This window comes from Zootermopsis nevadensis, unplaced genomic scaffold, assembly GCF_977971745.1.
Source record: "Zootermopsis nevadensis isolate Lab colony 2312 unplaced genomic scaffold, Znev_1.0 Znev_ptg000020l, whole genome shotgun sequence".
In the NCBI taxonomy this organism is placed as follows: Eukaryota; Metazoa; Arthropoda; class Insecta; order Blattodea; family Termopsidae; genus Zootermopsis; species Zootermopsis nevadensis.
In genome coordinates, this window is record NW_028259152.1 from 11906553 (window position 1) to 12114900 (window position 208348).

A 208348-nucleotide genomic window follows, 5' to 3' on the forward strand; every position below is an offset into this window, starting at 1 on the left:
TGTGGTAGTGAGGAAGCAGAGTGGAGTACTGTAGGGGGTGGGGGTGAGAGAGGAGGAATGCGAGGGGAAAAAGTTTTTCTTTTTCGATTTATGCAATTTCACCCCCTGAAACTTACCCTATAAATCGGGGAGTTCCTGAACCGCCATCATCAGGGCTGAATGAGGACGATGTGGTTGACTGCAGACGGACAAGAATTCAAGCCATACAGAATTGTAATCGAAAAATCTGAATGAAGAGGCCGTTTAGGGCAGCCAGCCCCAGACTGGTGGTTATCTAAATGTGTCTTGAAGGAACAGGATATAAGACTGTGGACTGTATTCAGTTGCTTCAGAATGGGCCCGGTGGCAGACTTTTGCGAACACGGCAATAAACATTCACATTTCATAAAATGCAGGGAATATCTTGACCAGCTGTTTCTCTATCAGTTTCTCAATATGGGTTTTCCCACATAGTGTATTAGGCTACTTTTTCTTCTATGTGTTACTTTTGGGACTGTGCTAGACGTAGAAGATTGTTTTGAGCTGTAACATATGAAGTGTCAAAATCAAAATAGCATTTTACTTCTTAATCACATGTTGTTCTATTTCAGAAAAGTCATCAGTATCTTAATTACAACATACATAGTATTCCATTTAAAACGCAGTACTAACTACAACAGTATTTTTAAGTTTTGGTGACGTCAGTGTAACAAGAAAGACGAATTCTTAGCTCGTATTTGTTAGAAAGAACTTACAAAATATCTTTAGAACAGAAGCTAAGACTGTCACAAATCCTCAAAAACAATCATCCACCCTTTTTAGTGTGTTTTGTGAGACTTTCAGATGTATTTCTGGGGCACTGTTGGCAACAGTCTCTTCAGTTTCTCCATGCTTCGTGAGCTATTCAAATAATTTTTTTTTGAGAGATCCCCACAGAAAGAAGTCTTGTGAGATATGGAGAACGCGGTGGTCAAAGGCCACAATATGCATTTAGGCTGAAATCTAGACGAGGAGACCAAATATACTGATTTTTGTTTGTTTTTCTATTTCCATGCAATATGTTTGTAAAATAAATCTGCCCGCAGTTCAAAAGGCGTTTGGGTGACTACAGGAGGGACTTTAGGGGAATGCCTCTGATGACAAATAAAACGTTTCAGAGACCCTGCACGACCGGTAAGCAATTATTTTTATTGGAGGGACCGAAGTGCATGAGGACCAATGAGCGCCGAGAGAGAAGTTCTGTAGTTAATAAGTCCTGAATGACTATGCATTATTCACACTGACTGAACACAATTTATAAATATACAAATTTCATAATAATACGTTATAAATAATTCATTCTGGCAGAATATCCCAAAACTTTGATTGGTGTTCTCAATGAACCGAGTCGTCAATCCTGCAGTTGGCCTAGATTCTATTAGACCGTCTCAAACTTAGATGTAGGGTCTGCCTAAATAACTTCGTGAAGCAGTGTAAAAAACTGATAATTGTTCACTTAATCACCATGCCACCGCCTTCTTCGGAACCGGAAGATTCGTTGCAACGTTCACAAGAACAACATACCCTGTCCAAGCCAATCGACATTCTCCTCATATCCATTTTAATATTATCCTCCAATCTATGCTTAGGTATCCAAGCAGTATCTTCTCTACAGGTTTCTCGACAAAAATTTTGTAAGAATTTCTCATCTGCCTATAATTACGTAACTAGTATTACTCTTCGCAGTTACACTTCGTACTTAATAGCTATTCACGAAAAAGTACAAATTAATATGTGGTCTATTATTAATAATATCTAAGCATTTCCGCGGCTTGATTTTCATGCAAATGAACTACTAGTGTGCCTGGTTATCTTTCAAATTCTATCCATGAAACAAATTTTCTCTTCTACTTAATTGACAGACAAACAATATTCTGTAGCAATGGAAATGTGGCATGTGATATATTGGAAGGGGAAAAACATACAAACAACAAGTACACCTAGCGGTACATCTGTAAGTGTTCCAGCTTCTATTCGGAAGGTCCCCGACACAAAACTAACCCAGGAGACCGATTAGCCTGAGGTTCGAAAGAACCTGCAGCCAAATGTCGACACAAAACAAGGCACAAACACATCGTTGAAAAAAAAATAAACAGAATGGATATGACACTTTAAGCAAATATAAATTACAGTCTCTTGTATTTCGTCTTGCAGCCTACATAAGAAAAATAAAAATGTTATAACTTAAAGTTGAAGTTCTTAAAGAAATCTGCATCTTAAGGGTCTCTCTGTTATGTATAAATTTGTACAATGAACCAAGATAGTGGTTAAAGTTATATTTGATCATCGTAAAATAATGAAAGAAAATTACAAAACCAGAATTGCAGCCTCTCAAATAAAATTATTGAGAAAAATAATGAAATACACTTGGACGAATTATAAAAGAAATGAAGCCGCGTTAAACAAACTAAAGCAAAAACTATATTGAACAAAACGTTGATAAAGGTCTATAAATGGGATTGAACATTTTGATAGAATGCAGAGAGAGAGAGATATTTACGAAACTATTAAAAAATTACAAATACTTGGCTGCTAGATGATGATAAATGCCAGGATTTTTTTGGACAGACACAGGCCAAAATTGTTCTGTAAACAAATTTTAGTTCGGACCATTTTCTCCATATTTAATCGAAATCAGTATTTTTGGAGTGGAAGAATCATTTTCTTTACAAATTATTCATTCGATAAAATTAATGATAAAGAATTCATAAAAGGGCGCATAATAATCTTTTCTCTATTCCTAAAAGCCACGTCATAAACACTCTACGCATTCGTAGCATCAGTACTTGGCATACATAAGGAGTTAAAGTCACGTTCCGACCGCCTTTACAAAAGAAAAACAGCCCAGTTACTGATGGGATATGGAGCCCAATATTCTGGTAATGGCAGAAAGAAAAAAGAAGTCCAAAAATCCATGCCGGTAACCAAACTCCAACCGTCCAATTATATACTGTCTAATACACACAACTATCCGTTTCAATTTATTTACTTGTGATTTATTTTAGGACGCTGCCGGTAGCTCAGGCTTTGTAGCGTCGAACGAAATTTAATGTGCATATCGATATAAAATTACAATATGTAGAAATAGTTTTAAGATGTGTAATGTCGGAAATAAATCCTGAAGACGGAGACAGTATGTTTCTCCGAAACGTTACAATCTACCTATGGTCCACACCTAGAAAAAAAATCACAACTTTATCGCCGTTAGAACCTCATATCTTAGAGCAGAAACAAGTAGTTTAATTATTTCTGTGTTAAATTACAGTTTATTTTTAAAAAGTGGGACGAAATCGGACAATTAAGCTATTTGCGAAGAAGTGTATTGTTTCAAGCTAATCCGTCTTCAAACATCCACTGCACTGAGTCAGAAATTATGTTAATAATTATCAGACCTAAAATATTTCAAATTAAAGTTGTAGTTCTTAATGAGATTTAAAATATGTCATGTGATAATTTCGTGCAGACTCAGCGGTTTATAACACAAGTTAAATTTACATTTACATTTCCGAAGTAAGAGTGCTTGGAGCTAAATCTCCACTCCCCCCTACGTCCTCTCGGCGTAGCGCTTAGTTAAAGCACTCATACCTTGATGTTCATACAAAGCACATATTACAACTGCCTTGAAGTCCGACGCACAAATGTTACATTTGCCTGACACTTTTCACCTGCTATCCAAGTCCAAGTTTAAATTGAAGTTCCTAGTATTTTCGTATACAAAATAATGGCAACGGACAGACACGATTTTCCCATAACGCGTTTAGTTGTTCAATTGGATAAAGAGCGTATAAAAATCAAGATACGATGTCACATGTAAGGCTGTTGCACTGAAACCATCCTTTGTGAATGGAAATAAACAAATTAAAGGCCAATTTAAAATGCAAAACTTTCACCGTTATATATGTGACGTAAATCCCGTTATCATGCTAAAACACAGACATACACACATACTGAAGTGTAACGTAATACACCACAGCATCAGATGCGATGAGACGCTTAAATCTACCTGTAACTTTGTCACAAACAAGAACTACACAGAACTGGAAGGGTTCCCTCGGATACCTCCATTCCTTAGTTAAGCCACAGATCTCAACACTCTGCCGTTTATTACAAGGCAAATACCACAGAATTCTGTAAAATACATTTTTTTTTCTTCCAGTTCACATTTGTATTTCCAAACAAGAAATTTCGACTGGATATAACGTGGATGAGCAAACTCAAATATTACTGCGCGAAAGATAAAGTCCCTCTAACGTACGCGGCCAGAGGAAGTCACGTGCTGCACTACTAGCAGACCGATAAAAGTCGTGCTTGTTCTAATTTGATGTAAATTTTACTGTCAATACTTTATAACATTTGAAACTGTAAAATGGTCAGTAATGACGAAACAACTTAATGAAAAACGATACTACGAACAGCGGAGCAGGTGAAAGTAATAAAGACGTGTGAAAAATATCTTTGTACCAAAGCGTAATGCTCCACTACGGAATACAGAGGTTACGAATGAGCACAACATCCCTTGCCGACCAAGCCGCCTATGTCACACGTATTTTCTGTCTGAGGTTAAGCCACCGACGTTTCTGGAGGTGTCTAATCCCATATTTATGTAACTGCTTGTCCAGTAGAGTTACGTCGTATTTCCTTGCATGGAAAATTATCTGCTAGTTTTAAGAACTGAAAGATTTGTTATTTTTACCAGGGCTTACGGAAGACGGCGAGACAGAACACACTAAACAGAGGAAAGAACCATGGTATATAAATGCAATAACTGGAATGAATTCTGCGAGTCTATGAGGAAAGTAATGATACCATCTCAAACAAAGCGGTCTATTGATAGTAGTGGAAAGCACAAAGAGAAATTCCAGAACGTTTGGAACACATATAGGACTGTTGGTTGCGAGAATACGTTATGCTACGATTTTATAACTTCAGTTGAAATGTACTATTATAATCAATCAGAACATCATCCCACAATAATTTCTAGAAGAGATAATTATTTAAACAATTTACACTCGAAAATAGGACAAAGGCCTTTGCAATGTTCTTTTGCCGTGAACTGAACGAGAGCAGACACAATAGCTTGCAGAAAAGAACTTTGCAGAAACTGGAAGTTTAATAGTAATGAAGACATTAAAACAGATAAGAATAACAAGAAGGTAATCGGTTTAAGTAGCAGAGGTGGAGAGATAAAAACAAACAGAAAGTTAAAAGAAACCAAACAGCTAAGTCAGATTAGACTATAGCAAAACAACGAAACAAGCAGAAAGATAATAAAGAAGAAACAGAAGGGAAGACAAACTACAATTGAGAGAAAAAGGAAAGAAATGCGAAGAAAAGATAACAAAAACTAGAAGATGAGGAAGAAAGTAGATTACAGAAACAGAAAACAATCATGGGGAGAAGATATCACAAGTGAAACATGAAAGAAGACCTAAAAGAAACTACAGAAACAGAAAGAAATAACGATGAGAAAATTATCACAAGATGAGAGAGAAGTCATCATACAATTATTATACTTAAAACTCAACAGAACTTTGTTGAAGCAAACTACGTATTTTGCCTAGCGTCCCAGACTTAATAAAACACGACGTTTCGGAGATTGGAGTCTATCTCAGTCTTGAGGCAAAATCTACTCTGTTAGGCCCAATCGATAGAGCCAGTACTCATCTCCGGACATCGCAGTACTTCTTCTTCTTCTTATTTTGTAATCAATCCTAGGATTGGTTGGCAGCAGCTCTTTTTTTAGCTGCTGATACTTGGGAAATCCTGAGGATCTTTAATGCGGTGGATTCCCCTTGCCCCCGCATCCTATGCCGTTGACCCATCCAGTTCATCCGCCTTTAGGGGTGATTTCTCTCCCCAAGGGCATGAAGGTGCCCTGAACCTCCACCCACTCATCCACCCTCCAGAGAGGCTGTTGACACTTGGTAGAGGGGGACCTGAGCAAGCACAACACTCCTCCCTTACTACGCAACACCATTCCTGCACATGAAACGCATTACTCGAAATGGTAAACAGACTTACAACTAAAGCAGAATTTGCTTACGCTATAAAATACCCTTTGGTAGTAGCCTCGACTATTACAAACCAGTAATAAGCAAGCAAGCAACCAACCAACCAAAAAGCTAACTAAGGGCGGAGTCCTGTGCAAGCGCAAGACATATTATAATAAATATGGAGCTAATTTTTGGCCACATTGGTAATTGCTTGGCTGGTGCCATAATGAAGATAAAATTTAATTTTAAATTCGTTTTCAGTTAATTATTTAGTTAGGGGATAAAGTTACCGGCCACGAAAGATATAAAATCAGGGCAAGTAATGCAAATGTAGACATCATTATGTTTCCAACTTTTATTTGACGCATTTTTCGACATTGTACATGCTTATCGATATGCTAGGAAGAATTATTTATGACTACTGTTAGCACATCAGAAGAAGTCTGCTGAGAAGTTGGTAACCTTATTGCGCATGCAAACTCCACTTATTCCAGTTCCAAACACATTGAACTCAAGTAGTGCAGTGCATTGTGTATATGAATAGTATTGCAGTGTGGACGTATGTTTTGCGAAAGAGTACAGAGTAGCCGTTCATGCCCAATCCACTCACAGCAGGCTTTCACCGGCGTGCTACCAGTACTCAGCATTATAAACAACGGCAGTAGATTTGTGTCTGCAAAAATAACATGATCACCAACGCGGTATATAAAAACACGTGACATGCATTTGGAAAAATAATACCAAGTAGGAATCCATCTTTCCACGTGTATTTTAAACAATACTGAAGAAAGTGAGTGACACGTATGCAAGAAGAATGGACACACTATAAACCGGACGGTGGTATAGGTTCAAATGATGACTGCACATTCACCGAACGCCAATTAATTTTCACTGTTAATAAGAAACCATTGTAAATATAATAGTAATTATTAGTAACTTACGAGTGATATCTGAATGTTATGATAAATTTGTTTTCTCGTTAAAAGGAAAATATAAGCAGTTTTTGTCCCCAAGTTTCCGCAGACAGGGTTGAACGTATAACTTCGGCTTTTGGTGCCATGTACCAAGGTTCGGCAAACTTTGCAGTTGAAGGGAGTCCAATGACGTCACTCGTCTCCCACTACCAGATATGTATAATACATCCACCCTGAAAGTGACAACTGCGATGCCTGCCGAAATGTAGAATTTAAATATTAATTTTCCTTAAAACATATTATTCCGTCTTTGTAAATTATAATTATAAATTTCATAAATTAAACTATTGCGTGAATATTTAACTAATTTTCTCCGTTTTGCCGCTGTGTAATCATTTTAAGAATCAACAAATTATGGTGCAGCAAACCTGAGGAGCAATGGACCCACAAATATTTGTACTCATACAGAAAGAACAGGTAAAATCCGTACGAATATGTTTGTAACTATAGACGATGCTGTACAGACAAGTGTTCTATAATCAATATTTTTTCCTCTGAAATTCAAAGATACGTACTGAATGATAAGGCCGGTAAGATAGTAAGCATTTGTCACACTTTCCGGCAGTAACACTGCGAAAACGCTGCTAGTATGGTATTTAATAAATAATTTATACGCTATACGCTAACAGTCTGTATAGGCTAAATGGGCCTATAATTTATTTCTTCATGTACAGTGTCCGAGCACGCTGAGAATTTGGAATATATTTTAGTAAGTAATCCAACCGCAAAATTCGTCAAAATCCGTCCACAGAGGGAGAGGATTTCTTTTCGTGACGGCGATTCGAATTGTACAAAACTTATCTCTTATTAAAGTGACAAGACTCCAGGTTTAGGATTTTGATGCGACCTTTGCACAAAATTAAAGCACAATGGTCTGTCTATCCGTCACCTTCTTTCACTTCGTATTTAACGAATTTCGGTAGCATTTAACATATAGAGTCTAGACCAGTGGTAAACACCTTCCAAGGCTGCAGGAGAAATTTAAACATTCTCATTTTTCTACTTTCATTGCTATTAAAATGTTTTAATTTACTCGCCTCCTCTATATTATTAGTTTCACTGCTATGATGTATCTAAATCAGTTCAGTGCTGTCAGATGTTACTATGTTCTCAAATATAAGATAAAAATTGGTATCGATAGTATCACATTATTTCATCTCTTTATTACTGTGTAAGACAAAGTCGAGGGGAACCCACTTCAGATTCGGTTTGTAGCGTCTCCTTACACTTTGAGACCACAAATAGTAATTTAGCTTTCCCAAATAGATTATTATCAATTATGTTCGACTTCAGCCCTGATGATGAAGACAGAATGTTCCTCTCAAAAATAGGTTACACAAACCTCTTCCATAAGGTGCAAACACCGAACAAAAGGATCGTTATGAACAGCAATGAATTTCACATATATTTTAAATATAATTGCCCGTTCTTCCCCTTTGTAGTGTTGCATGTTGTTATTATCTTTGCTAAACGTAGGCCATATAAGGCATGCAAAATAGTTAAGAGCGTAAAACGCGTGTCCTACCTCACAACTCTTGTTTTATTTTGGGGAACTCTGGGTCATAGTCCTGGCTTTTGCGTCGTAGCCAGTCTTGGTACTACATCCTAGCTGCTACGACGGTATGTTGTAAAGACCCCAAGGCCACTTGATAAAATTAGATAACCTATAACGCTCAGAAGTGAGTCGTTCACAAGCATGGAAGATTTTTGCAATGCACATTTCACTAAACCATTTCGATATGCCAACTTCGAAAATCGTAAGCCACTTGTCTGCATACACCATCGGGACGAATCTGTGCGTTCGACGTCCGTTAGATGTAAAAGGCGTAAGGAATTGGGAGGGGGAGCAGACAAGAAAGCATTGCCACATCGGACACACTATTTCCCAGCGGCAGTACTTTGTATCTCGCCGTTTCAATTCTTGTGTCGGTAATGTTTTTGTTTTGCATAATATATGCTTTTGTTTTCCTAGTGACGTGAGCGAGACGCACAGTTTGATCCCGGGTACTGTACCTCCATAGAAAACCAGTCAAATCAATGAAACAGCACTTGAAGCTAGTCTGAACGGAATGTCGGTGTCGAGTGGTTGTAAACCCAGTTTCGTATTCTGGAAATCCTGGGATCATTTATTTACCTAAAAAAGCCTTTATGTAAAATGCAATCCCGTGTTACCTAATTCGTTCCAAAATTAATTTCGTCGACATTCTGTAATAAAGATAGTAAATACCAACCATTTTACGCTACATAAATGGCGCCAAATCCTACTCGCTTAACTAACAATGCATTCTTCAGCCCAAAGTTGTCGTAGAAGTAATAAAATTATCAACATCCTCGAACTCTAAAAATGAAGAAGCTTAAAAAGATGTTATATATGTAAACTGCGCATAAAACAATAAATAACTGTACAATGCCTACACTTAAATCAGTTTTCTAAAAAAGCAGTAGTAATCTACTCAAATATCTAAACCTTCCTGCTTTATTTGACCATTATTCAACTTACAGGATTAAACGGTTTAAAAGATAGGTTAAAGCTGTCCCTGTCCTTAACTAAGCATTAGGCATACGTCACAAAGACGTATGGGGAGCCGAGCTTCAGTCATTCTTATCCTCGTCAGTAGATGAAGGTGAGTGGTCAGATTTACGCTCCAACCTCTTTACTTCAGGAGGAGAAACCTCTTCGTACTCACTAGACAAAAGGCTAGGTGATCCCCAAAAAGCTTGTATAGCGGTGGCGAAGATAAAATTCCATGCCCCCGTAGGTAATCGAACCCCGGTCATTCAGCAGACAATCAGTCGCAACTGCCAACATTTTAGCATAACTGAAAGGAAGTCTGTTAATAAAAAGGACAACTGCGGTTTTGTGGAACGCGTCACAAGTTAATTCAGAAGGAAAGTGAAGAGATCCAAAGGCATTACTGCTGTCCCCCTCCCCCTGTTCTGTTGCCTTGGGAGGCAGGACAGCAATCTGATAAAAACGCGAAGGTCAGCTATCCCACGCGTGATAATCAGCTGCACGTGGTACAAAGGTCTAATCACTATCGTCTGCTTTGCTGTCTCTAGGAAAATTCCCAAACCACTTCAACGAACTGATTAACAGACTCGTATATGATCAGTAATGATAAACAGAGGTGCGTTCAAATACCACGGAAACATCGTTGCACTCTTGTATCGTATTTAACAGGTTCCGAGTTCGAAGTTAAATCAGAAGGCGAGATAACCCGACAGAGGCAAACGCTGAGACAGCATCTTAAAACATACCACGACCGCTTTATGTCACATCTTTCCCAATTTATTATTTTCAACAATCCAACCATTCTACACCGACGGAAGTCGGAAAACCAAAAAATGGCATCTTAGAAAATAAATTATAACATTTATTAATGTATGCACACATATAATTTATTTTCACACCAACAGCTTTTCTTGTCCAATGTCATTTGCTTGAGGCAAAGGCCAAATGCAAGATTGTGGTGATGTACCATAGACGCCGTGAGAACCTCAAATATACTTTTTTGTGTCTGAGAAGATTTGAGCCTAACAGAGAAGAAGTAACATAGCATAATGACCTTCATGGTCTCTAGCGGTAGTGTATTTCAGACGAAATATGCCATTACACAATTGTGAATAAATGGCTTCAGAAATAAATTCAGAGACTGCATAACAGAACAAAGATACGCGAGAATTTTTAATGTATATATCTTGGTATGTTATTTAACAAAGCTTCCTCAATTTCAGCGGTTATTTTAACGTCGAATGAAATAATTATCACCCTCGTCAAACACGGGGAGGTTGCGGGCGTGGCCTGTTTCAAATATACACCTAGTCACTGGAAATGAAGTAATTGTGGCCCATTTGACGGTTCCACAGACGCTAGAAAGAAAGTAGCAATGGTCTGTTCCAAAGTTTCAACCAGGCACTGGGAAGGAAGTGGTCAAGGTCTACTTTAGACATTCTCCACGTATTCGCATGGATGGTCTGAGGAAAACTACGAAGAATCTCAGTCTGGGTGGTCGGCTTCTCGGTCGAGACTAGAAGCGGAAGCCTTCCTAATACAAGTCAGAAGCTTTACCATATGAGACAAGATGCTCGGTGCTAAAAATGTGTGGTCTGCATTTGAACACAGAAAGTTGTGATACTATTCGAACCCGGCCGCTCAGACTGTTGTTGAAGCCGCTGATCATGCCGACAACCAACGAAATGTTGAATTTATCCCATACCAGTTATTACTGAGACAATACTGAATGAATGACAGAGAGCATGCAACATTTGCTTGTAGAACAAGAGAAAAACGAAATTAATCTATCCATACACGGATTCGACAAAAATGATTAGTGGGCCCCAATCCAGATTCAACGAGTGTGAACATCTTGAAAACACAGAGCAGTTCAAGGAATCGTCTATGAATTAATCATTATCAACATTATTTTATGTCTTTTCAAATATCCATAAGTGTGGTGTTAATGAGAAAAAAATATGTTTTTAATTCAAAATTATAGGCGCTATTATTTTTGTGAACGTACCTGTGTTCCGTATTGTTTCAATTTGAATTTCCTGCATGTCTCTTGTCAAATAAAAACATGGTACCAGCCTTCGAATTTTCTAAGGTACACATATAAATGTTCATACACAGACGTAAAGGCAAAGGACAAGAGACGCTCACAGGCACGCTGTGTTAGTTACGTATGGGCAGTTTTTCGTCACGCTACGCCAGCTTGCTGCTCAGCTCGTAGATGAGCTACCGCCTGGACTTGCGAAAGACAAGAAAGGGAATTCGCAGCGCGCTGCCGTCTGCGCATCGTAAGGCGAAAAAGCCTCGCGTAGTTCCAAACCAGCTGCAATCCAGAATTTTCCAAATGCGTCCTTCGCTATTTCCCACACCTCACTGGCCTTGACGTTCAATACTTGCACAAACTGGTACATTCTAACGCTGGTATAACCTGCGCTGCAAAGCAACTGCACTATACACAGGTCTAAAATGTACTGCAATAACACATTCTTCCTGTGACATACAAGCTGCAGATCTTGAGGTCTAAATTTTATTAAAAAACCATGCACTACATTCATTAAGTGGACTACTTTTGTTAGCACTTAGGCGATGCTAAAATAAAAATGTATCCACGCGACAGGGCAGCTCAAAATGTAATTCGTCTCGCAGATAGCAAGACATTTTTGATTGGAAGTATGTCGATACTACCCTGAAATAAAAATTTACACGTACACAAGACGTTTTCAATTTTCATCCTGTTCTATTTCCTAAACGCTGCCGGGATGGACCTTTTCATTACGGTTCCAACCCACTTGAAAAACGGCATTCTTTCGCCCGAATAAGCACAAGACAAACCCAGAAGCATAACGTAATAAATCAACAATTTTGCCACCAAAGAAGTTTTTCCTTCTCCGAAAACGACTCTAACGGAAATAATATTCTCACACAATTTGTACATGTCGCTCTTTTCAAAACACAATCCCTAATTTACACGCGTCTAAGCCATTTCAAAAATAAACAGATTTTTCTGTTAATTTTCATAGCTTTCACAAAAATACTCTTGAATTACGTTTACGCAATCCCTGTTACAAAGCGGGCATTTGTACTTCCCTATCGTCAACAGATGGAACTAGCGTGCTCAATAGCTTTCTTTCCTACTTCACAGATGGCAATATACATCACCCACTCCATCTGCACTACATTCGAACCATCATTCCGCAGGAATACCAATAGCCATAAATCTCAACAGATACATTCCCACGTCGTTTAAAATTCACCCACAGCCACAATGGCATACTCCCCAATTAGCCTTCACCACTCATCCTGCCTCATTTGGGGCTACCTTGCATTACATTCTTTGCATTTTAATTTCTAAGAGAATACATTACACATGAATAAACAGCTAAAATGGTTAGGATGAAATAAAAACGGCATTTTAAACTTCTATCCACTTTTAGTCACTCCATGAAATTACAATTTCACTACAAATTCCCTACTGTTACAGTAGTTTTCCATTCAAGAATTCCCATAAAAATATGCCAAAATTGAAAACTACTTGTAAACTTTTGTCCCACTTTCTTTTAACAATAATTATCAAATGTTGGAATGAGCAGAACTTTGTTAATGAAGGTCAGAGATTGACCGCCCAGTAGTTACAATGGAAAAACACTTCTTTTAAATTACTTTTAAGAAACTGGTCATACAATTATTTTATGCACACACAGAACACAAATCTACATGTCAGATTTCTTTTACTATTAAAATGCAGGTTCTCTTTTCTTTATAGTTTCCTCTTCCAAAGAAGAAATGTTGACAGCAGTAAATACATTCATTGTATGGTTACAACTCACTGAACTTTATTGCCCATTTTACTGAACTGCTGCAGAATAATCAGGATCACATTGCTGGTAAATGTGAAGGTGCACATTCTTGACTAAGTGGTCAGATCCATTCAATGTTGAGGTTGTGTTCTATTTTTTCAAAATCTTTGTACAGTAAAATTGGGGTTCTTTGTCACAATAAAAAGAAAATGTTAGCTATTCTATGTTACAGCCTGACGAAAAACATTTTACAACCAAGATGAGAGTAAACACATAAAAAAACCTTGAAGGTGAACATAATCCTCATGTTATTACAAAATATTGTTCCTTTCACAACTTAAATCACACACACAACAATCGTCATAGCATTTGGTTGGTACTATATTGTTTTTTCTTGCCATCATTTTTATTCCAAGAACATTCATGCTGTGTTGTCTTTGCCAAACATATGTCAAATTCTCCCTGCTTACAAACTCATACATAGGGGGGAGATGGTCTTATAGAAACAGAAATTAAAACAAATCAGAGAAAAGGAAAACTGCCCATGTCCATTTTAAATTATTTTAAATAGAAACCATTTCATGTTGAATATATTAAAAAAATTCCCCCCACTTACGTTGCAATTTATTTCCCGTGCTAAAACCTGGAAATAGGGAGTGAGAAGGTAAGAACTGGGAAGTTGCAATTTTTCTTTCATTCCTTCGATGCTATGCCACACCATGACCTCACAGAGGGCTCGAGCTGATGAAGTAAAAACTGCACTCAATTACACACACACACATATACAAGGAAACAGAGGGCTGCCAATTCACAGGAAATAAGATATCTTTAAACACTGACAGGCCTGCTGAAGTATCAACCCTTGTATTTCCAAGCACCACAGCACACGCCATTTTATTAATCCTGTGACAACGGAGAAAAAGAGGAAAATAAAAAATAATAAAAATAAAAACCTATTTATCAGGGTGAGAATGTCTATCCATTGTCATTTATTAGAACAAACCTAGGCATCTTTCACTCCTTAGTTCCAAGCTTTACCGGGAAGGCAGGAAACACTCACTCGCTTGGTTTTTTTTAAGTCTCTGCCACTCTCTCCTCATTATGCATCATCTTCATCCTCCTCCCCTTCCCCATCCCCTTCACCTTCATCATCCTCTTCTTCTGTAATACAAAATGAAAATATTTTCAGCAACAGAGTTCTAACATGCAAGCCTATGTATGGAGATGCAGTATCAAAAGTGTAACAAATTCAAGCAATCCATTACAAACAAAAATATTACACAAACACTCAGTACTTTGAAGTAGCCTGAAAATGAATTAGAATGATCAAAACTAATATAATATAAATCTTCAAATCCAACTTGTTACAGTATGTCCCACCTAACGTTGAACCTGCAATGACAACAGCAGACTGGCAGATAATACACTTTTATATATAGTATCTACATTATCCAACTGTATTATGTAATGTCACTTACTGCATATTTTAGCAGGTGTTTGAAATTACTTCCTTAAAGGCAAGCTTGACACCAGAACATATTTAAAGAATTGTGAAGTTCTTGTTTAAACACTAATACCACATGCCCAAGAGTTTAGGTTCATCCAATGCGTGTGTGGCCAGTTTTGATAAATTATTGTCTTTTGAACTTTCTCACAAAGAGCCACATGATTTCAAATTGGGGGAATGAAAAGGCCACAAATGACAACCGGTTATTTGCCCCCAAAACACTTATGTAAAGGTAATCACTGAAATACTGGCTACATGAGTGATAGCAAATCAACAATAGATCAACTTCATCACTACTGCTTCACAAAACCAGCTAAAGAACTGTAGTCATAACACAGTCTGCCTCCTTGAGCTATTGAGTGACTAAATTTGTATGGCTTCAAATAAAACATGTTTGGGGCCCTGTGCACAGACTGTGATACACCAGTTTGCTCGGATAACCACCTTGATTTCTATGGGGATGCTTCTAATGTTATGTCAACCAGTTTTACCTGAAAGAACATCATATGTGCTCTCACTTCTCTAAGAAAGAACCAGTCATTCAACATGTGTTCACTAGTCAATGTATCATCATTTTCAAAAGAACTTACACTCGAAAACATTCCAAATTTGCTATGGCACTTATTGTGGGATTTCTTCTTTACACAGGTTTCAACAGTGTTAACCTACAATATGCACTGAATGCCAAGCAGGGGAAATTGTAGGCGACCCAGGTTTGGCATCGGTGATTCCCAAATGTAAAACTTTTCACAACCCAGTTTCCAGCCAACACAAAAAATTATGGCCCAGAGCTTAATATGTGACACACGTGATTATGCATAAATGACAGTACAATACTCAGAAACAAAGGTCCACACTAATATACATTTCTCTGTAAATTCCCACTTATTATAAAACAAGAGCATTCCAAGTGTCAGTCACAGTACTGCTGTATAAGCCTACCTGATACAACAATTTTACACTATTCCACCAACCTGTTTGGCAAAAGGGAATTACTGTCTACAGTTTGTGGGCGGGAAAAAAAATTCATGCAGATGCCACAGAATCAAAACTTTGGGATATGGATTTTCTCACTTCCACATTTGGACTGGCTAATTTGGGATTCACTCTAGCACCAATCCAATGGGAGGATCTTCTACAGGATTTAACAGCGAAAGATGTTCACCCCAACTTATGCAAGTATAACATGCATGGAGCTTTACATCCAAGTCCCACACACACCTTCATGGACTGGGTAACTTCTACGCAATGCTGGATCAACTATGAATATAATTTTGCTCTGAAAGAGGTATGATAGGTGACTAATAACAAATCGAAACAAATGAAGCAACGCAGTCGCTTTGTTTCAAGGCAATTCCCAACAGAGCTTGGGGGGGGGGGGGGGACATCTCCAAATACCCTGACCTCAGTCTGGGAGTTGAAACCAGACACTTCTCCAACAGATACATTAATGCTGCGCCAACCTGGATAGACACACAGAAAGATGATGGATGGTGCTGCTCCCACCTGGGCAAGAGAACTGAAAATTGTACAACAGGATACACCTGCATCACATATTTCACAAGTGGTTAGATATTCAAGTTATAACCAATGTATGAACACAGAAAACAATCCTTTGAGCTTCTCATCCCTGAAGATTAAAGGAAGCAAATAAATACCTACAACTTTATGTGAAGGCTAACAGTTAGAAGAATGATGCTTTAATAGACCAACATACCACATAGAAGAGATTCTAGCACCAAAAACCAATTCAATGAAATTAAATACATACTTAATATTAATAAAAATTATGTGATACTCCTACAGAAAATATTCGTAACATACATGTAAACATTTTAGATACTGCTTCCATGGTTTTGGAAGAGAGAAATGTACAGAATACAAGAAAACAACATAAGACTATTAAATAAAAATACATGCACAGAAGTAAACAAATGTTGGCTCAGACCAACATGCAAGCACAAGTTACTGAACTTACACTGGAAAAATTTATTTTTCATAGTCACAAGTGTGCGAGTACACGTAAAAACACACAGATATATGTAACAGCATAAGCTACCAAAACAAGATGAACACCCACTTTCAAGAGACATTAGTATATGATAAAAACACCTAAATGAATATTCTGAACAAATTTCACCCCATTTATGGATAACTTTCTGATCTCAGACCTTTACAAAACCTAACTATACGAATATCAATTTCATTCAATTATGTATGTTAACCAACCTCAAAATTATAGTGGTATGTATAAGAGAATGTATGGACAGCACAAATACAAATGCAGATGAAGAAGTTAAAAGACTTCATGCTGTGTTCAGAATAAGTTATCCCATGACAAGATCAGCAAGAGTACTGCACTCTGCAGACAGTGCATAATGATGCAATACCACTCCATCTCTACAAACTGTACTGATATCAGAAGTGTACAATTTTCCTATAAACATGAATTATTCATAATAATCTGCAGTTTTGTAACATGTACTCTCTGAAGTCAGCAACTAGCATTTTCTTGTTACTGCTTCTTACCCTCTCCTTCATCTAGCTCCTCTTCCCCCTCTGGCAGCTCTTCTTCCTCATCTTCTTCCTCTCCTTCAACATCTTCCTCATCTTCAACATCCTCCTCTTCTTCTCCATTCTCCTCCTTCTTGGGCTTTTTTGCATCCTCACTTTTCGTCTACAGATGGAAAAATCAGAATATAACCCAAAGAATAGAACCAATGCACTGAGTTATTTGCTACTTAGAGTTAGTGATGTCTTCACTGGGTTGGAAGCTAAACACAAAACTTGATAGCAATTCAATATATGAAAAGAAGAAAAAACTCTGCTTCTTTCAAAATGGGAAAATATGAAGGGCCTCTGCATCCGTAATTAAGCTGTCACATTGATTCACTGTGTTTATACTAAATAGCTGGCTGACAACTATCACATTCACTTAAAAACCGTTCCATATCGTTTCCCTCGCTTTAGAAGTTCTTTTAACCCTTCAAATTACTGTGTGGTAACAACTTTTTGGGCAGAACAGATTGCACTCATTTCAAAGAGCCCTAATGATTAAACGTTGCAACAGCTTTTCCGGGTGAGGGCAAGTACTTCCTACTGACCTTTAGAGCATCCGGACAGACAGACAGACACTTAAACAATATGCCTGAAAGACGTACACCAGCAAAGAACGGCGAGTGTAGATAGGACAATAAATAAAAGAAAATGGCAGAGGAAATGGGAAGGTGAAAGAAATGTCGCGTCACAGAACGAATAGAAAGGGCGGGAAGAGGTCGAAAGGGATATTGCATGCGAGAGTACACTTCACTAGCGGCAAACGATTTTCAAGAGACCTGTAGCAAGGCTAGGTCCTCGACCCTCCCTCTGAGCAGCAAGCACCTGATTGGTTAGGAGCTGGTCGCTTCCCATCCCGTTCTTTCTTCCTCCCTCCCCCCCAGGCCGGCACGCTTTATCATTGTACTCTTTTTCTCTTTCTGTGCTAACTTTACAGCGATAAACTTCAACGAAAGGCGTCAGGGGGGAAGACGCGAGTGTGACCACAGAGGGGTTTTATGGGCGTCGAAGGACCGGGGGGAGCAACTGCCAAAAAAATTCAAGCATACCGAAATTTTGGGCGGGAAAGGGGGCTGACAATGCGAAATAATGGTCCAATACAAGCACCAATAACAAAATGCGGTTGATGCCATGGATCAAATTACAACCGAAGAATCAAAGTACCGAAGCCACCTTTCCCTTCCGTACAACTTCCGGACGTTTAACTACGAACTTTGAAAAGCTAGAGGGAGATAATGAAGGTCAACGTCCCCCCCACCAAGCGTACATACAAAAGCGTCATGCCCAAGTAACAATCCCCACCACAAGAAACAAAAATCTTCACTTATACAGATTTAGTATAGTGCATACTGCATAACGATATATCCGGGGAGGGGAGACACCAATATAATAAGATCAATATCAAAACAGACAAGTGACAAAATGCTAAAACGACGTCGTCGCCAACGTATTGGGCATCCATGTTACGAATTATTAATTTGGGCCAAAACCTTTACTTTGTTGATCTATTACTATGTTTACTCACAACAGAATTTATACAGAATAATAATCATAGCCTCTATACAGGCTCTCAGCTTGATTTACTATTGATTCTCATCTAGCCTCTAACCCCAAACGCTCTTGAAATCAAAAGACCGCCACGTTCAAAATGTACGAAAGCCTAGCCTCAACCAAGGGCCGCAAAAATTTAAAGCGCGAAACTCGTATTTTAATTTCACAAAGGGGAAATATAGTGTAACTTTGTGAGATAATAAAATTCACAGCGGTGAAATACGGGGTAAAAACCATCCGCAACCAACGTTTCTGGTATACACAGCCTGGCCAAATACATAATGGAACCTCTGCGAAGATACCCGGCCGGCTTTTTCTCACATGGCAACAAAATGCCAAGGATGATCACAACGAAATACATACTTCAACCATCAGAATTAAAGTAAATGACAATTAATTCTACTACGAATCACATCAAAGCACATGGTTTTAATACTGAAACAACACAGCACATAAGAAAATTACATTCTGTCGACTATGATAGACATAGCCTCCGAGCGTTGGCCAATACAAGCCCACGAGTATTAGTTATGATGCTCTTATTTGTACTCACCTCTGCTGGCCTCTTCGTTCCTTTTACTTCTGCTTTTGCATCACCTCCAGCTTTTTCGTTGTTTTCCGTCACTTTATCTACAGCGACTTCGGCGTTATTCTCCTTAGAACTCATATTTTCTGTGGAGTTTTCCTGCGAACAACTCGTAACACACTTCCAACTGGCTTTGTTCAAAAATGAAGATGGCGCGGGCTTGAAGCTCGATAAACCGGTGATTGGTTGATGACGCAAAGAACTTCTGGAAGCTAGTATTTGATAAAGTCTCGGCAGTGTACCAATGTAAGAAATATTTTATATTATAAAATAAATAATTCAAGTTTGTAATTTGTAACTTTTAAAAAAATAAAATTCCTAACTTACCTCGACGAGGGGTTGGAGAGTACCTGCACAGATCTGGTAAATTTGGGTACAAGACTTTAGATGCGGTCATAGCATAAGCCCGTAACTGGCTTTCCTATCGGACTGTCATATACTCTGTTACTGAAATTCGCCATTTTCACTCTAACAAATGGTATAACTGTTTTCTATAAGAATCATGTGCAACTTATAAATTAGGTAGCATTTAATTTTGTCATTAGTTTGTATATAAATTGTTTATTATTAGTGAACACTTTCTTTTCTAGTTAGTCGGAAGATGTCATCAGCGACAATTAAAATCAAAGCTGATACATATTTCAAATGTTTGTATGTTTATAATGAAACTGTATTTCTCTACCCGTTTTTGTTTGAATTGATTATTACGCCTGAAATTTGGACCAGATCATAAATTCTAGCTTACCCCTCCCCTATCAGAGAATTTTGGCATAAAAATTTTATCTCTGAAGACTTCATGAGTAGCACATGCAGATTAAACATTCTCATGACATTTGTTGTTAGTGTTTAACATGAGTATGGTTTAATAATGAAATAATCTGTAATAATTATAATCAAGACTCTTCTAAGCGCTGTGATTGAATGTTCACTCCTGCGTACAACATAAATTAAACGTTATGGAATTGTCAATTGTCTTCTATGACAAACATATGACGGTTGTTGCTGGTGATGAAAATGATATAACACTTAATATATAAACCCTCAGATTGGGAGTGAGGATCACCAAGGATTTTACGCAAGAAATACGGGTCTTTCTGCATGCTAATTTCTGCCTATTTACTACTCCTCAGAAAAAAAGCGTGTTGGAATCTGTAACCACAGTAAACTATAACAAAGATAAACACTTACACAATTTACTAGATTATTCTATGATTTCCGGTACATTTCCCTATTGCACACGACTGACATCTGTTGTGAAAGTATATTCTTCTAGAACTAAAAGGAAGATGGTGAGTGGTTGTTGAATTTGTTGTGATTCATTTAATAGCTACTGCCATCCTTCTCTTCAAAATACAAATAGTCAACAAATGGTGCGGAAACATGTAGTAAATTTCAGGGGTTCAATTTCAGAAGTAATCTGGAGGTGAACAACAGAAGTCTAGACCAATAAAACACATAAGCCTCACGTGTGCTAGTATTCCAAAAGGTTAATGAGACAATTATAAATTTGTTTAGGTGAACGTACCAAAGCAGAGGCGTACATACTGCAAGAAGTGCAAGAAACACAAGTTGCACAAAGTAACCCAATATAAGAAGTCCAAGGAAAGACAAGCCTCCCAAGGACGACGAAGGTACGATAGGAAACAACAAGGATATGGTGGACAAACGAAACCAATTTTCCGGAAAAAGGTACATTGATTTATTTGACGACTGTAATGTACTGTACTGTAAGGATTCATTCTATGAGTAGTATTTAATATGGAAATGTTTCAGGCCAAAACAACAAAGAAGATTGTGTTGAGAATGGAATGCACTGAGTGCAAGTACCGTAAACAGATCCCTTTGAAACGTTGCAAGCACTTCGAATTGGGCGGAGACAAGAAAAGAAAGGTATGTTCTTTCATGTGGAATGGTCTTTTACACAAGTAGAACTGTATTTATTTATATGTTTCATTAATGATGCTGTCAGTTTAGTGTGTAGCATAAAGTGATTGGATGATAATGAATCCAGACAACTAAATTTTAGAGTAATAGGTGGCTAAGGATGTCGAAGTTAATAGTGCAGAATTCGTGACACAAAGACGAAAAAGTGGTTGATTTGAAAGCATGTGGCAATATGGAAAAATTATAAATCGGTGCTTTATGAAAGACTTGCTTCCATGCAAAACAGTATATGACCTGACTATCATAATCCTTATTATTTTGATGTGTCAGACCAAGTTGTACATCCATACAAAACAGCAGGAAAAATTAATAGTTTGGTATGAGTTTTTAATCTTTACATTTTTATATAGCAGACGGATTCCCAAATGTAATATGCTCTCAGTTTCTTTGGGAATGGTATATTAAATTGGTCAGTATGACACATCACGTTTCAGATGGGGGCAAAGGCCTCCAGATATGTAGAGTAGTCATGAATATACTTAATATGCAGTCAGACAAAAATGGATGATCATCAGTTTACCCCAGGAGGGGGCCTTACATCTCCTCACTGTACAAGACCAGCATCTTATGAAATGTTACACATGGTCTCGGGGAGATGCTTATTGAGAAATGCTTCCTTGAAAGAACATAGAATTGAATTAAGAGGTGAGCAGAATTGGTTAATATGCTCACACAAGCACAGTCATTAATTGCTGGGAACAATCATTGAATCCTCATTTGATTAAAATGGTAATGTTCTAAAAAGGTTATCTACTCTTAACAAGTTTGTTCAACTGATTGCACACTCAGTAAATTGTGATGCTGCTTCTTTCCCCCTTTGAAACATTTAATGTGGATGTAACTACATTGTGAGGTACATACATAATCATAGTTCAGTTAATTTCACTATTTCCCATACCCTGCAGCTTATTATATCTTGATCTTGGTCATGTGTTCCCTACAGAACCAGAATACTGTGATGTAAACACATATCTGTTGAAAAGGTTTTGTGTTGATATCTGATCCAAGAGTACACCACAGAATGGAGGGAAGAATAAAAGCACAGTTCTCTGAACATTTACCCATTTCTGAACTTAAAAGTTTGAAGGGGATAGATTGATAGTATAGAATGTAAAGCAGTAGTTGATACCGAGTGCACAATGAACTAGACTCTCTCCCCCTGCATAGGTCAAGGAAATTAATGGCCTAATTATTAATGGGTAGGATAGGACAGTTTATGTTATCTGAGGTTGATCCTTAAATATTGATGTTGAAACATGATACCTTGCAGCAAGTCTTAACTTCATATGAGTTTGTTAGTTAAGTGATCAAAGTGTCATGTAGAATCAAATTGTCAATCAAAGCCCAGAATTTGGTCTGAGCTCCTACAGTTCAGTAATGGTTTAGCTTGAAAAGCATTATGGGCATATTTATGTAGATTCATTTGTTACATAAATTGATACTTCTGAATTTCAGCTTAGATACCTAATTTCTAATCTTTATGTGTCGAAAACACTACTTAAATGACGTGCTCAGCCTGTAAATTTGGTACCTGTCGGTATGAAGTGGTCATTAGCACAGTGTTTCCTCATCATTTTGCAAGCAGCAGTGAACTAGAGTAAATTAGCATATACTACTTAAAAATAAGCCCTGCAATGACTTAATGGAGCATTGTTCAAGATAACAGGAGTCAGAATATTTTGGCAAAGAAAAGTATTTTAGAAAGTTGGTTTATCTTGTGGGAAAATTGTTAAGAATTATTAATATACATATCAGTGTTACCTGAAAATTTTTTATAGAAAATTCCTGAGTTTGACCAGCTCCAACATATTCATATTCTTAGTTATTTTCAGAATATCATGATTTTAAAACATGAGGTTATATCATGAAGAATAATTGTACAAATTACAATCTTGTAAGAAATACAGTAATGTCTTTGTGGGAAAATTTTATATAATTGGGCCCAAAAAGTTGTTTGAACTGTGTTGTTGCGTGAATAATGTGGTATCACTCAATATGCTGAGTTATTGAAAGACACTAAGAGAATTTTCAACATACTCTGTTTGAAACCATTTCTTGCACTTGAGTTCATGTGCCTTTTTTTACAGGTTTGTTTGTAGTGTAATTAATTAATGCTGTCTTGTAATTCATTAACGTTTTCTTTATTTTTCAGGGCCAAATGATCCAGTTCTAAAAGCTGTGAATAAGACCCAATAAAAAAGTTATGTAATACAAATGCTTTTTATTTCAGTAGGTAATACATTTTATACATGTTTAAATAGTTTTATCTAATCACTGAAGCTGCTTTCTGAATGTTCATTGGACACATTTTGGGGTTGAGATTTTGGCATAGCCATGTGTGGGTTGCTGGAACAGAAAACATGTTTTCATTAATAAGTGACATACAATATAAAATTGTATAGGATGCTGTAAATATATAGCATTGAGAACTTTTCTACATATTTCACAAATCTGTGACTAATCCAAGGAAATAAATATACTTGTATGTGCATTTGGAACATTGTTCTGCACCAGATTTTCAGTACAACAGTATTCAGTGTGGATGCCAAGCCTGGTAGTTTCCTCAGCTCTGTAACTTACCCCAAAATGGTTCTTTGAACAGATTCTTACAAGTTAAATTTTGGAAGTAATTCCATGTCTTGGATTAGAGGCAATGAAAATCAGGAATGTTTGGTATAATTATCCTTGATTCATTTAAGGTGGATGTGTATTTTCATTCTGCTCCCAAAATAAAACATGGGTACTTTGCCATTTGTGTCTGCAAAGCTTCATGAAATAGTTAATTGCTCAAGAAATAAGAAGATATGCTTAGGTGTTAGAAATGTAATCACAAATTTTTTCAAACATAATCGGGGAGTAGATGAAGGTTGAACTGTTTTCTTTCACCTGTGACATGGAATTTACATGCAAAGAACAGGAAAACTACGTCATACACAATTGTAAATGGTTAATGACATGATACACACACATTTCATTTTACAATTCATTTACAAGATTTCCAAAACACACAATCAACTCTTACTATGGAGATCACAATAACATGAGGCACACTAGCAATGGATATATTTTGCATTTCTGCAGCAGTCTTCTACCTGGAAGGGCAGGACATACACTGGCAACATATAGATGCTTTTGCCCACAGTAAACTGGTGGAATTTTTTCCATAAGGTGTTACAAGAAATAGCTTTGTTTTTCAAGTTTTGCAAACTAGTAGGTAACATGTTAAGTGGCTTCTCTTAGATGTAAACACTTTGCAGAAGGTGACAGTAAACTTGCAGATTCTGAATCTTACAGTGAATATTAGGGTGGTAAGTAGTAAAATTAAATTAAAAAGATTATCAAATTTATTTATGCAGCAAAGGACTATGGTACTAACAAAAAATATGCATTGAAAAGGTTACATTGCTTATCCCAGTTTATTTTACAATAAACCTTTCCTACAAGATGCATTTTGATTGTGGTCATTCCTTTATATAACTGATTTGCCCACCTTATGATTGCAAAACTTAGTCAATAATCTTGAAACCATGCAGTGTATTGGAATATAAAATCATGCATACAAACAAAACTGTTTACACTTGATAGGATACTAAAGCCAAACGTGTTTCAACCTCAAGAGGTCATCATCAGTGGCAAAACAAATTAATTCATATAATACAATTGAAGACTGGTTTTCTACAGAGCAAAGAATGTATGTAGTTTACAAAACCATACTTGTGTAACACCTTACTGGATGTTAATTGCACAGGAGTTGGTGTATTAAATTGAGTACTCAGCCTTTATGTCCACTGGCCTGATTACTGTTGGTCTGTGGTGAGCCGTGGTTGCGTTGTCTGTGCCTGTGAACTTCAATGATGCGTGGGCGTTACTGTCAGTTTCAAAGAATGTGCAGGGTATATATCAACTCTGGTAATCATTGTGGTCAACTATTGCATGTGAAATTGACATTTTCTGTTGCCAGATCAAATAACACATTGGAGTCGTGAGCATCCTGTTCATTTATGATAAATTGCTTTTTGCTGGTTTTATAGATATGAAATTTGTCTAAAATGTCAAGCACTTTACCTTTCGAGGCTATTCTTAACACGTCCATTATATCTTCCATGGGGCCATGTTTGTGTCCATGGTCAAGGATGTGTTGAGCATATGTTGATTTTGTTACATTGAATATAATGTCGTGGACATGCTCTTTAAATCTGGTTTTAAATTCGCTACTGGTTTGGCCAATATAGACCTTGCAGCTACTGCATTTTAACTGATATACACCTCTCTTATTGTATTTATTATCCTGTCTTCTTGAACTGCATCAGAACTTTATGGTGTTATTGACTTTGTAGGCTACTTTTGTGTTCTTAAATATTTTGGTGAGTGTTCTAATACTAGTCCCCACTTAATGGTACATGCACCTTGTCGTGGTGGTGGGGCTCGAGTACCTCAGTGACCCCAAGAGCTATGCTGGTGGTAGCGTAGCTACTGGTAGGGCCTCCCTAGCCAGATTGGTCGAGGGGGAGAGGTCAGACTAAGACAGGCACCCTGGTCCTCCAGGTTGGGTTAACAACCTTGCACCGTAAAAAGGAATATGTTTCGAAACCTCAATCAGGGCCTCAGACAGAATGGACCTAACAATAGGACCAAATGGATGAGGAGAATTGAGGAGGCCATGGACCGGAGAGCCATAAAAGAAGAAGTTCTAATACTAGTGTCAAAGAATGTGAAACTGGACCATATTTTACTATTTGTGGTGGGTTGGGGTACATTGATAGGGGTTTGTGTGTTTTAATTAGGTTATAGGATATTTTGATGCCTCTGGAATTATAACCGTTATTGTATCTTACTTCTTGGACAACATAATTTGTTTTGCCACTGATGATCTCTTGAGGTTAAAATGCGTTTGGCACTAGTGTCCTTTCAAGTGTAAACAGTTTAGTCAAACTTAAAAATTTGCAGTGCTGTTATATCACTTCCACATTTCTGATTCCTTAGGTACATCTTGAATTTGGTACATAACCCAAAGTATCAAGAACTCAAAAGATACTTTCCTGGTTGAAAGACATCTACTCACCCATATGTTTCAAAATGAGAAGGCACACATTCTGAAATAACTTATGGCACCAACTCATTTTTATAATGAACAGTGAATTACCCTATACAGAAATATTCAAAACAGTGATGAGCTTCAGAAGGGGGGGAATGGTTTCTACATAAAAACTGATCAGATGAACTGCTAAAGTATGTTCAGGAGGAAAAGTAAGCAGCCTTAAAGCCAAGCTTTGTTATTCGAAGTGTTACTGCATGGCATTGGAACAGGAAAAGGGCTCATACTATAAATGTTTTCATATGCACAGATTACAAGGCACTATGCAGTGATAATACAACCCAGCAATCTATTTTTAGCAATATTTCTTGTGTATGTAGGTTTCCAGTACGTTAACCCTCTTAGTTCCAAATCCTATTTCCACTGTTGTGGTCTAAAACACCCAGGCAAATTTTCACGTATTTGAACCTTCAAATGCAAAAATCACTTGAAACAATTTCATACGTTTGGCGCCTGTGCTGTTATCTGGTCCTGAACTACAACAGTTTTTGTAAAACAATGTACACGTACCTTTGACCTGGAACCTGCCATTGCGTAGGTGAAAAATTTACAATAAATGTACTTACATGTAACACACTATAGACAACAACGAAAAAAATATAAGTACTACATAAACTTTATAATAAAAATAAAATTACGAAGCTAAACACTTAGCATAATTAAATCGAAAACCACGAGCAAAAAAAAAACGTTAACGCGCCACAAGGTAAACAAATCAGATCAACGTAATTAATTTATTCAATAACATTTATGTTGGCCTTTAAGATCCATCTCTTGAGGAAAATATGAGTTAAACTTCGTTCAAACTACCTTCCACAGCCTTATATTGCCATCTGGCAGCCATATATGTAATTAGATGATCAGATATACCCAGCACCAATGGATCGGCTGCTGAGCGTTCTAAAAACATTACTTGTTGGCCTATAGGAGGCATCTGTTGAGGAAAATATGAAATGAAGTTTAAAGTAGCAGCCTTGTGCTGACATCTAGGAATCTCATATGTAATTACATCAGCAAAATTAGCCTGCGCAGATATATCCACTACCTCAAAATTCTGGACTACTGCTATGATTGCAACTTATTATACAACGAAAATTGTTTCATACATGTAGAAAAGTTTATGACCTGTTTACATACCAATTTTTCATGAGAATAACTACAATGGTTCACCAGTTTCAAGTATTGCTATTAAAAAAAATTAATTTCACATTACCAATCTGGTTCTACTACTGAGTAAAACATGGGAATCTATAGAGACAATGGCACAAGCAATAAGTTAATTTATTGTTGTATACTTTTCTCAATATCTTTGAAGCTAGTTTTCCACTTAAATATAATAGTACGGGGAAAGTAAAGTAGTCTATATGCACAGTAGGAACAGTATGGACCCAAACATAAGCATTCTACAGAAAGTACTATAATATCCTGAATAATATTTTAAGAGGTTTGAAAGCAGCACTACAGCACACTTACAGTAAAAAATATTTAGCTGAACAAATGCCTTGTCTTCTAAAAAACAATGAAAGAAGTAAAGGATCCAATAACAGTTTAAATTTTTTTCTAATAATTACTGAAAGCTTAAGTTACATCAAGTGAAGATGCTATTTCATTTTTTAAAAGATACATTTCCTGGTATTAAAATTATTCAAAGCATAATACATTCTCTAAAATCAAAAAAACTTGTCAGGCTATAATGAAGTAACAAATAAAATTATGAAGGTTTATTCAGGTTAAATTAGACACCAAATTTCACTATTAACTTCCTTTTCTGAAGTTCCTGAGAAGGTTGTGTATAATAGGTTCAACATTCATATGCATATTAACATATTGGTCTCTGAACAATTTGGTTTCAGGAAAGTTATATCCATTGAACATGCAGCATTCAAACTAACAGACAATGTGTTAAAATCCATTAACCAAGAAATACATGTTTGAGGAATATTTTATAATTTAGTAAAAGCTTTTGACTGAAAAGTAGTTATCTGTTTAATAAAGGGCAATGGACAATGTCCAAATAAACTATGAGTATTAACAACACTATTTGAAACTAAATGATGATATTCCTGAAGTGCATGTTATTAGAAACCAATTACAAAGTCAAACAATGCCATATGAATATATGTTTCCCATTGGCTTATTCTCATTTTATCTTGTTCTTTCCACTTTCTTAACTATGCTATGATTCTGGTATCTCACTTAGGAATACTTGCCACTTCTGCTTGGTGAAAATACAGTTTAATTCTCTTGTTTCTATAATCATATTGTTTCAATGATGAAAATATCTATGTTACTAAGAGTATAAAGAAATAAATAAATCTGAGTATAAACATGGTTAATAGCACATACACAAATTTAAAGATCTGTAAATTATGATAACAGAAGTACAGCCACTGCCTGAAACACTTTGTTTCAACAAATAAACCTTGTTATTAAATAATAAATCAACCACTGTCACATTGTACATACACATTAACTGTGATATAAAAACAATTTACTTACTCCTCCAGAATACTTGGGTCAAGACCTTCATATTGCATTTTCAAACGTACTGCTTGAACCGGAACACCAACTTGGATCATTCGGAAGAACCTGGCATACTGAGAATCATTAGCAGCCATAGTAATTTCTTCTTTAGGCTCTGTTTGAAGGTTAGCTATTTCTGTCTGGAGTGTATTAACTTCTTTCATATCTTGTAGTCTGGTTTCATCTTTATCATACTGCATCTTTCTCTCAGGATTCTTATCAACCTCTTGCTCCACTGTCACATTTTCAAGTTCAGAAATTGAACTCAACTGTAAAATGTTTCACATTACAGTTGACATGAAGTAAGAGACTTAATACATATGTTTTCAACATGTTAAATTCAGCAAATAGGTAGTACAGTAAAGAAATTACCTTTGCTTCCAAAATACTAAGTGAAGCCTCAAGCTTCTGTATCTGTGTATCAAACTTTTCAAGACGGAGTTCACATGAATGTGAAAATTTATTAAGGAATGAAACCGTGTTTGTGATGAAGTGATTTATAAATGCAAGTGTCCTCTTCTGGTGAATGGCACCAACCTTGGAAAAATCATTTTACCAAAATAAAGTCAACAAATATCTGTGAAAAACAGTATTAGAAAGGTAATTACTATGAAGAAATGAAGTTATTCAGTACTTTCCAACTGACTTTAAAAGTGTGAATCATGATATAAAGGGATTTAAGCTAGCACTGAAATGATGAACTTTTAACTCCTAATCTGTAGAATTTACTTCAACTCAAAATTTTGAAATATTGTTCAGCAAGTACCTGTTGGAATTGTGTATTTACATTTGCATTGGTACTATATTAGCAGTTAAGTGTTTGTATTCACATTATGATGTGTTCAACATCCTTGGCTTGTACTATGAAGGATTTATGAAATGCAAATAAAGTCTATTCAACTGTTCTATTTAGTCTGTTCATAAAAGAAAAGATTGCATCTGCCCTGATGATGAAGGCAGTAAGAACCTCTACAACATCGATCAGTTTCAATCAGACTACACGGCACAATATCCCAAAAGACAGACGTCTTCAAGATTGCATCCACAAGCAGGCTCCTGTTATAATGGTGATAAAACTTTGGGGCTCATCAATGAGTAGTTAGCTGATGTATGCATAAAAGTGGTACAATGTATTTTTAAAATACAACTTCCAACATGTGTCCCGACAATACTAGCTTCCTCTACGAAGAAAAAGAGAAACATTTTTAATTGCATGGTAAAATATATGCAATTATGTAATATTTCTATACTACATCGCGTAAAACGATTCAGCGATATATTTTATTATTGAAAGTTAATCTACAGATAACGAAAAACAATATATATATATATATATATATATATATATATATATATATATATATATATATATATATATATATATCGTGTACCTGGAACGATATTAATGATGTACGATTTTAATGTAAAATGGTTTACCTGAGTGTAGTCCACACCCGGGCCAATTATAGGTAACCCATCAACATCCATCCTAAGATTTATCAATTTTCTGCTAAAATTAAATATGAATTCATTTTACAACCTGCGATGTCACTGGCTTATTCTGCATGGCGCCATCTTGATTCATTTGTAACAAATGAAACATAAGACGCGCACAATTTGTAAACTGAAGATCGCCAGGAAGGAAATTGTAGTGTCGTTATAATAGATTTATTCATAACAAAGTATTCATTCATGTAATACAATATAATCTTGAGAGTACAATGAATTCATCTCCTCCTCTGGATGCAGTCTATCAAGCGGTGTTTACTTTATATCACAATCCAGATCCAACAGAGAAAGAAAAAGCATCGATATGGCTAGGAGAGTTACAGAGATCGGTTAGCACTGTCATTTTTATACTGTTTTATAAATTACGTTAGGTATAGAAGCACGGGCATAACTGGACTGATAAACTAATAAGCACTAATATTTGGAGTATTTAGGTATCGTGATCTAGACGCGCAATTATGTGCTTCCAAGTTCACATGTTGCTGTTTTATATAAATTCATTATATGAAAACACACCAGCTTCGCCTTGTGTTTCAGGTTTACTCCTGGAAAGTTGCAGACGAAATGCTTCAGCAAAAGAGGGACTTAGAATCATGTTATTTTGCAGCTCAGACAATGCGCACTAAAATCCAGTTATCATTTCATGAGCTTCCAGCTGAAGCACACAATTCTTTGCGTAAGTCACTTATGGAACATATAGGACAAGTGAATGATGCTACAAACACAGTTATAGTCACTCAGGTAAGGGTTTAGTAAGGAATAACCCATTACTTTATTTGATAATGTTACATATTTTTAATTATTGTGTTATTCTTTATTGGTTCTGTGTGTATGTTTCAGCTGTGCTTAGCGTTAGCAGATTTAGCACTCCAGATGTCAACATGGCAGAAACCAGTTGTAGATCTTATTGGTGAATTTGGCCAGGTAAATGTGTGGCCTCTGTTAGAGATTTTGACTGTCCTACCGGAAGAAGTGAATTCATGGTTGCTGAGGCTTGGAGCTAATAGACGACTTGAAATAATGCAAGAACTTGGTTCCACAGCTCCTACTGTTACTGAGTTCTTGGTTAGTTCCATTCTTGCTAAATGAATATGACCTCTAGGGTACTATATTAGTGTGCACATAGTGCTGTATATATATATTTTTCTTATGTTGACGTTCTTATGATTGAAAATCAGAGCATTTTAATCCAGTAGGATTTGAGGTTCTCATTGTGGTGAGAATGAAGATTACTGTCTTCTGGGGTGTAGTATCGTGTAGTCTGGTAGAAGTTTACCAACGTTTCAGAGGTTGTTGCTGCCTGCATCATCAGGGCCTATCTTCACCTTGATGAAATTGTGCACCTTCTATGGGACTTTTATAACCATGTTTACAAGAGTCCTCCAGTGGGCCCTATCCTGAGCCAGTTGAGGCCAGTATATTCTTTCACACTTATTTTTGAAAGTTTCATTTTAATGTTGTTCTGTCTGTACCTATATGTCTGTCATGATAATGTAATCTTAAAATTTCTTCACATAAACTTTTAATGTTCTTACATGTACTGATACCATAATTTACTCAATGGAAACCAGACTATTAAGCTTAGTCCCTGGATTACATCTGTCTTTAATCCAGCTATTCAGGTGTCCGTAAAATATCTCATTTTGCAGGTTGTATAAATTATAACCTGGAAGTTATTATGTGTTAAATTGTGTGTACTGTTATAGGTATTTTAATGTGTATTTTTATTGTTTTCAGAAAGTGTGTCTTTCAAATGGTGGTGAAAATCCTCACATACATATCCGGATATTACGATGCTTCACATCTTGGGTCTCCATCCAAGCCATCGCATTACCAGATGTAGCCGAGAATATAGTTGTTGCACACGCCTTTCATATTCTGTCCAACCAACAGGTACTACAGAGTCCATCACTCAGTACCCCAGTTTGTTCGAGTAAGGTGCTTCCTTGACTATCTCTTTGTGAAAATATTTTATGTTATGTTCCTCCTTAAGTATGTGTATACTGCTGTTCAAGAAAATAGACAACATGTTGTATGTTGCAATAGAGTTGTTGATAGAACGTCAGGCCTCAGCAAGTTTTAGAAATCTAGATTATAGCATCCTGAAATCAGGAGCTTGGATTAAAATTAAAAAAAAATTAAAATTCGTAATCTTTAGTCATTGATTAGAAAATATTTAAAAATGTCACAGCATAATGAATTATATATTTGAATTGTCACTTATGCAAATTCAGATTGATTTTTTAGGGCAGTGATAAACTTCAACAGATTTTGATTTCTTGATAAAGAATCAAGCATTCAACATGTGTCTAGAGTATTGTGTTTTCAGTAACATCATAAAGGGAGTCTGTGTAACATGTGTGAGTAGGCTGTGTTTGATTACATATCACTAGTTAGTCGTTTGCAACATTCCCTGCTTTTGTCTGATGGCTTATCATGTAGTTTCAATAGAAAGGCTGTCAGTATAAACTGCATTAATGAATTTTGAATTCTTGAGTACAGAAAAATCTTTGAATAGTTTTGTACATACTAGTTTTAACATTTTTACATTGTGGTAACTTGGAGTCTGGGATTTGTTGAGCTTTGTGATACAGTTTTTAAAATATTTTTTGATACATTTTCAGTACTACATTTGTAAATAGTGTGTTAGCTACCCAGCAATGTGTTATTTTTTGCTTCATGTTCATGTTTGAGGAATTTCATATTAAGATTCACCAGCACATAATTCCCTGATCTTTATGAATATTTTGATATGCAAAGTGTTTGATCACTTAGTTCAACAGAAATTACATAGATGGAACATACATATATATATCTTTATGAAATAATTGATCAAAATCACATTGTACGAGGTTGCTCTTAAAAACATTTGAGTGTTAGTGATTTGTAGTGGTGAAATGAAATGTTTTATCACTGTAGCTGGTCATTGGCACATCAGCAGAGCATGAATGTCAGGAGTTAGGAGGGTAGTATTTATTAATATTTAATGTTATAAATATCAGAGTGAGAAGTATAACTAACCACAGTTCCATTTAGTGGAATCCTTCCTTAGAGGCTAATAGTCAGTCAGCTAATAAATAAAATAAAGAAGTTATTCATCCTATGTGGTATCAAAAGGTTTTTTACTATGTTGACTAGAGCTGGCCACTGGTGTGTGTTGTGGGTGGGTGGGGGGGGGGCAGACATGCTTATAGCTCACTGTCCCACCCTGTTTATTTACATCCATTTTAATATTATATTACCATCTAAGCCCAGATCTTCCAAATGGTCTCTTCCTTTAAAGTTTTTCAATGAGAATATTGTCTGCATTTCTCATCTCTACCATGTGTATCTTGCCAATTTTATTCTCACTGTACTCATCCTGATAATATGTGGTAGAAAAATTACAAAGTTCCTCATTATGCAGTTTTCTTCAACCCCATGTTGATTTCTTTCTCTTAAGTCAAACTACTTTCCTCAGGACTTTGTTATACTAGGAATGTCAATTTTGGTAACTTGAATAGGGTTGAGTTTAGTGAGAGTCATGTGGTTAGATGTGATTTTGAGAAAACATAAAAGCACCCCCTTTTGGCATAATATATAAGGTATTACAGATTTTGAGTTTCTGTTGCTGCTACTACTACATTTCTGATTCTGGCAGACTTACTTGTTGTTATTGGTCAGACTCAGTTCTGAAATGAAATGGGGTGTGTTTGTTGATTTAAAGAAGTTGGTTTTGTGTAGGGTGGATAAATTCATTTTCTGCTTCATTTTGACGCTAATTCTAGTAGAGAGAGACACTTTTAGTAGAGTTCCAGGTTTCTTCATGCCTGTTATGTAAATATTTCTCTCTCTTTGCTGCCTTTCATTCATCATATTCCACCAGGAAAGAAATTCCATACTGTGTTGTCTAAAACTGAAGAACTATTAATTTTTCAGACTTCGGTTACAAAATGACAGAATATGGTGGTATGAACACATTTTAGGAAAGAAAAGAGAATAGCTTTGAACATAAGGTAAGACAAAAATGTCCAAAAAGGAGACTGAGATTAAGATGGGACCAGCTGGTTATGAAAGATGTCAGAAAGGGAAAAAACAAAAAAAACTATAGGAAGATAGAGACTATAGCCGTCCACCTTCTTCGTTTCTTGCTCCAGCTAGCTAGGGACTCAGGGTCGTTAACAGGGATCGAACATGCAATGATGAGATGGTAATTGACAGTGGATCTAATTGTACCTTTATTATATAATTTCTTTGAAACACAAGCTTATAAAAGTTTTTAACCTTCTTCTGTCAAGATACTCTCCACGACTGCTGCTGCTGGCTCACTCCCCCAAGAGACCACATATGAGTCCCCCGCCTACTTTCTCACTTAACACAAACGACTCTTTGTTTTAAGGAATTCCAACCAGCTCGCCCTTGCAGCGTTAATCCACAGGACTCTAATGTCTGGATGGTTACAAGACATATTAAAATTTCTGTCTTCTGGGTTGTTGCACCGTGTAGTATGGTAGATGTTTACCAAAGTTTCAGAGGTCATACTCGCCCTGATGATGGACGCAGTATGACTTCTGAAATGTTGGCAAACATCTACCATACTACATGGTGTAACAACCCAGATGACAGAAATCTTCATACTCACCGCTGTGAAAACCTCAAACTTTACATAGAGACATATTGATTGGCTTGGTTGTCAGATGACCCACATAAAGTGGAAATGTCTGAGGAAGAAGAGGAAACTAACTCCTTCAGTTTTGTCTCTGTGCTTAAGTATTACATCATGAAGATGTATGTGAATATGGAGGCAACACTCTTAAGTATGACACAAGTGGTCAGCTCCATACTCCATCTGGGAAAAGACTCACTGGAACCCATTATATAGGAGATTGGGTGGGCCCCAGAATTGTTCTGAATGTGGTAAAATAAATCCCCATCCCTGCCAGGAATCAAGTCATGGTTATTCAATGTATAGCCAGTCCGTTTATTAACTAGGGTTTTAATCTCTTTAAGTCAGTTGTAAAATTTAAACTTTGAATTCAAATATATAATATAATTCAAGTCTATACACAAACTTTAAATTGTTGATGTTAAAATTTAAAATTTATATTGATATTTTGCGCTATTCATCGTTATTACGATGTTACAGTATTGCGCTTTATACTACTACATGTTTCAATGCATAGCATCATCTTCAGGTTTTTTTATCTTTAAAACTACTCTATATTTTTAATGCAAGTTTTTCATTTATTATATTTGTTTTGTAGATTATTATAGTAGGTGTTTTATTGATATTCTTATTATTTGCATCTTATGTTTTGTTTTTTCATTATTCTGTGAAACAATTAATTAAGGTAAAGAAACTAAATACATATCTAAAATATTCAAAAATAATAATATAAAGGTTGCATACAGAACAAAAAATACAATAAAAAACATCTTAAAACAAAAACAACAATTAGACACAAAAAACCAATACGAACAACCTGATATATATAGATTAAAATGCATAGATTGCCCATTAATCTATATAGGCCAAACAGGACGAACTTTTAAACAAAGATACAAAGAACATGTAACAGCTATCCAACACAATAAAGATTACTCTGCATATGCAAAACATATATTAAACACTGGACACACATATAATAAAATTGAAGAAACATTGGATATTATAAAAATTGTACAAAACAAACGACATAGAGAAACCATAGAAAAATACCATATACAACGTACACATAAACAAAATATTGCGCTAAACGATAATAACCTATATTTAAATAACCCTATATTCAACACAATACCGGTTATTGACTCAATCACCTGACACCCTCTAAATATATATACGACCCGCATCTATGCACAAAACCAGTCCACGAACAGACATTCAACCTGATCAGACGAGGATATACTGTACATCACGACTCTTGGTATGTTATTGTGTTCTTACTTTTACAAAAATCTATACGACAATATCCAAACTCATTTACATATAAATAAATAACTCATATGTTAATTAATTGTTTCACAGAATAATTAAAAACAAAACATAAGATGCAAATAATAAGAAGATCAACGGAACACCTACTATAATAATCTACAAAACAAATATAATAAATGAAAAACTTGCATTAAAAATATAGAGTAGTTTTAAAGATAAAAAAACCTGAAGATGATGCTATGCATTGAAACATGTAGTAGTATAAAGCGCAATACTGTAACATCGTAATAACGATGAATAGCGCAAAATATCAATATTAATTTTAAATTTTAACATCAACAATTTAAAGTTTGTGTATAGACTTGAATTATATTATATATTTGAATTTTAAAACACAAACATGACGCATTTAAACTATAAACTTAAACTTTGAAGTGAAATGTTTTGCAGACTGAGTACTAAGTTGCTGTATTATGCTTCTGATGTAATTCTGAAGTACTGAACAGTTTCATAGATTCAATATGTTTTATTCAGGCAGTACCTGGAGTTCACGAAGCTGCCACAGACTGTGTGTGTGCCCTACTGCAGTGTTTGGAGGATAACAATAACCAACAAGCTCTTGAACTGCAGCTGTTCTCTGGTGTGATGTCTTTGGAAGAAGGGTTCCACCTTTCTGTTGCTCATGAAGACCAAGAGAAGTGCGTTGAATCCTTTGATTTCTTACTATAAATACATTGATGAGTGTGGTATCTTCTTCTTTGCCACGTCTAGGAAATTTTTTTACCATATTTCTACAATTTTAACAAATGTAAATTTAGTTTGTTGTGTATGTACCATTTAATTTATAACAGTCTGTGATCTTCATTATAAATTTCTAAATTATTCCACAGTTTGCATTTCCTTAGGGCTGCCATTGCTGCATCAGTAAAAATGACATTGATGATGGACTTGTTCATAACCAGGAAACTGAAAGAGTTTTAGTTTCACTGAATAATCAAAGATAGAGCACAGTATAGATATCCTAAAACCAAGTAAATATGTGCAAACTGGTTGAGGTGAAGTTACAGATGTATATGGAGGTGTAAGACTTTTTGATCTATATTTATTTACATAGAAATGTATGTGCATAATCAAGAAGGAATTCATGACAAAAATAATGTATAAGACAATTTTTTATGTTTGAAGCATCAGTTTCTTCTTAAAAACCCTGTTTGCTATGTTTATGTGTCTGTCCATCTCATCTCTCCATATGATTCAATACGTTAATAATATATGAAGATGATGGTCTTCCAGGATGTTTCACACTGTGTAGTCTTGTAGAAGTTAACCAGCGTTTCAGAGGTTCTTACTGTCTCACTGCTGTGAAACCAAGCAAGCAACCAAAAAGCTAACTAAGGGCGGAGTCATGCGCAGGCGCAAGACATCGTCCCTTGCTAGGTAACATGATTCCTACGTACGAAATGCATTGCTGGAAATGGCAAACAGAGCCTTATAACTAAAATGGGAATTTGCTTACGTTAACGGGGTTCTGTCGTGGCGGGAGCCTTGACCGTTCAAACTAGGGTCTGTTGCTTCTGATGGGAGGTTATCCCTTCAGGCAACTTGTCCAAAAAATTTGGTTGATTGGTTCTCTACGGTTTGTACCCCCCCCCCCCCATTGTTGATAGGTCTGTGAAGACATTGGCTGGTAAGAATATTTGTGAGAAGTGAATCACTGGATTTGAGGGGAAGCAGTAATAACCTATCATTTAAGTTATATACTTTGTTGTATATGTTTGGAGAATCTATAAAAAATTAATCAGAATATAAGTTTCTCATTTGTGTCCAGTTTTGTGAACTGCTATATTTGGTTTCTAATGTACTGTAACCGTCCACCTTCTGTTTTTTGCTTCGGCTAACTCAGGGTACTCAGGGTCACTCACGGGAATCGAATGTAGAATAAAGAAGTAACAATTGACTTGAACTCAAAGTATACCTTTATTATGTACTTTCTTTAAAATACACACTTATAAAAGTTTTTGATCTTCTTCCTTCAAGATACCCTATACTACTGCCCCAGTGGTCTCACTCACTCGAGAGACCACACAAGAGTCCCCCGCCTAGTCTCTTACTCATTACAATTGCCTATTTGTTCGAAGGGATTCCACCACAGCTCGCCCATGCGGCTTTAATTCATAGAACTCCATTACGCAATCATATACGAATTTGATATAAGAATAATGAAAGCAGTGTCACCGTACAAAGTAAAGTCCGGACGGTTACAGTACACACAACGGAATTGGCATGTCTTGCTGGGGACAGGGCTGTAATAGTATCAAAAACCAGTTTCTAGTTTACAGATTGTCACACTATTTTTTTTATAACGTTGTTATTTATTTTGCGTGTAATGTCCTTGTAATTTTGTAGGGACATGTAGTTTATTACAAACGTATTCAGACTTTTGGCTTTGATGAATGTTAACAGCAGCTGCAGTTTCCTTAACTTCCAATTTCCCAACCATTGTTTTTTCAAGAATGTAAATGGTGCAATTGGCAAGTGATTTCTGTACTTGTTCTGTGTACTGATTTTAGGGGCTGCTGAATGTTGAGCAGAGATACCGCATGTTGTAGCCACCGTGTGAAATGTACCTAATTAAAAATGACTGATTTGAATACAAGGGATTTAAACCTGGATTGGTGGGCTTCTGGTTTTCCACAGAATAATTTGTAGTCATCGAAGGGTAGATGCCATTCTTTTACCTGCCAATTCATACAGTTACACTTCATTATTTTTTAATTTAACAAACCAAAATTATGGACTACACACACGATGTCCAAAGGATATGTTCATGTTTGAAAGTGTTAAAACTTTTGTGACCATGAAAATATATAACTGAAAAGAAAAGAGGACAGTCATTTACAATTTAGCATTGTAGTTAGTTAAGTTGCACATGTGCACCTCTTGAAATGTGGTTGGTATTAAGGAGATGTCAATCTTGGTCAAAATGTGCTTGTGTGTACCTCGTGTTATGATTTTAATAGTTGTAGTAATCTTGAGTTTTAATGTTTCAGCACTGTCTACTTGTCCACTGGCTGCATAAACTGCATCTTTTATCTATCTCTTGAAAACACACAAGGACCATTAATTCTGGGGTCTTTGGACATACTGCTTTCCTGTTTTGTCTGAATGTTATTTGAACATTGGTAACAGATTTAAACTTTGCTAAGCTTTCTCCTTTGGTGTCATTGTTGCACTGAAGACACCACACCTCACCATAGACCTTTCAGACCTAAGTTATCAAGAAGCTGGATTGTGTGGAATAATGATTTTCCGAACAATATGAGTATGGAGATGACATAAATATGCTAACTTTTCTTTTCTTTTTCTGCTGCTCTGATGATGGTGTATTACAATATGGATTACTGAGTTTTTGGACTTTGACTTTATCCATTTTATGGCATTCTAAAAAAAACACACATTTTGAAAACCAGATCTGTCTTCATCTTATTATCAGGTACAGAGAAGAGGGGCACTGGACCCATACAGTAATTAAGGTTAACTCTTTGTAATGGGCCCAACAGAATAGGAGACAAATTTAGTTTTTGAAATATGTGTGTTTTTTAGACTGTCAGACGATGGATGTCCAAAAACTCAGTAATCCACACTGCCACTAGTGTCAAAAATTTAAAAAACAAAATATTAGAATAATGTCAGTCCAACTCTCAAAGCATCATGTTATATTAAATATACCTCAGACATTGGCCAATGTACAACATCATTTTGGCTGAGTGAGTGCACCATTGTTACAGTTTATTACAGTTATTAAATATTTTTTTTCTGTGCTCTTCTTTGTTGTAGGTCCATGAATTATTGTCGCATCTTTACAGAGCTGGCAGAAACATTCTTAGAGAAGATAGTAAGTGAAAACAGCAGTAACAAACCCCATTTTGCTGTCAAAATATTGGATTTGGTGCTAACATGTGTAGGGCATCATGATTATGAGGTGAGAATGAAGGAACTTTTAGAAATAACCTCGAATATATAACATTTAAGTTAATGGTTAAATTTTGCACTTTTAAGTAAATATTATGTCAAATGCTGAACTAGATTTCTTGAGACATGATTATGTTTCTTTTTTAACAGAGATACTGAAGTCAAAAGCTGACCCCATATAATAAGTACTGATAAAGTTGAGTCACAGGTTTCATGAACTCTTTTTTATTGGCATGATTTTGAGTGGATCTAATCAACACTCCAAATATCCGTATTGACTGTTGTTATTGATTTGGTTTGATCAACATACTTTTACATACGAGGTGCGATCGGAAAGTTTCCAGACTGCGCCTATAAAAACCCGTACACTTATCTCAGGTATTAAATTCATCCATCACCCTCAAAGTAGTTCCCCTGGGAGTGAACACAACGATCCCAGCGCCGCTGCCAAGCCTGGAAATCTTTCTTTGTCAGCCTGTCAAGCACCATCTGCGATTCTGCCTGAATCTCTTCTATCGTCTCAAATCTCCTTCCCTTTAGCTGAATTTTCATCTTTGGGAAGAGGAAGAAGTCACACGGAGCTAAGGAGGGTGCGGGATGATGGCCATGGTATTTGAGGCCAAAAACTGCCAAACTTTGAGGGCGGTGTGCGCTGGCGCGTTGTCATGATGCGTCGCATGTGGAGTTCTTCCTTTAGAATCAGCTGACAGGTCCCATAGCCTATCCCAACAATGTCGCACAAGTCGTTGATGGTACGACGTCGATCTTCGTGAATGGCCTGCCGAATCTTCGTAACATTTTCGGGCGTTGTGCTCGAAGATGGTCGTCCAGAACGCTCGTCATCATCGACAGAGGTTCGGCCATTTTTAAAACGTGAATGCCACACAAAAGTTTGTGCATGACCCATTGCGGACTCCCCAAATGCTTGCTTTAGCATTTCATAGGTTTCCGTAGCCGTTTTGGCGAGTCTTTGGCAAAATTTGATGCACACGCCATTCCGAAATCGCAGGAGGGTCGGTGTAATGCACTACCAAAACGCCCGTAACTAAGAAACAAATACTAATTCGATGATGCCGGCTGGCACACTGATTCACTATGAATGCAGGTCGCACCCCCTAGCGGCAGAAGCTCGTACTACATCCGGTTCGCCCTCTATTGACACAGTCTTGAAAATTTCCGATCGCACCTCATATATGCAAAATAAGTAATGTAGCACATATTAATGATTGGTATGCCTTGGTTGAAATATCTGATACACCACGCGCAGTCCCTGTATCAGCTAAAAGGGGAAAATCCAGTGTTTATTCTGTGCTAGTGGTCATGATAATGTAGATATTGTGTATATATCCATCTGTTTAGCTGTGGGTGTTGTTTTATTATTATAAGTACAAAACTGAGTTATTGCCAAACGATTAGCCTCTGCTAGTCTAAAATCTTTTGATGATTGACATCAGTATCCCATAGGTGTTCTTGTCAGCATGATTAAAATGTACCAACACCACAGCACCTTTATGAATGGTTGTGGTGGTGGTATGTTATCAGTGAAGATGGCTGTCTTCTCAGTTGTTGCACCGTGTAGTCTGGTAAACTTCTACCAGACTACATGGTGCAACAACCCAGAAGACAGCCATCTTCAGACTCACCGCTGTGAAAACCTCAAATCCTACATGTTATCAGTGATCTCATATTTGTCTTAAACACTGAGGCAGAGTTGTTTGGTCTTGGTACGTTTTCTACTGGATCTGTTATTAGCAATATGTCGGAGGTGGCACTTGTTAATAATGTCACTGCAGTTGGTTGTGATAATTGGCTGGGTGGTTATTTAGCTGGACAGTTTTAAAGGAATGGGCATTCATCACATTAAGAATACAAGCTGTGTTAAGAAATTGTAAGACAAAACCAGGCCAGAAATAATTTTTGACAGCAAGTATACATGATACATTAACAAGAACATAATTATTTAAATATCTTCATGTAGCTATAATTAATATTGTAATGGAATTGGTAATTGCACATGAAATTTGGTTTATTTTGTTTAGTGATATAATTATTTCCTTTATTAATGTTCTGACAGTTTTTATATATCATAGCCTTGATTAGAGTTGCTAGACTTGACACTGCATATAACTGTCCTCTTCACATCGTAATACATTGTTACTTCACTGTGCCTCCACACAATTCTATACTTGTTGGCTCCATGCAATATCACTGAACTGACTCAGTCTCTGTCTTGACTTGTGGCAACAACTCAAGCTGTATCTAGCCTGTGCAGTTTTATACATCCACATTGTCATTCCAGAACACTGTAGAAGCTATGAGATATGGCAGTTCCTTCCACTTTAAGCCAGAGACTATGTAAAAAGTCCAAGCAGTGTGATTATATATGCTTGGCTGGCAGTGGTGGCATCCCTCCAAACTGGTCGGACTACTGTGAATGAATCACACCACCTGGGGGGTAGTGGTAATAGCTTGCTGACATAATCATGAATCACTGTTACAAGTGCTTATGACAATATTGTAATTATTTTATAATTAAATTAATAGTTGAGCATGTTTGCTGAAGCATATGCATAAAACATTGGTTCATCATATCTTGTCATTGAGAATAGTAGAATCCACTGTGTAGGTTGTTCTGGATCTGAAAATAGATTAACCTCATTTAGTGGGCAGGGGGTCAGAGATGTGAATCAGACTGTATCTTATGTATTGTATTTTCTAACACAGGATGTTTCTGAAATACACAACATGACTTTAGGGGAATGTTCTGTGCACAAAAGCACTGAAAAATGTCTATGTAAACATGGGTCCATGGATGTTTCATTTTCAAGCTGTGGCCTACAAGATCGTCAGTTTTAGACCTGCTGGATATTTATTTATGGGGCTATCTTAAAAGTACTGTGTGTGCTGTAGCTGTTAATAATGTAGCAGAGCTGCAGCAGAGGGCAGAAGATGGACAGAAGTTAGTTTGTAATACCTGGAATTTCTGAGTGCATGCAATGAAACCTTAATGAGATGTTCATCATGCTGTGTGGAAGAACAGGGACAGCACTTTGAGCATTTTTATACTTTGTTATTGTTGAAATAGTAATGTGCTGGACTCTGGTTTGTAAATAAACTCTTTTCTGTGGATGGGTTTACACATTATTTTTTATCCTTGTCCTTTCAAAATAAAATGGGTCATGAGTCAAAAATGAAGTGTCCTAGGACACATGTTTACATAGACTTCTTTGTTTTTTGTGCATAGAATATGCTCTTAATGTGGTGCCGTGTTCCAGTAACACACTATATTTTATTCTATTTGAATATTCTCTCTTCAATTTTCCAGTGTAAGTTAATGCAGTAACTGAAGTAATATTTCTCACAGGTCAATAAAATGTCACATTGAAACCAGCATAGTCCAGTCATTGCTTTACATATCCCCAATATCGCTCATGAGTAATAAAATTTACAATGTGGGGCTACTGTTTTCTGGGGCATTATTCTAGCATTTATTTGTATTCTTGTATGAAGCCTAAAAATTTCATGGATCACAGTTTCTCTTCTCTCTTGCAAATCAATGGCAAAATTGAAAGCCTTCATTTTGACACTGTACTATAAGTTGGCAAGAAAGCACAGGATGTCATGGGCATAGCAGGTAGCTTGAAATCAGTTACAGCCAACCTGCATTACATTTTATAGAGACTTCCTTTGTGATGGGTTATTGTAAACACCTGGGCTTCAAATGTATGTTGAACTGCACTTCATATGTATGCTTGAATCATTATTGGGAAGTCAAAGCATGTTGAATGTTATTATTTGTTCCACTGAAAAAGTACTGGGTCTCTTACATTGAAGGAAGGATACCGATTAAGGGTGTTTGAGGAATGGGTGCTTAGGGGAATATTTGTAATTAAGATGGATAAAGTGACAGGATGGTGGAGAAATTGCATAATGAGGACTTTCATCATTTGTATACTTCATTATATATTATTAGATAGATAAAATCCAGAAGGTTGGGATGGGTGGGTCATATAGCATGCATGGGACACTGAGAAATGCGTACAAAGTTTTTATTGGATTGCCTGAATAAAGGGACCACTCAGAAGACCTAGGCATAGATGGGAGGGTAATATTAAAATGGATCTAAAAAAACAGGGTGGGAGTTTATTTTACTCTAACTGCTTGCTGTTTAAAACCACTGACCCCCAAATAACCCTTCTCTCTCTCCAAGCAGGTATAGGTGGTTTCATACTTGAGTAAGTTTTGTTTGTTAATGCAGAATTGTTGGGGAATGGCATTATATTGGACTTGATTATAAGGCTTTATGGCACATTTGTATTACTGCAGATGTTGGTGGATGGTAGCCAGCAGGGGTGGCATTGAAATTAGATAGGGATTTTTTGTTCTGAGGCATTTGTAGGTGCAGTGTGATGTTGGCATTGTGTAAAGGGGTACTGTGTTGGGTTTGGCTGTAGATACCATTTTTTCTCTGAAATGTTGGGATCTACTGATAAGTTCACTTGGCATTCTAACCAAGAAAACTAACATGACATCGTCACTACTCTGAGAATCTTAAATTTCATATATTAAAAGTGTCATCTTTATGATTCCTGAGTAGTGCATTTTAGAAAAAGCAGTATGTTTAATGATAGAAATGAATTTGATACGATAAAAATCAACATGCCTAAATACTGAACATACTATATAAAGTCCTTCCTAAACTTACAAAAATATAATTCATTGTCAGAACTTGAATTACAGAATTTAATTACAAAAATATATATAATTTTATTGTGTTATATCTTTGTTTCAGGAATATTTGTTATGAGTTTTGTAAGAGTGATATATTACAAAAATATTTTAGTATTTGTTATTGAGAGGTATGAGGATATTTTGGTATATTTTTAATTCAGTGTATAGTAATTAAATGCTTTGTGGTTGTCAGGTTGCAGAAATCACATTTAATTTATGGTATCGCCTGTCAGAAGAACTTTATCAGAAGAACAATGATATGCTCACAGCAATGTTTAAACCATACGTGGAGAGGTTAATAGAAGCTCTTTGTCGGCATTGTCAAATGGAACCAGACCATGTAAGTTAATTCTTTATGATGTAATTAGTTTTAGTTTTAGTTTCAGTTGCTGTTTATTGCTGTAAGTTCAATTAAAGTTATATTGACATGTATTTCTTGCTTGTGGTATTTATGTTTCTCAATTTCTAACTTCTTAACAAATACTGAACAGAGTGGCCAAGTTTTGTGGAACTCATTTTGAAGGCAGCCTCATGACAGTCATCCTTTGTGAATAACAAATGTTGTATTGACATGTTGCAACTGTCCATATTTGATGTATGACTTCCATTGTTGTCTGAGGAACCAATGCTGTTTCCTCCTCACAGTTTAATTTATGTATTAAAACAGTAAGGTATTCTAAACTTCTACCAACAACTCCTATCTCCCATATGTAAATCTCATTCCCAAACCAAAAATTTATCTGTACAAGTCTTGTCCTACTTATCAGACACCTTGATTTCATCTGACTGGTATGCTCATTTAAGAATATCTTTGATTGTATTTCACACTTCCATGTTGTGTCTTGTCCTGTCCATCTTCTTTGAATGTAACCTTACTGGATTAATTCTTTAAGAAGAATGATTCTCCATGATTTTAAAAGAAAGGTCTTGTCTTTAATTTATAGTTGTTCATGGTAATTATGAGGTTTAAGTTTAATCAGTCTTGGGTATATCTTTTCTTTGCCATGATCCATTGAAAAGGACACAGAAATAACTTAAACATAAACATGCTTAACTAGTATTAGCAGATTCAATATTCACATGCCTTACATATTCAGTATTCAATTTACACACAGGATAAGGCTTATAATACGAGACACATACACACAGAGTTGTTCCTTGCCAATGCATGTTGACATTTCTGGAAGATAGGGGTTTGGGAAATGTTTGAATCCAGTGCATAATTCATTATGAAGGGGAAGCTGAGTGTAAACTGAAATTCAATGACTCTCCTTCAAGAGAACAAGAATACAGTGTAACCTAATGGTTATATGATTATAACAGGAAGGCTTGCTAGAAGATGGTGATGACTTTGCTGACTTCCGCCTGAAAGTTTTGGAACTTATCAAGGATGTTGTGTTCATTGTTGGATCATCCAATTGCTTCAGACAGATGTTTATAAGCTTGCAAGGCCCTGGGGTTACATGGGACTCCAGTGAAGCAGCCTTGTTCATCATGCAAGCTGTAGCAAAAAACATTCTGCCGTAAGTTTACTTTTGTGCTTTTCTGGTTAACCCTTTAAAGCCCAGTGGAAACTGCATGTATCACCTGATTTAACAATCGATAAAGTTGTATTTATGGCTTTGTTATTCTCAGTATAAATGGGGATTATTTCCATTAACAGCATTAAGTAGTTGATTTTTGTAATAGAGAAGTGTATTGTTTTCTTTGAGGTATGTACTGAATTCTGAATATTATTTAGTTGAGCTTAAGTTTCAAATAATGCCTCTTGAAAAGATTTAATATTTCCTGTGTATTTGTGATCAGAAAGTTTATTGCCTTCAGTATTCTCTTCTGAAATTGTTAATCAGTCTGCTAAGTGGCTAATGCATTTATGGTTGACACCTTGAGCTTAGATGCAAGAAATTGTATTAATATGGTCAAGTTTAAAAAAAATCATGTTATAAAAACTAACTGCAATATTACCATGGAATTTCCAGTGTTGTACAGGTAAATGCTTCTGTTATTAGTTGCCATTGTTAGCGGTCTCTGATTTATATCACTGTGAAGTAAGACCATCTGAAGCATATTGCTACAACTGTATTGGTTGTGACTCTTTGCAATTTCTTCTTATGTGGACCACATGTTTGTCTCCCCAGTGTCATACATCCAAGGCCAAGGGAGTAGGCATTGGAGTGATGAACATCCCAATAGATATTTACCATGTGAGGGCATCTTTCAGGCCAGATAATTGGTTCGTCACTTATCTGTACAAGATGTATAGACTTGATCTGAATATGGGCAAAGTTTACCATCTATGACTAAAAAATAGGGATACTGATAACACTATACAGTTCTGCAAAACAAATTCCCATCAGAGAAAAATAATGAGATATCCATAGTTGAAGTGGTGAAATCATTTTTATGTGCCTAAACTTATAGTATGTGTCATAGGAATGCTAGAATTGTGACGGAAATGTCAAGATTTGCAGCAATAAATGCCCTGGGAGTGAAACAAAATTAAGTGAAATGGATTACTTCATTACTGTTTCTGAATATTGCTGTAACATTCACATGTAGGATCAGGTGTGAAAAAGTAGCTTTACATATAAAAAATTCACAAAAAATGGTAATATTTCTCTCACATCCTTTAATCTGTCTGCTGTAATTTAAACCTTTGGCACTCAATTCCAGGACCTATAATTAGGGACATGTAATATCCTCTAGTCTCTAAGTGTTGTTGGAGAGATGGGTGCTGAAATAAGTAGTGCATTGGTTTTTTCTTTACCAGTGAAGAAAATGATGTTGTTCCAAAGGTTGTGGAAGCCATCCTCAGCTTGCCTGAAAATACTCATGTCGCTGTGAGACATACATCAGTGCTTCTGCTAGGTGAATTGTGTGAGTGGATAGAACGGCATCCACAGTCACTAGGTAAACTGTGTCACATGTTTGCTGATGTAATTAAAGTGCAATAAAATATGTCTAAAATAGAACCTGAAATAAATGGAAACCTGTCTTTATTAGAACATTTCTCTAGTCCCAAAAATACAGAGTGAAATCCAATATAAATTTACTTTTAATAGATGAAAGCTGGTATATGTTAAAATGTAGATGAAAAGTAAGAATTTAACAGGACACAACCTTCATTATTTTCTGTTTACATAATTCTTTTCACTGCTGCACTTATTGGAATTTATCTGAGAATGGAAATTACTGTAACAGATGGGAAAGCATTAATTCCAGCACTCAACAAAATATGCACAGAATACTTTAATGAACTGCTTGAGAATGTGAAAAACAAATGAAACTGAAAATGTTTGGTATTGAGAAATTAGAATACACGTGTAGCATAAATTTCTGGCTTGTAATTTTGTTGGTAAGTAGATGAGATGCTTACTGTGCAATACTGATATATTATTTTACCTAGAAATAAAAGTGTTAAACAGAAACTTCAAAACAAATGATGAGGTTCCATTATTAATAGGTTTTATTGTATTCTAAAATATGGGGAACTTCATGTCCATGCCTCCTGTATGCATTCTTGGCATAGTCACATCAGTGACTGTTATTTTTCACTTTCTTTATCTTCTCAGACAGAAGTTCTTGTATGTTTATTAAAAGATAAATAGTGTTGCCTGTAAGTTAATGTTTTATTTTCAGAACCTATTTTGAATTTCTTGCTGTACTGCTTGCAACAGCCCCATCAAGCATCTGCAGCTGCAGGTTCTCTACAGAGCATTTGCAGTGCATGTCGGAATCATATGGGGGTTCATTTCAATGGTCTTGTGCAGATAATTCAATCTCTGGATACATTCAGTATCTCCAATGATGCAGCAATAGGACTTTTAAAAGGTAAGGATTGGAGTGTTATATCATCTGTGAGTTTGATTCCTTATAACATATTTTTCCTGGGACATTTTTGTCTGTGGTAGCACTGTTGCCAATGACCGTGATCCGACCAATTTTGGTTGCTGGCCAGAGGTGGTAGTTAATGGTGATTTTGAATGATCACGTTCATTGGAATTTGATGAGGACATTTATTAATGTATGTGGTGTGTTTGTAAATTTAATAAGAAAACTTGTTAGGTTGGAGCTGTGTAAGATCCTCTGTTAACCTCCCATATTTCGGTTTGTGTGTGTGTGTGTATATATATATATATATATATATTTGATTGTAATTACATGTCTGATTATGCAGGTTGCATATACTGTATGTGCATGTATTTTTATTCATATGGAAATTATTTGATGTGATATTCATATTATTTAGTGTAGTGAAATTCTAACTATCTCTGAATACAATGTAAAATTGATAAGCAACTCTTAATAATGTGAATGTATATGCACTTCAGTCCATTTCTGTATTTTGTTCCAGGAAATTTTGTTTAACTGTGTTTATTTGTGTTTGTATTTTCTGAGTGTGACTTGTGGCTGACTTGTCATACACCCTGCTTTTGTTGGTATGGGATTCATATACATCCATCTATCTCTTTAAATCTTTATGGATAGGGTTAACGTAGGTTTAAATTATAAATTTCAATAATTTTCCAAGTTTATGACTTCATAGATTTATATAAGTTACCAACATCTCCCTCAGATGTGCTATTACCTTAACTGAATTTATTTTATTTTGTTCCAAGTTCTCATATGAATGTTAATTTTCTTTTCAAAGTGTAAAGAGACATTATTTCTTTGCTGCAGGTGTTTCTGTCATTTTGGGTCAAATGCCCCCAGATCAGATTCAGCGTGCAATGAAAGAAATTTGTTGGTTTCAAATAAATCCTTTGTGCCAGCTTGTAGAGGTGAGTTAAAACTCTTATCTTTAATTTCTTTTCTGCCTTATAAAAGAATTTTTGTATTGTTAAAATTATTCACTATGTGGACTTTTTCCATCATCCTTGTTTTCAAGGAGAAACCATGACGTTTCAGAAACTGGCTCTGTTCCCGTGTTCTGGTGAGAGGTACCTACTCAGTTTGGTCCAACTCTGGTCTAGTGATGGAGACTAGCTCTATCTGACGGACCCATCTGAGTAGGTACCTCGTGCCTGAAGACGGAAACAGAACCAGTTTCCAAGATGCTGTGGTTTCTTATTTCAAACAAGGATGATGGAAAAAGTCCAGATAGTGAATAATTTTAAGAGTAATCCACCATTATCAGAACCCTTTAAAATTGAATTTTTGTGTTATTTATGGTGTTTATATTTATACCCCAAAAATAGTTTTCATAAACTTTTAATATTTATATATTTTTGTGTATTATTTTTTGCTCATGGGACCAATAAGGTTGCCCAAAACTCTTTATTTAAGTTACTTAGGTAAGCAGGTCTTGTGTACTTTAATGTTTTCTTGAGACATGACATGAAAGAAATACTGTATAACTTCTCTCTTCGCATGTCACGCAGCTTTTTGATGTTTGACTATACTGTCACCATTGTTGTTGTTTCTTGGCTCTACAACCCGGTTGTGAGTTTTTGCCGTCTCCTTTGTTGGAGGTTTCTTGGTCTTGAAGTGTGCATGTATGAGTAGTGAGTGACCAGCCAACCAACCAACCAACCAAAGAAGCTAACTGAGGGCAGAGGCCTGCGCAAGCGCAAGCATCGTCCCTACCTAGGTGAAACCATTCCTGCGCACAAGACGCATTGCTGGAAATGGTAAACGGTCGTAATATAAGAACGGAAATTTTGCTAACGCTAACGGGGTTTCGTCGTGGCGGGAGCCTCGACCATTCAAACTGGGATTTGTTGCTGCTGATGGGAGGTTATCCTGTCAGGCAAGTTGTCGAAGGAATTTGGTTGGTTGGGTCTCTGGGGTATGAACCCAGAGAGGGAGGGGCCGTTTCGGCTGAAGGCCTCTGCGGCATGGGGGGAAGATCACTTCAGCTGATGGCCTCCATGATCGGGGGGAAGGGTGGCGGGCCGTGCCCCTATTAAGTTATACCCTGGCATTCGCCTTACAACTGAGGAAAGCACGGAAAACCTCAGTCAGGGTAGCCGAGTAGTCTAACCACTCGTTGTGCTGACTTGGCCGTCTTTTGGGGATGGCTTCGGCTGGCCTGCTGAACATCAGTCGCCCTCGGTTGCCCTTGGGTGAACTCTGGCAGCCCTCATTCGGCACGAGTGTCTTCCGAGTTGCCGAACTAAGGGGTTCCCCACACCAGCTAACCTCGAGTCAAACCTCTCAGTTAGTGCTCTGATGTGGTCGGCAAAGAAAGGGACCTTCAGATCCTCATGTATTTGCCTGTTACCAACGTACCAGGGCGCGTTAGTAACAATGCGAAGACACTTGGATTGCAGAACTTGCAGCTTCTGGACGTGGCTGTGGGCAGCTGACCTCCAGATCGGGCATGCGTAATCCATTATGGGACGGATGAGCTGCTTATAGAGTAGTACACCGTTCCTGATTGACAGTGACCAGCCCACTGACTCTGCACAATTTATACTCAATCCTGATTTGACTGCCAGAGCCATCTAGCAGTTAAACTGTCACTATTAATTTTGGCAAACAATTTGAAGAAAATTTTGGCTACCTCACTTACTAACAAGCTATTTGGCATGGGGTCTTCTTGAAAATATTGTCATTATTTAGTTTGTCAAGAAATATACTTTGTGGGACCCTGAGGCTCTTCACAGTATTGAAGAAAATCCTTTCCAGAGCCATTTCAATGCAGTTCACATACCTTCACACTATTTTTCTCCAAAACCTATTTAATATTCTCCCATCCATGTATAAGTCTCAAAAATGGTCATAAAGTTTCCTAACCTAGTTTTATACACATAGCTAATTTTCTCCATGTATACTACCCATTTCATCCTTAATATAATGAACTTTGGGGATGAATTCAAATTATGATGTTCCTTATTATGTAATATTTTGTAATGCTTTGTTACTTCATCTCTTCTAAGACAGTTTTATTAAAGTATTCCCAGTTTCTTGGCATTTATTTGTGTATAACATCTTTTTTGCATTTAGTCACTATTTTTATCAGCTTAGCAATATTTCTTCTGTGTGTTTCTTAGAATGATGTGAAGACTGAGAGAGGAACCAAGTTGGATCCTGCACTATGGTTAGACAGACTAGCAGCTATATTTAGGCATACAAAGCCACATGTGGAGAATGGAGCAGTTCATCCTTGCCAGAGTGTTATTACAGAGGTGACCAAAATACTACTGTATATCATATTCTGCTGTTCCTAAGTAACAGTCCCTGCACTAATAACTACTTTGCTGCAGTATGTATTGCAATATGTATTCATTAAACTTCTGTACATGCAGAATTTTTTACTTCAGCCTGAAGTAACATTTTTGTTCGTTATGTTAATGAGATATTTTGTCTGCTTCATTCTTCTTCAGTTCTTTGTTAATATAATAGTTCCTTTGTAATACATTTGTTCTGCCATTTTATTATTAAAAAATAAAAAATGTTATGCATTTTGAATTATTATTCTCCATGCAGTTTACAGTAAACACAGTGAAGCAGTCTGTGCAGGCCCCTCCTTAATATTTGTCAGGGGAAAGGTTAAAGCTTGTAACCAGTAAGTTTAATATTATTAGTGCCAAGCTGCATAATTTATTAAAGAGTGCATTCTTATCTCTGTTTTGGGATTACAATGGAATTAATATACTTTAAAATATAACTCTCCCATTACAATCACCACCAAGAACCTGCAAAATAGCTGTTGCTTGTTGCCTCAAATCAGGTTTTTTATTAGAATTTTGATGTCAGCAACAATACTGGAGCAGCCCATAAAAGTGCTGATTGCCATTACACACTAGATATTAAATATGTAATGAATGTAACACAAGATTTCAATGACAAAATACTACTGTCATTTTCTCATTCTAAATAACTTTTTCATTGCTTCCATGACATCAGATTTGTCAGATATGGTGCTACCACAATGTTGGGTGGAGAGGAGGAGTCTGTATCAGCTTGTGGCAACCTACTGTTATAATATGTTATTAAAGTATTTAATGTAATATGCTAGGGGATAGAAATAATTTTTTCTGAGCCAGTAACTAACTCCATGGAGCAATGTTCTTGTTGTAAAGCTGATAGAAAGTAGAGCGTGAGCAGCGGTGACACCCACATTAACTAGTTAAGAGATTTCCTCTGAACCGATGACAATATAAAACTTGTGTGTAGTCATGATGGCTGTTTCTGTACATATATGTCCCATAAAATATATAAACATTATAGTATGGAATATTCACCTTGTTATTGATCTCCATGTGTTGTGTTTATTGGAGGAACATAGTGTGGTCTACGCTTAACAGACGACCAACTTTATTTTATTCATTGGATGTGTATATATATATTGTTTGTAACATTCTGTATGTTTAATGTTTTGCAGATGTGGCCCATTTTGTCAAATGCTTGCACCAAATATCAGGCCGATGGACGAGTGATGGAGCGATGTTGCAGATGTCTGCGATTTGCAGTTCGGTGTGTAGGTAAACAGTCAGCTCACCTTTTGGAGCCACTTGTTAAACAGGTACTAATATCAATATATTAATTGATATGTATGGCTAGGTCTTATAATTGTTTGTATGCCATAAGATGTTTCATTCCTTTCCATATGAAAAAATGATACATCAGTTCTAATTTCTATTTTGGAGGATTAAATAACAACTTTTAGAGTTACCATTATCTCATCACATACTGATTCAGTTGGTATAGTGGTAATGCTCTAGACATCTATCTACAAAGTATCCTGTTTGATTGTTAGGTTACTGGTTTCTCTGAAAAAAATTGCCTTGGTTTTCCTTTGGTGAAAGCTGGAAGAGGTCAAGATTGTTTCCTTCCAAATCCTTACTTTCCCACCATTCATTACCGTCTTCTTATCTTATTTAACGCCACATAACATGTGAGTTGAAACAGCAGTTATTAACCCTTTAACTCCCGAGTTTTAACTCACTTTGCGCATGTCCCAACCCAGGTTTCTAATCACTCACTGGGATCGGTCAATATCATGCTTCTGTATCACAAAATTCGTGTCATTCACCCGTATTGTACGTGGAATTACATTTTGTGGCTGTAACCTTCATTTTGTTTTTTTTTTTAAAGTAAGTTGGAGCAGCCTCGTCATTGTTGTCTTCTTCCTTTTCTTCTCTTTCTCTATCATCACTTTCGTCATTGCTTTCGACAATATCGTCGATAGCAAAGTCATAATCGCTATTTTCATAAAATACACATTATCGTCACCTAAAACATCTAAAATCTCATCATCAGTCATGCTAATTTTACTACTTGAAACCTTTTTGACAGACAGCAGGCAGCTGTCAAGAAAAATCATGATCACACAAAAACATCGATATCTCAAGTGCAGCGATCTATAGAATTGTCTACTGTACGTAGAACGATTGTCATTAATTTCATCTAGTGGTAAACTATCAAACTACGTCTCCAGAATATACATGAGAGTGGGACATGACGCAACATTTCAATTCCGAGTTAACTTGGGGTTGGGACAGCGGAAGCCATGTTAGCCTTCTGAGTTAACTCGGGGTTGGGATGTAAAGGGTTAAGTAAACTTATGAGTCAAGATTTGTATCATTATAACAGGAGGAAGAAACTTTACTTATTTCAAATAGGTGTAATGACTTAGGCCACAGCCATGCAAAGTACGGTATGTACGCAAATATTTGTCAGCATTAGACTTTGGCTTCAGTGTTTTATGTTTCACACTCTGTAACAGCTAAAATGTTCTTTTTCTTGCAGATTGTGAGTATTTATCAGAGGCACCAACACAGCTGTTTCCTGTACTTGGGGAGCATTCTTGTAGATGAATATGCCACTGAACCTGGCTGTGTGCAGGGACTACTAGACATGTTACAGGCATTTTTAGTACCCACATTTATAATATTACAAGAAGCAAATGGACTGAAGAATCATCCTGATACAGTGGATGACCTTTTTAGGCTTTGTGCAAGGTAAAATATATAGGAAAAGTGTGGTGGAGAGAGATAGTAATTTATAATTTTGGAAAGTGTGAAGTTTGCATATTTGTCCTTTAAAGATGTTTGTTTCTTGATTCAGTGTCTTTCTAAGTGAAGAACACAGATTGAGGGTGTACAATTTACCAATTTACTGGGGTAGTTCAGTCAGTATAGTGACTTACTACAGACAGAACAACTGGGGTTTGTTACCTGCCAGCAGTAGAGGATATGTCCTGTAGCCTCTGCATCCAGACTGGCTCTGGGGCCCACCCAACCTCCTATCTAATGGGTACTGGGGTCCTTTCCTGGGGGGGTAAAGTGCCCCTGTATAGTGCTGAGGTTAAGAATAAGCAGGAGCTGTAACACCTCTGCCCCCAAGTGCCTACATGGCATATAGCAGGATAGCTTTACTTTTACTTGCAAGGTACCAAGGAGAATATTGGGGGGGGGGGGGGGAGTTGAGAAAGGGGAGTTGAAGAACATTTTATGGCGAGGTGCTTCATAATTTGTACTGTTTACCAGGTATTATTAGATTATTAGTGTGATCAGATCAAGGAGGATGAGATTGGAGGGACATGCACACAAAATTTTGGTTTGGAAATAGAATTGGAATAGACCACATATGAGACCTAGGCACGGATGGGGGAATAACAGAAAGAATTAGGTTCATACAATGTGGTCTGGGTTAAATTGGCTTCAATAGCAGTCTCTTCTGAATGTTGTATTGAACCTTCAGACTCCATAAAAGGCAGGAATCTTTTTAACTGAATGACTGTTAGCCTCTGAAAAGGCACACTTTGCTCAGTGGAATTAGATAGCTTGGCAGATAATTGACTGGATATGGTCTGAATGGCCAAGGTTCGATTCTTTCCAGGGGCAAGAATTTTTCTCATCACATCTAGACTGACTGTCTGCTGACTGGAATTTTGGCACTAATGAGATGGGAGTGTAATTTGAATTACTTTCTTCTTCCTCGGAAACTATCCACTGTAGGTGGGTCATTTGACAACCAAGTCTCTCTATCCATCGAATCACTTTTTTGTGTAGGTTAATTGTTTCTTGAAAGCAAGTTCAGAATCCACTGTTTATTTGCTCAGTCTGTGGTAGCTTCACGATAGCCACATGAGACCTTCTCAGCTACCTTAGAGGTGCCAGAGACTAGGCCTTCACCATACTTGACTCTGACAATTACCAATTGATGATGTATCTGTATTTTCTTTTTTGACCAACACTGAGCCTGTCATTCAGTATTTTACCAGTATTCTATATATTTTTCATTTATACAGCTATTGTTGATGTGCAGTGTTTGTGAAAAGTTAGTTAACACCATACATTTGAGACGTCTGTCACCTGAAAGCTGAAGTTACACATTGCTTAATTGTCATTAATGGCTGTACAGTTCACAGATCACGAGAAAATCTCTGGTAGGAATGTGATATACGCGCATGCACAAGAATTTGCGGTGAGTGACGAGCTGCTACTAGCCAACCTAAAAGCATTCATTCCACAACCACTGAAGGAACAACAGACAAAAGGCTTTCATAAGTTCTAATTTGTATAGCTTTAAAATTACCTCACAGTGGCCGAGCGAGCTTGGAGTCAGAAAAGTCAGTTGCTTCTTCAGACTCAACATCTTCACAAGAAGTCTCTTCATCATCGCTACTGTCATTTGGATTGGAAATAATTATTGAGTCGATCACGTCAGCATCAACTCTGTCCCGTTTCCAGTATTGTTGTTCCAGTTGTTCCACATGTTGGCAGTATCCTTCCCAATCCTTTGCAGTCACAATTGCAATCCCTTCTGTTGTTAAATCCAGCAGCTGCTTCAAAGACAGATCTGCTGTCACGTTCTTGCGAACATAGTTTTTTACCTTAGACCATGCTAGTTCTATTGGACTAAGGTCACACATATATGGAGGCAACCTAACTACAATGTGACCATGGGCGTTTAGTAACTGATCAATTTTGAAATTTTTTTCTTTTGTTTCCTTGTCAGTATTAGGTCATACAGTTGGCCTTTTCTCATAGCTGGATCACAGAAAACTGTGCCGCTGTAACCATGAGATCATTTCAGATTTAACTGAATATTTTGATGGGGCTTTATCTGCTTGTACACTGTGGTATGGAGCATTATCAAGTACAGTGAAACCTCGATGCATCGTCTTCGGCGGGGGTGGGAAATAAAAACGATGAATGCGGGAAAACGATAGGTGCGGGAAAGCATTAAAAATTTAAAAAAAACAATGTTTCTCTTTCAAAGTTACTTCTTTTTACCAAAAAAGTCTTTAATGGACAACTGGTTTGTTGAAACTTTACGTTTTAGACCAAACAGAGCCCTTTCCACGTTCAAAATGTTCTCCTCGTCACGTTCACTAATATTAAGCGCATAAAAGAACGACTTCACTTTCGCCAATGCAGCGTGTGCTTCGGCAAAACTCGGCAAAGCTTCGGGCTTGCATTCGTCGTCTTCCTCTTCCTCACCACTCCAACCCCCTTTGCGGACAATAACAGGAAGAATGGAAATACTATTACTGCAGAACTCAACGAAACGTAGCTGTAGAAGACCCTGAACCGCTGGAAACAAGATGAACCAGAAGAATGAAAAGTGCCGCCAGCCTTTCCTTTGTACTTATAATAAAAGCATTTGTAAAGAAATTCACACTGCACATGCCATCTGGCATCGCTGGAACGAAATATGAGTGCACCCTAATTAAAATCGTAAAATTTCTGACAATGAGCACTGCCATTCACTCCAACTATCACCCCTGCACCGCTGACCCCTCATTCCAAAAGAATGTGCTGGTTGGGCGATATAACAGGTTACCGCTACTGCGGATTCCAAAAACATTGTGCGTCTTTTGGTATTAATTTATCTCAAAACCCAGCATTTTAAATTCTCAGAAACGATCATTGCGGGAAAATTGTGGGCCGGGACTAAGATTTTTGAACGATCAATGCGATAAAACGATAGTTCGAGGAACGATAGAAGCGGGAAAATGTAACATTATTTTATATGGGATGTATTCGGGACCGAACAAAACGGACGATGCATCCGGGAAAACGATAGTTTCGGGAACGATGGATAGAGGTTTCACTGTACTACCACTGAACTGGGGGGCAAATTCTGTAACATTTTCTCTCTAACCCACTTTTCAAAATTTGTACTGTTTATCTGACCATGGTAGTTGCCACTTGCCGAGCCAGCTTTATATATCAGTCCCGCACCTTGAAGGAAACCAGCACGCGATCCAGCGTGAACCATAATCAGTCTTTTTCCAGCATTTCCATCAGAGCATACCCCTTTAACTTCCGTACTTTGCCAGCACTTTTTGAAAGTTAAATTGCTGTCTACCCAGCTTTCATCTAAGTAGAATATTTGTCTTCCTTCATTGCGAAGCGTCTTAATATTCACTAAATACCTCCCTCGCCAGTTTACTATGTCCGGCCTTTCCATCAGGATCTTGCGCTTACTTAGACAGTTCTTCCACTTAAACCCTAAGTTATGTAAAATATTCCGTAGAGAATCAACACCCCATGGAAAGTCAATTTTTTGTTTAATTATGGGCAGTAGCTTGGGGCAGCTTGGTACTTTCTTCTGTATTGCGCAAAATTCTTGCACAGTCCGCTTTATCACTGACATGTCAGTAGGTCTAGGCCGGTGTTTCCCTGGCATGTGTAAAGGTGACAGTGTGCCCTTGTCGTCTCTATCTTTTGACTCTTGCCTTACCTTCTTAATTAAATCCTTAGATACACCCGCATATCTGGCTGTCTGTTGCACGGGTCAAGGGAAATTTTAGCTCTTTCCCTCTTGCTTCCTCATCACACAGCTTCACTACGCTGGATATTATTTACCGCGCTTCCCTGTGAATAGTTTTCCCCTGTTTACATACACTCGACATCTTTAAATCGCCTGTGATTGAATATAGAATATTATCACAACACCCACAGAACACAGTACAGACGCACTAAATACACGCTAATCTCAACTGCTGGATGTTTTCAGTCTGTGTGTAGTAGCATAACTCTCTGGCGTGTCACACTTCCCACCAATAGCAGCCCTCTAGTCCAGCTGATAAGTAACTTTCCCCCCGCTCTGCACCAGAAACGACTTCCCCCCGCAGGGTTTTTCTCGTGATCTGTGGACAGTACTTTTGGTACACATTTTCAAATGAGACAACATCCATCAGACATGGTTATGCATTTTCATTGTCTTTACTTTTGTTATTGAACCAAAAAGAATAATACTGGAAGCAGAACAGTAGGTTTTGAAATATCATCTTGATTATCTTTGGATACACATAGTGACAGCTTGAGGATCATTTGAATTTGCACCCCAGTCATCCATCTTCCATTGTGCACCCATTAATGTGTGTTCATAATTGACTGAATTTAATTACTTTATGTAGTTAATTACTAGCTACATATAATTGTGTACAAGGTAGAACAATAATTTGAGATACAAATCAAGTAAATTAAGGCAATGTGTATTCAAGCTGGGCGGAGGGGTCAAGGGTGATTTTCTGATGTTTTTCTAATGTCAAGATACTATCCTGGTGCATCTTTTAAAAGAAGTGATGTCAAATATAGGTGGCATAGCCTGAGGGGATGCTGGTGTGAGCTTGGGATTTAGCTAGCAAATGAGGATGCACAAGTTTGTTATCACCTGTAGCATTCTGGTACTGACTTTTTCCCACCTAAAAATTTGTCATTGTGGAGAATTGGATTCTCTTGTAGTTGGGTAAATATGGTAAGTAAATATATGCAGTAATCATTGTCTTACAGAGTAACATCAGCATTACTGTTGCAGGTTTTTACAGAGAGCACCTGTTCCATTTCTGCAGTGTCCAGCTCTCAGTTCCATTATCCAATGTGCGCTGCTAGCAAGTACCCTGGACCACAGAGATGCAAATGTGTCTATAATGAAATTCTTTTATGACCTTATACACTCTGGAAGAAATAATCAGGTTTGTAGTGCTTCACCTTAACTATCTGTTTCACTCTTCATAATCATAATGGAAAGGTGTACTCCATACTGGAATATACAGAGTTTGTGCATTATTTATTTGCACCTTTGCATCCTGAATGCTTCTAGCTGGCATGAGGAAATGTACTATATCATACTTGTGTCATGTGAGCATTACCATAAATATATTTACATAAGCATTGCAATCGATCACAGACAATGTAAAACCAAGCATTTTTCTTCAGTATAAGATTTGTTTGTACACAGTTACCTAGTTATTTTCTTATTCACAAAAGAAACTGGAGCAAATTTTAATCTAATGTTTGTACTTACCAACATTATTACTATTATTAAAATGCATGTATGTGTGTTTGCTACAGATTAATTCATTTATTGGAAACAGATTATTGAAAGAACAACATTATTTTAAATAGAGGGCTTTGACTTTGTTTCTATACCTGTTATAAACTAATCGTTACTTGACACTATATTAAACCTTTGAATATGAAGCCTGTGTAGATAATATTTAAAAATTTCGTCCATACCTCAAAGAAAACAATCTGTTCTGAGAATAATGACAAAAAAACCATAAATACACTTTGTGAACATTAAAACAGGTGGAACATATAATTACCATTCGGCCTTAAAAGATTAAGGTTATCTAATGTTGCTCTCATCTCATAAGTTTGTGCTTCCACATGGTTGTTATTGCTGATTGTAGAAAGTGAAAAGTGTGAGTTGAGGGTAGCCTCCAGTGGCATAATGTTCACAACATATTTAATCAAAACACATCCAGTGGGTCTTGAGTTGAATTGTACGGATACATGGTCAGCCCTGTATCTGTATATTTCAGAGAAAGTATTATAATGTAATGCTGGTAATCTTAGTGCCAAACATGGTGCTACAGGCTACATGAATACAAATTGCCAAACTGTTTCACAAAACCTGTATCAAATTTATATAAGAGAGAGAGGCGTCTGTGCGTAAAATAAGAAGATACATTGGAATAAGATTTTTATGTAGTTGAAAGTCTTAAAAATCTTAAAAAACAGCATGCTTAAAATGATGACTGTGTCTACAGATTGAGAATATCTCAGTCTGCTGGTTCCAACAAAGTAGGTCTCCCGTATTTTTTACCTGAGGACAAAGGAAGATCCGTTCAAGACTGGTAATTTGTTAAGGTTTTAATATTTTTTAAAGACTTAAAAGTACAGTAATTTTTCTGTTTTCCATGACATTCAGAATGGAATTTAGACTCACCTCTGTTTCTTTCCATTATGCATTGGATATAAAGCCATTTGGAGTCAGTGTTCTTTGGCTCATGAATGTTGTAACCTTAAATCATCCTGCATTACTGTTATACCTGACTTTAAACACAGTGGGGGGGGGGGGGATCATATAATAGAACAAATTTTGTTACTAGATACCAAATTGATAGTCTTTTGTTTTTATACTAATTTAATAGTAGAGGAGACATCTTATCTGTTACTTCCATAACTTAATTTATTTTGAAGATCTGTGTGTTTGTCCATTTTATTTTCTACTGAACCACGAAATCTCTGTTGAGGAGACATGGAAAATGTGAGGTACTGATACAATGTACCATCATTTATGAATTAAGTTGATAAAGTAATAAACATGTCATCTTATATTAAAAAGTACAATACTAATATTTCATTAGGTGGATATAGTGTATACTGATATTTTTTTATTGTTCATTTCAGCATCAAGAAGATTTTGAAGTGAGAAATACTTTGGTCAAAGGAATTGTAAGAGATAATGGCCAAGCATTAGTCAACAATCTGATCCATGCTTGTGTATTCTGTCTGCATTCCTACATGTTATCTGAAGTAGCTGATGTCATCATGGAATTGATGCTCCATGACAGGGTAGTAAGTACATAGGCATTGTACTTGCCATTACTGCTGTCTGGACACACTGTAAAAGCAACTGTCATCTCTTCTAAGTAACAGTTTCATTTTGCTGTAGTTTCTGAGGAAAAACTGTGAAATTCCTGTGCGTGTACAGATTTTGGTGGTAACGATATGAAAGACTACATGGCATCAACTCAAAATACCACCATCTCATATCTCTCATTGAGGGTAGTTTATACCTGAACAGAATGCAAAGTGACTTCCTAATTTTACAACTTGCTCAGTAAGTAGAAATGTTAATATCAGTTTTATTTACTGTTTAGGCTGTTTGTCAGTGGTTGGAACTTGCTGTGAAGGCTTTGCCCACACAAAACTCGGGTGGAACTATTACAGCAACGCATAAACAGCTGACTGACTTTCATTGTGCACTCACAGGGTAAGTATTCTGAAGTTAGTAACCTTACTTTCAAGTTAATATTAAGTACTGTTTTAGATGTCAGCAAGACTGCATAAATGATAGAAAAACTTCCTTAGAAATTTACAGTGTACAGTTTTACTTGTATAGTTTTTTAACAGGAAATTGCATGAATCTGGTTTCTGCCCATTGTAAAAACAGTGTAGGAAAGGGGCATTTTATTATTTTCTAAATGCATTTATTTGGTTTGTCTTACCCCATTAACCTTGATGTTCATTTTTACAGAGATTTTTCATGTAAGAATGAATATGTCTAGTGAATAAGTTGATCCAGGTTGATGTCTGGCAATATTTTCTTTGTTTGCAAATGGTTCTCTTTCAACCCAACCTGAATAGCCATTAAGCAGTTTGGTCAGTTGGCCTATCCCTGTTCCCCCTCATGCACTTGGATCAGCTTTGATCCTGACTGATGAAATGGATTGTTTATGCATGTGGATTATTATCTTTAAATTTAAGAATATTGCTGTGATATACCATATTTTTGCAGAATAATGTTACATCTTCCCTCTTAGGTCTAAATATTTTCCTCAACAATGTGTTTTCTTTCTATGTGTTCTCAAACAGACTTAATCTGTGTTCTCATAAGATGAGAGACCAAGTTTTAGAGCCACGTAAAACCAGTAAAATTATTATTTGTATATTTTAATATTTATGTTTTTACACAGGGAAGTAAAGGTTGTGAACTGTATAGTAGCTACTATTCCCTGAATGTAATGTGCTCTTAATTTAATTGTGAATGTATTTTGATTTGGTACTGACGTTCCCACATATATGAAGAATGCTACACTTTCATAAGCATTAACTGGATTTTTTTTTATGATTCGGTCCTGCATTTTGGTGGCAAGACATAAACATATTTGTAGATTTATCTGTGGTTACTTTTGAAGGCCTCCTATCTAGCATGTCATAGAATGCCTGTGTTTTACTTTGTGGTATTTACATTTTAATTAAGTTAAACCGTGTTTCAGAGCGGAAGGATCAAAAGCTGTAACACATGCTCTGCGGGACTTTGCTCGCTTATTCCGCTGACTAGAAGAGATAGTGTGGAAGCAGGAAGGGGGCGTGAAATACTTTCGAGGGACTTCTTAAATTGTTGTAATAAGAGATATACCTAAAGCAGTGTACATCCACTATAGTGAAATAGTGGAATAATTGTGTATGGATGAGTGTATGTTTGTGTTTTCTGAGCCAAAAGTGAGAATATAAGAGAAGACACAGACTTAATATATTAAGTCATAAGTGAAAAGAGAATATTATGTCACATTGTATATTTCTTAATATTACAATTTCATGATAAAAGTTGGAGATGATTTTCTTATTCAAAAACAGATGCAGTTGAGATGTATGTTACTTTCTTTAAACAAATGAAGGGATGGTCTTCAGGTTATACAATTTATTATACAACAGGCATAATAGGGGTGTGACAACATGGTACCTGCAGATTTTAGAAAATTATTTTGAATTTGAGAATTCAAGACTTTAATGACCCTACTCAATTTTATTTGTTATATGATGTAAAATTCTTGATGCTCTTGAAAGAAAAACTCTTGTGATTATAAGAATGATCAAGTTCATATTCTGTTAAATCAGGATCAATTATACCGCAAGTGTCCTGAAACGAATTTATTGTGTTGTACATCTTTTTTTTAATATTATGTTTTATCTCCTTTCGTGACTCAGAACCTCTTTGTGTATTAGTTACACATCTAATTCTTTATATAAGAATGGTAAATGTATACCTGTAATATACAAGGTGTCCCATTCAAACCTCCCACATTTTATCAGATCGCAGAGCAGAAAGTATGAATGGTAGGAAAATGAAACCACAGAAAATGCAAGAACAACTCAAAAATTTTATTTGGCACACACTAATAAACCTCTACATGTGCACCATTGGTAGCACGAACAATATCTATTCGGTATTCAATTTCTTGCCACGTTCTCTGCAACATTCCCATTGTTACAGTAGCAATCGTACCACGAATGCAGGTTCGTAAATCTGGTAGGTCATTCACTGGAGTAACGAACACACGATCCTTCACATAACCCCAGAGGAAGAAATCCAGCGGAGTGAGATCCGGTGAACGTGGTGGCCACCAAATTGGTCCACCGCATCCAATCCAGCGATCTTGGAAGGTGGTATTGAGGGACCTCTGAACATCCAGACTCCAATGTGGCGGGGCTCCATCTTGTTGGAAGATTATGTTGGCTGCAGATCGGCTATCTGGGGATACAGGAACTGTTCCAACATGTCAAGGTATACAGGGCCAGATACTGTAGCTTCTCCGAAGAAAAACGGACTGATAATCCTCTCCTCCATTAGGCCGCACCAAACGTTCAATTTTGGGCTGTCTCGGACATGTTCTCTGTAGATGTGCGGATTTTGCGTTCCCCAGATCCGTACATTATGCCGATTGACAATACCAGACAGATGAAATGTGGTCTCATCTGAAAACAAGATGTTTCCAAGAAAATGAGGGTTCGTGTCGATATGATCCAGCATTTCGGTAGCAAATTCCTGTCAACGTGGCTTGTCATCTGGTTTACATTCTTGAACAATTTGCACTTTGTAAGGATATAAACGAAACCGCTTATGCAGCATTCGATGCACTGTTGATCGTGGCACATTGAATTGTCTTGATGCTTGGCGAATTGATTTGCTCGGGCTTCTCTCAAACCCCGCACTGATTTCTTTCACCTTCTCTTGAGAAACACTTCGACGAGCTCCCCCAGATTGTTTTAGAATACTTCCAGTCGCCAGAAAATTCTCGAACCATACCTTAATTGTTTTCCCATCAGGAGCATCTCCTCCGTACACTCGTCGGTAATTTCTTTGCACTGAAATTATTGATTTTGATTCCACATACCACGCTGCTGTGGAGTCGCCATTTTACTTATTAATCAGAGAAAAAATTACATTACATTGCATTATGTAGTTGCAAATAAAATTCTTTGAGTTTTTCTTCCTTCTAGTGCTAATTACAATCCTTAATTTATCATAATTTGTTCGTAATGATTGATTAAAATGGGGGAGGTTTGAATGGGACACCTTGTATATCAGAAAGGCTTTGATTTGAGATCATCTCTCTTCTTCAATGGGCTTTTCTGTAGTTTTTCGCAATCCCTCAGTATCATTACCATCATCTTCCTCAAACCTTCAAAGTTACATCTATCAGCATTTTGAGTTAATTTTTGTTCATTTCAATGAAATGTCAGCCTGCTCTGTAGGACTGAGGTTCCATGTCTCTGGTGCATTGCTATACATGAGGTCCATTGAGATCATTTAAGGTGCCGAAACCCATAGAACAGCAGCTATCCTCTCTGTCAAAAGCTTTCAGGAATACAACTTTGAGAACAATCCTCTTACCATTATTCCAAGATAATACACCAGATTTGGCAATCTTGCAGGTTAATAAGATTCAGAGTAACACATACCTGAGAGGCCACAACTTAAGCAATAATTTAAGTATCTCTCTGCTGTATGTGTATCAGGTACACTTCAGTACACAACCAAGCTATACACACACAGAATATGCAGTTGGCAAATCTGATAAGAATATATCAGCATCTGCAGTGCTTTTGTTGAATGACTCCCAACAGCAGCCTAGTGCCAACATGCACGACTGTGGACTTGTTAACAACATATTAACATTTTACACAAATACTAATCAGTGCACCTACATCTCTGGGCCTCAGAGCTACAAAGAATCCAGAACCAAAAATTCAGACATGGAAGTTTAGAATGGGTTCACAAGTACGGACACAAAAGAATGCCTCATCAGGCTATGTGGAGGGAGTGTCTTGTGGTCAGCAAGGGAGGAAGAGAACTCACATATTTCTACTGGCTTCAAACTCACTGGCAGCAATGATGAATTTTGCAGTGTGTTAACATGAACACTGAACTGGGTTCCAGAGTTTGTGAATGCAGTTAAATTTCATTCCTTAAATTGAGGAAATTCCTTAGATTGAGGAATACAAATGGGGCATACAATCTAATATATTATATGAAGCTGTGGCGGGGGTCAAAAAAAATTAACCCTTTTAGTTCCAAAGCTTATTTTCAATGTTGCGGGCTAAACACCCAGGCCAATTTTCACATATTTACAGCTTCAGAAGCAGAAATAAAAAAAAATGACAAAAATCACATATTTACACTAAATAATGCGGATTTGAAAAAAATTCAAATAACGTTATAGTTAACAAAAACATTTTTGAAAAATTAATATTTTAAAAAATTTCATTTTCAGGAGGTAAAAACAATTGTTTTTTTTGTTTTCCTTCTTCATCACTCACCTGCAAAAAACCCCATTTATTTCTGTATACAGGTAGCCCTCGATTTACGCCGGGGATGCGTTCCTGGACTAACCGGCGTAAATTAAAACTCTTATAATGTAAATCAATGGGAAGTCAATGACATGCGTTCCCAGCATCCAAACTTTGACGAGTAATATAATGGCATTACATTTAAAGCTCTGAAATAACGTAAATAAAATAAAGGGAATTTAAAAAATATATTTTATACACTTACAATCGACAATTCTTTGGTCCCCGCCATTGACTGCGATTCTTTCATGTGACTGATGTGTACAGTCATCTCTGCTGTTATGCGATAGTTGCATTCATGTAAGACGCCGACCTATAGAAAATAGCGTAGTAAAAATAACCCCGGTACCTCCGCAGAAACTAAATTAGTCCTTTGAAAGTTTAAAGAATGAAATTTCATAAGAGCAAACTCGCATATGGAAAAGTTTGCATTTCACAAACAGCTTTTACCGATTCATCGATCTCATTGGAGCAAATTCGCATTAACGAAACATACGTAATTGCAGAGATGACTGTATTTATAATTTTTATTCAAAATCAGCGATGGAAGAATTACGATTTAGTATAAGAATCAGTATGAGTTACAGTGTAAAACGTTATAAATAATAGTAAATTTTTGTTTTTTCACTTTTTGACTTGCTGGTTTTAAAATCGGCGTTATTCTGAATCGGCGCAAATTGAACCGGCGCAAATCGAGGGCTCCCTGTAATTTGATATTTTTAGTGTCTATATTGTTATCCGGTCCTGACTACAAAAGTTTTTGTAAAACAATGTAAACGTACCTTTTTGACCTGGAACAAGCTATTGACTAGGTGAAAAATTTACAATAAATTAACTAATATATATCACAATACAGAAAAACAAAGAAAACTATAAGTACTACATAAACTTTATAATAAAAACAAAATTACGAAGTTAACCACTTATCTTAGCATAATTAAACCGAGAACCACGAGCATGTTTTTAACTTTTAGAAGTTATCTCTTGAGGAAAATATGAATTAAACGTCGTTTAAACTACTATTTGCAGCCATGTACTGCCATCTGGGAGCCATATGTGTAATGCCACCAGAATTAGCCGACGCCGATATATCGGCGCGCTGTTTTAGCTTACTGCTAGCGCCGATATATCGGCCCGTGGATTTAGGAGTGTTAAATATGCCCTAAAAGTTAACAAATATATTTGACAATTACAGTCATTTGTGAATGTATATAACGTGCGAGATACTAAACAGTTCTAAAACTCTGATGTAACCATGTTTCGCGAATACAATATTTACATGATATGACATCTTCAAACAACTATCTCAGCCAATATAGAGTATTCGATATCAACTCGTTTACTGGCTTCACGAATATCTAAGCTGATAGGAACATCTCCCGAATCCCTAGAAATTCGCAGGACACTCGTAAACGAAATTACAGATTCCTGCTTTTCACGCTCTGAAAACGCCAAAAATTAAATTTGTAACTATGAACGCATAACATTGTTAGATTTTGCCGGACCCTAGTGCATGTCGAAACTAGGCAATATCCGACTCTAAAGACCGTTTTTGTGACACCCAGAGACGTACGAGTTCATTTAAGAGGCTAGTTGATTGCAGTGGCGGCTCGTGAGTCTGAGCAATGGTAGTGCTGCGCAGGGGGAACACCCAGAATAGTTTTTCAACACATAACAATATAAATAAATGAAGAGTAAATTTACATCAGGAGAAAACCCTTACGTGCTCGACGATGTTTTAACTATTTGTAAGTCCGGAAGACGGCGGGCGTGATTTTTTACATAACTTTTTTCAGTCAAAGACAATTTAGAAAAAGTAATTTACTGTAACTACGATACACTTCCTTTGCTAATTATCATAACAAAAAATAGTCAGCACACAGAATTATTGAACACTCATTATCAATAACCACGAAACAGTTTGTGATAAAGAAACCAGTCTAAAACACGTGGTACCGGGCGAGCGTGTTGACTATGATCCGGCTGCGGGAACTGTAGCTTCGATAAGAACTGTCTGTTATGTAGCCGGGAAGTAATATATTTCTTTTTACGATCTGATTCCAGTACCACTAAATACTGATTGTATATTACTGTTAATACGTAATAATGAAAGGAATATGATGTTCGAGTAACATTATGTTTTAATATCTAGAAGGAAATAGTGTTTCAAATATGCAAAATATGTATGATAAGACGTCTTAAAAACAACCATGAAAACTCTAATATGTCTGTGAATAACATTGCATGGTATGAATTCACTCACTTCTTAGTTCCTGCAATAATCCCCGACAAACTACGTGGCCGCTACACACCAACATCATGTTTGAATAACTCTAAGGAAAAAGTGTTTATATTATAAAATATGTGTATGATAAGACGTCTTTAAACAACCAATAAACCACAAGTCTGTCTGTGAATAACATAGCGTCGTATGTATTCACACACATCTTAGGTGCTGAGGTATTCCCCGACATACCACGTGGTCGCTGCATGCTAATGTACGTTGTAACAGAATTGTGCGTTTCACGAGCTGAAAACGCGAAATATGACAACACATTAAATCAGCCTGTAACTTAAATAATATTACTCGGATAAATGTGCTATTTTAAACCAATGAATATCTAACCCTAATGTACATGTTTATAATAATTTGAAACATTTCCATTTAAGTTTATGAACCACCATTTCTGACATTCTTTTTTACGACCTGTACTGTACTGGTGGACTAATGTTTTGCTTTTTATGTTCTGATTTATCTAGCACTATAAACTGTTTGTATCATAAAGTTTCTACGTAATTTTCAAAGGAATGTGATGTTCGAGTTACATCATGCTTGAATACCTCAAAATAATAGTGTTTTTAATATAAAACATGTATATGATAAGACGTCTTCAAACAAACATCAAAACTCAAGTCTGTCTGTGAAAAACATTGCATCATATGTATTCACACACATATTAGTTGCTGCGATAATCCCCGACACACTACGTGGTCGCTGCACGCCGATGAACGTTGATAGAGAATTGTGCTTCTCGCAGGCTGAAAACGCGAAATATGACACATTAAATCAGCCTGTAACTTAAATAATATTAATCGGACAAATGTGCTACTTTAAACCAATGAATATCTAACCCTAATGTACATGTTTATAATAATTTGACACATTTCCATTTAAGTTTATGAACCACCATTTCTGACAAACGTTTCTACGACCTTTATTGTACTGGTGGACTAATGTTTTGCTTTTTACGTTCAGAGCTATCTGGCACTAAATACTGTTTGTATCATAACGTTTAAACGTAATTTTGACAGGAATATGTTGTTCGAGTTACATCATGCTTGAATAACTATAAGGAAATAGTTTTTATAATATACAACATGTGTATGATAAGACGTCTTCAAACAACCATCAAACCTCAAGTCTCTCTGTGAATAACATAGCGTCGTATGTATTCACACATTTATTAGTTGCTGCGATAATCACCGACATATTCCGTGGTCACTGCACGCTAAAGAAGTTTAAAACAGAATTGTGCTTTTCACAAGCTGAAAACGCGAATTATTACAACATATTAAATCAACTTGTAACTTTTATAATATTAATCGGATACTCGGATCGGAACTTCATAAGCTAATGAGAAATGTCAAGTGGAAGTGCAGCAGGAGTCCATTATTATGAGAGTTTACGACTTTTGGAAAAAAAATATTAGTACATTAAGTCCTCATTATAGGAAGTTAAGGACCTGGAAAAGTAAAACTAATGTAACAACATAATGAATAATAATTTTTGAAATGATAGAAATTAGTCTTCAAGCAAAAAGGGGGAGACATCTATTCCATTCGATCGAGCAGACGGAGCTATTCCCAATCTGTGGACAGAAGCGTATTAACACACGACCGTAGACAAAGACATTAGAGAAGAACTTACTGGAGCTGCTGTTTCCTGAATCTCTTTCTGTCTGGCTTCTCGATTTATGTCTGCTTCAGAATTCTTTTCAAATTTGGCCCGGCATCGACCTAGCAGCAACTTCCTGAAGGTGACCTCTGGTTCATCCTTGTTCCCACGCTGTGCCGGAACTTTTATGCTGGAGAGAACCTTGCACATTCGTGCATAAGTCTCGGCGAAGTTTGGTACATCAACAGCCTGCACATAAAAACACAACTTTTTCACTTTGCTCTTATGTTATATTTATGAAAAACAATAACTCTAATGAACACACGTTACATAAACTAAATTTATGAAATGATGGCCACCTAAATGAAGCTTCAACAAAAGTAAATCTTTATCCCTTAAACCTGAGAAACTCAAAATCTCAGTCAGATGCAAGACACATTTCACGACAGCCTTAATTTTCTTGCATAAGATAAACCGATATTGACAAACATTTTTAGATGAGTACAGATAAATCATAAGCTTGGAGGTGAATTTAAAGAGAGAACAATCAGCCTACTGGTTTTTAAGATTATTATCATAGTTATCAGTAACAATTATAATTTTCACTTGCCCCTAGCACCTCCAATACTACACTGAGGATAACTTCAGTATTTAAGAAATTGAGCTGCAAAGTTTCAAAAGAAGGGAATTTCTATCAATATGACGTCTCTGTCTGAATGTATCAGCTGCTAAAGACCGGTGCCTCACCTTTTCAAATACGAGATCGATGACGCCCTTCAGACGATCGCTGCTGTCAATTGGCAGAGCCTGGACCTGGGAAACAAGTCTGTCAAACTTCTCAGGCGTGAGTTTGTTGAGCAAACTGCGAACCTTCTGGAACAGCTCCTGCAACATCAAGTTCCCTCTCATCTTCTGACAGAACGCAAACACAGAAATAAAGCGAAACATGTCTTACTTCCTTAAAGCCTTCATAGAGATGATTAAAACCTAGAGCCAGTTGCTCTGCATGCGCCGTCCAGCCGCGTTTTGTCTACACCGAGGAAGAAGTCTGTTGTTATGAGAAGCCAATGTCTATTGTGAAATATAATTACAATGCATACTCATTATATGCAATTAAACACTTGGAAAGGTAAACATTGCTTCTAAAATCAAACACCAAACAAAAGAAAGTTTATTTTTTAGTGTGACAAAGTTCCAATAAGAAGTGATGAGGAAATTAGGAGGAGACGAATTCCGGAAATGCTTGCAGCTTCTCAGATCGAAATGTCTGATCTTTAAGAGCATAAAGATTAAAATATAGAACCTTCAATTTTGCCTGTTGCTTAATTTGGTGATGAACCTTCAGTTTCAATAAGCCACCTAGTTAGTTAGACTACTACGTGTTTCTTAGCACAGGACTGTTCCTTTCAGCCATCTTGCATTGGGGCAGATACAGCATTATTGAATGTTTCCAGGATCCTGTCCTTAAATGAATGCTAGGAACATACTTGAGTCTGTGCAGCATGCTGGTATATTTACTTTGGAACTGCTAATAGAATGAACATAGGAATTTAATTTAGAAACACGTATGGCCTTTTTAGATATCGAAAAAACCCTTTGATATCGTAAACAGACCATTATTGTTCAAAATACTTCAAGAGAAAAACATCCCAAATCTATTATTACAAAACATAATGGAAATCTACAAAACCAATGAAATAAAGGTAAAACTAAATACTAAAATCACAGACATGTTTTTCAGACATGTGCTTTCTGATGGGATGTGAACAAGGATTTAAATACATCAGTGGCTTCTGGATCACTGGCCGAACTATATGCCATTTTCGTCTTTTTAAATACTGGATCTTCTGTGTCACTCCCAATTTGTCTCTTAGTGGGTAAAGAAAATTTCATACCTGTAATGAAAGAAAAATAACATTTAGTTTCTCAGGAAAATGCAATGTAAAACTGCATGTGTTTAACTCAAGCTCTAAAAAGCAGTAAGCAAACTCTTCAACCAATTTGCAGCAAGTATCTTTCCTTCTAAATAACCCTTCACAAGTTGATTTATAACATACATGTGATACACAGTGTACTCAGTCTTATAGACAGTTTACCAAAGTTTTAGAGGAACATACAATTCAGTTTATTGTCACGCTTCAGCAACAACTTTGGTTGTGATTTCTCATTTTGTAATTTTGATTTCTGTCTTCCTTCCTCTCCACTAACAAATGAACTGGTTTCTTTTTTACAATCATGGACTCTGCTTGACACATCTGATGACTTCTTTGTAATGTCCTGACTACTATTCGATGTTTCTGTTGATGAAGTTGTTTTATTACTTTGAACTTTAACACGAGGCTGGCAGGCCTCCAGCCTCGTGCCAATCACATCCAATTTCTCAGCAGTTGGGTTTATAATGGTTCCTGGCACTGTATTAAATTGTAAAATAAGGAAAAAATTAGCTCCTTGTGATATATAAAAATATTTACATTCAGTAGGTAAAACCAAGTCTTAATACACCCCCCAAACCGATAATTAAAACTGCCGCCAAGAAAACAAAACTTTACATTAATATGTAGAAGCAAAATATAAAGTTGTTCCCTTGCCTTGAATATGTGTAAACATGGAAGTAAGGCACATGAACACTAGATGGAGAAAAGTGAACAGCTTCAAACTCTGGCCACTTCATTCCTTGGGGAAAGAGTTCCCAGTACCCACTACATAAAAGACTAGGGTGGCCAGTCTGGATGTAGTGACAAGGAGAAAATCTGAAGCTGTCTTGTCAAATGCCATTCATTAGCATGTGCTCTTCCATAGTGTGTACCAGTAAAGTCTCACTCTACAACATATTCACAGAAGAAATAAATAGATTGCTAGGAGAGGGATATTATACAAGTGTGCCAAATGTAATATAACAAAGAACAAAGTATGAATATAAAGTAATGGTTATGCACCTGATAGTACAGCTAATGCTCTAACACTAGTGAAGCAAAATTCAACAAAGAGCCATTTTCATGTGTTCTTTATGATGGATAAAAAATTGTACTCTAGTTGCCTTAGAGTTATTTCATGTTCTTTCCTACAAGAAAGAAAAATAACATTGGGTATTAATGATACCAGAATACAGTCTGACATATTTCACTCAGAGATTGAACGCAAATTTCAATATCTTATGACAAGTCCTGACTAACAAACTACATTTTTTTATTTAGCTGTTCACGAAACTCTGTGATGTTATGAAACATCAGGCAGTGTTCATTACCATGTTCACAAAAGCCCAGAATTGACCCTTATCTTAAGTCAGGTACTTCATCACTCCTGCATTCTCAAAGAGGAGAAATTCTCAACCTTTCCACATTATAACAATTTTTGAACACAAGGAAAGCTGAGCTACAGCCTAAACTGATGCCCATAAATTTTTCTACATTATTCTGCTAGAATTGCAGAACAGCTTTTGGAGAAAAATGTACCAGTCAGTGTACATAAAAATGAATAAGGAAAGTTTAATGAATTGTTCTTGGGCTACCAGCCTTGTAAGTTGCTTTAATGGAGAAAAAACCTTACACTGTTGTAATATATAATATGTAATTAACCAGTAAGGCACAGGCTGATCCACTACAAGTTCATAACAATGGTTCATTCATTATACCAATATTACGTCAGACATTGTCCATTGCATATACAATTAATTTGAATTATCAAAATGAATAACAAACTTCCCTGATTACTGTCCTCCAGGAAAGTGGTATCCGGCTTTCCTAACAGAGATGTAATGATTTTACGGTTTCTGAACGTCACCATATAAAGTATGAATATTACTAATACAATTTTCCAGGAATAAGATTGTATTAATACATTCATAAAAGTGACCACTGTGAACAGGTGGGTGAAAACTGAACGCCACAAATAAAAAAATACTGTTGTAATAATTTAAACCATTTAATAAACTAATAAAATTGAATAAATAAAACAAATCAATGTACATATCACAAATATCACAAGCATTCCTGCATATCACTCCACATAAGTACGCAACTTGAACATTTATGTAAGTTACTAGACAGTTCACAATAACAACAAATTATTTGTTCACTCAACATCAGGATTTCAATAGATACATTATAATCTGTGTGACCAAATTTCATCATCGAATTCCCTTAAACATGCTCGGAGCAGCCTTAGAGTCTCTTATCTCTTTCTTCTTCTTGGCAGGATGAGGAGCAAAACATTTCCACAATCTTAAGTTTCATCTGCACCAGCAGACAACACTGTGCTTCCATCTGGAGACATAGCCAGTTGCAATACCCGTGCTGTGTCCAGTTAATTCAGCAACCTGAAATTAATTCAAGACTTGATTTAATTAACTTAATCAATGCTATAATTTTATTGATAAAATTACACAAGGACCAGTTCTCCAGCTTTGGGGTTTGGCATGGGACCAATTAACTCTTGCAGTAAAAATACAAACTGACTCTGCCTGCAGAAGGTGGTACTGGTATTCGTATTGTGTTAGTGTTTTGTTTGGACGACAAGATCCTGTCTGATATTTAGATTAAAAATATTTTATGGAAATACTTTATAAATTTGTACGGGGACCACAGGAGTTATTAACGTCTGTGGTCCCTGTACAAATTTAAAACATTCACCCAGTGCAATGATGAAAATAAAAGTTTCAATCCAAATTAATAGGCATCTAAGGATTATAATTCTTATGTTAAATAGTAAAATTCTGAACTACTAGATTAATGGCAGCAGAGATGCAATTTTTAAGAAGAACAGACCTATAAACTATAAGAGATACGATAAAAAATTAAAAAAAATGAAAGAGAATCTAAGTTAAATGCCATGGAAGAAAAACTAACAAAGAACAGAAAGAGATGGTATGGGCAATGGTTTATTAAGAATGAATAATAGACAAATCCCAAAGAAGGCTTTGAACATGAAAGTGAAAGGAAAATGTTCACAATGGAGGCTGTGATAAAGATGGGAATGACAGGTTAAGAAACACAACAGAGAGAGAGGGAAGGTCAAGAGGAAGAAACATAGGAGTTGTGGGTTGAGACCAAATTGAGAGGCCAGGAAAACCACCCCATTTTATTCTTTCATTCCCTCAAGCACGGCAGAGTAAAGGTGATGGGAACAATATCAAAATAATCATAAATTACAAAGTTTGCCATGGCAGTATTGGAAAAACATTTTCTGAGATTTCAGGTTTTCATGGGAAGAGAGTGAGGGAAGAAGATTTTGGTTACAAAATATTTGTTAATGGGTGCCTGATTGGGCATCAGAAACATCATGTTTTTGGAGCTAAACACTAAGTCAGACAATAATATACAAAAGTGGCTGGTAACACGAGCCTGTTCTACAAGAATTAAATCTCAGCCACAGGATGCTCAAAAATAAGTGTGAAATAAATCTATCTTCCAACTAACCAATTATATATGTATAATTTTAAAATACATGAAAATATCCTGAGTGAACTTTCGTAGGCATCTCCCAATACTAAACTTTCAGAAATAACCAATTCATTTTCAATCGCTTCTCTATTAACATTTTATCTCACTAAGATTATGATCATTTACCTTTGTCATTGATGGATATTTCCAGATAGTTAGTTGATTATTTGCATAACCATGACTTGAGATGAGTTCTCTGTATGTAGCTGACCACTGAAGACCACATAGCTGTAAGACATTTTTTACAGTGTAAATATTTCAGTGGATTCAAGGAACTAACAAAATCCACTAAATAACCCAGTCCAAGGAGACAAATGACTGACAGATTTAAAAATTCAAGACAATTATCAACTAAGAGGATGAAAAAATGTTTAACACACAAAACAAGACTTTTCATTCATAAACCTTCCCTTAGTGGTAATAATGTCTAACAAACAGAAGACAGTAGTTGAATATGAAGGTAATGGCCATTTTATTACAAGCTTCAACAAGATAATCATACAGTAGTTAGGCAACAGTCCACACATTTGAGATGTTTGTAAATTGACAAACACAAGTCACGTTACTTATTTGTTATAAAATCTTCTCAAATGACCAGACATGTCAATGTGGAGTGAAAAATCAATGTTTCAGAGACTAGCTCCGTCTCCATTATCAGTGTCTCTGAAATGCTGGGTTTTGACACAACAGCAACATGGCTGCCTAGATTTTTAAATAAAACAATAATTATTCACTTAATAACTATAGATGTGCTACTGTACCTACCAAATTTAACAGTGCATCAGCCTAAGCAGTTATGTATTTTCTATAGTCATGGCAGTCAAGGGGTCTTAAATACAGTAAATATCCAGGACTTACCTGAGACTTGGTGTCGATGGTGTTGAAACAACAAGTATTGCAATTCCAAAAGCGAATGCATCTGTCACCTGTTCCACCACTGCTTGCCAATCTGCTAGGCTGCCATGGGCACCATGCCATGCATACAGTATATTGAAAACTGCATTGCACAAATGTTCATTATGTGGAGAAAATCACCAGATTATTAGCTAGGGTTTCTGGAAATGAACTGTACTGAAGTGCTGATTTGTTAAGGTAATATTATAAATAAATATATCCACTAAAACCACCATAAGTGGCACCAAGGGTTTTCTTCAAATAAGTTGCATGAAATAATGAAACTCCTTCAATCTTCTGTAAATGCCCTTAATTGACACACAAAGAAAAGTCAATACAAACACCTGACTTCCAAAATATTCTCTCCAACCAGAAATAAAAGGCCTTGAATTATAACCTAATATCAATGGATTAGAATAAGCATCATAACTGCAGTGTATAATGTCACCTTTCAGGAAAACACTGCCGAAAAGCTGGAACACCTTCAACATTCGATACGACTTATTCTCAAAAACCAAAATCACACATGTCATCTGTACCACTGCTATTACTCAGAATAAAATAATGTTCATTCTTAGATAAGGCTCTGGTCTCGCTTCCATCATATTTATGAACCAATTACAAGCATTAGGTGTCTGCTTTATTACTACATAGGTAATTGAGATGAGCGAAGAAAAATTTACCAGCTCTAAGTCTATTGTTTTTAAACTTCCCTTTGAGGCAACCATTAAGTGTCATGATAGAGGCCTGTATTCCACTCTACACCTAAATTTTAAGTTTTGATTGTTGGGCTTTTCGACCTTGTCCATTGACCTTATGGAAGCTTAATCGTTACAAACATCTGCTGATAAAACATTCAAATTTGATTTCTTACAAGATACATAAATACCAACTTACAATAGTCATCCACAATGTCAGGAGCATGAAGAATTATGTCTGGACTTTGTGGAAAATATCGAGTCAAAATCTTTCCTGAAGGTCGTGCCGTGGAATACACAGTGCGGCAACTGGAAAACGGGACTGATGCTGGAAAAAAATAATGGTTCCATGTATGAGCAATCTGAGCATTGTTTATTCAAAGTAGCTTCCTCCTGCACCTACACGCTGCACACAACGACCATGAAGCAACTGGGAGGAATGGCGGGTGGCCGTGTCTGGAAATCTGTTCAGTACTCTTGTTACAGCCCTTTGAATGGTGTCCATGTCATCAAAATAACAGCCTTTCACTGGTGATTTGAGTTTTGGAAACAAAAAGAAGTCACACAGTGCTAAGTCTGGTGAATACGAGGTGCGATCGGAAAGTTTCAAGACTGCGCATATAAAAATCCGTACACTTATCTCAGGTGTTAAATTCATCCATCATCCTCGAAGTAGTTCCCCTGGGAGTGAACACAACGATCCCAGCGCCGCTGCCAAGCCTGGAAATCTTTCTTTGTCAGCCTGTCAAGCACCATCTGCGATTCTGCCTGAATCTCTTCTATCGTCTCAAATCTCCTTCCCTTTAGCTGAATTTTCATCTTTGGGAAGAGGAAGAAGTCACACGGAGCTAAGGAGGGTGCAGGATGACGGCCATGATGTTTGAGGCCAAAAACTGCCGAACTTTGAGGGCGGTGTGCGCTGGCGCGTTGTCATGATGCAGCAGCCAGATGTGGTTTCGCCACTTTGCCAGCCGCTTCCGTCTCACATCTTCACGCAACCTCCCATAGCCTATCCCAACAATGTCGCACAAGTCGTTGATGGTACGCCATCGATCTTCGTGAATGGCCTGCCGAATCTTCGTAACATTTTCGGGCGTTGTGCTCGAAGATGGTCATCCAGAACGCTCGTCATCATCGACAGAGGTTCGGCCATTTTTAAAACATGAATGCCACACAAAAGTTTGTGCACGACCCATTGCGGACTCCTCAAATGCTTGCTTTAGCATTTCATAGGTTTCGTAACCGTTTTGGCGAGTCTTTGGCAAGAGATTCAGGCAGAATCGCAGATGGTGCTTGACAGGCTGACAAAGAAAGATTTCCAGGGATGCTTCCAGGCTTGGCAGCGGCGCTGGGATCATTGTGTTCACTCCCAGGGGAACTACTTCGAGGGTGATGGATGAATTTAATACCTGAGATAAGTGTACGGGTTTTTATACGCACAGTCTGGAAACCTTCCGATCGCACCTCGTACGGTGGATGCGACAATACACAGACTTTTTTGGTGACCAAAAACTCCCTAACAATGTGAGCCTTATGGCTTGGCGCTTTGTCTTGTAACAGGAACCAACTGCCATCTTCTCGATACTGACGCCGAACACGACAGGTTCTGTGAAGCAAACGTTTCAAAATGTAAAGATAGTAGGCAGCAGTAACTGTCTCGCCACTGGGTATGAACTCTTTGTGCACAATTCCCTCGCTGTCGTAGAAAATGATTATCATTGTTTTGATTTTTGATCTTTCTTAGCTCGGGGAGAGTTTGCTGACTTCTACTCCGCAATTTGTAGCTTTGTTTCGGGGTCGTACTGGAAACACCACGTCTCGTCACCCGTAACGATCGAATTCAGGAAGTTGGGTTTGTTTTCAGTGGCATCAATGAGTTCCCTGCAGTGATCAACTCACGAGCTGTGGTTGATCGTCTGTTAATGAATGTGGAACAAACCGTGCACAGACCTTACTTTTTTCAAATCCTGAGTTATTATTTGTCGAATGGTTTCCTTATTAACGCACAGATCTTCTGAAATCATTCGAAGTGTTGCACATCGGTTGTTGGTGATTATTTCCCGCACCTTTTCAATCAACTCTGGTGTTCAAATCATTTTTGCTGGGCAAGGATGTTCATCGTCTTCCAATGATTCTCTTCCATGGCAGAAACGGTTATGCCACTCAAAAACACGTGTACGAAACAGACAATTATCTCTGTACACTTGCTTCATCATTCAAAACGTTTCCGTGGCACTTTTGCCCAGCCGAACACAAAATTTGATGTTAGCTCCTTGTTCCATTCTTGCTTCACAACAAACACACACACACACACACAAGAGAGACGTGTACTTCAGCTCACACTATGTTCTCAAATGACGGCAATGTATAATGACCTTCAGTGTGTAGATGCAGGAGAAAGCTACTTTGAATATACAATGCTCAGATTGCTCATACATGGAACCATAATTTTTTTTCCAGCATCAGTCCCGTTTTCCAGTTGCCGCACTGTGTACGTGACGTTCAGAGGATCCAAGAATCCCTGCAATTGAATATACATAAATGAGTTTATAATATAATGCCATGAAAAAAGTGACAAACAGAACTCAACTTTAGAACTATTTATAAGCTTAACAAATTGTTTATAAAAAATAGATAGCATAAATAATTTTTATATTCGTCACACATGTTGACAGAACATCAAGACAAATTTATTTCTTGGAAAAACTACATTTAATAAAATATTTAGAAACAGTTTTAAAATCAGATTATAACTTGTAGTTATAGCAGAATTTCTCAAGTGATTTACAAGATGCCCATTAATTTTCAGAACACATTGTTCAAATAACAGCTACTTTTAAAACACAGTAGTTGAACATTTATATTACAGGGTGAACCAAACTTTTTAGATAGAAGCCACATTTTACTTTTGGTTACACTCTAAATGCAGCTCTAAAATATTTCAATTTGAAGACATTATTAGATTAACTTGTTTAACTGTAACTTGTAAGTGCTAAATACCTGTTAATGAATGCAGAAATTCTCTGGCTAACAAAAAACTGATCTAAAAATAAATACTGATAAAACTAAATACACGAGCAATCTAGCCCTATAAAACAAGCAACAAATCACCTGAAAATGATCCAGAATTGAAGTGTCTGTAAACAACACACACATATGAGATTCCTGACACAAATAAGAAAATGTTATGTGTTATTTGCAGTTTCCAACATGCTACTTTGGGTTTTACTATATGTGCTGACCTTCCACATCGTATCACTAATTCTCTTAGTTGGCAAGCAGTAAGAGTAACAATCGTTGTGGTGAGGCAATCACCTATGAAATACCTGTTGTACTACAGTGAAACAGAAAACTAGAAAACTTACATCAGGCCTTCCTGGTGCTTTGTTCTTGTATGACAGAAGCCTCATATTTCTAACATCTCCGCCAAACAGATACTCTGACATGAAGCGCTGATATCCTTTCTGTGAAAGGCTTATCAATTCATCATCTGGTTGTTGTTCCTGGGTCACCTGACAAGAAATCACATCAACTTCATATAAATTCAATTTAGTTAAAATTACATTATAAATATAAAATAACAGTTAACTCTCCACAGCCAAATTTTGACCCCCCCCCCCCCCCCCCCACTCCCCAAGCTTGAACCAAATTTTTCTTTGTTATTCTGACACACACTGACATGAATAATGAACGTAACTTTTGTAGGTAGTTACCCACTTCTCAGAGCAATGTATCATGCCACATTCCTCAAAATTGCTTGTACCACATACAAGACAACATTTTGAACAGTCCCTATATACTACAGAAATACAGTAGAACCCCTCTAGCTGGACACTTTTAATTGGAACCGGCGGACATCCTATAATTTTACATTGCCACAATACCCTATATCTTGGACACCCCTTTATCCTGGAACTTGGTCACCCCTTTTGTTGTAAGTTGGACAGGTTCATGCACTTAGCTTCAATGCTTTTATGGGAAACGTTTACAGTTAGTATTTTGTTGTTTTGAATTTATGACTTATGAATGTCTTCTACCTGAGGATTACCTTATGGTTGAAGGTGTGAGACATTGAGCACATCATTGGAATGCAGTGAAAGTGTATAGTTATTCTTTTGTTGAACCCTTTACTGGAGTTTTAACTATATCAGTACTGTGCTTGCAACTGAGTTAAACAGTGTTAACAGAAATTGGAATGGTATGCTTTCGCTCATAATCAACAAGGAATGGTTGAAACTTTATTCGGATTGTGACGAAAATTCGAAAGGGGATGGCAAATTGCAAGATAAAAGCAAAACAGCAGTGTCTTGTGATGGACTTTTTTACAATAAATAAGTGACATCATATGTTGAGCTACTGCCATAAGTACAATTAAAAAAAATACATTCTGAACATTTGTGCAACCATGAGAGTGGGTTTCAAAAGATTATTATTATTGGCATTAAAAATTATTCTTAATTCAAGCACGCCTACAGTAGTTAGATTATGTAAGTAAATAGGTTACACTGTCTGTAAACATAAAGTATTGGTGTCCTTCACTTTTAGCTTATCCATGCAAGTTTAATTTAATGAAAACAAAATTTGTAAAAAACTAATTTACCCTTTTGATTTTTCTTATCAATAATTTCCTTTTTGGGAAGGGCTCCATAATACTTTACAATTACCACATTGTAATTACACCACAATTTGAAAGGACAATTTCCTCCTTTCCCTCTATCCTGGACACCTCTGTAAGTTGGACACATTATCGTGGAACCGCAAGTGTCCAAGTTAGAGAGGTTTTACTGTACCAGGAAACATCACGTGTTTAGTGACTCAACACAGTTTTCAAACATTTCACATATCATGATGTAATCTCTCAAGGTCCACAACCATTACAACCTGCATGTTTCACAAACACCAACATATTTATTACCTTATAATGTGCAAAGTTCAAAATTGGGTGCACTTCTAACAGGAATAAATCGATCACCACCGATCGGAGTCTTGGATCTTTTGCCTGATGCTGGTGTTGTTGAATATGAACAAGCACCTGTTAAAATACAGAAAATGGTTAAAATACTATTTAACAATAATGTACACATAAACTACAGACTCCCAAATAAATAAAATATGAAAAGACATCAAGTATACATTTCACTGACACATTTAATATTTATTTTAATTTGTCATCTATTATGAATCTTACAGGAATCACCTTTTATCGGCCACACAAAAACCCACAGCCAATTAACTGGCTTGCCAATTTGTAAATAACACACACCAATCAACAGCATATTTGTCATACCACCATTAATCCTTTGGCCACTACTTGCAGGACATCCCCTGTTAGCACAGACCTTACCTCATAGTTTTGCCCAAGATATTCCATGATGGCAATGGACCCTCCTCTGACTTTATCACCAAAATATTGTGTCAGCCATCCACTTAGTCTCTCTAATACAAAATGTTATTTTCCATGACCTTTACTTTTACGTGATAAGTCTCACAAAAGGATGTACACTTGTGTTGTCTGCAATAGCTCAGCTGGAAGTGTGTTTACCTATAGTACAGGTGACAAGGGTCAAATTCCCCACGAAATATCCTTCAAATCATCACGTCTATAAATGTTTTGGAAGTCATAAATTGTTATTTATTTTTTATCCCTTTGTATTTATTTATTTTCTTTCTTCATTCACATTTGTGAACGAGAGTGCAGTTAATTCCTCAATGTGTTACGTCCATAATTCAGTTATTACATAGTAACACCTTTTCAGAGTATCTGATTATCAATCTAACTGCTAGCTTTCATATTCTTATGCAAAAGCAGTTTATTTAATTCTTGTATCTGTAAAATAAATTAAAGCATTTATCACAGAAATTTGTAAACTCTCTGTAACTATAATAAAATGAGGAAATCTGAAAAACACAAAAACACAATTGTTCTTAAAAAAAAAATCAAATACATATGAGGAGATGCTTAAATTTCTGCAAATTCTTGATTCCTGGTGACAACAGACTAATAATGACAAGTACTTAGGTGAAGAAAATTATGTCTACATGTTCAATGAAATAATACTGCTAAAATGTACACCACAATGAGTATTTTTATAAACAAGTTAAAAACTACATTGCAATGTTGCAGGATTGTCAGGTTCTCATTGCAGTTATTTATGAACTATCTAATAAGGAAGACTAAAAAAAGGAACACACTCATACAAAACCAATCACAAGCACCTGTTTCCATAATTACAAGGTCTGCATAGTATGCTGCCATATCAATAGCATTATGTGAAGTTTGAAGTAACAATCTGAAAATGCAAATGCAGCAAGCAGGCAAGCATTTGTTTGATGTTTGTGATGTCACAAATGTTTTGTGTTTCTGTTGCATTTAAAATAATCACCATCCACAACCAAGTCATCCTAGTGTAACATGCTTGATACTATCCTCACAGTGCATCATATAAAGCTTCTCTGTTATAAAATACTGGTGTACTTTTGACCTTTCACACTGAGAAACCAAATGTACACCTCTCATTCTTGAATTTTAATGAAAGAACAGAGAAAGAAAATTTGCAAACACATAAGAAAATAAATTAAATTTGAGTTCCCAAAGCCACTGTAGACTTGATGATTGTAAAAGCCTGATGGAGAATCAAACCTGAGTTGCCTGCACCATAGCCAAACAACTGCTACAAACTGAGATATGGCAAGCAATGCAGGGATGCCTTCTGAAATAACAGTAAAGCAAGAGGAAAATAAAACTGTGTTTTTCAAAGAACTTGTAAAGTATCAACAAATATGTTGGCCAAGAAGTCACAGGAGGGGCCAGAGCAATACTGAAAAACAGGAGCCAAAACTGGTGGGTATCAACTGACCAGATGTCCTTGTAAGAGTATGTTAACTTGACTAGAAGGTAGTGCATAAAGAGATTATTTTGATATCAATTAGAATCTACTGAAAACCCCAATTTCACATTATACAAAACTAATGCCCTCTTTCTCAGTAACACAGAGAATGAAGAAAAGATTACTATTGCCAAGGAAATAGCAGATTTGGACAGAGAAGTAAATAGGTTTCTCGTCCTAATGAAACATGTATGTTACAAGTTATAAACATATATATGTATATATATTTTACCAGCTGTTTCTTGTGTTGCAATGCATTTCCCTGTCACATTCAACTTGTTTGGAGTCTTCGATAAGCTTGAATTATATGAAGTAGAAGCTGTTTTCTTGGATATATTCAGGCTCGTCTTGCTAATTAAAAGAAAATAAGTGTCATTATCAAAGTTTCATAAACTGAAATTACTTACCCTCTTAAGAATTACAAGAAAAAAATTATGAAAAATTAAATCAGCTTTGCACTATAGTCACAATTGTTGAAACAAAGGATTCATGCAATATGAAATAAAGCTTAGAATATCTTCATTCTGCATTGAACTGAAAGAAGGAGCACACATTTTTTAAAAGTTCCATTTAAGCTATGAAACATACTCCAATTTAACATACTGAATCATCTCCACAGACCACAAGAATCATTGCTTTCAGCCCTGTCACAAATACAATTAAACAAAACTTCTATCAGCACTGCAAACAATGTTACTGTACACTCACACCATATTCTATGTTTAACTGAACACCACATAGAATTACCAGCCATCTCATAGGTTCCATTCTGAGAGATCAGATTCCATTTTTATTGCAATGAGGTTGATTTTTTTCATAAATGTTATAAATTGCTACAATAAGTTGACTGGGTATATTACATGCCTTTAAAATTTCCATTAGCTTGTTCCTGTTAACTGTGTCAGCAGGAAAGCTTTCTTCAAAAATTCGTAACTTGTTTAAAAATGTGTCAAACTTTAAATCAACATGATATATTGATCCTCACTTTTCACTTCACAGAAAAGTTTTACAATAATTTATTAGTTTTGCTTGGCTTAATATAATCTCAATTTCCTATGACAACTGTTCAGCAATTATTAAATTCAGGATGCCTTCATAAGAAACCGTTTAAATGTGAAATTTCTGAAACCTTCAACTATACAGACTCGTTTAAACTATCTTAAATACCACAAAGAGCAAACCTTAAATCGGAGACCTCAGGAAACTCCTTCTGCCACAGCGGAATCAGACTTTTGCTTATTGCATCGTCCATTCTAACACAGTTCTTTAATTCATTAGCGAAAACAAACTGCAATTCGGTAGAAGGATGTATAGATACAATTGAAAAATAATGAGAATACTTGACTACACTATATTTCGATCCGCAGATTTCAAATTCGTCTGTAGTACACACAATATGCTCAAAACATGCACCTCACACAGACTGAATTTCAAATCTGATGCTTTTATGTTTTTTCCGGTCTACAATGTGCCCAACATATAAGATGTAAACGGCGTTACCAGTGCAGGTATCTTACGTGTTTGGAGGGTATGACCAGAGATCACCTAATACCGTAATACATGTGTATTACAGCCTTTGCCTATTTGCTTGTTGCAGGTTATACAGCGTTCAGCGCAAAAATAATTTATACAGCGCTTAAAAAAAGGAGTAAAGCTGTCCCTCTATGTGCCATGTAGGCGCTTTAGCAAAATATAAATCACTTAATACTTTTTTGCTACCTATGAACCTACGGAAAATCGATACTGTGGGCACTGGGTCAGTGTACAGCTGAAACAATAAAATTATCCCAGATGACCACTGCAAATACAAGTTAAATTCAGCGGAACGCAGTAGCTAATAAACATACCTACACATTATGAAATATTGTTATACAATGATTATTTTACCAAAATGCAAGAATTTGGTTGTTTTATTACTCTGACAACATAAGCAACATGAAAGATAAAATTTCACTAATGTTTACAAGAGTATGTATTTGATGTATGAGAAATAAATAAAAATATGCACAATATCCCATACTAAACAGTCAAGTCCTACTTAAACAATATATATCACTCTATAACATCATTACCAAGATTTTGGTGCTATATTCACATTTGCAGATGTATGTACGTAAATGAGTAATTTGTCACCTTCTGCTTGAACTTATTACATCTTAAATAGTATCTTTGAATTCCTTCTGTTTCTAACATCTAAACTAACTAAAACTAGTATTGTTAGACACAATACTCCAAAATCAGCTTTACTGCTGCATCAACTGAAGATGTTATGAAGCGTCAATGAAAGACTGCCAATTCTTAAAAAAATGGTGCTTTGCATTAAACACCAAATGCATGTGGCACATTAATGGGCTGAGGATGAGAAAAAATAATAACCAGTAGTAGGGAAGGATTCAAGTCAGATACCTGTCATATATGAAGCAGATGCCATGTGATGCAAAGATTAGTACTTAACAGTGAAGGAAAAATTGTAAAATATCACAGCAAAACAATGTTTGATATCTACTGCTTATAGATGAGAACTTGAATTCCATTTTTATTGGGTTTGAATTTTTAATGCCACCAATATGTATCTAGGTATAGCGGATTTAATTAATTTATAAAATTACAACGAGTGGGTAGTGTATTCCAGACTCCATTTTGGAGTACACATATTGTCAAAATACATTCCTTGCAACTTTCAATATTTCACCAGCCTTGTTGGTCAACATTATTGCAGATACAAAACTATTACATACTGACAGAGACAATGACTACAGATCCATTAGAGCTCCCAGGGAAATACTCAGCACACACACTAGCACAACAGAGAAACGAGGGAAGATCCTACGGGGGGATATCTTGCTATACCGATCCTAAGTTACGCCAGGTGACCCTCAGACACAGCGAGTTAAAACAGACACTGTAAACATCCTAGTCATGTATTTCAAACTCCATACAGACATAGAAACAATAATGAGCGCAACATCACTAATAGATCCTGAAGATCCAGTAATAATAGCAGGAGATTTCAACTGCTGAATAGATAAGGCCACACAAAGGAGCAAACTGCAAGTCGAAGCTCTCGAAGAAGAAGGCTTTAGGCTAATAAGCAATGCAGAGCAAAAAACATATCTCACACCCAATGGAAGCAGCACGATAGACATCATATTCTGCAGAGGAAACAACATGCGTGTAAGACAACAAACAGTGGACTACTTGTCTAGCCTAGCGCCACTCAGAGAACACGTCCCAGTCATCGCCACCTTCGACATGCAGACTAATGCAATGTCAGTCCATCGGAAAAGAGCCACAAAAGTATCGAGAAAGCTTGATTTGCAAGTCCTAAAAGATGCAAGAGAGGAAATGGAGTCAACTAGCCATACAGAGCAGTGTTACAAAAGCAACTAAACAGATACAACAGCTACTCCAATCCGCAATAATCCCTGTCAAGAAAAGACAAGTAAAGCCATGGTTCGATGCGCACTGTTACAGAAAAAGACGTATTACTCTACAAGCTTTACACCAAACAAAACTGTCAGGACTCTCCCAAGACTTAGGGACATACTCGATGGCAAGGAACCAGTACAAAATCCTTCTTCAGGATAGAAGGAACACTTATATGGAAAATGAAGAACTGAAACTAGCAGCAGCAGCCGTCATTGACCTTTTCGTGGCGCTGAGACAAAGGAAAGTACCAATACTGCCCACCATCCAGATGGAGACTTGGCAAACACACTTCACAGACATTCTGAACCCGACTGGAGAAAATCGAGCCTATCCCACACTGCCACCATCAATAACAAGGACATACAGACCAATCTCCACAAAAGAGATTACTGAAACAGTAGCAGGTCTCAAAAGAAATAAGGCAGCTGGTCCAGATGGCATCTTCAATGAGCACATCATTGTCTCCTGCCCGCTACTCATAGAAACTTGGGAAGCCCTCTTCAACCAGTGCCTGAAACTTGGTGAGCTGCCAGATCCCTGGGGAGTGTCAAATATTAAAATGCTATACAAAGGCAAGGGTGCCACTGACGACTCCAACTCGTACAGGTGGATACCCTAGAAAATAGCTCATTCAAACTGCTGACAACCATACTAACGAATAGAATCACGAAAATAGCGGATCCACATATCCCTCAACAGCAGTTGGGTTTAGAAGAGGCCGCTCCTGCCTACAAGCAATAGAAAACCTGCTAAACGATATCAAGGAGGCTCTTCCAACCCCAAGTACTACACAATTTTCATTGACTAAACAAAAGCCTTCGACAGTGTGAATAGGCAGATACTCGCTGGAAAAGATAGGACTGGATAAAAGCACATCCATCCTAATCCACAACATCCTGACCCACAACCTAATCAGAAACGACGACACCGTAACGACATCAAAAGAAATCGTATAAACCAAAGGGGTATTACAAGGGGATCCAGTAAGCCCACTCTTATTCAACATTGCCACGGCCGACATCACGAAAGTATGTCTACCCGCAACGTCGCTATATACCTGTGCTGACGATATGGACCTAGGCTCGACGAATAAAAGTGACTTGCAGGAAACATTCAACCGACTAATAACCTGGGCGGAACAAAACAGGTTACAAATCAACCAAGAAAAGACGGTACCGATAGTATTCAGTAGGGGCGGAAGGAAGACTGCGGAAGACACAGTCTACTTCAAACAGGAACCATTGAAAGTCACTAATGCATTTAAGTACCTTGGAGTAACAATGTAGACTACAACGAAGTCCTACGGATCCACATTAAGGAGAGAGCCATCGTAGCTACCAAAGGGATGCTCGAAATAGAAAATCTAAGACAATTTAGCATTGAAACCGCTGTAAGACTATTCGAAGCTAAAATTGTCCTACTGCTAACCTATGGAATCGAAGTCGCATGGCCCAACCTAAGTCTGAAAGACGTAAAATCACTGGAAAACGTCAAGGCACGATTCGTGAAAATTACTCTTGAAATTTCAAAATTAGCGCCATCAAGACTGGCCTACGAGGTAGCGAAGGAAACGTTCCAGATGGAAGACCTGTGTTACAGACTACTACTGCCATATACGGAAAACTCGCCGCGACTGTTTGAAGAGAGGAAGTGGAAATGAGAGAATATATGGCTGGATTTCTACACCAGAAGCGCGATGACCGACAATAACAATATCGTTCCAAGTACAAATTGCAGATCACATCGACATCCAAGGAACTTACCAGTTCAGAGGGATGTTTAGACCAGACGAGATTACAGACTTGAGATCCAGTGTCCACACACTGCTTTGGTTGTCCTGTGAGTGTGTTCCAGAAACGAATACACCGATCAGCCGCGCCTCCACCACTAGCCAAGAGTCCATGATGTTGTGGGGACCAGGCAATAGGTGTAAAACAAAATTTATTTGAGTATATTGCTACATTGTGTGTACATGATCAGTATGGTAAAAGATACTGCATAAAATATTAACATAAACAATGAGAACAGAGAAGGCAAAGATGAGAAATGTGAAGAAATTTACTTTGCAAATTGTAAATGCTGCATAGAACAGTGAAATCAGTGACATCCAAAGAATATGAGCACCATGTTGGAGAAACCATGAACTTGTATCAGTTATATTACGCTCTTCTCAATTTTCCGTTCCAGCACTCAATTATGAATCATGTGAAGCAGCAAATACTATACACAGTATAGGGAAACGAAATAAATTTTCATAATTTTTTTTTTTTTTGGGGGGGGGGTTGTGTGTGTGTATGGAGATGATCTGGAGTATTTCAATTAATGCTCAAGGCATGGTATTATGGCATTCCACAAAATTTGCTCCTATTGTTATGCCACTCAAAAACATGTGTACGAAACAGACAATTATCTCTGTACACATGCTTCATCATTCAAAACGTTTCCGTGGTACTTTTGCCCAGCCGAACACAAAATTTGATGTTAGCTCCTTGTTCCATTCTTGCTTCACAACAAACACACACACACACACAAGAGAGACGTGTACTTCAGCTCACACTATGTTCTCAAATGACGGCAATGTATGATGACCTTCAGTGTGTAGATGCAGGAGAAAGCTACTTTGAATATACAACGCTCAGATTGCTCATACATGGAACCATAATTTTTTTTCCAGCATCAGTCCCGTTTTCCAGTTGCCGCACTGTGTACGTGACGTTCAGAGGATCCAAGAATCCCTGCAATTGAATATACATAAATGAGTTTATAATATAATGCCATGAAAAAAGTGACAAACAGAACTCAACTTTAGAACTATTTATAAGCTTAACAAATTGTTTATAAAAAATAGATAGCATAAATAATTTTTATATTCGTCACACATGTTGACAGAACATCAAGACAAATTTATTTCTTGGAAAAACTACATTTAATAAAATATTTAGAAACAGTTTTAAAATCAGATTATAACTTGTAGTTATAGCAGAATTTCTCAAGTGATTTATAAGATGCCCATTAATTTTCAGAACACATTGTTCAAATAACAGCTACTTTTAAAACACAGTAGTTGAACATTTATATTACAGGGTGAACCAAACTTTTTAGATAGAAGCCACATTTTACTTTTGGTTACACTCTAAATGCAGCTCTAAAATATTTCAATTTGAAGACATTATTAGATTAACTTGTTTAACTGTAACTTGTAAGTGCTAAATACCTGTTAATGAATGCAGAAATTCTCTGGCTAACAAAAAACTGATCTAAAAATAAATACTGATAAAACTAAATACACGAGCAATCTAGCCCTATAAAACAAGCAACAAATCACCTGAAAATGATCCAGAATTGAAGTGTCTGTAAACAACACACACATATGAGATTCCTGACACAAATAAGAAAATGTTATGTGTTATTTGCAGTTTCCAACATGCTACTTTGGGTTTTACTATATGTGCTGATCTTCCACATCGTATCACTAATTCTCTTAGTTGGCAAGCAGTAAGAGTAACAATCGTTGTGGTGAGGCAATCACCTATGAAATACCTGTTGTACTACAGTGAAACAGAAAACTAGAAAACTTACATCAGGCCTTCCTGGTGCTTTGTTCTTGTATGACAGAAGCCTCATATTTCTAACATCTCCGCCAAACAGATACTCTGACATGAAGCGCTGATATCCTTTCTGTGAAAGGCTTATCAATTCATCATCTGGTTGTTGTTCCTGGGTCACCTGACAAGAAATCACATCAACTTCATATAAATTCAATTTAGTTAAAATTACATTATAAATATAAAATAACAGTTAACTCTCCACAGCCAAATTTTGACCCCCCCCCCCCCACTCCCCAAGCTTGAACCAAATTTTTCTTTGTTATTCTGACACACACTGACATGAATAATGAACGTAACTTTTGTAGGTAGTTACCCACTTCTCAGAGCAATGTATCATGCCACATTCCTCAAAATTGCTTGTACCACATACAAGACAACATTTTGAACAGTCCCTATATACTACAGAAATACAGTAGAACCCCTCTAGCTGGACACTTTTAATTGGAACCGGCGGACATCCTATAATTTTACATTGCCACAATACCCTATATCTTGGACACCCCTTTATCCTGGAACTTGGTCACCCCTTTTGTTGTAAGTTGGACAGGTTCATGCACTTAGCTTCAATGCTTTTATGGGAAACGTTTACAGTTAGTATTTTGTTGTTTTGAATTTATGACTTATGAATGTCTTCTACCTGAGGATTACCTTATGGTTGAAGGTGTGAGACATTGAGCACATCATTGGAATGCAGTGAAAGTGTATAGTTATTCTTTTGTTGAACCCTTTACTGGAGTTTTAACTATATCAGTACTGTGCTTGCAACTGAGTTAAACAGTGTTAACAGAAATTGGAATGGTATGCTTTCGCTCATAATCAACAAGGAATGGTTGAAACTTTATTCGGATTGTGACGAAAATTCGAAAGGGGATGGCAAATTGCAAGATAAAAGCAAAACAGCAGTGTCTTGTGATGGACTTTTTTACAATAAATAAGTGACATCATATGTTGAGCTACTGCCATAAGTACAATTAAAAAAAATACATTCTGAACATTTGTGCAACCATGAGAGTGGGTTTCAAAAGATTATTATTATTGGCATTAAAAATTATTCTTAATTCAAGCACGCCTACAGTAGTTAGATTATGTAAGTAAATAGGTTACACTGTCTGTAAACATAAAGTATTGGTGTCCTTCACTTTTAGCTTATCCATGCAAGTTTAATTTAATGAAAACAAAATTTGTAAAAAACTAATTTACCCTTTTGATTTTTCTTATCAATAATTTCCTTTTTGGGAAGGGCTCCATAATACTTTACAATTACCACATTGTAATTACACCACAATTTGAAAGGACAATTTCCTCCTTTCCCTCTATCCTGGACACCTCTGTAAGTTGGACACATTATCGTGGAACCGCAAGTGTCCAAGTTAGAGAGGTTTTACTGTACCAGGAAACATCACGTGTTTAGTGACTCAACACAGTTTTCAAACATTTCACATATCATGATGTAATCTCTCAAGGTCCACAACCATTACAACCTGCATGTTTCACAAACACCAACATATTTATTACCTTATAATGTGCAAAGTTCAAAATTGGGTGCACTTCTAACAGGAATAAATCGATCACCACCGATCGGAGTCTTGGATCTTTTGCCTGATGCTGGTGTTGTTGAATATGAACAAGCACCTGTTAAAATACAGAAAATGGTTAAAATACTATTTAACAATAATGTACACATAAACTACAGACTCCCAAATAAATAAAATATGAAAAGACATCAAGTATACATTTCACTGACACATTTAATATTTATTTTAATTTGTCATCTATTATGAATCTTACAGGAATCACCTTTTATCGGCCACACAAAAACCCACAGCCAATTAACTGGCTTGCCAATTTGTAAATAACACACACCAATCAACAGCATATTTGTCATACCACCATTAATCCTTTGGCCACTACTTGCAGGACATCCCCTGTTAGCACAGACCTTACCTCATAGTTTTGCCCAAGATATTCCATGATGGCAATGGACCCTCCTCTGACTTTATCACCAAAATATTGTGTCAGCCATCCACTTAGTCTCTCTAATACAAAATGTTATTTTCCATGACCTTTACTTTTACGTGATAAGTCTCACAAAAGGATGTACACTTGTGTTGTCTGCAATAGCTCAGCTGGAAGTGTGTTTACCTATAGTACAGGTGACAAGGGTCAAATTCCCCACGAAATATCCTTCAAATCATCACGTCTATAAATGTTTTGGAAGTCATAAATTGTTATTTATTTTTTATCCCTTTGTATTTATTTATTTTCTTTCTTCATTCACATTTGTGAACGAGAGTGCAGTTAATTCCTCAATGTGTTACGTCCATAATTCAGTTATTACATAGTAACACCTTTTCAGAGTATCTGATTATCAATCTAACTGCTAGCTTTCATATTCTTATGCAAAAGCAGTTTATTTAATTCTTGTATCTGTAAAATAAATTAAAGCATTTATCACAGAAATTTGTAAACTCTCTGTAACTATAATAAAATGAGGAAATCTGAAAAACACAAAAACACAATTGTTCTTAAAAAAAAAATCAAATACATATGAGGAGATGCTTAAATTTCTGCAAATTCTTGATTCCTGGTGACAACAGACTAATAATGACAAGTACTTAGGTGAAGAAAATTATGTCTACATGTTCAATGAAATAATACTGCTAAAATGTACACCACAATGAGTATTTTTATAAACAAGTTAAAAACTACATTGCAATGTTGCAGGATTGTCAGGTTCTCATTGCAGTTATTTATGAACTATCTAATAAGGAAGACTAAAAAAAGGAACACACTCATACAAAACCAATCACAAGCACCTGTTTCCATAATTACAAGGTCTGCATAGTATGCTGCCATATCAATAGCATTATGTGAAGTTTGAAGTAACAATCTGAAAATGCAAATGCAGCAAGCAGGCAAGCATTTGTTTGATGTTTGTGATGTCACAAATGTTTTGTGTTTCTGTTGCATTTAAAATAATCACCATCCACAACCAAGTCATCCTAGTGTAACATGCTTGATACTATCCTCACAGTGCATCATATAAAGCTTCTCTGTTATAAAATACTGGTGTACTTTTGACCTTTCACACTGAGAAACCAAATGTACACCTCTCATTCTTGAATTTTAATGAAAGAACAGAGAAAGAAAATTTGCAAACACATAAGAAAATAAATTAAATTTGAGTTCCCAAAGCCACTGTAGACTTGATGATTGTAAAAGCCTGATGGAGAATCAAACCTGAGTTGCCTGCACCATAGCCAAACAACTGCTACAAACTGAGATATGGCAAGCAATGCAGGGATGCCTTCTGAAATAACAGTAAAGCAAGAGGAAAATAAAACTGTGTTTTTCAAAGAACTTGTAAAGTATCAACAAATATGTTGGCCAAGAAGTCACAGGAGGGGCCAGAGCAATACTGAAAAACAGGAGCCAAAACTGGTGGGTATCAACTGACCAGATGTCCTTGTAAGAGTATGTTAACTTGACTAGAAGGTAGTGCATAAAGAGATTATTTTGATATCAATTAGAATCTACTGAAAACCCCAATTTCACATTATACAAAACTAATGCCCTCTTTCTCAGTAACACAGAGAATGAAGAAAAGATTACTATTGCCAAGGAAATAGCAGATTTGGACAGAGAAGTAAATAGGTTTCTCGTCCTAATGAAACATGTATGTTACAAGTTATAAACATATATATGTATATATATTTTACCAGCTGTTTCTTGTGTTGCAATGCATTTCCCTGTCACATTCAACTTGTTTGGAGTCTTCGATAAGCTTGAATTATATGAAGTAGAAGCTGTTTTCTTGGATATATTCAGGCTCGTCTTGCTAATTAAAAGAAAATAAGTGTCATTATCAAAGTTTCATAAACTGAAATTACTTACCCTCTTAAGAATTACAAGAAAAAAATTATGAAAAATTAAATCAGCTTTGCACTATAGTCACAATTGTTGAAACAAAGGATTCATGCAATATGAAATAAAGCTTAGAATATCTTCATTCTGCATTGAACTGAAAGAAGGAGCACACATTTTTTAAAAGTTCCATTTAAGCTATGAAACATACTCCAATTTAACATACTGAATCATCTCCACAGACCACAAGAATCATTGCTTTCAGCCCTGTCACAAATACAATTAAACAAAACTTCTATCAGCACTGCAAACAATGTTACTGTACACTCACACCATATTCTATGTTTAACTGAACACCACATAGAATTACCAGCCATCTCATAGGTTCCATTCTGAGAGATCAGATTCCATTTTTATTGCAATGAGGTTGATTTTTTTCATAAATGTTATAAATTGCTACAATAAGTTGACTGGGTATATTACATGCCTTTAAAATTTCCATTAGCTTGTTCCTGTTAACTGTGTCAGCAGGAAAGCTTTCTTCAAAAATTCGTAACTTGTTTAAAAATGTGTCAAACTTTAAATCAACATGATATATTGATCCTCACTTTTCACTTCACAGAAAAGTTTTACAATAATTTATTAGTTTTGCTTGGCTTAATATAATCTCAATTTCCTATGACAACTGTTCAGCAATTATTAAATTCAGGATGCCTTCATAAGAAACCGTTTAAATGTGAAATTTCTGAAACCTTCAACTATACAGACTCGTTTAAACTATCTTAAATACCACAAAGAGCAAACCTTAAATCGGAGACCTCAGGAAACTCCTTCTGCCACAGCGGAATCAGACTTTTGCTTATTGCATCGTCCATTCTAACACAGTTCTTTAATTCATTAGCGAAAACAAACTGCAATTCGGTAGAAGGATGTATAGATACAATTGAAAAATAATGAGAATACTTGACTACACTATATTTCGATCCGCAGATTTCAAATTCGTCTGTAGTACACACAATATGCTCAAAACATGCACCTCACACAGACTGAATTTCAAATCTGATGCTTTTATGTTTTTTCCGGTCTACAATGTGCCCAACATATAAGATGTAAACGGCGTTACCAGTGCAGGTATCTTACGTGTTTGGAGGGTATGACCAGAGATCACCTAATACCGTAATACATGTGTATTACAGCCTTTGCCTATTTGCTTGTTGCAGGTTATACAGCGTTCAGCGCAAAAATAATTTATACAGCGCTTAAAAAAAGGAGTAAAGCTGTCCCTCTATGTGCCATGTAGGCGCTTTAGCAAAATATAAATCACTTAATACTTTTTTGCTACCTATGAACCTACGGAAAATCGATACTGTGGGCACTGGGTCAGTGTACAGCTGAAACAATAAAATTATCCCAGATGACCACTGCAAATACAAGTTAAATTCAGCGGAACGCAGTAGCTAATAAACATACCTACACATTATGAAATATTGTTATACAATGATTATTTTACCAAAATGCAAGAATTTGGTTGTTTTATTACTCTGACAACATAAGCAACATGAAAGATAAAATTTCACTAATGTTTACAAGAGTATGTATTTGATGTATGAGAAATAAATAAAAATATGCACAATATCCCATACTAAACAGTCAAGTCCTACTTAAACAATATATATCACTCTATAACATCATTACCAAGATTTTGGTGCTATATTCACATTTGCAGATGTATGTACGTAAATGAGTAATTTGTCACCTTCTGCTTGAACTTATTACATCTTAAATAGTATCTTTGAATTCCTTCTGTTTCTAACATCTAAACTAACTAAAACTAGTATTGTTAGACACAATACTCCAAAATCAGCTTTACTGCTGCATCAACTGAAGATGTTATGAAGCGTCAATGAAAGACTGCCAATTCTTAAAAAAATGGTGCTTTGCATTAAACACCAAATGCATGTGGCACATTAATGGGCTGAGGATGAGAAAAAATAATAACCAGTAGTAGGGAAGGATTCAAGTCAGATACCTGTCATATATGAAGCAGATGCCATGTGATGCAAAGATTAGTACTTAACAGTGAAGGAAAAATTGTAAAATATCACAGCAAAACAATGTTTGATATCTACTGCTTATAGATGAGAACTTGAATTCCATTTTTATTGGGTTTGAATTTTTAATGCCACCAATATGTATCTAGGTATAGCGGATTTAATTAATTTATAAAATTACAAAGAGTGGGTAGTGTATTCCAGACTCCATTTTGGAGTACACATATTGTCAAAATACATTCCTTGCAACTTTCAATATTTCACCAGCCTTGATGGTCAACATTATTGCAGATACAAAACTATTACATACTGACAGAGACAATGACTACAGATCCATTAGAGCTCCCAGGGAAATACTCAGCACACACACTAGCACAACAGAGAAACGAGGGAAGATCCTACGGGGGGATATCTTGCTATACCGATCCTAAGTTACGCCAGGTGACCCTCAGACACAGCGAGTTAAAACAGACACTGTAAACATCCTAGTCATGTATTTCAAACTCCATACAGACATAGAAACAATAATGAGCGCAACATCACTAATAGATCCTGAAGATCCAGTAATAATAGCAGGAGATTTCAACTGCTGAATAGATAAGGCCACACAAAGGAGCAAACTGCAAGTCGAAGCTCTCGAAGAAGAAGGCTTTAGGCTAATAAGCAATGCAGAGTAAAAAACATATCTCACACCCAATGGAAGCAGCACGATAGACATCATATTCTGCAGAGGAAACAACATGCGTGTAAGACAACAAACAGTGGACTACTTGTCTAGCCTAGCGCCACTCAGAGAACACGTCCCAGTCATCGCCACCTTCGACATGCAAACTAATGCAATGTCAGTCCATCGGAAAAGAGCCACAAAAGTATCGAGAAAGCTTGATTTGCAAGTCCTAAAAGATGCAAGAGAGGAAATGGAGTCAACTAGCCATACAGAGCAGAACTCAACTTTAGAACTATTTATAAGCTTAACAAATTGTTTATAAAAAATAGATAGCATAAATAATTTTTATATTCGTCACACATGTTGACAGAACATCAAGACAAATTTATTTCTTGGAAAAACTACATTTAATAAAATATTTAGAAACAGTTTTAAAATCAGATTATAACTTGTAGTTATAGCAGAATTTCTCAAGTGATTTACAAGATGCCCATTAATTTTCAGAACACATTGTTCAAATAACAGCTACTTTTAAAACACAGTAGTTGAACATTTATATTACAGGGTGAACCAAACTTTTTAGATAGAAGCCACATTTTACTTTTGGTTACACTCTAAATGCAGCTCTAAAATATTTCAATTTGAAGACATTATTAGATTAACTTGTTTAACTGTAACTTGTAAGTGCTAAATACCTGTTAATGAATGCAGAAATTCTCTGGCTAACAAAAAACTGATCTAAAAATAAATACTGATAAAACTAAATACACGAGCAATCTAGCCCTATAAAACAAGCAACAAATCACCTGAAAATGATCCAGAATTGAAGTGTCTGTAAACAACACACACATATGAGATTCCTGACACAAATAAGAAAATGTTATGTGTTATTTGCAGTTTCCAACATGCTACTTTGGGTTTTACTATATGTGCTGATCTTCCACATCGTATCACTAATTCTCTTAGTTGGCAAGCAGTAAGAGTAACAATCGTTGTGGTGAGGCAATCACCTATGAAATACCTGTTGTACTACAGTGAAACAGAAAACTAGAAAACTTACATCAGGCCTTCCTGGTGCTTTGTTCTTGTATGACAGAAGCCTCATATTTCTAACATCTCCGCCAAACAGATACTCTGACATGAAGCGCTGATATCCTTTCTGTGAAAGGCTTATCAATTCATCATCTGGTTGTTGTTCCTGGGTCACCTGACAAGAAATCACATCAACTTCATATAAGTTCAATTTAGTTAAAATTACATTATAAATATAAAATAACAGTTAACTCTCCACAGCCAAATTTTGACCCCCCCCCCCCCACCCCCCCCTCCCCAAGCTTGAACCAAATTTTTCTTTGTTATTCTGACACACACTGACATGAATAATGAACGTAACTTTTGTAGGTAGTTACCCACTTCTCAGAGCAATGTATCATGCCACATTCCTCAAAATTGCTTGTACCACATACAAGACAACATTTTGAACAGTCCCTATATACTACAGAAATACAGTAGAACCCCTCTAGCTGGACACTTTTAATTGGAACCGGCGGACATCCTATAATTTTACATTGCCACAATACTCTATATCTTGGACACCCCTTTATCCTGGAACTTGGTAACCCCTTTTGTTGTAAGTTGGACAGGTTCATGCACTTAGCTTCAATGCTTTTATGGGAAACGTTTACAGCTAGTATTTTGTTGTTTTGAATTTATGACTTATGTATGTCTTCTACCTGAGGATTACCTTATGGTTGAAGGTGTGAGACATTGAGCACATCATTGGAATGCAGTGAAAGTGTATAGTTATTCTTTTGTTGAACCCTTTACTGGAGTTTTAACTATATCAGTACTGTGCTTGCAACTGAGTTAAACAGTGTTAACAGAAATTGGAATGGTATGCTTTCGCTCATAATCAACAAGGAATGGTTGAAACTTTATTCGGATTGTGACGAAAATTCGAAAGGGGATGGCAAATTGCAAGATAAAAGCAAAACAGCAGTGTCTTGTGATGGACTTTTTTACAATAAATAAGTGACATCATATGTTGAGCTACTGCCATAAGTACAATTAAAAAAAATACATTCTGAACATTTGTGCAACCATGAGAGTGGGTTTCAAAAGATTATTATTATTGGCATTAAAAATTATTCTTAATTCAAGCAAGCCTACTGTAGTTAGATTATGTAAGTAAATAGGTTACACTGTCTGTAAACATAAAGTATTGGTGTCCTTCACTTTTAGCTTATCCATGCAAGTTTAATTTAATGAAAACAAAATTTGTAAAAAACTAATTTACCCTTTTGATTTTTCTTATCAATAATTTCCTTTTTGGGAAGGGCTCCATAATACTTTACAATTACCACATTGTAATTACACCACAATTTGAAAGGACAATTTCCTCCTTTCCCTCTATCCTGGACACCTCTGTAAGTTGGACACATTATCGTGGAACCGCAAGTGTCCAAGTTAGAGAGGTTTTACTGTACCAGGAAACATCACGTGTTTAGTGACTCAACACAGTTTTCAAACATTTCACATATCATGATGTAATCTCTCAAGGTCCACAACCATTACAACCTGCATGTTTCACAAACACCAACATATTTATTACCTTATAATGTGCAAAGTTCAAAATTGGGTGCACTTCTAACAGGAATAAATCGATCACCACCGATCGGAGTCTTGGATCTTTTGCCTGATGCTGGTGTTGTTGAATATGAACAAGCACCTGTTAAAATACAGAAAATGGTTAAAATACTATTTAACAATAATGTACACATAAACTACAGACTCCCAAATAAATAAAATATGAAAAGACATCAAGTATACATTTCACTGACACATTTAATATTTATTTTAATTTGTCATCTATTATGAATCTTACAGGAATCACCTTTTATCGGCCACACAAAAACCCACAGCCAATTAACTGGCTTGCCAATTTGTAAATAACACACACCAATCAACAGCATATTTGTCATACCACCATTAATCCTTTGGCCACTACTTGCAGGACATCCCCTGTTAGCACAGACCTTACCTCATAGTTTTGCCCAAGATATTCCATGATGGCAATGGACCCTCCTCTGACTTTATCACCAAAATATTGTGTCAGCCATCCACTTAGTCTCTCTAATACAAAATGTTATTTTCCATGACCTTTACTTTTACGTGATAAGTCTCACAAAAGGATGTACACTTGTGTTGTCTGCAATAGCTCAGCTGGAAGTGTGTTTACCTATAGTACAGGTGACAAGGGTCAAATTCCCCACGAAATATCCTTCAAATCATCACGTCTATAAATGTTTTGGAAGTCATAAATTGTTATTTATTTTTTATCCCTTTGTATTTATTTATTTTCTTTCTTCATTCACATTTGTGAACGAGAGTGCAGTTAATTCCTCAATGTGTTACGTCCATAATTCAGTTATTACATAGTAACACCTTTTCAGAGTATCTGATTATCAATCTAACTGCTAGCTTTCATATTCTTATGCAAAAGCAGTTTATTTAATTCTTGTATCTGTAAAATAAATTAAAGCATTTATCACAGAAATTTGTAAACTCTCTGTAACTATAATAAAATGAGGAAATCTGAAAAACACAAAAACACAATTGTTCTTAAAAAAAAAATCAAATACATATGAGGAGATGCTTAAATTTCTGCAAATTCTTGATTCCTGGTGACAACAGACTAATAATGACAAGTACTTAGGTGAAGAAAATTATGTCTACATGTTCAATGAAATAATACTGCTAAAATGTACACCACAATGAGTATTTTTATAAACAAGTTAAAAACTACATTGCAATGTTGCAGGATTGTCAGGTTCTCATTGCAGTTATTTATGAACTATCTAATAAGGAAGACTAAAAAAAGGAACACACTCATACAAAACCAATCACAAGCACCTGTTTCCATAATTACAAGGTCTGCATAGTATGCTGCCATATCAATAGCATTATGTGAAGTTTGAAGTAACAATCTGAAAATGCAAATGCAGCAAGCAGGCAAGCATTTGTTTGATGTTTGTGATGTCACAAATGTTTTGTGTTTCTGTTGCATTTAAAATAATCACCATCCACAACCAAGTCATCCTAGTGTAACATGCTTGATACTATCCTCACAGTGCATCATATAAAGCTTCTCTGTTATAAAATACTGGTGTACTTTTGACCTTTCACACTGAGAAACCAAATGTACACCTCTCATTCTTGAATTTTAATGAAAGAACAGAGAAAGAAAATTTGCAAACACATAAGAAAATAAATTAAATTTGAGTTCCCAAAGCCACTGTAGACTTGATGATTGTAAAAGCCTGATGGAGAATCAAACCTGAGTTGCCTGCACCATAGCCAAACAACTGCTACAAACTGAGATATGGCAAGCAATGCAGGGATGCCTTCTGAAATAACAGTAAAGCAAGAGGAAAATAAAACTGTGTTTTTCAAAGAACTTGTAAAGTATCAACAAATATGTTGGCCAAGAAGTCACAGGAGGGGCCAGAGCAATACTGAAAAACAGGAGCCAAAACTGGTGGGTATCAACTGACCAGATGTCCTTGTAAGAGTATGTTAACTTGACTAGAAGGTAGTGCATAAAGAGATTATTTTGATATCAATTAGAATCTACTGAAAACCCCAATTTCACATTATACAAAACTAATGCCCTCTTTCTCAGTAACACAGAGAATGAAGAAAAGATTACTATTGCCAAGGAAATAGCAGATTTGGACAGAGAAGTAAATAGGTTTCTCGTCCTAATGAAACATGTATGTTACAAGTTATAAACATATATATGTATATATATTTTACCAGCTGTTTCTTGTGTTGCAATGCATTTCCCTGTCACATTCAACTTGTTTGGAGTCTTCGATAAGCTTGCATTATATGAAGTAGAAGCTGTTTTCTTGGATATATTCAGGCTCGTCTTGCTAATTAAAAGAAAATAAGTGTCATTATCAAAGTTTCATAAACTGAAATTACTTACCCTCTTAAGAATTACAAGAAAAAAATTATGAAAAATTAAATCAGCTTTGCACTATAGTCACAATTGTTGAAACAAAGGATTCATGCAATATGAAATAAAGCTTAGAATATCTTCATTCTGCATTGAACTGAAAGAAGGAGCACACATTTTTTAAAAGTTCCATTTAAGCTATGAAACATACTCCAATTTAACATACTGAATCATCTCCACAGACCACAAGAATCATTGCTTTCAGCCCTGTCACAAATACAATTAAACAAAACTTCTATCAGCACTGCAAACAATGTTACTGTACACTCACACCATATTCTATGTTTAACTGAACACCACATAGAATTACCAGCCATCTCATAGGTTCCATTCTGAGAGATCAGATTCCATTTTTATTGCAATGAGGTTGATTTTTTTCATAAATGTTATAAATTGCTACAATAAGTTGACTGGGTATATTACATGCCTTTAAAATTTCCATTAGCTTGTTCCTGTTAACTGTGTCAGCAGGAAAGCTTTCTTCAAAAATTCGTAACTTGTTTAAAAATGTGTCAAACTTTAAATCAACATGATATATTGATCCTCACTTTTCACTTCACAGAAAAGTTTTACAATAATTTATTAGTTTTGCTTGGCTTAATATAATCTCAATTTCCTATGACAACTGTTCAGCAATTATTAAATTCAGGATGCCTTCATAAGAAACCGTTTAAATGTGAAATTTCTGAAACCTTCAACTATACAGACTCGTTTAAACTATCTTAAATACCACAAAGAGCAAACCTTAAATCGGAGACCTCAGGAAACTCCTTCTGCCACAGCGGAATCAGACTTTTGCTTATTGCATCGTCCATTCTAACACAGTTCTTTAATTCATTAGCGAAAACAAACTGCAATTCGGTAGAAGGATGTATAGATACAATTGAAAAATAATGAGAATACTTGACTACACTATATTTCGATCCGCAGATTTCAAATTCGTCTGTAGTACACACAATATGCTCAAAACATGCACCTCACACAGACTGAATTTCAAATCTGATGCTTTTATGTTTTTTCCGGTCTACAATGTGCCCAACATATAAGATGTAAACGGCGTTACCAGTGCAGGTATCTTACGTGTTTGGAGGGTATGACCAGAGATCACCTAATACCGTAATACATGTGTATTACAGCCTTTGCCTATTTGCTTGTTGCAGGTTATACAGCGTTCAGCGCAAAAATAATTTATACAGCGCTTAAAAAAAGGAGTAAAGCTGTCCCTCTATGTGCCATGTAGGCGCTTTAGCAAAATATAAATCACTTAATACTTTTTTGCTACCTATGAACCTACGGAAAATCGATACTGTGGGCACTGGGTCAGTGTACAGCTGAAACAATAAAATTATCCCAGATGACCACTGCAAATACAAGTTAAATTCAGCGGAACGCAGTAGCTAATAAACATACCTACACATTATGAAATATTGTTATACAATGATTATTTTACCAAAATGCAAGAATTTGGTTGTTTTATTACTCTGACAACATAAGCAACATGAAAGATAAAATTTCACTAATGTTTACAAGAGTATGTATTTGATGTATGAGAAATAAATAAAAATATGCACAATATCCCATACTAAACAGTCAAGTCCTACTTAAACAATATATATCACTCTATAACATCATTACCAAGATTTTGGTGCTATATTCACATTTGCAGATGTATGTACGTAAATGAGTAATTTGTCACCTTCTGCTTGAACTTATTACATCTTAAATAGTATCTTTGAATTCCTTCTGTTTCTAACATCTAAACTAACTAAAACTAGTATTGTTAGACACAATACTCCAAAATCAGCTTTACTGCTGCATCAACTGAAGATGTTATGAAGCGTCAATGAAAGACTGCCAATTCTTAAAAAAATGGTGCTTTGCATTAAACACCAAATGCATGTGGCACATTAATGGGCTGAGGATGAGAAAAAATAATAACCAGTAGTAGGGAAGGATTCAAGTCAGATACCTGTCATATATGAAGCAGATGCCATGTGATGCAAAGATTAGTACTTAACAGTGAAGGAAAAATTGTAAAATATCACAGCAAAACAATGTTTGATATCTACTGCTTATAGATGAGAACTTGAATTCCATTTTTATTGGGTTTGAATTTTTAATGCCACCAATATGTATCTAGGTATAGCGGATTTAATTAATTTATAAAATTACAAAGAGTGGGTAGTGTATTCCAGACTCCATTTTGGAGTACACATATTGTCAAAATACATTCCTTGCAACTTTCAATATTTCACCAGCCTTGATGGTCAACATTATTGCAGATACAAAACTATTACATACTGACAGAGACAATGACTACAGATCCATTAGAGCTCCCAGGGAAATACTCAGCACACACACTAGCACAACAGAGAAACGAGGGAAGATCCTACGGGGGGATATCTTGCTATACCGATCCTAAGTTACGCCAGGTGACCCTCAGACACAGCGAGTTAAAACAGACACTGTAAACATCCTAGTCATGTATTTCAAACTCCATACAGACATAGAAACAATAATGAGCGCAACATCACTAATAGATCCTGAAGATCCAGTAATAATAGCAGGAGATTTCAACTGCTGAATAGATAAGGCCACACAAAGGAGCAAACTGCAAGTCGAAGCTCTCGAAGAAGAAGGCTTTAGGCTAATAAGCAATGCAGAGTAAAAAACATATCTCACACCCAATGGAAGCAGCACGATAGACATCATATTCTGCAGAGGAAACAACATGCGTGTAAGACAACAAACAGTGGACTACTTGTCTAGCCTAGCGCCACTCAGAGAACACGTCCCAGTCATCGCCACCTTCGACATGCAAACTAATGCAATGTCAGTCCATCGGAAAAGAGCCACAAAAGTATCGAGAAAGCTTGATTTGCAAGTCCTAAAAGATGCAAGAGAGGAAATGGAGTCAACTAGCCATACAGAGCAGAACTCAACTTTAGAACTATTTATAAGCTTAACAAATTGTTTATAAAAAATAGATAGCATAAATAATTTTTATATTCGTCACACATGTTGACAGAACATCAAGACAAATTTATTTCTTGGAAAAACTACATTTAATAAAATATTTAGAAACAGTTTTAAAATCAGATTATAACTTGTAGTTATAGCAGAATTTCTCAAGTGATTTACAAGATGCCCATTAATTTTCAGAACACATTGTTCAAATAACAGCTACTTTTAAAACACAGTAGTTGAACATTTATATTACAGGGTGAACCAAACTTTTTAGATAGAAGCCACATTTTACTTTTGGTTACACTCTAAATGCAGCTCTAAAATATTTCAATTTGAAGACATTATTAGATTAACTTGTTTAACTGTAACTTGTAAGTGCTAAATACCTGTTAATGAATGCAGAAATTCTCTGGCTAACAAAAAACTGATCTAAAAATAAATACTGATAAAACTAAATACACGAGCAATCTAGCCCTATAAAACAAGCAACAAATCACCTGAAAATGATCCAGAATTGAAGTGTCTGTAAACAACACACACATATGAGATTCCTGACACAAATAAGAAAATGTTATGTGTTATTTGCAGTTTCCAACATGCTACTTTGGGTTTTACTATATGTGCTGATCTTCCACATCATATCACTAATTCTCTTAGTTGGCAAGCAGTAAGAGTAACAATCGTTGTGGTGAGGCAATCACCTATGAAATACCTGTTGTACTACAGTGAAACAGAAAACTAGAAAACTTACATCAGGCCTTCCTGGTGCTTTGTTCTTGTATGACAGAAGCCTCATATTTCTAACATCTCCGCCAAACAGATACTCTGACATGAAGCGCTGATATCCTTTCTGTGAAAGGCTTATCAATTCATCATCTGGTTGTTGTTCCTGGGTCACCTGACAAGAAATCACATCAACTTCATATAAGTTCAATTTAGTTAAAATTACATTATAAATATAAAATAACAGTTAACTCTCCACAGCCAAATTTTGACCCCCCCCCCCCCACCCCCCCCTCCCCAAGCTTGAACCAAATTTTTCTTTGTTATTCTGACACACACTGACATGAATAATGAACGTAACTTTTGTAGGTAGTTACCCACTTCTCAGAGCAATGTATCATGCCACATTCCTCAAAATTGCTTGTACCTCATACAAGACAACATTTTGAACAGTCCCTATATACTACAGAAATACAGTAGAACCCCTCTAGCTGGACACTTTTAATTGGAACCGGCGGACATCCTATAATTTTACATTGCCACAATACTCTATATCTTGGACACCCCTTTATCCTGGAACTTGGTAACCCCTTTTGTTGTAAGTTGGACAGGTTCATGCACTTAGCTTCAATGCTTTTATGGGAAACGTTTACAGCTAGTATTTTGTTGTTTTGAATTTATGACTTATGTATGTCTTCTACCTGAGGATTACCTTATGGTTGAAGGTGTGAGACATTGAGCACATCATTGGAATGCAGTGAAAGTGTATAGTTATTCTTTTGTTGAACCCTTTACTGGAGTTTTAACTATATCAGTACTGTGCTTGCAACTGAGTTAAACAGTGTTAACAGAAATTGGAATGGTATGCTTTCGCTCATAATCAACAAGGAATGGTTGAAACTTTATTCGGATTGTGACGAAAATTCGAAAGGGGATGGCAAATTGCAAGATAAAAGCAAAACAGCAGTGTCTTGTGATGGACTTTTTTACAATAAATAAGTGACATCATATGTTGAGCTACTGCCATAAGTACAATTAAAAAAAATACATTCTGAACATTTGTGCAACCATGAGAGTGGGTTTCAAAAGATTATTATTATTGGCATTAAAAATTATTCTTAATTCAAGCAAGCCTACTGTAGTTAGATTATGTAAGTAAATAGGTTACACTGTCTGTAAACATAAAGTATTGGTGTCCTTCACTTTTAGCTTATCCATGCAAGTTTAATTTAATGAAAACAAAATTTGTAAAAAACTAATTTACCCTTTTGATTTTTCTTATCAATAATTTCCATAATACTTTACAATTACCACATTGTAATTACACCACAATTTGAAAGGACAATTTCCTCCTTTCCCTCTATCCTGGACACCTCTGTAAGTTGGACACATTATCGTGGAACCGCAAGTGTCCAAGTTAGAGAGGTTTTACTGTACCAGGAAACATCACGTGTTTAGTGACTCAACACAGTTTTCAAACATTTCACATATCATGATGTAATCTCTCAAGGTCCACAACCATTACAACCTGCATGTTTCACAAACACCAACATATTTATTACCTTATAATGTGCAAAGTTCAAAATTGGGTGCACTTCTAACAGGAATAAATCGATCACCACCGATCGGAGTCTTGGATCTTTTGCCTGATGCTGGTGTTGTTGAATATGAACAAGCACCTGTTAAAATACAGAAAATGGTTAAAATACTATTTAACAATAATGTACACATAAACTACAGACTCCCAAATAAATAAAATATGAAAAGACATCAAGTATACATTTCACTGACACATTTAATATTTATTTTAATTTGTCATCTATTATGAATCTTACAGGAATCACCTTTTATCGGCCACACAAAAACCCACAGCCAATTAACTGGCTTGCCAATTTGTAAATAACACACACCAATCAACAGCATATTTGTCATACCACCATTAATCCTTTGGCCACTACTTGCAGGACATCCCCTGTTAGCACAGACCTTACCTCATAGTTTTGCCCAAGATATTCCATGATGGCAATGGACCCTCCTCTGACTTTATCACCAAAATATTGTGTCAGCCATCCACTTAGTCTCTCTAATACAAAATGTTATTTTCCATGACCTTTACTTTTACGTGATAAGTCTCACAAAAGGATGTACACTTGTGTTGTCTGCAATAGCTCAGCTGGAAGTGTGTTTACCTATAGTACAGGTGACAAGGGTCAAATTCCCCACGAAATATCCTTCAAATCATCACGTCTATAAATGTTTTGGAAGTCATAAATTGTTATTTATTTTTTATCCCTTTGTATTTATTTATTTTCTTTCTTCATTCACATTTGTGAACGAGAGTGCAGTTAATTCCTCAATGTGTTACGTCCATAATTCAGTTATTACATAGTAACACCTTTTCAGAGTATCTGATTATCAATCTAACTGCTAGCTTTCATATTCTTATGCAAAAGCAGTTTATTTAATTCTTGTATCTGTAAAATAAATTAAAGCATTTATCACAGAAATTTGTAAACTCTCTGTAACTATAATAAAATGAGGAAATCTGAAAAACACAAAAACACAATTGTTCTTAAAAAAAAAATCAAATACATATGAGGAGATGCTTAAATTTCTGCAAATTCTTGATTCCTGGTGACAACAGACTAATAATGACAAGTACTTAGGTGAAGAAAATTATGTCTACATGTTCAATGAAATAATACTGCTAAAATGTACACCACAATGAGTATTTTTATAAACAAGTTAAAAACTACATTGCAATGTTGCAGGATTGTCAGGTTCTCATTGCAGTTATTTATGAACTATCTAATAAGGAAGACTAAAAAAAGGAACACACTCATACAAAACCAATCACAAGCACCTGTTTCCATAATTACAAGGTCTGCATAGTATGCTGCCATATCAATAGCATTATGTGAAGTTTGAAGTAACAATCTGAAAATGCAAATGCAGCAAGCAGGCAAGCATTTGTTTGATGTTTGTGATGTCACAAATGTTTTGTGTTTCTGTTGCATTTAAAATAATCACCATCCACAACCAAGTCATCCTAGTGTAACATGCTTGATACTATCCTCACAGTGCATCATATAAAGCTTCTCTGTTATAAAATACTGGTGTACTTTTGACCTTTCACACTGAGAAACCAAATGTACACCTCTCATTCTTGAATTTTAATGAAAGAACAGAGAAAGAAAATTTGCAAACACATAAGAAAATAAATTAAATTTGAGTTTCCAAAGCCACTGTAGACTTGATGATTGTAAAAGCCTGATGGAGAATCAAACCTGAGTTGCCTGCACCATAGCCAAACAACTGCTACAAACTGAGATATGGCAAGCAATGCAGGGATGCCTTCTGAAATAACAGTAAAGCAAGAGGAAAATAAAACTGTGTTTTTCAAAGAACTTGTAAAGTATCAACAAATATGTTGGCCAAGAAGTCACAGGAGGGGCCAGAGCAATACTGAAAAACAGGAGCCAAAACTGGTGGGTATCAACTGACCAGATGTCCTTGTAAGAGTATGTTAACTTGACTAGAAGGTAGTGCATAAAGAGATTATTTTGATATCAATTAGAATCTACTGAAAACCCCAATTTCACATTATACAAAACTAATGCCCTCTTTCTCAGTAACACAGAGAATGAAGAAAAGATTACTATTGCCAAGGAAATAGCAGATTTGGACAGAGAAGTAAATAGGTTTCTCGTCCTAATGAAACATGTATGTTACAAGTTATAAACATATATATGTATATATATTTTACCAGCTGTTTCTTGTGTTGCAATGCATTTCCCTGTCACATTCAACTTGTTTGGAGTCTTCGATAAGCTTGCATTATATGAAGTAGAAGCTGTTTTCTTGGATATATTCAGGCTCGTCTTGCTAATTAAAAGAAAATAAGTGTCATTATCAAAGTTTCATAAACTGAAATTACTTACCCTCTTAAGAATTACAAGAAAAAAATTATGAAAAATTAAATCAGCTTTGCACTATAGTCACAATTGTTGAAACAAAGGATTCATGCAATATGAAATAAAGCTTAGAATATCTTCATTCTGCATTGAACTGAAAGAAGGAGCACACATTTTTTAAAAGTTCCATTTAAGCTATGAAACATACTCCAATTTAACATACTGAATCATCTCCACAGACCACAAGAATCATTGCTTTCAGCCCTGTCACAAATACAATTAAACAAAACTTCTATCAGCACTGCAAACAATGTTACTGTACACTCACACCATATTCTATGTTTAACTGAACACCACATAGAATTACCAGCCATCTCATAGGTTCCATTCTGAGAGATCAGATTCCATTTTTATTGCAATGAGGTTGATTTTTTTCATAAATGTTATAAATTGCTACAATAAGTTGACTGGGTATATTACATGCCTTTAAAATTTCCATTAGCTTGTTCCTGTTAACTGTGTCAGCAGGAAAGCTTTCTTCAAAAATTCGTAACTTGTTTAAAAATGTGTCAAACTTTAAATCAACATGATATATTGATCCTCACTTTTCACTTCACAGAAAAGTTTTACAATAATTTATTAGTTTTGCTTGGCTTAATATAATCTCAATTTCCTATGACAACTGTTCAGCAATTATTAAATTCAGGATGCCTTCATAAGAAACCGTTTAAATGTGAAATTTCTGAAACCTTCAACTATACAGACTCGTTTAAACTATCTTAAATACCACAAAGAGCAAACCTTAAATCGGAGACCTCAGGAAACTCCTTCTGCCACAGCGGAATCAGACTTTTGCTTATTGCATCGTCCATTCTAACACAGTTCTTTAATTCATTAGCGAAAACAAACTGCAATTCGGTAGAAGGATGTATAGATACAATTGAAAAATAATGAGAATACTTGACTACACTATATTTCGATCCGCAGATTTCAAATTCGTCTGTAGTACACACAATATGCTCAAAACATGCACCTCACACAGACTGAATTTCAAATCTGATGCTTTTATGTTTTTTCCGGTCTACAATGTGCCCAACATATAAGATGTAAACGGCGTTACCAGTGCAGGTATCTTACGTGTTTGGAGGGTATGACCAGAGATCACCTAATACCGTAATACATGTGTATTACAGCCTTTGCCTATTTGCTTGTTGCAGGTTATACAGCGTTCAGCGCAAAAATAATTTATACAGCGCTTAAAAAAAGGAGTAAAGCTGTCCCTCTATGTGCCATGTAGGCGCTTTAGCAAAATATAAATCACTTAATACTTTTTTGCTACCTATGAACCTACGGAAAATCGATACTGTGGGCACTGGGTCAGTGTACAGCTGAAACAATAAAATTATCCCAGATGACCACTGCAAATACAAGTTAAATTCAGCGGAACGCAGTAGCTAATAAACATACCTACACATTATGAAATATTGTTATACAATGATTATTTTACCAAAATGCAAGAATTTGGTTGTTTTATTACTCTGACAACATAAGCAACATGAAAGATAAAATTTCACTAATGTTTACAAGAGTATGTATTTGATGTATGAGAAATAAATAAAAATATGCACAATATCCCATACTAAACAGTCAAGTCCTACTTAAACAATATATATCACTCTATAACATCATTACCAAGATTTTGGTGCTATATTCACATTTGCAGATGTATGTACGTAAATGAGTAATTTGTCACCTTCTGCTTGAACTTATTACATCTTAAATAGTATCTTTGAATTCCTTCTGTTTCTAACATCTAAACTAACTAAAACTAGTATTGTTAGACACAATACTCCAAAATCAGCTTTACTGCTGCATCAACTGAAGATGTTATGAAGCGTCAATGAAAGACTGCCAATTCTTAAAAAAATGGTGCTTTGCATTAAACACCAAATGCATGTGGCACATTAATGGGCTGAGGATGAGAAAAAATAATAACCAGTAGTAGGGAAGGATTCAAGTCAGATACCTGTCATATATGAAGCAGATGCCATGTGATGCAAAGATTAGTACTTAACAGTGAAGGAAAAATTGTAAAATATCACAGCAAAACAATGTTTGATATCTACTGCTTATAGATGAGAACTTGAATTCCATTTTTATTGGGTTTGAATTTTTAATGCCACCAATATGTATCTAGGTATAGCGGATTTAATTAATTTATAAAATTACAAAGAGTGGGTAGTGTATTCCAGACTCCATTTTGGAGTACACATATTGTCAAAATACATTCCTTGCAACTTTCAATATTTCACCAGCCTTGATGGTCAACATTATTGCAGATACAAAACTATTACATACTGACAGAGACAATGACTACAGATCCATTAGAGCTCCCAGGGAAATACTCAGCACACACACTAGCACAACAGAGAAACGAGGGAAGATCCTACGGGGGGATATCTTGCTATACCGATCCTAAGTTACGCCAGGTGACCCTCAGACACAGCGAGTTAAAACAGACACTGTAAACATCCTAGTCATGTATTTCAAACTCCATACAGACATAGAAACAATAATGAGCGCAACATCACTAATAGATCCTGAAGATCCAGTAATAATAGCAGGAGATTTCAACTGCTGAATAGATAAGGCCACACAAAGGAGCAAACTGCAAGTCGAAGCTCTCGAAGAAGAAGGCTTTAGGCTAATAAGCAATGCAGAGTAAAAAACATATCTCACACCCAATGGAAGCAGCACGATAGACATCATATTCTGCAGAGGAAACAACATGCGTGTAAGACAACAAACAGTGGACTACTTGTCTAGCCTAGCGCCACTCAGAGAACACGTCCCAGTCATCGCCACCTTCGACATGCAAACTAATGCAATGTCAGTCCATCGGAAAAGAGCCACAAAAGTATCGAGAAAGCTTGATTTGCAAGTCCTAAAAGATGCAAGAGAGGAAATGGAGTCAACTAGCCATACAGAGCAGAACTCAACTTTAGAACTATTTATAAGCTTAACAAATTGTTTATAAAAAATAGATAGCATAAATAATTTTTATATTCGTCACACATGTTGACAGAACATCAAGACAAATTTATTTCTTGGAAAAACTACATTTAATAAAATATTTAGAAACAGTTTTAAAATCAGATTATAACTTGTAGTTATAGCAGAATTTCTCAAGTGATTTACAAGATGCCCATTAATTTTCAGAACACATTGTTCAAATAACAGCTACTTTTAAAACACAGTAGTTGAACATTTATATTACAGGGTGAACCAAACTTTTTAGATAGAAGCCACATTTTACTTTTGGTTACACTCTAAATGCAGCTCTAAAATATTTCAATTTGAAGACATTATTAGATTAACTTGTTTAACTGTAACTTGTAAGTGCTAAATACCTGTTAATGAATGCAGAAATTCTCTGGCTAACAAAAAACTGATCTAAAAATAAATACTGATAAAACTAAATACACGAGCAATCTAGCCCTATAAAACAAGCAACAAATCACCTGAAAATGATCCAGAATTGAAGTGTCTGTAAACAACACACACATATGAGATTCCTGACACAAATAAGAAAATGTTATGTGTTATTTGCAGTTTCCAACATGCTACTTTGGGTTTTACTATATGTGCTGACCTTCCACATCGTATCACTAATTCTCTTAGTTGGCAAGCAGTAAGAGTAACAATCGTTGTGGTGAGGCAATCACCTATGAAATACCTGTTGTACTACAGTGAAACAGAAAACTAGAAAACTTACATCAGGCCTTCCTGGTGCTTTGTTCTTGTATGACAGAAGCCTCATATTTCTAACATCTCCGCCAAACAGATACTCTGACATGAAGCGCTGATATCCTTTCTGTGAAAGGCTTATCAATTCATCATCTGGTTGTTGTTCCTGGGTCACCTGACAAGAAATCACATCAACTTCATATAAGTTCAATTTAGTTAAAATTACATTATAAATATAAAATAACAGTTAACTCTCCACAGCCAAATTTTGACCCCCCCCCCACCCCCCCCTCCCCAAGCTTGAACCAAATTTTTCTTTGTTATTCTGACACACACTGACATGAATAATGAACGTAACTTTTGTAGGTAGTTACCCACTTCTCAGAGCAATGTATCATGCCACATTCCTCAAAATTGCTTGTACCACATACAAGACAACATTTTGAACAGTCCCTATATACTACAGAAATACAGTAGAACCCCTCTAGCTGGACACTTTTAATTGGAACCGGCGGACATCCTATAATTTTACATTGCCACAATACTCTATATCTTGGACACCCCTTTATCCTGGAACTTGGTAACCCCTTTTGTTGTAAGTTGGACAGGTTCATGCACTTAGCTTCAATGCTTTTATGGGAAACGTTTACAGCTAGTATTTTGTTGTTTTGAATTTATGACTTATGTATGTCTTCTACCTGAGGATTACCTTATGGTTGAAGGTGTGAGACATTGAGCACATCATTGGAATGCAGTGAAAGTGTATAGTTATTCTTTTGTTGAACCCTTTACTGGAGTTTTAACTATATCAGTACTGTGCTTGCAACTGAGTTAAACAGTGTTAACAGAAATTGGAATGGTATGCTTTCGCTCATAATCAACAAGGAATGGTTGAAACTTTATTCGGATTGTGACGAAAATTCGAAAGGGGATGGCAAATTGCAAGATAAAAGCAAAACAGCAGTGTCTTGTGATGGACTTTTTTACAATAAATAAGTGACATCATATGTTGAGCTACTGCCATAAGTACAATTAAAAAAAATACATTCTGAACATTTGTGCAACCATGAGAGTGGGTTTCAAAAGATTATTATTATTGGCATTAAAAATTATTCTTAATTCAAGCAAGCCTACTGTAGTTAGATTATGTAAGTAAATAGGTTACACTGTCTGTAAACATAAAGTATTGGTGTCCTTCACTTTTAGCTTATCCATGCAAGTTTAATTTAATGAAAACAAAATTTGTAAAAAACTAATTTACCCTTTTGATTTTTCTTATCAATAATTTCCTTTTTGGGAAGGGCTCCATAATACTTTACAATTACCACATTGTAATTACACCACAATTTGAAAGGACAATTTCCTCCTTTCCCTCTATCCTGGACACCTCTGTAAGTTGGACACATTATCGTGGAACCGCAAGTGTCCAAGTTAGAGAGGTTTTACTGTACCAGGAAACATCACGTGTTTAGTGACTCAACACAGTTTTCAAACATTTCACATATCATGATGTAATCTCTCAAGGTCCACAACCATTACAACCTGCATGTTTCACAAACACCAACATATTTATTACCTTATAATGTGCAAAGTTCAAAATTGGGTGCACTTCTAACAGGAATAAATCGATCACCACCGATCGGAGTCTTGGATCTTTTGCCTGATGCTGGTGTTGTTGAATATGAACAAGCACCTGTTAAAATACAGAAAATGGTTAAAATACTATTTAACAATAATGTACACATAAACTACAGACTCCCAAATAAATAAAATATGAAAAGACATCAAGTATACATTTCACTGACACATTTAATATTTATTTTAATTTGTCATCTATTATGAATCTTACAGGAATCACCTTTTATCGGCCACACAAAAACCCACAGCCAATTAACTGGCTTGCCAATTTGTAAATAACACACACCAATCAACAGCATATTTGTCATACCACCATTAATCCTTTGGCCACTACTTGCAGGACATCCCCTGTTAGCACAGACCTTACCTCATAGTTTTGCCCAAGATATTCCATGATGGCAATGGACCCTCCTCTGACTTTATCACCAAAATATTGTGTCAGCCATCCACTTAGTCTCTCTAATACAAAATGTTATTTTCCATGACCTTTACTTTTACGTGATAAGTCTCACAAAAGGATGTACACTTGTGTTGTCTGCAATAGCTCAGCTGGAAGTGTGTTTACCTATAGTACAGGTGACAAGGGTCAAATTCCCCACGAAATATCCTTCAAATCATCACGTCTATAAATGTTTTGGAAGTCATAAATTGTTATTTATTTTTTATCCCTTTGTATTTATTTATTTTCTTTCTTCATTCACATTTGTGAACGAGAGTGCAGTTAATTCCTCAATGTGTTACGTCCATAATTCAGTTATTACATAGTAACACCTTTTCAGAGTATCTGATTATCAATCTAACTGCTAGCTTTCATATTCTTATGCAAAAGCAGTTTATTTAATTCTTGTATCTGTAAAATAAATTAAAGCATTTATCACAGAAATTTGTAAACTCTCTGTAACTATAATAAAATGAGGAAATCTGAAAAACACAAAAACACAATTGTTCTTAAAAAAAAAATCAAATACATATGAGGAGATGCTTAAATTTCTGCAAATTCTTGATTCCTGGTGACAACAGACTAATAATGACAAGTACTTAGGTGAAGAAAATTATGTCTACATGTTCAATGAAATAATACTGCTAAAATGTACACCACAATGAGTATTTTTATAAACAAGTTAAAAACTACATTGCAATGTTGCAGGATTGTCAGGTTCTCATTGCAGTTATTTATGAACTATCTAATAAGGAAGACTAAAAAAAGGAACACACTCATACAAAACCAATCACAAGCACCTGTTTCCATAATTACAAGGTCTGCATAGTATGCTGCCATATCAATAGCATTATGTGAAGTTTGAAGTAACAATCTGAAAATGCAAATGCAGCAAGCAGGCAAGCATTTGTTTGATGTTTGTGATGTCACAAATGTTTTGTGTTTCTGTTGCATTTAAAATAATCACCATCCACAACCAAGTCATCCTAGTGTAACATGCTTGATACTATCCTCACAGTGCATCATATAAAGCTTCTCTGTTATAAAATACTGGTGTACTTTTGACCTTTCACACTGAGAAACCAAATGTACACCTCTCATTCTTGAATTTTAATGAAAGAACAGAGAAAGAAAATTTGCAAACACATAAGAAAATAAATTAAATTTGAGTTCCCAAAGCCACTGTAGACTTGATGATTGTAAAAGCCTGATGGAGAATCAAACCTGAGTTGCCTGCACCATAGCCAAACAACTGCTACAAACTGAGATATGGCAAGCAATGCAGGGATGCCTTCTGAAATAACAGTAAAGCAAGAGGAAAATAAAACTGTGTTTTTCAAAGAACTTGTAAAGTATCAACAAATATGTTGGCCAAGAAGTCACAGGAGGGGCCAGAGCAATACTGAAAAACAGGAGCCAAAACTGGTGGGTATCAACTGACCAGATGTCCTTGTAAGAGTATGTTAACTTGACTAGAAGGTAGTGCATAAAGAGATTATTTTGATATCAATTAGAATCTACTGAAAACCCCAATTTCACATTATACAAAACTAATGCCCTCTTTCTCAGTAACACAGAGAATGAAGAAAAGATTACTATTGCCAAGGAAATAGCAGATTTGGACAGAGAAGTAAATAGGTTTCTCGTCCTAATGAAACATGTATGTTACAAGTTATAAACATATATATGTATATATATTTTACCAGCTGTTTCTTGTGTTGCAATGCATTTCCCTGTCACATTCAACTTGTTTGGAGTCTTCGATAAGCTTGCATTATATGAAGTAGAAGCTGTTTTCTTGGATATATTCAGGCTCGTCTTGCTAATTAAAAGAAAATAAGTGTCATTATCAAAGTTTCATAAACTGAAATTACTTACCCTCTTAAGAATTACAAGAAAAAAATTATGAAAAATTAAATCAGCTTTGCACTATAGTCACAATTGTTGAAACAAAGGATTCATGCAATATGAAATAAAGCTTAGAATATCTTCATTCTGCATTGAACTGAAAGAAGGAGCACACATTTTTTAAAAGTTCCATTTAAGCTATGAAACATACTCCAATTTAACATACTGAATCATCTCCACAGACCACAAGAATCATTGCTTTCAGCCCTGTCACAAATACAATTAAACAAAACTTCTATCAGCACTGCAAACAATGTTACTGTACACTCACACCATATTCTATGTTTAACTGAACACCACATAGAATTACCAGCCATCTCATAGGTTCCATTCTGAGAGATCAGATTCCATTTTTATTGCAATGAGGTTGATTTTTTTCATAAATGTTATAAATTGCTACAATAAGTTGACTGGGTATATTACATGCCTTTAAAATTTCCATTAGCTTGTTCCTGTTAACTGTGTCAGCAGGAAAGCTTTCTTCAAAAATTCGTAACTTGTTTAAAAATGTGTCAAACTTTAAATCAACATGATATATTGATCCTCACTTTTCACTTCACAGAAAAGTTTTACAATAATTTATTAGTTTTGCTTGGCTTAATATAATCTCAATTTCCTATGACAACTGTTCAGCAATTATTAAATTCAGGATGCCTTCATAAGAAACCGTTTAAATGTGAAATTTCTGAAACCTTCAACTATACAGACTCGTTTAAACTATCTTAAATACCACAAAGAGCAAACCTTAAATCGGAGACCTCAGGAAACTCCTTCTGCCACAGCGGAATCAGACTTTTGCTTATTGCATCGTCCATTCTAACACAGTTCTTTAATTCATTAGCGAAAACAAACTGCAATTCGGTAGAAGGATGTATAGATACAATTGAAAAATAATGAGAATACTTGACTACACTATATTTCGATCCGCAGATTTCAAATTCGTCTGTAGTACACACAATATGCTCAAAACATGCACCTCACACAGACTGAATTTCAAATCTGATGCTTTTATGTTTTTTCCGGTCTACAATGTGCCCAACATATAAGATGTAAACGGCGTTACCAGTGCAGGTATCTTACGTGTTTGGAGGGTATGACCAGAGATCACCTAATACCGTAATACATGTGTATTACAGCCTTTGCCTATTTGCTTGTTGCAGGTTATACAGCGTTCAGCGCAAAAATAATTTATACAGCGCTTAAAAAAAGGAGTAAAGCTGTCCCTCTATGTGCCATGTAGGCGCTTTAGCAAAATATAAATCACTTAATACTTTTTTGCTACCTATGAACCTACGGAAAATCGATACTGTGGGCACTGGGTCAGTGTACAGCTGAAACAATAAAATTATCCCAGATGACCACTGCAAATACAAGTTAAATTCAGCGGAACGCAGTAGCTAGTAAACATACCTACACATTATGAAATATTGTTATACAATGATTATTTTACCAAAATGCAAGAATTTGGTTGTTTTATTACTCTGACAACATAAGCAACATGAAAGATAAAATTTCACTAATGTTTACAAGAGTATGTATTTGATGTATGAGAAATAAATAAAAATATGCACAATATCCCATACTAAACAGTCAAGTCCTACTTAAACAATATATATCACTCTATAACATCATTACCAAGATTTTGGTGCTATATTCACATTTGCAGATGTATGTACGTAAATGAGTAATTTGTCACCTTCTGCTTGAACTTATTACATCTTAAATAGTATCTTTGAATTCCTTCTGTTTCTAACATCTAAACTAACTAAAACTAGTATTGTTAGACACAATACTCCAAAATCAGCTTTACTGCTGCATCAACTGAAGATGTTATGAAGCGTCAATGAAAGACTGCCAATTCTTAAAAAAATGGTGCTTTGCATTAAACACCAAATGCATGTGGCACATTAATGGGCTGAGGATGAGAAAAAATAATAACCAGTAGTAGGGAAGGATTCAAGTCAGATACCTGTCATATATGAAGCAGATGCCATGTGATGCAAAGATTAGTACTTAACAGTGAAGGAAAAATTGTAAAATATCACAGCAAAACAATGTTTGATATCTACTGCTTATAGATGAGAACTTGAATTCCATTTTTATTGGGTTTGAATTTTTAATGCCACCAATATGTATCTAGGTATAGCGGATTTAATTAATTTATAAAATTACAAAGAGTGGGTAGTGTATTCCAGACTCCATTTTGGAGTACACATATTGTCAAAATACATTCCTTGCAACTTTCAATATTTCACCAGCCTTGATGGTCAACATTAATGCAGATACAAAACTATTACATACTGACAGAGACAATGACTACAGATCCATTAGAGCTCCCAGGGAAATACTCAGCACACACACTAGCACAACAGAGAAACGAGGGAAGATCCTACGGGGGGATATCTTGCTATACCGATCCTAAGTTACGCCAGGTGACCCTCAGACACAGCGAGTTAAAACAGACACTGTAAACATCCTAGTCATGTATTTCAAACTCCATACAGACATAGAAACAATAATGAGCGCAACATCACTAATAGATCCTGAAGATCCAGTAATAATAGCAGGAGATTTCAACTGCTGAATAGATAAGGCCACACAAAGGAGCAAACTGCAAGTCGAAGCTCTCGAAGAAGAAGGCTTTAGGCTAATAAGCAATGCAGAGTAAAAAACATATCTCACACCCAATGGAAGCAGCACGATAGACATCATATTCTGCAGAGGAAACAACATGCGTGTAAGACAACAAACAGTGGACTACTTGTCTAGCCTAGCGCCACTCAGAGAACACGTCCCAGTCATCGCCACCTTCGACATGCAAACTAATGCAATGTCAGTCCATCGGAAAAGAGCCACAAAAGTATCGAGAAAGCTTGATTTGCAAGTCCTAAAAGATGCAAGAGAGGAAATGGAGTCAACTAGCCATACAGAGCAGAACTCAACTTTAGAACTATTTATAAGCTTAACAAATTGTTTATAAAAAATAGATAGCATAAATAATTTTTATATTCGTCACACATGTTGACAGAACATCAAGACAAATTTATTTCTTGGAAAAACTACATTTAATAAAATATTTAGAAACAGTTTTAAAATCAGATTATAACTTGTAGTTATAGCAGAATTTCTCAAGTGATTTACAAGATGCCCATTAATTTTCAGAACACATTGTTCAAATAACAGCTACTTTTAAAACACAGTAGTTGAACATTTATATTACAGGGTGAACCAAACTTTTTAGATAGAAGCCACATTTTACTTTTGGTTACACTCTAAATGCAGCTCTAAAATATTTCAATTTGAAGACATTATTAGATTAACTTGTTTAACTGTAACTTGTAAGTGCTAAATACCTGTTAATGAATGCAGAAATTCTCTGGCTAACAAAAAACTGATCTAAAAATAAATACTGATAAAACTAAATACACGAGCAATCTAGCCCTATAAAACAAGCAACAAATCACCTGAAAATGATCCAGAATTGAAGTGTCTGTAAACAACACACACATATGAGATTCCTGACACAAATAAGAAAATGTTATGTGTTATTTGCAGTTTCCAACATGCTACTTTGGGTTTTACTATATGTGCTGATCTTCCACATCATATCACTAATTCTCTTAGTTGGCAAGCAGTAAGAGTAACAATCGTTGTGGTGAGGCAATCACCTATGAAATACCTGTTGTACTACAGTGAAACAGAAAACTAGAAAACTTACATCAGGCCTTCCTGGTGCTTTGTTCTTGTATGACAGAAGCCTCATATTTCTAACATCTCCGCCAAACAGATACTCTGACATGAAGCGCTGATATCCTTTCTGTGAAAGGCTTATCAATTCATCATCTGGTTGTTGTTCCTGGGTCACCTGACAAGAAATCACATCAACTTCATATAAGTTCAATTTAGTTAAAATTACATTATAAATATAAAATAACAGTTAACTCTCCACAGCCAAATTTTGACCCCCCCCCCCCCACCCCCCCCTCCCCAAGCTTGAACCAAATTTTTCTTTGTTATTCTGACACACACTGACATGAATAATGAACGTAACTTTTGTAGGTAGTTACCCACTTCTCAGAGCAATGTATCATGCCACATTCCTCAAAATTGCTTGTACCACATACAAGACAACATTTTGAACAGTCCCTATATACTACAGAAATACAGTAGAACCCCTCTAGCTGGACACTTTTAATTGGAACCGGCGGACATCCTATAATTTTACATTGCCACAATACTCTATATCTTGGACACCCCTTTATCCTGGAACTTGGTAACCCCTTTTGTTGTAAGTTGGACAGGTTCATGCACTTAGCTTCAATGCTTTTATGGGAAACGTTTACAGCTAGTATTTTGTTGTTTTGAATTTATGACTTATGTATGTCTTCTACCTGAGGATTACCTTATGGTTGAAGGTGTGAGACATTGAGCACATCATTGGAATGCAGTGAAAGTGTATAGTTATTCTTTTGTTGAACCCTTTACTGGAGTTTTAACTATATCAGTACTGTGCTTGCAACTGAGTTAAACAGTGTTAACAGAAATTGGAATGGTATGCTTTCGCTCATAATCAACAAGGAATGGTTGAAACTTTATTCGGATTGTGACGAAAATTCGAAAGGGGATGGCAAATTGCAAGATAAAAGCAAAACAGCAGTGTCTTGTGATGGACTTTTTTACAATAAATAAGTGACATCATATGTTGAGCTACTGCCATAAGTACAATTAAAAAAAATACATTCTGAACATTTGTGCAACCATGAGAGTGGGTTTCAAAAGATTATTATTATTGGCATTAAAAATTATTCTTAATTCAAGCAAGCCTACTGTAGTTAGATTATGTAAGTAAATAGGTTACACTGTCTGTAAACATAAAGTATTGGTGTCCTTCACTTTTAGCTTATCCATGCAAGTTTAATTTAATGAAAACAAAATTTGTAAAAAACTAATTTACCCTTTTGATTTTTCTTATCAATAATTTCCATAATACTTTACAATTACCACATTGTAATTACACCACAATTTGAAAGGACAATTTCCTCCTTTCCCTCTATCCTGGACACCTCTGTAAGTTGGACACATTATCGTGGAACCGCAAGTGTCCAAGTTAGAGAGGTTTTACTGTACCAGGAAACATCACGTGTTTAGTGACTCAACACAGTTTTCAAACATTTCACATATCATGATGTAATCTCTCAAGGTCCACAACCATTACAACCTGCATGTTTCACAAACACCAACATATTTATTACCTTATAATGTGCAAAGTTCAAAATTGGGTGCACTTCTAACAGGAATAAATCGATCACCACCGATCGGAGTCTTGGATCTTTTGCCTGATGCTGGTGTTGTTGAATATGAACAAGCACCTGTTAAAATACAGAAAATGGTTAAAATACTATTTAACAATAATGTACACATAAACTACAGACTCCCAAATAAATAAAATATGAAAAGACATCAAGTATACATTTCACTGACACATTTAATATTTATTTTAATTTGTCATCTATTATGAATCTTACAGGAATCACCTTTTATCGGCCACACAAAAACCCACAGCCAATTAACTGGCTTGCCAATTTGTAAATAACACACACCAATCAACAGCATATTTGTCATACCACCATTAATCCTTTGGCCACTACTTGCAGGACATCCCCTGTTAGCACAGACCTTACCTCATAGTTTTGCCCAAGATATTCCATGATGGCAATGGACCCTCCTCTGACTTTATCACCAAAATATTGTGTCAGCCATCCACTTAGTCTCTCTAATACAAAATGTTATTTTCCATGACCTTTACTTTTACGTGATAAGTCTCACAAAAGGATGTACACTTGTGTTGTCTGCAATAGCTCAGCTGGAAGTGTGTTTACCTATAGTACAGGTGACAAGGGTCAAATTCCCCACGAAATATCCTTCAAATCATCACGTCTATAAATGTTTTGGAAGTCATAAATTGTTATTTATTTTTTATCCCTTTGTATTTATTTATTTTCTTTCTTCATTCACATTTGTGAACGAGAGTGCAGTTAATTCCTCAATGTGTTACGTCCATAATTCAGTTATTACATAGTAACACCTTTTCAGAGTATCTGATTATCAATCTAACTGCTAGCTTTCATATTCTTATGCAAAAGCAGTTTATTTAATTCTTGTATCTGTAAAATAAATTAAAGCATTTATCACAGAAATTTGTAAACTCTCTGTAACTATAATAAAATGAGGAAATGTGAAAAACACAAAAACACAATTGTTCTTAAAAAAAAAATCAAATACATATGAGGAGATGCTTAAATTTCTGCAAATTCTTGATTCCTGGTGACAACAGACTAATAATGACAAGTACTTAGGTGAAGAAAATTATGTCTACATGTTCAATGAAATAATACTGCTAAAATGTACACCACAATGAGTATTTTTATAAACAAGTTAAAAACTACATTGCAATGTTGCAGGATTGTCAGGTTCTCATTGCAGTTATTTATGAACTATCTAATAAGGAAGACTAAAAAAAGGAACACACTCATACAAAACCAATCACAAGCACCTGTTTCCATAATTACAAGGTCTGCATAGTATGCTGCCATATCAATAGCATTATGTGAAGTTTGAAGTAACAATCTGAAAATGCAAATGCAGCAAGCAGGCAAGCATTTGTTTGATGTTTGTGATGTCACAAATGTTTTGTGTTTCTGTTGCATTTAAAATAATCACCATCCACAACCAAGTCATCCTAGTGTAACATGCTTGATACTATCCTCACAGTGCATCATATAAAGCTTCTCTGTTATAAAATACTGGTGTACTTTTGACCTTTCACACTGAGAAACCAAATGTACACCTCTCATTCTTGAATTTTAATGAAAGAACAGAGAAAGAAAATTTGCAAACACATAAGAAAATAAATTAAATTTGAGTTCCCAAAGCCACTGTAGACTTGATGATTGTAAAAGCCTGATGGAGAATCAAACCTGAGTTGCCTGCACCATAGCCAAACAACTGCTACAAACTGAGATATGGCAAGCAATGCAGGGATGCCTTCTGAAATAACAGTAAAGCAAGAGGAAAATAAAACTGTGTTTTTCAAAGAACTTGTAAAGTATCAACAAATATGTTGGCCAAGAAGTCACAGGAGGGGCCAGAGCAATACTGAAAAACAGGAGCCAAAACTGGTGGGTATCAACTGACCAGATGTCCTTGTAAGAGTATGTTAACTTGACTAGAAGGTAGTGCATAAAGAGATTATTTTGATATCAATTAGAATCTACTGAAAACCCCAATTTCACATTATACAAAACTAATGCCCTCTTTCTCAGTAACACAGAGAATGAAGAAAAGATTACTATTGCCAAGGAAATAGCAGATTTGGACAGAGAAGTAAATAGGTTTCTCGTCCTAATGAAACATGTATGTTACAAGTTATAAACATATATATGTATATATATTTTACCAGCTGTTTCTTGTGTTGCAATGCATTTCCCTGTCACATTCAACTTGTTTGGAGTCTTCGATAAGCTTGCATTATATGAAGTAGAAGCTGTTTTCTTGGATATATTCAGGCTCGTCTTGCTAATTAAAAGAAAATAAGTGTCATTATCAAAGTTTCATAAACTGAAATTACTTACCCTCTTAAGAATTACAAGAAAAAAATTATGAAAAATTAAATCAGCTTTGCACTATAGTCACAATTGTTGAAACAAAGGATTCATGCAATATGAAATAAAGCTTAGAATATCTTCATTCTGCATTGAACTGAAAGAAGGAGCACACATTTTTTAAAAGTTCCATTTAAGCTATGAAACATACTCCAATTTAACATACTGAATCATCTCCACAGACCACAAGAATCATTGCTTTCAGCCCTGTCACAAATACAATTAAACAAAACTTCTATCAGCACTGCAAACAATGTTACTGTACACTCACACCATATTCTATGTTTAACTGAACACCACATAGAATTACCAGCCATCTCATAGGTTCCATTCTGAGAGATCAGATTCCATTTTTATTGCAATGAGGTTGATTTTTTTCATAAATGTTATAAATTGCTACAATAAGTTGACTGGGTATATTACATGCCTTTAAAATTTCCATTAGCTTGTTCCTGTTAACTGTGTCAGCAGGAAAGCTTTCTTCAAAAATTCGTAACTTGTTTAAAAATGTGTCAAACTTTAAATCAACATGATATATTGATCCTCACTTTTCACTTCACAGAAAAGTTTTACAATAATTTATTAGTTTTGCTTGGCTTAATATAATCTCAATTTCCTATGACAACTGTTCAGCAATTATTAAATTCAGGATGCCTTCATAAGAAACCGTTTAAATGTGAAATTTCTGAAACCTTCAACTATACAGACTCGTTTAAACTATCTTAAATACCACAAAGAGCAAACCTTAAATCGGAGACCTCAGGAAACTCCTTCTGCCACAGCGGAATCAGACTTTTGCTTATTGCATCGTCCATTCTAACACAGTTCTTTAATTCATTAGCGAAAACAAACTGCAATTCGGTAGAAGGATGTATAGATACAATTGAAAAATAATGAGAATACTTGACTACACTATATTTCGATCCGCAGATTTCAAATTCGTCTGTAGTACACACAATATGCTCAAAACATGCACCTCACACAGACTGAATTTCAAATCTGATGCTTTTATGTTTTTTCCGGTCTACAATGTGCCCAACATATAAGATGTAAACGGCGTTACCAGTGCAGGTATCTTACGTGTTTGGAGGGTATGACCAGAGATCACCTAATACCGTAATACATGTGTAATTACAGCCTTTGCCTATTTGCTTGTTGCAGGTTATACAGCGTTCAGCGCAAAAATAATTTATACAGCGCTTAAAAAAAGGAGTAAAGCTGTCCCTCTATGTGCCATGTAGGCGCTTTAGCAAAATATAAATCACTTAATACTTTTTTGCTACCTATGAACCTACGGAAAATCGATACTGTGGGCACTGGGTCAGTGTACAGCTGAAACAATAAAATTATCCCAGATGACCACTGCAAATACAAGTTAAATTCAGCGGAACGCAGTAGCTAATAAACATACCTACACATTATGAAATATTGTTATACAATGATTATTTTACCAAAATGCAAGAATTTGGTTGTTTTATTACTCTGACAACATAAGCAACATGAAAGATAAAATTTCACTAATGTTTACAAGAGTATGTATTTGATGTATGAGAAATAAATAAAAATATGCACAATATCCCATACTAAACAGTCAAGTCCTACTTAAACAATATATATCACTCTATAACATCATTACCAAGATTTTGGTGCTATATTCACATTTGCAGATGTATGTACGTAAATGAGTAATTTGTCACCTTCTGCTTGAACTTATTACATCTTAAATAGTATCTTTGAATTCCTTCTGTTTCTAACATCTAAACTAACTAAAACTAGTATTGTTAGACACAATACTCCAAAATCAGCTTTACTGCTGCATCAACTGAAGATGTTATGAAGCGTCAATGAAAGACTGCCAATTCTTAAAAAAATGGTGCTTTGCATTAAACACCAAATGCATGTGGCACATTAATGGGCTGAGGATGAGAAAAAATAATAACCAGTAGTAGGGAAGGATTCAAGTCAGATACCTGTCATATATGAAGCAGATGCCATGTGATGCAAAGATTAGTACTTAACAGTGAAGGAAAAATTGTAAAATATCACAGCAAAACAATGTTTGATATCTACTGCTTATAGATGAGAACTTGAATTCCATTTTTATTGGGTTTGAATTTTTAATGCCACCAATATGTATCTAGGTATAGCGGATTTAATTAATTTATAAAATTACAAAGAGTGGGTAGTGTATTCCAGACTCCATTTTGGAGTACACATATTGTCAAAATACATTCCTTGCAACTTTCAATATTTCACCAGCCTTGATGGTCAACATTATTGCAGATACAAAACTATTACATACTGACAGAGACAATGACTACAGATCCATTAGAGCTCCCAGGGAAATACTCAGCACACACACTAGCACAACAGAGAAACGAGGGAAGATCCTACGGGGGGATATCTTGCTATACCGATCCTAAGTTACGCCAGGTGACCCTCAGACACAGCGAGTTAAAACAGACACTGTAAACATCCTAGTCATGTATTTCAAACTCCATACAGACATAGAAACAATAATGAGCGCAACATCACTAATAGATCCTGAAGATCCAGTAATAATAGCAGGAGATTTCAACTGCTGAATAGATAAGGCCACACAAAGGAGCAAACTGCAAGTCGAAGCTCTCGAAGAAGAAGGCTTTAGGCTAATAAGCAATGCAGAGCAAAAAACATATCACACCCAATGGAAGCAGCACGATAGACATCATATTCTGCAGAGGAAACAACATGCGTGTAAGACAACAAACAGTGGACTACTTGTCTAGCCTAGCGCCACTCAGAGAACACGTCCCAGTCATCGCCACCTTCGACATGCAAACTAATGCAATGTCAGTCCATCGGAAAAGAGCCACAAAAGTATCGAGAAAGCTTGATTTGCAAGTCCTAAAAGATGCAAGAGAGGAAATGGAGTCAACTAGCCATACAGAGCAGTGTTACAAAAGCAACTAAACTGATACAACAGCTACTCCAATCCGCAATAATCCCTGTCAAGAAAAGACAAGTAAAGCCATGGTTCGATGCGCACTGTTACAGAAAAAGACGTATTACTCTACAAGCTTTACACCAAACAAAACTGTCAGGACTCTCCCAAGACTTAGGGACATACTCGATGGCAAGGAACCAGTACAAAATCCTTCTTCAGGATAAAAGGAACACTTATATGGAAAATGAAGAACTGAAACTAGCAGCAGCAGCCGTCATTGACCTTTTCGTGGCGCTGAGACAAAGGAAAGTACCAATACTGCCCACCATCCAGATGGAGACTTGGCAAACACACTTCACAGACATTCTGAACCCGACTGGAGAAAATCGAGCCTATCCCACACTGCCACCATCAATAACAAGGACATACAGACCAATCTCCACAAAAGAGATTACTGAAACAGTAGCAGGTCTCAAAAGAAATAAGGCAGCTGGTCCAGATGGCATCTTCAATGAGCACATCATTGTCTCCTGCCCGCTACTCATAGAAACTTGGGAAGCCCTCTTCAACCAGTGCCTGAAACTTGGTGAGCTGCCAGATCCCTGGGGAGTGTCAAATATTAAAATGCTATACAAAGGCAAGGGTGCCACTGACGACTCCAACTCGTACAGGGGGATACCCTAGAAAATAGCTCATTCAAACTGCTGACAACCATACTAACGAATAGAATCACGAAAATAGCGGATCCACATATCCCTCAACAGCAGTTGGGTTTAGAAGAGGCCGCTCCTGCCTACAAGCAATAGAAAACCTGCTAAACGATATCAAGGAGGCTCTTCCAACCCCAAGTACTACACAATTTTCATTGACTAAACAAAAGCCTTCGACAGTGTGAATAGGCAGATACTCGCTGGAAAAGATAGGACTGGATAAAAGCACATCCATCCTAATCCACAACATCCTGACCCACAACCTAATCAGAAACGACGACACCGTAACGACATCAAAAGAAATCGTATAAACCAAAGGGGTATTACAAGGGGATCCAGTAAGCCCACTCTTATTCAACATTGCCACGGCCGACATCACGAAAGTATGTCTACCCGCAACGTCGCTATATACCTGTGCTGACGATATGGACCTAGGCTCGACGAATAAAAGTGACTTGCAGGAAACATTCAACCGACTAATAACCTGGGCGGAACAAAACAGGTTACAAATCAACCAAGAAAAGACGGTACCGATGGTATTCAGTAGGGGCAGAAGGAAGACTGCGGAAGACACAGTCTACTTCAAACAGGAACCATTGAAAGTCACTAATGCATTTAAGTACCTTGGAGTAACACTGTAGACTACAACGAAGTCCTACGGATCCACATTAAGGAGAGAGCTATCGTAGCTACCAAAGGGATGCTCGAAATAGAAAATCTAAGACAATTTAGCATTGAAACCGCTGTAAGACTATTCGAAGCTAAAATTGTCCTACTGCTAACCTATGGAATCGAAGTCGCATGGCCCAACCTAAGTCTGAAAGACGTAAAATCACTGGAAAACGTCAAGGCACGATTCGTGAAAATTACTCTTGAAATTTCAAAATTAGCGCCATCAAGACTGGCCTACGAGGTAGCGAAGGAAACGTTCCAGATGGAAGACCTGTGTTACAGACTACTACTGCCATATACGGAAAACTCGCCGCGACTGTTTGAAGAGAGGAAGTGGAAATGAGAGAATATATGGCTGGATTTCTACACCACAAGCGCGATGACCGACAATAACAATATCGTTCCAAGTACAAATTGCAGATCACATCGACATCCAATGAACTTACCAGTTCAGAGGAATGTTTAGACCAGACGAGATTACAGACTTGAGATCCAGTGTCCACACACTGCTTTGGTTGTCCTGTGAGTGTGTTCCAGAAACGAATACACCGATCAGCCGCGCCTCCACCACTAGCCAAGAGTCCATGATGTTGTGGGGACCAGGCAATAGGTGTAAAACAAAATTTATTTGAGTATATTGCTACATTGTGTGTACATGATCAGTATGGTAAAAGATACTGCATAAAATATTAACATAAACAATGAGAACAGAGAAGGCAAAGATGAGAAATGTGAAGAAATTTACTTTGCAAATTGTAAATGCTGCATAGAACAGTGAAATCAGTGACATCCAAAGAATATGAGCACCATGTTGGAGAAACCATGAACTTGTATCAGTTATATTACGCTCTTCTCAATTTTCCGTTCCAGCACTCAATTATGAATCATGTGAAGTAGCAAATACTATACACAGTATAGGGAAACGAAATAAATTTTCATAATTTTTTTTTTTTTTTGGGGGGGGGGTTGTGTGTGTGTATGGAGATGATCTGGAGTATTTCAATTAATGCTCAAGGCATGGTATTATGGCATTCCACAAAATTTGCTCCTATTGTTTTCAATCACTATCTTTTTGGAAACATGAACCAAAGCATAACATTCTTTTTATTTACATTTGGAATATATCCACAAAAATGGTGTCATAAATAAATGTGATTGTTTTTTGCAGCAAACACTGCACAAACATGTGACAATATAATAACAATAATTACTTACTTCATAGAATGAGTCGGGATAGTCAGTATAGTGACTAGCTACGGGCTGGATGGCCGGGGCTCGATTCCCGACGGGGGCAGAGGATTTTTCCTCTAGCCACTGCTTCCAGACTGGCTCTGGGGCCCACCCAGCCTCCTCTACAATGGGTACCGGGGTCCTTTCCCGCGGGTAAAGATGGCGGGGCGTGATGCTGACCACTCATCCCCATCTAGTGCCGAGGTCAAGGAAGAGAGGAGCTATACCTCCACTCACCCCAAAAGCCTACACGGCGTATAGTGGGACAAACTTTACTTTTACTCACTTCATAGAATCTTATTTTAATCTGTCACAAATGTGGATGATAAACGCAATGATTTCTACCTTTCACTGCTGCCAAATGCTGAGCGTAAGTCTGCACAGGTGAGTCAGAATGGAGATTCCAAATATTGAGGCGATTCTCATTGCCACCAGATGCCAGGCTCTGCTTGTCTGGAGACCACTTCAAGCCGCAAACAATGGATATTTATGGTAATTGAAATTGATGATAATAATTTTAAAACATATTTTTCAGCTCTAACTATAATAACAATAATTGATGTGTTGTTCTGACCTTGGTGAAGATGTTGATGCTGTTCTTCTGGGTCGTGATGCGATGCGGAGTTGAACTGTCTTTATCTTCAGAGCTGATGATGGAGACTGTATGTATCTCCAAAACTCTGGTATCTATGTCTGTCCACATGGTTTAACAATCCAGAAAAATATTACATCTGTTTTGCAGTAATAACACTTAAATGATTTCCTACTTACCTCTTGTCGATGGCCAAGCAACCTTCTCTCTGGCACAAGACTAGGAGTTCTCACATCACATTGTAAGATAAGTCCATCCCGACTTCCTGACGACACAACATCACCATTCCAAGCAAGCGATCCAACTCTGTCTGGATGGGTCAGCAGCTCATTAACTTGGGAATTTATAGCAACATCCCAGACCTGCTCGTAGCCATGATACAATACACCACGTCATAAATGTGTCCAATATTAAGAGTCAGTCCTAAATTACGAGTTGTGTCCCAAAAGTAAGTTTCCCACTCGTCCCACAGCTAGCAAACCTTATATTGCTCGAAGCGACTGTGCGTACGTGATAGAGCAATGACGTAGCTTTGCTCATGCACTAACGGAACTTCCCGCGTTCTCACAGTAGCGTCGTTGCAGCTGTTGAAGATGGAGGTTCTTATTCCAGCTCCCACCGACTGTGAAGTGCGGTCAGTGATAACGCTAGGCCACACAAGGCTCGACGGACAGCGAGTCTCCTGCAGGAGTTCAGCTGGGAGGTGTTTACAGCCCGGACCTCGCTCCCAGTGATTTCCATCTTTTCCTACACTTCAAGAAATTCCTGTCCGGTCAGCGCCAGCGTTTTGAGAATGACAGAGAGGCGGAGATGGTTGTCACACAGTGGTTCCAATCCCAGGCGGCAGACTTCTACGACACAGGTATTCAAAAGTTGGTCCCACGGTATGACAAATGTCTCAATTCCGTGGCGAATATGTTGAAAATAGCTGGACACTTGCTGCATCTGTTGCAATAAATATTTCCATGAAATTGTGTTTTGTTTCTGTAAACGGCCCCAGGGAAACTTACTTTTGGGACGCGCCTCGTATATACGATGCAATGTTTTCTACAGACAGACTTGAGTTTTGACGGTTGTTTGAAGACGTCTTATCATGTAAATGTCTTATATAAAAACACTATTCTTTTAGGGAAATCATGCATGATGTCCTTCGAACATCGTCATCCTTTCAAAGTTACGTACAAACGTGAAAATACAAACAGTATTTAATGACACACGGCACAGTACTAAAAATCCAAAACATTAGACTACCCGTACATAAAAGGTTGTCCAAAAATATTCAGCAATGGTGGTTCATAAAGTTGAAGGGAATTGTTTCGAATTATTAAAAACATATACGTTAGGGTTAGATGTTCAATGGTTTAAAGTAGCACTTTTGTCGGATTTATATTGTTTAAGTTACAGGCAGACTTTTGTGTTTACATTAAGCTCTGAATAGCTCCAATTATGTATCAACGAACATCGGCGCACAGCTACCACATAGTATGTTGAAGAATATCGCAGCTACAAAGATATGTGTTATTATATACATGCAATAAAATTTCCAGACAAATTTGAGATTTGAAGGGTGTTTGAAGACGTCTTATCATATAGATATTTTATATTAAAAACACAAATTCTTTTGGGATAATTAAACATGATGTACCTCGAACAATGTTATCCTTTTAAAATTACATATAAACGTTAAAAAACAAAGAGTATTTAGTGGCACACAGATCAGAAAGCACAAATCAAAACATTAGACCATCCGTACATACAGGTCGTAAAAAACTGTTAGAAGTTGTGGTTCATAACGTTGAAGGGAAATATTTCCAATTATCATAAACATGTATATTTAGGATAGATATTCATTGCTTTAAATTAGCACTATTGTCCGATTAATATTATATAAGATACAAGTAGTTTAGTGTGTTGTCATATTATTCCTTGCCTTGCCTTGCCTTGCCGTGACTTGCGTTGCCGTGAATTGCCTTGTCTTTACTTGCCTTGCCTTGCCTTGTCTTGCCTTGCATTGCCTTGCCTTTCCTTGACTTCCTTGCCTTGATTTCGCTTGCCTTGCCTTCTCTTGCCTTGCCTTGCCCTGCCTTGCCTTGCCTTACCTAGCCATGCCTTGCCGTGCCTTGCCTTGTCTTGCCTTGCCTTGCCTTGCCTTGCCTTGCCTTGCCTTGCCTTGCATTGCTTGCCTCGCCTTGCCTTGCTTGCCTCGCCTTTCCGTTCTTTGCCTTGCCGTGCCTTTCCTTGCCTTGACTTGCCTTGCCCTGCTTTGCCTTGCCTTGCCTTGCCATGCCTTACCTTGACTTGCCTTCCCGTGTTTTGCCTTGCCTTGCCTTATATTACATTACCTTACGTTACCTTACATTACACTATATTGCCTTGCCTTGCCTTGCCTTGCCTTTGTCTTGCCTTGCCTTGACTTGCCTTGACGTGCCTTGCCTTGCCTTGCCTTGACATGGCTTGATACAGAATAGTGTGCTATTAAGTGATCGAAGCAGATAATATGACAACACACTAAAATGCCTGTAACTTAAGTAATATTAATTGGACAAATGTGCTACTTTAAAACAATGAATATCTATCCCTAATGTACACGTTTATAATAATTTGAAATATCCATAGCGAATGACGCTCCAATATAAATTTTACTTAAAGCAAGGTGGGGCCGATGTTCAGGCTGGACGGCGAGTACAAAACGACTAACACTTTCCTGATATTTGTAAATCATTCTAAAATATTTAGGAAATTATTTTCTACACGCGGATATATGCGAAAAACGTATGTCTTCAATATAAGTTTGCATTTGGTGACATAAATTTTACTTTATTAAGGTGTTTAGTTCTTGAGCATGTTTGTTATTTTGAATATTCTAACGGAAATCGTAGAGACATAATGTGAAATGTAATCATGTGATTAACGTTTATACACTGTGTGTTCCGAATACTGACCGTCAGCTGTGACCATTTCCAGGTACTTCAATAGGTCTTTGCCACAGAGTTCCACAAGATAGAACATCATCTTCATTTTTGCCGAAGTAAATTCCGGAGACAGGTATACTCTGACTCGACGCCAGCGTTGCCCTTTTATCACAAACATGTTCTTTCTAGGTTTTCGTCAATAGCGATGGATCGGTCAACGAAGTACTGCCCAACCTTTACCAGAACATTCTTCACCTAGTCCAGGTCATGAATCACCAAAATCGGCTGATCGAACGCGAAGATGCCCACAAACGGCTTGTCACTTTGTTCGCTGTATAATCTTTCAAGAGCCTTCCCTATATTTTCCTTCAGGAACAATACTTCCTTCAGATTGCCTACAAACGCTAGGGGTTTTACGTAAGGGACACCGAGATTCTTCCAGAAGTTGAAGTTTCTGGAGAAATAAAAGTACAAGTAAAGAAACAAGCCACACAAAAGCGTGAAGAGAGCGAGTGTAATGTAATTGAATATCAGTCCCATTATTGTATATTAACACTGATTTTATTAAAGACGATATTTTGACATCTTATATACACTTAAACTTTGAAATCGATTTTCCAGAGAAATTTGAAACGCGGCACACTGTGTTTTCAAGGCTGCTATAATTTTGGAGTGACTTTAAGGCTTCCTTAAATGTGATGGAAAAAATTTTATACATCGGCGTGCAGCGATACCATAGTATGTCGGGGATTATCGCAGCAACTAAGATGTGTGTGAATACGAGGTGCGATCGGAACGTATCCAGACTGTGTCAATAGCGGGCGAACCGGATGTAGTACGAGCTTCTGCAGCTAGGGGGTGCGGCTAACATTCATAGTGAATCAGTGTGCCAGCCGGCATCATCGAATTAGCATTTGTTTCTTAGTTACGGGCGTTTTGGTAGTGCATTACACCGACCCTCCTGCGATTTCGGAATGGCGTGTGCATCAAATTTTGCCAAAGACTCGCCAAAACGGCTACGGAAACCTATGAAATGCTAAAGCAAGCATTTGGGGAGTCCGCAAATGGGCCGTGCACAAACTTCTGTGTGGCATTCACGTTTTAAAAATGGCCGAACCTCTGTCGATGATGACGAGCGTTCTGGACGACCATCTTCGAGCACAACGCCCGAAAATGTTACGAAGATTCGGCAGGCTATTCACGAAGATCGACGTCGTACCATCAACGACTTGTGCGACATTGTTGGGATAGGCTATGGGACCTGTCAGCTGATTCTAAAGGAAGAACTCCACATGCGACGTATCCTGTCTGAGGACCAGAAGCAGAATCGACTTCTCGTTTGTGAGGAGCTCAAAGATCTTGCAAGAACCGACCCCAACTTCCTTTCTAAGCTCCGTGTGACTTCTTCCTCTTCCGAAAGATGAAAATTCAGCTAAAGGGAAGGAGATTTGAGACGATAGAAGAGATTCAGGCAGAATCGCAGATGGTGTTTGACAGGCTGACAAAGAAAGATTTCCAGGGATGCTTCCAGGCTTGGCAGCGGCGCTGGGATCGTTGTGTTCACTCCCAGGGGAACTACTTCGAGGGTGATGGATGAATTTAATACCTGAGATAAGTGTACGGGTTTTTATAGGCGCAGTCTAGAAACTTTCCGATCGCACCTCGTATAATCATAGCAACTAAGATGTATGTAAATTCATTCGAATTAATGTTATTCACAGACAGACTTAATGTTTGATGGTTGTTTGTTGTCTTTTCATACACATGTGTATAATTGAAAGACTATTTCATTCGAGGTGTTCAAGCTTGAAGTACCTCGAACATCATATTCCTTTCAAATTACGTTTTAACAGTGAAATATAACTAGGATTTAGTTTCACAGTGCTCAGAACGAAAGAAGCAAAATGTTTGTCCGTTGCAGCATTACAGGTCGTATATTAAGTGTCAGAAATCGTGGTTCAAAAATATGAAGGGAAATGTTTCCAATTATTATAAACATGTTCACTTAGGTTAGATATATATTTATTTAAAGTAGCAATTTTGACCGATTACTATTATAAAGGTTCCAGGCTGACTTATTGTTTTGTCATATTTCGTGTTTTCAGCTCTTAAGAAGCACAATTATGTTACAAAATACATTATCGAGCTTCGAACACATAGTTTGTCGTTGATCATCATAGCAACTAAGTTGTATGTAAATTCATTCGAGTTAATGTTAATTACAGACAGACTAGAGGTTTTGATGGTTGTTCGAAGACGTCTTATGGTACACATGTTTTATATTTGAAAGACTATTTCCTTCTTGGTATTCAAGCATGCAGTAACTCGAACATCATATTCCTTTCAAAATTGCATATTAACAGTGGAATATAACAATGATTTAGTGGCACAGTGCTCAGAATGAAAAACGCAAATTGTTGTCCGTTGCAACATCACAGGCCGTACATCAAGTGTCAGAAAGCGTGGTTCAAAAATTTGAAGGGAAATTTTTCTAATTATTATAAACACGTACATTAGGGTTAGATATACATTTATTTAAAGTAGTACTTTTGTCCGATTAATAAATTTTAAAACTGAAGACTATGAACCATTCCACACATGGAAGAACTCAGAAGATCTCTTCATCTGAAAGCGTCTATATCCAAGCCAGTAGGGGGAACATTTACAACATATCTTGTAATCTAAAAGTTAAGTCTTTGATGTTGTTGCAAAGTCACTATTGATGCAGCTAACTACCTATTGAAGATGACAGTTATCACGTTCATGTAGCAAAAAGAATGCACCATGGAATAGCTAATAGGTGATCTCCCTGTACTTTAATTCAGTTGACAGACTCACACCATGTTTTCTCTTTCAAGATCTATTTTAACATTGTACCTACTTTTATCTGTGCTTAGATCCCATAGTTGCTAGGCCATATATTGTGCCATTTAAATTAAGATACAAGGATTAAATACATATCCATGTAAGAGTGGCATATCTTGGAACCACGACACTATTATTAGACCCATATTGGGCATGCAATGTAGTGCTGATCTTAGTGATGTACATGTTTAGGACATGTATATTCACAATTTGGGTTCTGTGAAATTTCTTGTGATTGATTATGTTTGCCAAAAGAACCACACTATTCTATTTTATAAATGATTCAGGAGATAACCTACCCATTTCATCTCTTTTTGGGCCAGGCTCCTGCAACTTAGAAATTTTGCTTGAACTGTCTCACCAAAAGTGCTGCTTCTCCAGATGCAAGGAGAATATGAGACATATATATATATATGTCACAAAGAGCCTGGGAATTCTGCGGTTGTAAAGCACAGCATAAACACAGGGCACTGCATTGACTTGAGCAATACTGCCATGTTAGACAAGACAGCAGGTAATATGGACCACCTCGTAAGGGAAGAAATTAAAATTCGACTGAACTCCGGGAACTTCAGCAGAGATGGGGTTACTCACTGAGCCATATCTGGTACCCGTTGATGAACGTGTTATCCAGTCAGAAAGCTTGGCTAAAAGTAGCAAGCATGTCACTCTGTATGCCAGGCCTCATTGATTAACAAATCACTGGATGCTGATATTTCAGGTAAATAACATTTCATGAATGAGTCATGCTGATATGGCTTCATACCATTTTGATCCACATCACATGTGGCATGTGTGAGGCACATTTCTTGTAAATTACTACTATTTACAGTGCACATAATTGTTACAGTTTTCATCATTCGCTTTTTTCACCATTGTATGTGCGGTCTGCAGCCTTGATTAACTATGCTGGTAAACTGTTCCATTCTTTGAGTGTTGTTCAGTATTATGTGTGTCAAGTGTTTGCCTGATGTAGTTACAGTGGTGAATTACTGATGTATTAATGTTCTTACTGTAATTAGTTTTACCAGCATTCATGCTAACTCACATTTCTTTGTCATTACCTTTGATTACATCAGATAACACATTAGAGTGCACAGTGCTCATTTAATAACGTTTACTTCTAGCAGCTTTATTTAGTGTTCTGTCTGACGACAGGTCCATAGGAACAAGATCCTTCCATCCTTTTCTCGGACTGGGACCTGTTCATATACGTTCTTGGCAGATGATCCAGAAGTGGTTTGCCATTGCCTTCTTCTGTGTGTGAATGGAGTAATTGTTGGGATGCCACGGAGAAACCGGGGAAGCCCCCGGAGGAAAACTCGGTGTTGCCTAGACCACGGCCTTGCCCAACACAAGTTATAAATTCGGGCACCACTACCCATTTATAATATATATTATATTATATATATATATATTAGTCACCCTTCACGACTCCTGCTGCAGGCTCAATCCCCCCCAAAAAGACCACATGTGAGTCCTCCCCCTACATTCTCACTTAACACAGCCGATCCTTTGTTTTTAATGAATTTCAGCCAGCTCGCCCTTGCAGCGTTGCTCTACAGAACTCTAATGTCTGGACAGTTACACCATTGAAATTTTCCTCAGATGTGGCATATTTTGTCAGTATATTATTAGAGAAGGGTCCCCACAAAACGGTTAAGTAAAGAGGAGGGTTGTTCTGGAGATCAAGTGGCATCCGTTATTCTAGTTGTTCTAAACTGTGTCTATTTTAATTTTATGTACTAAGAAAATCAAGCAAAGCGAGATCACATATTTGGGGACTTTTGACATTGTTTCTGGGCAACACGGAGTATGGATGATATACGTTTGGAAAGTTATATGAAGTCACAGATTATCTGATAATTATGACCGAGGATATAAAAATTATTTAGTATACAATGTAATATGTCGAAACTTTGTACATTCGAAGTCTACTTAGGCCTAACGCAGACGGCACACATGTGCACCTCTTTATTATACCAGTCCAGAACCCCTGTAACTGTTTGACTTGAAATTTGAACTGGCCAAAAGATCAGGGGTGAAGGCCCCCCACCCCCCGCTAGCAAGCCATATGTGGAAGTTTCCTCGCCAGCAAGGGATCTGGTTTGCAGGTCAAAACACATGGCATTACTCGAGTGGACATAGTCGACAGCGGGCTTTCAGCCAGTAAACCAAACTTTTGTACCAGTTAGGGAAATAGTGTATAACATTATCTTTAATTTCAAAAGTAAAATTATTTAGTTTCTTAAATTTGTTGTTCCTGTATTTATTGATATACATAAAAAATTACCACGTCAACCCTGAGGTGATCCTTGTTTCCCACTGACTCTAGTTCGGGATATAACTATCTCTTTCTGCAAGAACAGAGAAGGTAAAAGTAGTGAGGAAGGATAGTTATAGAAAAGTGGCGCCCAACGACGTGGGGCTACGAGGATCGGCCACAACGCACTGTATCGGCGTCGAGATTAGACAGAAGAACACAGGTACAACACTGCAAGTATCACGGGAGCATCAAACGAGCCCCCGCCTTTCCGGAAATCTTCCGACTTCGAAGTGAGCAACAAGATTCAGGGATCCCAGCACCCGCGAGGAGACGTCGCCCGAGGAATCAGCCGCGGACCCTGGCAAGTCAATTTAAGGAGGTTTGGAGCGGGGAGGAAAGCCCACATATACGCTACGCGACAACCCTTCGGTCACTTCAAGCACAAACAACCCCCTTCCAGTGTGTGCTCCGTGAAGTCAACCCCAACAGCAGCAACATCATCTTCGGAACACCAGGTTGGCACAGAGTTTAGTTAATTAAAATGAATAACCAGAAGCAGCTGAGAAACCGCTCAGTGGATGTATGTGGTGAACCGAGGAGCTCCCTCAACACAGAGCTTGAGATTGATATAACATCACCTAGCATACGTGGTCAACCATCTCCAGTTTATGACACCGAACCACAGACCGAAAAGGAAATCCTGGTAGGTGACAGACACGGGGAAGTTATCGCGATCAGACGGGGAGAGAGTACAGCAGATGAGGGACAAGCCATAAATGCCGGGGTAGCTTTACGGTCAGAAACCAACTTAATAACTAATGATTCCTTACAGAGAATTATGGATCTAATACTAGAAAGCAACGAGTCACTGAAACAAAGCTTGAAAGATGAGAATACTAAACTATCGGAAAGACTAACGAATAAATTTGAGGCAGAGAACAAAAAACTGGCTAAAACTATCGAGAAAGTTAGAAAGGAATATTTCGAGGCGTCCCTACGAGAACTGTCGACCAGGTTAGATAATAAGTTAGATGCGTCCATGACGGCTTTAAACAACAAGACAGAGGAGTTGGAGATTAAGACCAGGGACCTATCAAATGAGGTATTAAACATAGAAACGAATGTAAACATAGAAATTGAAGCGGTGAGAGAGGAAACCGCCCGTGTTATGCAGGAAGTGTCGAACGAAATTGTAGAATGGAGAAGGGAAGCTACGAACTCCGCGTCGCCAAGGCAAATTTCGTGTCAGTCGCATTCCAACAATGAACAGGCCCGTAGTGGCAGCCCCACCCCACATCTGCAACAGCCTGCCAGTGACCCGCTAGCTGTAAGGCATGCTTTGGTTGAAACTGAACATCTGTTGCATACGAGTGCTGATGGGCGGTGCATGCAGAATGAAAGTATTCATGTAAGTGAGTCACCTAACTCAAACTTAAATCTCAGGGCAGATATCCAGAAATCAATCGCTGTAGAAATCCCGTTACCCACTTTAGTAGATGATACGGCGCAAAATGCTTTGTTCCATGTGAAACAACTTGACGAATATTTCGAATTGAAAGCAATTCCTCCACAATTTCGCCTAACTATTGCTGTGAAGTCACTCACAAATGAATCAGCCAAGTAATGGATTCTCGCGACCGCGGGAACTTTCCGAAATTATGAGAAATTTAAGAGTTCATTCATCAGACAATTTTGGAGTAACGAAAGCCAGTCGGAAACTCGCTGCAGAATATACCAAGAGAAATCAGTCGTCAGAGCGACAAGAGTATGTCCGATCATTTTCTAAAATATGCTGTCTTAGCCAGGCACCTACAACCCTCAATGGAAGACCAGGAGCTCATTTCTGCATTAAAAGCTCATTACCCAATATCCGTGCAGAGAATTTGGTTAGCTAAGCAGCCTAAGGACGTTGAAGAGGTCGTCAGCTTCCTGAGGCAAATGGACGAGATAGAAGGGAAAGAGCAGGGTTACAGGACGCAGGAAGGGACTGAGATTGGTGAAGAGATAGAAGGAGAACCCCCAGGTGTACATGTAATTTTGCGAATGGTTACAATCACGAATGGCTGCGGGTTGTTCCACCTGTAGTTGGCTTTGGCTACCAGAGTCTAGTACCAGCGTGTGGTTAACGTTTCGTTGTAGTGACCATCGTCCTTTGGGTCCCGTCCGTTACATCGCGCAATATCTTGTCCTGCGCCCTTCCCGTCGACGTGGTTTTACGTGTACACCCGCGGGCATTTAAATTAAAGTTCCTGTGGTTTTACGTACAAACACGCGAGCCTCAAAGCCTAATTTAAAACGCCCATAAGTATGGAATAAATAACGCCAGCGCGATGAGATTTGTTCTCGCCTGTTGTGGAAATAATATCTATGTGTATACATGTGGCAACAGTGTGACATTCCAATGACCTGAAAGGGAGAGTCTAAAAATAAACGCCTTTCCTGGTAGTGTACAATGGCTCTCCCTTCGACAAGCCGTCTTTTGACGGAGCTTGAAGAAATATAAGTTTTAAATGAAGTTTTAGAAGATGATAATATAAGTGAATATAGTTCGGACGATGATAGTGTATTTGACATTGATTATACACAGTTTGTGACACCGGGAACTGTCGTGTTTAGCGATAGATATTGTGATAATGGTAGTGGTGGTCGACAGGACGACATCGTACAGGCAGGTGTGATTTCCAACAAGTTTTTGTGGGAAAATATAGACTCATTTCCTGCTTCACGAGAAGCATTTTGTAATGTATGTGGTCCCCAGTTCGACACTGCTGAACTAGATGTCGTGAGTTCATTCGAAAATATTTTCGATATAGCACTTGTGCAGCACATTGCTGATCAAACCAACAGATATGCTCAGCAAGAAATATCAAAAAGTGCCAATCCTCTCACATTTCGCTCTAGGATTAGGAAGTGGCAAGATGTTACAGTGGACGAAATTTACGTGGTTTTGGCTCTACTTATGTTGATGGGCATTGTGCAAGGCAGGGTTGTGTATAGATGAATGTTTTAAAAACTTTCATACGAAACTGATCTTCTAATCCACCTGCTTCCATTGCTCACACATTGGGTGCTCATCTTATAAGGTAAGATTATAAAACCATCTTTTAAGAGGATTTCGGTGAAAAATTCATAATTATATCTCATATAGTTCAAAAGTTATGAAAAAAAGAGTATTTTACAGCAAAATTTAAACGGGCATTTAAAAAATACTACCGCCGGAACAGCACGACAGCGGTATATGCGGGGTATTTAAACCACCACGTCGACGGGCTAAATGTTGCAGAGAGAAGCCTTCAGGCAGAGAGAGACGGAGTTGTTGTTAGGTACAAATCTAACAAGGGCGCAGGACAAGATATTGCGCGATGTAACGGACGGGACCCAAAGGACGATGGTCACTACAACGAAGCATACGTTAACCACACGCTGGTACTAGACTCTGGTAGCCAAAGCCAACTACAGGTGGAACAACCCGCAGCCATTCGTGATTGTAACCATTCGCAGGAAGGGACTGAGATTGGTGAAGAGATAGAAGGAGAACCCCCAGGTGTACATGTAATTTGTAGTTGTTGCAACAGGGATTGCAGTTATGATTGCTCCGAAAGGGAGATTGAGATTAATGAATGCGGGGAATTGGACCCAGCAAAGTTAGAATACGGGAGACGTATCGATATTGATAAGGGGGAGAGGCAATGCAATACGAATAATTCAAATACAAGAGCTGCACCGGATGAACGTCGTAACATTTCCAGCGAGGACATGTCCGGAATCATAGAGGCCCAGGGAAACTTGTCGCGTCTGCAGAAAGGACAACTGTCAAATGTATTAGTTAAGTACTTGAAACACTTCACGTCGCAGAACGTATAGTTATGGGTTCCAAGTGAACAGTGAGGCAACGATTAGTACACAATCAAGGCAGATACCATTCTCTTTGAGGGCAGCTGTAAGAAAGGAAATAAACCAGATGATCTAGGATGGTATCATCGAAGTTTCCAGTTCCCCTCACGTCAACCCTTTGGTTATAGTCAGTCGGGAAGGAAAAACGCCTAGGATATGTTTGGATGCGAGGAAAGTAAATGAAATAACTATTGCGGATTCAGGAAGAGAAAGACCAACTGAGGAACTACTTCAAAGATTTCATGGGGCTAAGTTCATGACCAGCTTAAACCTGACGTCAGCGTTTTTGCAAATTGAATTGGATGAAGGATGCCAGAAATACACCGCATTTTTATTCGAGTCAAAGCAATACCAGTTCAAGAGAGTACCTTTTGGGCTCAAAAACAGCTTATGTGCTTTACTGAGAGCGCTACGCACCATATTTGACGGAACCACTTCACATTTCTTGGTGAATTATGTACACGACTTACTAATTTACTCGAAGAACTACCGAGATCATCTCGAGCATTTGGATACTGTATTATCAAAATTAACTGAAGCGGGCTTCACTATCAATGTGACAAAATGCAAGTTCGGGCAGCCCGAAGTCTAATTCCTAGGTCACATAATAAACGAGCAAGGCGTCGTACCAGACCCTGGAATGATGACAGCGATGCTAAACTATCCCGCCCCCAAAAACCACAAGGAACTAAGGCCATTTTTAGGAATCTGTAATTACCACCATCGGTTTATCATAAATTATGCAAGCTACGTGGCTCCTTTGTTGCCTTCATTGAAAAAAGGGGGACAGATGGAAGTGGGATGAACATAAACGGGTCGCATTTGAGACATTGAGACTGCAATTTGCAAACAGTATCCAATTAATGCATCCTTATGAGGGTGATCCATTTTCAGTGTATACAGACGCGAGTAGCTATGCCATCGCGGCGATCCTTACTCAAGCCGGCAGTGATGGAAGTCGGAGGATCATTTCCACTGCATCCAGAGTACTATCCGCCACCGAAAGAAGATATACGTGTGAGCAGGAACTACTTGTTGTTGTATACGCCCTCCAGAAGTTTCGGATTTATGTAGGGGGAAGGACAATAACCATATACTCGGATAGCAAGGCGTTATCTTTCTTAAAGAGGTGCATTTTGACTTCAAACCGAGTATCTAGGTAGATACTTCAACTCCAGGAGTATGACTACCGAATTGAACACATCAATGTGACCAGCAATTATTTTACAGACCAATTGAGTAGGCATTCAGTGGGTATGGGCCCAGGACAGGTGGCGAAAATCGGAAAGCCTACTGAACTACTGGTGGCTCTGTTCAAGTTAAATGTGGACCCAAATATTAGAAAAGATTTGAGAGACATCGCTGTTCACCAAAGTCAAGACCACGTTATACAAGGTGCAAGGGAAAAGCTGCAAGCCGACGACCCCTATATAAAAGGCAGGTACTTGCTTCACCAAGGAGTACTGTACTGCAAGAAACCTCACTGCTGTTCAGACTGGAGAATCTACTTGCCAACCAGCCTGGAGACCAGGTTTATCAAGTTCGTGCATGAGTATTTGGGCCATTCCGGAGCCAATAAAACGTTAAGAGCCATAACGGACTCCTTCTATGTGAGGAACCTAGGCAGAAAAATACGCAAGACCCTCTCATATTGTGAAGTTTGCCAGAAGGTAAAACACCCGAACCGGAGGTACGAGGCTTAAATAAGATCACATCTCCCCACAAAAGCTGGAGAATTAGTCAGCGTTGATTTATTTGGGTCCCTGCCATCTGGACGTTTTGGGAATAAATATATACTTGTATGCTTGAACGTATTCACAAAACACGTAAAGCTGTACCCTGTAAAATCGGCCACGACTCGAGCGTGCCTGAGGAACATTACCCAGAAATAAGTACCCACCGTCATTCATCCAGAAGCCATCTTATCTGACCACGGGACTCAATTCACTTCCGAGGGCTGGCGACGGTCTTTGGAAGAACTAAACATCAGAGTAAAATATTCCCCGATTCGACACCCGGAGTCAAACCCTTCAGAAAGGTTTATGAGGGAAATATCTAAATTTTTCAGAATATACTGCCATACGACGCAGAAGAGCTGGCCGCAACTGCTTAGTAACATAGAGTATTGGTTAAACAACACCGTTTCAGAGGCCACAAATTTTACTCCCGCTGAACTAATGTTTGGCAGTCCAAAACCGAAACTATTCAGAGAATTATTAGCGACAGCGCCGGAGCCTCTCTTAACCGAGGAAACCGATGTGAGGAAGGCTATTAAAGCCTACACACGAATGAAAGAGCGCGCCGCCATACGAAAGGAGAGGTGTAAGAAAGGAGTCGCCAAATGGGAACTTAGTCTGCGAGACCCAGTGCTTGTCAGAATAATGCCTGTCTCTGATGCCGGCAAAGGAGTTACGGGGAAGTTTATACGTCCGTTTGAAGGCCCATACTTCATCTCAAAAGCACTATCGCCCGGCATGTTCGAGCTGGAAGATAAGCACGGAAAACCACGAGGCATGTTTAACAACCGGGAGTTGAAGCCTTTTCGCATGGAAAACGATGTCTTGGCTGAACCCAAATGCGGGATTGACAAAACCGATGTCGTCACCGTATTTTACTAGGTATCCGCAAGGGAATTAGCCGCGATAAAGTGATGAAGATAATCTAATATAAACCCTTCACGAAAATGTTTTTACCCACAAAGTGCCCTGAGGTTTAAGAAAAAAAACATGGTTACATAACCCATAGTATGAGGGTTTGAGCTAAATAATAATAATAATAATGCATTTCTTTAAAAATAATAATAATAATAATAATAATAATGCATTTCTTTAAAAAGCTCTATAACGGAAAGTTATGGTAAGAATGCAAGGAATGTTTGAAACAGAATGCAGATTAGAGAAAGCAATTAGGGGCATATAGAGCAGTCAGACTATAAAAAGTTTATCCAGTTGGCATATGTTTGCCTTTTATTTGATTTGTATTTGATATGTTTCTATGTTATAAGATGTCACATTTGAGTATACGTACCAATTGTTCTAGAGAATAATTATCACTACATATAATCTTGAGCGGGATAGAGGTACTTGGTTTATAGTGTAAGTTTAGTCAGATATATATATAAAAGTAGTGAGGTAGGAGACAAATTGAGAGGATCTGTGAGTTATAATCTGTTAAAAATACAGGAACAACGCATGTGGAGATAGGGACTCACATAGGTGTGGAGTAAATTGCATGCGAATGATAAACGTAGTATTTACTTATAAGGTAACATAATGACCTTGCTTCACGTTGGGATGTTTAGAGCTTAGATAAGTTCAGACGAATTTGAAATCAAAATTGTCCTCACTTCATTATCGGGGAGTTTATACCAGTCCAGAACCCCTGTAACTGTTTGTCTTGAAATTTGAACTGGCCAGAAGATCAGTGGTGAAGCCCCCCCCCCCCCGCTAGCAAGCCATATGTGGAGGTTTCCTCGCCAGCAAGTGATCTGGTATGCAGGTCAAAACACATGGCATTACTAGAATTTTTGTGGTCTGGACTGCACTAATAGTGGAAGGAACGTAGGAATTATTACCTGTCATTATATAGTCCTTGATGAGCTTTGGCCTCATCCCGTATGGGGGGTACTCGATCTATGTCAGACAATTTTTTATAACTCTTTAGACGAGCGATCAACTTGTCACAAGGAGGAAGGATAAAAATTATAAAAATTTAGTTACATGACATTATAATTAATTATAGCTGTTACAATTAATTTATGCTAAGTTATTTTTATTATGTACGCTGATGAAATTGTAAAATAATTAATTTAATAAGTGTCTTCTTACTGCTCTGTGTCATTAGAAAAATTGATAAGTTGAGACAGTTGATGGTGAAAAATTTTACATGCCTTGCAAAACTCTCTCTTGCTGAAGTTCAGATTCACGATCCAAAATTATTCTGAAAACTGGAAGAAATAGCATAATTCAATGTAAGATATATAAAACAGTAATGTTATCAGACATTTAGTCTGATCATGAAACACGATCATCTACTCTGCAGTTTGAAGATACATTACATGTATCTAAAAATAAGGTGTTAAGACAAATATTTGAATCCAAAAGGGATGAGTAGGCTTGAGGCAGGTAATTTATGTTACTGTTAGTATATAATGAATTTCAGAGTTTATAGAGGTTGTTTAATGGTTAGAATAGTTTGTGATGGGCTTTGCCAGGGAGATGAGTTCATTGCAGTTTTTGTTTTTAAACCTCTTTGAAAATGGCTGCTAGGGAAACCAAGTAAACAAATATTTTTAAACAGATATTTGTTTACTCGGCATTGTTGTGGAACACAACAATGCCGTGTAAACAAATATCTGTTGGCATTGTTGAAGTTGACACAACAATGCCGAGTAAACAAATAACGCTTCACAACAAAAGAAATCAAAGAATATCAAGTCAGTCGCATTATCACTGCTCCAGAAACAGCACGTCGCATTCTTAAGAATTGACTAACAGTTGTCCTAAAACATCAGGAAAGTGAAAGAAGACGTTATCAAGTATTTGAAGTACCAACTCCAACAAGGTAAAGTGATACTCATTCGATATATTATGATTATGATCGATTTTGAGACAAAGATTTGCAAGGGTGAACGTGAAAAGTTGACTGAACAAGAATAGTTGGCCTCTGAACAGCGACGTAAAGAACTACAACATGAGACTTATTTAAGAAATAAAGAAAAGCGAAAGAAGACTTACATTGATAAATGTAGAAATTTGACTGACCTAGAACAGTTAGCCTCTGAACAGCGATGTAAAGAACTACTACATCAGACCTATTTAAGAAATAAAGAAGAGCGAAAGAAAACTTACATTGATAGACGAGACCATATTAACGACACACGTAGAAAGACTTATTCGGTAAGAACAGAGGAGAAAATAAAACAAGACGCTGAAAAGAAAATTATTAGAAATCAAAGTAAATTAGTAATGAAGAACCGAGGAAGACTGCTAATAGCAGCACATTTTATGGACGACGAACATCAACAACATTATCTCGGACCTATGAACTATGAATGTATTCATTGCAAAGCGCTTCACTGGCTCGATGAATCGACTCATCGTTCCAGTAAATCGTTTTATGATTGTTGTGCACATGGAAAGGTTGTGATTGATTCGTTGCCTGAATACCCTGATGAACTTGGAAAACTCCTTTCTCTTCGACATTTTCGCAACAAATGTCGTGTTTACAACAACATGATGGCATTCGCATCATTTCAAGCGAATCTCATGGACTTCGGAATTAGTCGACCAGGGCCATATTGTTTTAAATTGCATGGCCAAATTTATTATAACATGAATGCGGCATCTTTTCCGAAAGATAATGAGAATGCAACTTTTGGTGAACTGTTTATGATCGACGAAGAAGAAGCCGTCAAACAAAGAATCGAAAATGCACGTCAGAATTCGAAAGGCGACACCAAAGATGACATCAAAGGAGAAATTGTCACGAAATTAACTAATATAAATTCGCGCATTAACATCCACGCAGAATCCTATCGCATGATGAACTACCAATACAAGCTTGAAAAAGAAAACGCTGAGCGTAACAACGAGTCTGAACCGGAGCTAAACTTGGTTATGTCGATGCTTCCTGGAGACGACAAAAACAGGTACAATCCGAAATGGAGCAATGACGTCGCTGTTGTGTGTCCTAAAACCGACGACGGTGACATTCCTGATTCGTATGTTGTTGTTTACAGTACCAAGGAGCAAAGACTCAGACGTCTTTCGACAATGAATCCATTCGTTGAACCCTTTGTCTATCCCCTTCTGTTTCCTTACGGCACAATGCAATGGCATAAAGACCTCAAACTGAAAGATGCTAAAGTTCGTGATCGTCTAACACGAGGAATGTTCGCTCGCTATAGAATCGCTACTCGCGAAAAGGAATTTAATCCAATCACAAAAAGTGGGAAACTTTTCCAACAATATTTGGTTGATACTGAAATTAAACGTGAGAAAGACGTTATCAACTACTTGAGGTATCAACTCCAACAAGGTAAACGTGTAGATAAGTGCAGCAGTTTTAAAGCAAACTTGGAAAAGCTTGCAAAAGAAAAGAAGAAAAAACTCGGGCGCATTAAAGTTTTGAACTCATCGTTCGTTGGATCACCACGATACATGTTGGAACTGTACCAAGACGCAATGACAATGGTCGCTGCTTTCGGCACGCCGTGTTTGTTCATCACCATTACGACCAATCCTAATTGGCGTGAAATTCGCGAAAATCTCTAACCACATGAAACACCACCAGACAGACCCGACTTCGTTGACAGAGTAGATGGATTTGCTGACCAAACATTCAGTTATGGGAAAGTCGCTTGCTTACGTGTACACAGTTGAGTTTCAGAAGCGAGGACTTCCGCATGCACATATCCTTTTAAACCTCCAAGAAGGATCAAAAATTAAGACTGATGAAGATATTGACAAATTCATTTGCGCTGAACTACCAGACCCCGAAACACAACCAAATCTTTACGACATTGTTACGCGTAACATGATTCATCAATGTAGTCCGCGTTGCATGAAGGGAAATGAGTGTACTAAAGGTTTTCCCAAACAGTATTCTGCTTGCACAATAATCGTCGAAGACGGTTATCCAATCTACAAACGACAAAATAATGGACGCACTTACTCCGCAAAAAATGGATTTGTTGCAACAAATCAAGACGTTGTTCCATACTGTCCGTATTTGATGCAGGAATTAAACTGTCACATCAATGTTGAGTCTATATCATCGATTACTTCAGTAAAGTACCTATTCAAATATGCTTTTAAAGGTGGTGATTTGACAAACTATACAATCATCGAAGGAGATGAGCTTCACTACGACGAGATCACCAGCTACCAAGACAGTCGCATGATCACTGCTCCAGAAGCAGCACATCGCATTCTTGAAAATGAAATGCACAGGCGCAGTCATGCAATCATACGTCTACCTGTGTATTTGCCGAACATACAAACCGTCGAATTTGGAGAAGAAGCAACATACGAAGACATTCGAAAAGCAATTGCCGGTTCAACAATGCTTCTTGAATATTTCGAATTGAACAAACGGGACCCAAACGCACGAAAGTATTATTATTTCGAAATTCCAAAGCACTATACGTGGAGAGCAGAAATGAAAGGTATCGATGATGAAGAAGAACTAGGAGCGTCCACTGTTGAATACGAACAAAAGACGAACTTGAAGAAACAGAAATCATGGTTTCCACGAAGAGATGGTAAACACACAATCGGACGCGTTTTTAGTGTAAGCCCTAGAGATCAAGAAACATTTCATCTTCGTGTTCGTTTGATGAATGTGAAAGGAGCAGAAAACTATGAGGACTTAAAGACTTACGACACTGTCACTTACCAAACATTCACAGAAGTCTGTTTAGCACGCGGACTGATCGAAGATGACGCTAAATGGAAACGTTGCATGCAAGAAGGTGAGATCCACCAAATGCCTTATCAGCTACGTGTGTTATTTGTTCAGATTTTAATCTATTGTCACCCATTGCACCCCGAAGAGCTTTTCAATGATTTCATCGATATAATGGCGCAAGACTTTAAAAAAGAAGATAACATTTCTGACTCTGACGCACGTGACAAAGCTCATGCTAATATTAATGAATTGTTAATTATTGAAGGGAAAAGTTTGAAGGACTTTCCAACACTGCCTCAGGAAATTAAAAAATTACAGACAGTAAGTAACAAAGAATTAACTGTTGAGGAACACATTGGAATTGGTGAAGAAATGTACAAATCATTGAACAAGAAACAAAAGGAAATCGTTGACATCATACTTCATCATATAGACGAAAAAACAACTGTCAAAAACCCGTACTTCTACATTGAAGGTCCAGGAGGATGCGGTAAAACTTATACATATAAAACATTGTACCATTTGTTAGTAGGACGACAAAAGAAAGTCACTACGATGGCTTATACAAGAATCGCAGCAAGTTTGTTGCCTAAAGGAAACACTGTCCACAGAGTAGCCGGGCTGCCCGTTCATGTTTTGTCTGACTCTAACACCAACATTTCGATAACGGATAACAGAGGAAAAGAATTGATAGATACAGACGTATTTATTTGGGACGAAGCACCAATGGTACCACGGTATTATATGGATATACTCGATAGAACTTTGCGAGACTTCACACGTTGTAACTTACCCTTTTGAGGTAAAGTTATGTTGCTCGGTGGAGACCTTAGACAGATTTTTCCTGTCTTACGCAATTCAAACAAAACGTCAACACTGTATTCAACAATAAAATATTCGCCTTTGTGGAAACACTTTAAGGTCACGTCATTGTCTGAAAACATGCGCGCCACACCACAAGCTATAAAATGGATTAAATTCTTACTCGACCTCGGCGAAGGACGCCTCAACGACCACGACGACATGGTAGAAGTGCCTGAAAACATGGTTTGTACGGACGATTTAGTCGAAAAGATTTGCGGAGATATCATAAGAAACAATGACATCGAAATGCTCAAAACTACCGCAAACCTTGCTGCAAGAAATTGTGACGTCGACGAAATAAATGAGAGAGTTGTTGACTTACTAGACGAAAAGACTGATCGAATCTACTCGAGCATTGATGGTGTCGAAGACTCGGACAAAGAAAAGTTCAGTGTAATGGTGACACCCGAATACCTAAACACTTTGCGACCTCGATCACTGCCCCCACATAATTTGCGTCTACGTAAGAACGCTATTGTCATGTTGGTACGTAACTTAAGCGTTTGGGAAGGATTAGTTAACGGAACACGTTTATTAGTACAGCAGATGACCAACAACCTCCTTCAATGTATGGTCATAACGGGAGATCATTGCGGGGAAATTGTTTTCATTCCACGTATAAAACTATATTGTGACAGCGAATTCCCATTTACTATGTGGAGACGCCAATTCCCCGTAACGCCTGCCTTCGTAATCACTATCAAGAAAGCTCTGGGCCAAACGTTCAGAAGAATTGGCATTTATTTGGCACAGGATGCTTTCGCACATGGACAAATCTACGTCGCATTTTCACGTGCACCAAGCGATAATTGTGGATTTGTTTATCTAAAAAAGGGACGAAAAAATAATCTCATTAAAAACGTTGTCTATAGAGAAATATTGAACGAACAGAGTATGAGTGACAGGAGAACACAAGACATTAAAATAAAAGAAGGAGAGCGAAAACTTGAAATTAATCTTGACGAAATTAAAAGTGAAACAGTTGAACATGCAGTTAAACGTGTAAAAGTTGAAGGGCATACAAGAACAATAAGTCATACAGATGATGAACAGCCTATACGGAGAGTGAAGCAGAATGAAACGACGGTTACACGTGAAATTGTACCAACTATCGAAAACTCGAGAATGCCAATGGATCAGACTGCTTCTTGATTTCCTCAATAAACATGTTGCATTCAGCTACTGCGTTCGTTGAAAGTCTGAAAGAAATGATATTAAATGACTACGAGGGCGACAACAGTGGTGCACAACTGATCTCCGAGATTGCAAACGCATACAGTCATCCTCAAAACTTACATAATGTCATTTCAATACGACAAAAACTTAAAGAACATTTAAGAAGAGGTTTTCAAAGTGTGTCTGAAACGATTTACAACATATTCGAGGAATTACCAATTGAAATGCAAACATGTTTGAGTATGAGACGGTGAATACAAAAACATGTAGAAATGGAAATCAACTTGAAGAACGTTATATAAACCAAATATTGTTCATGAACTTACCACAAACGAACGTGATAAACTTCAGAGACTTATTGGAGTATCAAACCAAAACAGATGTGAACGAAACGTGAATATCTAATCCTAATGTACTTGTTTATTATAATTTGAAACATTTCCCAACAAATTTAAGAACCACCACTTTTTAACCGTTTTTGGGACTCTTGTGATTTAAGGGTGGTCTTAAAAATTGAATTTTGCATTCTAATCTGTGTGCCACTAAATACTTTATGTATTTTTACGTTTGTATGTATTTTAAAAAGGATTACTTTGTTCGACGTACAACATGCTTCATTACCTCAAATTAAAAGTGTTTTTAATATAAAATATCGCAGGAACAAATATTTATGTGAATATATACGATGCAATGTAATTTACAGACAGACTTAGGTTAGCTGGTTGTATGAAGTCGTCTTAACGTATTAATGTTTTATATTAAAAACACAAATCATTTAAGGTAATGTAGCTTGATGTACCTTGAACAATGTTATCCTTTCAAAATTACATACAAACGTTAAAATACAAAGAGTATATTGTGGACACAGCTCAGAACGCAAAATTCAAAACATTAGTCCACCAGTATATTTCAGATCTTCCAAAAACTGTCAGAAATGGTGTTTCGTAATGTTGACGGGAAATGTTTCCAATTTTTATAAACATATACATTAGGGTTAGATATTCATTTCTTTTAAGTAAACCGTTTTTCCGTTTAATATTATTTAAGTTACTGGCAAATTAGTGTGTTGTCATTTTTCCCTTTTTCAGCTCTGAAAAGCTCACAATTCTGCATCAATGAACATCGCCGCACAGCGTCCATATGTTACGTTGAAGAATATCGCAGTTACAAAGATAAGTGTGAATATATACCATGCAATTTTATTTACAGACCGACATAGGATTTGATAGTTGTTAGAATTCGTCTTATCATATACATGTTTTAAATTAAAAACACTATTCTTTTGAGATGATCAAGTATGATATACCACGAATATAGTTTTCCTTTCAAAATTACGAACTAACGTTAAAACACAAACAAATCGGCGTGCAGCTATCACAGACTTCGACGAGGATTATCGAAGTTACAAAGATGAGTGTGAATATATACGATGCAATGTTATCTAGAGACAGACCTGAGTTTTGACGGTTGTTTTAAGACGTCTTATCATATTAATCCCTTATATAAAAAACACTATTCTTAAAGGAAATCATGCATGATTTTCATTGAACATCGTCATCCTTTCAAATTAACGTACAAACTTGAAAATATAAACAGTATTTATTGTCACAGCTCACGGCTCAGTACGCAAAATTCAAAACATTAGTCTACCCTTACATAACACGTCCGAAAATAGCCTCAAATTGTGGTTCATAAAGTTGAAGGGAATTGTTTCGAATTATTATAAACCTATACGTTAGGTTTAGATATTCAATGGTTAAAAGTAGCACTTTTGTCCGTTTAATATTATTTAAGTTACAAGCAGATTAGTATGTTGTCATATTATGTCTTGAATTGCCATGCCTTGGCTTGCCTGGCCTTGCTTTGACTTGCCTTGCCTTCTTTTGCCGCGCCTAAAATTTCCTTGCATTGCCTTCCCTTGCCTTGCCGTGCCTTGCCTTACATTACATTACCTTACGTTACCTTACATTACATTACATTGCAAGACAAGAAAAGCAAGGCAAGTCAAGTCAAGTCAAGTCAAGTCAAGTCAAGTCAAGTCAAGTCAAGGCAAGGCAAGGCAAGGCAAGGCAAGGCAAGGCAAGGCAAGGCAAGGCAATTCAAGGCAAGGCAAGACAAGGCAAGGCTCGGCAAGGCACTTCAAGGAAAGGCAAGCAAGGCAAGGCAAGGTAAGTCAAGGCATGTCAAGGCAAGGCACTGCAGGGCACGGCAAGGCAAGGAAAGCAAGGCAAGGTAAGGTAAGGCAAGGCAAGGCAAGGGAAGGCAAGGCAAGTCTCGGCAAGGCAAGTCAAGGCAAGGCAAGGCAAAGCAATGTAATGTAAGGTAATGTAATATAAGGCAAGGCAATACAAGGGAAGGCAAGGCAAGGCAAGACAAGGCAATGTAATGTAATGTAAGGTAACTTAAGGTAATGTAATGTAAGGCAAGGCAAGGCAAGGCACGGCAAGGCAAGGGAAGGCAAGGCAATGCACGGAAGGCAAGGCAAGGTAAGGCAAGGCAAGACAAGGCTAGGCAAGACAAGACAAGGCAAGGCACGGCAAGGCAATACAAGTCAAGTCACAGCAAGGGAAGGCAAGGCAAAGTAGCGGAAGCCAAGGCACGGCAAGGCAAGGTACGGCAAGGCAAGACTTGGCAATGCAAGGCAAGTCAAGGTAAGGCAAGGCAAGTCTTTTTAAGGGAAGACAAGGCAGAACGGGGCTGGGCAGGGGAGAGCAGGGCAGGGCCGGGCAGGGCTGGGTAAGGCATGGCAAAGCAAGGCAAGTCTAGGCAAGGCTCGGCAAGGCACGTCAAGACAAGGCAAGGCAAGGCAAGGTAAAGCAAGGCACGGCAAGGCAAGTCAAGGCAAAGGCAAAGGCAAGGCAAGTCGAGGCAATGCAATGTAATGTAATGTAAGGTAACGTAAAGTAATATAATGTAAGGCAAGGCAAGGCAACGCACGTCAAGGCACGTGAAGGCAAGGCAAGGTTAGGCAAGGAAAGGCATAAAAAAGCAAGGAAAGGCAACGCAAGGCAAGGCAAGTCAAGGCTAGGAAAAGCAAGGAAAGTCAAGGCAAGACAAAGCAAGGTAAAGCAAGGCTAGGCAGAGCAAGGCAAGGTAAGGTAAGGGAAGGTAAGGCAATGTAATTTAATGTAAGTTAACGTAAGTTAATGTAATGTAAGGCAAGGTAAGACCATTCAAGGCACGGCAAGGCAACTGAAGACAAAACAAAGCAAGGCAAATCAAGGCAAGGCACTGCAAGGAAGGCAAGCAAGGCAATTCAAGGCAAGGCACGACAAGGCAACGCATGGCAAGGCAAGGCAAGACAATATAATGTAAGGTAAAGTAAGATAATGTAATATACGGCAAGGCAAGGCACGGCAAGGCAAGGCAATAAGGCCAGGCAGGTCAAGGCAAGTCAAGGCAGGGCAAGGCAAGGAAAGGCAAAGCATGGCAAGGAAATGCAAGGCAAGGAAAGGCAAATTAAGGAAGGAAATTGAAGACAAGGCAAGGCAATTGAAAGCAATTCAAGGCAAGTCAAGGCTAATCTCCTTGTAACTTATATAATATTAATTGGACTAAAGTGCTACTTTAAAGCAATGAATATCTATCTTGGAATAATTGGAAATATTTCCCTTCAACTTTATGAACAACAACTTCTATCAGTTCTTTAAGACCTAATGTTTTGATTTGTGCATTCTGATCTGTGTGCCACTAAATACTGTCTGTATTTTAACGTTTATATGTAATTTTAAAAGGATAACATTGTTCGAGGTACATCATGTTTTATTACCTCAAAAGAATGGTGTTTTTAATATAAAATATTTATATGATAAGATGTCTTCAAACAACCATCAAAACACAAATTTGTCTGTCAATTTCATTGAATCGTATATAATCACACATATCTTTGTACCTGTGATATTCTTCAACATACTATGTGGTTGCTGTGCGCCGATGTTCGTTGATACAGAATTGTGAGCTATTCAAAGCTTAAATTACATTGACTTGCCTTGCCTTGCTTTGCCATGCCTTGCCTTGCATAGCCTTGCCTTGCCTTGCCTAGCCCTGCCTTGCCTTGCCATGCATTGCCTGCCTTGCAATGCCTTGCCTTGCCTTGCCTTGCCTTGCCTTGCTTTGACTTGCCTTGCCTTGCCGTGCCTTGCTGTGCGTTGCCCTGACCTGCTCTGCCCTGCCCTGCTTTGCCTCGCCATGCCTTGCTTTGCCTTGCCTTGCTTTGCCCTGCCCTGCCCTGCCCTGCCCTGCTCTTCATTGCCTTGCCTTGCCTTGCTTTGCCTTGCTTTGCCTTGCCTTGCCTTGCCTTGCCCTGCCCTGCCCAGCCCTGCCTTGACTTGCCTTGCCTTGCCCTGACCTGCCCTGCTCTGCTCTGGCCTGCTCTGCCCTGCCCTGCCCTGCACAGCAATGCCCTGCCTGCTCTGACCTGCTCTGCCCTGCTCTGCCCTGCCCTGCTTTGCCTCGCCATGCCTTGCTTTGCCTTGCCTTGCTTTGCCCTGCCCTGCCCTGCCCTGCCCTGCCCTGCTCTTCATTGCCTTGCCTTGCCTTGCTTTGCCTTGCCTTGCCTTGCCTTGCCATGCCCTGCCCTGCCCTGCCCTGCCCTGCACTGCCCTGACTTGCCCTGCCCTGCCCTACCCTTCTTTGCGCTGCCGACGATCTCGGACGAAAGTTAGAGGCCACGCGGCGCGATTTCGAGACACGGCTGCAGGCGGTGGAGGCCCGAACAAGGCACGGAGGGACCGGAACGTTCGTGGGTGGCACGGACCGTGTGAAACCGCCTACGTTCGTCGGATCCACGTCTTGGAAATTATTTCATCGGCAGTTTGAGGCTGTGGCCAACCACAATGGCTGGACGTCTGGGGAGAAGGTAACGCATCTCCTTGCCGTACTTCAGGGGCAGGCTGCTGACATCCTGCATGGCGTTCCTGTTGGGGCGGCCTACGACGACATCCTCAACGCATTAGAGGGCCGTTACGGGGACCATCAGCTGGCGGCGGTCTACCGATCTCAGTTGAAATCAAGGACTTTAGGGGAGGGGCGAAACTCTGCAGGAATTCGCAGCGGCAATAGAGAAGCTGGCCCATCGAGCGTTCGTAGGGCTTCCCGCAGATTTCCTGCAGAGGTAGGCCGCTCACGCTTTCATCGACGGCCTGGGAGACCGAAAGATTTAGCAACACCTACTAATGGGCGGGGACCGATCCCTCAATGAAGCACTCGGACAGGCCCTGAAGCTACAGGCAGCAAAGGCAGCCGTAGTATCAACACTAACGGTGCGTCAAATACAGTCAAAGGACCCGACGGAGGAGCGATCGCCCAGGATAGACGTTCTGGATGGGGGCGACCGGTGTGCTGGCAGTGCGGCGCCCCCGGCTACCTGATGAGATGGTGTCCGCAGGTCTCCGCAACGACCAACCAGGTCTCGGGAAACGAGTAATGGCCGGCGTATGGAGGGGACCGTCGGCCCCACCACCCCCTTCCCCTCGCTTTACACTGAGCGTGGTCACCAAGAGGAGTGACGACGGTCTGATAACCGTAGGCTGGATTCGGGGAAGACGCTGTAATGTGACCATCGACACCGGAGCTGCAGTGACCATCGCCAGGCCCGACGTCGTAGCGGGAGAATCAGAGCGGGAGCCGAGCAGACCGTACGTGCTGCAGACAGCGTCCGGTGAAACCATCCCCGTTTTGAAAGAGGTGTTAGTTGAGCTAACGCTGGGGCAAAGTGTCATCCGCACCTGGATTTTTGTTGCCGACGTCACGGACGAGATCATCCTGGGGCTGGACGTCCTGCGAGCTTACGATGCGACGGTGGACCTAGGACGCCAAGTGCTGCGACTGGGCCAAGAAGAGATATCTCTGTGGGGCCCTGGGAGCAGACCCCGATCCACACGCCTGACATTAGCCAGCGAGGAGATAATACCGGCGCGGTGCGAGAGGGTGGTGATGGCACGGATGAACGACACCGTGGGAACGGCGAGCGGAATAATAGAACCTGGTATGGACCCTTTACCACGAGAAGGACTATACGTAGCCAGGGCGCTAGTCTGCACCCAGCGCAGCGTGCCTGTGAGAATTGTTAATGTCGGGGACGGCGACCAAGTGCTGGCGGAAGGCACAACCCTGGGCCTGTGTGAACCGGTCACATGGGCGAGCCCGGCTGGCAATACAGAACCTCCGTCGCAGAATAAAGAGCTGTGCAAGCCACTGCAGGGCATGGTCGCCGATGCTATCCTGAACTTGACGACAATGGAAGCGAGGGAGTTGAAGGCATTGGTCCTCGACTTTCAGGATGTCTTCGTGACAGAAAACAATTGTTATGGGCTGACGGACAGAGTGCTGCACCGCATCAGCACAGGCGATGCTCGTCCGATCCGTCAGCCTCCTCGGAGGCTTCCGTTAGCAATACAAGAAGAGGTGGACGGTATGCTAATGGACATGGGGGAACAAGGTGTGATCGAGGCATCAGACATCCCGTGGTCGTCACCCGTCGTGCTTGTGCGAAAGAACGGGGAACTGCGGTTCTGCGTTGACTACAGGAAGCTGAATAACGTCACCAAGAAGGATTGCTTCCCACTGCCCAGGATCGACGATACCCTAGACACACTGGCAGGGGCCAAATGGTTCTCGACATTAGACCTAAAGAGTGGCTACTGGCAGGTGGCCCTGCATCCCGAGGATAAAGAGAAGACTGCATTCACTACTGGACAGGGGCTGTGGCAATTCACGGTAATACCATTCGGCCTTTGCAACGCTCCGGCAACGTTCGAGCGGCTGATGGAGTCCGTCCTGCGGGACCTGACGCACAAATCCTGCTTGGTCTACCTGGATGATGTCATCGTCATTGGTCGGACATTCCGGGAGCACTTGGGTAATCTGAGGGAAGTGCTCCAGAGGCTCAGGGAAGCCGGACTTAAGCTGAACTCCGGAAAGTGTCGGATGTTCCAGAAGGAAGCGAAATATCTAGGACATGTGGTTTCCCCCGGCGGGGTGACCACCGATCCCGAAAAGCTGAAGGCTGTGCGAGAGTGGCCGAGGCCAAAGGACAAGCACGAGCTAAGGGGCTTCATCGGCCTATGCACCTACTATCGGAGATTCAATGCCGGGTTTGCTGACATCGCCAACCCACTGACTCAACTCACCGAGGAGAAAAGAATGTTCCACTGGTCCCCGGTGGCGGACGTCGCATTCGAGTCCTTGTAAGAGTCGCTGTGTGCATCGCCCATTTTAGGATATCCACGACCTGGCGAGAAGTTTCTGGTAGACACCGACGCAAGCAGCGTTGGGATCGGAGGCGTGTTATCCCAGGTACAAGATGGCCAGGAGCGAATAATAGGCTACTATAGCAAGACCCTATCCCGCCCCGAGAGGAATTACTGTGTCACTCGGAGGGAGCTACTGGCTGTGGTAAAACCTTGGAACATTTCCACAAGTACCTGTATGGGCAAGAGTTCCACCTGCGTACGTGGCTGCTCAGTTTCAAGAACCTGGAGGGACAGACTGCCCGTTGGGTCCAGCGACTACAAGAATATAACTTTACCTCTGAACATCGACAGGGACGGAGGCATACCAACGCCGACGTTCTCTCTAGAAGGCCATGCTCGGAGGACTGTGGCCACTGCCAGAAGTTCGAGCAACGAGCGGGTCGCGTAAAGGTGCGAGGCGTCGCCGTTACAGTCACGGATGGTTTGGACCGGGTGACTTTAAGAAAAGAGCAGCTGGAGGACCAAGATGTGGGGCAGATCTTTCAAGAGATGGAAAGGGGACAACGACCCTAGTGGGATGACATTGCTGACCGTAGCCCGGTCTACAAGAGCTACTGGGCACAATGGGACTCCCTAGCGATTAGGGACGACGTCCTAGAACGATACTGGGAATCGACGGATGGTAAAGCGAAGACGGCTCAATTGGTCCTGCCACGAAGTAAGATAAAGGAGGTTCTGGCCGAGGTTCATGGAGGGTCTTCTGGGGGACACCTGGGAATTAACAAAACCCTGGACAAGGTCAGGCGGCGGTACTACTGGCTACACTCTAGGAGCGACGTGGAGCAATGGTGTCGGCAATGTGACACATGTGCCGCCAGCCGGGGCCCCAGGACCAGAAGTCGCGGCCTCATGCGCCATTTGAGATGATCGCCATAGACATCGCGGGACCCTTCCCGAGGAGCGACGCAGGAAACCGCTATCTCCTGATCGCAATGGATTATTTTACGAAATGGCCAGAGGTCTATGCCATACCCAATCAGGAGGCATCAACAGTGGCAGATGTACTCATAAACAATTTCTTCTGCCGCTTCGGAGTTCCGAGGGAGCTGCACAGCGACCAGAGCCGGAACTTTGAATCCCGACTGCTCCAAGAAGTGTTGCAGCGTCTAGGGGTGGCCAAGACTCGCACCACCCCTCTGCACCCACAGTCGGACGGCATGGTAGAGCGCTATGTGAAAACGGTCGAAGAACATCTACGGAAGGTCGTCTCATCACATCAGCGGGACTGGGACACCAGACTGCCTCTCTTCCTTCTGGCGTACCGAGCCTCGACTTACGAGACTACGGGGGTAACACCGGCCAGCCTAGTGTATGGGAGGGAGCTACGCCTGCCGTGCGACCTTATGTTCTGGTCTCCACCAGATAGGGAGAAGTCGACAACCGATTATGCGGCGGATCTCGAGGAACGACTCTATGACGCGCATAACCATGCCCGCCAGCATCAGAAGAAGGCACGCTATGATCGCCTGGAAAACTCGGCTGGCTTCCAGGAGGGAAATCGCGTGTGGTTGTATCATCCTACCCGGACAAAAGGGAAGTATCCCAAGCTACAAACATCTTGGGAGGGCCCCTACATGGTGGTGACCAGAATCTACGACGTGATTTATCGGATTCAGCGGCATACAAAAGCCCGGATGATGGTAGTCCACCTGGATAGGTTGGCGCCGTATTCGGGTGCTGCTCGGGACGACCAGCTTTAAAGAGGGGGTAGTGTGATGTGTTGAGGTTGGCATTGTTGATAGTTTATAGACATTGTTGTATTCATGCATTGTTGTATTACTAGAGCAGGGCGCTCCTTTCGGAGCTCCTTGGTCAAGTTTGTAAAACGCAACCAACCTTGGTTAGTCCCAAAGGGGAGTTAGTTTAGTGTCTCATTCAAGTGTTTTAACCCCTGAGTAAGAAACTAAATTAACCCCCCCGAATGGGGGGTTTAAACACTTGACCAACCCCCCGAAGTGGGTTTTTTGCGTTTTAAAATCTTGAGTAAGACTATAAACTAACCCCCGTGTATAAACAAATATAAGGTTATATTGTTGATGACGTCATTTTTTGACGACAACGACTACTAAACTCCGGTAATCTGATATTTTACTTCTATACGTCGCTGATCAGAGGCCAACAGTTCTTGGTTAGTCAACTTTCTACGTCCAACCCCACCCTTGCAAGTCTTCTTTTTTATTTCCTCTTCTGTTTTTTGTTGAATAATTCTGATGTTTTAGTTCTTTACGTAGCTGTTCAGAGGCCATTTGTTCTTGATCAGTCAACATTCTACGTCCAGCAACTCCATTGCTAATCTTCGCCTGTTTTTTTTCTTTTTCTTTCTTTTTCTCTTCTGTTCTTGTTGTATACGTTTTTCTATATTTATCAATGTAACTCTCCCTTCGTCTTTCTTTATTTGTTAAATAGGTCTGATGGATTAGTTCTTTACGTCGCTTTTCAGAGGCCAACTGTTCTTGGTAAGTCAACTTTCTACGTCCAAGAACACCCTAGCAAATCTTCGTCTGTTTTTCTACGTGTGTTGTTAATATAGTCTCGTTTAACAATGTAAGTCTTCTTTCGCTTATCCTTATTTGTTAAATAGATCTGATGTCTTAGTTCTTTACATCGCTTTTCAGAGGCCACCTGTTAATGGTTAGTCAACTATCTACTTCCAATCCCACGCTTGCAAGTCTTCTTTTGTTATCTTCTGCTCTTCTGTTATTATTGAATACGTTTTTCTACGTTTATCAATGTAAGTCTTCCTGCGCTTTTCTTTATTTGTTAAATTTGTTAAATATGTCTGATGTTTGAGTTTTTACGTCGCTGTTCAGAGGCAAACTGTTTTTTGTCAGACAACTTTCTACGTCAAATCCCACCCTTGCAAATCTTCATCTGTTTTTCTACGTGTGTCGTTAATATGGTCTCGTTTATCAATGTAAGTCTTTTTTCGCTTTTCTTTATTTCTTAAATATGTCTGATGTTGTAGTTCTTTACGTCGCTGTTCAGAAGTCAACAGTTCTTGTTCAGTCCACTTTTTACGTCCAGCCCCACCCTAGCAAATCTTCGTCTTAAAATCGATCATAAAGTCAGTTTTCATAATAGTTTTCGTAATCGTAATATATCGAATGCGTATCAGTTAACCACTTTACCTTGTTGGAATAGGTACTTCAAATACTTGATAACGTCTTCTTTCACTTTCCTGATGTTTTAGGACAACTGTCAGAAAATTATAAATAATGCGATTCCACGTGCTTCTTCTGGAGCAGTGATAATGCGACTGGCTCGGTAGTGAAGCGTTATTTGTTTACTCGGCATTATTGTGTTGTACTCGGCATTGTTGTGTTCCACAACACTGCCGAGTTTGTTTATAGTTGACATTGTTGATGACGTAATTTATTGATGACAACGAGGAATCACAAATTTTTATAAAAGAAGATTATTGCCTTGTTGCGTTCAGCATTGTTGTGACTACATTGTTACGTCTGTATATTGGCATTGTTGCATAGACATTGTTGTATTTGTACAAAAGCCGATTGACAATCGGCTTTGAGAGTGAGGGGCCCATGCAGTGTAAACGGTGCCAACGCTTCGGGCACACGCAGCGGAACTGCAGTTATGCACCCAGGTGCGTGGCCTGCGGGGACGCTCACCCATCCGGGTCGTGTGACACCCCCAAGCAACAACTTAAGTGCTGCAGCTGCGGAGGCAACCACACTGCGAACTATAGAGGTTGCAGTAAGTGGAAGGAAGCCAAGACCGCCGCTGCACAGCGAGCGAAAGGGGATCGCGGCCGAAAGAACAACGTCTCCACGCGCCTGCCAGCGCCCAAATCGGCGCCAGCTAAGCCTTCCCTCGAGCAGGAGAACTTGGGCCCTGGGTGGAACCACGTGGTCCGTGGTGGCCGCGTCGTCAAGGCTGCGGCTATGAAGAACCCCGCCCCAACGCCAACTGGAGCCATTGTACAGACTGAGCGGCAGACTATCCCCAAGGGCGGCCGTGCCAAGCCCGCTCGTCCTGTGGCGCCGGTGGCAAATCCCACTGCACCTGCTCTCAAGAAGACTGACCCCACCCCAACCAAGGGTCAATCACCGCTCCAGGACATCTCAGATATCCTGGAAACCCTCTCACCACGGGTCTGCATTGAGTTGACACGACGTCTCCTCGCCGGGGGGGGTCTCGTCCGCGAGCCCTCCTCAAAACCGTTCTCCTCTTCATGGCCGACAATGACTGCACGGCCTAGAGGACACGGTAGCAAGGCCTTGCGACTGGCTTACTGGAACGCCGACGGTGTCCGCGACAGGAAGCTGGAGCTGGAGCAGTTCCTCGGTGACTACGGAGTCGATGTTTGCCTCCTGAACGAGACGCACCTCACGTCGGGTCGGGCCTTGAGGTTCGCGAACTACGTTTGCCACCGTACGGACCGCCCGACGCTAGGGGGTGGCACAGCGATCCTTGTCCGCAGGGGCATTGATCATTACCCTGTGCCGGTATCGGGTCTACAACAACTAGAAGCAACCGCAATTCACCTGGTACTGGCAACCAGGAAAGTCAAGCTAGTGGCGGCATACCTCGCACCCACCCGGCCATGGATAGAGTCGGACCTGACCGAGTGCTTGAGCGGGGGTTTCCCGGTCCTCTTGGGTGGTGACCTCAACGCGAAACACACGGACTGGAATTCTAGCCTTATCTCTACTAGGGGCTCGCTCCTGCGGGATTACGCCAACAGAAATTCCTGCTTCATCTACGGGCCGGATTCTCCAACCACGGCTCCCTACACACACAACGCCACACCTGACGTCCTTGATATTGTCCTCATCAAGGACTTCGTCCTACCGGTGCACCTGACTGTCTGCCCCGCACTCAGCTCAGATCACCTGCCCGTCCTCGTCGACACCACGTGCCGATCGTCCTTTCAAAACCTGCCTGATCGCCCGAACTTCGCGAGAATGGACTGGGCTGCATTCCAGGCTTGCCTCGAAAGCAGACTACCGGGGAACCCCTTGGTAAACGACGAGGAAGAAATTGACAAGTGCGTCGAGGAGCTGACCAGTGCTATCCTGGAAGCCACAGCAGCGTCCGCTCACAAGCTTCGACCCCGCATTGACAGGCGACCGCTTCTACCCGCTAGTATTCGAGATGAAATACGCCTGAAGAACCGGCCGAGGAGTCGATGGCAGATCACAAGAGACCCCGCTCTTAAGACCCAGGTCAATCGACTCCAGAGGTCGGTGACCTATCGTCTCAACGAGTGGCGGAACGAACAGTGGAGCGACACGCTCGAATCCTTGGGCTGCGAGGACCAGTCGCTTTGGAAAATTACCAAGCGTGTGATGCGAGTCCCCACTCCGTCGCCCCCCTTCTTAGTGCCGGGAGGACTGGCTCTCTCGAACCCCGAGAAGGCAGAAGCCCTAGCCGACAGACTTGAGGTCCAGTTCCAGCCGGTAGACTACCCGTCGGACCTGAATACAATTGACATGGTTAACGAGGCGATGCGAGCATACGAGTATGCCCCTGTAAATGAACCAAAATTAACCAGTCCATCGGAGGTCGCCCAGGCCATCAAGGGACTCAAGCTTGACAAGGCTCCGGGCCCCAACGGTATACCGAACAGGGTCCTGAAACATCTTCCACGACGCGCGGTAACCTTTCTCACGAAAGTGTTCAACGCGGTCCTTCGCAGGCAACACTTCCCCTCGGCATGGAAACACGCTCGAGTGGTGTCCATACTGAAGCCGGGGAAGGACCCCACGCTACCTTCTTCCTATAGACCCATCAGTCTTCTCGACACGGTCGGCAAACTCTGCGAGAAAATCCTACTAACGAGGGTCCTACACGTGGTCAATGAACGCGGGCTGCTGCGCGACGAGCAGTTTGGGTTTCGACCCAGACACAGCACATCGTTACAGCTGGCTCGCCTCGTCGAAAGCGTCAACAGAAACCTTGATGAGAAGCGGCTAACCGGCGCGGTTTTCCTGGACGTGGCCAAAGCTTTCGACACAGTCTGGGTCCAAGGCCTCCTATACAAACTGACCGTCCTCAACTTCCCGTCGTACTTGGTAAAAACCATCTCTTCCTACCTCGCTGACCGGACATTCCAGACATCCTTCCAGTCAGCCACGTCCACACGTCGTACCATGCGGGCTTGAGTTGTACAGGGCGGAATTCTCTCCCCTGTGCTCTTCAGTCTGTATGTCAACGACATACCCACACCGTCCCGCCACGTCGAGTTAGCACAATACGCGGACGACACGGCTCTAGTAGTCACGTCCCGTAGCCCAACGCTTCTCGTCAGGTATCTGGAGACCTACCTCAGTAGACTTGAGCTCTGGCTCAGGGCCTGGAGGATTGCTATCAACGTCTCGAAGAGCACCGCGGTTCTCTTCATTTCCGCGAGAAGACACATCCAACAGCCCCCAGCAGTGCAGTTCCTCGGACAGCCGATCCAATGGGTCAAAACAGCGCAGTATCTGGGGGTCACCCTTGACGCCGGGCTTACTTGGTCGGCGCACGTCAACCAAGTGGGAAAGAAGGCAGCGCAACGATTAGGTGTGCTAGGCCCGCTTATCAATAAGAAAAGTGGCCTGTCAATCAGGAACGTTGTACTACTCTATAAGCAGCTTATCCGTCCCATAATGGATTACGCATGCCCGATCTGGAGGTCAGCTGCCCACAGCCACGTCCAGAAGCTGCACGTTCTGCAGTCCAAGTGTCTTCGAATTGTTACTAATGCGCCCTGGTACGTTAGTAACAGGCAAATACATCAGAGCACTAACTGAGAGTTTTGACTCGAGGTTAGCTGGTGTGGGGAACCCCTTAGTTCGGCAACTCGGAAGACACTCGTGCCGAATGAGGGCTGTCAGAGTTCACCCAAGGGCAACCGAGGGCGACTGATGTTCAGCAGGCCAGCCGAGGCTGTCCCAAAAAGACGGCGAAGTCGGTTAGACTACTCGGCTACCCTGACTGAGGTTTTCCGTGCTTTCCTCAGTTGTAAGGCGAATGCCAGGGTAACATAATAGGGGCACGGCCCGCCACACTTCCCCCCGATCATGGAGGCCATCAGCTGAAGTGATCTTCCCCCCATGCCGCAGAGGCCTTCAGCCGAAACGGCCCCTCCCTCTCTGGGTTCATACCCCAGAGCCCCAACCAACCAAATTCCTTCGACAACTTGCCTGACGGGATAACCTCCCATCAGCAGCAACAGATACCAGTTTGAATGGTTGAGGCTCCCGCCACGACGAAACCCCGTTAGCGTTAGCAAAATTTCCGTTCTTATATTACGACCGTTTACTATTTCCAGCAATGCGTCTTGTGCGCAGGAATGGTTTCACCTAGGTAGTGACGATGCTTGCGCTTGCGCCGGTCTCCGCCCTCAGTTAGCTTTTTGGTTGTGTCCAGTGGGACTCGTGATGAACGAGGGCTGCCAGAGGTCGCCCAAGGGCAACCGAGGGCGACCGATGTTCAGCAGGCCAGCCGAGGCCGTCCCCAAAAGACGGCCAAGTCAGCACAACTAGTGGTTAGACTACTCGGCTACCCTGACTGTGGTTTTCCGTGCTTTTTCACAGTTGTAAGGCGAATGCCAGGGTATAACTTAATAGGGGCACTGCCCGCCACCCCCACCCCGATCACGGAGGCCGTCAGCTGAAGTGATCTTTCCCCTATGCCGCAGAGGCCTTCAGCCGAAACGGCCCCTCCCTCTCTGGGTTGAAACCCCGGAGATCGAACCAACCAAATTCCTTTGGACAACTTGCCTGACGGGATGACCTCCCATCAGCAGCAACGGATCCCAGTTGTACTGGTCGAGGCTCCCGCCACGACGAAACCCCGTTAGCGTTAGCAAAATTTCCGTTTTTTTAAATTAAGAACGTTTACCATTTCCAGCAATGCGCCTTGTGCGCAGGAATGGTTTCACCTAGGTAGGGACGATGCTTGCGTTTGCGCAGGCCTCCGCCCTCAGTTAGCTTTTTGGTTGGTTGGTTGGCTTTGAGAGTAGTGTAGTAGGTGAGAGTGTGGAAGTAATATTGCGAAGAGAGCTGAAGTGTGAATCGCTTGTAGGAGAAGTGTGTTGCAGACGAGATTATTTTGTGCTGTAAAGACGTTTTAGTTGATTAAATTCAATATTGCTGAAAGACTTTGTGGTATCTTACAATCCAACCAAGGTTACAACTGAGATTGGATTTGAGGTAATAGACCCCACAAGAAATCAAGGGTTGAAAATCAAGGTTGTATACCATCCCACTTCTGACACCAACTTAGCGTGACCTGCGCTGCCCTGCCATGCCCTGCACTGCCCTACCCTGCCCTGCCCTAACCTGCCCTGCCCTGCCTTGCCTTGTCTTGCCCTGATTGACCTGCCCTGAAATGCCATGCCTTGCCTTGCATTGCCCTGCTTTGCCTTGCCTTGCTTTGCCGTGTCTTGCCCTACCCTGCCCTGCCCACAACAACCCTGCCTGCCCTGCTCGGCTTAGCCCTGCTCTGCCCTGCTGTGCCCTGCCCTGCCTTGCCTATACTGCTTTGCCTTGTCTTGCCTTGCCTTTCTGTGCCTTGTCTTGCCTTGCCTTTCAGGGGCCCTGCCTTGCTCTGCCTTGCCTTGCCCTGCCCTGACTTGCCCTGCCCTTCCCTGCCCTGCCTTGCTTTGCCTTGCATTGCCCTTCCTTGGCCTCGCTTGCCTTGTCTTGCCTTTCCATGACTTGCCCTGCCTTGCCCTGCTTTGCCCTGACCTGCCTTGCCCTTTTCTGCCCTAATATGCTCTGCCCTGCGTTGCCTTCCCTAGACTTGCCCAGACCAGCCCTGCCTTGGCTTGCCTTTCCTTGCCTTGCCTTGCCTTGCCTTGCCCTGTCTTGCCTTGCTCTGCCCTGCATTGCCATGCCTTGCCTTGCCTTGCCTTGCCCTGCCCGGTCCTGCCTTGCCTTGCCCTGCCTTGCCTTGCCTTACTTTACATTACCTTACGTTACATTACATTGCCTTTATTGTCTTGCCTTGCCTTGCCTTGCCTTGCCTTGCCCTGCCCTGCCTTGCCCTGCTTTGCTCTGTCCTGCTCTGCCCTGACTTGCCCTGCCTTGACTTTCTTCTCTTACCTTGCTTTGCCTTGCCCTCCCCTGCCATGCCATGCCTTGCCCAGACTTGCGTTGCCTTGCTTTGACTTGCCTTGCGTTGCCTTCCCTTGTCTAGCTTTGCCTTGCCTTTCCCTGCCAGACTGCGCCCTGCATTGCCCTGCCCTGTCCTGCCCTTCCTTGCTTTTCCTTGCCTTGCCATATCTGCAAGCCGATGTACGTTGATACAGAATTGTGAGCTTTTCAGAGCTTAAAACATGTAAAATGACAACACACTAATTTGTCTGTAACTTAAATAATATTAAACGGAGAAAAGTTTTACTTAAAATAAATGTATATCTAATTCTAATGTATATGTTTATAAAAATTGGAAACATTTCCCGTAAACAATATGAAACACCATTTCCGAAAGATTTTGGACGACCTGAAATATACGGGTGGACTAATGTTTTGAATTTTGCGTTCTGAGCAGTGTCCACAAAATACTGTTTGTATTTTAACGTTTATATATAATTTTAAAAGGTTAACTTTTTTTGAGGTGCGTCAAGTTTTATTATCTTGAAAGAATAGTGTTTTTAATATAAAATATGTGTATGAAAAGACGTCTTCAAACTACCATCAAAACTCAAATTTGTCTTTAAATTTCATTGCATTGTATATAATCACACATATCTTTGAAACAGCTATATTCGCCAATGTAACATGTGGTCGCTGTGTGGCGAAGTTCGTTGATACAGAATTTTGAGCTTTTCATAGTTGAAAACGAGAAAAATTACAACACACTAATTTGCCTGTAACTTAAATAATATTAAACGGAAAAAATTTTAATTAAAGGAATTGTATTACTAACCCTAATGTATATGTTTATTAAAATTGTTAACATTTCCCGTCAACATAATGAAACACCATTTCTGATAGTTTTTGGACTAACTGAAATATTCGGGTGGACTAATGTATTGAATTTTGCGTTCTGAACTATATTCACAAAATACTCTTTGTATTTTAACTTTTGTTTGTAATTTTGAAAGGATAACATTGCTCGAGGTATATCTTTCTTAATTTGCTCAAATTAATAGTGTTTTACTAAAAAATATGTATATGATAAGACGACTTCAAACAACCAACAAATCCTAAGTCTCTCTGTAAATACCATATATATTAATACAAATCTTTGTAGTTGCGATAGACCCTCACAAACCGAAGTTCGTTGACACATAATTGTGTGCTATTCAGAGTTGAAAACGCATGTTTTGATAACACACTATCTTCCTGTTACTTAAATAATATTAATCGGACAAAAGTGCTACTTTAAAGCAATGAATAACTATCTTAAATATACATGTTTACAATAATTGGAAATATTACTCTTCAACTTTATGAACCACTACTTCTAACAGTTTTTTACGACCTGTAATGTACGGATGGTCTAATATTTTTATTTGTGAATTCTGAATTGTGTGCCAATAAATACTGTTTGTATTTTAACGTTTATATGTAATTTTAAAAGGATTACATTGTTCGAGATACATCATGCTTCATTACCTCAAATGATTAGTGTTTTTAATATAAAACATGTATACTATAAGACGACTTCATACAACCATCAAAATGTAAGTCTGCCTGTAAATTATATTGCATCGTATATATTCACATAAATCTAAGTTGCTGCGATAGACCCTTACATACTATATATAGTGGCTGCACGCCGATGTTCGTTGATACAGAATTGTGAGTTTTTCAGAGCTGAAAACGAGTAAAATGACAATAAACTTATTTGCCTGTAACTTAAATAATATTAAACGGAGAAAAGTTTTACTTAAAATAAATGTTTATCTAACCCTAATGTATATGTTTAAAAATATTGTTAATATTTCCCGTCAAAATTATGATAAACCATTTCTGACAGTTTTTGGACGAACTGAAATATACGGGTGGACTAATGTTTTGAATTTTGCTTTCCCCGCTGTGTCCACAAAATACAGTTTTTTTTTTTAACGTTTGAATGTAATTTTGAAAGGATAACATTGTTCGAGGTACGTCATGTTTTATTACCTTGAAAGAATAGTTATTTTAATATAAAATATGAATATGATAAAACGTCTTCAAAAAACCATCAAAATTCAAATTTGACCGTAAATTTCAATGAAAATATATAATTACACTTATCTTTGTAACAGCTATATTCTCCAACATAACCAATTGTCGCTGTGCGCCGATGTTCATTGATACAGATTTGTGAGATTTCAGAGATTAATACGCATAATATATTAACTCAATATTCTGCCTGTAACTAAACAATATTAATCACACAAAAGTGCTACTTTAATCCATTGACTATCTAACCTTAAAGTATATGTTTATAATAATTCGAAACAATTCCCTTCAACTTTATGAACTACCATTTCTGACAATTTTTGGAAGACCTGTTATGTACGAAAGACAAATGTTTTGAATTTTTGTACTAAGCCGTGTGTCAATAAATACTGTTTGTATGTTCGAAGAACATCATGCATTATTTACTTTAAAGAATAATGTTTTTTATATAAGACATTTATGTGATAAGTCGTCTTCAAACAAACGTCAAAATCAAGTCTGTCTGTAGATAAAATTGCATCATATATATATACACACATCTTTGTAACTGCGATTATCCTCGTCAATGACTGTGGTCGCTGCACGCCGAAGTTCGTTGATACAGAATTGTATACTTTTAAGAGCTCAAATCGCATAATATAACTTCACACTAACCTGCGTGTAACTTAAATAATATTATTCGGACAAATGTGCTACTTTAAAATAATGAATATCCACTCCTAATGTACACGTTTATTATAATTTGAAACATTTCCCAACAAATTTAAGAACCACCACTTTTTAACCCTTTTTGGGACTCTTGTGATTTAAGGGTGGTGTTAAAAATTGAATTTTGAATTCTAATCTGTGTGCCACTAAATACTTTATGTATTTTTACGTTTGTATGTATGTTAAAAAGGATTTCTTTGTTCGACGTACATCATGCTTCATTACCTCAAATGAAAAGTGTTTTTAATATAAAACATCGCAGGAACAAATCTTTATGTGAATATATATATATATAATGCAATTTAATTTACAGACAGACATGGTTGTATGAAGTAGTCTTATCGTATTGATGTTATATATTAAAAACACTAATCATTTATGGTAATAAAGCATGATGTACCTTGAACAATGTTATCCTTTCAAAATTACATACAAACGTTAAAATGCAAACAGTATTTTGTGGACACAGCTCAGAACGCAAAATTCAAAACATTAGTCCACCAGTATATTTCAGATCTTCCAAAAACTGTCAGAAATGGTGTTTCGTTATGTTACGTTGAAGAATATCGCAGTTACAATGATATGTTCACACATATCATTGTAACTGCGATATATACAATGCAATTTTATTTTCAGGCCGACATAAGATTTGATAGTTGTTAGAAGTCGTCTTATCATATACATATTTTAAATTAAAAACACTATTCTTTTGAGATGATCAAGTATGATACACATCGAATATAGTTTACCTTTCAAAATTACGTACAAACGTTAAAATACGTCTTATCATATTAATCCCTTATATAAAAAACACTATTCTATAAGGAAATCATGCATGATTTTCTTCGAACATCGTCATCCTTTCAAATTAACTTACAAACATGAAAATATTAACAGTATTTATTGTCACACGGCTCAGTACGCAAAATTCAAAACTTTATTCTACCCTTAAATAACACGACGTCCAAAAATTACCTCAAATGGTGGTTCATAAAGTAGACTTGCCTTGACGAACCTTGCCCTACCTTCCCCTGTCTTGCATTGCCTTACCTTGCCTTGTCTTGCCTTACCTTAACTTGTCTGCCTGCCTGCCCAGCCTGTCCCGCCATGCCCTGCCTTGCAACGGTCTGAACGCTCTGCCTTGCCTTGCCCTTCCCAACCCTGACTTGTTCTCCAAGACCTGCCTTGCCCTGTACTCCATGACCTCCTATGCCCTGCCGTCCGTTGCCCTGCCCCTCCTGACCAACCCTGCCCCGCCCTGCCCTGCTCTGCCCCGTCCTGTCCCGCCATGCTTCGTCCTCCCTGCCCTGCACCACCCTGACGTCACCTGCTCTGCCTTGCGTTGACTTACCCTTTCTTGCCTTGCCTTTCCTTGCCCTTCCTTGCCTTACCATGGCTTGCTTTGCCTTGTCTCTCATTGTCTTGCCCTGCACTGCCCCGCTCTGTCATCACCTTTCAAGCCTTGCCATGCTCTGTCTTGCCCTGCCTTGTCTTTGCTTTGCCTAGCCACGGCTTGCCTTGCCTAGCCAAATTTTAATATAAAAACATCGTATATATTCACACATATCATGGCTGCTGCGACAATACCCGAAATAATATGTGATCCCTGCACGCCGAAGTTCGTTGATACAGATATGTGTAAATTCAGAAATGAAAACGCGTATTATGACAACACATTAATTCAGCTTGTAGCTTGAATAATATTAATCAGACTAAACTGCTACATTAAACCAAAGAGCGTCTTACCCTAATGTACATGTTTATAAAAATTGGAAACATCACCCTTCTACTTTTCGAACCATCATCTCTGTCAGTGTTTTCATTAACTGTAATGTACGTGTTGACTAATACTTACATTTTAGCGTTCTGTGCCACTAAATACTGTTTCTATTTTAACGTATGTACGTGGTTTTGACGGAATGAAGATGTTTGAATTACATCAAGCTTGAATACTTCAAAAGAATTTTGTTTTACATATGAAACATGTATATTGTAAGACATCTTCAAACAATCATCAAACCTCAAGTTTGTCTGTTTATAACCACGCATCATATATTTTAACACATATTTTAGGTGCTGCGGCAATGCCTGACATAATATGTTGTCACTGCAAACCGATGTTCGTTGATACAGAATTGTGTGCAACTCATAGCTGTAAACGCGTAATATTACAACACATTAATTCTGCTTGTAGCTTGAATAATATTAATCGGACTAAACTGCTACTTTAAACTAAAGAGTATCTGACACAAATGTACATGTTTATAATATTTTGAAACATTACCTTTCAACTTTTCGACCATCATCTCTGTCAGTGTTTTTATTACCTGTAAAGTTCGTGGTGACTAATAGTTCGGTTTAGCGTTCTGTGCCTATAAAAACTGTTTCTATTTTAACGTATGTACGTGGTGTTGAGGGAATGAAGATGTTCGAATTACATCAATCTTGAATACTTAAAAAGAATTGTGTTTATCATATGAAACATTTATATGATAAGACATCTTGAAACATCCATCAAACCTCAAGTCTGTCTGTTTATAACAACGCATCTTATAAATTCACACATATTATTGCTGTTGCGACAAAACCCGACATAATATGTGGTCACTGCACGCCGATGTTCGTTGATACAGTATAAGGAGCAATTCAGAGCTGAAAATTCGTAATATTACAAAACATTAATTCTTCTTGTAGCTTAAATAATATTAATCGGACGAAAGTGCTCCTTTAAACCAAAGAGCATTTTACCCTAATGTACATGTTTAAAATAATTGGAAACATTTCCCTTCAACTTTTCGAACCATCATCTCCTTCAGTGTTTTTTTTACCTTAAAAGTACATTTTGACTAAAACTTCGATTTCAGTGTTCTGTGCCACTAAATACTGTTTCTATTTTAACGTTTGTATGTCACAATGAGGGAAAGAAGATGTTCGATTTACATCAATCTTGAATATTTCAAAAGAATTGTTTTTTTCATATTAAACATGTATATAATAAGACATCTTCAAACAACCATCTAACCTCAAGTTTTTCTGTTTATAACAACGCATCGTATATATTCAAACATATCATTACTGCTGCGACAATACCCGTCATAATGTGTGGTATATACAATGCACTGTTATCTAAAGAAAGACTAGAGTTTTGATGGATTTTTGAATACTTCATATGATATACATATTTTATTTTAAAAACACAATTCATTAGAGCTAATCTAGCTTGATGTTCCTCTAACAATTTTATCCTTTCAAAATTACATACAAACGAAAAACAGAAACAGTATTTTGTAGACACACCTCACAACGGAAAATTGAAAACATTAGTCCATCCTTATATTTCAGGTCATCCAAAAGAATTCTGAAATTGAGTTTCATAATGTTGAGAGGATATGTTTCCAATTTTTATAAACATATACATTAGGGTTAGATATACATTTATTTAATGAGAAATTTTTTTCCGTTTATTATTATTTAAGTTACATGCAAATTAGTGTTTCGTCATTCTACTTGTTGACAGCTATGAATAACTCACAATTCTGTATCAACGAACACCGCCGAACAGCGATCACATGAAACGTTTTAAAATATCTCAGTTACAAAGATATGTGTGATTATATACGATGCAATGAAATTTACAGACAAATTTGCGTTTAGTTGGTTTGTTAATGACCTCTTATCGTATACAGATTTTATATTAAAATAACAGATCTTTTGAGGTAAAAAAGCATGATATATCTCGAACAATGTTATCCTTTAAAAATAACATATAAACGTTAAAATACAAACAGAATTTCGTGGCACAAATATCAGATCATAAAATCAAAACATTAGACCATCCGTACATTACAGGTAGTACAAAAACTGTTAGAAGTTGTAGATCATAAAGATGAAGGGAAATATTTGAAATTATTATAAAGATGTATATTTAGGATAGATATTAATTGCTTTAAAGTATCACTTATGTCCGATTAATATTATGTAAGTTACAAGCAGATTTCTGTGTTGTCATATTATTCGTGTTCAGCTCTATATAGTACACAATTCTGTATCAAAGAACTTCGGGGTCCAGCGACCATAGAATTCGTCGGATTTATCGCAGAAAAAAAGATGTGTGTGAATATATATGATGCAATGTTATCTACAGTCCGGGCGAGGCATGGCGAGGCAGGGCGTAGCAGGGCGAGGCAGGGCGAGTCAAGGTTAGGCAAGGCGAAGCAAGGCGAGGCAAGGCAAGGAAAGGTCCTACTTTACAACAATTAATCTCTATCCTAAATATACATGTTTATAATAATTTTAAATAATTCCCTTAAACTTTATGAACCACAATATCTAACAGTTTTTGTACTACCTGTAATGCACGGATGATCTAATATTTTGATTTTTGTGTTGTGATATTTGTGTCACTATATTCTTATCAATGTAGTACGTATCTTTGCAAGGATGACGATGTTCGATGAATACAATGCATTATTTCCTTAAAAAAATAGTGTTTTTTATATAAGTCATGTTTATGATAGACATCTTCAAACAACCGTCACAAATCATGTCTGTCTGTAGATAACATTGCAACGTATATATTCACACACAACTGTGTTTCTGCGATAATCCCCGACGAACTCTGTGGTCGCTGCACGCCGATTTTCGTTGATACAGAATTGTGTGCTATTCATAGCTGAAAACGCTTAATATGACAACACATTAATTTACTTGTAACTTACATAATATTAATCGGACAAAGGTGCTACTTTAGAGCAATTAATCTCTATTTTAAGTGTACATGTTTATAATAATTGGAAATATTTCCCTTCAACTTTATTAACAACAACTTCTAACAGTTTTTGTTCTACCTGTAATGTACGGATGGTCTAATGTTTTGATTTAGCGATCTGATATTTTTGCCACTAAATTGTGTTTGTATTTTAACGTATAAATGTTATTTTAAAAGGATAACAATGTTCGAGGTATATCATGCTTTATTACCTCAAAAGAAATGAGATTTTAATATAAAATATGTATATGATAAGATGTCATCAGAAAACCATCTAAACTCAAATTTGTGTGTTAATTTCTTTGCATCGAATATATTCACACATTTCTTTGTAACTGAGATATTCTTCAAAATATTATGTTGTTGCTGTGCGCTGATGATAGTTGATACAAAATAGTGAGCTATAAAGAGTTTAAAACGCATAATATGTTAACACATCATTCTTCTTGTTATTTAAACGATTTTAATCGTACAAATGTGCAACTATAAACCAATGATATCAAACGTTATGGGTATGTATATAATAATTCGAAACAATTCCGGTTAACTTGATGAATCACCATTTCTGACAATTATTGGACGACCTGGTATGTACGGTTTGAATAATGTTGGAATTTTGCGTACTGAGCCGTGTGTCACTAAATATTGCTTTTATTATCACGTTTGTACGTATCTTTGCAAGGTAGTTAATGTTCGATGAACATAATGCATTATTTCATTAAAAGAATAGTGTTTCTTTATATAAGACGTGTATATAATAAGACGTCTTCAAACAACATTCAAAACTCATGTCTGTCTGTAGATAATATTGCAACGTATATATTTACACACATCTGTATTTCTGCGTTAATCCCCGACGAACTCTATAGTAATTGCACGCCGATGTTCGTTGATTCAGAATTGCTCTAAAGTACCACCTTTTTCCGATTACTATTGTGTAAGTTACAAGCAGATTAGTGCCTTGCCCTGTCTTGCCCTGCCTTGCCTTGTCTTGCCTAGACACGCCTTGCATTCCTTGCCTATCCACGCCTTGCCTTGCCTTTCCTTTCCTTGACTAGCCTTGCTTTGGATTACATTACATTATTTTAAGTTACCTTACATTACATTAAATTGCCTTGCCTGGCCTTGCTTTGCATTGAATTGCATTAAATTGCCTTACGTTACCTAACATTACATTATATTACCTTGCCTTGAATTACCTTGCATTGCCTTACTTTGCCATACCTTGGCTTGTCTTGCCTTCCTATGCCTTGCCTTGACTTGCCTTTCATTACATTTTATTACCTTAAGTTACCTTACATTTAATTACATTGCCTTGCCTTGCCTAGCCACGCCTTGCCTTGCCTTGCCTTGCCTTGCTTTGCTGTGCCTTGCCTTGCCCTGCCCTGTAATGCCTTGCCCTGCACTGCCCTGTCCTGCCCTTCTCTGCTCTGCCTTGATTAGTCGTGCCCTGCCTTGCAAAGACTTGACCTGCCTTGCCTTACCCTGCCCTGCCCTGCCTTGCCTTACTCTGCCCTAACATGCCCTTCCCTGCCCTGCCCTTCCCTGCCCTGCATTGCTTTGCCCTACTCCGCCCTGCCCACCAATGCCGTGTGTTGCCTTGCCTTGCCTTGATTCGCCTCGCCCTGCCCTGCCCTGCCTTGTTCTCCATGACCTGCTATGCCCTGTTCTCCATGACCTGCTATGCCCTGCCGTGCATTGCTCTACCCCGCCTGACCATCTCTGCCCCGCCCTCCCCTGCTCTGCCTTGCCTTGTCTTGCTTTACCTTGCCTCTCATTGTCTTGCTCTGACCTGCCCCGCTCTGTCCTGCACTTTCTTGCCTTGCCTTGCCTTTCTTTTCCCTGCCTTGACCTGCCTTGCCTTGCCTTGCTTGCCTTGCCTTGCCTAGCCATGCATTGCCTTGCCTAACCACGCCTTGCCTTGCTTAGCCAAGCCTTGCCTTGCCTAGCCTAGCTTTGCCTTGCCTTGGCTTGCCTTGTCTTGCATTGCTCTTCCTTGGCCTGCCTTGCCTTGCCTTGCCATGCCCTGCCTACCCTGTCCTGCACTGCCCTGCCCTGCTCTGCCCTGCTCTGCCCTGCCCAGCCATGCCTTGCCTTGCCTTACCTTGTCTTGCCTTGCCCTGGCGTGGCCTGCCCTGTTCTGCCCTGCCCTGACCTGCGTTGCCTTGCCTTACCTTGCCTTGGCCTGCCTTGACTTCCCTTGCCTTGCTTTGCCTTGCCTTGCCCTGCCTTGCCCTGCCCTGCCCTGCCCTGCTCTGCCCTGACCTGCCCCTCCTTGCCTTGCCCTGCCCTGCGCTTCCATGCCATGCCCTGCCCTGCCTTGGCCTGCCATGCCCTGCCTTGCCCTACCCTGCCCTGCCCTGCCCTGCCATGGCCTGCCCTGCCTTGCCTTGCCTTGCCTTGCCCAGCCACACTTTGACTTGCCTAGACACGCCTTCCCTTGCCTATTCAAGCCTTGCCTTGGCTAGCCAGCCCTTGCCTTGTTTAGCCACGACTTGCCTTGCCTAGCCACGCCTTTCTTTGCCTAGCCACGCCTTGCCGTGCCCTGCCTTCCCTTGCCTTGCATTGCCCATCCTTCCCCTGTCTTACCTTGCCTTGCCCCTCTATTTCTTGCCCTGCCCTGTACCGCCCTGCCCTCCCCTGTCCTGCCTTGCCTTTGCTTGACCTGCCTTGCCATGCTTTGCCCTGCCTTGCCATTCTTTTTCTTGTCTTGACTTGCCTAGTCTTGCCTTGCCTTGCCTTGCCTTGCCTTGCCTTGACTGGTCTTGCCTTGCCTTTCCTTGCCTTGCCCTATCCCGCCTGTCCCGCCCTGACCCTCCCTGCCCTGACTTGCCTTGCCTTGCCTTTCTTTGATTTGCCTTGACTAGTTTTGCCTTGCCTTGCTTTGCCTTGCCTTGCCTTGCCTAGCCTTGCCTTGCCTTGTCTTATCTTGTCTTGTCTGGCCCTGCCCAGCCTGTCCCGCCCTGCGTTGCCTTGCAACGACCAGAACGCCCTACCGCCCTGACCTCCCCTGTCCTGCCTTGCCTTTGCTTGACCTGCCTTGCCCTGCTTTGCCTTGTCTTGCCTTTCTTTGCCTTGTCTTGACTTGCCAAGTCTTGTCTTGCCTTGCCATGCCTGGTCTTGCCTTGCCTGGTATTGCCTTGCCTTTCCTTGCCTTGCCCTATCCCGCCTGCCCCGCCTTGCCACTCCCTGCCCTGCCTTGCCTTGCATTGCCATTCTTTGCTTTGCCTTGCCTAGCTTTGCCTTGCCTTGCCCTGCCTTGCCCTTGCCCCGCCCTGCCCTCCGCTTCCCTGCCTTTCCTTGCCTTGCTTTGCCCTGCCTTGCCCTGCCTTGCCTTGCCTTGCCTTGCCTAGACTTGCCTTGCCTTGCTTAGGCACGCCTTGCCTAGCCTTGCCTTGCCTAGATACGCCTTGCCTTGCCTAGCCACATCTTGCCTTTCTTTGCCTTGCCTTTCCTTGCCTTGCCTAACCACGCCTTGCCTTAAATTTCCTAGCTACGCTTTGACTTACCTTTCCTAGCCACGCCTTGCCTTGCCTAGCCACGCCTTGCCTTGCTTAGCCACGCCTTGCCTTGCCTAGCCACGCGTTCTTTGCCTAGCCACGCCCTGCCTAGCCACGCCTTGCCTTGCCTTGCTTTGCCATGCTTTGCCTTGCCTGGCCTTGTCTTCCCTTGCCTTGCCTTGCCTTGCCTAGCCACGCGTTCTTTGCCTAGCCACGCCCTGCCTAGCCACGCCTTGCCTTGCTTTGCCATGCTTTGCCTTGCCTGGCCTTGTCTTCCCTTGCCTTGCCTTGCCTTGCCTTGCCTTGCCTTGCCTTGCTTTGCCTTGCGTTGTCATGCCTTGCTTTGCCTTGCGTTGCCTTCCCTAGCCACGCCTTTTCTGGCCTAGTCACGCCTTGCCTTGCCTTGCTTTGCCTTGTCTTGCCTTGCTTTTCCTTGCCTAGCCACGCCTTGTCTTGCATGGCCTCGCCTTGCCTTGCTTAGCCACGCCTTGCCTTGCCTAGCAACGCCTTGCCTTGCCTAGACACATCTTGCCTTGCCTAGCCACGCCTTACCTTGCCTTGCCTTGCTTTGCAATGCCTTGCCTTTTCTTGACTTGCCTTGACGAACCTTGCCCTACCTTCCCTTGTCTTGCATTGCCTTACCTTGCCTTGTCTTGCCTTACCTTAACTTGTCTACCTGCCTGACCCGACTGTCCCGCCATGCCCTGCCTTGCAACGGCCTGAACGCTCTGCCTTGCCTTGCCCTTCCCTACCCTGATTTGTTCTCCATGACCTGCCATGCCCTGTACTCCATGACCTCCTATGCCCTGCCGTGCGTTGCCCTGCCTCGCCTGACCAACCATGCCCCGCTCTGCCTTGCTCTGCCCCGACCTGTCCCGCCATGCTTCGTCCTCCCTGCCCTGAACCACTGCTCTGCCTTGCGATGACTTGCCCTTTCTTGCCTTGCCTTTCCTTGCCCTCCTTGCCCTTCCTTGCCTTACCTTGACTTGCTTTTCCTTGTCTCTCATTGTCTTGCCCTGCACTGCCCAGCTCTTTCATCCCCTTTCAAGCCTTGCCATGCTCTGTCTTGCCCTGCCTTGCCTTTGCTTTGCCTAGCCACGGCTTGCCTTGCCTAGCCAAATTTTAATATAAAAACATCGTATATATTCACACATATCATGGCTGCTGCGACAATACCCGAAATAATATGTGGTCCCTGCACGCCGAAGTTCGTTGATACAGAATTGTGTAGATTCAGAAATGAAAACGCGTATTATGACAAAACATTAATTCTACTTGTAGCTTGAATAATATTAATCAGACTAAACTGCCACATTAAACCAAAGAGCGTACCCTAATGTACATGTTTATAAAAATTGGAAACATTTCCCTTCAACTTTTCGAACCATCATCTCTGTCAGTGTTTTCATTAACTGTAATGTACGTGTTGACTAATACTTACATTTTAGCGTTCTGTGCCACTAAATACTGTTTCTATTTTAACGTATGTACGTGGTTTTGACGGAATGAAGATGTTTGAATTACATCAAGCTGGATACTTCAAAAGAATTTTGTTTTTCATATGAAACATATATATTGTAAGACATCTTAAAACAACCATCAAACCTCAAGTCTGTAAGTTTATAACCACGCATCATATATTTTCACACATATTTTTGGTGCTGCGGCAATGCCTGACATAATATGTTGTCACTGCACGAAGATGTTCGTTGATACAGAATTGTGTGCAACTCGGAGCTGAAAACGCGTAATATGACAAACATTAATTATGCTGGTAGCTTGAATAAGATTAATCGGACTAAACTGCTACTTTAAACCAAAGAGTATCTTACCCTAATGTACATGTTTATAATAATTGGAAACATTTCCCTACATCTTTTCGAACCATCATCTCTGTCAGTGTTTTTATTAACTGAAATGTACGTGTTGACTAATACTTCGATTTTAGCGTTCTGTGCTATTAAATACTGTATCTATTTTAACGTATGTACGTGGCTTTGAGGGAATGAAGATGTTCGAATTACATCAATCTTGAATACTTAAAAAGAATTGTGTTTATCATATGAAACATTTATATGATAAGACATCTTGAAACAACCATCAAACCTCAAGTCTGTCTGTTTATAACAACGCATATTATTGCTGTTGCGACAAAACCCGACATAATATGTGGTCCCTGCACGTCGATGTTTGTTGATACAGAAATGAATGCAATTCAGAGCTGAAGACGCATAATATGACAACACATTAATTCTTTTTGTAGCTTGAATAATATTAATCGGACGAAAGTGCTACTTTAAACCAAAAAGTATCATACCCTAATGTAAAAGTTTATAATAATTGGAAACATTTCCCTACAACTTTTCTAACCATCAAATCTGTCAGTTTCTTTATTACCATTAAAATACGTGTACACTAATATTTAGATTTTAGCGATCTGTGCCACTAAATACTGTTTCTAAAATTGACGTATAAACGTCACAATGAGGGAAAGAACATTATCGAATTACATCAATCTTGAATACTTCAAAAGAATTGTGTTTTTCATATGAAACATGTATATGATAAGACATCTTCAAACAACCATCAAACCTCAAGTCTGTTTATAACAACGCATCGTATATATTCACTTATATCATTGCTGCTGCGACAATACCCGACATAATATGTGGTCCCTGCACGCCGATCATCGTTTATACAGAAATGTATGCAATTCAGAGCTGAAAACACGTAATATGACAACAAATTAATTCTGCTTGTAGCTTGAATAATATTAATCGGACGAAAGTGCTATTTTAAACCAAAGAGTATCATATCCTAATGTACATTTTTATAATAATTGGAAACATTTCCCTTCAACTTTTCGAACCATCATCTCTGTCAGGGTTTTTTTTACCTGTAAAGTACGTGTTGACTAATACTTCGATTTTAGCGTTTTGTGCCACTAAATACTGTTTCTATTTTAACGTATGTACGTGGTTTTGAGGGAATGAAAATGTTCGAATTACATCACACTTGAATACTTCAAAAGAATTGTGTTTTTCATATGAAACAAGTATATGATAAAACATCTTCAAACAACCATCTAACCTCAAGTCTTTCTGTTTATAACAACGCATCGTATATATTCAAACATATCATTACTGCTGCGACAATACCCGACATAATATGTGGTATACACAATGCATGGTTATCTACAGAAAGTCTAGAGTTTTGATGGATTTTTGAATACTTCATATGATATACATATTTTATATTAAAAACACAATTCATTTGAGCTAATCTACTTTGATGTTCCTCGAACAATTTTATCCTTTCAAAATTACATACAAACGAAAAACAGAAACAGTATTTTGTAGACACACCTCACAACGGAAAATTCAAAACATTAGTCCATCCTTATATTTCAGGTCATCCTAAAATGACAGGAAATGTTTCCATTTTTTATAAACATATACATTAGGTTTAGATATACTTTTATCTAATGTAAAATTTTTTCCGTTCAATATTATTTAAGTTACATGAAAATTAGTGTGTTGTCATTCTACTCGTTTTCAGCTCTAAATACTCTATATTCTGTATTAAAGAATACAACAGAACAGCGACCACATGAAACGTTTGAGAATATCTCAGTTACAAAGTTATGTGTGATTATATATGATGCAATGAAATTTAGAGACAAACTTGAGTTTTGATGGTTTTCGATGACGTTGTATCATATACAAATTTTATATTAAAATCACATATCTTTTAAGGTAATAAAGCTTGATATATCTCGAACAATGTTATCCTTTTAAAATAACATATAAACGTTAAAACACAAACAGAATTTAGTGGTACAAAATATCAGATTGCAAAAATTAAAACTTTAGACCATCCGTATATTACAGGTAGTACAAAAACTGTTAGAAGTTGTCTTTCATAAAGATGAAGGGAAATATTTCAAATTACTATAAACATGTATATTTAGGATAGATATTAATTGCTTTATTATTATATAAGTTACAGGCAGATTAGTGTGTTGTTATATTATGCGTTTTCAGGTCTGAATAGCACACAATTCTGTATCAATGAACATCGGCGTGCAGCGATCACAGAGTTCGTCGGGTTTTATCGCAGAAACAAGGATGTGTGTGAATATTGCAATGTTATCTACAGACAGACTTGAGTTTTGATGGTTGTTTGATGACGTCATATCATATACATATTATATATTACAAACACAATTCATTTGAGCTAATCTAGCATGATGTACCTCGAACAATGTAATCCATTCAAAATTACATACAAACGTAAAATTACTAACATTATTTTGTAGTTCATCTCACAACGCAAAATTCAAAACATTAGTCCACCCGTATATTTCAGGTCGTCCAAAAAAGTCTGAAATGTAGTTTCATAATGTTGAGAGGAAATGTTTCCATTTTTTATAAACATTTACATTAGGTTTAGTTATACATTTATATAATGAGAAACGTTTTTCCATTTATTATTATATAAGTTAAAATCAAATTAGTGTGTTGTCATTCTACTTGTTTTCTGCTCTGAATAGCTAACAATTCTGTATCAAAAATCACCGCCGAACAGCGACATCTTGAAACGATTTAGAATATCTTAGTTACAAAGATATTTGAGATTATATACGATGCAATAATATTTACAGACAAATTAGAGTATTAATGGTTTTTTGATGACGTCTTATCTAACACATATTTTATATTAAAATTTCATTTCTTTTGAGGTAATAAAGCATGATATTCCTCGAACAATGTTATCCTTTTAAAATAACATATAAACGTTAAAATACAAACAGAATTTCGTAACACAAATATCAGATCATAAAATCAAAACATTATACCATTCGAAGTTGTGGTTCATAATGTTGAAGGGAAATATTTCCAATTATTATATACATGTATATTTAGGATAGATATTAATTGTTTTAAAGTAGCACTTTTGTCCGATTAATTTTACAGGCAGATTATAGTGTTGTCATATTATTCATTTTCAGCTCTATATAGTACACAATTCTTTATCAACGAAAATCGGGGTCCAGCGACCACAGAATTCGTCGGATTTATCGCAGAAATAAAGATGTGTGTGAATATATATGATGCAATGTTATCTACAGACAGACTAGAGTTTTGATGGATGTTTGATGACGTCATATCATATACATATTATATATTAAAAACACAATTCATTTCATCAAGCATGATGTACCTCGAACAATGTTATCCTTTTAAATTACATTACAAATGTAAAAATACAAACAGTATTTTATGGACACAGCTCACAACGCAAAATTCAAAACATTAGTCCACCCGTATATTTCAGGTCTTCCAAAAAAATTCTGAAATTGAGTTTCATAATGTTGAGAGGATATGTTTCCAATTTTTATAAACATATACATTAGGGTTAGATATACATTTATTTAATGAGAAACTTTTTTCCGTTTATTATTATTTAAGTTACATGCAAATTAGTGTTTCGTCATTCTACTTGTTGACAGCTATGAATAACTCACAATTCTGTATCAACGAACACCGCCGAACAGCGAACACATGAAACGTTTTAAAATATCTCAGTTACAAAGATATGTGTGATTATATACGATGGAATGAAATTTACAGACAAATTAGAGTATTAATGGTTTTTTGATGACGTCTTATCTAACACATATTTTATATTAAAATTTCATTTCTTTTGAGGTAATAAAGCATGATATACCTCGAACAATGTTATCCTTTAAAAATAACATATAAACGTTAAAATACAAACAGAATTTCGTGGCACAAATATCAGATCATAAAATCAAAACATTAGACCATCCGTACATTACAGGTAGTACAAAAACTGTTAGAAGTTGTAGATCATAAAGATGAAGGGAAATATTTGAAATTATTATAAAGATGTATATTTAGGATAGATATTAATTGCTTTAAAGTATCACTTATGTCCGATTAATATTATGTAAGTTACAAGCAGATTTCTGTGTTGTCATATTATTCGTTTTCAGCTCTATATAGTACACAATTCTGTATCAAAGAACATCGGGGTCCAGCGACCATAGAATTCGTCGGATTAATCGCAGAAATAAAGATGTGTGTGAATATATATGATGCAATGTTATCTACAGACAGGGCGAGGCATGGCGAGGCAGGGCGTAGCAGGGCGAGGCAAGGCAAGGAAAGGTCCTACTTTACAACAATTAATCTCTATCCTAAATATACATGTTTATAATAATTTTAAATATTTCCCTTAAATTTTATGAACCACAATATCTAACAGTTTTTGTACTACCTGTAATGCACGGATGATCTAATATTTTGATTTTTGCGTTGTGATATTTGTGTCACTATATTCTTTTCAATGTAGTACGTATCTTTGCTAGGATGACGATGTTCGATGAATACAATGCATTATTTCCTTAAAAAAATAGTGTTTTTTATATAAGTCATGTTTATGATAGACGTCTTCAAACTTCCGTCACAAATCATGTCTGTCTGTAGATAACATTGCAACGTATATATTCACACACAACTGTGTTTCTGCGATAATCCCCGACGAACTCTGTGGTCGCTGCACGCTGATTTTCGTTGATACAGAATTGTGTGTTATTCATAGCTGAAAACGCTTAATATGACAACACATTAATCTACTTGTAACTTACATAATATTAATCGGACAAAGGTGCTACTTTAGAGCAATTAATCTCTATTTTAAGTGTACATGTTTATAATAATTGGAAATATTTCCCTTCAACTTGATTAACAACATCTTCTAACAGTTTTTGTTCTACCTGTAATGTACGGATGGTCTAATGTTTTGATTTAGCGATCTGATATTTTTTCCACTAAATTGTGTTTTTTATTTTAACGTATAAATGTTATTTTAAAAGGATAACAATGTTCGAGGTATATTTATTACCTCAAAAGAAATGAGATTTTAATATAAAATATGTATATGATAAGATGTCATCAAAAAACCATCTAAACTCAAATTTGTCTGTTAATTTCTTTGCATCGAATATATGCACACATTTCTTTGTAACTGAGATATTCTTCAAAATATTATGTTGTTGCTGTGCGCTGATGATAGTTGATACAAAATAGTGAGCTATAAAGAGTTTAAAACGCATAATATGTTAACACATCATTCTTCTTGTAATTTAAAGGATTTTAATCGGACAAATGTGCAACTATAAACCAATGATATCAAACGTTACGGGTATGTATATAATAATTCGAAACAATTCCGGTTAACTTGATGAATCACCATTTCTGACAATTATTGGACGACCTGGTATGTACAGTTTGACTAATGTTGGAATTTTGCGTACTGAGCCGTGTGTCACTAAATATTGTTTTTGTTATCACGTTTGTACGTATCTTTGCAAGGATGTTAATGTTCGATGAACATAATGCATTATTTCTTTAAAAGAATAGTGTTTCTTTATATAAGACATGTATTTGATAAGACGTCTTCAAACAACCTTCAAAACTCATGTCTGCCTGTAGATAGTATTGCAACGTATATATTCACACACATTTGTATTTCTGCGTTAATCCCCGAAGAACTCTGTAGTCCTTGCACGTCGATGTTCGTTGATTCAGAATTGCTCTAAAGTAGCACTTTTGTCCGATTACTATTGTGTAAGTTACAAGCAGATTAGTGTCTTGCCCTGTCTTTCCCTGCCTTGCTTTGCCTTGCCTAGCCATTCCTTGCATTTCCTTGCCTAGCCACGCTTCGCCTTTCCTTTCCTTAACTTGCCTTGCCTTGGATTACATTACATTATCTTACATTACCTTACATTACATTACATTGCCTAGCCTTGCATTGCCTTGCATTACATTGCCTTACGTTACCTAACATTACATTACATCGCCTTGTCTTGCCTTGCCTTGCTAGCCTTGCTTGCCTTGCCTTGCCTAGCCACGCCTTGCCTTGCCTAGCCACGCCTTGCCTTGCCTAACCACGCCTTTCCTTGCCTAGCCACGCCTTTCCTTTCATAGCCACGCCTTCCGTTGCCTAGCCATGCCTTGCCTTGCCTAGCCTTGCCTTGCATTGCCTTACATTGCCTTGTCTTGATTTGCCTTGCTTTGCCTTGCCCTGCCATGCCCTGGCCTGCCCTGACCTGCCTTGCCTTGCCTTGCCCTGCCTTGCTCTGCCCTGCTTTGCCCTGCCCTGCCTGCCTTGCTTTGCCTTGACTTGCCCTGCCTTGCCCTTCCCTGGCCTGCCCTGGCCATCCCTGCCTTGCCTTGCCTTACCTTGCCTAGACACGCCTTGCCTTGCCTTGCTTGCCTTGAGTAGCCAAGTTTTGCCTTGCCTAGCCACGCCTTGCCTTGCCTAGCCACTACTTGCCTTGCCTAACCACGCCTATACTAGCCTCACCTTGCCTTGCCTAGCAACGGCTTCGCTTGCCTAGCCACGCATTGATTTAGCTAGCCGCGCCTTGGCTTTCCTAGCAACGCCTTGTTTTGCCTAGTCACGCCTTGCCTAGCCACGACTTGTCTTGACTAGCCACGCCTTGCCTTGATTAGCCACGCCTTCCCTTGCATAGCCACCCCTTGTCTTGCCCAGCCGCACCTTGCCTTCCCTAGCCACGCTTTGCCTTGCCTAGCCACGCCATGCCTTCCCTTGCCACGGCTTCCCTTGCCTAGCCACGCCTTGCCTTAATTAGTCACGCCTTACCTTACCTAGTCTTGCCTTGCCCTACCCCGCCTAAACCGCCCTGCCCTGACCTGCAACGCCCTGAACACCCTGAATTGCCCTGTCCCGCCCTAGCCTCCCCTGCCCTGTCTTGCCAAGCCTTGCCATCCTAGCACTGGCCTCACATGCCCTGCCTTGCCTTGCCTTGCCTTGCCTTGCTTAGACACGCCTTGCCTTGCCTGGCCTTGCTCTGCCTTGCCTTGCCTAGCCACTCCATTTCTAGCCTTGCCTTGCCTAGCCACGCCTTGCCTTGCATAGCCACACCTTCATTTGCCTAGCCACGCCTTGCTTTGCCTAGCCACGCTTTGCCTTGCCTTGCCTAGCCATGCTTTGCCTTGCCTAGCGACGCCTTGCCTTGCCCTGACTTGCTCTTCATTGCCTTGTCTGGCCTTGATTTCCCTTGCCTGGCTTTGCTTTGCCTTGCCTTGCCTCGCCTTGCCTAGCCTTGTCTTGCCTTGCCTTGCTTTGCTTTACCTTGCCTTGTCTTGCCTTGCTTTGCCTTGACTTCCCTGGCCTTTCCTAGCTTCGCCTTGCCTTGCCTTGCCACGCCTTGCCTTGCCTTTCCTTGCCTGGCCTTGCCTTGTTTTGCCTTGCCTTGCATTGCCTTGCTTTACCTTGCTTTGCCTAGCCACGCCTTGCCTTGCGTAGCCACGCCTCGCATTAACCTAGCCACGCCTTGCCTTGCTTAGCCACGACTTGCCTTGCCTAGACACACCTTGCTTTGCCTAGCCACGACTTGCATTGATCTGCCTTGCCCTTGCCCCGCCCTGCCCTCCGCTACCCTGCCTTGCTCTGCCTTTCCTCGCCTTGCTTTGCCCTGCCTTGCCCTGCCTTGCCCTGCCTTGCCTTGCCTTGCCTTGCTTTGCCTTGCCTAGACTTGCTTTGCCTTGCCTAGCCACGCCTTGCCAAGCCTTGCCTTGCCTAGCCACGCCTTACCTTGCCTAGATACGCCTTGCCTTGCCTAGCCACGCTTTGCCTTGCCTAGCCACGCCTTGACGTGTTGCTTTGAGAGCAGCATAACAATGTCAATAAACAGTTTAGTTGTCTGTTTATTGACATTGTCGCGTCTGGCATTGTTGTAACCGTTTATAGACATTGTTGTATTTGGCATTGTTGTATTTGTTTATAACCATTGTTGCGTTAGACATTATTGTGTCTGGCATTGTTGTGTCTGTTTAATGACATTGTTGTATTCATTTATAATTGTTGCGTTTACCATTGTTGCGTTTAGCATTGTTGCATAGACATTGTTGTATTTGTGTATAAAAGCCGGTTGACAATCGGCTTTGGAGAGTTACCCCGTTAGCGTTAGCAAAATTTCCGTTCTATATTACGACCGTTTACCATTTCCAGCAATGCGTCTTGTGCGCAGGAATGGTTTCACCTAGGTAGGGACGATGCTTGCGCTTGCGCAGGCCTCTGCCCTCAGTTAGCTTCTTTGGTTGGTTGGTTAGAGACAGGATTGGCCGAGGAAGACTGAGTGAGGAGTGGAGGATTGGGAGTGGACGAGATCCCCACCGGCACAGCCTGGAGAGAGGTAGGGACGATGCTTGCGCTTGCGCAGGCCTCCGCCCTCAGTTAGCTTTTTGGTTGTGTCCAGTGGGACTCGTGTCGAACGAGGGCTGCCAGAGGTCGCCCAAGGGCAACCGAGGGCGACCGATGTTCAGCAGGCCAGCCGAGGCCGTCCCCAAAAGACGGCCAAGTCGGCACAACGAGTGGTTAGACTACTCGGCTACCCTGACTGAGGTTTTCCGTGCTTTTCCTCAGTTGTAAGGCGAATGCCAGGGTATAACTTAATAGGGGCACGGCCCGCCACCCCCACCCCGATCACGGAGGCCATCAGCTGAAGTGATCTTCCCCCCATGCCGCAGAGGCCTTCAGCCGAAACGGCCCCTCCCTCTCTGGGTTCAAACCCCGGAGATCCAACCAACCAAATTCCTTTGGACAACTTGCCTGACGGGATGACCTCCCATCAGCAGCAACGGATCCCAGTTTGAATGGTCGAGGCTCCCGCCACGACGTAACCCTGTTAGCGATAGCAAAATTTCCGTTTCTTATATTAAGACTGTTTACCATTTCCAGCAATGCGCCTTGTGTGCAGGAATGGTTTCACCTAGGTAGGGACGATGCTTGCGCTTGCGCAGGCCTCCGCCCTCAGTTAGCTTTTTGGTTGGTTGGTTGGCTTTGGAGAGTTGGAAAGAGAGTGTAGTAGGTGAGAGTGTGGAAGAAACACCATGAAGAGAGGTTGGAAAGAGAGAGTGTTAGAGTGAGGTTGTATTGTGAGGAGACTGTTGGAGGTTGTATTGTGGAAGGATGTAGAAGTGAGTAGCAAGCGGTATGCTGTTGCGGACATTGGTGGAGTCGAGTGAGTGGAGCCAACGAGAGGTCTGGTGCGACGCCGAGTAAGGACGGGTCGGCTACATGAGCGAGCACCGGGTACGTGGACGGGGGCGGCTGAGGAGCCAGCGAGAGTCCAGTGGGGTGCTACGGGCCGACGCCGAGTAAGGACGGGTCGGCTACGTGAGCGAGCACCGGATACGTGGACGGGGGCGGCTGAGGAGCCAGCGAGAGTCCAGTGGGGTGCTACGGGCCGACGACGAGTATGGACAGGTCGGCTACGTGAGCAAGCACCGGGTACGTGGACCGGGGCGGCTGAGGAGCCAGCGTGTGTCCAGTGGGGTGCTACGGGCCGACGTGTAAGAGAAGAGTGTGAAGAGCGGAGCTCGGGGACCAGATAGACTCGATGGACAGTGCGAGAGAATGTGTGTGTTGTTGTAGAGAGAGACTCGAGTGTGTTATTGTAGAGAGATGACTGTATGTGCAGACCACTGTAAGTGATTTAATTTGACGTGAATAAATCAGGGTTGACAATCCAAGGTCGTATATCGACCCACGCTACATCTTGCCTTGCTTTGCCTTGACTTCCCTGGCCTTGCCTAGCTTCGCCTTGCCTTGCCTTGCCACGCCTTGCCTTGCCTTTCCTTGCCTGGCCTTGCCTTGTTTTGCCTTGCCTTGCATTGCCTTGCTTTACCTTGCTTTGCCTAGCCACGACTTGCCTTGCCTAGACACACCTTGCTTTGCCTAGCCACGACTTGCATTGATCTGCCTTGCCCTTGCCCCGCCCTGCCCTCCGCTACCCTGCCTTGCTCTGCCTTTCCTCGCCTTGCTTTGCCCTGCCTTGCCCTGCCTTGCCTTGCCTTGCCTTGCTTTGCCTTGCCTAGACTAGCTTTGCCTTGCCTAGCCACGCCTTGCCAAGCCTTGCCTTGCCTAGCCACGCCTTACCTTGCCTAGATACGCCTTGCCTAGCCACGCTTTGCCTTGCCTAGCCACGCCTTGACTTGCCTAGCCACGCCTACCGTTGCCTTGTCTTTCCTTGTCTTGCTTAGCCTTGCCTAACCACGCCTTATCTTGAATTTCCTAGCTACGCCTTCACTTGCCTTGCCTAGCCACGCCTTGCCAAGCCTAGCCACGCCTTGCCTTGCTTAGCCACGCCTTGCCTTGCCTAGCCACGGCTTCCTTTGCCTAGCCACGCCTTGCCTAGACACGCCTTGCCTTGCCTTGCCTTGCCATGCTTTGCCTTGCCTAGCGACGTCTTGCCTTGCCCTGCCTTGCCCAGCCTTGCATGTCTGGCCTTGCTTTGCCTTGCCTAACCTTGCCTTCCCTTGCCTTGCCTTGCCTAGCCTTTCCTTGCCTTGCCTTGCTTTGCCTTGCCTTGTCTTGCCTTGCTTTGCCTTGCCTTGCCTTCCTAGCCACGCCTTTTCTTGCATAGTCACGCCTTGCCTTGCCTTGCCTAGCCTTGCCTTGCCTTGCCTAGCCACGCCTTGCCTTGCCTAGCCACGCCTTGCCTTGCCTTGCATTGCCTGACCTTGCTTTGTCTTGCCTTGCTTTGCCTTGCCCTGCCCTGGCCTGGCCTGCCCTTCCTTGCCTTGCCTTGCCCTGCCCTTCCCTTCCCGGCTTTACCTTGCCTTGAACTGCCTTGCCCTTCCCTGGCCTGCCCTTGCCTGCCCTGCTTTGCCTTGCCTTGCCTAGACACGCCTTGCCTTGCCTTGCTTAAATTGCCTAGCCACGTCTTGCCTTGCCTAGCCACGCCTTGCCTTACCTAGCCACTACTTGCCTTTCCTAACCACGCCTTTACTAGCCATGACTTGCCTTGCCTAGCCAAGGCTTCCCTTTCCTAACCACGCTTTGCATTAACTGGCCAACCTTGCCTTCCCTAGTAACGCCTTGTCTTGCCTAGTCACGCCTTGCCTTGCCTAGCCACGCCTTGCCTTGCCTAGCCACGCCTTGCCTTGCCCAGTCACGCCTTGCCTTGCCTAGTCACGCCTTCCCTTGCATACCCACGCCTTGCCTTGCCTAGCCGCACCTTCCCTTCTCTAGCCACGCCTTGCCTTGCCTAGCCACGCCTTGCCTTGCCTTGCCTGCCTTGATTTCCTTGCCTTACCTTGCCTTGACTTGCCCTGCCTTGCCTTGCAATGCCTTGCCCTGCCGTGCCTTGCACCACCCTGCCCTCCGCTTCCCTGCCTTGCCCTGCCTAGCCTCGCCTTGCCTTGCCTTGCTTTGCCTTGCCTATCCAAACCTTGCCTTGCTTATCTTCGCCTTGCCTTGCCTATGCACGCCTTGGCTTTCCATAGCAACGCCTTGCCATGCCTAACCACGCCTTGCGTTGCCTTGCCTAGCCACGCCTTGCCTTGCCTTGCCTAGCCACGCCTTGCCTTGCCTAGCCAAGCCTAGCCTTGCCTAGCCACTACATGTGCCTAGCCACGCTTTTACTAGCCACGACTTGCCTTCCTAGACACGGCTTCCCTTGCCTAGCCACGCCTTGCCTTAACTAGAGGCGTCTTGTCTTCCCTAGCCACGATTGGTTTTGCTTAGTCACGCTTTGCCTTGCCTAGCCATGCTTTGCTAGTTAGCCGCGTCTTGCCATCCCTAGCAACGCCTTGTCTTGCCTAGTCACGCCTTGCCTTGCCTAGCAACGCCTTCCTTTGCCTAGCCACGCCTTGTTTTGCCTAGCCACGCCTTGCATTGCCTAGCCACGCCTTGCCTTGCCTAGACACGTCTTGCCTTGCCTAGCCACAACTTGCCTTGCCTAGCCACCGCCTTGCCTTGCCTTGTCTTGCTTTGCCTTGCCTAGCGACGCCTTGCCTTGCCCTGCCTTGCCCTGCTTTTCCTTGTCTGGCCTTGCTTTGCCTTGCCTGGCCTTGCCTTACCATGCCTTGCCTAGCCTTGCCTAGCCTTGCCTTGCTTGCCTTGCCTTGCTTTGCCTTGCCTTGCCTTGACTTGCTTTGCCTTGCCTTGCCTGGCCTTGACTTTCCTTGCCTTGCCTATCCATGCCTAGCTACGCCTTGCCTAGCCACGCCTTGCCATGCCTTGCCTTGCCTAGCCTTGCCTAGCCACGCCTTGCCTAGCCACGCCTTGCCTTGCCTTGCCTTTCCTTGCCTTGCCTAGCCTTGCCTATCCACGCCTTGCCTTGCCTAGCCACGCCTTGCGTTGCCAAGCCACGCCTTGCATTGCCTAGCCACGCCTTGCTTTGCCTAGCCTCGCCTTGCCTTGCCTTGCCTTGCCTAGCCACGCGCTGCCTTGCCTAGCCACGCCTTGTCTTGCCTGTCCACTCCTTGCCTTGCCTAGCCACGCCTTGAATTGCCTAGAAACGCCCTGCCTTGCCTTGCTTTGCCTTGCCTTATCCTAGCCACGGCTTGCCTTGCCTATCCACGCCTTGCCTTGTCTTGCCTAGCCCCGCCTTGCCTTGCATTGCCTTGCCCTGCCTTGCCTTACCTTACTTTGCCCTTCCTTTCCCTGCCTTGCCTTGCTTTGCCTTACCTTGCCTTGTCTAGACACGCCTTGCCTTGCCTAGCCACGCCTTCCCTTGCATAGCCACGCCTTGCCTTGCCTTGCCTAGCCATGCCTTGCCTTGCTTTGCCTTGCCTAGCCTTGCCTTGCCTTGACCTGTCTTGCCCAGCCTTGCCTTGCCTTGCCTAGCCACGCCTTGACTTGCCTTGCCTAACCACGCCTTGCCTTGCCTTGCCTTGCCTTGCCTTTCCTTTCCTTGCATTACATTACATTACGTTATCTTACATTACATTACATTGCCCTGCTTTGAATTGCCTTGCATTGCCTTGCATTACATTGCCTTATTTTACCTAACATTACATTATATTACCTTGCCTTGCCTTGCCTTGCCTTGCCTTGCCTTGCCACGCCTTGCCTTGCCTTTCTTTGCCTGCCTTGTCTTGCCTTGCCTTGCATTGCCTTGACTTGTCTTGCCTTGCATTGCCTTGCCTAGCCACGCCTTGCCTTGCCTAGCCAAGCTTTGCCTTGCCTTTCTTTGCCTAGCCACGCCTTGCCTTGCCTAGCAAATCTTCGTCTGTTTTTCTACGTGTGTCGTTAATATGGTCTCGTTTATCAATGTAAGTCTTTTTTCGCTTTTCTTTATTTCTTAAATATGTCTGATGTTGTAGTTCTTTACGTCGCTGTTCAGAAGAGGTGGGCCCCAGAGCCGGTCTGGACGCAGAGGCTAGAGGAAAAATCCTCTGTCCTCCGTCGGAGATCGAACCCCGGTCGCCTAGTCCGTAGCCAATCACTATACTGACTGAGCTACGCCGGCTCCTAAATTTAAATTATGTAGATATTAAGTACAAAGTATCAATGTAATCTACAAAGCCTTAGATGCTACTATTCTGATGTACTGATTTTCAAAACATTTTACTTCGAAAATATGCCCCAGAATTTGTGTGACACATGTTTCAGAACCAGACAGTTAGTTAAGATATTAATTTTGGAAAAAGGAGGCTGCGACATTTTCATAACCATACAAATTTCGAATTCGTGTCTTTCTGCAGAGTTAAAAGTGCATGAATTTCCTTCTTGTCATGTTAGCCGTTCATACACGTTACAAGGACAGAATGTAATTACATTTGCCAAATGAACGTGAGAATTACAGTTGGGAGCAGTCACACAAATGCCACTGCTTACGTAGATTAAGCCGATATTACACGCACACTGTAAGGTGCAGGATGTCCTGCATAAAGTCGACTGGTACTCGGCTGGTCAAAGAATATCCCACTTTCCTTATAGAACCCGAAGGTTCATCAAATCGTGTTCACAAGAGCCCGCCACCGAACTCTATTCTGTGCCCGCTCGCATCCAGTTGGCCCCATTGATTCTAATCTCCCTAAGGTCCATCTTAATGTTATCCTCCTATCCTATACCTAGGTCTTCCCAGCTGTTTCGTCCCTCCAGCCTTTCCAACAAATAACCTGTAAACACCCCTCTCTCCCCCAAAAGTTCTCGGCTATGACGCACTTCTACCACAAGCGATCCACAGGTCAGTTCCTTCCTCACTATAACAGAAGCCGATTGTTGACGTCAACGAATGCTAATAAAATACAACAATGCCGACCAAAACCATGACGTAATAATTATTAATGTCTATTCAGACAATGCGTACATGAATTTCGACGACGCATCCAAAAAAAAATAAAACGAATTCTTCACAACCCGCTGAAAAATTTAACAAAGTCGATGTATCAAGAACTGTAAAGTTTTAGAATTATTTTTCGCAATATATGCCCCATTTATTAACCCATTGAAGCCGGAGATCATCAAAATATTATTTAAAAATGCAGTCCTTACCGCAAAGAAAGAGTTATGATTCACCATTACAAAGATCAACCGATTAATGCTGTTTGAGAAAATGATCGCTGTTTGCCCTGAAAATCACATGAAACCCACAAATACATAACGAACCGTTTCTGATTATTAAATCATGTGGTACATATACTTACCATTAGGCTCTTAGAGTTCTGTTTCATCAAGAATTTCGGCTAATAAACATGCCTTGCGTCTCTTGTTCTTCTGCGAACTTTCACTGCGCAAGTCTCTAGGCCTTGAGCTGTTTCACGAGTTCCTCAGTAGACAATGACTTGGGCCGTTCGATGGGGAGGCCAAGCGCCCTGTCCCATACCAAAGATGCCAGCACTCCCAAGGCACGAGATACACCAAACAGAACTGTGTAGAAGTTCATCTCCTTCAGACCGTAATACTGAAGAAGTACACCGGAGTGAGCGTCCACATTGGGCCACAGATTCTTGACTTTGCCTGTCTCCATGAGAATGGGAGGAACCACTTTGTACACCTGAGACACCAGCCTGAAAAGTGGGTCGTTGGGCAAATGTTTCAGTGCGAACTCCCTCTGGCAGGCGAAGCGTGGATCTGTCTTACAAAGAACAGCGTGACCGTAGCCTGGAACCACCTGTCCACTCTTTAATGTTCTGCAGATGAACTCTTTCACTGCGTCGTCTGACGCGTTGTCTCCCAACTCTTTATGCAGTTTCTTGAGGAATATTAACACCTCCTGATTCGCTAAACCGTGCAGAGGGCCTGCGAGGCCATTCATACCAGCTGCAAATGAGAGGTACGGATCCGACAAAGCCGAGCCCACGAGGTGAACAGTGTGGGCACTCACATTGCCTCCCTCGTGATCGCTGTGGATTGTGAGGTACAATCTCATGAGTTCTGTAAACTCAGGGTTATCATAGCCCAGCATCCGACAGAAGTTTTGACTCCAATCCTTGCTGGCACCGATGACCCCAGCGCCCTTATCATGATGGTACGTGTTGCGGTAAATGGTCGCTGCTACGACGGGGAGTTTTGCAATTAGATCCATGACGTCTTCGTAAACATACTCCCAGTATTTCGATTTGTGTACTCCAGAGGAGTATGCCCGGGCGAACTTGCTCTCCGAACTGAGTGCTGTAATGGCGCAGCTGAACTGCGACATGGGATGCAGGGTGAGAGGTAAGTTGTTCAAGAGTGTCGCCACGTGTAATGGTAGTGCTGCACGTTTCGCCCACTCCTTTGAGACTGCTTGCAACTGAGCTTGATTTGGAACTTGTCCTGTGATGAGCAGCCAGAACAGACCCTCTGGCCAGGGTTGAGACCCACCCTTGGCCTTAGGAAGCAGTTTCTGACATTCGGGAATTGAGTAACCACGGAAACGGATTCCCTCGTCAGGATCAAGAACAGATGTCTCACACACCAACCCCTTGATGCCAAGCATACCTCCATACATCATGTCAACTGTGACGTGTCCGATCTTGGTTGCTCCGTAAGCTTTTCGGAAGTTCTTCACCCTTTCCTGCTCCTCAGGAACCTTCTTGGCGAGTACAGCTTTGAGGTCAGTCGAGTCTGAGAGGTTGCGCAGAAGAGCTGTCAGGGCTGGTGACATTTTCTTTCGTACTTCGGTGAATCGCGAGGCCGTCGTGCGAAATAAAGCCATTTTTGCTGCCAGATTTTACACACCGAAACTGCAACCAAAAGGCGTAGCTCGTCTAAATATTATATAAGAATTCAGTCCGTGCCGCAAAGAAAGGTCTACACTTCACCATTACAAAATTCAAACAATTATCTAATATTACTTAAAATTGTGTTAGAAAGCGAACAAGCTTAGTTTTCTTTCAAGTGTTCATAAATATCAATGAAAGTATGTAAATATGTTGAGAAATATAACAATAAAATAAGAAATAGTCCTTACCTATCTCTTCGTTCAAGGGAAGATAACTGGATATCCACCGGCAATAAATATTTAATTAATAATAAAATACACAGAGTGTAGGAAAGTATTCAAATTCTTTTAATACGTTGTTGTTCGTCTTCAGTAGTACAATAGCACAAAACGCACTACTTCTACACTTCTTTCCACACTGAGGAAAGCCAACCAACCACCAACCAAAAAGCTAACTGAGGGCGGAGGCCTGCGCAAGTGCAAGCATCGTCCCTACCTAGGTGAAACCATTCCTGCGCACAAGGCACATTGCTGGAAATGGTAAACGGTCTTAATATAAGAACGAAAATTTTGCTAACGCTAACGGGGTTTCGTCGTGGCGGGAGACTCGACCATTCAAACTGGGATCTGTTGCTGCTGATGGGAGGTTATCCCGTCAGGCAAGTTGTCCAAACGAATTTGGTTGGTTGGGTCTCTGGGGTTTGAACCCAGAGAGGGAGGGGCCGTTTCGGCTGAAGGCCTCTGCGGCATGGGGGGAAGATCACTTCAGCTGATGGCCTCCATGATCGGGGGGGAGGATGGCGGGCCGTGCTCCTATTAAGTTATACCCTGGCATTCGCCTTACAACTGAGGAAAGCACGGAAAACCTCAGTCAGGGTAGCCGAGTAGTCTAACCACTCGTTGTGCCGACTTGGCCGTCTTTTGGGGACGGCCTCGGCTGGCCTGCTGAACATCAGTCGCCCTCGGTTGCCCTTGGGCGACCTCTGGCAGCCCTCGTTCGGCACGAGTGCCTCCCGAGTTGCCGAACTAAGGGGTTCCCCACACCAGCTAACCTCGAGTCAAACCTCTCAGTCAGTGCTCTGATGTGGTCGGCAAAGAAAGGGACCCCCAGATCCTCATGTATTTGCCTGTTACTAATGTACCAGGGCGCGTTAGTAACAATGCGAAGACACTTGGATTGCAGAACTTGCAGCTTCCAGACGTGGCTGCGGGCAGCTGACCTCCAGATCGGGCATGCGTAATCCATTATGGGACGGATGAGCTGCTTATAGAGCAGCACAACGTTCCTGATGGACAGGCCACTTCTCCTATTGATGAGCGGGCCTAGCACACCTAATCGTTGCGCCGCCTTCTTTCCCACCTGGTTGACATGCGCCGACCAGGTAAGCCCTGCGTCAAGGGTGACCCCCAGATACTGCGCTGTTTTGACCCATTCGATCGGCTGTCCGAGAAACTGCACTGCTCTGGGCTGTTGGATGTGTCTTCTCGCGGAAATGAAGAGAACCGCGGTGCTCTTCGAGACGTTGATAGCAATCCTCCAGGCCCTGAGCCAGAGCTCAAGTCTACTGAGGTAGGTCTCCAGATACCTGACGAGAAGCGTTGGGCTACGGGACGTGACTACTAGAGCCGTGTCCTCCGCGTACTGTGCTAACTCGACGTGGCGGGACGGTTTGGGTATGTCGTTGACATACAGACTGAAGAGCACAGGGGAGAGAATTCCGCCCTGCACAACTCCAGCCCGCATGGTACGACGTGTGGACGTGGCCGACTGGAAGGATGTCTGGAATGTCCGGTCAGCGAGGTAAGAAGAGATGGTTTTTACCAAGTACGACGGGAAGTTGAGGACGGTCAGTTTGTATAGGAGGCCTTGGACCCAGACTGTGTCGAAGGCTTTGGCCACGTCCAGGAAAACCGCGCCGGTTAACCGCTTCTCATCAAGGTTACTGTTGACCCTTTCAACGAGGCGAGCCAGCTGTAACGATGTGCTGTGTCTGGGTCGAAACCCAAACTGTTCATCGCGCAGGAGCCCGCGTTCACTGACCTCGTGTAGGACCCTCTTTAGGAGGATTTTCTCGCAGAGTTTGCCGACCGTGTCGAGAAGACTGATGGGTCTATAGGAAGAAGGTATCGTAGGGTCCTTCCCCGGTTTCAGTATGGACACCACGCGAGCGTGTTTCCATGCCGAGGGGAAGTGTTTCCTGCGGAGGACCGCGTTGAACACTTTCGTGAGAAAGGTTACCGCGCGTCGTGGGAGATGTCTCAGGACCCTGTTCGGTATACCGTTGGGGCCCGGAGCCTTGCCAAGCTTGAGTCCCTTGATGGCCTGGGCGACCTCCGAGGGACTGGTTAATTTCGGTTCATTTGCGGGGGCATACTCGTATGCTCGCATCGCCTCGTTAACCATGTCAATTGCAGCCAGGTCCGACGGGTTGTCTACCGGCTGGAACTGGACCTCAAGGCTGTCGGCCAGGGCTTCTGCCTTCTCGGGGTTCGAGAGAGCCAGTCCTCCCTGCACTAACAAGGGGGGCGACGGAGTGGGGACTCGCATCACCCGCTTGGTCATTTTCCAAAGCGACTGGTCCTCGCAGTCCAAGGATTCGAGCGTGTCGCTCCACTGTTCGTTCCGCCACTCGTTGAGATGATAGGTCACCGACCTCTGGAGTCGATTGACCTGGGTCTTAAGAGCGGGGTCCCTCGTGACCTCCCATCGCCTCCTCAGCCGGTTCTTCAGGCGTATTTCATCCCGAATACTAGCGGGCAGAATCGGTCGCCTGTCAATGCGGGGTCGAAGCTTGGGAGCGGACGCTGCTGTGGCTTCCAGGATAGCACTGGTCAGCTCCTCGACGCACTTGTCGATTTCCTCCTCGTCGTTTACCACGGGGTTCCCCGGGAGTCTGCTTTCGAGGCAAGCCTGGAATGCAGCCCAGTCCATTCTCGCGAAGTCCGGGCGATCAGGCAGGTTTTGAAAGGACGATCGGCACGTGGTGTCGACGAGGACGGGCAGGTGATCTGAGCTGAGTGCGGGGCAACGGTCAGGTGCACCGGTAGGACGAAGTCCTTGTTGAGGACAATATCAAGGACGTCGGGTGTGGCGTTGTGTGTGTAGGGAGCCGTGGTTGGAGAATCCGGCCCGTAGATAAAGCAGGAATTTCTGTTGGCGTAATCACGCAGGAGCGAGCCCCTAGCAGAGATAAGGCTAGAATTCCAGTCCGTGTGTTTCGTGTTGAGGTCACCAGCCAAGAGGACCGGGAAACCCCCGCTCAAGCACTCGGTCAGGTCCGACTCAATCCATGGCCGGGTGGGTGCGAGGTACGCCGCCACGAGCTTGACTTTCCTGGTTGCCAGTACCAGGTGAATGGCGGTTGCTTCTAGTTGCTGTAGATCCGAGACCGGCACAGGGTAATGATCAATGCTCCTGCGGACCCCCTAGCGCCGGGCGGTCCGTACGGTGGCAAACGTAGTTCGCGAACCTCAAGGCCCGACCCGACGTGAGGTGCGTCTCGTTCAGGAGGCAGACATCAACTCCGTAGTCACCGAGGAACTGCTCCAGCTCCAGCTTCCTGTCGCGAACACCGTCGGCGTTCCAGTAAGCCAGCCGCAAGGCCTTGCTACCGTGTCCTCTAGGCCGTGCAGTCATTGTCGGCGATGAAGAGGAGAACGGTTTTGAGGAGGGCTCGCGGACGAGACTCCCCGGGTGGGAGTGAATGGATCGCGGCGAGGAGACGGCGTGTCAACTCGATGCAGACCCGTGGCGAGAGGGTTTCCAGGACATCTGAGATGTCCTGGAGCGGTGACTGACCCTTGGGTGGGGTGGGGTCAGTATTCTTGGGAGCAGGTGCAGGTGCAGTGGAATTTGCCACCGGCACCACAGGACGAGCGGGCTTGGCACGGCCGCCTTTGGGGACAGTCTGTAGCTCAGTCCGTGCAATGGCGCCAGATGGCGTTGGGGCGGGGTTCTTCATAGCCGCAGCCTTGATGACGCGGCCACCACGGACCACGTGGTTCCACCCAGGGCCCAAGTTCTCCTGCTCGAGGGAAGGCTTAGCTGGCGCCGATTTGGGCGCTGGCAGGCGCGTGGAGACGCCGTCCTTTCGGCCGCAATCCCCTTTCGCACGCTGTGCAGCGGCCGCCTTGGCTTCCTTCCACTTACTGCAACCTCTATAGTTCGCAGTGTGGTTGCCCCCGCAGCTGCAGCACTTAAGCTGCTGCTTGGGGGTGGCACACGACCCGGATGGGTGAGCGTCCCCGCAGGCCACGCACCTGGGTGCATAACCGCAGTTCCGCTGCGTGTGCCCGAAGCGTTGGCACCGTTTTATGACAGTATTGTTACAAGAAATAACATTGTTACAAGGTATTGTTTATAAATTCCAATACTTTTCTTAATATCTGACATTGTTGTTCAATATTTACACATTGTTAGTAGCTGAAAAAATACAAAGCGAATTACTCTGTGTTATAATTTGCTGATTCCATACTAACTGTAAAAAGTTAATAATCGATATTAAATGTGTTCTCTATAAGAAGGAAATAAATTTAAAATTAACAAGAAGAGACAGGAAGAAAGAATTGCAATTTTATTTGCCCTTACTTAAAAATGCCAGGTTTTTATTATAGTACTTGATTAATTTTATAGATGATGTTTGAGGGTCCCGAGCGCTGTTTACCCCATCACCCATGGGCGAGAGAAATATGGTTCCTTTCTTCGAATCCCGGCAAAGATGTTCTCTGTAGTTCGGATAGTAAGCACTAGGGAGAATGGCACTAAGGCATATTCTGTTCCTGGATAAGGATCTGAATAACAAACCCGAAAACTGTCCTGAGTTCCAGAAGATGGATTTGCAAGAAACTGTCGTATTTCCCATTAGTGAATACTGCGCACTCTGTTCGTCATATGTAAACTCGATTATTGCTTGTTGACGTGATTGTTTGCTTGTTCACCCACGACTCGTGAACGAAAAACCTTGTGTGATTTTACCTTAAGACCCGTAACAGAACACGCCATATTTCACTACCGTAAGTGAGTGTTGATTTTGAGGTAATACTGTGTAAACGCAATTTCGTATCAACTGTCATTTGTTTACCGAAATGTCTTCTAATAACACCATTCATCTTATTATATTTCTGTAATTTGATATCTGTATCACTTTTGTGGTCTGAAAAGTATTTCTCACGTATATAAAATCAGAAACTTGCTCTGTTATTTTCCCTTCTGTTTATATTTTCATTCATATCTTTTTTAAGCATTCCCTTTGTTTTAATTTTTTGTTTTGTTTTGAAATTTCCTTGTCATATTTACACACAATTTTGTTTAGCTGGTATGCTGCGAATTCCATTGTTGTAACCGCTCATCCGACCATAGTATAGTTTTAATTAATTCATTTTGTATATATAATCTTAGCTCTGTATTAAGTTATATGTCTTTTGTATCAATTTATTAACATTTTTTGTATTTCACATTAATTACCATACGATTTATTTTAATTTAACACATGTTTCTGCAGTACACATCTCAAGTTGTTTATTGTATTAACAACTACTTGGAGGTTTAGCACCACATGTTTAGAAGGGAAGTGGACATCCGCTTGTAAGTGCTAGAAGGAACCTTCACGTTACGTATGCAGAAAACATATTTAGGGATTTACTTATTATTCGATCTCACATCTAAGCGACCCTGTTCTTAACTAAATTCTGTTCATTATCCCACAGAGAGTTACATTTAGGAGAGATCGTGGGGAACCAGGTTGTGCGGATGTTGTAAGAGTCTCTCTCTTTCACGAGAAAGAGGTGATTCTTTACGCCAAACGCGGACCCTACGCCATGGGAAATTAATATTATATAATTCTTGGTTGGAGCCTGTAAGTTTGTTAACCAATCAGGAATGAGTTGTTTTCTTTTGAATGCGTCTTAACCCCGTTGTTGAGGGTGTCTGACTTCACTTCGAGTTGTCAGTCGGCATATTTTGGAAACTTAATTAGACAAAATACAACTAAATTTAAAGTATCCAAACTGCCAAGAGCAACGCAAGTGATTAATAACTTGACTGAGTTATATTGTAAATTGATCATTTACTACCGATCATTCTCTGTAACCTCAGTGTTGTACCTGTGTGTATAAATATTGGCGCCTTCCTCGAAATCAATCGAGTGTTATCATCATTAACACCTCCTGAGATCCAAAGACCATCTACCGACGAGCTAGGGCCGAACAGCATATTCACCCTGAGACATCCAGCATCCGTCACCGCCTCGCAAATTAAAACATTATCCTTGAAGCAAACACCCACATCGTCCCTGTAGCAGACGGACTCAACAGCCACCCCGAGTAGGCTACAGCTCTACGCTGTTTAACCAGTCCACCTTCGAAGCTGAATAGTGGACGGTTACATTATTTATAGATTGTTCACATTCTTTAACTATTCCACCAATAAATGTAATCAATAAAGACGGGGTAGTCCACATCCTTGCCTTACCCGTTTATTGGTAATTATGGGTTGTGAGGTTTCGTCCATTTAAATAATTAAAACAATTTTTTAAATTTTTATATAGCCTTTGTGATGCTCTTATTAATTGTGGCCCTATGTTTTCTTCGTTTAAAACCTGCCACGATTTAAACTGTCAAAGGCTTTCTCGTAGCCAATGAATAATATAAATGCTGGAAAAGTTTGAACTCTACATTTTTCTCTATAATATGTAGAAGTGTAAATATGGCATCCATAGTGATTCTTCCTCCCCTATAACCGCATTGTTCTTCCCCTAAAAATGTTACGCTGATTGAATTCAGTTTATTACTAGGTATGTTTGCATACAATTTTGAAGCAGTTGATAGTAATGTAATACCCCTACGATTATTGCCTTCGTTTTTAGCTCCTTTTTTGTGTATTCTGATAACCAAACCTGTTTCCCTGTCCTTGGGTGTTTGAAGACTGCCATATGTTATTAGAAAGTTCAAGTAATTTCTCCTTTAGCAACTGTGCCCCAAGTTTGAAAAGTTAAATCCTAAAACCATCCTTTGTTTCCATCTGGAATTTCTTGGATAAATACAAATAACTTTCATAGCGTATGTCATTAATTTTGTTCCGATTTTTACAATTCTTGGGGGATGTCCACTCGTAATTTAGTACTTCATATTTCTGATCTTTCCTGACTAACATTGCAATGCCTGATGATTCCAACTTTTCCCCTGGTAGCCCCGAGTAAATCATTATAAATTTTCTTAATTCTTTTCAGCCGTTATTCTTTTTTAATTTCCGAAATTATTGCAATATATATTTTCCTATTTAACAATTCTAACTCTAATTAATCTTCTTTGTTGGTAATACCCCAGACATTCCATGATGTATTATTTATGCTCTTAATCATGTCGTCGTAAGTAAAATCCATCCTGCATTTTTCCTTGAGATTTCATCCCCTGGATTGTCCAGTAGCAGGGTTGCTGTCTTACAGCTCCTAGACAGGCGTTATTAGCTGGCAATTCCCCACCCCAATGGAATGTTTGTTTTTTCCGCCATAACTCGATCACCAATGCCTCGTTAGTGGGAACAAGGTGCACCACGTGAAGGTGAGCATGACAATTAGATAGGAAAGGCTATGAGTTCCGCATCACCACCTCTTGCTACCCCTCGGCTGTTTGTTAAAGTTTAAAAATAAGTCTCCATTGTGACAGGAATTAGAAACAAAATTAGTTAATTAGGATTTCAGTCGCACATTCCTTCCTTAAAAAGAGATCGGCCAAGTTCAGAGGAAAATACACTGCCATTGTTTACGCCAGAACTTCACAACATTCGTCCCGCGGGCCGCATGGGTCCCCCCGGAAACATTTTCCCTTTCGCAGGGATGATGGGGTCAACAGCCCCCGGGCCCTTGAAAAATCATCTTTAAAATTAATCAAGTATAATAAAATCCGACGATATTTTTAAATATATTTCCTTCTCATATAGAAAACATTTTATATTAAATAAAACCACCCAGTTGGCGTAACTTACAGTTGATTGCTCGTGGCTTGGCTTGCTTCCGGCGCGACATCGTCGCAATGCTAGGCGTCACAACGTCCGCACTCAGTCCGAGGCTACCGATGGAAGTTGACGTCCAGTGCTGTGTATACAACTTCAGTAAGAACCCAAAGCAGTGACGTTTACACTCAACATCATCTTTTACTTCATGATCTTAGTAATACAACTGTTCTCTAGTGAAGAAAATTAGCATGTCTGAATGAACAAGAACAAGACAGAATGAAAACCAATAGTTGAATGACGAAATACATGTTCAAATGTCACAAACTCACAGTTCGCACCTGCGGACCAAACAACGACAGTGAAATATTTCCCGTTGTTTTTATACAATAACCGTAACATGAACAAAATAATCAGTGCATTGTATGTATACTCTAACCACAAACACCATCACAGCTGTCACAACCATTTGTTTTTCTGCTATTTTCAGTTAAACGACCACTCAAAAACTGCTTTAATATGAGCAGAATAAACGTAATCGTTTGATGCAAATTAACTGTCACTGACGTTTCTTGACATGTTTTCGTTTGATTGAATTTCGTCCAGAACCACGTGGAATTTTAAAAAAGGAGATGTTTAATGTGATGTATAGTTGGAATGAAAACAGGGCAGATAAAACTGAAAAATAACTCAAAAAGTCATTTATTTCTTGACTATTTTTAAACTCTAATGATGTGATTCTTTTGGCAAGATTAACCCCATATGCGAATGAAATTATTGGGGATCATCAGTGTGGGTTCAGACGAAACAGATCAACGATTGATCAGATCTTTTGCATTCGTCAGACACTAGACATCAGTTATTTATAGATTTCAAAAAAGCCTATGACTCTGTGAAGAGAGAAGTGCTATATAATATTCTTATTGAATTTGGTATACCAAAGAAGCTAGTGGGTCTAATAAAAATGTGCTTAAATGAAACCTGTAGCAAAATTGGAGTAGGTAAATATGTATCTGAGACATTCCTCATCAAGAACGGTCTAAAACAAGGAGATGCTTTGTCTCCCTTGCTCTTTAACTTTGCGCTAGAATACGCCATCAGGAAGGTCCAAGGTAGGCAGGAGGGTTTGCAATTGAATGGGACACATCAGCTATTGGCATATGCTGATGATGTTAATTTATTGGGGGACGATATAAATACAATAAAGAGGAACGCAGAAGTTTTACTAGAGGCTGGTAGACAAGTGGGGCTGGAAGTAAATTCAGAAAAAACTAAGTACATGTTAGTATCTCGTCATCAGAAGACAGGCGGGCAAAATTATCTTAGGGTTGCTAATAAATCCTTTGAAAGGGTTACAAAGT

The 208348-nt window shown here is 39.1% G+C and overlaps 7 protein-coding genes and 1 pseudogene across 16 annotated transcripts; 2 read left to right on the forward strand and 6 right to left on the reverse strand.

The window, feature by feature from the left end:
• Positions 1-13421: 13421 nt before the first annotated feature.
• On the reverse strand, positions 13422-19658 carry LOC110832058 (uncharacterized). The gene is made up of 3 exons (XM_022068682.2): positions 19459-19658; positions 17328-17475; positions 13422-14452 (listed from the first exon to the last, which is right to left on the reverse strand). Exons 1-3 carry the CDS (start codon positions 19570-19572, stop codon positions 14391-14393), a joined length of 324 nt encoding a protein of 107 aa, XP_021924374.2. The 5' UTR covers positions 19573-19658; the 3' UTR covers positions 13422-14390.
• Positions 19659-20633: 975 nt separating this feature from the next.
• On the forward strand, positions 20634-23650 carry RpL36A (ribosomal protein L36A). Of its 2 annotated transcripts, none has more exons than XM_022068683.2 (4): positions 20634-20780; positions 21007-21180; positions 21265-21381; positions 23588-23650. In XM_022068683.2, exons 1-4 carry the CDS (start codon positions 20700-20702, stop codon positions 23606-23608), a joined length of 393 nt encoding a protein of 130 aa, XP_021924375.1. In that variant the 5' UTR covers positions 20634-20699; the 3' UTR covers positions 23609-23650. The 2 variants fall into 2 exon arrangements, with proteins under 2 accessions (XP_021924375.1, XP_021924376.1); XM_022068684.2 differs by having other exon boundaries at positions 20733-20861.
• CCDC53 (Coiled-coil domain containing 53) lies at positions 23633-30629 on the reverse strand. Its single transcript, XM_087351766.1, has 4 exons — positions 30491-30629; positions 29426-29590; positions 29030-29322; positions 23633-23781 (listed from the first exon to the last, which is right to left on the reverse strand). Exons 1-4 carry the CDS (start codon positions 30539-30541, stop codon positions 23703-23705), a joined length of 588 nt encoding a protein of 195 aa, XP_087207892.1. The 5' UTR covers positions 30542-30629; the 3' UTR covers positions 23633-23702.
• Positions 30630-30758: 129 nt separating this feature from the next.
• Positions 30759-64029, forward strand: Tnpo-SR (transportin 3). 2 transcript variants are annotated; one of them, XM_022068677.2, is made up of 18 exons: positions 30759-30891; positions 31100-31303; positions 31403-31627; positions 32300-32455; positions 37014-37177; positions 40317-40461; positions 45376-45522; positions 46506-46705; positions 47953-48092; positions 48822-49013; positions 49863-49963; positions 52178-52312; positions 53512-53652; positions 54879-55090; positions 59904-60060; positions 61784-61951; positions 62257-62369; positions 63376-64029. In XM_022068677.2, exons 1-18 carry the CDS (start codon positions 30775-30777, stop codon positions 63434-63436), a joined length of 2778 nt encoding a protein of 925 aa, XP_021924369.1. In that variant the 5' UTR covers positions 30759-30774; the 3' UTR covers positions 63437-64029. The 2 variants fall into 2 exon arrangements, with proteins under 2 accessions (XP_021924369.1, XP_021924370.1); XM_022068678.2 differs by having other exon boundaries at positions 31403-31486.
• Positions 64030-69676: 5647 nt separating this feature from the next.
• Positions 69677-71534, reverse strand: LOC147873298 (eukaryotic translation initiation factor 4 gamma 3-like). The gene is made up of 3 exons (XM_087351938.1): positions 71373-71534; positions 70659-70874; positions 69677-69769 (listed from the first exon to the last, which is right to left on the reverse strand). Exons 1-3 carry the CDS (start codon positions 71532-71534, stop codon positions 69677-69679), a joined length of 471 nt encoding a protein of 156 aa, XP_087208064.1.
• Positions 71535-74527: 2993 nt separating this feature from the next.
• Positions 74528-104597, reverse strand: LOC147873299 (anaphase-promoting complex subunit cdc20-like). 5 transcript variants are annotated; one of them, XR_015535912.1, is made up of 14 exons: positions 103926-104597; positions 102977-103095; positions 100773-100889; positions 99222-99368; positions 95299-95417; positions 93095-93211; positions 91551-91697; positions 84775-84893; positions 82571-82687; positions 81021-81167; positions 77855-80176; positions 76922-77060; positions 76190-76291; positions 74528-74940 (listed from the first exon to the last, which is right to left on the reverse strand). XR_015535912.1 is itself a non-coding variant. In XM_087351767.1 (4 exons), exons 2-4 carry the CDS (start codon positions 77039-77041, stop codon positions 74854-74856), a joined length of 309 nt encoding a protein of 102 aa, XP_087207893.1. In that variant the 5' UTR covers positions 77042-77060; positions 77855-78993; the 3' UTR covers positions 74528-74853. The 5 variants fall into 5 exon arrangements, 2 of the variants coding, with proteins under 2 accessions (XP_087207893.1, XP_087207894.1); XR_015535913.1 differs by lacking the exons at positions 99222-99368; positions 100773-100889; positions 102977-103095; positions 103926-104597 and adding an exon at positions 96248-96953; XR_015535914.1 differs by lacking the exons at positions 91551-91697; positions 93095-93211; positions 95299-95417; ... (2 more) ...; positions 102977-103095; positions 103926-104597 and adding an exon at positions 85724-86431.
• A 5516-nt stretch (positions 104598-110113) lies between these two features.
• On the reverse strand, positions 110114-127280 carry LOC147873300 (uncharacterized). 4 transcript variants are annotated; one of them, XR_015535915.1, is made up of 9 exons: positions 126923-127242; positions 125974-126092; positions 123770-123886; positions 122236-122382; positions 118313-118431; positions 116109-116225; positions 114561-114707; positions 110638-110756; positions 110114-110228 (listed from the first exon to the last, which is right to left on the reverse strand). XR_015535915.1 is itself a non-coding variant. In XM_087351769.1 (4 exons), the coding sequence occupies exons 1-4, from the start codon at positions 126991-126993 to the stop codon at positions 124669-124671; spliced, it is 273 nt and encodes a 90-aa protein (XP_087207895.1). In that variant the 5' UTR covers positions 126994-127280; the 3' UTR covers positions 123985-124668. The 4 variants fall into 4 exon arrangements, 1 of the variants encoding a protein (XP_087207895.1); XR_015535916.1 differs by lacking the exons at positions 110114-110228; positions 110638-110756; positions 114561-114707; positions 116109-116225 and adding an exon at positions 116324-117020; XR_015535917.1 differs by lacking the exons at positions 110114-110228; positions 110638-110756; positions 114561-114707; positions 116109-116225 and adding an exon at positions 117033-117903 and having other exon boundaries at positions 126923-127231.
• A 70355-nt stretch (positions 127281-197635) lies between these two features.
• LOC147873301 (putative citrate synthase 2, mitochondrial pseudogene) lies at positions 197636-199057 on the reverse strand (annotated as a pseudogene).
• Between the last annotated feature and the right edge of the window lie 9291 nt (positions 199058-208348).

Coding starts and splice junctions, on each gene's coding strand:
- CCDC53 (XM_087351766.1), bottom strand. CDS start 30,541: ATGGATGTTGATGGGTTACCTATAATTGGCCCGGGTGTGGACTACACT. Junction 29,323..29,425: donor TTAGTATTTTGGAAGCAAAG/GTAATTTCTTTA, acceptor AACATTTTACAG/TTGAGTTCAATTTCTGAACT. Junction 23,782..29,029: donor GACCCAAGTATTCTGGAGGA/GTAAGTAAATTG, acceptor TTTCTGTTCCAG/CAACCCACACATGGCTATGC.
- LOC147873300 (XM_087351769.1), bottom strand. CDS start 126,993: ATGGACGATGCAATAAGCAAAAGTCTGATTCCGCTGTGGCAGAAGGAG. Junction 126,093..126,922: donor CCTGAGGTCTCCGATTTAAG/GTTTGCTCTTTG, acceptor TCTTTTAATTAG/CAAGACGAGCCTGAATATAT. Junction 125,565..125,973: donor TGCAACACAAGAAACAGCTG/GTAAAATATATA, acceptor CTGTTATTTCAG/AAGGCATCCCTGCATTGCTT.
- LOC147873298 (XM_087351938.1), bottom strand. CDS start 71,534: ATGAGAGGGAACTTGATGTTGCAGGAGCTGTTCCAGAAGGTTCGCAGT. Junction 70,875..71,372: donor TCGATCTCGTATTTGAAAAG/GTGAGGCACCGG, acceptor TTTTATGTGCAG/GCTGTTGATGTACCAAACTT. Junction 69,770..70,658: donor TTCAGGAAACAGCAGCTCCA/GTAAGTTCTTCT, acceptor TCGCGTTTTCAG/CCTGCGAGAAGCACAATTCT.
- LOC147873299 (XM_087351768.1), bottom strand. CDS start 77,041: ATGGCATGGTGCCCATGGCAGCCTAGCAGATTGGCAAGCAGTGGTGGA. Junction 76,292..76,921: donor CCATCGACACCAAGTCTCAG/GTAAGTCCTGGA, acceptor AATGTCTTACAG/CTATGTGGTCTTCAGTGGTC. Junction 74,941..76,189: donor AATATCCATCAATGACAAAG/GTAAATGATCAT, acceptor AATTAATTTCAG/GTTGCTGAATTAACTGGACA.
- RpL36A (XM_022068683.2), top strand. CDS start 20,700: ATGATTTCCGGTACATTTCCCTATTGCACACGACTGACATCTGTTGTG. Junction 21,181..21,264: donor AACCAATTTTCCGGAAAAAG/GTACATTGATTT, acceptor GAAATGTTTCAG/GCCAAAACAACAAAGAAGAT. Junction 21,382..23,587: donor GCGGAGACAAGAAAAGAAAG/GTATGTTCTTTC, acceptor TTTATTTTTCAG/GGCCAAATGATCCAGTTCTA.
- Tnpo-SR (XM_022068677.2), top strand. CDS start 30,775: ATGAATTCATCTCCTCCTCTGGATGCAGTCTATCAAGCGGTGTTTACT. Junction 40,462..45,375: donor TAGGGCATCATGATTATGAG/GTGAGAATGAAG, acceptor TGTGGTTGTCAG/GTTGCAGAAATCACATTTAA. Junction 62,370..63,375: donor TTTCATTGTGCACTCACAGG/GTAAGTATTCTG, acceptor ACCGTGTTTCAG/AGCGGAAGGATCAAAAGCTG.
- LOC110832058 (XM_022068682.2), bottom strand. CDS start 19,572: ATGAGTTCTAAGGAGAATAACGCCGAAGTCGCTGTAGATAAAGTGACG. Junction 17,476..19,458: donor GAACGAAGAGGCCAGCAGAG/GTGAGTACAAAT, acceptor TTCCATCTGTAG/ACGAAAAGTGAGGATGCAAA. Junction 14,453..17,327: donor GGAGCTAGATGAAGGAGAGG/GTAAGAAGCAGT, acceptor TTTGTATTACAG/AAGAAGAGGATGATGAAGGT.